General features: G+C 53.6%; 1 protein-coding gene across 1 annotated transcript; it reads right to left on the bottom strand.

Annotated features, from left to right (window-relative positions):
* Nucleotides 1-50,004: 50,004 nt before the first annotated feature.
* On the bottom strand, nt 50,005-284,074 carry CMIP (c-Maf inducing protein). The gene is made up of 21 exons (XM_065898949.1): nt 283,778-284,074; nt 138,688-138,813; nt 127,132-127,182; nt 99,679-99,840; nt 94,789-94,830; nt 88,297-88,359; nt 85,780-85,860; nt 80,877-80,980; nt 79,082-79,186; nt 73,156-73,509; nt 64,556-64,621; nt 63,221-63,247; nt 62,871-62,919; nt 60,308-60,415; nt 57,575-57,691; nt 55,834-55,974; nt 54,991-55,038; nt 53,795-53,941; nt 52,844-52,949; nt 51,710-51,780; nt 50,005-50,058 (listed from the first exon to the last, which is right to left on the bottom strand). The coding sequence occupies exons 1-21, from the start codon at nt 284,072-284,074 to the stop codon at nt 50,005-50,007; spliced, it is 2,319 nt and encodes a 772-aa protein (XP_065755021.1).
* Between the last annotated feature and the right edge of the window lie 3,175 nt (nt 284,075-287,249).

Genomic DNA, 287,249 nt, shown 5'->3' with positions numbered 1-287,249 from the left:
AGAAGTGGCAGATAAGGCCCAATTCTCCACACAGCCCTGAAATGGAGGCCTGGGTGGCCCAAGTACCCAGGGGAAGAAACTGAGGCTCAGAGACTCTTCAACTTGCCCAAGGTTACACAGCTGGAACCGAAATTCGAATTAAACTGACTGACAAGGCCACCTGTTTCCCATGCGCGTGCCACCCCCCTCCATACTTTCTCACTCCAGTTCAAGATCAGGGTGCTTACAAGAGCCCCTCCCGGGCCCCCTCTGGAATCCAGGCGCCAAGCGCCCCCAGTCCCCCGTCGAAACGGGACACATCTTTCCCGCGAATTCTTCCGCTATGGGGGTAACGACCTCTCTGGGATTCCACAACATAACCAGGAAAACTCAGAGACGCACATAATGATGCGTAAAACTATTGCGCGGGGAGACGGAATCCTGAATCCCCCGAAAGCTCTATTTCTCAGGGCGAAGGGCTGCGCCTGGAATCAACAAGCCCTGGGCACAGAGGTGGTCAGGAGACACGCCCGCCCCCCCGGCCACCGGAGCCTACACCACCAGCGCTCGCACGAACCCCAGACCGCAAGCCGCGCCGCTTCCTCCAGGCTCCCATTCAAAGCCGGACGGACCCAGGACACCAACCGACGAAGTGGCGCCGGCCCAGAGTGAGGAAGTGGCCGGCGACGGAGCCAGGACCCCCGCCGTCACCGCGCCGGCCCCGGGCACAGCGGGCGGGGGCCCCGACGGCGTGCCCCACCCCTGCCAGCGCCGGCAGCGCCCGGGCGCAGGTCCCCCCTGGACGCCGCTCCCCGAGCGCGGGTTCCGCGGGCGCCCGCGTGCGCTCACACCCGGCCGGGCCACTCACCTGGCCGCGCCCCCGCTGCGGGTGCCGGCTCTGGGGTCCCGCGCGCAGCCGCCCGCCGTCCTGGCTGTGGGCACTCCCTGCCGCGCACGCCCTCCGACGCGGGCGCCGTTACTTCTGCTTCGGCCGCGGCCGCGCGCCACGTGACTCCTCCGGGGCCGCCCCCCGCGCCCCGGCCCGCCCCACCCCCGGCCCGCAGCTCAGGGCACCCCCGGCGCCGCGTCCTCCCTGGGGGCGGACCAGGCCTGGGACCCCGCCTCCGCCGGCCGAGAAAGAAACTGAGGCAGCGGGAGGGGATCGACCTGCCCCTCCTCACTTGCAAGGTGGAGAGAAAACTTCCAGATAGACTAGCTTCTATGGCGCTCCTACTGCACACACGTGTTTTACATGCATTTAATATACTCCCCGTAATCACCGGGAATTGGCAGGTCATGGCCCTAATTTGAAATCGTTACTGAGGCTGCGCTGGTGACCGCCTCTTACTACATGGGGCAAGCCACATAAATACCCTCAGCTCAGCTTTCTCATCTGTCAGACATGATCAAAATAGTGCCGGCCCCAAAAGTCTGTTGTACGCAACTTAGAATACTAGGGAATTGATCTCCCATTTTCCCAGTGAGATTATTTTTTATGGCTCACTTTATAAACTTCTAAGCATATAGACGACATGGTCGAATGCCTAATGACGGTATTTAATTGATTCATTTAGCTACACCAAGCCTACCTCAAGTCACGTATTGTATGATGTAACACATTCTTTAAGATAAATATTGCTTTTTTCCATTTTCCTGTTTCATGAAGCAATTTTATTCAAACCTTTCATATGCATCTTTGCCTACAGTCCGTTGTGACTGTAGCCAGCTTTCCAGTCACCTACAGAGCTGTCAGGACACGTCAGTTCTACTCGTAAGCCGCTTGAGTTACAGCATTTTTTAAATCTATGAATATCGTTCTGGCTGAAAATATAATACCTAAAGCCACAGGGCTCATTCACTGACTTTAGGCAATCTGGACTCATTTCTTTCACTGCTCCTAGCTCCGGGGTGTACTAGTTGCTCTTCCCCACAGATCACTTACTGCACCATTTTTTAAAGAAATCTTTGAAACCACGTGTAATCAGGGGGCCAACTCCCCAGGAATGATGGCTGAATCTGGGTTAAATTTCTTTGCCTTTTTCTTTTTTAACAACTTCAATTTATATTTATTTCCATCAATCCTTTTATCATTTCTATTTTGGTACATGTTATCTAATGTACGTAATATATTGTTACAACGATATATGTGTAGAATTTCTTTCTTTTTTTTCTTTTTTCTTTATTTCTTTTAGGCTGCATTGGGTCTTCGTTGCTGCGTGCGGGCTTCCTCTAGTCGCGGCGAGCGGGGACTACTCTTCACTGCGGCGCACGCGCTTCTCATTGCAGTGCCTTCTCTTGTTGCGGAGCATGGGCTCTAGGCACGTGGGCTTCAACAGTTGTGGCATGTGGGCTCACTAGTAGTGGCTCACGGGCTCTAGAGTGCAGGCTCAGTAGTTGTGGCACACGGGCTTAGTTGCTCCATGGCATTTGGGATCTTCCCGGACCAGGGCTCGAACTCGTGTCCCCTCCATTAGCAGGCGGATTCTTAACCACTGCACCACCAGGGAAGCCCTAGAATTTATTATTACAAAATCCATGTGTGTAGGGAACCGTGTTAAATCTCTTGCTGATAAAATGAAACTAAGTGCAATCAGCTTTGGAAACCACGGTGGGAAGCCTTGGCTCCTAACCTCTGTCCAGACAGATACTAATTCTGGCTGGAGTTTTCCCTGGTCCCTGGGGATCAGGCAAGCAAAGAACATGTAGCACACGCTTCAGCTCAAAGAACTCTCATTTAATCTGTGACTGGGAGCCTACAGCATTTTGGGAGTTAAAATGTCTGCTGTGTTTGAGATGGTGGTCATAGGACATGGCAGTGTGCTTTTTCGTATTTCTAACTACTTTTCCTCTTTGCCTTGGTTTTCGCTCTCAGCTGAACAGCTAAAGGAATGCAGTGCGATGAATGGGAGTGTCTGGGGTTCCTCATCGTGGCCTCTTTTTCTCCAACTCCAACTTGATTGTTCAAAATAAAGTCACTGAGACGGAAGCCCTGGTTCTGGGAGGGCTGAAACACGACATGACACTTCTACTCCAAGGCATAATGGGTAGGGGGAGAAGCCACCCAATATAATCAGATACATATGGCAGAGCCGCCTGTCATGAGTTAGCTATTTTAGGGCTCAAGGGCATTAAGTCAGTGGGTGGTGGAGGCTGGATTTGAACCCAAGTCTGTCTGGGGCCAGAGCCCATGGGCACACAGGCCCACTGCCCGTCCCCAGCATTAATAGGAGGCATTCAGGCAGGAAGAAGTGAGTGTGTAACCACTCCGCATGGATTCACAAATGGGTCAGGAAGTGACCTCAAAGGGTGGAGGGAACTTTCTTTTCCTTTTCATATAAAAAGAAAGAAAAACAGGAGGCGGGGAATAACCTGAAAGAAAATTGTGTTTTAATCAGCATTGTCTTGACTTTCTATTCTGAGTCCCTCACCAGTCCTCAGGGATGTACATGTTTTTTCCCATAACCCTCTTCCATTTGCTAGCAGCCATGGTGCATTGGACCATTAGCCAACCCCCTCAGTGCCTCAGTTTCCCTCTCTGCAAAATGGGTATATTAACTGTCCTACCTCCCAGGGTGATTATAAGGATTAAATGAGATGAGGGATAAAACAGGCAACATAGTTCAATCATCAGGGCTGACTATCTTCAGTATTGTTATTGGGAGGAAGAAGAAAAAGCCCCGTGGTGCAATGGGAAGGTATGGATTTGGAAGACAGGGAGATCTGGTTTCAAGTCCCAAATGGCCACTTCCTTAGCTGTGTGACCTTAAGCTGGTCAGTTACCCTCTCTGAACCTCCAATTTCCCCATCATTCGACCTACCTTTGGGATATAAAGAATAGGCAATCTACAGAGACGGAGAGTAGAGTAGTGGTTGTCTGGGACTGGGAGACATGGGGGTCTTGGAAGGTGATGACTAGGAGGTACAGGGTTTCCCTGTGGAGTGATGAAAATGTTCTAAAATTGATTATGATGATGGTTGCACAGCTCTGTGAATACACGAAAAGCCATTGAACGGTACACTTTAAATTTTTGTGTTTTTTTGGCCACGCTATGCGGCATGCGGGATCTTCCCCGACCAGGGATCGAACCCATGCCCCCTGCCTTGGGAGAGAGGACTCTTAACCACTGGACCACCAGGGAAATCCCTGAACTGCCCCCTTTAGATGGGTGAATTGTATGGGATGTGAACTCTGTCAAAGCTGTTCAAAACAAACCACCTACCTTAGAAGGCCGTTTAAAGAATTAATGGCTGGGACTTCCCTGGTGGCGCAGTGGTTAAGAATCTGCCTGCCAGTGCAGGGGGACACGGGTTTGATCCCTGGTCCGAGAAGATCCCACATGCCATGGAGCAACTAAGCCCGTGTGCCACAACTACTGAGCCTGAGCTCTAGAGCCCGTGAGACACAACTACTGAGCCTGCGCTCCAGAGCCTGCGACCCAGAACTACAGAGCCTGCGTGCCACAACTACCGAAGCCCACACGCCTAGAGCCCATGCTCCACAATAGGAGAAGCCACCGCAGTGAGAAGCCTGCGCACCGCAACGAATAGTAGCCCCCACTCGCCACAACTAGAGAAAGCCCACGCGCAGCAACGAAGACCCAACACAACCAAAAATAACTAAATTTAAAAGAAAATTAAAAGCGGAAAGCATTAATGGCTAACACAGCTCAGCACAATGCAGTCTTCAGTAAAGTAGCAGCTGCTTATTATGATAATCATTATTAGATAGCGGCTCTTCTGAACCTGGCCGTCCTTTCCCGGTCACGCACGGCAGCGGCCAGGCTGAGGTCCACCGCGCTGCCCCAGGGCCTTGCCAACCTCCTCCCTCCACCCCACAGCCAAAAACAACCAGAAAACCCCGAGAGGTTTTGAGTTTGGTTTCCTTTCCTGATATTGTTCAGAGAAGTGCATGTCCCCTGGGGACAAGCTGAGTCCCAGCTGCTGGCTGGCAGGCATCTGTGAGAGGAAGTACCACCCAGAACTGGCTTCCAGACCTGGTCAGGGTTAGGCTCAATCTAGAAGTTTCTGCATGGTGGGGGCAGTCAGACCCCCCCTATTTTTTTTTCAGCTTTCCTGAGGTACGATTGGTACTAAACTGTGCACAATTGAAGCACAGAAGCTGATGAATTAGGACATATTGCGTACACCTGAGAAACCATCACTGCGATCAGGGCAATAAACATCCACCACCTTCAAAAGTTTCTTGTATCCTTTTGTTATTGTTGTTATTTTTTGTGTTGTTGTATTTGCATGTGTACGTGTGGTAAGAACACAACATGATACCTGCGCTCTCAACAAGTTTTTTTTTTTTAAGATTTATTTTTTATTTATTTATTTAACCCAGGATGCGTCCGGTCTTAGTTGCAGCACGCTGGCTCTTCGTTGTGGTGCGCGGGTTTCTCTCTAGTTGTGGTGTGTGAGTTTTCTCTTCTCTAGTCGTGTTGCACGGGCTCCAGGGCACATAGGCTCTGTAGTTGTGGTGCACGGGTTCCAGAGTGCGTGGGCTCTGCAGTGTGCGGCACGCGGGCTCTAGTTGAGACTCGCGAGCTCAGTAGTTGTGGCGCGCGGGCTCAGTTGCCCCACGGCATGTGGGATCTTAGTCCCCTGACCAGGGATCGAACCCGCATTTCCTGTATTGCAAGGCAGATTCTTTACCACTGGACCACCAGGGAAGTCCCTCAACAAGTTTTCAAGTGTAAAATACAGTACTGTTAACCCTAGGTACCTGCTGTCATGCAAATTTCTAGAACTTACTCATCTCGTAAAACAGAAACTTTAGATCCATTGAACGACTCTCTGTCTCCCCCTCCTCCCAGCCCCTGGCAACCGTCATTCTATGCTCTGTTTCTGTAAGTTTGACTATTTTAGGTGGCTCATGTGAGAGGAATGAAGCAGTGTTTTTCCTTCTGTGTCTGGCTTGTTTCATTTAGCATAATGTCCTCCATGTTGTCGCAAACAATAGAATTTCCTTCTTTTTAGAGGGTGAATAACATTCCATTGTATTTATACACGACGTTTTCTTTACTCATTCATGGATCCACAGAGGTTTAGATTGTTTCCATATCTTGGCTATTGTGAATAATGCTGCCACAAACATGGGAGTCCAGATACCTCTTCGTGATACTGCTTTCAATTCTTTGGGATATACACCCAGAAGTGGGATGGCTGGATCATATGGTAGTTCTATTTTAAAATTTGGGGGAAGCGCCAGTGTTTTTCATAGCTGCTGCACCACTTTACATTCCCACCAACAGTGCACAAGAGTTCCAATGTCTCCACTTTCTCTCCAACTCTTGTTTCCTTTTGGTTTTTTGGTGACAGCCATTATAACAGGTATAAGGTGATACCTCACTATGGTTTTCATTTGCATTTCCCTGATGATTACTGATGCTAAGCACCTTTTCATATACCTCTAGGCCATTTGTATGTCTTCTTTAAAGAAACAGCTCCAGGTCCTTTGCCCATTTTTTTTTTTTTTTTTTTGCGGTACACAGGCCTCTCACTGTTGTGGCCTCTCCCGTTGTGGAGCACAGGCTCCAGACGCGCAGGCTCAGCAGCCATGGCTCACGGGCCCAGCCGTTCCGTGGCATGTGGGATCCTCCCGGACCAGGGCCCGAACCCGCGTCCCCCGCATTAGCAGGCAGATTCTCAACCACTGCGCCACCAGAGAAGCCCCCTTTGCCCATTTTTAAGGCAGGTTATTTGTGGTGTTTGTTTGTTTGTTTGTTACTATCGAGTTGTAGGAGTCTGCTCTTCAAATTGAGGGCTGCTTGGAAAAGCCTCTGGTCCTGTGGTTTTAATTTGGGCTTCTCAAAAAATGGGTAGATGACCTAAATAGACATTTCTCCAAAGAAGACACACAGAGGGCCAACAGGCACACGAAAAGCTGCTCAACATCACTAATCATTAGAGAAATGCACATCAAAACTACAATTACATACCACCTCACAGCGGTCAGAATGGCCATCATCAAAAAGTCTACAAATAACAAATGCTGGAGAGAGTGTGGAGAAATGGGAACCCTCCTACATTGTGGGTGGGAATATAAGTTGGTGCAGCCACTATGTAAAACAGTATGGAGGTTCCTCAAAAAACTAAAATAGAGTTGTCATATGATCCAGCAATCCCACTCCCGGGCATATATCTGGACAAAACTATAATTCAAAAAGATACATGCACCCCTATATTCACAACAGCACTATTCACAATAGCCAAGACATGAAAACAGCCTAAATGTCCATCGGCAGATGAATGGATAAAGTAGATGTGGTACATGTATGCAATGGAATACTATCCAGCCGTAAAAAAAAGAAGGAAATAATGCCATTTGCAGCAACATGGATGGACCTAGAGATTATCATACTAGGGGAAGTTAAGTCAGAAAGAGAAAGACAAATACTATATGATATCACTTATATGTAGAATCTAAAACATGACACAAACATGGGACTTCTCTATTGGTCCAGTGGTTAAGACTCTGCGCTTCCAACGCAGGGGGCTCGGGTTCGATCCCTGGTTGGGGGACTAAGATCCCATATGCTGTGGGGTGAGGCCAAAAAATAACTATGACACAAACTTATCTACGAAACAGACTCACAGACATAGAAAGCAGACTTGTGGTTGCCAAGAAGGACAAGGGGTGGGGGAGGGTTGGATTGGGAGTTTGGGATGAGCAGACGCAAACTATTACATATAGAATGGATAAACAAAAAGGTCCTACTGTACAGCACAGGGAACTATATTCAATATCCTGTGATAGACCATAATGGAAAAGAAGATGAAAAAGAATATATATATGTGTGTATGTATAACTGATTCACTTTCTGTACAGTAGAAATTACCACAACACTGTAAATCAACTATACTTGAATAAAATAAATTTTTAAAAACCATAAATGAGGGACTTCCCTGGTGGCGCAGTGGTTAAGAATCTGCCTGCCAGTGCAGGGGACACGGGTTCAATCCCTGGCCCGGGAAGATCCCACATGCTGCACAGCAACTAAGCCCGTGCACCACAGCTGCCGAGGCTGCACTCTAGAGCCTGCCCGCCACAACTACTGAGCCTGCACGCCCTAAAGCCTGTGAGCCACAACTACTGAGCCCACGCACTGCAACTGCTGAAGCCGTCGTGCTCTAGGGCCCATGCTCCGCAACAAGAGAAGCCACCACAATTAGAAGCCCGCGCACCGCAACGAAGAGTAGCCCCCGCTCGCTGCAACTAGAGAAAGCCCGCGCGCAGCAACAAAGACTCAATGCAGCCAAAAAATAAATAAATAGTTTTTTAAAAATGAAATAAACAAGGCTGACTGGGCAAAGCTGATCAATGCCCTTGGAATAATGGTTCTCTTGGACTGGGGAGGGGCAGAAGCCAGGCTCTTGGTGAGCTGTGATGTGCTCAGTTTTGATCTGGTGATTAATGTGAGGTGGTCACCCAATGAAAATGTACTGAGCCTTATGCTTACAACTTGTGTGACTTTATGTTATACCTCAATAAAAAAATTAATATTTTTAAAAGGCTGTTCAATGTGTTAACAGGTTGTCTCTGATTTGTTTCTGCCTTCAGTGTTTTCTACATATGCTTTACTAAGCATGTCTTAGCTATACGAGAAAACCAAATGCGTTTCAAAATCAAGGCTGTCACAGGTCACTTTTCTGCATGATGTCATGCAACAATAAAAACATTAAAATACAAGGGCATTAGCTAAAGGGAAGAGGAAGCATTTAAAATCTTTGCCGTTTACCAAAATCAGTAACATGTATTGAATACCTACCTTGCACCAGGACCCTTCATGCAGTAAATGCACTAACCCCTCACAACAAAGTCAGGAAGCTCAATTATTCTCATGTCTCTTTTACTGATGAGGAAACTGAGGCTCAGAGGTGTTAAATGATTCACAGAGGTGACCCAGCAGTTGGTGGCAGAGCTGGACTCTGAAGCCGAGTGCCTTCTTCAGGATCTGGGGATATTTCGACTCCCACAAAGGACTCTTGCTTCTCCTGCGGGTTCTCAGGGAGGTCACACTCAGAGATGCTGGGCCTACAGAATCAGAACCTCGAGGATGGGACCTGGGGATGTGCATTTTAACGCCCCCACCCCCCCACCCCAGGATTCTTTTGTACCCTCTAGTATGGGCAACACTGCCTTCTGCTGAAACAAGGAAGAAACACATCATGGGCCTTTTCAGAGGTGGAAAGCAGTCTGGGCACTTTGGGCAGATACAGGAAGGTATTAGGTATTATAAAGATATTATAAAGAAAAGGAGGTTATGCCTGGCAGATTCCAGAAAGATGACCTCATAATGAGTTCCTTTGGGAGAGAGGGCATTGACTAATACTCCCCCCGTGGAATCCATGATGAATTCTCCTTAAACACCAATTTGACAGATCACTCATTCAGTCATTCAGCTTACCTAAATACCTGTTGAATGCTATGTGTCAGTCACTACTCTAGGTTCTAAGGATAAGAAAAGGAGAGATTCATTCTCTATCAAGAGGTCGCAGCTGGTGGGAAAGATTAGCAGGTAAAAAAAAATGGTTACCTGTTAAAATGGCTAAACTAAAAACACCTGACGGGGAATTCCCTGGCGGTCCACTGGTTAGCACTCGGCACACTCACTGCCGGGGCCCGGGTTCGATCCCTGGTTGGGGAACTAAGATCCCGCAAGCCTCGCAGCACGGGCCAAAAAAATAAATAAAAATAAATATAATTCAAAAAATAAAAACACCTGGCAATAGCCAGTGCTGGAGTGCACGTGGAGCCACTGCTGGGAATGCAAAATGGTGCAGCCTCTTTGGAAAACAGCTGCGCAGTTTCTTAAGAAGTTAAATACGCTTACCGTACAATGCAACAATCCCACATCTAGCTGTTTACATGAGAGAAATAAAAGCATACGTCCATGCAAAGAACTATACACTAACGTTTACAGCAGCTTTATAATCACTGAAAACCGGAAACAGCACAAATGCCTTTCAACTGGTGAAGAGATAAACAAACATCCTTACACTGAAATAGCACCCATGGATAAAAGGGAAGAAGCGCCAAGGATGCATTTCCCAAGCACTATGCTAAGTGAAAGATGCCAGCATCAAAAGACCACAGAGCCGTGATTCCATTGATAGGACATTCTGGAGGAGGCAAAACGACAGGGACAGAAAATAGATCACTGGGTGCCAGAGACTGGGGGTGTGGAGGGGGGCTGACCACAAAAGCACATAACAGACTTTGCGGGGTGGGGGCAGATGCAACTGTTTTACATTTGGTCGTGGCAGAGTTACATGACTTTATGAACTTGCCAAAACTCGTAGAACTCTGTACCCAAAAGGGTGAATTTTCCTGAGTGTAAATCATATTTTTTTATTAAGAAAAAAAAAAAGATGATTACAATACAGGTGATAAGGCCAAGGTTGAGAGAGAAGGGATAATTAACGCAGGTCTGGGGGGAAAAAATGAGAAGAGAGGATCAGGAAGCCTTCCGGAAGGTGGTGATCCTTACACTGAGACTAGACAAAGGTCAGGAGTTCAAGTTCGTGAAGGTGAACTGGGAGGGGAGGAGAGAGGGCGGGATTTCAGACAGGGGAACTGCCTGCTCTGGGAGTGGTTCAGTTCTGCTGCAGTGAGGGCTGGACGTGCCTGGAGGGGAAGGAAGGCAGGCAGGGCCGGCTCAGTCCTGCTGAGGCATCTGGACTCTACCCGGGAACCATGGGAGCCAGCGCAGGTCTCAGAGCAGAGGAGTGACTTGGATGATTTCTGGTTTGGAAAACTCAGAGTTGACCGGGAGGAGGGTGGGATGAGGCAGCCGGGCTGAAGGCAGGAGGGCTGGTCGAGACGTTCTGTGCCTACGGCCGTGCGTCCTTGGCTGAGGCATTCTGTCACTCAGCAGCCACTGACCAAGCACTGGCCACTTGCCAGGCACTGTTAGCAGAAGCCGGGGATATAAGAATGGACCCAAACTCCCTGTGCCTCTTGCATTCTACCAGGGAAGACAGACCACAAACAAGGAAGCACGGTGTCAAGGTCACTGCAGATGGGGTGGAGCAGGCGAATATTACGGGGGAGGTGAGGGGGGGGAGGTGAGGGAGGTGTTTACACCCGGCGGCCGCACAAAGCCCTCTCAGAGGAGGTGCCAGCGGAGCGGGCCTGAAGAAGGAGCTTCTCAGGCAAAAGCAAAGCCCCCAGTGACACACCTGATTGCTTTTGAGGGTCACACAACTGGTGCAGGATGTGGAACCCTTAAAGCCCTGGGGTGGGGGGCAGCTATGCCTCCCTGGGGTCTCTGTTCCTGCAGGAGAGGGACAGGGCCTTCGCCGGCAGCAGCTATGTTTCCCTTCATATTCTGGTGAATAACAGTTTCAGGGCCCGAGTGTGAGCGTGGAGAGAACAGCCTGAATCCATAAGGTCCGCTTTCCTCTTGGGTCTATAGGTCACAGCCGTTGCCATTATAAACAGCGCCCATGTGGACACAACCACAGCAGCTCCAGAGTCAGGGAGACTCAGGACACACCTGGGAAGGCCAAGTTGGATTTTCACATTTAAAACAATTTTTAAAAGACCCTAGCAAGCAAACATACATCAGTGACAGGTGAGTCATGTGTTTCCTGAATCCTCCCCGTCAACAGAGCAGTCTGTGCCTGAGTCTCTCCTGGCCTGTCACCTCCCTCGGCCACACAGCATGGGGTCCACAGGCGTCATTCCTGCACAGATTGAACCTTTGCATCAAGTCTGAATTAAGCCACTGATCGGTCAGCCAGACCCCCAACTTGTAAGAGACCAAAATGTCACTGACAAGTGCATTGGTCTCCTGTGGCTGCTGTAACAAAGTACCACTGGGGAGCTTAAAATAACAGAAATTCGGGGCTTGCCTGGTGGTGCAGTGGTTTAGAGTCTGCCTGCCGATGCAGGGGACATGGGTTCGTGCCCCGGTCCGGGAAGATCCCACATGCGGCGGAGCGGCTAGGCCCGTGAGCCATGGCCGCTGAGCCTGCGCGTCCGGAGCCTGTGCTCTGCAACAGGAGAGGCCACAACAGTGAGAGGCCCGCGTACCGCAAAAAAGGAAAAAAAAAAAAAGGGCAAAAAAATCCAAACAGACGTTTTTCCAAAGAAGATATACAAATGGCCAATAAGCACATGAAAAGCTGCTTTTCATCATGAGCCATCTGGAAATGCAAATTGAAATCACATGAGATACCACTTCACACCCACTAGGATTGCAAACCGGAACAAGAAAATCACAAGTGTTGACAAGGATGAGGGAGAAATTAGAAGCCTCATACACTGCTGGTGGGAACGTAAAATGGTGTAGCTGTTTTGGAAAACAACCTGGCAGTTCCTCAAAATGTTAAACAGAGTTATTATATGACTCAGCAATTCCATGCCCAGGTGTATACCCAAGAGAACTGAAAATGTTCACAAAAACACTTGTAATGACGTCAATATCAGCATTACTCATAACAGAGGAAAGGTGGAAACAATCCAGACGCTCACCAATGAATGAATGGATCAACAAATTGTAGAACATCCATACGATGGAATATATTCAGCAATAAAAAGAAATTAAGTATCGATACACACTACAACATGAATGAACCTCGAAAACTTTACGCAAAGTGACACGAAAGACCACCTAGTGTGTGATTCCATTTACATGAAACGTCTCGAATAAGCAAAGCTACAGAGACAGAAGGTAAATTTGTGATTGAAGGTGGTTGGGGAAAAGGGGAAATGAGGAGCAGCTGCTTAATGGGTATGGGGTTTCTGTTCGGGGTGATAATAAATGTTCTAAAATTGATTGTGGTGATGGTTTCACAACTGTGTGAATACACTAGAAGCCACTGAATATACACTTTAAATGGGTGAATGGTATGGTATGTGAATTATGTCTCAAACTGTTCAAAGTGTAAAAAAAAAGAACTGAAGGAAAATGTCAAACAATGGCTTTTTTCTGTTGGTTTGGGATTGTGCGTGTGTGTGTGTGTGTGTCTGTGTGTGTGTGTGTGTCTGTGTGCTTTGTTTCCAGGGCCTGGCACAAATTGGAGTCCAGCAAATGTCTACTGAATGAACGGATGGACAAATGACAAAAGGATGGCTAGCTGGCTGGCTGGCTGGCTGGCTGGCTGGCTGCCTGGATGGATGGATGGATGGATGGATGGATGGATGGATGGATGGATGGATAGATGGATGGATGGATGCCTGGATGCCTGGATGCCTGGATGGATGGATGGATGGACGGATGCCTGGATGGATGTCTGGATGGTGGTAGCCAGCCTCCAAGACGGCTTGGCTCCAATGATCCTTGTCTCCTGGATTTATGTCCTTGTGTTGCCTCCTCCAACACAAGGCATGATTCTGACTTAACAGAATCCTGTAGAAGGGACAGTATATGACGTGGCAGGCTAGGTTATGAAAGCATTGTGGCTTTTGCTTTGGTCTCTAGGGCCACTCTCTCAGGGGGAAGCCAGCCACCATGCTGTGAGGACACTCAAGCAGCCCTCTGGAGAGGCTCAGGTGGAGAGGGACTGAGACCTCTCACCAACAGCCAGCATGAACTAGTCAGCCATTCCTGAATTCCTGACCCTCAGAAACCATGCAACAATTATTATAATTATTGTTGTTGTTTAAACCACTAAGTTTTGGGGTCAAGAAGCAACAGATTACTAATAAAGATTTATAAAGACATGGGTGGGTGGATGGATGGATGATGGATGGCAGGTGAAGAGATGGAAGCATGGGTGGGTGGGTAGGTGGGTGGATGGATCGACAGGTGGATGGATGTATGGACGGAAGGAAGGAGGAATGGGTAGGTGTATAGAATTTTTAATTTGGGTCCCTCCTAGAGCTTTCTTTTTTCTTTGACTCACACAAAAGTAAAGGAGATGCAACTACTCCAACATGATTCTCAAAACTCTCCGTTTCAGTGGAGTTCAGGCTCAGGCAAACAACCAGGAGCAAAAGATACGAGATCACTACCCTTCCTACTGTACATCCTCTCCCTCACCCAAGGAAGCAGCAAATGGAACCATCTGGGATCTTTTACATGATCTCAGAAAACATGTGTAGAGGCCTGGTGTGTCTGTTCCAGGTCCCAGAGTTCCCGAGAAGGATCAGACTTGGAACAAATGGCCGACGAAGCAAGATAAGGTGGTGGGGTCACTGAATGAGCAACACATCTGGTTCAAAGCATAGCTCCCTTGCTTGGGCAACCCATTTACCCTCCCTGTGCTCCCAGTTCCTCATCTATAAAACAGAGCCAGTGACACCCCCCTCGTGAAGTCTGTGACTCTTCAATACCAATATTAATGAGAGGTTCACATGGGACCTGGGTGCTAGGACTTACCTTCCTTCTCCCCCCCATCCAGCTCTCTGCTTGTCCTCCCTTGGCCCGCGACGGTGTATGGCACGGTCACCTGCACCAGCTCGGGCTTCAGATGACCTGGGCTGGACTCCAGGCTCCGCTCCTCTGCTGTGTAAACTTGGGCAGAATACCAAACCTCTCCGTGCCTCAGTTTCCTCACCCGTAAAATGGGGATAGTAATAGTAGCTGCCTTATAACTTTGTTCTGAGCATTAAAGGAGATAATCTTCTAAATCACTAAGGTCGGTGACTGGCCACATAATATGCACTCCATGAACGTTGGCAGTAATAATACAGTTAATAATAATACAGCATATCACTACCATCCCGCCAAGCTCTGTCTGAAAGGCAGGAGTGGCGCTGGCAAACTATCCGGTTGGCTTCCAGGAACAGTGCTGCCGTCCACTCGGCCTCCCCGACTGTCCTGGGCTTGGCCACCCTAAACTTCATCCTGGTGGAACAACGGCGGCTCCACCACTCGGTTGAGCACCACCCCACTCAACCTCTGAAATCCCACTGTGCCCTTGAACAGAAAGCCCATCTTTCCTCCCAGAAATGCTGTCACCTTCTCTGGTCTCCATGGAAATAGACTACATGGACCGGCCTGGAGTCGGGCAGGTTTGGGATGACTGGAGGCATCGCCACACCCTTATCTGGGGGCACCAGGGGAATGACTGTCTTTCCATGGACTTTGTGGAACACTCTTTTCTGATGGCCTGGAGCTCTGGGGGAGAGCACAGTCTCAGTGTCCTCGAGGGGTGTCCTTGGAGCTTGCAGACGCGGCTTCAGGAGCTGAGGGCAGATGCTTCAGCTAAAGGCACAGGAGGGGCTGGTCTCCCACGGACGGCCACCTCCCTGCTCAGCGGGGCAACACCTTCCTGCTTGCCAAGACTGACACATGTTCTATCTCCTGACCCCCAACCCACAAGAAGGGGAAGGGGTTTTTTTCCAGCCTCACTCTACATATCAGGACACAGGGGCTCAGAGAGGCCAGGCACTTTGCCTAAGGACACAGAGCTCGCTCTTCCTCTTCAGACACGTCCCTCACTTTGTGCTGTAGCCGGGGGTGATGACCTTGGCAGGGGGTCACCACTTCTGAGCCAGCATGGAAAGTCAGCTCGACGCCTGGGGCAAAATTCAAGCACTGCAGTACCTGGGACAGAGTAGGTGCTCAATAAATATTTCTAAAACCCAAGTCCTCCTTTTTTACATAATAATTATCTTTAAAAATAAAAACAATAATAACTAACTTTTTAATAACTACAGTGTACCAGGCATTTTCTACATGTTGCTCTACTTAATCTTCGTGGCCTATTCTATTTAATTCTATTTAACACCCCAGAGCAGGTTATTAGTGCCCCGTTGGGGATTGCTGCAAATATTTAAGACAGGCCTGGATTTGACAAACCCAGGGAGAAGTGTCAGGAGGGGTAGGGGCCTCCACTAGTGAGCTCTGCCAGAGGGCCAGGCAAAAAGTCATCCACTAAAGCAGCTGGGGACTCCTTACCAGGTCCCTGAGGAGCATAGACTGTGAAGTGAAGTGCATTTGTGAGTTTCCAAATCACCTACCACGTGGGGTGTGGCGCAAAGAACACAGAAAAGACAAATGGGAAAGGAGAAGGATGGGGAAGGAAGGGAATGGGGGGAGGGGAATGGGGAGGTCACGCCAGAGGCTTCTCTCTGTCCCCTCCTATCACAGGTGAAGGTGGCAAACCTAAAAGTGGGTTCCCAGGACCTGGGGTCCCTGGGTCAACCCCCAAGCATGGTCCCCAAGGACCAAAGTCCTCAGCCTGCCAGGTCTGGCCTTGCCTTCTCCCTGGAATCGCCCCAGGCCAGCAGGGCTGTGATGGGGACCTAGGCCAGCCGACCAGCCAGTGCCCTCACACCAGCTTAGCCTCCACCAGAGGTGGGACTGGCCTGGCCCTAGCCACCTAGTCTCCCTCCACAGCCACCCCTCACTACCCCCACGCCCTCCAGCTAACTCTGCAAGATGAAGCGCCAAACCAGCGCTCCTCTAATCTCCAGCCAGAGCACCTCTTCCCGCCCCTGTAATCATGGCTATGGCCTGTCTTCGGTCATCCTCCCAGCTGCCTCATCCCCTCCCAAACTCAGGGCCCAGACTGAACCTGGTCATGGAGAACAGCACAGTCAAGCTCAAAGGAAAGAGGAAAGGGCTCCTCCTTGCCTGTGCCAGTGCCCGTGTCGGTCAGCACCCAAAGTTTCCCCTCCAGTCCAGCTCAGGCTCTCCCAGAGGAGGTCCAAGGCATGGCTTTCCGGCTTTAGGCCATGGACCTGGAGAGAGGGACTCCCCCCAGATGAAGAGAGATTCCCAGAGACCTGGAAAAGGCAAAAAAGAAATCTGAGTCCTGGGGAAGGACCAGGGCCAGCCTTAAGGGATGCTCCACGGCAGGGTCAGGCTGGTATGGTGCTGCAGAAGCAGTAAGATTGCAGGATCGGATCTCAGCAAGCACACAGAGGCACCAGTAACCAGAGCTCACAGTTACTAGCACTGCCGGTGTGCCAGGCACCATTCCAAGTAAAATTCTAGTTACCACCACAGCCCCATGAGGCAGGTGCTCCTGCATCCCATGTTACAGCAGAGGAAACTGAAGCACAGAGAGGGTACGGGACCTGCCCAAGGTCACACCACTTGGAAGTGGCAGAGCCAGGGTTGGAACCCACCATGTCGAGCTCCTGATTCCACCACCCTCTGTCGTCAGTACATCCAGAGGGGCCTCCCCAGTGCTTGGGCCCAAATTAAAAACCAACAAATCAAACAGAATTACCATATGACCCAGCAACTCCACTTCTAGGTGTACACCCAAAAGAACTGCAATAGGGAGTCGAACAGATGTTTGCACCGCTGTATGCATCAGCAGCTTATTCACCACGGCCAAGATGCGGAAGCAACGCAAGTGTCCACTGAGGGATGAGTGGACAAGCAAAACGGGGTCTAGACACACAATGAAATATTATTCAACCACAAAAAGGAGAGAAATTCTGACACCTGCTACAACGCAGATCAACTTCGAGGACCTTACTCCAATTGAAATACGCCAGTCACAAGAAGACGAACACTGTGTGATTCCACCTATGTGAGGCACGTAGAGTAGTCAGATTCGTAGAGACAGACAGCAGGAGGGTAGGTGCCAGGGGCTGGGAGAGGGGAAATGGGGAGTTGGTGCTTAACGAGGACAGAGTTTCAACTGGGAAAAACAAAAAGTTCTGGAGATGGAGGGTAGTGAGGATTGCAGAACAATGTGAATGTATTTAATGCCACAGAAGTGTACACTTAAAGACGGTTAAGGGCTTCCCTGGCGGCGCCGTGGTTAAGAATCTGCCTGCCAATGTAGGGGACACGGGTTCAAGCCCTGGTCCGGGAAGATCCCACATGCCGCGGAGCAACTAAGCCTGTGTGCCACAACTACTGAGCCTGCGCTCTAGAGCCCGCGAGCCACAACTACTGAGCCTGAGTGCCACAACTACTGAAGCCCGCACGCCTAGAGCCCGTGCTCTGCAACGAGAAGCCACCACAGTGAGAAGCCCGTGCACCTCAACAAAGAGCAGCCCCCACTCGCCACAACTAGAGAAAGCCCGCGTGCAGCAACAAAGACCTAACGCAGCCAAAAATAAATAAATTAAATAAATAAATTTATTTAAAAAAAAAAAGAGGTTAAGATGGTTGATCTTATGTTATGTAAATTTGACCACAAGAATCAAAACAAACCCAGGGCTTTGGCTCGACACTGGGCCGGGCACCCCAACAACGGCTGACACTGATATTTCACCAAACTGGCTAGATGGGCTGAAAGGCTACAAACTAAAGCAAGGTGGTATTCCTTGCAGAACTGAGCTTGAGGGCCATACCTGCTGCAGGAGGGAAGCCGGGCAGCTGGGCGGGTGGGAGTCGAGACAGGGCAGAGGCCAAGAACAGAGCTGGGTAGCTGTGACTGGTGGGAGTGGAGGCATCCTGAGAGGCTCAGGCCCGCAGCAGGCTCTGCCTAATAAGAGCTGATACCATTATTAAGCACCTGCTGTGTACCAGGCTCTGTACTTAGCACGATACACGTAGCACCTCATTTATTCCTTATTATTACAACACTTGGAGGTGTTATTATTTACGTCCATTGCACAGATGAGGAAACTGAGGCTCCAAGAAGAAAAGCAAGTTGCCCAAGGCCTCCAGCTAACAAGTGGCCGAGCAAGGCCTGGACCCTGCATCTCTGGACACCCATCCTCTTCCCGGGCGGCAGCTCCTCTGCCTCTGGGGGCATTTGTTACTGTGGTGTCTGGCGCTGGGCTGGGGTCTTCACCTTCCTGGCATCCTGAGGGGTCTGGCTGTCCAGGCAGGGGTCCTGGACTTGCGCCACATCCTCCGTGGAAGTTGCTGGGAGCAGATTCTGCCCAGGCAGAGCCTGAAGGGAGGGTGGGCAGCAGTGGGTCAGCGTTACGGGTCCCTAGGGAGTGCTCGGGGAGCACGCCCACCCCCCACTGCTCTCTGGGGTGTGGGGTAGGACCCTGGAAGTGGAGGAGGAGAAGTGCCCGCAGCCCAGTGGGCGAGCGTTTCCAGGAGAGCCTCAGAGGCCTCCTCGGCCACTGCCTGGATGGCTGCCATTAGTGTGGTCACAGCTGCCTCCGCCCCAAGGAAAAGAGGAAGTGGTCAGAAGCAGCGAGAGAGAAGACAGAGAACCTTAAGAGGACGTGTCCCAACCCACACTGCCCCCTCCCCTCAGAAGAAAAGGGGCCGAGCTGGCCCAGTGCTTCTTGGAAGCTCCCACCAGCGAAGAGGGAACCTGCCTTAACCCCACACTGATGTTCTGAAAACACTCTAGACCTCTGTGGGCCTCCGGCCCTCCAGCCTCGGGGAGCCCTGAGGCCCAGGGGCAGAGGAGAGTGGGAGCCCCCAGCCCAGTGCTCGCAGCCATGAGCCATGGAGGATGGGGCATGGTGGGGTTCTGGGTTCAAATCCTGCTCTACCCTTGTTAGTTCTGTGGTTAGAGACAGGTTGCTCACCTTGCTGGGGCGCCAGTTTCCTCATCTGCACCCTGGAGACAACGAGAGCCCCTAACTTGTGGCGAGCACTCAGTGAGGCTTTAGATATGAAGTGCTAATGCCATGCCTGGTACGCAGTAAGAGGTTAATAAGCATTAGCTACTGTTACGTCAGGGGAATCTCTGAAGCCTGCGGGTTGCCTCTCTTCTCTAGGAGGCTGGGCCTAGGGCCGGCAGCAGGTGGAGGCTAGGCATGGGGTACATCCAGAGAAAACCAGCCATGCTTCTACCACAAATGGAGAGAGAATCAGAAAAATCTTTGGGACAAAAATGGATGAGCCCCATCTCTCCAGAGGCCTACTCTGAACCCCCTCCACAGCACAGTCTAATCCTCGACACCTCCAGACGAGGAGTTGTCACCAACATGCCAAATGGCACAGCACAAAGGGTCTGGAACCCTATCTCGGGAGCTAAGCCAAAACTCTGCTGCTTTGACCTGGATGCAGAATTAGTTGGGTCTGTTCCATCACCATGTTGAACCTAGTTCAGCAGAAATGGTCAGCACCACTCTAGCTCGTAGTACAATAGCTGTTTACAGATCTTTTGTTCTGTCATCAAGAAGCAGTCAAGGAACTTCCCTGGTGGTCTAGTGATAAAGAATCCGCCTTACAACGCAGGGGATGGGGGTTCGATCCCTGGGCAGGGAATTAAGATCCCACGTGCCGCGGGGAAACTAGGCCTGCGTGCCACAACTACTGAGCTCGCGCGCCCCAACTAGAGCCTGTGTGCCGCAAACCACAGAGCTCACGCGCTCTGGAACCAGCATGCCACAACTAGAGAAGAGAAAACCCTCCCACCACATCTAGAGAGAGGCCCGCATGCCACAATGAAAGATCCCGCATGCCTCAACGAAGATCCCACATGCTGCAACTAAGACCGAATGCAACCAAGAGTAAATAAAATAAATAAATAAATCTTAAAAAAAAAAAAAAAAAAGCAGTCAGTAGGGCTGGGGCTTGAGTGAGGTGATTGAAGTACCTAGGATGGGTCCCTGAGAGTGAGTACCTCCTTACACTTTGTGTATCCTTAAATTTGGCAACTCCTGAAACGTTCACTCTCAGGGTGGACCTTAGGCCCCTTGCTCACTCCATCCTAGTCTTGGCCTTGGTCATCAGTCTCTAGTTCCCATCACTCCTTCTTTCAAACATTCTAACCACCTCCACTTACAAACTATTCACCAAGAACCAAACAATATACTTTACAAGAACTCCCTAGAATTGAAAGAAGGAAGAAACAGGAGTGACGCTTTGGGCAAGAAACTTCGTATTTTTCAAAGCCCTGCATTTCACAGGTTAACTCATTACATTAAGACGCAGAGTGCTCTCTGCTCCAAGTTCAGAAACCTCTTTTCCAAAATACCCTTGTTAAGGAAGCATTGGAAATCTAAATAGAAACTCTTATGAGACATGGTTTCAGAATTTTACACCATTTGTACGTGACAAAACAGCAAGGAACAGTAATATTTCAGCAATTCACACAAGAGGAAACACAATTGGCCAACCCCCCCGCCAAAAAAAAAAAAAAAGTCAACCTCACTAATCATCAAAGAAATGAAAATGAAATGTCATTTTTACATTCTAGTCAAATAATTTGATATCTAACCTTATAAATTGTTTTTTCTTATGTTTTTTCTAACATATATATCTCTGTGAATATATGCTTCTAGCTAGCTTTTTTTTTTTTGAAATGAGATCATCTTTTAACTCACTATAGTGTAGACATCTTTCTGGGCCAGCAAATGCAGCAAACCTCATGGTATATTGTTTGGTTTCGTTTTGTTTTTGTTTTTAATCAGCCGTGTCACTTTGCAAACCCTTGTGCACATGGAGACCCATTGCGTTTAGCAGTTGCCTACTGATGGGCTGTTTACAGTTTTGGGTCTTTCTGTTATAAGCAATGCATCTTTGCACGTGTATCTTTGAACACCTGGGTGAACATAATCACAGAAAAAAACCATCTGCCATTGTAAATGCTGGATCACATACCAAAACGTATATATATATATATATATATATATATATGTATGTATTTTTTTTTAATTTTGACAGAAATGCCAAATGACCCTCTAGATACTTTACTGTTGAATTAGTAACAATATCCATCTAATACTTTGATTTTTTTTTTAAATAAAAGGACCACTTTAAGATTTAAGATTACAGAGATGGTAAAAAACAGCCCAGATGGGCTCAGAGATGAGGTTCTTTGGCTGAGTTAGCTCATGGTCCCCCAAATAAACCCCCAAACCAGTAATGCATGAACATGTAAATCAAACCCATGCTTTGGATGCCCAGCATTGATGTCTGTTTCCTGCCTGGAGAGCCCCATGTAAAAGCAGCAGTGGGAAGGCAGCTGGGCTGAACTTCAGGCTCCACCTTGGGCCCCCTCCTCCCACCCCCAGCTCTCAGGGCTTGGAGAGGTCCCCTGAAGGAGGGAAGGAGCCAGGCTGCGTCACTAGAAAAGACTCAGTTTCAATCCCAGCTCTGACAGTATCCCACTGGATGACTTTGGACTAGTTGCTAAGACTCTCTGAGCCTCAGTTTTCCTAATCTGTAAAATGGGCCTGATAAAACCTGCCTGGCTCATTCAATGTGATGAGGATCAGATGTGGGAAAGGATGTGAAAGTAACTGGTGCTCCTTCTGCTTTGGGTTTGCTGTCAGGTCTACAGCTGGGGAATAGCAGAGCCCAGTCTGGGGTTTTCTGACCGCAAGTGCTTTCCCAGAAACAATCTTCTCTTAAGTTGTTATTTTTTTTATCTGAATAGATTATATGCAATACAAAGTTCAAAAGGTCTAAAAGGGTAAGGGTGAGAAGCCTCCTTTTCCCACTCCTGTCCCCCCAACCCCCCATCTCCCCTCCCCAGAGGCAGCCTTTGTCACTTCTTTCTTCTGTCTTCCTCTGGGGTTAGTTTTTGCGCACCTCCACAAAAATGCAGCATTCTACATCTATTGCTCTGCACCTTGCTTTTTAAAAAAATTTTCCAACATTTCCCACAGCTTTTCCCCTATCAGTGCATATGGAGCTTCCTCATTCTTTTTCCTCCCAACTTTTTACTTTGGAAAATTTCAATGCTATAAAAAAAAGTTGCAAGAATAGGAAAATAAACAACCATATTTTTTTAACTTAGCAACTATTAATCAATTATTAATACATGCCACATTTGTTTCATCTCTTTCTCTCTCTTTTTTCTAAACTATCCAAGAGTTAGTATTTCAATCCCAAACACTTCAGCAGGTATCTCCTAAGAAGGACATTCTCCTACATAACCACAATACAATTATCTCATTCAGGAAACTCAATCATCTAGTGTATTGCCCATAATCAAACTTCCCCAGGTATCCAATTTAAACATCCTTTTAAAAAATGCAGGTTCCAATTAAGGATTTCCCATTGCATTTAGCAGTCATGTGTCTTTAGTCTCTTTGAATCTGGAACAGTCCCCAGCCTCTCTTGTCTTTCATGACATTGACATTTTTGAGTGTCTAGGTCAGTTCTGCAAAATATCCCTCAATTTGGACTTCCCTGACTCTTTCCTCAAAACGATGAAGGTAAAACAATTTTTTTTTTTGCAGGAACAGTACATAGCTGACATTACACCTCATTAGTTTTGATGGCAACAGAGTATCCCAGTGTATACAAGTTGTGTAACTGGTCCTTTATCCACAGATGTCTAGATGATTTCCACTCATTTGTTTTATACGCAGTGCTACAATGAATATTCTTAAATCTATCCTCTTGAAAGTTTCTGAGTATAGAGTGTGTCTGTAGGGTAAACTCCTGGAAGAGGAATCACTGTACCTACATATAGATGCATTTGTAATCTTGAAAGCTATTGCCAAATGGCCCTTTCTAGAGGATGTATTTATTAATACTCCCACTAATACTGTGTGAGGACGCTTGCCCCAGAAGCCTGTCATATTTTTAAACTTTCATCTCCCTGAGTCCTGGCTCGCAGGGCCACGCAGTCTTGCAGAGCCACTGTCTGACAAGATTTCCTTACATTTTCCCCTATGAGCTTTGACTGGAATCCGAATAAAATCCTACCTTTCAAAGACAAAGTCCAAAGAATTCTCAGGGAGCAGAATTGTTGATATTTGTTACAATACACATCCATTTGTTCATTAAACTGCTACGATTCAAAAGGAGGGATTTGTTAAGCAACGCCTGATGGACGCCTGCGAAGTGTGCATTATTAACACGCCCATTTTACAGATAAGCAAACAGGCTGATGAGGTCAAGCAGACTGTTCAGTCCAGTCTGAGCGAGGAATAACCGATCCAGACCAGTTTGCCATCACAGAAGCGGGAATAGCCTCCTTGGATGTTGGGAGGGGACAGATACAAAAATAAATCCTACAAAATAACTCCAAATCCAAAACTTGTTAACGCCCTGCCGCCGCTTTCTGCTCGGGTGAGATCATCTCGGTTCCCACTGCTGGGTTCTCGGACCGCTTGAAAACTATCTTCCCCAGAATGCATCGCTCTCAGGGATCCTCCGGCCTCTGTGGACTACACTTCCCAGAATACAGTGCGGCCAACGCGCTTCCGCCTCCTGCCTAGGTGTTTTCTGGGAGTTGTGGTCTCTGAGGGGTCTGGGATCGGAAATGTTGGACCAAGGGGCTCGGGACTGACCAGGCAGCGAACCTGTGTGGCACAAATGTGTCTGGTGGGAATAGATACCGCATTTATAAACCGGGAGGCACTGAGCAGGCCTGAAGTCACTTTCTGCTTCCCTTTACCCAGCAGACTGGCTCTGTCTGTGGCCACACCGCCCTGGGAAGCTATCGGTTGTGACTTTCTCTGACCGACTTCAGGGTTAGAAGAGGTTCCTTTAGGATCCTGGCATTCACTTTACTGATGAGTCTTCTAAGGGCCCCGAGGTTCCGTCCTTTATTCTGTGACACCATATTGCCCCAGAAGCGCACCCTGTTTCTTCCTCCTTTAGACACCCGCTCCCTTCCAAGCAGTAAAGAAAAAAAAAAGGAAGCACCTTTTAAAAGTTATCTTGTGGGGCTTCCCTGGAGGCACAGTGGTTAAGAATCCTCCTCCCAATGCAGGGGACACGGGTTCGAGCCCTGGTCCACGGAGCAACTAAGACCGTGCGCCACTACTGAGTCCCCGTGCCACAACTACTGAAGTCTGCACGCCTAGAGCCTGTGCTCTGCAACAAGAGAAGCCACTGCAATGAGAAGCCCACGCACCGCAACGAAGAGTAGCCCCCGCTCGCGTTAATTAGAGAAAGCCCGCGCGCAGCAACGAAGACCCAACGCAGCCAAAAATAAATAAAATAAATTTATAAAAAACATAAAAGTTATCTTGCTTCTTCAGATAGTCAAATAGTTGTATTACAGGCAGGAAGTTCAAAAATAAAGTCTGGACGCTGAAGTCAGCTTCTGAATCAATAGGTGCGAGCAGGGTCCCCAACCTCCTCTCTGTTAAAACCCACAAGCCCAGGCCAACCCAGATCCACTGAATCAGAATCTGGACAAAGCTCCCCACGTGATTCTAACCCGCAGCCAAGGTCATAGCCTCAGGTTTACAGGGAAAATACGAAATGTTTGTATTCTAGATTTACCTACATTTTCTTACAGGAGCTACCAGATGCCTGCTTTGAGAGCAGTGAATGTACAGAATTTATCACTGCATCCCCAACACCCAGCCATGCCGCCCAGAATAGGAAGTGCCCTTGGGGTTGATATCCAACTGATATTTACCATATGGCCAAGTTGCCTGTGGCCATTCAATGTGCAGTGCCCATGCCATCCTGGTTGTTAAATATTTTGAATAGAGCTCCTAAGTTATAGTCATTGTTTGGAGAGGGAGAGGGAGAGGGAGAGGGAGAGGGAGAGGGAGAGAGAAATAAAGAGAGAGAGAGAGAGAGAGTGTGAGTGAGAGAGAGAGTGTGTGTGTGTGTTTCCCGGGGTAGCTAGAATTCAGGAAAATTCAAGCTAGGAGACAGAATGGTCAGAGGCGAAGATATTTGGTGGCAACACTAAGAGAATATTGGAACTTAGAGAAAAGAAAGATGTATGTGGCCACAGGTCATCACGGAAGGCTTCTGGCAACCCTACCTGTTTCTCATAGGTCAGCACTAGGTCACGTGCACATGTCCAATCAGTGGGAAGAGGACGAGGAATGTCATGACTGGCTTAGATCAACCAAGATTCGATCTCTGCGCTGGGCACCCTGATGTGGTGTCAGCAAGGAGGAAAGGGAACCTATAACGCCACGTGTTACTGAACACACCTTCTCTAGTTCAGCCCTGCAGGGCCCTGGCTGCAAAAGCCAGCGTCTTCACGGGCTGATTTACGTAAAGCGAGCGTTTACGGATTCATGTGTTCTTTCCTGAATGTTTACAGAATCATGGAGAGTTCCACTGCACAACATTCTTTTTAAAATCCATGACAGTGTTGGGGTTAAGATTAGACTTTTTTGGTCAAGAAAAAGCAGCATTTCTTTTCATCTCCCCTTCCTTCCCACAGTGCCCAGTCTTGTCGGTTCCTCTTTCCAGCTCTCCAAATTTCTCTCAAAAATTCAAATTCCTTTTCCCGCTATGATTTAGAGCAATTCAGTTCCTCCCCAGCTCCTTTTCCACACTTCCTTCATCACCACCGTCACTACTGCAGTTGACCCTTGAACAACGCGAGGGTTAGGAGTGCTGACACCCTCACTGTCAAAAATCCGCCTATAACTTCACAGTCAGCCCCTCCCTGTATCCCAGGTTCTGCACCCACGGATTCAACCATCCGCAAATTGTGCAGAAGGTATTGATTGAAAGAAATCAAACCCGTGTTGTTCAAGGTCAACTGCACTTATGGAGTCTACTGCTGTGAAACTGGAATCTTTGGGTTGCAAGTGAGAGAAAAGTCAACTAAAACTGACGTAAACAAGAAGGGAAATGATCAGCTCATGTAACTAAGGGCCCAGGCCTGCAGTCACAGCTGGATCCAGGAGCTCAGACAATGTCACTATTCTTAGTCTCTCTCCATCTCGCCTGGCTATTTCCTTCTAGGGGGACCTTGACCTCAGGCAGGCTCTCTCCCACAGTAGCCTCGGCAGCTCCAAGTTTCCCTTGTCCCAACTTCCTATGCACAAGGAAGAAGAGCTCCCAACCCACCAGGTCCATTGAAAGCCCTGAGCCCAAGTTCTCATCAGCTCAACGTGGACGAGGTGCCTATTCCTGAGCCCCTGTGTGAATGGAGACAGAATATAGGGACTAGCTTAGGCGGGATCAGATGATCACCCCTAGAGCTGTGGGGTCAGGGACAGTCAGAGCCATCAAACCATGGACCCAGAGTGCATGCGAATTGGTTCCCTCAAGGCACGTGGGAGACGGTCAGCAGAGAAGGGAGGGTGGATGTTGGGTTCGACCATGCATGCCCACTGGGATGCACGCTGGGCTACACTTCACACAGATTAGCCCACTCATCATCCTGTCAACACTACACAAGAGGGATTATCATCCCCATTGAATTGATGAGTAAACTGAGGCCAGTCAGTGGCGACAGTGAGATCTGAACCCAGGCAATCCTAACTCCAGAGCCAAGTGAGCTCAGGTGCTCAGTGAAGCAAAGGGTCCTCCTGTCAACAGGCCACCCCTCCCCCAGCAGAGAGTTTAGAAGGTGGTCTTTGCTGGTTGAGCATGCCTTTAAGGGTTCACCTTCCACCCTAAAGAGCTCATCAAAGTATAGCTTATAAAGAAACATGGCCCCCTCCCCTAGAGCAGGGGTTTATTTAGCCTGATGGCTGTGGTTAAACGGGTCCATGAATTTGGATGCTGTTACCGATGAAAGTTTGTGTCCCCCACCCCCAGAGCCATGGTTGAGCCCTAACCCTCCACATGATGGTATTTAAAGGTGGGGCCTTTTGGAGATGACCAGGGTTAGATGAGGTCATGAGGGTGGGACCCCACCATGGGATTAGTGGCTGTACGAGGACATAGTGAGAAGGCAGCTGTCTGAGGGCCAGGAAGTGGGTTCTCGCCAGGAACGGAATCGGCCAGCACCTTGATCTTGGGCTTCCAGCCTCCAGCGCTGTGAGAAATAAATATCTGTTGTTTAAGCCACCCGGTCTATGGTATTTTATTACGGCAGCCCGAGCTAATACAGATGGGGAAAAAAAATGACACCTTCATTTGCACTAACCTTTAACTGAAATTTAGCGTTTCCTTCCATGATGAACACGGCAACAGGATACAGGAGTATCAGCAGGACCTGTGACTTTCTCACCCTCAGAAATTACAGATATTTTCACATCACGTTATAGTTGTTGCAGACATCTCAGATATCACCGATGCTCATCACTCCCTGCAAATTCTAATATCACGAGACCGCTTGCTAGAGCTGGTTATTAAATATGTTACTTACAAGCACAGGTATTATTATGCTACAGATTTGGATTTTATATCTTGATAACTCTATTCAATATAACTGGTGTCCTTAAGACTCCTTGGACTTTATTTTATGCACTTAAAAATATTATTTGAAGAAGAAGGGCACAGGCGCGGGCCCAGAGGAAGCCTGGGGAGCAAACTGTTCTCTTTCTTGTTATGCCTCATGGGGAGAACCACTGAAGGGATTTGCAACGTCTGCCCAAAGCAGATAAGACCTGGGGACATCCGAGCTGCCATCAAATCCTCAGGGATGTTCGCATTTAGGAGCTAGGACCCAAGATGGAAACTACAGGAAAGCAAGCCTGGGTTTCCCATAAGCAGGCTGTACCTCACTGTCAGAGTGACGTGAGGGAACCCTGGAGTGAACCCACACACCCACTCTTGCCCCCTCCCGTGAGTGAGGCTCACTGTAGCCAAGGCAATCCTCTGGAAGATAAATCAGACCACATCACTCCGCCACTTTACATTCCATGGCGTCCCAGCTCCCTCAGGATCTCATCCAGACTCCGCTCCATGGCCCATGAGAGCCGAGCCATCCAGCCTCACCTTATTCTACCTGCCACCCCATTCACTCCCTCCAGCCCGCCCGCCCCCTCCCCCAGCTTCTGGAATGTGCCTGGCTCCCTCCAGCCGTGGCTTTTGGCCATGCAGGTGCCTCTGCAGGCACTGCATCGCCTTCTGCTCCTTGCCCAGCTGATGCCCGTTCCTCCAGTATCATCGAGAACGGAAAGCACCCTGGTTCTTTTAACAGAGACCTTGTAATGTAGCTGTTGACCAGGTATTGCGAACCCAAAAGACAACATGGGGACACTAGGTATCGCGGGCTAATAGGGACCCAGGGCAGCCACCATCCCAGGGCTGGAGGAGCAAGGGAAGCAGGTGATGATGCAAATGGAGAAGCTTGGAGGGGGACGAGGTGCTGGGCCCGAGGTCTCTGAGGAGGGGCTGGCCAGCCTGTGAGCTACAATTTAAACATCAGCTCCCTCGAAAGGGGGCCCTGAGGGTGGTAACCTCCTTGCCCTTCAGAACGCTGTGACATGTAGTAACCGGTGTGCACATGTGCTGGGGTCCGCCTACCCTCACTCTCCCCACCAGACCCCCGAGAACGGTGATTATGCTGCGTTGTACTAAGTGCCCCCCAGAAACCCTTTGACAGAATCATTCCTCAGGGACGGTGTGTCGGAAGCTCCTTTCCTGGCTGGACTGGGTCTCTGTCAGGTTATCTAAACTCTCCTTGATCTTGAACCTGGGCTGGGACTAGAGTGACCAAGAGGGGCCACGCTAGGTTCCTGTTGCAGGACTTCGGCTGGCGCCCCCTCTGGGGGCCATGCAGGTGCAGGGTCTACCCTGAGAGGGAGCTTCACCTTAAACTCTTCACCTGGGGCCCCTCCCAGCCTCAGCTTGAACACTAGGCCCTGCCTTGGACCCTGCCGGACAGGTAGTAGGGCCCCGTAAGATGTGTTGAGTGAACGAATGAGCCCAGGCCTCCGTTTTCCAGGGGAAAACAGCCCACTTGGAGTAGTGAGTTCTCTAGGTCATCTCTTAGCTGAGAAGGGCTATTCTGCCTTTGAAAATTCCCTCTCTTAGGTGGCACATTTTATATGTATTTTATGACTAAAAAACATTTTTTAATGGAAAAAAATGCCCCTACCAATAATAAGCCTCTTGGTGCTGTGAGAAGTGCCCCTGCTTTGGAGCCAGACTGCCTGGGTTCAAATGGAAGTGATTCTACTTCCTGGCTGTGTGGCTTTGGGCAAGTCACTTTACCTCTCTGAGCCATAGTTGCCTTGCCTGTAAATGCAACTAAAGCCCCAGCACAGTACGTGTCACATGGTAGGTACTTAATACAAGTCAGTTTCCTCTTGTTGTGAGCCCTGATCACACCTCAAACACAGAGGACCTGCCTCTCTGAGTGAATGGGAGTGACCCAGGGTGGGGCTGGATCAAAACCAAGGCTGAGGGCCCTGGCCCATGGGAGAAGGGGACTGCCTTGGGGAAATCCCTCCTGCTCTGTGGAGCAGAGAAGGTATATGGATCAGAACTCTATTCAAACTTGCTTAAGCAAAATGAGAGAGTTATGGTCTCACATGTTGGGAATTCCAGGGAGGAAATTGGCTTCAGGTTAGGCTGGATCCAGGGACTCAACTAGACCTTTATCAGGTTGGTCTCACTCACTAACCCAGTGACTGGCTGGGGCAATAGGGTACAGTGATTGGCCTTGCCTGACTCACATGCCCTTTAGGGGAGGGCAGGGTTGGGGGCTGTGATCGACAGCCCCACTGATCCAGCTCCCCGAGGGAGGGAGAATGGGTGTTGTCACCAGAAGAAGGGGGGAAAGTAAGATAAATGGTAAACCTTCCGACCTGCCACACACTGTCCTAAACACTCACACTTAAGTCATTGAATCCTTATAACAACCCTACAAAGTGGGTACCATTTTCATCACTTCCATATTACAGATGAAGAAACTGAGGCCGTGGGTGCCTCAGGTCACAGTCAGTGAGGGACAGAGCCAGCATCCAGCCCCAGACAGTCTGGTTCCAAGTCCAAGTGTGTCACCACTTTCTCATGTCGCTTCTCCCCATCAGATAGAAACAAGAGACGGTTGTCAGAGGGGCAGCCCCGGAGGGAGTCCCAGGGCTCCCCTGGAGTAGAATGGGGAGCAGCTGAGGACAGCAGGTGGCCCAGTCTCGTCACGAAGCCTGTCTTGAGTGCCTCTCGCTTTATCTGGAAAATGCTGGGAGCTCCCAAAGAACTTACCAGAAATTGAGGACACTCCCAGACTCTACCCCAGGGGCAAAAGTCCTGGCCTGAAGACCCAGACCCCGGCTTTGCACTGCCACAAGCTGGCTGTGTGAGTTGGGGCCGGTCACTGCCCCTCTCTGGGCCTGTTTCTTCCTCTTGCAAATGAGTAAGTTGGGCCTGAATCTCCATCACTGAGGGCCTGGGCTCCCCCTGGGGAAAAGCTGGGGGTGCACTGCTCTGACTTGTGGTCGGCCACAAACTGCTCCGTCCCCAGCAGCCCTAGGTGCTGGGAAAGCAAGGTGGACTCCTCCCCGGCCTGGCCCCCAGCACATCACCAAGAAGGCCCAACCATGAACCCAGCCTCCTTCTGGCCGATGGCCCCTAGTCCCTGGCTGACCACTGCTGGGCCCACCCCTAGCTGGCACCCAGGGCGGTGCCACCCCCCCCAAGCTCCACCCCAATGCAACTTCCCCATCTGGTGTCTTAGCCTCCTAAACAGGTATCAAAAACTCGCTAGGGCAGGGGTTCTCAACCGCTGATTTTGTCCCCTTAGGGTTTCCAGATTTAACAAATAAAAATGCAACCTTTGGGACATAATTCTACTAAAAAGTTGTGAGTTGCTCATGTGTGATGCAAATTTAACTGGGAAACCTGTATTTTATCTGGCAACCTCATACTCAGGGGACATCTGTCTACATCTGGAGACATTTTTGATGCTCAAATTGGGGGGTTCTATTGGCAGCTAGTGGCTGGAGGCCAGGCTGCTGCTGAACACCCCACCATGCCCAGGACGGCTCCAGCACAGAGAACGACGCAGCCCATATGTCAGCAGTGCCCGAGGCTGACACACCTGCCCTGGGTCGTTCCCGAAGCTGACACACATACCCACGTGCGATCTCAGGGACTTGTCAGAGGGAGCAGTGGTTATCCTCACGTGAAAGCCAGGGAAACCGAGGCACAGGTTAAATGGCTTGTTCAAGATCACACCAAGTGGAGTCTTCCGCCTGTCTGTGCCCTCTCCTCTCTAATAACCTCATGTGTTCTTCTAGACAGGGAGCCATGCAAGGCCAGCCAGGAACTACAGTAGGGGAAGGGGGACTGGTAGAGCTATGCAGGGTCCCCAGACCCCACGGGGCTGGCGCTCTGGGTTCCCAATGGGCAAGCAAGCCAGTCCTGGAGAGGGAGGCTCCCAGGCGTCACTACCAGGGATGCTGTCAGTTGTGTCACCAGGGGGCAGCAGAGACTGGGAAATGATTCCATGGGCCTGTGCCTTCCGCTACTGGAAGGAACTGGGTATTCATCCTGGCTCCCGGGTCCCACCCACAGAGATTCTGACTAAGCGAGTCTGGGCACCAGGCATTGTTGGGGTTTTTTTGGGGTTTTTTTTTTTTTTTTTTAAACAGCTCCCATGTGCAGACAGGATTGAGAACCAAGGGCTCAGTTTTCATGCCTGATTTCACATCACAATCACCTGGGAGCTTTAAAAAATACCAATGTGGAAACAACCCAAATGCCCATGGATGGATGAAGGGATAAACAAAATGTGGCATATATTATACAGACAATGGAATATTATTCCGCCGAAGAGGAATGAAATTCTGACACATGCTACATGGGTGAACCTGGAACACGCTGTGCTAAGTGAATTACTAGCCGGACACAAAAGGACAAATATTGTATGATTTCACTTATATGAGGCTCCTAGAAGCAGTCAAATTCATAGAGACAGAAAGTAGGATAGATGTAACCAGGGACTAGGGAGAGGGAGGGATGGTGAGTTAGTGTTTCACGGGTACAGACTTTCAGCCTGGGAAGATGAGAAAGTTCTGGAGGTGATGGTTGTACCATAATGTGAATGCACTTAATGCCACTGAATTGTACCCCCAAAAATGGTTAAAATGGGGCTTCCCTGGTGGCGTAGTGGTTGAGAGTCCACCTGCCGATGCAGGGGACATGGGTTCGTGTCCCGGTCCCGGAAGATCCCACGTGCCGTGGAGTGGCTGGGCCCGCAAGCTATGGCCGCTGAGCCTGCGTGTCCGGAGCCTGTGCTCCGCAACGGGAGAGGCCACAACAGTGAGAGGCCCGCGTACCGCAAAAAAAACTTTTTAAAAAGGTTTAAATGGTAACATGTTACATATATTTCACCACAATTACAAAAAAACATGTAATGGGAATATACATGCTGGGTTTCATGATTAAAGTTTAAGATCACTCCACAAAACAAACACAAATGTCCACGGGTCTCACCAGACTAACAAAATAAGACGGACTGGGGGTCGAGCCCTGGGCACTGATATTTTCTAAGTATCCCAGATGAATTTAACTGTGCAGTTACGAAGGAGGGTCCCTGTTCTAAGATTATTCTAAGATTCCAACATACAGGAAGAATAGTGGGTGTGCCGTTCATTTATCTGTTGTGATGGTTTTAAAACCTGTCCACAAATGCTTTGATGCCCTTCCTTCAAGAGGTGGAGCCTAATTCCCCTCTCTCTGAGTGTCATCGGACTTAGTGACTTACTTCTAACAAACAGAGAAAAAAGAAAAGGGAGAAGCGATGGTGATGGAGAAACAAAGGCCTCCCACCAACAGCCATGAGAGGGAGCCATCACAGAAGTGGATCCTCCAGCCCCAGCTGCTACCTTGGTTGCAATCAGAAGTCAGAACTGAGTCAGAACTACCCAGCTAAGTCACTCCAGAATTCCTGTCCCACAGAAGTGGTGAGATAATGCTTGTTTTAAGCCACTAAATTTGGGGGTGATTTGTTACACAGCACTAGATGATTAATACATCCATTCAGGAGTCATTGAACCATCCATGCATCCCTGTACACACCCACCCATTTATCTACCCACCCACCTCACCTATCCTTTCATTTATCCATCCATCCATCCATTGATCTCCTTACCTATTCATTCTTTATTCACTCACACATCCACCCAGCCATCTACCCCTCCATCCACCCACCATCCTAGAACACAGGGCCTAGCACATAGGAGACCCAGGTAAATATTTGTCAAATAAATGAACGAACATTCTCTAAACGTCTCCTCTATGTTACTGCCTGAGACAGGCCAGGGGACTTGCCGAGAAACGTGACCCTCAGATCATACTGGGTTGGTACCTGGTCCTGCAGGACAAGCCTGGGCAGCCCAAGGACATACTCTGGCTCACAGAGACTGTTGACCACCTTGTGGGGAGGAACTTCCCCACCTGAGCCCATCCAGCCTCATTTCCTCCTGTTGAGAAGCTTTAGCCTGGAAAAGGAAGACTAGGGGGATGGCAGAGCCGCCTGCCCCTGGGGCGGTTTGTGATGAGAAGATCTGGGCTTTCCTGGAGACCAAGTGGGGCAGCCACAGAAAGGCCGATTTCCTCCTGTGCGGCCTCATTCTCTGCCCTGAGAACAGAACGGAGGCCCGGGCCCTTCCCAGCCCACACATGCCTTTTCTAGCCTACTCTTCTTCTCATCCCTCACGGTTACATGCTAGGACCTCAGTTTTCTCATCTGTAAAATGGGAATAACAAGGGTATTTTGGAGGTGAGAGGACTGGGTGCCCGGGAAGAGCCTCAGCAAAGGGCCAGTGGCAGCAAGCACTATACCGTGTCCTGGGAGCTGTGATGAGGGCAGCAGAGTGACAGTAAGACCAACGTCCTCCCAGCGGGGGCAGGGCCGCGGGTGACCACCCTCTCCCCTCTGCTTTGCTCACTCTGCTCCTGCTGTGTCATCTCCTCCTCTTCCTCTAACATTCCATGCCCGGCTGCTCCCTCCTCCTGGAAAGCTCTTCCCCAGCTGACAGCTTCTCCCTCCCTCCTTCAGGTGTCTGCTCAAATGGTCACCTTCTCAGCAAGGCCTTCCCTGGCCCTCCTTCCTTTACTCTCTCCATCCCACTTTTGGATTCATTTTTTTCCATTACATTTATCCTTCTAAGACAGTACGTCCTTTCCTTACTGAGTTTGCTTATTGTCAGACTTCCCTCAGAACATTGGCTCCACAAGAGGGGTTTGGCCTTGTTTATGCACTGCTAGATCCCTCACCTGCCAGAGTGACCAGCACATAGTAGGTTTACAAGATGGACGGATGGCTGGACGGAGGATGATGGATAGATGGCTGGCTGGATGGAAGATGATGAATGGGTGGATGAACGAATGGACAGTTGGAGGATAATGGGTGGATGGAGGATGATGGATGGATGGATGCATGGCAGATGATGAATGGGTGGATGGATGGATGGAGGATGATGGATGGATGGATGGATGGGTGATGACATGATGAATGCATGGATGGATAAACGAACAGATGTTTAAAGTAAGGACACCGAGCGGGACTTCTCCAGCAGCCCTGAAATCAGCATCTAGGTGTAAGTTCCCCACATTCTAGAAAAAGCCAGGAAAGAGAAGCCCAGACCCCAAGGCTTATTAAATGTGCCTGCAAAGGTTCTGCTCTCCCCATTTATCATCCCAGCACCAACAAAAGATGGGGGTGGGATGAGAAGGGAGAGAAAAGGAGAAACTTCCCTTCCCAGGTCCCAGGCTCAGCCCTGTCCTGCACCCATCCCCAGGTAAGGCAGGTGCCGCTGATCTTCACATGGCACCTGCCTGATGTAGGGGCAAGAGAACTGGCAAGAGGTGACCACTGCCGGGAGGCGTGAGTTCTGGGAATCACATGGACACCAGGAAGGAAGCAGGGCCTGAGACACTTTCCTAGTATCATCCCACCCGAAAGCGTTGGCCCCAGGGTGAGGAGCCCTCTCCCCCGACCCCTAGGAAGCAGTGGGAGGTGGCAGATGGACCACAAGGAGAGTGAGCTGCAGGGGAACACGCCGTGGGGACCCTCACCTCTGCCCCCACCCATACGGTCCCCCAAAAAGCACACGTTTGGGCTGCCTCTGAACACCCCTGTGGACAAAAGCACGATGCCTGCCATTTCAGAAAACAAGCAATGCTGCCCGCCATCAAGCCATCAGCCACTGTAGCCATCCCATCCAGAAGGTGCGCCCTGAAGGGAATTCAGGATGGAAAAATACAGGACACTGGCCCTAGACAGTTAAGATGACTATCAGAGGAATAATTTCAGCGAGCCCAGACTCCTGCACCGTCCCATACACAGAAAGACACTATAATCATTAACTTGAGATATCTGGTTTTTGTGGTTAGCAGTAATCTTTTGTAAGTCTTTCTACAGCATTTGCTTTTTCCCAGCAAAAACTCCTATATATCGTGGTTCTTCCCTTACCTCTTTGGAACAGTCCCCCAGAGCCAGGTGAGAGGCTGCCTTCCTGGGCTATAGTCCTCAGAAATATCCTTGAATAAAACATAATCCTCAACTTTTAGGTTGTACTTTTTCTTTTTTTTTTTTAAGTCATCACACCCGGCCACTTCTCTGATGGCCAGCAAGAGAAGCAGCAATGACCAGACAAGGGCAAGGACACCACCAGTGGTCCCTTCTCCACCTTCGCCCCCCACAGGAGGAGACAGGGACTCAGAAAAGGGAAAAGGCATGAAATGAACGTGAAATTGGATGGGAGGCTAAAGTTCTCAACTAGCCTGGGCATTTTGCTACTGAAAGTGTCTTTAAGAAACTGGAAGGAAAGATTTCAGAGAACAAGGTTTAGCGACAAAGAACACACCATGTTACATGTGTGCTCCATACGTGAGCAGTGGGCCAGCTTCCCTTGCTGGGCCGCCCTGAGGATCACAGGTGCTCGGCTCAGCAGAGGGCCTGGCACGAGGAGGTCTCAGGAAATCGTTGAATGAAGGAACATTAAAAACGAAACAATGGAGCTAGGAGTGCTGGGGGGGTGGGGGGGGTGGGAGGGGTCAGTAGAGGGAGCCTACAAGCCCCGCCTCCCTTGGCCGCCACTGTGGGGAAGGGCCACAGCCTGAGCTGTTTTACACCAAGACATCTCCCAGAATGCAAGACAGGAGCGTGTCTGGGTGACAGGCTTGCGGGCAGGATGGAGAGCTGGAGGGCCCCCCTCCCGGTGCTGGTACCCTGCCTTCTCCCGGACCGTGCTCTGGGGCACAGGCCCGCAGGGTTCAGGGCTGTTCTTCCTGCAGAGCCTTCCCTGCCCAGGGGTCTCCAGCAGCTGCAACACGTGCTGCTGGAAGCCGGGGGAGGGGGGTTCTCCATGACAACACTGACGTCATGGACCTGGAGTCCCTGAACGCTGCCTCCCGCCCCCACGAGGGCCTGGTGCAGCCGTAGCCTCACTCAGCAGCGGCTGGGACCTCAGGGGCGTTGGAGCTGCCACCCTGCCCTCGGCTGGCTCTCGTCCTGGCCACCAGAAGCAGACAGCTGTGAACCGGGCCAGCCAGGTCTCCCCTGCTAGCCACCTTCCTGATGCCCCTTTGTCCTCAAAGCACTCTCAGCTGGCTGCTAGCTCGAGACACCTTACTTCCTGTTTCATTGACAGGAAGCCCCGGAGAAAGCACATCTTAATACAACGTGGGAGGTGAGGTGCTGGCCTCAGCCCCCAAATGACAACCGTGCCTGAGGACGGAGACCTAAGGGCCTTGCCGGTCTGTCCCGCACACTCCTCCTCTCCGTCCCGGCAGTCTGCGCCCCCCCCCCCCCCCACCCAGGGGCCGGGCACTGCCTCAGGGCCCCCACCCTTGCTTCCCTCTGCCTAGAAGGCTGTTCCCTCGTCCATCTCCCCTCGGGGCGGGTCATTCCCGGCTCCTTCTCCAGGTCAGCTCTGTGCCACCCTGGGCGGCGCTCCCTCCAGCCTGTGCTTCCTTTTAGCTCGATAGATACACGCCTTGACGGAAAAGATCTGTGGGATTAGTCTAATGGTCACCGCCTCCCTCAGGCTGTATGTGGTGGAGGACCGGGTTTGCTGTATTCACTCCTGAGTCCCCAGTGTGCCTGGCACACAGTAGGTACTCAATACATTAAAAAAGAAAAAAAAAACAACCAGGCTTACTGAGATATATTTCACATACAATCCACCCAAGTAACGTGTACAATTCCATGTTTTTTAAGCATATTTACAGAGCCGTGCAGACATCACCAGTGTCAGTTTTAGAACATGTTCATCACCAAAATGAAACCTCTGCCCTTTAGCTGCCACCTCCCGGTCCCCTGACCCCTCGGCCCTAAGCAACCATTAGTTGACTTTCTGCCTCCAGAGAGTTCCCTGCGCCGGACACTCGCTCAGACAACTGGAACGTTAGAGCATGTGGACCTTGGCTTCTTTCAGTTATCAGTGCTTTCAAGGTTCGGTGTATACATTTTTGCTCAATGAATGAATGAATGGGTGATTGAATGAATGAAAGGCTATGGGAAGCAAAGGAAAGGTGCTCTCCTGGTGGGATGATGGACAGCGGGAGGACGGACCTGGGTCTGTTATGGGATCCACATCTGAGAAGGGACAGACTCTGAAGGAGACTATGGCCTGGCTGCCCCAGAGACACACTTGCTTGTCTCAACATCAAGATTCCAGTCTCACTGTCCAACCCCTGACAGTGGATGTAGGTCAGATGCCCACTGCCCCTTGGTTCATCGGCAGAGCTCCTTTCCTGTCTTCACATCGGAGTTTTTCATTCATTAATTCGTTTATGCCACAGAAATGCATGGTTATGATCTATAAGTCTTTCTCTTATAAATGAATATGTTTCTTTAAAAAAAAATCAAAATAGACAGATGCTTGCTTTCCAGGGTGACTTGAGGCCGGACCCTCAAACCTGGCAGCTCTGGACATCAGTTCTGCAGGAGGCCCCCCTCAGGGCGTCCAGCCTTTCCTGCGTGGGGTCCCTCATGGGGGGCTCTGAAACAGAGGGAAGGAGGCAGGGCACAACCTTTAAAAGAATAACATAGCCCAAGGACGTGACATATTTGGTTCTAATCAGTTTAGGTCCAAGATGGAGGTCCACTTCCAGTGGACCTTGAGCCTCATTACGCGCTCATTGTGACACATTAGCTCAATGACACACGCACAGGTGCCATGACAGTTCCAAGGCTGACCGTAAAGGTCCACAAGTGGGCGATAGCCCAATTCCTGGAAATCTCCACACTTTCCCCCAAAATAGCTGGAATACTCCTCCCACCCATTAGCCTATGAAATTACCCACCCCTATAAAAACTGACAATCCCATACCCTGGGACCACTCTCGCCTTATGAGATGGCTGTCCGTGGAGTGTGTTTCTCTCTAAATAAATGCACTTCTTATCTATCACTTTGTCTCTCACTGAATTCTTTCTGCGATGAGACATCAAGAACCTGAGCTTCATTAAGTCCTGAGACCAGGTGTGTGATCTCAGGTAAAAAAAACGTGGGTTCAAGTCCCAACTGAGGGGACTTCCCTGGGGGTCCAGGCAAGACCCAACATCCCCAACGCAGGGGGCCTGGGTTCGATCCCTGGTCAGAGAACTAGATCCCACATGCCGCAACGAAGACCCAATGCAGCCAAACAAACAAATAAATAAATAAGTCCCAATCTGAGATGCACGGTTTCAGCTCTGCGGTGGGCTCTCCCAGGTACAAGCCCTATCGTGTGCCCTGTTTCTTGTTTGTAGGAAGTGGACTTTATTCAGCCTCCTTGACCTTCTCTGAGCTCCAAAGGGCAGATCCAAACAGTTGCTAATCAGGGAAGGGAAGGAACACAGAAACAAGGGAGGAGCAGTCAAGGAACAATAGTGCAGGGGCTTCCCTGGTGGCGCAGTGGTTAGGAATCCCCCTGCCAAGGCAGGGGACATGGGTTCGAGCCCTGGTCCGAGAAGATTCCACATACCATGGAGCTACTCTTCGCAGCTAGAGGAAGCCACGCACAGCAACGAAGACCAAACACAGCCAAAAATAAATAAATAAATAAATTTATTTAGGAAAAAAAACTTCTCCCCCCAGACCATATGGAATTTCGTTTTCTTTTTCTTTAATATTTACTCATTTATTTGCTTGCGCCGGCTCTTACTTGTGGCATGTGAGATCTTTAGTTGCGGCATGTGGGCTCTTATTTGCAGCTTGGGAGATCTAGTTCCCCGACCAGGGATCGAACCCATGTCCCCTGCATTGGGAGCATGGAGTCTTAACCACCTGAGTACCAGGCAAGTCCCAGGATTTCAGGGGTTTTGACCATGAGCCACCCGTTCTCCTTGCTTGGCCCTGCGCTAAACTTTTCTCTGCTCCAGACTCCACCGTTTGGGTTTGTTTGCCCTCGCTGTACATCGGGCACGTGAACCTGTAACAGCCTCTCAATTCACACCATCTCAGTAAAAACCATTTATGGGTAAGTGCTGGCTCCAGTCCTGCCCCCTCGCCGCACTCCCCACTTCCCACCGAGCTGCCACTGCCCCTGCTCCTGGTTTATGGAAATTCTGGAACCATGCTGTCCACACCAGAGCCACTGGCCACATATGGCTGCTACTGGGTACTTGAACATGATTGGTCCTGACTGAGATGCCCTGGAAGGGCAAATTACACACTGGGTTTCAAAGACTTCGTATTAAAAAAAAAAAAAAAAGAATGTAAAATATCTCAATAATTTTTTTCCAATAATTTTTATATTGATTGCAGGTTGAAATGTTTGGGCATGTTAGGGTAAGAGATATATGTTATTAAAATGAATGTGGCCTGTGTTTCCTTTAACTTTTAAAAATGTGTCTACGAGAACACTTTACATGTGTGGCTTGTGTTCTATTTCTCTAGGACACCACTAGTCTTGAACAGCCGTCCACCAGGGGACACAGCCCCCAGCCCCATGGCCATGGTGGACACCGCCGGAACTCCAGGCCTGTGAGGGGCTTAAGATGCATAGCTGCTATCCACAAAAAACCCCACCTCCCACCCCAGCAAATCCCCTGTAGCCGGTGGGTGGGGGAAGCCCCAGACAGGAGCTGCTGTTGAGACCAAGCAGGACCCTGTGGGGCTCCTGGACACAGAAGCCTTTCTGTGTCCCCTATTTCTTGTTTGTAGGTCAAGGGATACACATAACAACATCTTTGAGCTCTTACAGAACTAAAGGCCCTAACAAATGGAAGATGCTAGCATTCTTCATTCCAGAGAAGATCACAGTTTGATAACCTCGAGAAGCTCATCAAGAGGCCATTTGAGGCCAGATCAAAGGAACCAGAAAAGCTCATCGGGAGCTTTTCTGAGACCAGATTAAAGGAGCGCAGGCCCTGCACACACCTTGATCCTTATCAGCAACTCTGCCCTTGAACCACTGCTCTAAAACTCCTCACCAAATCCTCCCCGGTTGGGACACACAGTTTTTCAGGGCACGAGCTCACTGTATCCCCCTTTGCTTGGCAAAGCAATAAAGCTCTTCTTTTCTACTTCATCCAAAACCACCTCTGAGATTCGATTCGGCACTGGCTGCACAGAGGCCGAGTTTTCGGCAACACTGTGAGGGGTAAGTTGTGCCCAGCAAGCTGCTAAGATTCCAGAACCCCATTACTTGAACCTCCCTTCCCACTGGATCTGAGAGCCCCTTCCCCTCCCTGGCAAATCAGAGAGGAGGCGCCGCCCGGTGTTTTAGGGGTGTTCAGATCCTCGTCCCTACCTTTACGTCAGAGGAAAAACAGCCAGGACGTCTGTCACCAGGAGCTTGGTGGAGACCTTCCAGCCCGTCCTCGGCCTCCTGCTTCTTTGATGACCACAAGTGCTCTGGGGCAGGTTTCATTTCTAGAGGTGACTCTGAAAGGCAGGTTTCAATACACTGATCAGGGAGCAGGTGGATTTCATCTCCCTGACAAATCTGGGAGAGGCTAGCCCAGGCTTGCCTTATTCAGCATTACCGTGGAACAGGAGGGAAAGTCAGCCTTAAGGTTTTCAAGGCCACATCCAAGTCTGGATAGAGTACACTGAAAAATAAAGCCAAGTCACCTATCCTGCCATGTACAGCTGTGCAGGTTGGGCACTGTACAAGGGTGCCGCATTTAGAAGTTTGTATGTTTGTTACATAAACTTGAATATTTACTAAGACAAATTTCCAGCAGGTGGCAGTAGAGTGTTTTGAGGCGGCGACACAACCATTCACCAAGAGGCTTCACAAGGACGGACAAGTATGGCTCTGATAGGAGATGTCATGGTGGCATTGGCACCCCGTATGCTCCCCAGCCCAGACACAGCAGAAAGGAGAAGCAGCCACCTTGTCATTTAAAAAATTCTGTTTTGATGCCACTTAAGAAAAAACGGATGCAAAATTCAAATTAAACAAACCACTTTAAAGTGGCATTTCGAGCATTCACAATGTTGCACAATCACCACCTCTATCTAGCTCCAAAAATTTTTCATCACTGTCGGGCTGCACCCCGCAGGCCTATAAGGCCTGCACTTGCCCAGCTTTAAGATGGGAGAAAGAGCCCAGAGTCGGCAACAGAGACATCAAAGGTTTAATGGATGGGGGAGCTTACACGTCTGAAGCAAGGTCCTGGAGCAACGTCCCACCGAGCAACACCCCACCGTGTGTGGCTCCTGGTGGGTAGGACATGGTGGCAGGCTTTGCTCCCGAGGGCCAGGGGAGGTTACCAGTTATACGGGAAATGACCCCAGGTGGGCTCATTAGTTACCAGGGAAACCAGCAGAGGGACAGGAGGTGAGGCCCCTCACCGGCCCTTTGATAAGAACAATCACCAGCTGGGGCCCCCGGGGCAAGTACACACAGGAAGGTCAGTCAGGTGAGTAGGGTGTAGGGGAAGCAGGCCCTGGTCGGGGAGGGGTTGGAAGAGAGCAACAGAACAGCCACCTTGAGTGGCCTGACCATAAACTCAACCCCAAATAAAACCCCATAGCCATGAAGCAGTCACTCCCCAGCCACTGGTAAACACCAATCTGCTTTCTCCCTATACAGATTTGCCTATTCTATTATTTCATATAAATGGACTCATACAGTATGTGGTCTTTTCTGTCTGGCTTATTTAACTTAGCGTAAGCTTCTGAAGATTCATCCATGTTGGAGCATGTATCAGTGCTTCATTCCTTTTCATGGATGGATAAGAGTCCATTGTCTATATATACCATGTTTAGTTATCTGTTTATCTATGGATGGGCATTTGGATTGTTTCCACCTGCTGCCACTTTTATAAAGTTAATGTGGGGCTTTCTCTGGTGGTCCAGTGGTTAAGACTCCACGCGTCCAATGCAGAGGGCGTGGGTTTGATCCCTACTCAGGGGAACTAAGATCCCACATGCTGTGTGGCCAAAAAAAAAAAAAGTTGACATGTAATGAACACAGTAAATTACACGAATCGCACCCCAGAAGATTCCCTCCTACCTTCCTCATCAATAACAACCCCTGGGCTGCTCTGGTGGCGCAGTGGTTGGGAGTCCGCCTGCCGATGCAGGGGACGCGGGTTCGTGCCCCGGTCTGGGAAGATCCCACGTGCCGCGGAGCGGCTGGGCCCGTGAGCCACGGCCGCTGAGCCTGCGCGTCCGGAGCCTGTTGCTCCGCAACGGGAGAGGCCACAACGGCGAGAGCCCCGCGTACCGCAAAAAAAATAAAAAATAAAAAATAACAACCCCTACCTTGCAGAGATAACCACTACTGTGACCTCTATAACCACAGATAGCTTGTGCTTCTTCATGAACTTTATACAAATGGAATCACACAGCAAACCCTCATTTGTGTCTGGCTCCTTTCACACAGCATAACGTCTGTCCAATTCGTTCACGCCATTGTGTGTATCCGTTGTATCTTTTTCTCTTTTTCTGCAGAATCCTCTCATATGGACATGTCACCATGTATTTATTCTTCCTCCTGCTGATGGAGGCATTTGCGTCGTCCGCTGTATGTCTGTTCCACAGTTAGTTTATTCATTCTCCTGTCAGTGGACATTTGGGCTGTTTCCACTTTGGGCTATTATGAATAACACTGCTATAAACATTCTTGTTTGTGTCTTCGGTGGACACATGAGCTCAGCTCTCTCAGGCGTCTACCCAGGAGCAGAGCTGCATGGTCACGGGGTCAGCAGATGTTTAGCTTTAGTAGATATGCTTCCCAAAGCGGTAGAACCAATTTCTACTCCTGCCAGCAAAGTCTGAGAGCTTCTGTCAGCCGCCACTCCCACCTCTGAAAATAGGTGCAAGCTGATTCTGGGGGCCCCTGTCGCAGAGCTCTTCCAGCTCGGCTGGGAGGCACTTGTGTTGCTGAGGTTGGGACAGGAATACCCGGTGACCTGGTATCCTTGGGAGGGATTTCCCAGCCTGTCGTGGAGATGCTCCCCTCCATCCTGTCCCTCTGTCCCCTGGCACAGTCAGTCACTGTCTTAGTTTGGGCTTCCCCAGAAGCAGGTTCTGCCATAACTATTCCAGCAAAGGTAGCTTATTTGGGAAGTGGTCCCAGGAACCATGAATGAGACCATGGGAAAGTGAGGGGAGAAGAGCAGGAAGTCCTAACAAGCAAGTCAGCCCAGGGGGCAGCTGGAGATTAATCCCAGGGAAGGACTCCAGGAATCAAGGAAGAAAAGGAGCCTTGGAGGTCTCCGCCCCCACCAGGAGCCAGAGAGCAGGGGCATTTACACACCAGCTCCCCCTGCCACGAGGGCTGCTGCCAGGCAGAGGTGCAATTCTGGGCCTCACAGAGCCTCAGGGAATAAGCCAAGAAACCGAACTTCACCCTTCACTCCTTGCTGGCCCTCCTTCCATACCTATCACCACGTTCTACAGTTTTACTCCTAAGCTTCTCTTGAAGCCACAGCCTCAGCCCCATCCACTCACCAGTCAGCAGTGGAGAGATCTTCCCATAATGCCTGGGTCATAAGGTTGCTTTGATCCCCAGCTCCCTGCGTGGCCTTGACCAAGAGACCCAGCCTGTTCTGGCCTCCACTTCCCCATCGGTCAAGAGGGATCATGTTAGCACCTGCCTCATAGGCCTGCCAGGAGGAGTAAATGAGTTCAGACCTATAAAACCCTGTTACCATGCCTGGCGTGTAGTAGGTGCTGTATACATGCTTTGTCAGCAAATGGATAAGATAATTGCAACGTCCTTACAATCGCTCATAGCCCTTGGGGTAAATCCCAGACTTCAATCAATAAATATGACTAACGAGACACTGGCTGGTCTCACCCCACACTTTCCCCCCCCCCGTGATATGCTGAGTGGTGGCCCCAGAAGGTACCTTCACCTGGAACCAGTGACCGGGAACTTATATGGAAAAAGAGTCTTCTTCGTAGATCACGTAGTCATGCTAAGGATCTGGTCACGAGATCATCCTGGATCATCCAGGTGGGCCCTAAATCCAATGTCAAATGTCCTTACAATAGAAAGGCAGAGGGAAATGTGAGCTGGAGAAGAGGAGGAACCACATGAAACAGAGGCAGAGATGGGAGAGATGCAGCCGCCCGTCAGGAACGCCGGTGGCCACCAGAAGCCGGAAGGGAGAAGGAAATGTTCCTCCTCTACAGTCTTCAGAGGGAGCAGTGGAAGCGTGAAGTCCTAACCACTGGACCACCAGGGAATTCCCCCTGCCGACATCTCGATTTTGGACTTCTGGTCTCCGGAAACAATACATTTCTGTGTTTTCAGCCACCGGGTTTGTGGTACTTTTTGTGGCAGCCCTGGAAAACGGATGCACTCTGTGTTTTAGGGCAGCTGTGAAAAAGCACCACAAACTGGGGGGCTTAAAATAACAGAAGTGTATTCTTTCACAGTTCTGGGGGCCAGAAAACCAAATTCAAGGTGTTGGCAGGGTTGGTTTTTTCTGAGGGCTGTGAGGGAGAGCCTGTTCCCAGCCTCTCTCCCGGCTTCTGGTGGCTTACTGGCCATCTTTGGTGTGTAAGAGGCATCATTCTCGTCTCTGCCCTCATCTTCACATGGCCTTCTGCCTGTGTGCCTGTCTCTTCAGATCAATTTCCTGCTGTGCATGTCTGCTTCTGTGACCAAATTTCCCCTTTTTACAAGGACACCAGCCATACTGGATTAGGGCCCACTCTAATGACCTCATTTTAACTTGAATACTCTGTAAAGACTTTATTTCCAAATAAGGCCACACTCTCAGGTACTAAGAACTTCAACATGTCTCTTTTAAGAGACACAATTCAACTCCAAAGATAATAGCCACCGCCCTGCCCCCATGCCCACCATGCTTTCCATCTGCAGGTCCCAACACAGATCCCGCTCCGGTCTGTCGCCACGTCTTTGCACACCCCCCTTTCCTCTCTGATGATGGGACGAATGTCCTCATTCTTCACTGTCAACAATACCACCTCCTCCAGGAAGCGCCACCCCCTCTGCCCCGACTTCCAAAGCCTGGGTTAGCTGCCACCCTCCATGCCCACCATAGCTTCCTGTCATAGCATCTGTCACACAATATCAGGGCTGCCTGACTGATTGCCAGCATGAGCCAGGTCACTGGGGCCCTGGAGGGCGAGGGCCATGTCTCCTGCTTCTTCTAGCATGTTTTCTAGAACGTGCTAGCACCTGCTAGAAACAGGTGTTCAATAAGGAATAGTTGAATGCATGAATGAATGAGGCCAGGCCCTTTTCCAAGGCTCTCTGACCCCTTTCCCGGCTGGCCTTTAGAGAAACTTCTAGCAGTCTGTCAGACACAAATGACAACCAGGTTCCCACGTGGTACAACTCCAGGGAGTACCATTCACACTGTAGTCTAAGTGACGGGAGGACAGCTCATTCTAAAGTAGGCACTGTTTGAGTGTGGCAACCTGGAGAATTGCATCAGGCTGGCCTGCGGACCACAGAGCTGAGATCCCACTAACCCAGTGGCCACTCTCTTGGGAGTGCTTCTCCCTGCCCCCATTTCAGGATCTACCCTGACATTTCCTGATGAACTTCCCTCCCCAGCTCAAGGACCTAGCGCTCCACTGGGTTCTCACTGGGCCCCTCACCATCAGCTGTGGGGGGAGGGGGGAGGGGGGAAGAGGGGGAGAGGGGGGAGTTGCACGTGTGTTACGGGAGGAACAGGTAGGGTCCTGGCCTGAAACAGAAGACCCACTCTGGTGGGTTCTGTAAAGTCAGTGAGGAAGGTCTAGCTCTGGAGGGGCGGTGCTGGCTAGGTAATTGACAAGGGACGCTGAGGTCCCGAAACATACACCAGGGGGGCTCTTACCACGTGCAAGTCGGCAGGGTGAGTGGAAGACGCGGTGTAACTCAGTTTCTGTAGGAGGACGGCAAGCTGGTGACCTTCTGGTCCAGAGGGTGGGCGGGGTTAAGGAAAGTGAGGCACGTGGGGTGGGCGGGGTTAAGGGACGTGAGGCATGTGGTGGGCGGGGCAAAGAAATGTGAGGCACCTGAAGCTGGCAGCCCACAGGTCCTTCCAGGCCAAGGCTGAGGGTGGGGGTGAGGGTTGTGCTCAGAGCTGGAATCGTGGAGGGCGGCTGCCGGGGGAGAGGGGTGGGGCGTGGGGGGTACCTGAGCTCACAGAGGGAGGCCGATTCTGCAAGAAAAGCATGGGGGAGGAAACGCCCTGATTCTCTCTTCCCGCGTCCCTGCCTCTCTGCCAGGTAGCCAGCATTCTCCAGGTTCAGCCGGAGGAGCCCAGGTGACAGGGTGGGGAGGAGGGCTGAGGACAGGTGCCTGCAGCGTCCTACCTTTTCCATCTGGCAGTGATGAGCGCCTGCTGAGCCAGGCCCTCTGCTGGGTGGGAAGGATCAGAGACGGCAGGTTGCGGGGCCTCACAGCCCCGTGTCTCGGCCCGCAGCTGGCTGTCGTGAAGCCAGGGCCATCTGGCCTGAGGACCGGAGCTCCTGGAGCTCGCCCACCAGCCCTGCAAGTCCAGGGCCCTCCTTGTTCTCACTTAGGGCACCTGGCTTCCCTGAGTGGCCGGAGGTCGTCATGTGGGTCAGCTGACAGGCCGCACACCTGAGGGATGTAGAGGCCTCGGCGAGTGACGAGGCCAGGGGAGGGGGAGGTGTGCGGAGAGGCAGGGAGGTAGCGGGGGTGGGAAAGAGGTGTGGGGTTATCAGGGGGCGGTGAGGGGGTTACACCAGTTGTCCTCGGGAGAGGGATGAGGGGCCTGGCTGAAAGGGGCGGGGGCGGATGGAGGTGCAGAGGGAGGAGACTCTGCAACCTAGCAGCAGTGGGCTGGCCGTGGGGCAGGGTGGAGGTGAAAGTTCCGTTTCTTCTTATCTGGGGGAGGAGCCAGCTGGCTGGATGCGTCTAGGCGCTGGACCTCAGGGAGCCCGCCACAGACGAGAGGCATCCACGTCAGCCAGAGCGTCTCAGAAATGCAGGGTCTTTGGTGCCCACCCAGATCCTGGGGATCAGAACCCGCGTTTTCTGGAGACTCACTGGACTAGAGCTTCCGTGATGCCCTACCGCACAGCAGTCTAGGTGGACGGCAGGGTTCTACCCTGGGGGTGACTCTCCCTAGGCCCCATCCGGAGGCATTTTCAGTTATAACTGCAGTGGGTGGTGGAGAGGTACTCCTGGCATCTAGTGGGTCAGGGCTGGCGGGGGCCTGCTCAACATCCTTTGATGCCCAGGGCGGCCTCACAACAAAGGAAGATCTGCCCCCTAACGGGCCAGGGTGAGGAGTCCTGGACACTCGGAGAGGGTGTCCGGGCTCTGCCGTGAGCCCCCGACTCTCGGCCTAGGTCTCGTCCCTTCCCATCGCCCTGGGAGGCCCCTTCAAAGCCACACAGAAAGGCCAGATGTCAATGAGTCACTTACAGTTTATTTTTGCCTGAAAGTATTTCACATCTCTGAACACAGCTACGTGACAGTAGTATTAACCATCAGGAAAAGCAACAGTGCGAAGGGAAAAGGTGGCATGTCTCGACTCTTCTTTTTTTTTTTTTCTTTTAAAATTTTTTTTTTTTTTGCTTCTGCTTCTTCCTGCACCAGAGTGCTGTAAAGTATGGGACCGAAGGGGAGCGAATAAAACCAAACAACAGAAAACAACAACAACAAAAAAAAACACGAAACAGAACACACTCACACGCACACACGAAATCAAACCTGGCACGGAAAATGAATTAAGACTGAAACCCAATTTCTTTTTTTTTCCTTTTTTAAAAAAATGAGGGCATAGTCGGGGGGTAATAAAGTCTACCTAGCAAAGTATAAAACGACAAAAGCATGGTTTCCATTGAATAAGATTAAATATATATAAAACAATTACATTGACTGGGGGTTAGGTCTGGAGGTGCTGAAGGGGGGCTGTTTGTGCTAAACCAACAGAAGAAGGGGCTTGGGGGAGAGGGGACCCCAAGTAAACCATGAGGGCTGTTTTGTACAGTGAGGGCTTGTTTATAAAAGAAACAGAGGTTGGTGTGTCTTTGGGGCAGGTGTGGGGACGGAGGGGGCAGAAGGGGCGTCTGCGCTGCAGTGGTCACATTCGTGGGCGGGGTGGGCAGTCAGGCTGGTGGAGGCGACGTCTCTCTTCTCCCAAGAGACCATGCAGAGAGGCGGGCATGCATGAGGGGACCGCGGGAGGCACAGGACGGCGGGGAGGCCACAGGTCGCAGAGCCTCAGCGGGGACGGGGGCAGCAGAGGCCACCGCAGATGGGAGAGCTCCGGGGGAGGGGGCAGGGCAGCTCTCCTGCGGGACGGACGGGAGGACAGGTTAGCACCCTCCCCCTCCAAATGTGTAAAAGGGGGCCGAGAGAAAGCTGGGGCCATAGAGGAGCAAGACGACAATGTGGGGACCCCACTTCTCCTCCCCCAGCTGACCTCCACCCTGTGAGGAAACTGGAGACGTCTGGGATCGAAACACACGGTGGCGTGGCGGGCAGAGGGATGGACGGACGGACCGACATGAGAGCGTTAGCATAGAGAATCCATTACGAAAAAGCAATTAATTTTCCAAGGAGGTTCTTTTTTTTTTTTTTTTTTCCGTCTGTTTGTTTCCTTTAAAAAAATAACAAGAATACTACCACTACCCTGACAGCTGACTGGTTTGTACGGTACTACACGCCAGGGGCCGCCGGCGGGCGGGCAGGCGGGCGGGCGGGTCAAAGACTTCATAAATAAGAAGCAGGTCCCAGACCTGCAATTTGTCAACGTTTCTTAAATAGGCGCATTATTTAAATCTTATGTACAACAAGAATCACTTTGCATAGCAATGGCGAGGACACAGGACGGGTGTGGGTGTGATGACGTGACCACGTGACCGGGTCTTGTCCGATGGCGATGGCGATGGCAACGGCGGGGCGAGTTCTCCTCAGGGCCTCGGAGGGAGAAAGCATCCTTCCTTGGCCTCCAGGCCCGTCGGGGTTGCGAGACGATGGCATCAGAGTTGACTCTTCCCACATGGCATTGAACACAGAGGCAAAGAAAATCCACAAAGGGTCCCCCCTCCCCAAGCGCCCCCATCCCCACCCTCTCCCCGACCCGCTGCCGCTCCTCTGGTTGCTACAAAGTCCGTTTTAGATCAGGTCAATGTTTCCGATTATGAAGCTAAAAGAATTAGGTGGGGGCTGGGCGTGCTTACGGACCCCCTCCCCACCCCCTCCCCCCTCCGCCCTCCGCCCCCAGAAAGACCACCCCGTCTATCTCACAGCCAGGACGCGGGGTGGGACCCCGAGACCCGCTGCTCTACAGCTATTAGTCAAGAGTTGCGTGTCGCAGTTGCAAACTCCTTCCTGCCGAGCGGGAGCTTCACCAGGCTTCCGTGTAGCGGACGTCCACCTCCTTCAGGTTGGGAAGCTTGGCCTGGGGGGAGCAAGAAGGACCCAGTCCCTTCCAGAACCTGGTGGCGCAGAGCTCCATCCCGCCCCTGCCCGGCGGCTGGCATTCCCACAATGCCCTCCCCACCTTGTCACCATCGGGGGCTCCCGAGCCCAGAGCTGGGGAACCTCCGGGAGAACCAAGTAGGCGGCACGTGGCCCCACAGAAAGCAGGCGATAGCTGCTGGGGAGTCCACATTCCCACCCCACAGAGGCTTCGGATCACTGGCTCTGGGGGCAGGAAACCCAGGATGTGAGCCCCCCACCACTGTCACTTGCAGGCCACCTGCCCTTGGGTAGAGCCCTGGCCTCCGGGAGCCGGCTTCCTCATCTGTGGAGGGAATCCGAGTCCAGTCCCTGGCTCACGGGATGGGGCGAGGGACTAGATACCAAACGCAGGGCAAACCCAGAGCACCCGGTCCGAGACAGTGCCTGTGCCCTCAGGGCTGTCAGGAGTCCGGCGGGGAGAATGGAGAGGGATCCATAAGCTGCAGGTTCCTGGCAGGTGGGTGGAGATCCTTCCCACTCAGGCTCCCCCACGTGGATCTGTGGTCGGACTACAGGATCCCACCTGCTACTCCTCAGAGCGGCTTCCTGCCCCCCATCGCTGCCACCCAGACGCGCTTGTGCTCTGCCTTCTTTTATGAACGGTTGACTTTTTCTTACAAGCCTTTGCTGTACAGAGAGGCTGCTAACTGGTCTCCTGCCTTTGCTTTCCGCCTCCCCAGCTTCCTGGGCACTGGCCTGCCCGGCAGACTCACTTTAACCACTCCTTTCTGTGCGGGCTCTCCCGCCCCAATGAACGGAGCTGGCGGTCCCCTCCCTGCTGGCCCCTGAGCCCCGTCCTGCTGCAGTCTGTTGCGCGTGTCTGTCTGCCGGGACTGAGCTCCCTCCTGGGCAGGGGTGAGCCCGCCGCACCTCGGCGTCCCTGTCCCCAGCGCAAGCCTGCTACACAGAAGGCGTCTGGAGGCTTGGCCAGTGAATGGGCCCCAGGCTACAGGTCTGGCTGAGCTGGAGGGGAAGCTGAGGGGGGGAGGCCCTGCTGGAGGTGGGCTTCCAGGGCGCCCAGGGTCTGGCGTGGTCCTGGCCCAGCCCTTCCTTCCCAGGGCGCTGGCTCTGCGGCCGAGCCCACTCCCCCGGGCCCAGGATGAGGGGGCGGCAGGAGCCTGCTGAAGGCCCAGCCCCTCCAGCCCTGTCGAGACACGCGTTTTTACAAACAAAATGTGCCCACCTTCCACCACCCAGATCCTCTTTCCTTGATTTTAAGCTGCCAACCTAGCCCAGCCTGCTGGTCCTGGGTCTCAGCTGTGTGACTGCACCAGCCCTGCAAACCTTCTCCATGCTGCTACCCCTCGCATGTACTCTCCCTCAAAAATCCTGCTTTCCACGTAACAACCAGAACGAACTTGTAAAAGCAGAACTCACTACCCTGCTTAGAGCCTCTGAAAGCCTCCCGAACCTGGATGAGATCCAGAGTCCTTCCGTGACCTGCGAGGCCTTATCCGGTCTGGCTCCAGTCTCTTCTCTCACTTTCTAGTCACGCTGGCTACAAAGTCGGTTCGTACCAACCCTTTCTGCCTCAGGACCTTCGCACTTGCAAAGGAAGGAAGGAAGGAAGGAGGGAAGAAAGGGATTACCTTCAGGTCTTCGTAGGTGTCCGCCGAGAGCTTGGTGCTGTTCATGTTTAAGCTGCAGAGACTCTTCATGGCTGTCCAGGGACAGACAGACAGACACAGTCATTAGGGCAGTGGGACCCCACAAGGAGCAGTTCCAGGTACAGGATGGAAAAGCTGGGGGCGGACTGAGTTGCCGAGGCCTCTGGTTAGGAGATGGGGTCGGGGAGGTGGGGTTTCAGAGGCACAGCCGGGACCACTACGTACAGAAGGTCTATTTCAGGCAGGAGCTGATCTGAATTGGGCCCACGTTCTCCCCCTGCCCTCTGAGCCTCTCTCCCTTCTGGTCCCCCTCTGTCATGTCCCTCCACTGCCCGTACCCCAAATGTCCCCAGAACTTGCCTGCCACACTGCAGACAGTGGACCCCGCTGCGACTCTAAACCTCATCCTCTCTGCCCTCCGTTACCCCGTCACCTGCCCCCAGCCACTCCCAAGCCACCCAGAACGTGCCGACGACCTTGCAGGAGTCATGCCCACTGCCCAGCATGCCTCCCCCTCGGTCAATTCCTACGTATGTGTCTTTCACCCCCAGATCCAGTCACCTCCCTGGGAAGCCTTCCTGGATTCCTCTCAGCTGAGGCCCAGGGCCTCTCATCTAAACCAATGGACCTGGAAATGGGAAATGCAGATTCCCAGGCTCAACATCACCCAAGATTTGAGTTTAGTAGATTGGGGTCAGGGCACAGAAATCGACAGTTCTAGGGGCCTCGAGTATTTTGTGGCTCCTCCTACTAGGGCGGTGCTTCTCAAACTTTAATGTGCGTTGAGAATCGCCCGGCACTTTGTTACGGTGCAGTTTCTGAGTCAGCAGGTCTGGGGCAGGGCCCGAGAATTTGCATTTCTAACCGACTCCCAGGTGAAGGCTGTGGCCGGGGCTACAGCTGCTGCGGCGGGTCAGGGGAGCACGATCGCCCTCAGGGGCTGGGACAGCGTCGGGAGGGCACGGGCTGGGCCTCACTCATTCTTCCTTTTTCCTCTAGAGCATCAGCTCCACAAGGGCAGGGATACTTCCGCCTGGCATGGGGGAGGTGCTCCGGGAGCACACAGCACGGTGCGTGAATGGAGGAAGGGATGAAGGGATGGATGGATGGACTCACAGCTGAGGGCCAGCAGGCCGGCGTCGGTGACGGGCGTCTCGCACAGGTTCAGCACCTGGAGCATCGTGAGGTGTTCCGACAGGAGCCGCAGGCCGGCGTCTCCAAACTGTGGGGCAGAGACCTTCTCAGCCTGGACACTGACGCTGGCCTCCCCGGGCACCCGGGGCGACGACCCCGAGGCAGGGGCAGCGGCGGAGCAAGGAGACAGGACAAAGCCCAGGCCTGAGGCCCGTGGCCTCCACGCCTCAGGGCCTGGGCCGCTCTCCCTTCTCTCCAGAGACTCCAGTGCCCTGACCGGGTTCAAATCCAGCTTTTGCCGGTGCCGTGGACCAGACAAGGGCCCCCCCTGGAGTCGGTGTTGCCATCTGTCAAGGGTGGCTTTGAACTCAGTGACTCGTGGCTACTAGCGGGAGCCGAGGTGGCCCTTCCCTGGGCGGGACAGTGGGACAGCAGGGCAGCTGGGAACGCCCCGGTTCTCTTCTGCGAGATGAGGGTGTCGGCAGGGCCTGCACCTCACAGTGGAGTGGAGACCACACGTGCTGGTATGTGTTTAACAGCCCAGTCGGTACTAAGCACGGGCAGCGGGCACCGTGCGCTGTGGTCATTATTACAAGGAGGAGACCCACCAGCCGGCACAACCCCTGGGCAGGGGTGTGAGACCTGTGTCACGTGTCAGCTGTGCCGGGCACGTCCCTGCTCTGGGCCTTGGCGACTCCAACTGTGGGACGGGCCACTGGGCTTCACGAGGGGCTAAACCCTCTCTGGCCTGGGACCCTCTGGGGGACGTGGGCGCTGTGCCGTGGAGGGGGCGTGGTGATGAAGCGACTGGCCCCGTGGGTTCTGGGCAGAAAGCCAGCCATGGAGGAGGGTGCAGGGCAGGCCTGCGGCAGGGGTGCACGGTGGGCACGGAGGGGGGCGCAGGGGGCAGGGGGCAGGGCTGGCCACATGTACCTGAGTGGACCACAGGTTCAGCTGCTTGAGAGAAGGCAGTTTGATGAGCTGCTCAGCGCAGGCACTGGTTACGTTGGTGAAGGCCAAACTGAGGTTCTCCAGGTTTCCAAAGGAGCCAGAGCTCAGCAAACGAGCCAAGTCAGCATCCTGCAGACGGGACGGGCAGGCGGGGTCTCAGGAGGCCTGGGGCTGCCAGCAGCTCCCCGAGGCCCTAAGCCTCCCCTCCCCAGCCCCACAGAAAGCTGTGGCGGGGAGGAGAGCATGGTCCAGTGGGTTGGGACAAAACGGGGTGTCAGGGAGGGCACGACTGCCTCCACGTCTCCGTGGTGGCAGCTGCCTAGCTGGAGAAAGCCTTCGGAGCTGTGACTCACAGCCTGAGTCACCAGTGGGGTGTTCCGAGGCCACGTCCCTCCCACAGGCGTGTGCATGTGTGTCCGACTGTCTCACTTTCCCAGGCGGGAGCTTGCGCCCATTTCCCACCTGCAAACACTGAGGCCCTTTCAAGGAGTATGTGAGCACTAGACTCTGAGGCCATTGAGGGTCCCTTCCATCTTTGTGACAGAATCCTTGAGTTTTAGCGGCCAACTGGCTGCCCTGGATTAAGGCTAATCTCCCAGCTAGGTGGGGCCACGTGCTAAACCTGGACAACGGTATACAAGCAGATGTGTCCCGCAGAACTTCCAGGAAGGTCCTTAAAGGGAAGGGGCGTGTTCCTCTTTGCCTCTTCCTCCTTCCTCCTGGCTTGAACGGAGATAAGACGGCTGGAGCTTGAGCAGCCAGTTTGGACTATGAGGTGGAAGCTATGTGCCAAACACAGTGGGGCAGCAGGATAGAAGGAACCAAGATCCCTGAAGACCTTGTAAAATGGGGAAGGAGGCACCAGCCTGATAGGCTTCTTGTCATAAGATAAAATGAACTATGAGCACCATTTATCTGGTACATGAATCCTCAACGTACATGAGCTATTATCATCATCATTATGAATAACTGGTAACATATTAACATTAATATCAACAGTAATCTTTATCATAATGTTTGGTTTCCTGCAACCCAGTTCCCTCCTAGGGAGGGAAGTACCATAGGGTCCCTGTTCACCTCCTCCCATCACCTCCAGCACACACTGTCTGCTGTTCCCCACCAGGGAGGATAACCCGCTTCTTCCCTCCCAGCCCTGCAGGAGAATGAAACCAACTCACTGTGGACTTGGAGGGCAGTGTTAGCCTGGTGGGCCCGCCTTTCCTTTGCTGCAACAGAAATCAGACTGGTTACGACCCACTTTTCCCTGAGCCCTCACCCGGTACCCGCACCTCCATAACACCTCTCATGGCACCGTTTGTATCTCTTGGTAGAGGCAGGCAACATGGTGGTCTTTGTCTCAGGGGCAGACCCCGAGGCCAGGTCTGAGGGCAGGTGGTTTATCAGAGAGGCGATCCCAAGAAACCCCAGCAGGGGAGCGGGGAACTGAGACCACAAAGGCCCCTAAAAGAAGAGGCTGTGATCACCCCAGCTACCCCTGGGCCTCTGGGAAATGGTGGCGAAGTCACATCTCACAGAGAGACCCCACCTCTCCCGCCAGTCACTGGTTGAGAGCTGCTCCAGGAGACCACGGGGTGTGAATTCTCCACCCCTTCTGTCCTGCTGTGCCCCTGGACAGAGAAAGCCCTCTGGCCAGGAGGTACGGGTGCTGGCGTTCGGAAATCAAGCCCCGTGCCCTGAAATGAAGGGCCTGAGGGAAGTGGGCGAGGGAGGAGGGGCACAGACAGCCACTGCCAGGCTTGGCTCGGAGGGTGACACAGGATGTGGCTGTGACCAGGCCCATATGGGCTGTTTGACCTTGGGCCGCAGACTCAGCCTCTCTGAGCATCTGGAAAGTGGCGGATGGCAATCCCGACCTCTCTGGGTCTGGAGGAGGAGTCAGTGAGGTGGAGGCCGGCACAGGTGCCACGGACCCTGGGCTCTGCCCTGCTCACTGCAGCCCCGCCCTCGCTGCTGGGCAGGGGAGCCCCGGAGCCGGGCCGGGCAGCCGGGCGTGGACTCACCAGCTCCTTCAGCTCCCGCTGCCGGTCGCACAGCTGCTCATACATGCGCTTCCCCACGCCCGTGCTCTCCAGGGTCGAGATGATCTGCAGCTGCGTGTCGTTGTTGTCGATGATGTTGTATTCCAGCATCAAGCACAGGATCTGCCAAGAGCCGGGAGGAGAGTTACCGCCAGCCCGAGACTCTGGGCGGGGCTGGTTCTCAAAGGCGCGGAGGCCCGAACCCTCAGCCTGTCCCAAGAGCCCCTCACGCCTCGGGAGGCGGCCGAGCTCGGCACAGCCATGCGTTCCCAGGTCTTGTTCTCTCCCCGCTCTCTGCACTTCCAGCCATGCGATGCTGGGGGGATCGCCTGCCCCGGTGTCCCCTCTGTGTAACGGGAACATTAGTGCACGCACACGCAGCGCGTGGGAGCTCCCAGTTAACGCTTGTGGGCACGATGCACGCCGGGCCCCTATGGCCTGGTAGAGCCCGAAAGACAGGACACCTCTTTCTATCCCTTGCTTTTCCACGGAAAGCTCTGGGAGTCAAACTCTTTGATGCTCTCCCTGCTGAGAGGTGAAGTCTAATTCCCATCCCCTTGACTATGGGCCTGGCCTCGGTGACTCACTTCTTTTTTTTTTTTTTTTTTCGGCACGTGGTCCTCCTACTGCTGTGGCCTCTCCCGTTGCGAAGCACAGGCTCCGGGCACGCAGGCTCAGCGGCCATGGCCCACGGGCCCAGCAGCTCTGCGGCATGTGGGATCTTCCCAGACCGGGGCACAAACCCGCGTCCCCTGCATCGGCAGGCGGACCCTCAACTACTGCACCACCAGGGAAGCCCTCACTTCTTCTTTTTTTTTTTTTTAATTAATTAATTGATTTATTTGACTGCACTGGGTCTTAGTTGTGGCACGCCAATCTTTAGTTGCGGCATGCGTGTGGGATCTAGTTCCCTGACCAGGGATTGAACCCCTGCCCCCTGCATTGGGAGCGTGGAGTCTTAACCACCGGACCACCAGGGAAGTCCCAGGGACCGACTTCTCATGGCCAGAAAGCGGCAGAAGTGATGCTGCCTGACTTCTGAGGTTGAGTCAGGAAAAGAGATATAGCTTCTGCCAGGTCTCTTTGGACAGTGGCTGTGGAAGCCCCAGGCTTCTGCGGACTTTGGGGGAGACAGAGGTGACATGAGTGCCCGGGGTTGGTGTGTGCTCCTCGGTGAGTGGGAAGGCTACGACCAAGGCTGCTGTGTGGACGGCGGCCTGGCAGCCCCAGCTGCTCCAGCCTCCGCTGGTCGCGTCCCCTCAGGCCAGCGCCGGACACGTGAGGGAAGCAGCCTTGGGAGGACCTAGCCCACCCCCATCTGACTGCGACCCCATGAGACACTCAGAGTGAGAAGTGGTCAGCTGAGCCCAGTCATCCCAAGACCCAGGAGCAAATAAATGAGCATTATTGTTTGAAGCCCCCATTTGGGGGTGGTCTGTTCTGCAGCCACAGACAAATGGAACAGAAACCTGCCCAATCGATCCCTTGGACCCACGTGGATCAAAAAGTGAAATTAAAATGAAATTAGCAGACGGTTTGATGAAGGTCTCCCGCTCCCGCTGAGCTCAGGAGGGCTGGGGCTGTGCCTGCCTCGTCCGCTGCCGTGTCCCCAGCTCTTGTAATAACTCAGGGCTCCTAGAAGCTCCTAGAAGGTGCTCCATCAACAAGGATGAAGTCCTGGGAGAGTTGGCAACCTTACCAGGGACTCGGGCCAGCTCCTTACCTCCACCATGGTCTGGTTCCCCCTCAGCGCCAGGAGCATGCAGGGTCCCAGCTTGTTTTCTGCCAGGGAGAGCAGGAATTTTTTGGTCTTGTAACAGGAGCCCATGAGGATGTGCACCTGTGAGGAGAGATGGGCCAGGTGAAGGGCAGTGACCACGCGTGGGCTGTGGCCCGCGGTGCCTGCCTTCTACGTGCTACAAGGATCGTGAGACCAGAAGACACTGATCAGACACACCCCACACCCAGTCTGGACACTGCATCTGCAACGATCACCAGACTCTCCCCGGGGGATTCAAAGGACCCGCCCCCCTCCCTGACACCGGGCTCCCACGTGGATGAACCTCGAGGACACGGTGCTGTGTGAAGTAAGCCACTCACAGGACATATGCTGTAGGGTCCCACTCATGGGAGGGACCTAGGGTCAGACTATAGAGACAGAAAGGAGAAGCGGGGCTGGGGTGGGGTGTCGGGGCGGGGGGAGGGCGTGGGGAGTTAGTGTTTATGGCGGGGACAGTTTCAGTTTGGGAAGATGAAGTTTGGAGATGGATGGTGGGGGTGACTGCAGAACACTGTCGGTGCGCTTGATGCTACAGAACTGCCCACTTAACGATGGTTCAGGTGGGCAGAAATTGACACAACATTGTAAGTCAACTATACTGCCATGAAAATATGTTTAAAAATGGTTAAGGTGGTGAGATTTATGTTATATATGTTCTACCTCCGCTCCGTACACACACACAAAAGCCCCCTCTCCCGTACCCCTTGGGACTCTGCTGATATCTGGCCCTCTGGGTCTTGGCACCGTCAAACCTGGCGGAAACGTCTCGGCAGCCCCTGCTTAGGGTGCACGGGCCCACCCCTCACACACAGGGCAGGGGACAGTACGGAGCCCCGTCTCCCCTTCCCAAGCCCCCCGTGCGTCCCAAAGGTATTCTGAGGGATCGCCTGCCCCAGAAACCCAAGAACTGGCAAATTCTGCTCCATCTTGGGTTATCTGCAGGGCGGCCATTAAGAAAAGTGTGTTTCTTTCTGGTGCATCTGGAGATGGGTGCCCAAGGGCAAGGGTCCCCAACCAACAGCTGGGAGGCCCAAACACCTGGTGTGCTCTCCCTCTGACTTCACGTTAGAGCAAATGCCCTTCTGCGGTTGGAAACGGCAGCCTAATCAAGGGGACCTCATCCGTGCCATGTGTCTCCATGGAAACGACGCATCACCATCCAGGGGCTGCCTGCTTCCTTCCCCACGTATATTCTTTTCTGCTCCATCACCAACAACTCTGGCATACAAATGCAATGTCTCAGGCTGGGGAGCTGCCAGCTCCCTGACTTCTCTTTCTCACAGTCCCCGCACCAAGGGGCGGGGGGGACCACGGGGCGTTGCCATGGTGAAGCTGTGACATCAGAGCAGAGAAGCCTGTGAGAGGTGGTGCAGGCAGCCAAGGCCAGCATTTCCAGGACACACAGGGCACTCAAAGGGGACACGTCAGGCAGCAGGCGAGGAGTGGAGAGCAAGTGCGTAAGGAAAGGAACCTAAAAATAAGCCCCTTTCCAGAGAGGATCCAGAGGCAGTGCTGGGGTCTGTCGTCACTGCGCAAACACTGCCAAGTTCACTGCGGAGAGCGTTACGAGCTGCTCACTCCACCGAACCGGCTGCCCAGTAGCGATGAGAATAACCACACCCGTCACTTCTGCGCACTCACTGTGCGCTAGGCCCTGGCCCGGTGCCTCGCATATATTATCACAGGCAATCACCATGGTAATCCCGAGACGCCAGGACTATGCTCCCCGTTTCACAGACGAGGAAACCGAAGCCCCGAGAGGCAAGTTACTGATCCGAGGTCATCAGGCTAGCGTGTAGCAGGGCTGCAACCTTAGCCACGGCTAGCCTAGGCTTGCGCCTTTCTCAAGCTCTGGAACATGAGTGACTGTGGAACCGAGCTGGTTTTGTCAGCAAGCGGGCTAGGTGAGGTTGCCGGCCGCCTAGAGGAGCATCTGCCCTGGGGAAGGGGCATCTGTGCCTCCTTTCACAAGATGGACACTCTTTGCTACTGGAAGAAGGGCCGGCTCTGGACAGCGTGGGCCTGGCCGAGGGAGGAACTTGGAGACCGGAGGCCTGTGTGACCACGGGCAAGCCACTGCACCTCTCTGTGCCCGTTTCCACACAGAGGTAGTTAAGGGATGGGGCTGCCGTGAAGATGAAGAAAGATTGTGCATGTGAGGTGTCGGTCACAGTGCACAAGGAAAGTATTAGGAGTCACCAAGGATGTGGTTATTGGTCTGGGGATCTCAGATGCTTCATCTCCAAGGTGGGCCGGTCATCCTGACCTTGGCGATACGGGGCAAGGATCAGACAAGCTGGCGGATGGATCTGCAGCGCCTTCTAGGATACCTGTGCCCAGTACGCGCTCAGTCCCTTGAACAAAGCAACGCGCTGCAGTGATCCCGATGAGCTTGGGCAGTTAACACCTGTAACGTCTGGAAGATGGGGTAATAGGAAGTGTCCCTCCTCACGCTGCTGGGGGAGCCTCTGGCTCGGGGCCTGCTCAGGTAAGAGATGAGGAAGTGACACCTGTGGCCGGCGTCACCATCACCATCTTCATCACCGGCATCCTTTCAGCCTGGAAATTCCAGGGCGGCCCCAGCGGGCGCGGGGCGGCTCTCTCACTGGTCGGGGGAGGGGAAGCCAATGTGCCCGCCCGTGACTCCGGCCACTCCCACCCCTGCCCCTCACTTACCATGCTGGCGAACAGCTCCCCGTCGTCGTCGCAGGCCACCCCTCCGGGGCTGTAGAGCTGAAACCAGCCGTCCTTGCCGGCTCGCACGCTCAGCAGGCACGAGTGGACCTGCCGCAGGGGGAGAGCGCTTGGTCAGCCCCTGCAGGCCCATGACGACGGTGGCCCACGATCCACACACGCCAATGGCAAACGCCCAGACAAGTCCCACGGTTAAGGAACTGGTTTAACTTAGTTTAGTCCAGACCCGCCCAGCCTTCTACTAAATTCCACGGAAGGCCTTTTGGGAAAAACTCTGATATCCGTAAACAGGGGAACTCCAGCTCCTCAGGATGGAGGGCCGGGCCCTGGCTTGTTTAGCTGCCCTGAATAAAGCAAGTCTGTGGCCAAGCTGGGGTAGAGAGGCGCAAAGTGACCTCTGTGCTGCTCTCCTGCACCTTTGATGGGGGCGTTTTTTTCTCCTTTCTCTGTCTGGGTCTCTGTCCCCCTCTCTGTGTCTCCAATTCCTCTCTCTCTCTGCTCTCCTTTCTCTCTGAATCTCTGCCCCACTCCCTCACTTTTGGGGCATTTGCCCCTCCACCTCTGGGGGTCTGCCTGCTTCCCTACTTCACCCTCATGGGTGCTGTCCCCAGGCTTTGCCTCTGTCCTGCCGATGTCTCTCTCTCTCTCTCTGGGACCCTGACATTCTCTCCTTAGGAGAAAGGGTCTCTGTCCAGAGTCGGGGGCAATTTCAGTGCTGCCCGAAGCACAGCTCTCTCTGTGGCTCTCAGCTTCCTCCCCAGGGCTCCACACGTCTGTGTGTGGGTGGTGTGTGTGCGTGTGTGCAAACACGTGTACACATGTGGGAGGAATTCCACATCCACCCCGGCCCCGCTGTAATTGCAGGGAGAGAGTGAAGGACGAGCTCCTGCCAAGAGTCACTTACTCACAGATATTCAGTTGATCACAACCCACACACAAGTAAACACAAAGCAGGGGCGGCAGGGCTCTGACTTTTCCCTCTGAGTTGGAAGACTATCGGACGCTAACTTAGCTATACTTCAAAGAAACAAGGAAGCAAGAGTATGAAACTCTGTTCAACAGATACAGCAGAGAATCTATAAGAAAACAACTATGGCTCCATCTGGGAGGGAGAAGGTGGGAAGGGAGAGGAGTGAGGGGAAGAGAAGCAGGAGAGGAAATCAGAGCAGGAGGCGGGCGGAAGCGGGAGGCACGGCTGGCAAGAGGGGCCTGCTGGGGGGCCGTGTCCTCAGCAGCCTCCCGGGTGTTACCCGGGCTGGGAAGTTTCCCTCCTGGCACTTGGCACTGCCGCTCCGCTCTGGGATGCAGCTGGTACCACTTTTATTCATCAACTTCAAAGTCGGTGTCTGAAATGAAGCCTCACTTTCCAGGGGAATTCTGAGACTCTGCCTTCACGCACGGCGAGGGATGGCTCAGGTTTAAGAAGAACGGAGACCATCGCTGGTACCCAGACGTTTAAAAGCTCCCTGTCTATGGCTTCTGCCTGAGGGTCGCTTTTGGAGTCAGGTGTAGAATCATGGTGTTTTAGAACTAGATCCTTCTAGATCCTTCTCGAACCAGGCTTTATAGTGTGGCCTCTTTAGAATATACTCTGGCTCCACCGAGAATAACTCCCTCCCTCATCCTCCGGCTCTGCCAGGGGTGCAACGTGTCCACCTCTGTCCCTGCCTGGGAACCAGACCCCTCATGCCCCAGACTCCGTGTGCACAGAGAAGGGGCCTGAGCACCTCAGGGCAGCCCCGCCTGGCCCGCTGTGCACGTTGCAGGGCTCGCCCCTTCTGGAGCCTAACTATCCCTGGGTGAGGGTAGGGCCTCGGTCCATGTACCAGTTGTGTGATCTCGGGCATGTAACCCCCGTTTTCTCAACTCTAAAAGGAGGGTAATTCCAATGTAAAATGGGGACGATGGTAGCACCTAGTCATCAGGGTTGTTGTGAGGATTAAATGAGAAAACGCATGTGCCTGACACAGCGTGAGCACCCAGCGAAGGCTGTTGCTGTCATTACAGCGATGCAACGGGAGAACGGCTGGGGTGGGTTCCCAGCCCACTCTGGGTCCTTGTTCACACACAGGGGCTCTGGGAGGGAAGGCTGCTGCCCTCTCCCTGAAGCCCAGCTGTTGGAGGGGCAGAGTGGCCCCTCGGGGAGGCCCTAGGCCACCATGCCCGGGAAATAAAACCTGGCTCAGATCCCAGCTCAGACATCTTCCCTGGCCCGCTGATACTCAGAACGGCAGGACCAGAGAGGATGAGCCGTATCTCAGAGCTGGTTAGGAGCCCCGGTGCCAGCCTGGCCCTAAATCATGGCCCGTGGCCTAAGGAGAAACAGCCGGTGGGAAACACCTCTGGGGAGCCTCAGTTTACAGTAGAACACTGACATCACGGGCCAGGCTTGGACACTTGGGTTGGGGGCTGTGGTTATGCCCAAGGCAAAGGAGCCTTTGTAAACTGTTAAGGATGCCCGCGAGGGACAAGGGGGCCCTGACAGAGCCACATGTGCCCTGCTGCAGCCTGGACCGTGTGCCTGCGAGGGAGAGGGAGGCCTCACCTCTTGTCGTGGGTCTTCGGCGAACCTCTGAATCACGTACTTCAGTTCCCTGAAAGAGACGGGGTAGGGGCAGAGTCATGCCCAGGGTCCTGGCTGGGGTGGGCCAGGATCGGGGGCTGAGGACAGAGCTGGGGAGGGGCGGGGCACCAGCTGAGCTGGCGGGATCAGGAGACGCCTGGACGGGCCTGGACACGCGTCTCCGGGAGAACTTCTGGGAGGAGCCATCCTTGCCTCCCAGAAGGCACGTGACGAGGACGGGCCGGAAGGAGGGCTGGCTGCTGGGGGACGCCCGCAGGACAGAGGACACTCGTCTGGGAAGAAGGTAACAAGGGCGTTGCCCAAATACTCACTTGGTGAACTTCTCGTGTGCGAGAGCTCTGCAACAGAAACAAAGGGAAAACCCCAGTGAGCAGGGCGTTCGCAACAGCACAGTGACCCAGGGTCCTTCCTCTGGGGGCGGCAGGCTTTCTGCCGGATTCCAAGAATGAAGGGGAAGTTGAGCATGAAACACCGACATCGTGTCCCCACTCGACATGACATGGAGCAGAGGAACGGGAACGGGCTGAGCTCCCCGGGCCCCTGCTTACTCTAAAAGGAGGGTAATTCTAATGTAAAATGGGGATGATGGTAGCACCTAGTCATGAGCACCAGGCTTCAGAGTAAGCAGAAGCGGTGCTCTGGGGGGGTGCATGTGAGCACGTCTGCACGTGGGCACCAGGGACCCAGGTGTGCTTGTGAAGTGTTCCAGCACTAAGGCGCGGCTGCGCTAATTACCACCGCTCATCCGAGTGGCAACCGGGGACCCTTCTCAGGGCCAGTCGCCTCATGGGCCCACCGTCAGGTGTATCCCCGCAGCTGTGGGAACAGCGACTGCAGCCAATGACGCCACTGCTCTCAGGAGTCGGATTTCTCCAGTCTCAAATCCTGGGGGCTCCAGGGACCAGCTGGGCCGGCAAATGGGGTAATTACTGCATGTAATGCCCCCTCGGAGAGCCGCATTTCATAAACACAGAGCTCCTCCGGAGAGGGCCCGGGGCTGCCTCCTGGGGCCCGGCTTCTTCACAGCTATCAAAACAGGCCTGCAGGCATTTTAGGGCCTGGTGATTTAGACAAAGCCTTCTCCTCAGGCCATTATCCACCAGAGAGTTTTCTCCCTATTTTCCCGTGATAAATTCAATACTGGGATAAGGGCCGGAGAGACAGAAGGGTCCGTTCCTGGCCCAGCTCACTGTGGGGCGTGAGCTAATCATTGTAATGGGGGTACTAAGGGAGCTTTCAGCATATGGCCGAGCAGCACACAAAGCCATTCCACACGCGCGTTACGTCTGGATTTTTACTCTGGCCCTCGGGAGACGGGAGAGGCAGGTTTTCCTACGCCCATCTGACGTACAACAAACACCGCTGACGTGACCGCATGGGGGCTGGTGCGGAGGGCTTTGTACTCTTAGCTCAGTGAAGCCATCTAGCCATGCAAGCACGTGATTTCCCCATTTTCGGGGGTGGGAGTGAGCCTCCTCGGGGTCCCACAGCTGAGGACCAACACCTCCATCTCCATCTCCCGCTGTCGTCTGTGGTGTCCCCTGGTGCGTCCCGTGACCTGATCGGTCCCCCTGCTAAGGCCGGGGTGGCCGACGGAGGTTGTCCTTTCAGGGCCGGAGGGTGCTGGGGACGTGTGTGGGACTTACTCTTTGGGGAATGGAATGGGCTGAAGCAAGCTGGCCAGAGACGGTCTCCAGTCATCATAGTCAGACCTGGAACGAGAGGGGACGACGGTCAGGACTGGTCTAGACGAGGGGCGGTTAACGGTGTGTTATCACACAGGGTCAAAGATGGGGCGAGAGTCTGGCAGACACCACGTGGCACCGACTCTGCTCTGGTGACCTCGGCTCCCAGGGGCCCCGAGGGACGAGCAGCTGGTGTCTGCAGCGTGGCCGCGAGGCCTGATAAGCCTCTCCGGAGACTTCCCCGTGGCCGCCGAAGGGGCTAGTCACCCGGCTCCCCGGATTCCTCCTCCTTGCCACCACACCCAGGTTCCCAGACCCTTGTTCCTTCTATCTTCCAGAGCACGGAGGGCTGTCATGGGCTGAAACGTATCCCCCTCAGATTCGTACGCTGAAGTCCTAACCCCAGGACCTGAGCCCAGGAAGAGGTGACTGAGGTAAAACGAGGTCATTAGGGTGGGTCCTAATCCAACCTGACTGGTGTCCTCGTAAGTGGAGATTAGGACACAGACACACACACAGGGATGACCACTTATAAGCCAAGCAGAGAGGGCCTCAGACAAAACCAACACTACCCACACCTTGATTCCACAGTTCCAGCCTCCAGAACTGTGAGAAAATACATTTCTGTTGTTTAAGCCCCTTGGTCTGTGCTGGAACCTGGCCTAAGCAGAGGACGGCCCCGGACCCCAGACCTGATTTGTGGTCCTGTGGGCCCGGGGCTCCCTGATGTATAGAATTCGCTGTTTTTTGTTTTGTTTTGTTTTGTTTTGTTGGCACCACCGTGCGGCTCGTGCGATCTTAGTTCCCCAGCCAGGGATGGAACCTGTGCCCCCTGCGGTGGATGCGTGGAGTCCTAACCACGGGACCACCAGGGAAGTCCCAGAATTCGCTGTTTTTCAGCCTTCTTTTCGTTCAGTTGGACCCCTCTGCCCCCCGCCGCCCCAAGGAGCTTTTTCAACATTTTCCTTAATTGCTCTCTAAGTACACTATATCGGTTAATATGCGGTATGTCTGTCTCTACTTTATTCCAAAAAAGAGGAAGATCTTCTCACCCCCCAGAACAAATAATTCGCCCTCACCAACAATGCACAGTTTAGATAACCCCAGTGTAGGAACTGCTCCCACCGCTCCTTCCTCCAGATAAAGTGATGGTAAAGTGGCAGCCTTCAGAATCCAGCTCACACCCTGGAGTGTTCCGAGGAAAGATGCAAACGCCGCCGCCGGACACACCGAAAAGAATTCCCAGAAAAGCCTGTGGCCTGAGATAAGTTCTGACAGTGGTGCCAGCTGAGGGTTACTAAGCACTGACCAGGCCAGGCAGTGGGCACAGCCCGGCTCACTTAGTCCTCAGAACAGGCACTTGAGGACAAGACTATCGCACCTGCCCTACAGGTGAGAAAGCGAGGCCCCTCGTGCCTGCTGAGTTCAAGCAGCTAGGACGCTCAGAGCAAGGATTCACAGCCAGGTCCTCGGACTCCAGTGCCCGAGGCTGGGTGTGTGCTTTATGCTGCCCACGGGTGGATGGGCACAGGGAGCCCAGATCAGGACGTGGACACAGACCCCTTTCGACCTCATACCTGCGGTCATTGATTTTTACAGCTGGCTTGTCTTCCCTCTAAACCCCTTCCCTCTTTCCCTCCCACCTGTCACTGACTGACTTATGGTTTCCAGAAAAATCTAAAAGTAATAGGAGCAAACACTGTAGACAGCACCTGTCTCGAGCCAGGGGCTCTTCCAGGCACACACATGGATCAGCCCCTGTGTTCCTCCCAGAGACCTGGTGAGCTGGACGTGCCCGCCATCCCCATTCTACAGCCAAGAAAACTGAGTCTCGGTGAAGACAGGCACTGGCCCGAGGCCACACAGTCGGTAAGAGCTGGGGTTTGACCCCAGGAGCCTGGCTCCCGTGTCTGTGCTCCTACCCACCGAACAACATACTCGTGGCCCCTGTTTCCACCTGCAGAGGCAGGCCCTGTTCCCTTTCTCAAAAGGGGCACGTACTCATTTTTCTTCTGCTTTAAAAAAATACGTTCAATGTAGAAATGCCATTAAATACAGGAATCTCTACGGAGTGTTTAAATCACCCATAATCAGAGTGGGTGTCAGAGGAGCTGTGGCCGTGCCTGGTGTGTAGGCATCTGCTGGGCTCCCGGCCAGACACAGCCCAGACCATGGCTCACTCCGGAGGAAGGGGAGGTGGTCAGTGAACAGGGTTGTGTCACCAGGTCCAGGCCCTAAGCTCAGTGGGAGGTTGGGGCAGGGGTCTAGGTGAAAGCGTCTCCCCAGCCTGGGTCGGCCTCCTGAAGGCTCTGTCATGGCAGCTCACGCAGGACCAGGGGGGGGACGCAGGGGTGAAGGAAGAGGCAGAGGCAGACAGACTTCCTTCCGGGCCTGGGCCCTGCCCAGCTCCAAGTTTGCAGCTGGCTCCTGGACTTACTCCAAATATCCGGTCTGACCATTTTAGCGTACATGGTGGGTGTGTTGGGCAGGGACTGGGAAGCTAGGAGCCCGGGGCCTGGCCAGGCCCAAGGGATGGGCGTGGGATCCCCGTGGCCAGCAGAGCGCCTGTCAGGAGCATCCTGAGAGCAGTGCTGGCCTCAGGGCTGGCAGGCCAGGCTGACCTGGGGTGGAAGCAAGAGCTGCAGGCCGGGCTGTAAGAGGCCTGAGCCCACCTGCAGGAAGGACAGGATAGCCAGGCCTTCCTGGGCTCAGGGAGGAAGGGGAGAGTGAACCAGGTGCCTTAAGCAACCTGAGGGCCTCTGATAAGCAGCACACATTTAATCCTATAACCCCCATTTACAGATGAGAAATGGAGGCCCAGAGAGGTCAGGACACCTGCTGAAGATCACAGAGCTCGTGAGGGGAGAAGCTGGACTTGAACGAGGCTCCGTGAGCAAGAAATCCAGCCCTCTGGCCTTGGGCTGCTCTCCACGAGCGGTTTAGAGCCTACATGGCTGAGGACTTCCTTTCTCTTGCTTGGGAGGGGAGCGGGGCCGGCGAGGGGGGCGGGCAGTGGTGCGCGTAGGTAACACCAGAGACAAGCTGGGCCGGTGAGGGGTGGACGTGGGAAATGAGGGCAGAGTGGTTCCGAGGATTTGGGGCGGCCGCCTTGGCCCGGCAGAGACAATGCACACTTGGTAGAATTGTAACCCAGCTTGACAGGTGCTGTTAGACCAGAGCTCGGAGCTGTCCCGTGGACAACGTGCTTCCTCCAAGCAGACCCTTTCCCCGATTTCACGGAATCTTCTGCATGGCATGGGGAGAACACACCAGCCTCAGGGCACGGGGGGCCAAGCAAGCCTCTGAGAAGCCGAAGCCCCCAGCACACGGGTCTGGGACGGGCAGGCCTGGCCCTGACGGCTGTGTGCTCGCAGCGCCCAACCTGAACCCTGGCTCTGTCACGGCCACAGCCTGGAGAATGCCGTGTGTGGCTCCCTGGGGTGGGGCGCTGGTGGGGTCCTCAAAGGGGCCCCTGGGGGTGAGCTAGGGCACAGCGAGGCCTGGGAGACCAAGGGGAGGTCCATGGCCTTTCTAGAAGACCATGAGCGAGGCACCTAAAGCAGCCCAGGGCGCCAGGAGGGTGTGTCAGGGACACAGCTCATTCTGCTTTGCTCCTGCCGTCACACGCACAATATCTGCTCCCTCAAAAGGCAACTAGCCCAGGGATTAAAATCCAAGGTGAGACACGAGTGGCCTTTATCTCTGAAGCTGGGGATCCGGGCAAATCCCCCTTCTCTGCCTCGTCATCCCACCAGGGACCTGCCAGGGCTGTAGGCAGATCCACTGGCCTCAAATGCTCTAGGGAGTGTCTGGGTTCTACAGAGTGGCCACAAGCCCCAGGACATCTATACGCATACATACACTATACATACACACACACACACACACACACACACACACACACACACACACACACACGTGTATTTCTGCTGCTCTGCAGACCTCATCTAAAACCCTCGCCGGAAGCCCGAGCACGGAGATGCTGACCGTGGGGATGGGGGTACCTGTCCTTGCCGCAAGCCTGCAGGGTGCCAGGTGGTGCGGCGAACGCGTGGCACACACGGATTCACTGAATTCTCGAGGCAGCCCTGAGAGCCAGGACGCACTGACAGGCGTCACTATCCTTATTTCACAACTGGGAAACCGAGGCCCAGAGAGGCGGACTCATTGTCCGAAATCATACGATCAGTTGAACGGCGCGGGGAAAGATTGGACCCCAGTCTGGCTGACGTTCAACCAAGGAGGTGAGGTGGTCCTTCCACCCCCGCCCCCGGGCACCCAGCTCCCGCCCCCGAGCCCCACTGGGAAGACAGCGGCTGGCAGACGGTGAGCTGACCTGGAGGAACGGCTGGCAGTGGTGGTGTCTGGGGCCTGAGGGCCCGCGTGAGGGCAGAGATGCTGACTGGGCTCCAGTCCACCCCACCCCAGAGCCTCATCAGACTCCCCAGCCACACTCACGGGCTTCATCCTGGCCGTGAGGTTGCCTACAACCTCCTTCTCCATCTCTCCGCCTGTTGGAGGCTATTCCAGCCACTCCTTGTCCGCCAGGGTCTCCAAGCCCCCAGACAGTCCCCCTTCCCTGCACTGAACTCCGGGTGTTTCCGCTCAGCAGAGCTGCGCTATCTGGCTGTGCCAGTCCTTCACGGAGCAGGGTGGTCCTGGGCGATGTCCCCGGCGCCTGCCTTCTACATTCTAGTCACTATCGTGCTTCCCGGTCACGAGGACAACCCCAAGTCCATCTGCATTTTCCCTAAAGGCCCCGAGGGGTGAGGCGTCTTCCAGCTGACCTCCAGCCCATCGAGGCCTCTTTTAAAATCCATGTGTTTGCAAAAGTAACAAGTAGCCAGATTCGAGCTGATCAGAAAACAGTGGATGTGCCCGTCTCCCATCTTTCCCTCACGATGGCGGCTCTTTTCTCTTCCTGGACGGAAGGGCATCCCTTTGCCTGTGGCCACACGTGTGCCGGGAGATTCCCACGCTCCATCCCACCAGGCAGGCAATGTCGCTGCTTTTAGAACTTGGTGCTACTCAGATTCAGAGGGAATGAGAGCAGGGGGCGTTGGGTCCCCAGCATTTAGCACAGAACCTGGCCCACCTAGGTGTGCTCTAAGTGTTTGATGAAAGAATGCATAAATAAGTGGGTAAACAAATGTGTGAACCACACACACGTGCCCAGGAGGTTAAGAGCTGGAATCCGAACAACTACAGACCAAACCTGCTCTGTCCAGCTCCCAAAGTCCACATTCTTTCCATCGTACCACCCAGCCTGGGCCTCACAGGGTGATGATCTCAGAGTCAGCCTTGACCTGTGCTGGGAACAGTTTTCCTTTTCTGAGTCTCCAGGGAACGTTTTGCAGTTTACGTTATTTTCCAAAGGTGTTAAATTCTAACTATTTGAGGGCCCTCTGATGGGAACACAACTAATCAGGGCCCCTGTCCACTCTCTCGGGATGGAGCGGTGCCCGCCTGCTCCTGTGGACGCGGTCTGCCAGGCTGGGCCCAGGCTCTAAGCATGGCTTCTTTGGCCCCCACAATGCACTGATAGGACCCCTCAATTCCACATTAGAGCCTCTGTCCTTCCATTCTTTACACATTACTCTCATCTGGGGAGCCGTCCTACTGATAACAGCAGTCCACTCTCACCAAGTCCTAAATTCTCCCAATAGCCCCTCTGAGGAAGACACCCATTTTAGAGATGAGAAAACTGAGGCCCAGAGAAGCCAAGAACACTGCCTGCAGTTACACAGCAGACTAAGTCCTATGGCCGCATTTCCTCAATTCTCAGATGCACGCTTCTTGCAAACTGAGTCTGCACTGAATGCCACATTCGTGGGTTTTTTTTCTTTTTTCTTTTTCCCCTCTCAAAGTGCTGTTATTAAATCGATGATGTGTCTTACTCCCAATGGTACCTTAAAATAGAGGAAACACAGTTGTAGTCAGAAAGTGTAGTAACTCCCATCTGCCCAGTGTCCATGCCTGCAAGATACCTGCTCTGTGCTGGGGCCCGAAGCCATGCCCTCTAATGGCTGGGGGCAGCTCGACTCAGAGAGGGTGGGTAACCAGTGCAAGGTCACAAGCTAACACTGACACCCCTGGGCCCTGAACCCGGCCGTCTGGCTCTGAATCTGTGCTTTTTCCAACGTCTCATGCTTTGGAGCACTTTGAGCTGCTGGGGTTTTGCGGATTTGACACATGTGAGGCCCTCCAGTGGGCCAGTGAGTCAAGCAGGCAGCAGGGTTAGGGAAGGAAAGCTGCTGGGGAAAGAAGCGATCGGGCCCACATCGTGCTCTGCGCTCCCCCAAGGTGAAAAAGGCTTCTGGACGTACAAACCCTGCTTCGTGGAGATCTCCGGGTGGGGCGGGACATGCTGCCCTGAGCAGTGGTCAGGAACGCCGCCCAGCGCCCAGCAGGCAGCCTCTGACGGGCCCCCTGACCCCCACCCATGACCTGGCAGCTGGGCAATGTGGGCAAGCAGGAGGTCTGGAAGCAGATCAGGAAGAACAGAGTCCTCATTCATGAGCGTGTTTATGAAGAAGGAAAAAAAATGTGTGTCAACTGCATGATGAAACTCAAATCCTTAGTGCTTAATGAGAAGTATGAGTCAGGGCCCGAACTGGCAGAAGGTCTGGGAGTTCCAGGTGTCTGCGGAAAACAGCCGGAGTCAGGGGCCGCAGGAGGAGAGCCGGGCCCGGCCAGATGAGAAGGAGATGTGGGCCGCGGCTGGCCGGTCCCTCAGAGGGCTGGCCGCCACCCTGGGAGAAAGCGGGGACTCCTCCAGCCTTAAAGAGACTGAGATGTGTTCTCGGAGATGCTCTCTGAGCAGAAGTTTGAATCTGCTTTGGGTGGGGATAGCGCTAATCGTGGTCGTGCCCTCAGCTGGCCTTGGCTGCCGGAACCAAGGGAGGCCTCCCCTTCTCCTCTCCGGGGCCAAAGCAAGGGCAGAGGAAGAGTTCGGGGATGCTGCAACCAGAGTCACCTCCAATCACGAGAAGCCACTGCGTAACATGTACGCCTGTGTGTGCACACACGTGCTCACCTCCACAGACACCACAGGCCTCGCTTTTAGAGCGTGAACAGGGGCACGCCTAGGCAGCTCTCATTCACCAGGCAACCGGCAGCTAGCCTCCACCCTCTGGACCACGAGCACACTCCGGGCAGCACCCCGTTCATGAGAGCAGAACGAACGCCGCAGACGAGCAACAACGACGCAGGGACTCGGTGTGACCCCAGCAACACTGACGAGCCCCAGGAGGCAGGCCCCCCCAGATCGAGGGGCCCCGGTGCCCTGACATTAGATAAGCACCGGGCATCGGTCAGATGCGACCATGCCGTCATGCCCCCAACCCCTTGGAAAAGCCCATGTGCCACCACCAACTGCACCGGGCAATGCCCATCCCTGCAAGTGGTGCCCAGTCCCGTTCTGAAGGACAGAGCTGGTGGCAGCAAGTGGGGGAGGCGTCTGCTGGGTTCTCCCGGCCCAGCTGGTCCACAGAACTGCAGAGCTCAGCGCGGGGCGGAAGGGAGTGGACAGTACCAGGCGCGCATAGTCCGAGACGGGTCTGGGGTGGGAATGGTGGAACTGGAAAGACCCTTGGGGGTCAAAGACTAAGACCCCCTCCATTCTAGAGTCACACAACTGAGGCTCGGGGAGGGGCAGGCACGGTCCAAAGCACCCAGCTCAGAAGCACCACTCAGAGCAGACTGGTCTCCAGCTCCTGCTTAGAACTCCTCCCACCAGCCAGGCACGTGGAGCCTGATCCGCATGCCATGCTCCCTCCCCCGCCCGGCGGATGAGGCTGCATGGGGGGGCAGCTGCTGGAACCTGACGGCAAGTACACACCACACACGCGAAGCGTGCATGGATCGTGTGACACAGAAACACACCTACACACTGGCTCATGGGCATATCTGCACACACACTCCAGCTCTTGTGCACAAATGCTCATACCCACGTGTTGCACTCAGAGCCACTCACGCACAGAAGCAGCACAAGCACCCGGACACACCTACACTTGTGCACTTACACTCACAGGCACTCAAAACACACATACTGCCCCTACAGAGAAACCCACAGCCCTCCCATATCCAACTCCTATATGTAGACACACAGACACACACAACACACAGAAACTCGGGCAATCACCCATATGCTGTTATGCCCTCATGCATCCAAAGCCATTTATACTCACCCGAGGACAATTACAGATTCAGAACGAGCCCACACCCTACACAGCACGCAGAGGTGTCCACACACGCACAGACGTACTCGGGCCCCATGCGTTGAAGCACATCCTGGCAGGCGTACGCACTCACACATTCTCAAACTCATGGACACAGGTGTGGGCGTCATGCTTGTGCCTGTACCCTACACACGTGTCCAGATCCTCGAGCATACACGTACACACACAGCCGTGCACGCACACACCCCAAAACAAGTGCCCTCACACCCTACATCTGCATCCTGTGCACCCACACTCAGCACGCCCACCCTTGCACGCCTCCAGCCAGCGGCAAGCCCCCTCCCCGACCCGAGGGTACCAGGCAGGCCGGGGGACACTCACAGCAGCTTGAGGATCTCCACGTAGCAGCCAAGCGTGCGGTCGGCCTGGGGGCCCAGCTCGATGCTCATGGTGCTGCAGGCGGGGCTGACCATGAGGCAGTCGATGAGGTTGGGCTCGCTGTCGTTGCCCACGCTGGCCGTCAGCGCCGGCTTGGCAGTGCTGGCGGGCTCCACCTCCACGTGGATCTCGCTGGAGGCCACGACCACCGACTTGAGCCGCGCCTCGGACAGCGTGGCTTCCTGAGACACCAGGTCCGGGCTGGGGTGCAGAAGGCGCAGAGGTAAGGTGGGCTTCCGGTCGCAGGGCTGCTGGCAGCCGTTCCGGATCTCCTTCAGGCTGGGGGAATTGTCGCGGCTGGGGGAGAGGTGGAGAGGGGCATGAGTGCGGGCCCTGGGGGCGGGTCACAGAAGCCGCGAGCTGCCATCTAGTGGCTGCTTCCAAGCGCCAGGCTGCACGCAGCTAAGTGTCCCCGGAACCCCACGGCGGTGCCATGAGCTGGTGCTACTGTATCCCTCCCCACCAGTGAGGAGACAGGCTCCCTCAAGGCCTCCAGACAGGGAGAGGTGGGGATGGCATCCAAACCGGGCTGCCTGTCATCGAGGCACGTGCTGTAGTCCCAGCACATAGCAGGTGGTCGACACGTTTGTGGAACGAATAAGTGATGTTAACCTCTACACAAGACCCATAAGGCCCCTGGCGTTCACCTCCACCAAGATACCTTCCCTGGCCACCTTCCGGACACACCTGTGAGACCTACTAGCGATTTTACTTCTAGTTGCTTCCTGTGGTCTAACTGTCCCCCTCCCCCTAATATCCTCGGGGCAAGGCCCAGGCCCCACCTCTGCGGCCCCATCCCTGCTGCGTGAGAAAGCTCAGCTTCTGACCCGCACCTGGGAACACCCTTCAAAGGGATCCCAAACCCCAGATGCTAGTGCCGTGGAGTCTGCACGTCCCTCCTGTCTGCAGCACCCCACCGCTCTGGGCTAACCCCCCATCCCGCCCCTTGCAGCATCTCCACCACCTAGAGGAACGATGCTTGTGCGGGGGGGGTTAACAGGTGTTAGCTGAGGAAAGGGCGCTATGGCATCATTGAGGTCACAGGTGTTTGGGAAATGCTGGGCCTCTTTACAGCAGGACTTGTCAGAGCTTTGAGTCTGGGTAAAGCGCCTCCTCACTGGGTGCTTCCAAACATTACGGGGAGGCGCGCGTCAGGACAAAGGTAACTCCAGCAAAGGGCTTCCTTTGTTGGTGCCCCTGGGCTGGCACGGTGCTAAGTGCTATCACGCAGACCACACAGACTTTCTCAGATATCTCTGAACGGTAGGTATTACCATCTTCACGTTACAGGTGAGGAAAGATGCCACCAGAGGTCAAATGACTACCCTGATGACATGGCTCGTAAGTGGAGAGGACTTGGATTTGAAACCAGGTCCCTGACTGCATGTCCAAGATGCTGCATGATCCCATGCAGGTCCTCCTCCCCCACGAAGTCTTCCCTGATTTCTTCCACCCGCCGCTCTCACCCTTCCTGCCCCTGTGCCAGAACCCTCCACCCCTGGCTGGACACCAGTGTCCCTTGAGGCACTTCTAAACATCCTAATGTCCCCGTAGGTCGGAATCTCTAGGGTGGAGTCCGGACACCAGTCATGTTTAGGGCTTCCTGTGTGTGCAGTCACGGTTGAGCCCACGGCTCCAAGAGACTCAGAGCACGATGATATGATCACAAACAGCTACTCGTCCAGTCCTTCCCGAAATGGGCCACACGCATGCGCCTGTGCTTCCAAAGAGACGCACGTGCTCCCCGTGCACAAGGACTGGCTCAAGCACAGAACTCACACCCAGTGTGCTCAGAGGGCCTGGATTTGTCCAGCACGTGCCACGAGCCAGGCCTGAGCTGAGCCCACCAAGGATGTTTGATAAATACACTTTGAGCTTTGCTGGGGAAAAACAAAACCCTTTAGCTAAAGTCCGAGAATTCCATGCCTGATGGAAAATTGTGTGTGGTCCGGTGGAGGATGTGGCGTAGTTACTCAGAGCAAACTTGCTATCCAGTACTCAGCTCCATCTCCTTTGCCTTTGCTGGGATTTAGGAGTGGATTTTCAAGGCTGCTTGGCTTAGATTGGGCGATTTTCCAGCGAGCTATGGTAACCTGGGTCAAGTTGTCTGTTCTCTTGTGCGCAAGTACATCACGTACCTACTGAGAGCGCCGCAGATGGGCCCGGTAGACGGCACGGGGTTTTATCTTCCAGGGACTGACCGAGGGGGTGGGATGGACCTGAGCCTGGGGAAGGTCTTGCATCCCTCAGGGTGATTTCCTGGGGGAGGTGAGGGCAGAACTTGGATCCCCAGCTACTGTGGGCTGCGAGGGGGCTGGGCTGTGTCTTGAGCAGGGAATCAGGGCAGGCCTGAGCGGGAGGCAGCAGGGCCCGCCTCGCCCTCCCCAGGCCTCCACCCTGGGCACCTAGTAGTAACTGCCGCCTACTGGGATCCCCAAGGTCGTGCTTGGCCTCTGCAGCGGCAGCCAGAGGGGAGTCTGGAAACGGACACCTCATCAAGTCCCTTCTCTACTTAAAACCCATCGGCGACTACAACGCCCTTAGAATAAAACCTCCACAACTGACACACAGGCACAGCTCCGCCACTCAAAGCACGGTCCCCAACCAGCAGCAGCGGCATTACTGGGAGTCTATGAGACAAGCAGAGGCTCAGGCCCTGCCGCAGACCCGCTGACATGACCCCAGGAGCAGCTCAGCACGGGAGGTGGAGGTGGGAGAAGCTCAGTGGTACAAGTCTCTCCATGGCCTGGCCTTCCTCTCCAACGTCGTCTTCTGCCTCTGCCCCTCTCTCTGCTCAGGGCACACTCAGTTTCCTTCACTTCCTCCCCTGCAGTGGCCTTTAGCGTGGAGCAGATCACTTGTGGAGTTTAAGAATGCAGATTCATGGGCCTGGCCCGGAAACGCTGCGTCCAGGAGTCTGCATTTTCAAGCAGCACTCCAGGGGACTCTAAAGCAGGTGTTTAAGGACCATGGGTAGGACATGTGACCAATGGCAGCTCCATCTGCACTGCCGGGCCTTTGCACATGCCGTTCCCTCTGCCTGGAATGTCTTGTCCTCTTGCCTTGCTGACAGCCAGCAGGTGTCAATTTAAATATCACCTCCCTGCAGAATCCCTTTCCTCACTTCCCCCTAGAGCAGGGGTTCTCAACTCTGGCCACATAATCCACTTGCCTAAGGTGTTAAAAAAAAGAAAGAACCCGATGTCAGGGGCATCCCACTTAAATCAGAATTGCAGTGGGTGGGGCCCAGACACCTTTTTTTTCTCTTCTTCTTCTTCTTTAAGATATAACCAGTGGGATGCGGGTAAATGTCTAACAACAAAGTCTCCAGAAAAAATGGAGCCCTGACTGGTAGTGTTTGCCAATTTTCCTGGTGTAAATACTCCCACCATGATTGAAGTCAAGCTACCAACATGCCATCCCTGACTGTGGAATTGGGAAGAGATGTGCTTCCAAGTGTGCCTGGGCTCCAGCACACCCCGGGGGTAATAACATCAGTCCGGTCTCGTCCACAAATCTAAGGTGCAGAGCTTTGTGACTATCACAAATTCCCCTGTGTAATAAACAGCCACCAGACCAGGGCTCCTCCACAGATACTTCGGACATCTGTGGCCAGACAGTTCAGATGATTCCGGGCTGCTCTGTGCGTGGCAGCGTGTTGAGCAGCATCCCTGACTTCCACCACTGGATGCCGGCAGCACCCCTTCTTCTGCAGCCCAGAATGTCTCCGGACGTTGCCAGATATCCCCGGGGGGTCAGAGCTGCCCCCAGCTGAGAACCACGGACCAAGATGAAGATGTGAAACATTTCCAAGGACCCAGAAGCTCCTCTCACGCCTTTCCACCTAAGTCCCTGCCCCGAGGCTGCCACTATTCTGGCCTCTGTCACCAGAGATTGGTTTTGCCTGTTCTTGAAACTCAAGGGACGAGATTCACACTCTGTGCATCTTTCGGGTCTGGCTTCTTTTCCTCCGTATTATGTCTGTAAGGTTAGTTCACTGCTTGCTGGTGGCACTAGTTTGTCCATTCTTGCTGTCCTGCAGTGTGCCTCCGTGTGAACACACCACAACTTACCCGTTCTACTGCTGTAGGACGCTGGGGTTGAGGCAGACTCTAGTTTGGGGCTATTACAAATAATGCTGCTGTAAACCTTCTTGTACATGCCTTCTGATGAACACACCAAAGTGATGAGAGCTGGGTCCCAGGGTTTGTGTGTGTTTAGCTTCTGTAAAGCCTTCCCAGGTGACGCTGACATGCAGCCAGGGTGGAGACTCCTTGCCGTGGACCACGTTAATTACGCCTCTGGTGTCTTTCATCACAGCCCTGATGAAATCGCTGGCCTTCTCACTCCCACCCCCTCCACCCACTGCCACACCATCCGCTCTGGGAGGGCAGGGGCCCCATCGGCTGGTTTGCTTTTGTACCTTCAGCACCTGGCACAGCAGGGACCCTCACTAAACAAGTGTTGAAAGGATGAGAGAAGGACAGAGGCTGGCTGTTGCTGTGCAGTGTGCACGGGTCCTAATTCTGGTTCTTTCCATCTCTGCCCTTCTCCTAGGGTGGGAACTGGGAAAGAGATTCCATTCTGCTTCCTGCTCCCAAGTCAGGGAAACCCTGCTCGAGGGCAGCCAGGCAGAGCCTTGGAGACGCAGAGGGAAAACGCTGGCAGGTGCTGCTTCCTGTTCCTGCCCCGAAACCTAAGTCCCGGCTCAGGTGTCCGCGGAGCGAGCCCCGGGAGGGTGGGTGAGGCGGAGGCTTCAGGAGGAAAAGGAGCCTGCGAGCCTGTGACACCCCTGATGCTCTTCCTACTTGCTGGGATGGCCTGGGCTTGAAATGCATGCGGATCAGCTCCAGAGCTGCAGTGTATGAGGCCAAGGGCAAGTGACCATCCATGCACACAGGGATGCCGAGGATGGTTGTACAGGCCATGCCTTACTCTCTACTGCCTCCTCCTTTTTTTGGGCTTTTAATATAACATGCTGTAGGGCATGGAACAGGCACCTGGGAATGACCAGCACGACATCTTCATGTTGCCCTGTTTGCACAGGTTTTCAGTGACGCTCCACTGCCTTTCCTTTAAGGACTGAAATACATTCCTGCGATGCTCCCAGCTCTAGCGGTGCCTAGACACATTTCGGTCCTCTCCGAGTTGTGCAGTACTCCACCTGAACAACTGGACAGGGCGGCTGCAGAAGATGCCATCTGTGCCCTGCACATCATACCTTCTCTGATGACCCCAGAGATCACCAGAGAAAGTTCTATATGACCAATGGCATCCACGTCACGCTGCATCCCAGGAGCCAACCCCAATCCGGGAAGAATGGGAGCTGGTAAGTAACTACCCCGGTGTCATCATCCCTCAGGGGAGGGACTCTGAGAGAACATTCCACAGTCTCCCGGGAGGTCCCACCGGGACACGCACAGGTGCCTGCAGTGGTCACCTGCTTACGAACATCGAGTCTGCTGGCTGTCCTCCCTTCCCAGGCTCCCTCCCACTGCTTCCTGGGGTTACCTCCCTAATAAGCTGCTTGCACCCAAACCCTGGGGGACCCAGGACAGTGGCTCCGTCATGTCTTCTTCCGGTTACATGTGCCCGCTGGTGAGAAATCTTCAGAATAAAACACTTGTTCCTAAAGCCAAGTCAACACGACGGCCTTGCAGTGCCAGTATTGATTCACAGCGTTTGCTTTTCCAGTCACATCCCTGGGTTCTGGGCCCTGGCACCAGTGAACACAGGGGATTTGGCAAACGCACTTGAGGCAGGTCCAGTGGAAGCCACTCCACCTCCCTGCCTGGCCAGGTGTGTACAGGTCACCGTCCCTGGGGCAAGCGTGTCCCACCCAGGCCCTCCCGAGGCGGTGGGGACTGACCTGTTGATGAACTCTTCGTAGCAGGAGTAGATGGCGGCCAGGCACACAGCCACCAGGTTGGGCAGGACCCGGGGGTGGGGGCAGTGCCCCGTGGGGCCGTGCATGCTAGAAAAGAGGAGAGGGCTAGGTGAGGTGATGGCAGGGAGGAGGGGGAGGCGGGGTGCCCTTCAGACACACACTGGGGGGTGGGATGGGGGTCACCCCAAGTCCTCTGCTGGGGGGTTGGCAACACCGGGATTTGCGTCCTGGCTCTGCCACGTGCAGGCAGCAGAGAGCCAAGCTCTGGACCGTGGGCTCCAGATCCAGGGAGCCTGTGTTCACGCCCAGCTGAGTGGCCTTGGCAAGCTTCTTAAACTCTGCACTCTTTCCTAAGCTAGAAAATGGGGACAACGGCCCCCTCCTCAGTGGGTACCGTGAGGATCTAATTTTCTAATTCACGGGAAGAGTTAGCAGACAGTGGCCATACGTCCTGTGTCTGTAATTCATGCCCAGCGGTTCTGTAACAATCATTTACCTCATCTTCTTTTCCAAGTGGCCTGCTTTGAAAGAAAAGTTATTATGGTCAACCTGATCCTGGCCTAGCATGAGGTCTGGGACACATTTGCTAAGTCCTCCATAAATGCCAGCCATTGTTATTCATCACAGCTATGTCTGTGCCTCAGTTTTCTCATCTGTAAAATGGGGCTAATATCCCTACTCCCAGGGCTGCTTGGGGCCTGGGGATAATACCTGTAACATTCCCGGAAAATCGGTGTGGCCGTTGGGACTAAGAGGCCTAACCTGAAACAATTTCATAAACCATTACTGGGTGCTTTAAAGGGACCCTGGGGTCACCAGGGTTCCAGCAGGACAACTTTTTTTTTTTTTTTTTAATTTATCTATTTTTCTTTGGCTGGGCCGCGTGGCATGCAGGATCTTAGTTCCCGGACTAGGGATGGAACCCGTGCCCCCTGCAGTGGAAGTGCAGAGTCTTAACCACTGCACTGCCAGGGAAGTGCCCAGAAGGACACATTCCTTGGGTTTGGAAATGCTTTGTGAGTTCCAGGTGACTATCTTTTGGAACCTGGCTTCGACAGGCTATCACGATTTTCTTAAAAAATGAGAAGAGTAGTGATGACGACCACTAACGTTCCCATCACACTTAGGTACCGTTCTTGGTGTTTATGTGTATGAGCTCACAGAATCCTCATGTTACCTAGATGAAGTAAGTACTATAGTTCTCATCTTACAGATGAGGAAACTGAGGCACAGAGAAAAATTTTAAAAATCAAAACAAAAGCACCCCCTCCCCGCCCCAAACACCAAAAGTAAGAGTCAGAATATCAGGCTTCCTCTAGGCCAAGTCTGGGAGGTGGCTGTTCAAATCCCCAATGATGACTCTCCTGGGCTAGCAGGAGATCGTTCCCTACACACCCAGCACCCACAGGTGGGATCCACAGAAATCCTCTTATTATTTAGGACTGTTAACCATTTCCTGAGTTCCTACTGAGCATCAGGCACTGTGCTAGGGGCTTCCTCATATATCATCTTATTTAACTGCATGACAACCCCTGTGGATAGCAGAGGAAAGAGGATCAGAGGGGTACAGCGACTGGCTCAATGTCACACAGCAAGCGAGTGCCTCAGACCACATGGGGCCAGGAGGACGCAGGAGACCCTCGTAGAAGATGAGACGCTTGGGGCCTCTGAACGCCAGCAGCTCCTCTCCAGGCGTCAATGGAGTGAGTGGTTCTGGGTGCAGAGGAAAGCTGGCTTGCAGGCCAGGAAGGGGAGGGGGCCCGGCTGAGGAACCCACCTCTGAATGAACTTCTTCACCACCTCCATCCCCGCGTTGAGCTCGTTCAAGGCAAGGATGTACTCCTGAGTAAACAGCCTCAGTCGCGGGCACTTGCCAAAGTCCTACAGAGAGAGCAGAGGGCAGGAGCTGGGGAGACAGGCAGGCAGGAGGCCAGAGGGGTGGTGGGACCCCACTCTGCCCCGAGACACTGGGGTGGAAGGCAACGGGGACATGCCAGCCATCTCTTCCTAAAAGCACAAGTATCTTTCACTCGAAGGGACCGGCCCTGTCACCCTCTCCTCACAACTCCCGATGGCTGCCCGTGGAGATGGGAGATGGCCTGCCACACGAGGGTCCCTGACACCTGTCACCCACCCTGTGGGTCAGCGTGCCACCCAGACGTGCTCGGAGAACAGCCCAGCTGGTGTGTTTCCCTTCCGCGCGGCTGCACGGGGGCCTGCAGATGCCCAGCTGGCCTCCAGCGAGGACCTCCAGCTCCTCTTGTGCAGTCCCCCGAGAGTTTCTGGGCCCCCTGCTTTCTCAGCTAAGAGGGGAAAGGCCAACGTCCGAGGTGGCTGTCGGCTCGGGGACTTGTCAGGAGAAGCAGCACAGGCGGTGCAGGAGAGAAGGGTGTGGGCCAGGAAAGGACCGCGTCCCTTCCCACGTCACTGGACTTCTGAACCCGCGTGCTGGGCTGTGAACGGCCAGGAGGGCAAGTCACGGTGTGGTGATGAGGTTGACCAGTAAGACATCAGAGGGAAGCCCGGTGGTCTCCAAACTCCGCTGTTTCTTCTCCTGCCCCTGCTCAGGGGGAACCCATTTAATAAAAAGCAACCTGGATCAGACTCTCATCTAAAATAAAGCCTGTGGAGACTTCCCTTGTAGATCTAACTGATCCTGCGGGTCCTGGGGAAAGCCCAGATCAGAACACGGCCCGCCCACGCCCTCCTGCCAGCTCACAGGAGCGAGTTTCTAGAGCGCCTGGTGCTTCTTCAACCTGGAGTGAGGCTGAATTAGTATCCTCAAGACGACGGGGGCTCATCCGCCTCCATCCTGCCTACTAGGGTTATGCCTTTGCATAGGGAGGGCAGCAAAAGCCACGAGAAAGCCCAGAAGGATCTACACACGCACGTGCGTGCGCACACACGCCACAAATACATATGTACATACACGCGCACACAGAGCGTTGGGCTAGAGGATGGGGCCCCTGCATGAAGAGAAGATGGAAGCTTGATAGTGCTTTCAAACTGAGGAAGTTGCCCAGAGTCCCTGAGTCCCCAGGAAAAGGGTAACGGGAAAGCTGTGTGGCCTTGTGCAGCCATGGCCCTCTCTGGGCCTCACTGTCTCCACTGTGGAACGAGAGTTGAAGAAACGATCTCTAGGCCCCTTCCACCCTTAACGTTTTATGATTCTATGAAAACTGATTCAACTAAGCCCTGCTCACTGCCATTACCTTTGTTATTAGATTTCTGGATGGTCAAGGTCATTTCCCTGGAAATTAACATTATAGATGGGTCTGGTGGCCTTTTAACATGTGGGTGAGGGACATTTTGCCTCTTTGGCAAAGTCAAATATGTTGCCTTTGGAAAGTAGGAGGTCAGATCACGGGCCACTAGAGGCCACAGCCACATCTTCTTGTCGCCTCTGCCACAAGAACACACCAATGAGTGGCATGTGGGCACAGGAGCCGTGATCATTCTTGGGGATGCAGTTGAACAAACTGTTTAGAATCTCCAGGGGAACATACTTAAGGGATGCTTCCATTTGTATCTAGCTTTTACTGCGGCCCAAGGAGTAACATTCTTCGAGACTCTTAACCTAGATTCAGTTTGTTCATCCCTGAAACGGGACACGGGATATAGTGACAAAAGATGCACTCTGAGAGTAGGGGAAGCTCTGAAATCCCAGAATACCACGGGGGTGTGTGACCTTCCCCATTTCCCAAACATTCAAGCATGTCCTTGAGAAACACTGCACGTGGGGTGAAGTCAGGGCTCAGGCTGTGCTGACAGGTACCCCACGCCGGCTCCGAAACGCTGTCCCGGCCGATAACTGAGGTTTAGGGAGTGTGAAGTGGGTGACACCGAAGGCCCACCGCGCTTCCCGTGCCTGGTGTGAGCCACAATCACATTTGTCTCTTCTGCAGGAGGGCCTAATTCCCCCACCCTGTCCTCTCTACAGTTCTCTTTGACATAGTTCAGTGTGTAGTTAGTGGACTTTAAGAGCAAGTGGGATTGTGAAGTGTTACAGCATCCCCAGACCCCGGGACCGTACGGGGGAGTTCTTTAAAAGTGAAGTAAGCATTCATGCCCGAGGGTCCCCAGTCTCTGCCAGGCCACAAAAGATGCTATAAATTCTGGATCTGCCTTGTAGCTGTTCTGATTCTTATCCAGAAAAGTACACAGTCAACACTCCAGGCCCATAAAACTAACCAGGTATAAGGGAGATGCTGTATGGTTAAGCCTTGGGAGGCTGCCTGAAATTTGACATTTTCCCCTTTGAAGTCAGATGTCCTAAAAGAACCCTTATTAAACAGCCTATTGACTACCATGGAATGCGCAAAAATGCTTACGCACCTGAGGAGGCATGGACCCTGGCCAGGGGAGCCCTGGGGATGTGGCTCCGTCACTGACGTGTTGTGATGAGAGAAGGTCCTTTGCAAAAGAAACTCCAGAACCTTTGCTCTGGACTCTGAAAGGGCATGGCCCTCACCTCACACCACATCCACAGTGACTTTAAAGTTAACAACCAGGGGACTTCCCTGGTGGCGTGGTGGTTAAGAATCCGCCTGCCAATGCAGGGGACACGGGTTCCAGCCCTGATCCGGGAAGATCCCACGTGCCGCGGAGCAACTAAGCCCGTGCGCCACAACTACTGAGGCCGCACACCATATTTACTGAAGCCCGCACGCCTAGAGCTCGTGCTCCGCAACAAGAGAAGCCACCGCAATGAGAAGCCCGCGCACCACAACGAAGAGCAGCCCCGGCTCGCCACGACTTAGAGAAAGCCCGCGCGCAGCAATGAGGACCCAAAGCAGCCAAGGATAAATAAATAAATAAATAAATAAACAAACGGGGGCGGGGGGGGGGGGAAGTTAACAATCAGGGACCTTTTCCTCCCAGCTGGCCCAGGCCACAGAGTGCCCTTGCAATGATTAAAGCCTAACTAAGGCAGCACACACACACACACACACACACACACACACACACACACGCGCACACCCATCCCCCAGGGGAGTTTCTTTGTTAGTTCTTGTTCAGAAAACAAGAAATACATTTATCTCAAATTAAGGAGGATCTCAGAAATAAGCAACAACTTAATTATGGTGTGGGATCACTCAGGGATAATGGTAAAGAGAATCTGTAGGGTACCAACATGGTACAACCGGTAGTGGCTGCTTGGAATGCTGTGCAGAGAAAGACTCTGAAGCTAACTCTGGTTATGTACTATTCTTTGGGGATCTGGTGTCGAGACAAGAAAGCTACCTGACAAACAAAACTGTGAGCAGGTCACCCCTTTTCAGAGCCATTTTCACATGCTGCCTCTTGACAGGGTGGGGGGGCATTAGTCACGGTCACCCCACAACCGATTCAGGGGCCCAACGTGTGATGCAATGACACAGACACCTCCACGCCACCCAGGCGACGTCAGTCCAGGTTGGTGGCTGGCTCAGCAGAGCCTGTTGGAACACCAGCCCTTGCTTTAGACTGCCGGCTCCCTAGCACCACTCATGAGAGACCACACCTGCCCACAGGGCCCTGAGTAACCTACAGAAATCACAGCTGCCCACAGGTTCTGGGAGGAACCCACGGCACTTTCTGGGTTTCCACATCCTCATCTGCAGAAGGAGGTCACGGGCCGTCATGGGGGTCACATGACATAATACACTGGAGCGTCACACTGCATCCGGCTCTGAAAGGTGCTCCGTAAATACCTGAGAGTAGGTGCTAGTTGTTCTTATTCCCAGCTGTGGCCCTGGGGCCAGTTAGAGGACTTTGCTCAGCCTCAGTTTCCCCATGTGTAATACAGAGAAAACAATGACATTTGCTGCTCTCACTGGACTGAGGACAGAATGCAAAAGGGCCAGCAGATTACAAGAGCCTGGACCACTGAGTGCATAATGAAATTCTGCGCCTATGTTTTTAAAAATTAACCTAATTTAAGTCCATACTTTATGCGGATTTCCTCGATTTTCCCCTAATGTCCTTTTTCTGTCCCAGGATCCCATCCAGAAAACTCCACTGCAATTACTCATCATGTCTCCTAGGGCCTCTATGCTGTGACCGCTTCTCAGACTCTCCTTGTGTTCGATGACCTGGCAGTTCTGAGGGCCATCAGGTGTTCTGTAGAATGTCCCTCAGCTGGGATTAGTCTGACGTTTTTGTTATGATTAGACTGAGGTGGTGGGTTTGAGAGAGAAGACCCGCGAGGTCCAGGGCCCTCCTCCTCACATCACACCAAGGGGTACATGCTGCACTGTGACTTAACACTGTGGACGGTGACCCTGACCTCTGGCTGAGGTCACGACTGTCAGGTTTCTGCACTGTGTACAGCCCTCTTTCTGCCCTTTCCATGGACGCTCCTATGGGTAGCCCCCTCTTAAGGAGTGAGGAGTTCCCTCCCCTTCCTCGAGGGCTGAGTTTCTACAGATATTATTTGTGACTCTACACACCTATCTCTTCTCCCCCAGCCACATTATTTTTGTCATTCTTACCGTGGAAAGATTCCTCCTGTTGTCTTAAGAGCAAAAACCAGAACCAAGCCGGGTAGGGTGCATGAAAACCCACAGGGTGCAACAGAACCCCAAGCCCAGTCCCTGGCCGTCAGCCTCCAACCCCATCCCCAAATCTTGGGAAAAGTGAAAGACTGGAAGCTTGCGCCCCTCCCCTGGCTCTGTGGTCCGGGTGTCGGGGGAACTTACCATGTTATGCTTGAGGATTCTCTGGACCACGGGGGTGAACACTTCGATGACCACCATAGACCGGGGCCGCTCTCTGCAGTGCTGGGGAGGCAGGAGGAAATGGTCAGCACCGAGCCTGGCGGGGTCCACCCGGGGCCTGCGGAAGCCCTGACCGTGGTCTGGCCCGGCTCTGGTGCCTGGGTTCCCCTGCTCAATACTGCTGCATACCTTTTTGTTCATTTTGGGGGAGTGAGAAAAGTGGGTGGGGATGGAATCTTCTGTTTGCTTTTTGTTTTGATCTGACTGACGGTCTGAGATTGTTTCAGGGGGGTACAGACAGGAGTCCGTTCCCACACAATCCTATTTAACAGGGCAAGATCCCCACAGCACTAAGGTTCGGCGCACGTGGTCTACCAGAGGAGTTTCTTGAAAATCAGGTGCAAGAATACCGGGGTTAGTGCTTGGATGCCAGAATCTCGAAAATTCTGTGACTTCTCAATTGAAGGCTTTGATAAGCTGGCTGCAGGGTGCAGGCCACACGCAGCTCTTGGAAGTATTTTATCTCACCAGCATGGGGTTTTTGTTTTTCAAAGTGAAACTGAAGGCCTTCAGGCGGAACAGACGATGTGCTGCTCTACCACATTTAAACCTGCCTGGGCCTGAAGGTGCTGTTTCCAACCCTGGAAGAGGACACTGGACTTGGAAGATTAGAAATCCTAGACTATTCTTTTTTTTTTTTTTTTTTTTTTTTTTTTTTGCGGAGCACAGACTCTGGACGCGCAGGCTCGGTGACCATGGCTCACGGGCCCAGCTGCTCCGCGGCATGTGGGATCTTCCTGTACCGGGGCACGAACCCGTGCCCCCTGCATCGGCAGGCGGACCCTCAACCACTGTGCCACCAGGGAAGCCCCCTAGACTATTCTTGATAAGTAAACTTTCCCCAAATCTCGGGGTCCTGGCTTCCAAGTCTGGCAGGAGAGGCTGCCTGGGTGTGTCCAGAGAGCTGGCCAAGTGGACCCGGTGGAGGCGACTTTGTTCCCTCAAGCCTTCCTCTCTGGGTGGGCTGCCTGATGGAGGAAGTGCTGAGGCTGCGACTCCAATCCCGCCCGCCACCCGAGGGAAAACAGCCCTGAGTCTCACCGATCCCTGTGCCTGGGCCCCTCGCTCCAAACGGCAGGGCAGCTACCCAGGGAGTTCTATCAGGAAATGCCAAAAGGGATGGTGTCCTCCACATCACTGTTTTTCAAACTGTGCTACCAGGAACCCTCAGGTATGATTTACTTTGAACAAAGGTCCATTGTTCTAGAACAATGTTCTAGAACAAAAGTCTGAACGCTGTGAGATCTGGGAGAAACCACCCTGCTTGAGAGGGGAACAAGGAGCAGGTCTGGTTTAAATGGGACAAAATACTAAGAGAGGAGATGACCCGCCGGGACAGGTAAGGGAGCAGCTGGCCGCTCTCTCAGGAGCCCATACACTGGTGACCTGCCTGCCCCGCTTGGGGGCACAACACCAGGTGCTGGGGGCAGAGAAGGTCTGTCTTAGTCGTGTGCAGTCCCACCAAGTGGTTACTCCTTCCGCAGTTGTTCCCCACGGGGGAGGGGGGCCTTGGTACAGCACAGGGCCCGATGCCTAGACACGCCCTTGCACACACACACACACACACAACTGTACACTCGGGGCTCACCCGCGTGGGCCAGAGGGCACGCACTGGCACACGCCCACATTAAGAGATGCACCTGGGCATTTCAGGTAGCAGGCTGGGCCCACCCTCTGCTCTGTGGGTCGCTGGGAAAGGTCTGCTGATGGAGAGACAGGGCCAAAGAGGATGAGCCTGCGTGTCCAGAGCCTGTGCTCCGCAACGGGAGAGGCCACAACGGTGAGAGGCCCACGTACAGGAAAAAAAAAAAAAAAAAATCACCAAGCAAAGGATCAAACAGGATCGTGTGCTGGTCCAGCCCCCGGGCCACCAAGGTGCTCTCAGACGGGGGATGCCTGGTCCCTGACGCGCTCTGGGGATGTTCCACGTAGATCCCACTGCAAGGCTGGCCTGGCGTGGGGTCCCTGGGACTGGATGTCCTGCTCCAGGGCTCCTCCAAGCTCACCTGGCATCCCCCGCCTGCCTGCCCTGTTCAGGGAAAGCCCCACGGCTGTGCCCTCACTGTGGGCCGGCTGGTGCTCACAGGAGCCCTGGCTAATAATAATAGCCCAGCTCTGATGTCAGGAGCTCAGAAAGTCTGCTGCAAACTTCTCCCAAGACAGCCAGGAAGACATTCCAAGGAAAACTCTGATGCCCCTCCCTGACCTGCTGGTCTGACCCTGGGTCTCGCTTATCACCTGTCTGGTGGAGAGGGGGCTGTAACCCAAGAACGGGGTGCCTGGCTTGTCTCTGGCTGTGTCTGGGGCCCTGACCTGGGTCGGGGCCGGGGGAGGGTCTAAGTTTGGTTTTCAGCAAATTTTGCAAAACCAACCCCTGCCATGCACATACTGAGACAGGCTGCTTCCTGAAAACACAGGCCTGCTTCAGCGGTGCCATACCTTGCAAAAGAATTCACAGAGATCTGGTGGTGGATGGTTGTTTTCCAGCAAAGGAGCGATTGCCTGAAAGAAAAGGAACAAACGTCAGTCGGAATCTCTTGGAAGGAATCGTAAGGGTGGGGGTGGGGGTGTCTACGTAAGACGGTTAACTCACGGTGGAAAGCACAACCTCCTTGTCACCCTCTGGGCAAAAAAGCCATCCTCTAACTTGCCGGCCAGAGCTCCTAAATTGTGTGTGTGGGGGGGTACGTGGCTCCCACTGCGAAGCTGATAAAATCTCTGGGCTGCCCCCTAGAAAAATATACATCTGTAACGATGCATGCAACTTTAGGGGTTTCACGACCTGTGGATGACCATCCGCGTCCCCCGTGGATCAACAGTCCCTGCCTGCGAGGCAGGACGTGTGGTGCTTATAAGCCCAGGCTTTGGGGGCAGAGTTCTGGGTGCAAGTCCTGCTTCAGGCACTTGCTATGATGTGACCATTTCATCTCTCTTAACCCTGTGGTCCCCACCAGGAAGGTGAACCAGAGAGCATCACTTTGAGGGTGAGCGGAGGTAATCTGTGCAGAGAAGCCTTCTTAGCCTGGCCCTGTGAGCACCTGCGGCTGGCCCTTGCTTGCAGCGCAGCTGTCCTGTGCACTGCAGGATGTCTGGTAGCATCCTTGCTCTCAACCCCCAACCCAACCATGACAATCAAAACTGTCTCCAGGGCTTCCCTGGTGGCGCAGTGGTTGAGAGTCCGCCTGCCGATGCAGGGGACACGGGTTCGTGCCCCGGTCTGGGAAGATCCCACATGCCGCGGAGCGGCTGGGCCCGTGAGCCATGGCCGCTGAGCCTGCGCGTCCGGAGCCTTTGTTCGGCAACGGGAGAGGCCACAACGGTGAGAGGCCCGTGTACCGCAAAAAAACACAACAACAACAAAAAAAACCTGTCTCCAGATGCACTTCATTTTATATTAAGGGAGGTTAGAATTTCTAATGCCCCTTGAATTCATTCCTCGCCGAGCCTTTTTTTTTTTTTTAATTTTAAAAAATTTGGCTGTGCTGCGTGGCGTGTGGGATCCTAAGTTCCCCGACCAGGGATTGAACCCGCGCCCCCTGCATTGGAAGTGTGGAGTCCTAACCACTGGACTGCCAGGGAAGTCCCACCACTGAGCCTTCTTAGGCCAGCTGTACACTGTTACCTGTTCCCACTGCCGTTCCTGTGCAAGGTTCCCATGGCTCAGATGGTGTTTGATTCTTGATTTTTCTGCCCCTTTCATAATTTCTGTTTTAACGATTTTGCTAAATTTCAAATTCAAATAAAAAATTGGAACAATGGAAAAAGAGCTACGTCCAGACATCGCCAAATTCCCCTTGGGGGACAAAATCGGCCCCAATTGAGAACCCCTGGTGTAAAGTGCCTCTCCCAGCCTGAGATAAGGCCAGCTCTCCATAAACATTCATTATGGGATGGATGGTTAATGCCTACGTGAAGTCCACTCGTTGTGGACTGGTCACAACATTAGGAAATGGGAGACCCAGGACCCAGTTCCACACTGGTCACAACATTAGGAAACGGGAGACCCAGGACCCAGCACCGAGACTGCCGGGCTGTGTGACTGAGTGAGCAGCTTGGCCTCTCTGGACATTTCGTCTTCTAGTCTATAAAACGTGGAAAACTAGAGTTACCAATTCACAGGGCTGTTGGGGGGAGGTGATGAGAGAAAACCCTAGAAGCTTTGGTGTCTCAGGCTTGGGATAAGCCCACTGCCTGGAGTACAGTTTGTCACTGACACCAGCACAGGGGGACCGTCTTGGGCTGTACTGGACACAGCGGCAATTTCGCTGACTCCTCAGGAAGGCTCTGTGATGACAGGGTCTCCACATCACTGAGCCCCGTAGCCCAGACCCTGCCTGCTTGGTTTCAGAGGGTCTCCTGGCTCTGCTCCCGCAAGCAGAGCCTTTGGATGTGGGTGGGTACCCCTCGGTGAGGGCTTCTGCCTGTCTCAGGACCGTTAGGGGAAGGAACACGTAGCTCGATGGCAGTAGGGGGATGACCACCGGCCCATCCTCCCCATTATGTGGAAGACGAAATCATCAAAAGCTGAGTCTCTGCTTCACAGCAGTAACGGTCAGGCTGACCAACAAGTGGAGACGGGGCCCAGGGTCTCACTCGCCTAGGGCTAGGCGGTCCAACATGGTAGCCACTAGCCACGTGTAACTCTCCCCGTTGTAACTGACACGGAAGAAACGATTTCTTTCTTTCTTTCTTTCTTTTCTTTTTTTTTGGCCACCCTCCATGGCTTGTGGGATCTTAGTTCCCCAACCAGGGATTGAATCCGTGCCCCCTACAGTGGAAGCGTGGAGTCTCAACCACTGGACCGCCATAGAATTCCCAAGAAACGATTCTAAAGGAAATGAAATTGAAAGTGCAGTTCCTCAGACGCACTGACCGCATTTCCAGAGCTCACCGGCCCCATGAATCTAGCGGCCACTGCAATGCACAGCGCAAACGGAGAGCATGTCCATCACCACAGGCAGCTCTCCCCGACGGTGTGGGAAGGGGGTTGGTGGGCTCAGACCTGATCGTGATAACTCCATAGGAGGAGAAATGGGACAATGAAAGACGATGAAACACCCCAAAGTAGGCCGGGCCCACGGTTCGGGCTCTGCACGCTCCTTTTCAGAAGTCAGGTGGGGGCTCGTGGCTGCCCACGCTGGTGAACGCAGGGAGAGGTCAGGCCACAGCATGGGTGGCGGGGCAGGGCAAGCGCCTCCCCCAGCCCTCGAGTCGCTGCCTGGCCCGCGTCTCCGCTCCCCACACTGAGCTCTGGGACCACCTCTGGGAGGAAGGATCACGTGCAGGGTGTACCCTCCTGGCTTCAGCCCCTTCAGTCAAGCTGGGCCCACCTCTTTCACAGGGATGAATCAAAGAATAAAGGAGTGGGAACAGATTAAGCGCCCACAGTGGGCGTCAGGCGTGGGCTCCGCGCTTCCACAGCTATTATCTCATTTGATCCTCGTGACAACTCTGTGAGGTCAAGCGGTAGTGATTTCCATTTGTACAGATGAAGAGACAGAGGGTCAGGGAGGTTGTTACAAGGCCTGCCCCAGTCACAGAGTAAGGATCGTTTTAGATCGTATTATTAAGAAGATTTTATGTTTCTGTGGCATCTTGCTATGAGCCTAGCCCTCTTCCCAGCATGTTCGGTGTGTTAGCCCGTTTAACTTTCCCAGCAGCCCTGCAGGAAAAGGCACTGTTATCACACACATTTCATAGATGAGGGGACAGGCTTAGCGTGTCAAGTTAGCTGGAAATGATCTGAATGGCCATCTGGTTAAATACGAATACTCTAGAGCCAGTGGAAAGAATGGAGTATGGGGTAGAACAGTGGTTCTCAACCAGGGTCAGCTCTGCCCCGCTCCCAAGGGATATTAGCATGTATGGAGACAGTGTGATCATCACAACAGGGGAATGCTGGGTGGGGTTCTAGTGGGTGGAGGCCAGGGAGGCTACTCAACATCCTACAATGCCCAGGACGGCCCCACCACAAACAATCATCCATGCCCAAATGTCACTAGTGCCGAGGGCGAGAAACCCTGGGTTAGACACGTGCTTGCATGTCTTGGCTTGAAAGAATCTCCAAGACATGCTGTTAAGTGAAAAATCGAACACAGGACAACACATCAAGCTTCACATCTTTAATGTTAAAAGCAAAAAAATAAAAACACAACCGTGTCTGTCTCTGTGGGTTTGTCACCCCATGAAAACCTCCAGGGCTGCCTCTGAGGGGGTCGCTGGGAAGGGGTGAAATCTTTTTTTTTTTTTTAAACAATGAAAATATGCTCATGAAATCCTCACAAAAGTACTTTAAAGAATATTTTAAAGATATTTTAAGTGAAATTAAAAGCTCTTCCGTTACTCGCCCAAGGTCACAGCTGGTAGGGGGGGAGCCCAGGGTCTGCACTCAGCTCTGAACTTGAACCACACTCAGCTTTAAGCCCACGTCCTTCACCAGCACGTGGGAACGCCGCCGGAGTCTGGACTCTGGGTCCACGCTTGTCCAGTGACACGCCAGCTGTTACCCACGGCACTGACGCCTGACTGATGGGTTGAATGAAACCAACTTAAATTACTTATGGAAGTACTTTTGAAAAATAAGTGCATAAAAAACAAAACAAAACCCAAGCCCCACTGGGAGAAGACTAATTGCCAACAGGTCAAATCAGAAAATGTAATGGCTGGAACGAAAGGAGGCTACAGAAGGCTTCACGATAATAACAGCATGGGTAATAGAGAACACTGAAAGCAAGGCTGTAAAACGGGGGGCTGAGGGTCAGACCCTGAGTTCGAATTCTTCCCTGTTCTCAGGCATCCCCGCTGATGCCTGAGTCCCATTAAGGGGTCAGCCCAGCCAAATTAGCTGAATAAATGCAGGCTGGATTTCTCAGATCACAATTCCTTTCCCAGGCTCCTCCCAAGTCCAAAGCCCTGACCCTCCTTCCAGGGCTGAGGAGCACAGTGGGACCCACAGGTGTTGCCAACCAGGAGGGGAAGATGCCAACTCCTTCCCCGGCACCCACATCCTTGCCTGCTTCTCCACCAGCGAGAGCCTCTTTGCCTTTGCCTGTGCTGGGCTCCCTGCCTGGACTGCCTTTCCCGGGAGCATCCTATCCACCTGTTAAGACTCAGTTCACTTACCTCCTCCTTGAAGCCCTCTGCCGTCCCCCTCCCACTCCCCTCCCTGAGAGAGGAGGTCAGGTGCCTGCCCTCTGTGCTCCCCTAACACCCTGAACAGATCTCAAGCCCGGACCACGTGATTTCTGGATTATCTGTCAGGTTCCGCCAGCACACAGTAACCCCTCACTGGTACCTCTGTCTGTGCAACAGAGACCAGCGTCTGGTACATACTTGTCCTCACAGGTCAACGAATGTTTCGTTAAGTGAATTTATTAATTAATAACATGCCAGAGAAACGTGGTGGTGGGTGACTGGGGAGGTCCAGGCTGATGCTGTCCCTGTTCTAGCAAGAGGAGGCAATGGGTGGTCAGAGCAGAGCATGGGGAAAACCTCTATATGCTTAGCAGACACCCACTGAGCAGCTGCTATGCGCCAGACACTGCGGTTGGGACACCACAGAAGCTGCTGCCTTTACTCTCCACGATAAAAGCCCTAAGGCTCACGTCCTTTGGTGCCCACAGGACCCAGCTGCAGCATGGAGGGTGATTCTCCAGGCCGGGCTGGCCAGGGCCAAGTGGGTAGGCTCCCGAAGCCCTAAAGCAGCTCAGAGGGGCACGGTGTCTGGGATGCGGCCCTTGTGTCAAAGGCTGCAGCCGCGGGACCTCTTGGGCAGGTAAATGTTCCAGGTCCTTTCCTGGGCACACAAAGCTCTGCCTCTCACTTCCATTTCAAGTTCTGCCTTCCTGCTTCCTACTTCCTTAGGCTTTATGCTCCAGCAACGCTGAAGCTTCCGGAATATGCCATGTTGCTTTAAATCTCTGTGCATGGGACTTCCCTGGTGGTCCAGCGGTTAAGACTCCGCACTCCCAATGCAGGGGGCCCAGGTTCGATCCCTGGTCAGGGAACTAGTTCTCACATGCCGCAACTAAAGATCCCGCACGTGGCAACAAAGATCCCACGTGCCGCAACTAAAGACCCGGCGCAGCCAAATAAATAAATATTAAAAAAAAAATTTCTCTGCATGTTTTGTTTTCTCTCTCTGGAAAGCCCTTCCCCTGTTTTGCCATCTGGCAAACCCCTATTGATCCTTCGAAACCCGGCTCAGACATCATTGCCTTTGGGAAGCTCTCTGGCTTCTTTCCCAGGTGAGTTTATCACTCTACTCTCTGTGTTACACGCCTCTTATTTTTGCAGCGATCTCATCTAGTAGACCAAGAACTCCTTGGGAGCAGGGGCCATCTTAGTTACCTGTGGATTCAAATACAGAGCTCAGTGCTTGGCACCCAGTAGGTGCAACTTCATTTCTTTCTTCTCTCTTGGGAGAACCACATTTCATAGTTTAAAATCACCCAGGAAGATATTTTACACCAAAGATGCTCACATCAAAGTCAAGTCCCAGAAACTACCATCGCACTTTGCACATCAGAGGGAATTCAATACGGGTTTCTAGGTGTGGATTAATTGGGAGCATGTCCTGGGGCAAGAAAGAGAGAGTTTACCTTTCAGCTAACAGGGTTACGGGCTGAGAGTAAATTATACGGTCTCTGCCATCTCCGGCCTCCACTCCCTGCGACCGACTCGGGAAGGAGGAGGCGATTAAGGCACATTTGCTACCAACCTCAGAGACTGATAATTACATCCCCCCAATCAACGGGGGCTCTGACACGTGCAAAGGCAGGAGGGAGACATGTCTGGCCTGATAGAAAAGACAAAATTGAGCAAGGCCACTGTGCTGGGGGATGATGCTGGCGTTTCAAGAGTTCACTCAAACCAGGGGAGGCTTGTGGGCACAGGAGGTGGGCAGAGGGAGAGGGGCTGCCCGGGACTTACCACAATGATGTTTTCATGCTCTTGGGTAGTCAAGTTTGTGTTCTGAAGGATAAGCGGAGAGAGCAGGAGGAAAACAAAGCAAAACACACTATTAATAAAATGGAAATTGGGAGATTGGGACTGACACATACACACTACTATATATAAAGGAGAGAACTAATAAGGACCTACTATGTAGCACAGGGAACTCAATGCTCTGTAATGGCCTATATGGGAAAAGAATCTAAAAAATAGTGGATATATGTACACGTATAACTGATTCGCTTTGCTGTACAGCAGAAACACAACATTTTAAATCAACTATACTCCACTAAAAATTAAAAATAAATTAATAAATAAAATGGAACATTTGCATCTCAAAGGCCCATGCAGTTTCAAATGCTTTCAGCCTCTCGGACAGAGGGCACTTGTCCCTTTTTCTTAATTAAATAGATCAGAAGACCCTCAAAGGCAGGGTCGGAAGCAGGGGAAGGACGGCTTCGGGGCAGGAAGAATTGAGTTCCAAGTCCCTGTTTCACCACCGGAGTGACGTGACCTTGGACTAGTCACTTCTCAGTGAGACAGTTTCTTCCTCCGTAGATGGGGCTCCTCTTTGGGCTTAAACTCATGCTTGGCCCTCGTCATAGTGACACATGCCACTTGGAAGGCCAGAGGCAGCTTCATAATAAACATGTAAAGAAACAGACTTTCGGGCCTTGACTTTGTGCTAGGTAGTCTTTGGGGAGCAGCACATGGAATATTTCAGTGGTTCCCAAACTAGGTTCCCAGGGAGCACTAGTGTTCCATGAGTTGGCCCAAGATGGTCCAGCTATGTTTAAATTCTAGCAATCAACTTGCAAAAATATGAAGCGGAATGGATTAAACTTGCTAAATTTCTAGGGTTTTTTTCCGCCCCCCCGCCCCCCCGCCCCGCAATCTGGAATTTGCTTACACAGCTGGTACCTGTGACCACCATCCTGTGTATGCAAATGAGGATGCGAATGAGGAAACGGATGAATATACAATAAGCAAGAGACTGAAAAAAACTCAGAAACGGCCACTATTGTCTTTTTTGCTAGTGTCCTGGTGTGTTCTGCTCTGACCATCTGTCTCAGTGGACACCAGCTTTCACTGGTGTCAACTCTTATTTCCTAACAGCCGTGTTTGCTGTTCATAACGCACCTCCTCGTTGGGCAGTAAACCCCAAGATTGACTGTTCCCGGGTTCTAGAAAGAGCCCCACAGGCTGAACAGGTTTGAGAAGTACCTGTTAGCTGATGCATTTACACCAGCTACGAGTGGAAGAAAAGCTAGTGAGCTGTGGATTTCCTTTTGTCCAGTAAGCTGGCTGCCCAAGGGGTGAAGGCGGCACAGAACCAGGGTCAGTGCCTGAGCGCCACGAGCGTCCCGGTTCCCATGGAGACCGCCTGACTTACGTGCTTGGGATCCAGGACACGTGGGAGGATGTTTTTTGGATTCTAACACCTTTTTCTTTTTGTGGATGCTGGTGTGGCTTGAGCACCCTGTTTATGACAGATTATTAAACACCAGCCATTTTTCAGCTGAGGGCAGAGGAAAGCCTGGCTTTGGTCTTTCCTACTCACTACACCTAAGGCACTGTTGTCAGGGCTTTGCTACACTCCTCCCACCCATTTCCTGTTCTTGGGATAGGTTCTATTATCCCAATGACAGATGAGCAACCAGTGGCTCACCCGGGAGCACAGGTAACAGGTGGTGGAGTGGAGATCTGACCCCTGTCTGTCCTGTTCCAAAGCCTATACCGCCAACCACTGAGCTATACAGCTCAGTCCATGCGAGGGGAGGTTCCACCTTTCAGGCTGCCGTGGGAGCTCCGAAGGGACCAGCCATCCCTCACCACACCCATGCACCTTTCCAAGAAGAGCCTCTGGCAAACACAGGTGCCATCTCTTTGGTCCCAGTCACCGGTGACGGCACATGGCACTCTGCAGGGAAACTTCTCTCCACTAAGGCCATTTCTGACCCGGGGTGGAGAGCTCTCACTGACAGCCACTGCCCTGGAGGGGACACTTGAATCCTGAACCGAGCGGCCACTCCACACACTCAACCCCACAAAGGCCCGGGAGGGTGGGGATGCCAGCTTTAACAGGCCTGTCCTCCCCTTCCCTCCCTTGGGATCCTGCCCACCTTCTGGTCGCTTTGGTGATGCCTGGGGCCTCTTAAGAGGAGGCCTTAGGAACAGCTTAAGTAAAGAGAACAGACAGGGAATCCAGTCCATACACAAAAAAGGGCAAGAAAGAGGGAGAGTTTGTTTTTCCACCCATCCCCTCTAGACATCTAGTTGAGGGTGCTGAAGGTCAAGTTCACAGCCATCTCCCACGATAACAGAAATGTGACCTGTTATCAATTGGTCCCTATACATCAGGCACAGTGCCAGGCACTGTATACATATTAGAGCATCCAATCCCTAGTTCTGTGAAACGGGTGCTAATCTTAGCCCCAACTCATAGATGAAAACAGCACTGAGCGATCCAGTACCCTGAGCAAGGCCAGGGAGCTCCTGAGAGGAGAACCGGGTCTTCCTCACTCTGCACACCTGCTCTTAACTGCCGTCCTTGGTGGCTGGGTCCCTCACTCATGAAAAAGTCTCTACCAATTCAGGTAATGTCACATTAGCTTTGCAGTTGGGCAGACCTGGGCCTGGGTCCTGCCTACCCCTCATCCAAGTGACCCTGGGCAGGCGACTTAACCCCTTGGAGCCTCTGTTTACATTTCCGTATGTTTTAATACTTACCTTGCAGGGTCGCTGGGAGAAATGTAAAACGGCTCTGTGATCGCCACAGAGAACGTGTTCAGAAAACGTCAGCATCGCTCGGAGAGGCGTTAGCCTCACTGGAGGGGATGCCACCTGGGCTGCGGTCCCAGCTCTGTCCCTCGCAAACAGCAGCTCTTAGCAGTAAATTGGGGATAACACGGACCCCTTGCCTGACTCACAGTTGGTGCATAGCAAATCCAAGCTTCCTCCTTATATTTCCTTTAAATGCCTCTGTCTCTCTACCCTAGCGCTTGGGATCACCTGACTTTGAGATCCTTGATCTAAAGCCTCAGAAGTGATGCATGAAACATATCTGAGACGGGCAAGAGATCCCACCAGCGGTCGGCCACAGTGTCATCTGCCACCTTCTCCTTCGTCCTGATGACAAGCCTGATTTAATGACGGTGTGATGGCGGCTGAGACTGGAGGGGTTGATGGGGTGGGCGGTGCAGCTCTGCAGTAAGAGCTAGACAGCCTTAAGGTGAAACTTCTGGCCCCACTGCTTTCTCGGCAGGTCACTCGGTATCTCTGGGCCTCAGCGTTCCCATCTGTGAAATGGAGACAGCAAGGGCTGTCTCTCGGGGAGCGTGAGGATTAGATGGGATGCTGTGTGCGTGGCACCCGGCGCCTGCCCAGCATGTAGCAGGTGCTTCCTGAGGGCGAGCTGCTTCCCCTTCTCCAGATGAGAAGCCAGTCCCGGGCCTGCCGACAAGCCCTTCCCGCTCAGGTGGGAAGCCTGGACTCGAGGCCGGGTGTACGGCACAGGCCTCAAATCCCAGACCTTGACCGTGATTCATTTCAGAGCCAGGGTCTTTACTCTTCTGTGGGACGAGGCTGGTCTCCCACCCGAGGACAGACACGTCCTCTGCTCCTTTGCCACCCACTTTCTACCTCTCGCTCCCACCTCCTCCCAGGGCGAGGGACCCTCTCTATTCAGCAGACATGGAAGGCCTGGGCCAGTTTCCTGGACCAACGGGCAGTGACCAGCCTGGGTCTGCAGAGAAAGCGGAGGTTCTAGGTAGCAGGGAACTTGTGCCGGAGTCCGAGGAGGGGTGGGTGGGAGAAGCCATCAAGGGCACCGGGGCAGCCAGAGAAGCAGGGGACGCTCCCTGGGGAGAGGGACAGAGAGATAGCTCTGCTGGCCACGCATAGCTGAAACCAGGAGTCATCAACCCCAGTGTCCCTAGAGGGCCAGGCAGGCAAATAAATGAGAGAAGTATTAATATCTGTCAAGTGCTTAAAATAGCACTGGTGCACAGTAAACAGAGAGATGTTTCCGAGCACCCCTCGCCCTCCATCGGGCAGCCTAACTGACGGATTAAAGCCTCAGGTCCCCCTGTCTTTCCTGCCAGAATGTAAGCTCTAGGAGGGCAGGGGACCATCTTCATCCAAGTGCGCAGAACAGCGCCTGGCACACGGCACACACTCAAAATGTGGGGCTGCCTGGCAAAGCCGACGGCTCAGATGGGCGGCCCAGCGAGCTGCAAAGTGCTGCTGGATTTTCCGACCGTTTTTAAAGAGAACCTGGAAATTCCTATTTTGTGGTGAAATCTCTCGACTTTTAATATCCTGTGTGAGTTGAAGGACAGCTATGGGCTGCGAGGGATGATTAGAGCGGAAAGCCATGTCTGCCTGGACCTCCAGTGCTGGCGGGGGACGGGGAGGGGGGAGACGGAGGCGGACCAACGCCATGGGTATAGGAAGGGCAGTCTGGGGGCTTCACGGACGTGTTCCTGCTCAGGAACGAACTAGAGAATTCTGAAAGCAGCTGCCATCATCACCATCGCCAGCCCAGCTCGGCCCAAGAGCAACACCCACCATGTCCTCCCTCGAATCCAGTCTTGGGGCACAACAGGGAGGCAACCACTCTACCGTCGTCCCTGGACGGCTCAGCTGGAAGCACCGGGGGCAAACCTCCTTCTCAACTCCCTCGTGTCGCTGGGGGACCGCTCACCTCCTCCCGCAAAAGGGAGACAACACAGACTCAAATTCGATTCTGCTGCTTGGTACAGGGCGGTACTCAGCAGGTGTAAAGGAAGCCGACTTCAAAGTGGCGGGGGCTGCGTGGGTGGGGAATGGGATGGCACAGTGTGAAATCAAGCCAAGGGGAAGCGTTACCTCTGAGAGCAGTTTCGAGACGATTTCCAGTGGGGCTTGGTTGATGGAGTCATCCTGCAGCGGGGACGTCAGGGCCATGTCCACCAGAGTTCGGATCTCCTTCAAGACGACTTCCCAACGGCTTGGGTTACTCAGGACTTTCTTGTATTTGTAAATCTTTTTCTGGTGGGGAGAGAAAAAGAGACCCACACGTGTTATTAACAGGCCAGGGGTGGAATATACAAGACGATCAAAGAATCAGATGTACTGGATGTGAAAGGCCCCACGTCTGGACCCCTCCCCGCCCCATCAGAATCCGACCCCCGAAGAAGGGACAGTCTTGCCCCAAGTCGAAGGCTGCATTTGCAGATAGCCAGGCCTCCTGAACGCTAGTAATTTCCACTCCTTTTCCAATGACATAAAAAAAAAAGATGAAGCTATTTATCCTTCAGGTTATATCTTTTGCCAAACTTGTTCCCCAAGTATTCAAACGCAATAGGAGGGGAAGCATTCCGGGTCCACAAAGGCACTTTCTTTGCATTGGAGGCACTGTTTCTGCTCACCCTGACCCTAAGAGGTCCCCTTGGAGACTGTGCTCAGCTGGGAAACCTGACAGACAGGCTTGGGGCCTGGAATTCAGCTCCAGCCAGGTGGGGACCGAGCCCAGAATGGTCCTCAGCTTCCACCTGGGGAGTTAAGATGGGTGCGTTCTCACCTCCGCATCCAAAGCTGGCGAGCGGCTGGGGCAGTGGCCGCGGCTCTGTCCATATGAGGCCGGGCTGGTTCCGCCCTCTGACATCATGGAAACAGAAGCCCTCTCTGAGGCCGAGGTCCCAGCCTGCGCTCCCCCGGCTCCGCAGTGGCCTGCCCCACTGCCGCCTGGCTTGCCTGTGCATCTCTGTCTCTAACTGGATAAACTTCATTAAGTGCTCTCTGCTCCTTGGGGAAAACCTAATTTTAATGTCACTGAGCCAGCAGCCAGCTGGGTGACATGTCACAATCTCTGAACCAAAGTCTGAATGAGGGCAGGAGGAGGTGAGGGTCCCCCACTGGCCCCAAGGCTCAAAGAGAAGCTTGTAGGCCACCAGTGTCTCCCCGACCACTTAGTTTCTGAGTTAAGAATTACAAAGGGTCTTGGAAGCCAAGGCCTAAAATGAAGCATTTGGGGGGCAAATTCTGCATCCAACTGGGTAGTTCTCTGTGCTGAGACGTGGTGGTGGAACAGGTGGTCGACTGTAGGATCAGACAGGCCTGGTTCTTCCCATAAAGTATTTCACCTACGGAGCCTCAGCCTCGTCTTCTGTAAATTATGCATGAAAATACCCTGTGGCCTCTTCCAATGCGGAACCCTTATAAATCCTGGATCCAGGTGGTCCCCTCTCTGTAAGGAGTTAGAGTCAAAAGCGTAGTCCAAACAGCACAACCACATAACCCAAAGGGAACTCGCGATACTCAACCTGCCTCTTCTGAAAAACTTTAAAGGAATGAAATGGACAACCCTCAGTGATCCGGACAGCACCCCATTTTTTTCTCCCATGTTTTTCCCACACTGCATGATGTTCTGGAGCCTCTTATTTGCTAACCATACCCCTGCGCCACCACCATCACCCACTTAGTTAACTACACCTAAGTTTATTTCCCATAGTCATCCCAGATCCTTCTTATGTCAATCTCCGTAGTCTGCCTCTCCCTCCTCCCACACACTCTGCCGGCCGCACTGCCTCCCTCCCTCTCTCCAGCTTTTTTTTTTTTTTTTTACATCTTTATTGGAGTATAATTGCTTTACAATGGTGTGTTAGTTTCTGCTTTATAACAAAGTGAATCAGTTATACATACACATATGTTCCCATATCTCTTCCCTCTTGCGTCTCCCTCCCTCCCACCCTCCCTATCCCACCCCTCTAGGTGGTCACAAAGCACCGAGCTGATCTCCCTGTGCTATGCGGCTGCTTCCCACTAGCTATCTATTTTACGTTTGGTAGTGTATATATGTCCATGCCACTCTCTCACTTTGTCACAGCTTACCCTTCCCCCTCCCCATATCCTCAAGTCCATTCTCTAGTAGGTCTGTGTCTTTATTCCTGTCTTACCCCTACGTTCTTCATGACATTTATTTTTCTTAAATTCCATATATATGTGTTAGCATACGGTATTTGTCTTTCTCCTTCTGACTTACTTCACTCTGTATGACAGACTCTAGGTCCATCCACCCCATTACAAATAGCTCAATTTCGTTTCTTTTTATGGCTGAGTAATATTCCATTGTATATATGTGCCACATCTTCTTTATCCATTCACCTTTCAGTGGACACTTAGGTTGCTTCCATGTCCTGGCTATTGTAAACAGAGCTGCAGTGAACATTGTGGTACATGACTCTTTTTGAATTATGGTTTTCTCAGGGTATATGCCCAGTAGTGGGATTGCTGGGTCATATGGTAGTTCTATTTGTAGTTTTTTTAAGGAACCTCCATACTGTTCTCCATAGTGGCTGTACAAGCTCCAAGCTTTTGACGTGAAGACAGCACAGTTTTCGTCAAGTAGGGAATGGGAAAGAGTAGAAACGCTTACTTGTCCATCATTTTAGATCCTATAAGGGCTGGAAGAAACGCATGGTAACTCCTGTTGGGGGTGGGTGTTCAGTGAATAATAAATACACTGTTGATGGAGACGATGGTGACAAGCAGTATTTGCTGAACTCCGTGACTTTCATGATGAGGCGCACCCAGCCTCTTGAGGCTCCCCTGGGACCGTAACCAGCCTCAGTCCCAGTTACCTGACTGGTGTTGTGAGCCAGGAGCATGACCATGTCTATACAAATTCAAAGTGCCCGAAGTCTGAAGCGGTAGAGACACTTCCCAAGGCAAGAACCCGGCCCATCCCCGAAGATGAACGCTCCTTTGAGTCCTAGACACTGCGGTTCTGTTCTGGGCCCAGAGAATTGTTTAATTTTTAAATGACCATGAAATGGTCACAGAAACTCACCGTATATTCAGCCCCAAAGAAAACCACAAGGACGCACAGCCGTGCATTCCCACAGCAGATTCTAGACGGGAATATGGTCTGCACTTTAAGCGCCCTCTCTCGTAATCGGCTGCAAGTTGTTTACTTTTGAAAGAAAAATGACTTCACTCTTTTTGTGAAAACGAGGCATGCTCATTGTAAGAAATGTAAACCACACTGAAAAGCACAAAGGGGAGGATAAATGGAAAAAGGTCTTGAAAATCCCACAACCTAGAAAGAGCCATCATTAACCTTTGGTGAACACTGTTCCAGCTGGCCCTCGGTTAAACTTCGCCCGTGGGGGTGGGCGGCCGCGAGTTCGGCCCCTAAGTCCTCAGGACCCACACTCGATGTCGCCGAGACAGTGAGGCCCAGGTGAGAGGGCCCGTCGGGCGCCGCCTGCCCCAGCAAGCCCCTTCACGGGCGCGCCCAGCCTCGGGCTCACAGACACAGCCCCCCTGACAGGCCGCGGACGTCAACAGCTTTCCCACGAGCCCCTGCTTAAGGAGCGTCCCAAGGAGAGTGGTCACAGAGGCTGCACTCAAGACCAGAAGTTCCCAGGGGCTGACAAGGGCTAACGTCTAACGACCCGCAAGGCACTGTGCAGAGCACTTCGGGGCATCATCTCACTCCACCCTCACAGTAACCCCAGGAGCTGGGGACCTGCCATAGGCCCTGGGAGCAGAACCGCAGATGAGGACCCGAGCGCAGATGGTTTATTTACTGGGGAGGTGATGGAGGACACATCAGTGCAGGGGTGAGAGTGAGACTGGGAGAAGAAGGCCGTCAGTCACCGCCAGAGCATCATCAAGTGTTAGGACTGGGTAACAGGCAACGCCACCACTGTGGGGACGAGGCTGAGTCCTGAGGGGGCCTCTGGGAGACAGTGTGGATCACGCCCTAGAGTTGACCCACCCAAGGAGCAAGGAAGCGGCCCTGTTTACCCACCAACTTCCTGGACTTCTGGCTGCCTTGTGCCCAGGCCAAAATGCTCCCACAACCAGGAAAAGACGTGCCTCCAGGGCAGAGTCACCGTGTTTACAGTCTTCATGCCAAGAGGTAGGGCGTCTGCAGCTTCTGCCCCAGGCTCTAGTTTCCTGTTTACACACAAGACTACCAGGGCCAGGAGGTGACATGACTTGCCCAAGGTCACACAGCTAGAAAGGGGCAATTCACAAGTACACACCGGCTCTGGTGGACCCCAGAGGTCTCCCTCTTTCCATTACATGGGTCAGGGCCAGTGCAGATGATGGAGAGGAGGCGCAGATTCACCAAGAGACACCGAGAGGAAGGCTGCAAGAACGCTTGATGGTCTGGGATGAGGGCTAGAACACGTCTCCAAGGCTCTGAGAGCTGGTGGGAGCAGCAGGGGGGCAGTGCAGCTGTGACACCGTGGTCCTGGGGTGTGGGCAGGTGGCTGGCGCCCGGAAGAGGCTCTGAGCCCTGGCACAGGGCAGCCACAGGACAGAGGGAGGCCTGCCCAGGACCGTGGGGGCCTAGTCACTCTGCCTTGGGTGACAGATCAGCACATTTCATCCCAGGAGCTCTGCTGAGCTCATCTCGTGATGAATCACGGTGGGACTGGGCTGGGGATGCCTCTGGAACCCTGACACCCAGAAGCCCGGCCCTCAGCTTTGCCCTATGGTCCCTCCACTAAGCCCATGTCACCAGAAGGGGCGGGTGACCGCTTGCCGTGTCTGGAGCGGATGGGCTGCTGGATTCCTTTGACAGGAACCTCGGAACTGTCTCCCTGCTTGTTTTTGTGTAAGAAAGCCAAGAATGGTCTCACATTTTTTTTTTTTAAGGGTTGTTAAGGGGAAAAAACCAACAACAAAAAAGAATACACAACAGAATCAAATGTAGCCCACAAAGCCCCAAACATTTGCTGTCTGGACCTTTAAAGAAAAAGTGTGCTAACCCATGGCTGGAAAGGTCAAACCACACCCAGCCAAGGAGTAACAGCACAACGCAGCTCAAGATCAGGGGCCATCAGGGGAGCACAGGTTCAAACCATAACGAGATACTGCTCCACACCCACTAGGCTGGCTGGAACCAAAAGACAGGTATCTCCAAGTGTTGACAAGGATGAGGAGAAAATGGGATCCTTGTGCATTGCTGCTGGGAATGTAAATCAGTACAGCACCACTGGAAAACAGGTTGACAGTTTCTTAAATCATTAAACGTAAATTTATCACATGACCCAGGAACTCTGTTCCTAGAAATCTACTCAAGAGAAAAAGAGACTCTACATAAAGACATGCACGTGAATGTCCATAGCAGCACTATTCATAACAGCTCCAAAGTGGAAACAACCCACATGTCCATTAGCTGATGAATGGATAAGCAAGACATGGTATATCCAGACAATGGAATAGTACTTGGCAGTAAAAAGGATGGAAACACTCATATGTGCTGCAAATATGGATGAATCTCACAAATACGCTACGTGAAAGAAGCCAGATGCAACAGACTTACTGGAGGATTCCTTTTATAGGAAACGTCTAGAAAAGGCAAATTTAGAGAGACAGAAAGTGGAACGGTTATTGCCTGGGGTTGGGAGGTGGCAACAGGGATTATTAGGCTGCAAACAGATATGAGGGCATTTTTAGATGATGGAAATACTCTAAAACTGCATTGTGATGGTCGCATAACCCTATAAATCTACTAAAATCATTGAATCATTCACTTACAATACGTGAATTTTATGCCATGTAAATTACACCTTCATTAAGGTGTTAAAGAAAAAAATCCCAACCCAGGTAGGTGGAGGACATCAAAAAAAAAAGTCAGAGGCAGTATGGCTTCGTGGTTAAGAGTGCAGGTTTTGCAATCAGCAGAATTCAGTTCAAAGCTAAGCTCTACTTCATCTACCCATCCACCTATTCACTTATCCATCCATCCACTCATCCATCCATCCATTTATCTAATCATCCAATAACAGTTACTGGGAACCGTCTAGTATGGTGTGGCAAGTACTGAGTTAAGTCCGAAGGATACCAGTGGTGAGCAAAGCAGACAGATCCCAGTGCTCGTGGAACTTACAGCGTATTACTGACACCCTACTTTCCTCGTCTGCAACGTGGGATGAGAACAACCACTATCAAAGGCTTGCCATGCCCATTCCATGAGATGATATGTATAAACACTTAGCCCTGTTCCTCGCAAAACAGCAGCGCTCATTCTTATCACCCACCAAGTCCTGTGGGTGAGCGATCCAGAGCAGGCAGGACTCAGGAGGGCTCCCGGCATCTGTGACTAAGCCCCACCCGCTCCCGAAACAACAGAGCCAGCAGGAAGAGCCAGCCGCTCCTCCACTGCAGTCTTCGCCCTCTGCTTATCAGGAAGGGGGCGTTACCTGGGCAACATCCGCCATCTCTCCAGCAAATGCTGCTATACCGCAGAGTCAACCACAGACGCCCGGGTTCTCCGGCCTGGGAAAGTGGAGCCCGTCGGCTCCTCCACGGGAGACAAGCCGGCCCCGGGCAGGCGCCCCTCTCCAGGAGAGGTGTGACTCAGAATGTGCGGGCACCACGCCTCCCGCTGACGGGGCGGTTGCTCTGCCGCTAGCTGCAGCCTCCGAAGCTCGGGCTCACGCAAGCACGCATGCTCCCCCCACCCGTCGTTAAAGGAGAGGGCGCTCCTGGAGCCAATGAGAGAAAGGAGCCCGGCGGGAGCTGGGCTGGCTGTGACAACTTCTTTCCAGGGGGTGTCCCAAAGCTGTGCTGCCCGGCACGACAGCCAGCAGTCCCGTGTGGCTACTTACACTGAACCTAATTAAAATGAAATACAACTGAAAATTCAGCGCCTCAGTCCCACTAGCCGCATTCCAGCGGCTGGACGGCCACACGTGGCTAGAGGCTGCCACACTGGACAGTGCAAATAGAGAACATTTTCATCACTGCAGAAAGTTCTATTGGGCAGGCTGTCCTAAAGTCTTAGCATGCCCCAGAGGACCAGTGACGTGCTCGTTGCCTCTCCCGTCACTCTGGCAACGCCTATTTGCTGGGGCCAGTATGTGAGCGGCACGCTGCCCATCTCCTCCAACTTTCCCTCCAAGGCCTGCAGGGGCTGTCCCCAGATGTCCTTTGCACACCCAGGGAGAATGACCAAGTGGTTGACTTCTTTGGCTTCCCTGATTCCTAGACAGGGGGGCCTCTGACCTCCTCATTCCTTCAAGACTCACCTGGGGCTATGGATGTGTGTGCCAGGTAACTCACCACCTCTGCCAACCCAGTGCGCTTCTGGGGGCACACTTATAAAAATTCTCACGACGACCCGACAGTGGGAGCAGTATAATTAGCTTCATTTTACAGATAAGAAGTCTGAGGCTGAGAGAGGTTAAGTCAAGGAGCTAGTAAGAGCCAGAGCTGGAGCTGGGACCCAGGTCGAGCCCGATCCTGAGTCCCCGATCACCGTGCCACTCTGAGAGGCACACCTGAGTGCTTTCTCTGCCTTGATGGATGCTGCTGCCTCCTGCTGAAATGAACAAGAAGCCCTTTAAATTGGAAGGCTGAGCCCAGGGGCAGTTCCAGACTGGCTGCAGCTGGGCGTCTGGATGTCCTCTGCCTGGAAAGCCGGGTCCTGGGGAGATGGGCAATTTGTTTGAAAAAAGGGGAAGAGCATGGCACTCTGCCCCCTAAGTGCCCACTGGAGACGGTCTTCCTGCAGTCATTACTGCTTCCAAGGAAACAGCAGAACCTCGGGCACAGTGTCCCGCTCATCGTCTCTGGAGCATCGCCTGGTTGCCTGGGCAACCATGCATCTGGCTGGTGAGGAGATGTACTGGTCTTGGTGCCAGGCTTGCAGCTGGGTACCACATCCTACCTGGCTCTTGGGGCCTGCTGCAACCTTGGCAAAATCCAGTCATCCCACGGATCTGACTGACTGCACTGAGAAAATTCTAGGTGGTGGTTTTCCTCACTGAGCTCTGGCTCCTTGGGGACAGGGATAATGCCTTGTCTGTTTCTTTACTGTTCTGTGTGGTGGCTGGAATGGCTGAGGGCACATGGAAGGTGCTCTCAGTATTTGTCAAAGGGAGGAGAATAAGAATCAGAAATAATGGTTGGGCTTCCCTGGTGGCACAGTGGTTAAGAATCCGCCTGCCAATGCAGGTGACACAGGTTCGAGCCCTGGTCTGGGAAGATCCCACATGCTGCGGAGCAACTAAGCCCATGCTCCACAAGAGAAGCCACCGCAGTGAGAAGCCCGCGCACCAAAGAGAAGCCCTGCAACAAAGAGCAGTCCCCGCTCGCCACAACTAGAGAAAGCCTGCGTGCAGCAACAAAGACCCAACACAGCCAAAAATAAATAAAATTTAAAAAATGACACCTGTTCTTTAAAAGAAAGAAAGAAATAACGGCCAACATGTAGGAAGGGCTTCCACTGTCGTCAGCTACTACACCGAATCCTTTAACCCTCCCAGCCCACAGCAAACACATGAACTACCTGCAGGGGGAGCTTGTTAAAAGGCAGATTCTAACTCGGTAGAGCTGGATGGGGCCTGGGAGTCTGCACTTTCCAGTAGTTTCCAGATAAGAGAGATGCTCTTGAACCCAACCCCAGGTGCCTCGTCTGTTCCTCCCTAGGAGGCATGCTTGCTCTGTCCCCATGATACAGAGAAGGGGGCAGTGAGGGAGTGATACCTTGCCTGCGGTCACACAGCTGGTGTTGCGAGCTATGTTCCCCAAAATGGTATGTCCAAGTCCTATAACCGCTGGTATCTGTGGATGTGACCTTATTTGGAAATAGGTCTTTACAGATGCCATCAAGTGAAGGTGAGGTCATGCTGGATTAGGGTGGGTCCTTATAAAAAGGCCAGGGGAAGACACACACATACACAGGGAGAGAAGTTAGGTGAAGGTGGAGGCAGAGACTGAAGCAACGCCTCTACCAGCCAAGGAACGCCAAGGAGTGTAGCAACCACCAGAAGCTGCAAGAGGCCGGGAGGGAACCTCCCTTAGAGTCTCTGGAGGGAGCATGGCCCTGCCAACACCTTGATTTTGGACCTCTGGCCCCAGAACTGTGAGCGGTTACATTTCTGTTGTTTTCAGCCACCCAGTTTGTGGTACTTTGTTATGGGAAACCCACACAGCTGGTGAGCAGCAAAGCAAGGCAGACCCCAGGGAGCCTGGCTCCCGGTCACCCTGCTGGTCCGCTTCAGCCCTTCGAGCTGACCCTTCCCATCCTTTTATTTTATGGAGGTGGCAGCCGGGGCCCCTGCTCTCAGCGGCTTCTCCCAGCTTACCCTCGGCTTGGGATCGGTTAGGTTTTCTCTTGCTGGGGAAGACCTGACCTCCTGTCTCCTCTTGTTCCCTCGGGGTTGGAAAAGCTGGCGTCCACGCTTGACGTCTCCTCCAGCCCATCACCGGAGCGCAGAAGCCCCTGGTCCCGTGCTGCCTGCACACCTGGGCGCCTCCACCGTCACTAATGCCACGAGGAGCCGCCTGGACACCCAGAGAAGCTGCAGAGGGAATTCCAAGGAGGATTCGGGAGGACGTCAGCACAGGGCTGGCTTAGCGTCCTCCGCAAAGAGTCATGAGGTGGGCTCTGGCTCAGAGCAAACACAGCCCGCTTTCCTTTTATTTTTTTTTTTTAAATTGAAGTATAGTTGATTTAGAATGTTTCAGGTGTATAGCAAAGTGATTCAGTTATATATATATATAATATATATATATATTTCCAGATTCTTTTCCATTATAGGTTATTACGAGATATTGAATATAGTTCCCTGTGCTATAAAGTAGGTCCTTGTTTATTTATTTTTTATATAGTAGTGTGTATATGTTAATCCCAAATTCCCAATTTATCCTCCCCACCCCTTTCCCTGTGGTAACCATGTCTGTGAGTCTGTTTCTGTTTTGTAAATAAGTTTATTTGTATCTTTTTTTTTTTTTTAAGATTCCACATATAAGTAATATCGTATGCTATCTGTCTTTCCCTGTCTGACTTACTTCACTTACTATGATGATCTCTAGGTCCATCTATGTTGCTGCAAGTGACATTATTTCATTTGTTTTTATGGCTGAGGGATATTCCATTGTATATATGTATCACATCTTCTTTATCCATTCCTCTGTCAATGGACGTTGAGGTTGCTTCCTTGTCTCGGCTATTGTAAACAGTGCTGCCGTGAACATTGGGGTGCATGTATTTTTTCTAATTAGAGTTTTCGTCTTTTCCGGATATATGCCCTGGAGTGGGATCGCTGGATCATTGGTGGTTCTATTTTTAGTTTTTTGAGGAACCCTCATACTGTTCTCCATACTGGCTGTACCAATTTACGTTTCCACCAAGAGTGTAGGAAGCTTCCCTTTTCTCCACACCCTCTCCAGCATTTCTCTTTCTTTTTTTTTTTTTTTTTTTTGCGGTACGCGGGCCTCTCACTGCTGTGGCCTCTCCCGTTGCGGAGCGCAGGCTCAGCGGCCATGGCTCACGGGCCGAGCCGCTCTGCAGCATGTGGGATCTTCCCGGACCGGGGCACGAACCCGCGTCCTCTGCATCGGCAGGCGGACTCTCAACCACTGCGCCACCAGGGAAGCTCTCTCTTTCCTTTTATGAGGGTTACACATCTGCCCATGGTTGGCAACCCCCATTACGCCAGCTGACAGCCCAGGGTTTCCTACAGCCGGGCACTGCGCTAAACTCATCCCAGAACGAGTGTCTCAGGGTTCTCAATCCTGGCTACGCATAAGAACCATTTGGGAGGCTTAACAACATTCCAATAACCGAGTCCAACCCAAGGCCAATCTCACCCGGCGGCTGCTGTGGGCAGGGCGGAGCCGAGGCAGCTGGTTCTTTGGTCACTGGTATATTTTAAAGTACATCTGAACACCAATGGGCGCAACAACATTATTCACAATTGCCAAAAGGGGGAGGCAACTCAAGTGCCCATCGACAGATGAATGGATAAACAAGTGTTGGCTATGGATACAATGGATTATTCAGCCATGAAAAGGAAGGGGATTCTGACACCTGCCACAACATGGGTGAACCTTGAGCACATCACGCAAGTGAAATAAAAGCCAGTCACAAAAAGACAGACACTGTAGGTTCCGTTCACAGGAGGCAATACCTAGAGTCGTCCGATTCATAGCGACAGAAAGTAGACAGAACGTAGAACGCGGGTTGCCAGGAGCTGGGGGAGGGGGGAGGGGGAGTCCGTGTTCAACAGGGACGGAGTTTCAGTTGTGCAAGATGGAAATGTTCCAGAGAAGGCTGGTGGAGGTGGCTGTACGGTGTGAGCGCACTGAGCGCCGCAGAACTGAACGCTTAAATCTCCAGGTGACTTGAGCCTGCAGCTAGAGGTCAGCCCCGGGGGTCCAGTCCACGGTGGCAGATGTGACCCCTGCACGCCGTACAGACGCGAGACCCCAACAGTAGCCTGCTCCGGGTCAAAGCGGCTGTCTGAACCAGGACCCCCCCTCAGGGTCACCTCATTGTCCCGAGTCATGGTCAATGAAGAGACCGTGAGCTGCATACATAGGTACAGCCCTGGACCTGCTCTCAGCTTCTGGAAATGCTCTCCTGTCTCCACATGGCCTAACCCCAGGGGCTGGGGAATGGGCAGTGCCCAGGGCGGGGCTGCACGCACCTTCCGGCCTGGTCGCAGCCCTCTAGGGAGGCTGGGGGCTCCCCAGTCGTGCTCAGCACACCTGGCGCTACACCCTCACTGCCTTTGCTCACATGCCTCCACCTCCGTCAACTCCTGGGGTGCTCAGAGGCTCAGTCACGACCCTGCTGTGGCCCTCAGGTGTGTGCAGAGTGGCGCACCTCTGCATTCGGACTTCTGCTGCTAATAAGCTGTGCAGCCTCAGGCAACTCATATCACCTGTCTGAACCTTAGTTTCCTCATCTGTAAAATGGGGATAATAGTCGCGCCTGCCTCTTGCGGCTGTTGACAAGATGAAACGTGATATTTCATGCTGAATCTTATAGATGCTCAATAACTGGTAGCTACTCAGTCAGTAGGACATCGATGAAAGACAGTTAACTGCTGAGAAAAAATAAAGGTGACTAGAAACCCCTAAATGCCCATCGATAGGGAAATGCCTCAACAAACTACAGCCACATGCAGTATCACACCAGACAGCCGTTAAAAGGAACAAAGGCAAGCCAACAGACCTGCCACGGATTCCACCCCCACGAACCGTGTTAAGTGCAGAAGCAAACACACATGTGTATGTATATATTTACATGCCTACGCGGCACATATATGGGTGGGGAGGGGAGGACCAAAGAGGGGGCTGAGGAAGAGCTTCAGCTTTACCTGAAATGTTTCAAACTGTGGCAGGAAGCCACAGCCGTGTATTATACGTTTAATTTAAAAGAAAGAAAATTCCCAGGATTACTTCATTTTTGAAATGATACGTGTTCACTGGAAAACCAGAATAGTACAGAACGGTGTCCAGGAAGGGAGTAATAAAGTGCACAACAGCTCGAGGTGTGGGCTCACCGCCTGCACATCTGTATGCGGGTGACCATCGCTCCACAGATTCTCTTTCTGTGCACATGCATATCCCTGCCATAAAAGTGTACATAAATTTAGCCCATATCGCACGTGTTGGCTTTTTTGTTTTTAATTTATTTTTGGCTGCGTTGGGTCTTTGTTGCTGCGTGCGGGCTTTCTCTAGTTGCGGCGAGCGGGGGCTACTGTTCGTTGCGGTGCGCAGGCTTCTCATTGCAGTGGCTTCTCCTGTTGCAGAGCACAGGCTCTGGGCGCGTGGGCTCCCGTAGTTGTGGCACGTGGGCTCAGTAGTTGTGGCTTGCGGAATCTAGAGCGTAGGCTCAGTAGCTGTGGTGCGCGGGCTTAGTTGCTCCGCGGCATGTGGGATCTTCCCGGACCAGGGCTCGAACCCGTGTCCCCTGCATTGGCAGGTGGATTCTTAACCACTGCGCCACCAGGGCAGTCCCTGTTGGCTTGTTTTTTAACCTCACCTCTGCCTCCCCGGCATCTCCCCCACCCCAGAAACCATGCTAAAAACAAACCATATGGTTGGCAAACATTTTCTGTAAAAGGGTCAGGTAATAAATATTACAGGCTTTTCTGGCCACACTCTGCTGTTGTAGCACAAATGGGTGGGGCTGGGTCCCCCCAAACCTCTTATTTACAAAACCAGGCAGTGAGCCCGATAGTCTGTCCACCCCCCCCCCCACCCCGTACATATCAATTCAGATATTCCTCCACGGCCATACGTTAATCAAATGCAAATACAGAGAGAGATTTTCTTTGGTCCTCAGCTTTTGTTGTTTTGTTTTACAAAAAGGGCATCACATTATACGTGGATCTCTGCATCTTGCTTTTTCTCTCTTAACACCTGGAAGTGGCCCCATGTCAATCAGTGTAGATGTTCCCATGCTGTGTGTTTTTATAAGCCACCTGAAATATCACCGGGCAAAGGTAGCATATACGTTTAGAAAATGAAAAATCAAGCCAACAGGAGTCCTCTCGCCTGACCTCAGCCTTCTGTGCAGATCCTCTGGGAGGTCTTTCTGGCAGCAGCCATCGGGCGCCGTGACCACCATACATCAGTGACCGGGCGCATCCCTGACCAGACAGCCGGGTCCCTGACCAGACACTCTGCGTCAAAGAGCTCTTCTCCAGGGGCCACTGCCTGCCCTGAGGCGGCCCCCTTGGTCCAACACGTACTTCCATGGTTCCCGAGATCAAAGCCACCCCGCCCCCAGGCTCTCACATACCCCGAGACGTGTCCTGATTCTCCTTAATTGTAAACTCGACCCAAGGTGTGGGTGAGACCCCACCTTTAACAGAATGTTTAAGGAGAGCCTATTATTTTCCTGTAATGATTTTGCCAATGACGTGAGTGGTGCTGGGAACCCCGGGCAGAGCTGAACCACATCCTGAAGGGCACAGTGGGGCCCGCTTGTTAACCAATAGCAGGAAAGGCTGTTTTCTGAGGAAACACCCCCGATGGCTAGCAACTCACCAAATAAATTAAAAAATGCAAATAAGGTACCAGAGGCTGCTTTTCCTCTGCCGTGTGGGAGAGGCCGGCCCGAGCGGGTTTGGCTGCGCTTAAGGGCAGAGGACAGCACAGGGCTGTCGCCCTTGGGTCGGATAAAGGGAAACCTCTACCCCAAATAAGGAGTTCTCCGGCTTGGCTTCAGACGGTAGTATCTCAACAGGGGCCTCCGCTGTTTATTTGACTAACAACTTTTTCTACTGCTCGCAGCACTTCAAAGGCATCCGATCCGTTCACCCCTTTGTGTGGGAAGCCTCTAGTCCTTGTCGGGCTGCCGCCTCTGGGCTGGAGCCATGGCTCCTGCCACAAGCCGCCTTAATTTATGAGCACCCTGGAAAAGCGTCCAGTTCCCTAATTAATTCATCCGCAGCAGAATGTAAAGGGGCGTGCCCAGACAGGCAATGAGGGTGTGCTTGAATCAGCGTGGGGCGTACTCCTGCCTTCCCAAGCGGGGGTCTTGTGAGGAGGCAGGATGCACCAGGGGCTGTTCCTTCCTTGCCGAGGAAGGCCCCTCAGACAGGCCCAGGGCATGGTCAAGACAGAGTCCAGGGGTGGGACCTGGGAGGCATTCACAGCGGTCAAGTCCGAGTTGCCCGCACAAGTGGAGGAGAGGCTGGCAGAGCAATCCAAGAGCCCTTCCTGCTTGATCGCAAGCCGAGAGGGACCCAGCAACGGGGCCTAAGGGACACAGAGGAGGCTCAGGCCTGGGTCTGAATTCTGGCTCAGACACAGGGGAAAGTTATTTACTCTGAGAGTCAGTTTTCGGGTCTGCAAAATGGGGACGCAATCCTATCTCCCAGGGACTCTGTATAGACTAAAATAGGGCAGCAGATGAAGTGGCTGGAAAACAGTCGGCACTCAATAAACGTCTGCTGCTCTTTCCCCTTTCTTCTTTATTAAAAATTTTATTTATTTGTTTGTTTATTTCTTTTTTGGCCACGTTGGGCCTTAGTTGCGGCACGCGGGGTCTTTCGCTGCGGTGCGCGGGCTCTCATTGTGGCGCACGAGCTTCTCCCTAGTTGTGCCGTGCGGGTTTTCTCTCTCTAGTTGTGGCGCACGGGCTCCAGGGCACGTGGGCTCTGTAGTTCGTGGCACGCGGGCTCTCTAGTTGAGGCGTGCGGGCTTAGTTGCCCCGTGGCATGTGGGATCTTAGTTTCCCGACCAGGGATCAAACCCACGTCCCCCCTCATTGGAAGGCAGATTCTCTACCACTGGACCACCAGGGAAGTCCCATCTTTCCCCTTTCTTTAAGCTACTGCAGTGGCTCTCTGACTGTACTGTGTATCAGAATCACGTGGACGGCATGGAAAACACACCTTGCTACCCTCTCCTCCCCCACTTTCCAGTTTATAAGACAGAAGATCTGCATTCCTAGTAAGTTTCCAGGCTACGTTGAGGCTGCTGGTCTGGGAACCCCACTTTGAGAACCACTGAGCTACAGTTCAGAACCCCCGGGGTCCATCGTGACAGAGAGGCCTCTGAGGAAATAAAGACCATCCCTGATGGAAAGTTCAACGCAGGTGCTGACAAAGCCTTTGAGAGTCAACAGATGCCAATGGTCTGCTCCAGTCTGCCACCTTCGGCCATGGCTGAGCTGGCCCTTGATCTCCTGGGGGTGCTTTTCAGGGTCCACGCACTCTCGGACGTCTGTTCCCGCCCAGAGGGCAGATTCGGCCCACTCTGCCAAAGGGTCTTATCCACGCATCTGCTTGGTCCCCACTGTTTCTCCAGCTCCCCCCCGGACACAAACCACTGGGGCCTCCTGCCGCCAAGGTCAGCAGGCTCCATCCGGGTGGCTTTAGCACCCTGGACAGGGGCGGGCTCTCTGTCCATTTCAGAGCCTTCTGCAAAACCGTCCTTGGGGTCTCAGAGGGACAAGGGCCATGGGACTTCCGCCCTTGTCTCCCGATCAATTAGCCTCTCTCCCAAACCCCTTTCCATCCAGAGAGTTGGCTGCCCGCTGGGTATTTTCTGATTGCCGGGAGAGGTGAGGACCTAATCCTTCTGTGGGGACAGGCACTGCTCTTTTCGGAGGCTCTGTTTGGCCTTGTCTCTGAGCCAACAGGCGGGCAGGAGCCTTGGAGGCAAACCCAGAACGGCAGGCCACCCTCCCCTCCGAGGCCGGCCTCGCCCCCCACATGGCCCCCCGAGAGCTGCCCAGCATCCCCGGCTCGGGGGGCTTGCTGCCCACCACCCAGCTGCGGAAGGGACCTGCAGACTCCTGTAGAACAGAAGGTCTTCCTGGTCAACAGACTGCCTCCCATTTATGTTTTTTGTTTGTTTGTTTGTTTTGTGGTACGCGGGCCTCTCACTGCTGTGGCCTCTCCCGTTGCAGAGCACAGGCTCCGGACGCGCAGGCTCAGCGGCCATGGCTCAGGGGCCCAGCCACTCCACGGCACGTGGGATCTTCCCGGACCGGGGCACGAACCCATGTCCCCTGCATCAGCAGGCGGACTCTCAACCACTGCGCCACCAGGGAAGCCCCCATTTATGTTTTAAAGACTTATTTGAAGAAAGAGAAAGGAAGAAAAAACTTTTTGCCTTAAAGGGCTGAAAACAAGTTCACCCGCAAAACGTTTACGTGGAAAACTTCCTTGTGTGGTGCGGGGACTCATGAGCCCCATCGAAGGGCGCGTGGGACGACACGCTGAAGCCCCGGTCCCCCTCCTCGCCTGGGAAAGAAAAACAACCCACAAATGCCCTTCTTTCCTGTTTGGAGAGTCGGCTGCCACCCGTCCCTCCTGAGGCCCAGGGAAGGCCGTCATGCAGGGGGCACTGGGGTGTCTGATGTCTCCAAGCCCGGTGCTGGGGCAGCAGGGGGCAGGGAAAGGCCTGGGGTCCCAGGGACGTGGTGCAAACCCAGCTCCCCTGCTTCCTGCCCTGCGGCCCGGACAGGTCATTCCACCTGGGGCCCCTGGGCTCCATGTTCTTGACCTTTTGAGTGGGATGGTTAGAGGGATCAAAAGAGGTGAGGATTAGGTACAAGGTGCCTCTCACTGCCTCTGGCCGGTGGACGGCGGGCACTCAGCAATGCCTGTCCTTTCCCGCAGAAACTCAGCTTCTCAACAGTAAAAACCGAAAGATCTAAAGGCCCACCTGGCTTGACGCTTGTCTGAATGAAATACTACAAAACCGTAAAAAGAAACGACGTAGATCTGAATGTGCTGTGTGAGCTCGTGTATGAGCTCGTGTATGAGCTCAAGCACGATACGTAATTAAAGGGTAAAGGACCAAGGAACACCCAGTGTGGATAATAAAACCCGTGTGGTGTTTTAAAAGGAATTTTCATAAAACCTTCTGAAGGGCCCCCTGAGACTAACAGGACTGCCTTTGGGAAAGTGGAGTTGAGGGAGGAGAGACTATGCATTTTACACCCTTCTATAGTTTTTAGAATTTTAGTTTATAGAATTACCGAGTACATGCATAGCTCATTGGTCTTAGATGCTGACAGCGGATATCTGGGGAGTGAGGGATTGGCTGGAAAAGGGGGCAGGAGGCAATTGTCCTGGGTGACAGGAACCTGGATGGTGGTGATTCAGGTGACTACAACAGTCAAAACTCACCAGACCCAACAGATAAATGTGTGCATTTTGTTATGTCTCAATTATAGCTCCATTTTTTTTTTAAGTTAAAAAGTGTTAACAAAGGTTTATGGACAGTGGGAAATTTTTTTAGTTTTCTTTGTCCTTTTCACTATTAAAAGAAAATCCTAATAAATGCAATTTTAAATGTCTCACCTTAGTACTCTTGTATACCACTGGTAGGTGTATAAATCGGTTTGGACCACTTTGGAAAACTGTTGGGCAGCATCCACCAAAGGGGACCCTCTGCTTGCCCTTACGGCCCGTGCTCAAAAGGCTGTAAACATACGTTCACCAAGAGACATGTTTATAATGGTTCTCTTCATAACAGCCCCAACCTGGAAGTATCTGTCCATTAACAGAATGAACAAATTAATAGTCTATATTCATTTAGTAGAACGCTATGGAGCAAAGCAAATGAATAAATTACCGCTACACAGGATATTATATATTGCATAGATAAATCTTATAAACAGAATTTTGAGCCGAAGGAGCCAGGCACAGAAGAGTTCAGCCTGTATGATTCCATTTACATGAAGTTCAGGTTCCTGCGAGACTAATCCATGCTGCTGGAAGGCAGGAGAGTGGTTTCCTGTGCTGGGGGCGGTGGGGGGGGGGGGGGTTGGCAGGGACTGGAGGGCCTGGGGCGGGGGCGGGGGGCGCCAGGGAGGTGGTCATGCTCTGTGTCTTGATCTGCGTGGTTACACAGGTTGATTCTGTGAGAATTTGTGAGAATTCATCCAGCAGCACTCTTTTGATCTATGCACTTTTCTACATGTATGTTATCCCTTGAAAAGTTTATTTAAAAACCAGACCAAAGGACTTCCTTGGTGGCGCAGTGGTTAAGAATCCGCCTGCCAGTGCAGGGGACGTGGGTTCGAGCCCTGGTCCGGGAAGACCCCACATGCCGCGGAGCAGCTAAGCCCATGCGCCACAACTACTGAGCCTCTGCTCCAGAGCCCGTGAGCCACAACTACTGAGCCCACGTGCCACAACTACCAAAGCCCGCGCGCCCAGAGCCTGCGTACCGCAACAAAGAGAAGCCCCTGCTTGCTGCAACTAGAGAAAGCCCGCGCGCAGCAACGAAGACCCAACGCAGCCAAAAATAAATAAATAAATATATCAAAACAACAACAACGAAACAGACCAAAGCGCCCCATGTCTATTCCAGAGAGAGAGCTCTGGTTGGGGAAAGTGGAGGCTCCTGCAAGGGCTTATCGCCCATCTGGGGCTTCCTGGCCTCTGTGGGCTCAGACACAGGGCTATGCTGCCCACACCCGCAACCTCTCCAGGCCTGAGATGGTGCCTCCTCCCACCAGAATAAGGGGGTTGGGCTCGGAGACCCACCACCCCGGGTTCAAATCCCAGCTCTGCCTGGTTCTAGCTATGGACAAGTCCCTTTGCCCTCTCAGCTCCTCCTTCAAGATGGGTCTGACTTTGAGAAGACTGCAAGAGAGCACACATCAGAGCCCCCAGCACAGCTCCTGAAGCTAGTAGGTACCTAGTAAGTGTTCTCTCCGTTTACTGTAAAGAAAACCCAGGAGAGCGTGAGCTCTCCTCCCCAGGCCGTCCTGCCCTCTGCCACTTGTTAGTTTCAATCCCTGAAGCTCCCCTTGTTATTAGTTACAGGGTCCCCGATGACCCACCGAGGGCCGTGAGCTGTGGCTGGGAGTCGCTGGAGGCTGGACTGTGGCCCTCCCCGGGGGACTGGCAGCCTGGGCCCCATGGCCTCCCTCGAGTTCCGTTGACCACAGGTGCAGAAGTGGCCTGGCTGGACTCACCTCTGTGAGGGCCTCTGCTCTCGGGGGCCTGGCTCTGCCACCAGCTGCACCTCCCGCTGAGGGCCCCCCCAGAAGTCCTGGACTGTGATGGGCCCCCTGCCTCGTGGGGAGAGCCCCTCCTTTCGCAGTTCTCTGTGGAATCCCTCTGATCCCTCATAGGAAGTCACAAAGCCCTCTTTGACCAAGTGCCAGAAATTAATCTGGATGGAATTCCTGCCTTTTCGACCTGGAGGAAGCAGACCTGTGGCCGGGCCTGTAAAAGGACCGAGGGCAACTCCTGCCCTCCTTGCCCTGCTTCCCTGATTTACCTTCCTGCTCAGAGGCAGGACGGCTGACACTCATGACCTTCCCAGGCAGCGGACAATAGGAAGCTCAGCAAAGGCTCCCGTGAAAAAGCCCCAAGGAGACACAGGCCAGAGCTGACAGGACTGGGCGTGGATTCCCAGTAATACTCAAATTCCACAGGTCCAGGAGGTCACTAAAGCGGGTGTGGTGGGTGTTCGCTCCCTCTGTCAACTCAGGTTGACCAGCAGGTACTATGTGGAGAAGAGTTCTGCCTCAGGGGGAGAAGAGTTCAGTGATTGATTAGTGATGCCTGTCATGGGGCTCACTGGAGGTTGGTGGCACGCGTGCTATATATGTGCCCCCTTCCTTCTAGAGCCCTGCCCTTTGGAAACTTTCTACACAAAGGGAAAGAGGCCTTGATCGCTAAAGAAGAATCATTAACATTGATCCAATACTTATTCATATGGCAGGTGCCGTTCTAAGTTCTTTACTGCTACTAATCCATTTAACTCTCACAGGAACTGAATAAGCTTGGTCCTATCATGACCCCCACTTTATTCAGGAGGAAAAAGAGGCCCACAGAGGAAAGCAGCTAGTCCAGGGTCACAGAGCCCGTGGGCGGTAGAGCCACGATTTGAACCCAGGCAGTGTGGCCCAGAGCTCTCCCCTTAGGCATTACAGAAATTTTTCTTTGGGGAGCGAATTGGCAGTATGCGGAAAGAGTCACACACACAAAAATACCCCTACTCTCTGCCTGGTAACCACTGTTGTGGAAACCTGCCCTAAAAAGTAGTTCAAAAGAAGCAAAAGCTTGGCTATAGGTGACAGTCATGACTGCGTTATCTATAACTGAGAAAAACGGAAACAGTGCAAATGCCCAAAAGCAGGTCCTTCGGTCAATTTTTTTTAATTAATATTATTTTGATTTATTTTGCAGAAGACATAATCCATCTGTATGTATATACATATATATGCATATATATGTATATATATTTTTCTTTTTTTTTAATTTACCTTTGGTCAATTATGTCACGACCTCTCTACAGACGTGATGGACATATGCTGAAACCTTTAAGCTGCAGCATTAATGCTGGCAGGACTGTCTGCACACCTGACCACAGCTGCCAAAAGGTCCATGCAAAGGTGGACGAAAGCTGGAAGGGCACTTGCAGGAGTAAAATCCACCCTCAGGTGGGGACTGGCCAGAGCAGAGCGGTCTCTGCCCTCGAATGTGGTTGTAAAGGCGTTTTCATGATCGTGGTGAAAGGGCAGAGAAAGAGGGGAGCGGGGCAGGAGGGATGGGCTGTGTGGAAATGGCAGGAGGTGAAACAGGGGTCACTACCTTCCCTCTAGACACTGTGAGTCCAGCAGAAGCCACATGGGAGCGTGTGGCCCAGAGCCAAGCGGGGCCAGGGGCAAGGCTAGGTCAGGTAACACAGCCTCGATGCTCGAATCTGGGGACACGGGGGACACGGCGTGTTCGGGCAGATGTGTAAGTGGCTGGTCTTGACCTTGACCTTCCAGGGCCCAGGCCCAGGTGGTCTGCCGTGTGCCGTGCGCCACGCAGGGCGGGCGGGGCACTTGGCCCTTCCCACAAGAAGCAGGGGATGGCCAAGTCAGAGGTTAATTCACATAATCCTCACGGGGACGTCTGTGAGACTCAGAAAAAAATGTAAAGCTCTCATGAAATGCTTCACAAGACAAAAATACCACAGCCCCCGACACGCAAGGCACGAGGACAGACAGGCGATGGGGATGGTCAGGAGCGCAAGCCCGCAGGTGTGAAGGAGGAACTGTCTGGTGCGTATGCGTGTCTGCGTATGTGTGCGCACACACACGTGTGCAGTGGAATCCACGTTCCCAGTGGTTACGATCCCAGGTTCTGGAATCAAACTTGTGTTCAGACCCCAGCTCTGTCACTTAATAGGTGCGGGCCCTTGAGCAAGCACTTCACCTCTCGGCCTCTGTCTCCACATCTGTGAAATGGGGAAGCAGGAGGACGTGTCCCCTCCTCAGGGTTGCGGGGTTCAGCGGGGTGGTGAGCGAGGTGCTGGCATCTGCTCAGCACACACCGGCCGCCGTGTGCTGAGGCAGGGCTGGATTTAGGCTCTGGCACGTGTTTTAGGGGATGCGTGCTCAGGGGGATCTGCAGTGGGCAGAGTGGGGTAGTCTAGGGGCCGTGGCTGTGGGACTAGAAGTGGCTCTTCCCCCGGGAGTAAAGGTCTCGGACTCCTGTGCCCAAGAGGGAGAGGGAGGAGGGTCCAGGAGGAAGGTCAGAGTGGAGGGTGACAGCACCCACTGGAGGGTCCCACCCTTCCCCTGCGCAGCTTTCCCCTCAGGGGAGGGGCATCAGCTCAGAGGGGACCTTCTGTCCCCTCTGACCCAGCTTCCCCCAGGAATCTCAGCACCAGCGGGGCCTCTCTCCCTGCATGGGACTGGGGGTGATGGTCCAGCCTTCCCAAAAGGGCGACCCGATGGGAGAGAGAAGCCAGGCTCCCAGGCACGCCCTGCACCCCCAGTTCCTCACCTATGAACCGGGGACCCTGGTTGGGGCTCAGCCCAGGGCCTGATGTGGAAGCTAGACTGTGACACCATTGGGAGCGGCCGCCCTTGGCAATGGCCGTCCCCTCATCCATGAGACGGGGTAGCAAAGACCTTGCGGAACCGCTACTGCAGACCTGGCGATAGGAGTGCCCCACAGCCTGCGCCAGGCAGGGCCCTCAGAGGACAGACTGCCCACCCCCTCGGATCTTACAGACATGCCACGGGGGCACTGCAGGGGCTGGGTGCCCACTGCCACCCGCTGGCTGCTCTGATAAGGGCGCAGGGGATGATGCTCCCACGGCCCTGGGAGGGCAGCCCTTCTTCACACTGACCCAGTGGGCGAGGTGCTGGTTAGCAATTTCCGCATTTCACAGAGGAGAAAACTGAGGCCCAAAAAAAACACACCCCACACCCAATGCACCCATAACACAGTCACCCCCTCGCACTCACACACACACACACACATACACACAGACCCCACGTTCTTCTCCACCCTCCTACTCTCTACAGAGGATGGGGTGACCACGTCGCTGTGGCTGCCCCAGGGGCTTGGGAAACCCTGCCTGGGGACTCGGGGAGAGGGCGGCAGCGTGGCCAGGGCAGCAGGCCAGAGAGGATGCGAACCTGGGCTGGGATTTTCCCAGAGCCAAGTGCGTTCCTCTGCCTGGAGGCCTTGCGACAGGAAAACAGGCGGCTTCTGGTCTCACACAGTCTGCTCTCTGCCACGGCCCTCGGTCGGCCCCTGGGGCTGTCGTTGGTGACCCAGCTTCCCCCAGGGAGAAAATCATCTTGGTTTTCAAGACTTCTGTGCAAGGGCCGAGGAACCCCTCTCAGGGAGGGAGAAGGCGTTTTTCAGAGCTGGAGGCACCAGAAGCGCCGGCTACACAAAGCGGGCGCTTTTTGGTACCTGGCTTTTTCGGGGGTACCTTATGCACGTGTCTCTTCCCAGCCAGGTACTCGGGGCCTGTGGTCCAGGCCCTTGTGCGCCCAGACGGGCCTGTCCTCACAGCTGTGAGCACCTGGGCCTCTCGGCTTGAACCTAGAAACAGGCCAGCTTCCTGACAGCGTTATAAACACACACTGGACCCTCACAGCCTGCAGCACACTCTGGCTCTGTCACACAAACCAGGCCTGTCCCCTCCTGGCCTCCTACACCCACACAGGCCTGTCCCCTCACAGCCTGACACACACGGGCAGGCCTGTCTCCACAGGACGTGGCTTCCAAGGTGCATCTGAGTCAGAAATGAGGCCTCATTAACTCAGTACAACTGTTTATGCCTCCATCCCCCCAGGAACTGGCCTCAGGGGCCAAGCCACCCAAACCAAACAGGCCTGGCCTCCCCAGAGAGCCCTGAGGACAGCGTGCTCTGCTGCGGTCCCACCTCCTTCCTGTCGGGAATCCGGGAGGAAGGGCAGAGATGCCCGGAGAGAGGGAGAGGTAGGGAAGGAGGTCCGGGGGGCCAGGATGTTGTGGGTCAAACCCCTGTCCCCCCTCTGGGGGCCCTGGCACCTTGGACAAGTGACTCCGATTCCCTCACATGCAAACGTCAACAACAGACCATTCAGTGAGCTGAGATGACGCTTAAAATACAGAGTCCAGCGTGGAGGGGACGCTCCCGACGTGCTGTGACGGCCTGTGGACGCACAGAGATGAGCTGAGGCCATGAGAGCAACGGGACCCCCAGGATGGAGACAGGCATCAAGAGCATCACACAGGTGTGTTACTCAGACTCTACCTTGTTCACATCACAACCTGAGGTAGATTCTAGAGCGGTGCTTCTCAAGTTTCTTTTCCATTATCATTCCCCGAAGGAGGCTTTTAAGATATCCGCCCCCGGCACCCCCCCACACACCTTGCCCTGATCCCTTTGAAACTAAATTCTAGACAGTAAGATTCTGTTGAGTAGGTTGAACTAGGAAGGCCACACACCACTGGAATAACTTAAGGTTTTTTAAGCCCCAAAATACCAATTTTGACCCCCTTGGAGGCAAGATCACACCTGTGGAGAATGCCCTGGAGGTGTCAGCATGACTGGATAAAAACTCGATAAAGCAACAGGAACACAGCATTTAAGAGCTAACATTCTTTAAAAATAGAAAAAGTATTCTCTACCTGCACTGCAGCTACAACAGGGACGTATACGTTGGTATAGGAGAAAAAGTGATAAACACAACATTTAGAAATTTTAAAAACTCAAGCTGAGGTTGTGGGGTTTCTAAAGTCCTTAATTTTGGATGTTCTATTGATTCCCCCCGCCCTTTTAGTTAAAGATAGAGAAAAGAAAAGGAAAGAAAAAGAAAAACCTCAAATGGTTGGTGGTAAATACAGAGGAGAGAGTGGCTGTATCATGTAGGAGAAGCAGGACACATCATCCCGAGTGGGCTGAAAAGGCCAAAGCTCAGGATCACGCACAGCTGGATCAAGGAGGAAAAAGGGCAGCTCCACGAAGCTGTACTGAAATCTACTGTGTGCCTATGGGCAAGTAACTAGACCTCTCTGAGCCTTGTCACTTGCTGAATGACAATGAACAGGAAAGCCCCTGGCCGTGCCTTGTATATTGTAGGTACTCAGTAACCACATATGGATCGATGAACACTTGCTAGAATCTATGCGGACCACAAGATGAGTCACCTATAGAACCAGGATTCGAATCTGGGTCTCAACTCATTTCACCAGCAGGCAGTACCTCAAAAACACCTTATGTTTCTTTGCCATTTTACAAGGAAGGAGAGCACGCCTCCCTCCAATCTCATCAAAACCGAGTGGCAAAGAGCCACAGAAATGAAATCAGGTCGCTGATACTGAAATATCACTGCCACCTGGTGGCAGCATACCTAAATTATGGGGGGGGGGGTGTCCAAAGGGAAAACCTGCCAGCATCTTACACATGCCTAAGACACAAGCAGATATCGAAACAGTGAGAACAGAGGTCACCATCCTTCACCTGGCAAAAGGGCCACTCACTGCTGAGCATCTGCTGATTCCTTGATATCCTGATCTGAGTTTCCAGGATGCTTGCTTTCTTTTCTTTCTTTTTTTTTTTTTTTGCGGTACGCAGGCCTCTCACTGTTGTGGCCTCTCCCGTTGCAGAGCACAGGCTGTGGACGTGCAGGCTCAGCGGCCATGGCTCACGGGCCCAGCCGCTCCGCGGCATGTGGGATCTTCCCGGACCGGGGCACGAACCCGCGTCCCCTGCATCGGCAGGCGGACTCTCAACCACTGCGCCACCAGGGAAGCCCTCTTTTCTTTTTAAAAATTCAACTGATTAGATTTAACAACCATACACAAACCAAACACCACCAAAATTGAGTGCAGATATCCAGGTCTTTATGAGAACTGCTAGAAGCCCAGGGATCCCCCGTTCTGTACTTGCTCAATCAACTGTCTGAACCCCACATGCAATCCTTGACGTCTGAATGTGTGCATTTCAAGCTTGTCACTCTTAAATCATCCTTCTGGCTGTCACTGGTCTCCCGAAATCTGGCTTTCTATGCCCACCACTTAGTCGTCCCTTGGAGCTGCCTCATATTCACACATTTCACAAGCACTGCCTTTTAGGTGTTCCCGGAGATTCCCGAAAGTGGTTGAAGAAAATGTGGACCAGGGCAAGGAGGAAAGCAGAGCTCTGTGGAATCCACTAAAGACCACCTCTTCCTTGACACTGATCTCGGCCACCTTTTCAAAGCGGCGTTTCCCCAAACTGTCACGTCGGCGGTATGTCTCTAAGTACTTCCTGCCCCACCCTGATCTAAGAAAAAGCAAAGCAATCACTTACTGAGGACTCACAAGGAAAACACGCGTGAACAACAGAAGAGGGAAGCCTCTAAGTAACCACTGTCCGTGGCAGTGAAGTGGCCTCTTCCTGCAGGGCCACCACTGCCCCATGCCTCTATTCCTCCCTCCCTCTAGACTGCTCCGGCATTTACCTCCCCGGTGGCCCCTGGCAGGTCCTGACGTATGTCCTGACTGTCCCGGGACACACCTGGCGGCAGAGATCCAGGCCTTAGGGACGATGTCCCTGCAGAAATCAAGCTCTCAGCAGCACCTGCAGACTCCAAGCAGGCACGTGCCACTTGCCAGCTTAGCTGTCACCCGGGGCCTTCTGCCTGCGTCCAGAAATCCCCAGGAACGGCGAAAACCTGGGCCTGAACACTGCCCCAGGCCCTTACCAGCTATGGGAGTTGGGTCTGGCCTCGCCTTCCCTGTATAAAAAATGGGAGCAATGATAACAAGCCGCCTATGAGGCTGCCGCAAGGGTGGAATAGGCGTGATGGGCCAGCCTCATGTTCCAGGCACACAGTAGGTGCTCAGTAAATGCTAGTCCTTTCCCTCTGAGGCCCCAACTTGGAGACTCGCGTTCAGCCTCTGAGATGGCCACGCTGGCACAAAGGAGAGGACCTGCAGCTGTTGGGGAAAGGAGGGGAGTGGCCCTCTTTGGGACCAGGAATGTAATTTTCCGGGGTTGTATTTCTGTCCTCCGCCCAGCTGTGACGAGAGCCCCTCCATAGGCACGAGAAGAATTCTAAGTGTCCCTTTGGTCATCCCAACACGGCACATGGTCTCAAACCCTGTCCAGGGCCAGCTGCTCGTCCCCCACCGCGCTCCAGATTACAGTAAAGATGACAGCTCAGGACAGGCACCGGTCATCCTAGCCATACCCTGCTGGCTCTGCGAGCCCGTGGGCCTGTCACGCCTTGTTCTAAACTAAAAGGTCAGAAGGCAGGAGAGACAGGGGGGCAGGGTGCGAAGGTCCTGAGCCACGGAGCAGAACGCGGACTCCTCAGCGGGCTGGGAGGACCCTTCTCATAAATCTGGCCCCTGGGTCTTGAAGGTGGCCGGTCGGGAGCTAATTCACCGTGTGTATTAGAAGGCCGGGGACCGTGCTATGCAGAGCTAGAACTGGGAAATTAGGGCCAAAGGAAGTGAAGCCTCTGGAAATACGGTTGGGCTTCTACACCTCTGATAAATTTACCTCTGCTGGCGCCTTCGGAAGTTACTTTCAACCCATCACCTCGAGCCCCTCAGATGAGCCCCTGTTCTGAGATCAAGCAGTTCTTTGATCCTTTCGGAAGCAGGCACCACACGATAAGGCTCCTGGGCAAAGTCAAGGGCCAGCCGGGCATGAGCACAGTTTCACCATCGCAAGGGGGGAAGGTATCAACCATCCAAGAGGGAGGTGGGGGGCTTCCACACAGTGGAGCAAAGCTCCTGGGCTGAGCCTCCTAGAAGGCAGGAGACCTCTGCCCTCACGTCTCTGGGTGGCAGACCAGCTCCTCCAACGAGCAAGCGAGTCAGGACTTACCTTCCACTGCAGAGAATGGAACCACTGGTCTCGCAGGTAGCTGTTGGCAGCCTGCAACGAGAAGAACAGGACAGCAAGGTCAAGTCGCTGGCTCGCAGCATTTCAGAGCATTTTACAGGCCAGCAGGAGAGCCCCAGCCGGCTCTGTCCTGCAGGCCCTGCCCCGTGGCCCTGCAGAGCCTTCCGAGGCATGCACCAAGCTGAACCCCTTGTGTGTAAAACCAGACCGGAAGTGGTCACCTGGGGGACTTGTCTGAAATAGACATTGCTGCCACCGGGCGCTTATTCTGCTGGGTAGACACTGGTGCCTGGAAGAGCTTAAACTGTACACATATCTCAACTCATCCGGGATCAGAGAAGGGGCCAGGATGCGTGGGGAAGAGGCGTGTAGGGTGACGATGTTGATAATGTAGCTGCCTGGGTGCTCCCCAAGCCCTGCTCCAGGCACCGGGCCTTTGTTGTCCACGTAATCTGTCATCAGCCCTCACGACAGCCCTACGAGGTGGGCAACACTGCGTCTGTTTCACAAAGGGAAAAACTGAGAGCCCGAGCTCTCACGTCAACTGACCGCACTTAAACCCAGAGCACGGCTTCCAAGCCTGCGGGTTTAACCACTTCCCCTCCTGCCAAATGCAGAAAGCCGTGGTAGAGAGCACCCAGCCTTGACCTCGGGCAGAACTACATTTCAAAGCACCACGCAGGGAGCCAGGCCTTCCCTGATCCGCTCCACACCAGTTCAGAGACTTCGGGCCGCTCAGCCTCACGCCGCTCTCACCCCCGGTTCTAGCAGATTTGCTGATGGCAAAAGCAGAATTTACGGCACGTCTGACAGGCCCTAGGCGGAGCACTAAGCCCCACGCGTGGACTGGCTCATCCAGTCCTCGTCAGTCAGTGCTGGGAAGCTGGCACTGTCAGTACCATTATCCCTATGGTACAGATGAGGAAACTGAGGCTCGGGAGGTTAAACTCTCCCACGGGCTCACAGGCAGTAGGTGTGGGGCAGGGCCTGAACCGGCGGTCTGACCCATGCTGAAACCACAGTGTGACGGCGTTTCAAGTTTGCTGCTGGCCACCCCCAAGGCAGAAATGCAGCTCTGTTCCCTGCCTGACCCCGCAGCTCCCTGTTTCAAGTCGCCGTGACCCTGATGGGCAAGGGGCTCTGACAGGGCCGGAGCCTCGCCCCAAGCAGGAATGCCCATCTTCTTTTCCTGAGCCACACAGGTGTACACGTGCACGCACGCACAGCGTGTGCAACTTGGGGTCACCCTCATTCAAGGAGATCCAGGTCTTGCAGATTACCTCCCCCCACTCCTGCCAAATCATTGACGAAATGTCAGCAGCTTGCCCAGGGCAGAGTTTGGGCAAATCTCTGGGCCAGAACGAATGAACCAGTTCAGTGGCCTGTGCAGCCGGGAATCAGGCTCCCGTGAGCACAGCTCGGAGACTCATTCCAAACCCTGAACAGATCCACTCCAGCCCCTGGAGGCAAGGTGAGTTTGTCTTTCTGCCCCGCGTGGGGAGCCGGCTGGGGGACACCCTCCGTGTGACACAGGAACATCTGCAGCAGCTGAGTCTCCAGCAGACCCGGGTTCAAGCCCCCGTTCTGCCCTGGTGTGACCTGGAGCAAGTTCCCTGATGGTGCAGAGCCCGTGACACCTGACAGGGGCAGCAGAGGCTGAAGGGGAGTCCACCACGGGGACCAGAAGCCCCCCTCTGGAGGGTCCGTGCCTGGGTCACCTCCTGTCAGTGCTGACCTAGCTGTGCTCTCAGGACAATTCTTGTTCATTAGGGTGACAAAATACATCCCACACTCAGGAGTAGCGGTGCAGATACCAAATGATGAGATAATCCATGTAAAATGCTTACTAAGCGCGGCGCCAGGCATGTGCAAACACTACCAACAGCAGGGATCCGGCAGCAGCACGGCCAGCGCTGTGCTGAGAAATGCGTCACAACAGGCTCTCCTGGATAAAAAGCCCCAGTCACAGCGTGCGTGGGGACTTCCGTGAATGATGGCACTTGGCCGGTTCCACGCTACCAGGGGCCGTCCCTGGACCAGAGCTGAGAAGAGCTGACCCCGATCGACTCCTGGGTGCTGGTACAAGCCGGTATGAGCTGGCTGCAGCATGCTTCTGGTCCGCAACCATCTGTCTGCTTTTTAACACACCGACGTAGCCAGAGAGAGGGGAGGTGTGGTAGGTTGAATGAGGGACCTCCAAAGACTGTCCATGTCCTAATACCCTGGGAATGCGTTACTTTAGGTGCAAAGGGACTTTGCACATGTCATTAAGTGAAGAACCCCGAGACGGGGAGATGATTCTGGAATCTCTGGGTGAACCAATGTCATCACAAGGGTCTATATAACAGACAGGCAGGAGGTCAGAGAGTCAGAGAGGGAAGTAGAGGTTGGAATGATGTGGCCATGAGCCCAGGGATGTAGGCGGCCTCTAGAAGCTGGAAATGGCAAGGAAATGGATTCTTCCCTAGAGTTTCAGAAGGAACCAGCCCTGCGCATACCTGGATTTTAGCCCAGTGGGACCTGTGTTGGATTCGGCCCTTCAGAATAGTCAGATAACAAATTTGTGTTGTTTTTGTGGTAAATTGTGGTAATTTGCCATGGGAGCAGTAGAAAATGAATACAGGAGGCATGGCCAGGTTGGTTTAGTGCTGACATGGATCACTGCATTGGTTCTGAGGGTCCACGGGGGGCCCAGACAGTGCCCACAAGGTGTCACTGGCTGGACTGAAAGACCGAGAGAAGACACAAAGGAAGAGAGAGGAGACAGCAGAGGAGAGGGAAGTGGAGAAGGAGCGGGGGAAGGAGACCCATGTTCTCCCTCTTCTGCGCCCATTGGCCAACCCACCATGCTGCCCTGCCAACACGAGTGACCCGTGTGTGACCCCCGTGTGACCATCACTGTATTCCCCAGGGCCTGGGGCATGAGGTGTCCAAGAGAGACCTGCTGAAGGAATGAACAAATGAATGAACGAGAGGACTGTAAACTCCCTGAGGGCAGGGTCTCATTTCCAACTCCCTCACTCTGATTAGCGTGGCCAGTAGTACCATCAGGGCTGGTTGCACAAGAACGAATGAACACAATGCAAGAAACAGGAGGGCAATGGTAGTAAGTGGTGGGTGCTGACTCCTTTCTCTGCCTCGGCAATCCAGTCCAACACAGACCAGTCTTCCCCACAACCGGGCCCAGCCCTTCCCATTCTGGGGCCTCTCCAGTGTGAGTCCCTGTTAAAGATCTTTTTTTTTTTTTTTTTGGCCATGCCACGCAGCTTGTGGGAATCTCAGTTCCCTGACCAGGGATTGAACCTGGGCCATGGCAGTGAAAGCCCAGAACGCTAACCTAAGGGCTAGGCCAGCAGGGGACTAAAGATCTTTAAATGGGCCTCCTGGCCCCTCCCTTGGCCATGTGTGAGCAGGTGATCTGACTGGGCAATCAGAAGCTCCTGCTGGGACTCTGGGTCTCGAGCAAGTGATGTCAAGATGGGGGGTGGGGGGCTGACAATTCATTATGAAGCAAGGGCTGTGTCTTCCTTTAAAGATGGTTACTGGGCTGGGACACGGCTCCCACACCGGCCTCGGCTCCAGTCTACTCTCTAAGCCTGCTCTCCAGGATCCCGCCAGTCCTTCTAGTATATTTCCCTTCCCACTCGCGATAGCCTGAGTCCACCTCTGCTGCTTGCGTCTTAGAGTCCTGATGGATCCCCACGGCCCCGCCAGATCCGTTTTTCCCTGCAGCTGTCTCTCCAGAAGGAGCCAGTCAGCTCCCAGAGACACTGCTTCTCCCAGTTACACTGTGAGCCCTCCTGGCACCGCCAGGTCCCAGGGCTCACACGCCAGATGGTTCTGGCCCTGCCCAGAGCTCATTCAATGTGCCCAGCTCGCTGCTGAGCAGGGACAGCTCCAGAGATTTCCTCTCCTGCCCCGTGTCCGGTCCAGCCTTGTCCTGGTCTCACTTGGGTCTATGTGCCCTGCCTTCCACAGCCGTCTCACTGTCTGGAGGGGAGGAGAATTTCTTCAGGGACATGAACCACCATCTCACCTGCCTTTTGTCATCTCCCCTATCAGCCTAACCTTTCAGGCAGGACAACCTGCGTTTTCCAAGTCTTTGCTCATGTGGGAGAGTGCGTGCAAACTCCCATCTCACAGATGAGGAAATCGAGTCTCAGAGCAGGTGGAGGGCCCTGCGGCCCACGCAGGAGTCCGACCCAGCCCTGCCCTGACCACACCATCGCCCCCATGCCCACCGTTCTTCGAGGGCACTCGCCCACTTTTCTCTGCTTTTGAAACCCCTTGCCCTCCCCGAGGCCCTGGCCAGGTCCACCCTCCCTCCCCTGCTTCCCAGCTCTTAGAGCCCTTACCCTGCCCACGCTCCCTGCCGGTTATCTGTCCCGCCCACAGGATTAGGAAAGGAGGCAGGATCCAGTGGGGTTAAGTGCTGCCTCAGCAGTGAGCCTGGTGTTAAAGAGTCCGCTGAGTGAATTGATTTCAGGCGAGGCAAAGCACAAGAAGCCTGCTGGGGAAGGGTGACGCCACCCAGCTTCCCGAGCCACCTTCCCTGGGAGGCAGAGACACCCAATGTCTCCCGTCCACCCGCGGGCTCATTCCTTCCAACTCCACTGGGAGGGGAGGCGGCCACAGTCCCCTCTTCCGCTGCAGGCTCGCTGCACTTTGGAGGAAGACAGAGGCCTTGGCCGTGTTCGTCCACTGTAACAAACGGCTCTTTGATTCAGAGGCTCAAAGGGATTTCAAGGATCACCCAGACCAGGGCTACTGGGTCTTTTGGGGGTTTATGGGAACCTGAAACCCTTTGAGAGCCTGACACAAGCTGTGGACTCGCACCCAAGTAACATGCACATGTGTACAACCCCCCACACACACACAATTGTGCAAGCAGTTTCAGAACACACCACGGACCAAAGGGTAAGGACCCGACTCTGACGCAACCTTTTCGTCTCCAGCCTTGTTTCTGATGAGGAAACCAAGACCCAGACTTGCTGTGGTCTCATCCGTGTCCTCCCCCAACGTCTCCAGCTCTCCTTCGGGCACGAGGTAGGAATGCACAGCCATGGGACTTGTGTCACTTCCAGTGGAAGCCTTGACGAGCCAGCGCACGACTGAGGAGGTCCCTTCCCCCTGCCCTGCTGACCAGAAAGACTGCAGATGGAGCGTGCTCCCAGCAGACCCATGATGGACATGCAGCAGGAGTGAGAAATAATCCTTTGCTGTTTGAAGCCACTTAGAATTCAGGGCTGCTTGTCACTGCAGCATAACCTAGCATAACCTGGCTTGCTTTGTTTCAGTCTGGCTTTCACACAGTGTGTACAACCCACGAGGAATGCTCTCCCTTCACCCCCTCCTTCAATGCCTGCTGAACTGTTTACCTTTCGTGTCTCACCTGAAATGTCAATTCTCTGGAATGCCTGTCTGAGTGGTGCCTTCCCCCTCGCCACCCTTGACCACATCAGGTGATGATACCTCATTGAACAGGTCACACTGCCCTGTGATCGCTGGTCTCGCTGTTTTTCTTCCTGTCTAGCCTGTGGGCCCTGTGAGGTCGGGGACCCTGTCTGACTTATTCAACCCTGTGTCCGTAAAACTCAGATAAATGTTCGTTAAATGAAAGTTTGGCTGACTTGTTGAATGAATGAATGAATGAATGACTGGATGGATACATGGATAAATGGATAGGTGGATGGACAGATGGGTGAACGGACTGATGGATAAATGGATGGGTAGGTGAATAGACGGCTGGCTGGATGAAGCATCGGTATACCCATTCTGTTCACTGAAGAACATTTCATGTGCAGTAAACTTCAAAAGAACTGTCCAGCCTCGATACCCTGTCTTCCCCATGTCATATTTGACGAGGGCTCTAGAAATAATCAAGGCAGTCTTTTCCTGAACGCCTACTGTGCACCAAGCGTGGTGCTTAAGGATTTTACATGTAATATCGCTGACGCTCACAGCACCCAAGGAGACAGGTATCGTGGGTCCGGTTTCCAGATAAATTGCAGGCCCAGAGAGGTTATCCTGCTGCCCAAGGTTACAGAGGTAGAGAGAGCATGGTAGAGCTAGGCTGGGCCTCTGGCTGGTCTGAGTCCACAGCCTGCTCTCTCTGCAGCTGGGCTCCCAGGAACCGGGCTGGGGAATCTGAAAGCGCCGTGCTGATGAAAGGGAAGGCTCCAATCACCAGGAGGCCCCGCACCGCCAACAAGAGGGTAGGCCAGAAGTTTCCTCCAGAAGAGGGGAGGCGACCTGCGCATCCTCACAGCTGCGTCCCCTCTCGATGATGGAACCAGAGAGGATGCGACATCCCAGTAGGGGATGGGTTCATCCTGCTCCTTCCTTTGGCTTGTCTAGTTTCGAAGAAGGATAGGGGCTGCTGAGGGACGTCCGGAATCCCAGCACAGGCATCTCTAAGTGCCTTCCAGGGGAATGGAGAGCGCACTGGGCTGTGCCCAGCCTGGGGGACAGAGTGAGTTTCCGCCGAGTCACCACACTGACGTGTGAAGGGCTGAGGCTGGATGACCCGGCCCCACGGGACACAGGGCCCACCTCTGAGTCCTGAGGGTCACCCAGCGGAGCCCGGATCCAAGGCTGGGAAAGACCCCTGGAAGCAGGCAGGCCTGCTCGGGCAGGCGCCGACCTCTCCTGGTGATAAAGCTTTCGAATACCGAAAGGGCCTCGTTCCAGGCAAATTCTGCCTAATTTCCTCTTCGAAAGTTGCCAAGTTCTCCCTCATTGTTGTATTGTCTCGAGAGGTGAGATAAACAGCCAAGGGTGCACCGTGGGTGGGTGAGCGTTCCCAGGTTCGCCTTCCCCGGCCCAACTTCTTTGGGAAAAAACAGCACGTGCTTTTCAGGCCGGAAAGGTCTTTCTCTCTGGCTTCCAGTAAGAAGGGCACCCGCCCTGTCCCTGCCCCGGCTGCCAGCGTTTGGGATCAACAGTTGCCTGGCCTCCTGAGGGGCTTTCGGGAATGTCAGGGAGAAGAGCGGGTCTTGGAAGCCGTTCCAGAAAGCAGCAGCAGCAGAAGCTCGTGGGAAAGGGGGTGCGGGCGGGCCCCCTTGCTCTTGTCCCACCCAAAAGCTTGTTTTTCCGAACAGTGGCCTCTGTCCGCTTCTCATCAATGAGTGGAAACCCGTCTGGGAGGCAGAACTCCCCGGAAGGTGATGTGCCGCCACCCAGTTCTTTAATCCCCGCCCGCTCCCCAACCCCGCAGGCGTGCAACGAGCACCCCGCAGGATGCTTTCCCGGCACTGTTTATGTACTCGTGGAGATACTCCTCACGGTGAAATGCCAGCCAAAAGGGCATTAAGGGAAGAAGGAAGATAAATAGGTCCTTTCTGCACCCGGGGATTCTAATAACATGGCATATTAGGGAGCTCACGCTGAAATACCACAAAGCATCCAGAAACACACCGATTGGACCCAGGCTGGAAGAAGGCTGGCGCCTTTGCCTGGTGACTCGACCTGCTGGCGTGTTGCTCGGTGTCTCTGAGCAGAGCGGGGGAGGCGTGTCCGCCTGAGAGCGTTTCTTAACCTTCCTTGAACTCAGTCCCCAGGTCAGTTCCCAGGGGTCTGAGTGAGGTACCGAGTCAAATTCTCATAAAGCAGCTGTGTAAGGACGTTGTGGGTAGAGGGGCAGGGAGAGGGGAGGGAGAGAGGAGGAGAGCGTGAAGTCCAGACACACAGAGAGAAGGGCTCAGGTGGAGAGAGAGGCCTGGAGAAAGACACCAGAGGAAAAGAAACTACAAGAGAAGCAGAGAGCGAGGTATATCAAGAGATAGAGATGGGGAGGGGAGGGGAGAGGTGGAGAAAGAAGTGTCAAAGAGAGTCAGAGGGAAACAGACATACGTGGATACGGAGAACCTGAACGAGACAGAGAGACCGGGCACGCTAGGGCAAGGACCCCTGTGACCCCCAGACATCACCCCTACATAGAGAACGGCTGTGCCACACGCAGCAGGATGGAACCCTACTCAGGGACGCAGGAATGCTGGAACCCTACGGACCGCCCCTGCATTCTCAGGCTATTTCCCATGGCGGGAGCGGTGCACGGAGCATGGGGTCAAAATGAACAAGTTCTGGGGTCATATCCTTTGTGTGATGATGGAAACGTTCTCCATCGGCACAACAGCGGCCACGGGCCACACGTGTGTCCTGAGCACTCGGAACACGGCTAGGGGACTGAGAAACTGCCTTCTTGATTTATTAACTTAAATTTAAGTGCAAACAACCCCGTGTGGCCAGTGGCTGATGTAGGGACAGCACGGTTCACGGCATCTTCACCTTCTGCTGACCAGAAGCACCCAGGTGAAGTGTGGCCTTGACCCCCCACCCCGAGCACACCTGGCTGCTTCTCGGTCCTCCCCCGCCCACCCCCCACTGGAGCAGAGAAGGCTGCTCTGTCACGCCACTGCTCTGGCTCCTGTCACGGGACTCAGGACCAAACCAAAGCAGAGGATCTTACTGACCGTCCCAAGAGCATGGGAGGGACGCCCTGCCTGCCACCTCCGGGCACCACCCCGGGCCCCACGGGACCCCTACCCCGGGCTGCCCCATAACCATACGGACCTCCCAGCCTGGAGCTCATCTCCAAGATGACTCGAACCTGCTTACATAACAAGACGGCCACACGCCACCCATGAATCACAGGAGGGAGAGGAGGAGGGTGACGACAAGAAGGAAAGAAGGTAGAAGCGATGGAAATGACAGTGACGGAGAGACCGAGGCGGCAGGGGTAGGGCTGCACCCACCTGGGCCTCCCCGGGGGGGACGGGCGGGCGAAGGCTGCGAGCGCTTCCCGCCCTTGCTCTGAGTCCCGCCCTGGCTCTGAGTCCCGCCCTGGCTCTGAGTCCCGCTCTGGCTCCCGCAGGTGCCTGGGCTGTGACGGCTGCGCCGTCCACCGGAGCAGGGACCCGGCGAGACAGGGGTGCGGAGCAGCCGCAGGCCCGCCCGCCCACCATCAACACATCAGGGGGAGCTCTGACGTGAGGCCACCGCGGGACACAGCCCCAGCCGGGAGAGTCATCACAGCCGGCCCATGGCCACCGCCAGGATTAAAGGGACATTCTGGCGCTGCCCGGTGACCTGCATCCTCCAAGCCACACTGCCCCCTGTCCCCGGGGCAAGTGATGCTCAGGTCCTCCTCGGGGGTAGGCTGCCCCTCCAGCCCCCAAAGCAATGAGGCCACCCAGCTGCCTCTACCAGGGGAGCGTCCATCACACCCAGGGAGCTGGGGGCTCGGGGCCCTCCCTCCTCCAGCTGGGCTATCTCAAGGTTTCCCTCCGTCCTGCCTGCCCGTGGCCCTCATGGATCCAGCACCCTCTGCCCTGCAAACAGACTGATCCCTCTACTGGGCCACCACCTCTTAGGAGCTTACGGCGACTCCCTACTGCCCCTCAGAATGACACTGTGGCTTCTCCACTCAGCTAACAAGACCTGTATGATCTGGCTGCGACCCAACAACTCCGGACGCGTGGGCAAGGCCCTGCATCCACCTCCCCCTCTTCTCCACGGCAGCGAAGGCCCCCTCCGCCACATTCATGCTTCATACCCCCTTCTCCCTCTGCCCGGAGTGTGTGGCCCCCCATCCTGGCCCATTCCTACTCATCCTTCTACACCCAGCTCTAATATCACCATCCCAGGGGGAGCCTTCTTTGGTACCCCTAGGCCCAGTGAGTCACTCCCTGCTCTGGGCTCCCAGTCCTTGGGGACAGGCCTCTATTTCAGCTGCTACCTCTGCAGTCATTTGTTTATGGCTCTGTCTCCCCGGGGGGGCCCAGGAGCTCTTCGAGGATGGGGCCGAGGGGCTGACTCACCTCCCCACCCCCAGCCCTAGCACATGGGACGGCAGGCTCAGTGCTCCGTGATTCAAACTGTAGAGAGTGAGAGATTTAAGAAGAAAACAGACAGGCAGGTGTGGCTCTGGTGTCTTCCAAGAGACATCAGTGAATGACGGGGTTTTCCTAAAGGATGCTTAGCTGTTACACGCAGCTTCTGGGGCTCGGCATTCCTCAGAGGCCAAACTGTGTGCCTCTTGGCTCCAATGTTGTAAAACAATCCAGTGGCCACTTTTCAAACAAGTTTTAGGGGGCATCTCTTTGGGCTCAAAGCAGGTCTCCCCGGACTGACAGAGTTAGAAAACGTTCCTAGAAGAAAGCCCAAGGCAGACCATCCTCCCAATGGTGAGAGAGTACATTCTCTCGGGACAAGGAGTCTCTGACTTGGGGTCCCTGTTGGAAAGTGGGGCGGCACTCCCTGAAATGATACAGAACATGTCACATGCATGTACTGCAGCAGCCGTGTTATTATTTCTGCCGCAATTCCTTTCTTGGTGGACCCACCCTTCCCTTCCCATGAGGTCCTGGTAGGGCTATCAGAGTACACAGCTGCCAGTATAAAGGTGGGCGTGTAACCCAGGGCAGGGCATCTCCTGGGGTGAATCGGACGATAGCACGGCCAATCAGAATCTTCCGTGAGATTTTATAGAAAGATACTGAAAGAAAAATGCGTTCTCACATTTTTTAAGAATTACAAGCTCCAAGAATGTAGTTTGAGGCTGCCAGAAGTCCATCTTTCCCACCACATGGAGAGCCTCTGCCTGATAACGAACCAGCACACAGAAGCAAAGCCAGGAGATAGAGAGAGACTGAACATTAATGACAGCATTTGACTCCTGGGTCCAGCTATGCCTGAAGTCCTCTCTTAGACTTCCAGTGACTTTAATACAGTTACAGCATCAAATTCTTTTTGCTTCAGGTCTTTTTTTTTTTTTTTTTGCAGTACACGGGCCTCTCACTGTTGTGGTCTCTCCCGTTGCGGAGCACAGGCTACAGATGCGCAGGCTCAGCGGCCATGGCTCAAGGGCCCAGCCGCTCCGCGGCACGTGGGATCTTCCCAGACCGGGGCACGAACCCGTGTCCCCTCCATCGACAGGCGGACTCTCAACCACTGCACCACCAGGGAAGCTCTGCTTCAGGTCATTTGAATAATGTTTGCATCATATCCAACCAACAGTCTTGATCAATACACACAAAATGCACCCTTTTCCAAGGAGATGGCTCATATTTCCATCAGAGTCTCAAAAGACTGAGATCAGTGAGAAGTGAGAAACCTCCCCACTCGAAGTACAGCAAAAGGTAGCATCTGTTGCTTACGTGCTTTCTACAGCCTTTTAAAGCCTGTGCCTGTGTGCCTCAGTTTCCTCATCTGTAAAATGGAGATCAGAAAACCTCAGTTTCCTCATCTGTAAAGTGAAGATCAGAAAACCTATTTTTTGGCTTTGTTAAGAGCAATAAAAACACAACAAGGAAAGCTCCTAGATGGTGGCAGGTAGCCAGTAGGAGATCCATCTGCACGCATGCCTTCGTCTCCCACAGTGAGCCCCAATTTACACCTTTCTTGTACTTGGAGGAAAAAAACATCCTAAGTTAAACAACCTTTCCTCTTAATAGTTGGCTGTCTCCCTCCAAGGGATAAGAGGAGGGCAAGTGAGTGGGGATGGAGCAGAAACTGCTTGTTCATGTGTATTTATCCTACCTGCAGTAGGACAGTTCCCCCAGGAATTGTAAGCTGTAAACAGTACTTCGGGGCATTCTCCCAGGACAGCAGCTGAACATCTTCTATGGCGCTGTAGGAGACTGAGTTTTCCATGTACCCAGTTGGCTGCAACAAAAAAAGAAAAAGCGAAGACATACGTTGGTTACAATATCAGGCACGATATCTGCACTGGAAAACATCCTCACTCTAGCAACAAGCAGACTGAGCTGGTACAGTCACTTGGCAACTCTGGGGACAAAAGGACTCCATCTTTCCTAGCCGGCAGCATCCAGCTGGAGGGGAGGAGGGCCATGGTGGACACCCGCCCATGTGTTGGGACGTGCAGAGTTGGGACCAGACTGGGGGCCCTTTGAGGGCAAGGCCTGTGCATTGTTCCTCTAGGTTTCTGTGGGGCCCAGCGCAGCCGGAGCCTGGACCCCTCCATCCCTCACCATGTCCAAGGCACCACCCTCTCCTGCCCAGAAAGTAGTCACAGCCCACCCACCCCCACTGGACTCCTTGCTTCATCTCCCCCTACAGATTTGTGTCCTCCACTCGGCACTCGGGGCCGTGTTCCAAGTCGGCAAACTCGATCCCTCTGCCCCCCTGCTCAGCAGCCTTCAGTGGCTCCCAGTAGCCCAACCACATATGCCACACTCCCATCCACCACCGACAGGGCCCCTTAGGAATGGTCTCGCACCCTCCTCCAGCCCCAGCCCCTTCGTCTCTCTCCCTTTCCGAGCACCCACACACAGACACAGGCCTGCTGACAGCACGGCAAACTCAGGCTGCTCTTTGGTCCCCAAAAGGCTGTGGTCCCCCTGATCCACCCCTGGCATCTCCTCTTCTACTCTCCAGACCCCATAACCCACCTGGTCGCATCCCTCCCTGTGCCCTACGTGCTTACCACGCCCGCTTTGTTGGGGTTTGTTTTGTTTTTTTGATGTGGACTATTTTTAAAGTCTTTATTGAATTTGTTACAATATTGCTTCGGTTTTATGTTTTGGTTTTTTGGCCACGAGGCGAGGCAAGTGGGATGTTAGCTCCCCGATCACGGATCGGACCCAAGCCCCCTGCAGTGGAAGCACGGAGCCTTAACCACTGGACCACCAGGGAAGTCTCGACCATACCCGTTTTAATTACTGTGGACCTATGTGTTATCTGTTTGCTGTCTGCCTCCTTAGCCAGGCTGCAGCTCCGTGAGGTCAGGCCAGTGCCTGTCTTGGTCCCTGCTCTCTCTCCCCAGTGCCTGGTACGTGGCAAGGGCTCCATCATTTGTGCTGAAAGGGAGAATGATAAGGGCTATCCTCGGTCAATGCTGGGGTAAGGGTGGGGCAAGAGAAATTCACAGCCACTCACGGCTGAGTGAGTTCCGCTGTCACGGGGAGAAGGCGCTAGGCACCAGGGGGATGTGCTGGCCACCGGGAACCAGCAGTGTCCTTGTCACTCTGGCCCCAGGGAGCCAGACTTCAGCAGAATCAGAGGTGAGTGCAACACAGCTGAGAAGAGTAACAGCTAACATCTCCTATGCTCTAACAAAGGCCGAGCACTCCCCAAGCACATGGCAAGTGCTATCTCCTTTAATCCTCACAAGAGCCATCCCCACTGCACAGATGAGGAAGCTGACACTCAGCAGGTCATGTGACTTGCCCAAAGTCACCCAGCCGGGAAGGGGCGTGGCCAAGCTTGAACTCAGCTGCTGACTCAGGGATCTCTGCCCGGACCACTAAGCTGTGATACAAGCGATTTAAAATCGGTGGCCCAACAAGTGAATTTTACCCTGAGGATTGAGGACCTCCACGAGGTTTTTTTATTTTCAATTTCTGTCTGCCAAAGCTGAGGTACGGTGGTCGTGGCGGCGGAGGAGAAAAGGTTGAGGGCTTAGGCTGCCTCAAATCTCCCTGGTACGATCAGTTACCACGCTCAGGAAGTAAGAGTAAATTGACCCATCGATGTGTTCATTCATTCATTCACTCGTTCATTCATCTGACAAATATTTATTGAGCACCGGTTACGTTCCAGGCCCCGTGCTGGCTGCTGGGGATACAGCAGTGAACAAGACAGAAGCGCGGCAGGGCTAAGAGACAGCAAACAGACAAAATACCTAAATAAATAAACGATTGGAGAGAGGCCAAGTGCGGCACCAACAATCAAGGTAGGGTGTGGCGACGGGTGGCAGAGAGCTGGAGCGCCGCGGAAAGACGGAGGGGAAGCGCGTCGCGGGCCCATGGCCTGTGCAAAGGCCCAGGGGTGGGAACAAACTGGGAGTGCTCCGGGAGGAGCAAAGGCCAAAGGGAGGGAGGGCGGGTAAGAACGGTCTTGAAGAGATGGGCAGGCCATCCCTGGAGGGACTGGAAAGCCCAGTGGGATTCTGGGGATTGTTGCCCTTGGGGTGGGTGTAGCATCACTGGGACTGCTGCATGGAGACAGGTGGCGGAAGCAGGGAACAGCCTAGAGGCTCCCGCATGGGTCCACATGAGCCATGAGGCTGCTGACACCCAGGCAGGGTGGGAATGAGGCAGCCAAGTCCATCTAGCCCTTCTCACTAGTGCATGGGCCACCCCTCGGCACCAACCCAGGCAGCCTCTGTGTCCAACCAAGATGGCTTATCAGTGTATCCCAAAGGCAGACACGTGGGCTCCCCTTGGCCCTTCTGCCCTATTCCACATCCCCTGCGCTGGCATGTTCTCAGTATTCTGCAGTACATGACTCAGCCTCTGTCCTGAGAATACCAGCGGCACCAGGGGCCTGGCGGATGGGTGAGTATGCTTGCGCTTCTTGCTGACTGTCTCCCCTGCTGGTGTATCAGCACCACGAGGGCGAGAATTTTTACCTGCTCCGTTTCTTGTGCCTAATCCGCGCCTGACATTTAGGAGGTGATTGGTATTTCCTTAACAAATGAAGGAATACTTTCCTAAATAAAAAAATGTCCATCCGTGTTATTACTTACAATCACACGCATAACATACTTGGGAAGAGGCTTTGGTTACTAGTTTCAAATATTAAATTAAAAATAAATTAATAAATTTTAAAAACTCTCCTTTGGGAAGCAATGGCACCTGGGTGCCCGGATGTGCTGAAGAGCTCTCCTTGGTGGCCCACGGCCATCTCTCTCCCTTTTCTAGGTCTGGCTGGGTCCCAAACCCCAGGCCACTGACCCCTTGATGCCCACGCACAGAGAAGCCAGAGAACACGTACTAGGATGCAGCCACTAGGGCATCTAGAAAATCTCTGGATCACACCAAACGACAGAGACACAGAAACCCATTCCAAAAATCCCACAACGGTATAGAGCGTGACCACAATGGGGTGGATTTGACTATCCAAACTGAGCAAATGGCCAGCCTCGTTCCTTTAGAATTGCACCTTGGGCACACGAGCAGAAAGCCTGGAGGCTTCTATTTCCCACCACAGCCTCCTGGAGACGAAGACACGGCAAGGCCCTGTGCCGCCCAGTGCCCACCAAGCCCATGGGAACACCTTCCAGATGACCACGGCATGTGGGATGTAACATGATGGAGGGCCAGCTAACCACCTGTGCCGGCCTTTTTCTCGACCCCGCTGTAGCCTGTCTCAAGGTGGCCTTGACTAAAAGTTTCAGCACGGGCATTTTGGGGAAACGGGTATAAATAAATACATACTGTTTTTTAAAAGCGGATGCATTGCTGTTTGAAGCAGTATTGGCTAAAAGCAAAATTTGGAGAATCAATGAGACCTGTGTTTGAGCCACTTACTGTGTGTCTTTATGTAAGTTACTGCACCTCTCTGAGCCCATTTCCTCCAATGGTAAAATGAGAATTTAAGAGAGTATTAGGAGCCTTAAAGGGAATCCAATTTGTTAAGGGCTTAGCACAGCATCTGGAACATACTGAAAAACTCAATAAAATGAACAATTGTGAGAAACACTAACGTTTCTTATTCTGGGATCTTCCTCCTCTAAAGCCATAATTCTAGTCTAACCATGAGAAAAACAGCAGACAAACCCCAGTTGAGGGACAGTCCTCAAAATACCTGACCTGTACTCATCAGAAACAAGGAAAGTCTGAGCATCTGTCCCCGCCAAGTCTACGGAGACACGATGACTAAACGTACTGTGAGCCCATGTGAGATCCTGGGACAGAAAAAGGACATTAGGGAAAAACTAAGGAAATCAAATAGAGTGTGGACTTCAATAAGAGCATATCAATACAGGTTCATTTGCTGTGACAAATGTCTCATGCTATTGTAAGATATTAACCATTGGGGAAAGGGGATGTGGGGTATATGGGAACTCTCTGTACTGTCTTTGCAACTTTTCTTTGCATCTCAAACTGTTCTGACATAAAATGCTTATTAAGAAAAATTAACTGCTGCTGCTACCACTATTGTTGATCCTATTATCATCATCATGGACAGAGCCTGGAGGGGGTGCCCCTGAGGCTTGCAAGGGTAACGGGGCAGATCAGGATTGGAAGCCCCCCCCACCTCCCACGCTGCTCTTTGGATGCAGGTGTGAGCTAATGCTGGCCAAGGACCTCCTTCATCCTGGGTACTTTCACACTGTTGGGATGATTTTACAGATAACTGATAATTCCCTGGTAATCTGAACAAGATGATCAGAGCTACATCGGAGGAGATTCCTGCATGGGTTAAAGGCTGAGTTAAATAAAAAGGAAAAATTAAATTCTCTACTTGAGGGAAGCTAGGAAATCCAGCTCTAAGAGGTGCATTTAAGAGAACATTAAGCAGATTAAAAGTTATTTCTACATGTAAAAGCAGTGCAAGACGTACTGTATGATTCCGTTTGTATGACATCCTGGAATTAGCAAGAACTACAGGGGCTGAAATCAGACCAGTGGTTGCCAGCAGATGGGGGAGGGGACTGGTTACCAAGGGGCCTGGGGGAGGGGCGTGGAGGATCTTTTTGGGGTGATGGAAATATTCTGTCCCGACTGTGGTGGTGGTGATTTGACTGTACACATTTGTCAAAATCCACAGATCTGCACACTTAAAAGCGTGAATTTTACTGAATGTAAATTACAACTCAAACCTAAGAAAGGCAATGCGTGAATGTTCAAGATGAGTTGGAAGACGATAAATAGAAGGAAATCTTTCAGATAAAATCATTATCAAGGCCTCTCATAAGCGCTTTGGTATACTGCCTTCCTGATTTTTTTTTTTTTTTTTTTGCGGTACGCGGGCCTCTCACTGTTGTGGCCTCTCCCGTTACGGAGCACAGGCTCCGGACGCGCAGGCTCAGCGGCCATGGTTCACAGGCCCAGCCGCTCCGCGGCATGTGGGATCCTCCCGGACCGGGGCACGAACCCGTGTACCCTGCATCGGCAGGCGGACTCTCAACCACTGTGCCACCAAGGAAGCCCCTGATTATTTTTTATACGTAATTTTTTTTTACAGGTACATATAATTCTGTAACTCGCCTTTTTTCACATGTTACAGCATATGCCCATTCCATATTCTGAACCCATTCTGAACATGCCCATCCCATCTTCAGAGCAACCATTTTAGTGCCTATTAAGTATCTGACCCCCGTTTGTCTCATCACCACTCCCACCCCCTCCCCTAGACACTGCGGTGGTTTCACTTTATGCTACTATAAACAACTCCACAATGAACATCCTTGTGAAACATGTTTTTCTACCCCATGTTTAGGATTATTCCCATAGGCCAGATTCCCAGGAATGGAATTACTGGGACAAAGGGTAAGAGCATATTTTATGTTGTTGCCAAATTGCTCTCATTAAAGAAAAATTAAAGAGATCTGGGGAGTCCCGGCTAAGCCTGGGGGGCTTTACCCTGGGCCACCAGCTTGGCTGGGTCCTGCTGGACGCTACTCTGACCCGTGTGAGTTCTGAGCACCCGCCTGCTCGAGGAGGGCCTGCAATGTAACTGCACGGCATGGGTGCTGGTGTCTCAGAAGTTTGCAAGCAGGGTCTTTTTGCAAGGGGGAGTCCTTCTGCAGGAGGGTCCTTCTGGGGGGGGTCCTTCTGCAGGAGGGGGGTCCTTCTGCAGGGGGGCTTCCTTCTGCAGAAGGGGGGTCCTTCTGCAAGCCAGGTCCTGGCTCTTGCTTTCCCATGGGAGTCGGGGAACAGGTTGGGGATGCCTTTGCCCTTTTGCTCTCAGGGACTGATGAGGGGCCAGGGTGGGCCCTGGTGCTGCCAGACAGGGAAGAGAACACTGCCTCCCTGCTTCTGTTTCTGAGAGGAGCTTTTTCCCTGTCCACACAACACCTGGATCTGGACTAGAGACAGCAGAGCTTGAAGGGAACTCATCAGGGCCCCCAGTGACCCCCAAAGGCCTTCAGGGTTGATGTTCCAAACTCTGTACCTTCTTCACTTTCCCATGTGGCAGAGTTGGCAGGGAGTGGGGTGACCAAAGGCCCCCTGAAAACAGCCCCTGACCTCAGCCCCTAATGCTGGCAGGATGCCACCAGGCTTCGCCTCCCCCTGCCTTTCTGGGGAGCCAGCTCCCTCCCGCCCAGACCTGCCTGCTTGTTTCCATGGGGATTTCTCTAAAAGCGAGTATGAATCATGAGTCTGAAGGCCCCCAAGACGAGGCTCTGGGCTGATTCAAGACACAAGTAGGGAAAGCTCCCGGCACTGTTCCTGGGGAGGGGGAGGAGGAGGGGGAGGGGAAGAGGGGGAAAAGGAGGGGGAGGAGGGGGAGGAGGGGAGGGGAGGAGGAGGAGGAGGGGAGAAGGGGAAGGGGAGGGGAGGATGGGGAGTATGGGGAGTATGGGGAGGAGGGGAGGGGGAGGGGGAGGGGAGGGGAGGGGGGAGGGGAAGGGGGAGGGGAGGGGGGAGGGGGAGGAGGGGGAGGAGGGGGAGGGGGGAGGAGGGGGAGGAGGGGGAGGAGGGGGATGAGGAGGAGGAGGGGGATGAGGAGGAGGAGGGGAACTCTTGCCCGGGAGGCCAGGCTGGGAACAGCAGGCTGTCTAGGGGGTGGCCGTCCAGGCAGGCGGGCCACGCTGGGGACTGGGGACCTTCTCTTCTCTCCGTGTGTGGACATCGCCTGAGTCATGCAGGGGACCCACACCGCACAGCCTGACTCTATATGGCACCACCCTTCCGCCACGAGGAAGGATCTGCCCCCAGCCCCACACACAAACCCGTGCCTCAAAGGAGAGAGATCAAATCAGAGGGCAGGGGAGCCCCCTCCGGCCCTGCCTTGGATGGCCAACAACAACAATGGCAGTAATAATAATGGTGACGCCATTACCTCGGTGGTGGTACCACGGAGACTCTTGGATCAGGGGAGTGGGCTTCAGTCCTCATCTCCCCCTGCTGCCCTTTTAAAGACTGTGGTAAAATTCATACGACATAAAATTAAACACTAACCATTTTAAAATGTACAATTCAGTGGCATTTAGCGCATTCACAGTGCTGTACAACCTCCAGCGTAGTTTAGCGCTGAGACGCTTGCATCGTCCCAAAGGAAAGCCCGCATCCACTAAGCAGTCGCTCTCTGTCCCCCACCCTCCGTCCATGGCGGCCACTGGTCTGCTGTCCGTCTCTGTGGATTTGCCTGTTCTGGCCATTTCACATCAGTGGAACCATACAGTATGTGTTGCTTTCTACTTGGCTCCTTTCACCTAAATGTTTTTGAGGTTCATCCACATTGTAGCATGTATCACCATGTTGTTCCTTTTTTATGGCTGAATAATATTCCATCAAACTGAGAGGCCACATTTGGTTTACCCACTCGTCAGCCGATGGACATTTGGGTTGTTTCCATCTTGGTTTTTGTGAACATCCTGTTGGATATTTTCTTCAGTGACACGGCAGGACACACGCTCTGCAAACACCACCCACATGACTCCTCCCACCGCCTACACACACACATACACACACACGTAGAAAGGCACGGGTGTCCCTGGGTAACATTTATCAAGCCGTTACCATGTGGCCAGCACCATGCTGAAGGCTTTATATGCTATATTATCTCATTTAACTGTACAACAACACTGGGGTCAGGGGGCTGTATTTATCTCTATTTATCCACACGCTACAGAAGAAGAAATGGAAGCACAATCGGTGATGACATGTCACTAGTCCCTGCTTTTAAGAAACAGACCATGGATTCAATCTCACATCCCCCCAGATGGTGACCTCCATCTCTATGATCTGCCCAACTCCTCCAGCCAGGTCCAAACTCCAGTGTGTGTACCTGAACGCACGGTGTGCAGAAAGGACCCGGCACGGCGCGGGGCTCAGAATCTCCCTTCCTGCTGCCACCCACCCAGCCCCTACGGCCGCCATCGGCTCAACTCGGCCTTGAGGGCAGACACACACACACTCTCATTTGGGAAAGGCATGTCAAAATATTTTGATGTTCTTTTTAATCCCACAAAGAGAAAGTTGTATAGCAAAAGCAAAGCAGGAGGTTAACAATTTGGACCAGTTTGGACCCCAGTCCCGGAGCAAAGCTCCTCGAATGCCTCTCACACTCCCTCTCCCCTTGTTTCCATAAACCAAAGATACTGAGCATAACTTAACCTTTTGCTGCCCCGGGGCTACTGTGATCACTACCACCCACCATCCACTGGTGAGTGGTGCTACAGGCCAGCAAAGCTCTTGGTGCCACTAAGGGGGTAGAGAGCTGCCCGCTGCCTCATCTACAGGCCTCAGGGTGTGAGAGAGCGTGTCTGACCTGAATAGTCTCCAATCACTCGCTTGATGCCAAACGGCTACTTCCTATCGTCCCCACACCCGACCCTCAAAAGGTTTCTTGCTCTACTGTTGTTGGCTGTGAAACCAGACAGCCAAGCCTGTTACAATTACATGTAAAGTAAAAGTAACTGGGCTTTGAGCAGGAAAATCTCTTATGAGGAAAAAACATCTTTCTTACGTTCTAGGGTGTTTTGTTTGATCTTCTTTCCTTGGTGGTGATTATTCTAAGTTCTTCATAAATAACCCTGGATCCGCGCTGCCCAACAGAACCGTCTAGGATAATGGAAATGCGCTGTAACAGCGCTGTCCACCGCACTAAACACCCGTGGGCTCCTGAGAACAGGAGACAGGTGGCCAGTGCAACAGTCACCTCGGGACCGAATTCACATAGCCACTCAACACGTGGAACCCGTTCCGTGTGCAACCTAATGCCAGGGCTGGGCACGTGGCAGTGAAGAGAAGGCACATGGCCCTACAGTCAGGGAGGAAAGAGATGACCCAGGAAAACCAGGGGGATCAGATGACCGGGAATCTGTGTCGTTGGGCATGGCACTTTTCATCTGTGCCCCTGGGCATCTCTGTCAGCCGAGCAACTGATCAAGGATGTCTGGAACGGGGCCTGGATGGAGGGACAGGCCCAGCAGAGCATCCCTCCCCTGCCCGAGTGTCAGGACCTCTCAGGCCGGGAGCACCCCTGCTGGCTCCCCTCGCCCACCCACCTCCATCAGCCCCCTAGAAGCCACAGCCCTCCCGGGAGGTAGGTATGGCCATCACCCCTGTGACAGACCAGAAATGGAGGTTCTGAGCAGGTGCGAGCCCGGCCCAGCCATACACAGCAACTCAGGACAGACCAGAAGAGAACCGAGGCCTTCACACTTCACACCCCGACCTTTGTCTCCAGCAGGCGGGTGAGTTAAAAATGGGGGCGGGGGAATCCTGCCACAGTGTGAGACCATCACACCATCCTCCAGCAGAACTGGTGACCCCGCAGGTTCCCCCTGGGTGGGAGAGGACTGGAAAGGGGCAGGAGGGAGCTGAAGGAGGCCTGGTACCGTCCTAGGTCTTGCCTCCGGGTGGGAGCGACACAGCATGTTCACTCTGTTAAAATGCATCAGGCAGGACACGGCATGGGCACTTTTCTGGGTGTGTGTGTGTGTGCTCTACTTCAATGAAAAGATTTTTTTAAAACCAGAAGTTCTAGAGTTGAATCCAGGCTCCACCACTTGCCGGCTGTGTGGCCTTAAGCAACTCAGCCTCTCTGAGACTCCAATTTCGCCCTTGTAAAGGCGAGGTAGTATTCATACCCACTTTTTTTTTTTTTTTTAAGACAATAACAGGTGTTGGAGAAGATGTAGAGAAACTGGAACCCGCATACAATGCTGGTGGGAATGTGAAAGGGGGCCGCCACGTGCGAAAGCAGTCTGGCAGTTCTTCAGAAAGTTCAGCAGTTTCCATACGACCCATGTGGGGAATTTCATGGTATGTGAGTTAAATCACAATAAAAAATGTAGCAGCATTCAGATCTTAAGGGTGTTTGTGGAAAGCAATTAGGTATGTACAGCTCCGCACCTCCTAGGAGCTGGATATAGGCGACTCTCCTCTCACGGTCACCCCGAGACGGCGCTGCACAGGGGTGGCCCGAGAGAGATGGCCCGGAATGGGCTGGGGGCAGGGCAGCCGTGAGGTGAGGGCACCGTGTCTTTGAGTTCCACTCCCCGCATGGGGCCCGGCTGCTAGGCAGGAGCTCCTTACACCCAGGCGATCACGTTCAAGCCTCAACAAGAAGGAAAAGGGGGCTTTTACACAAGAGCCCTCCAAAGCCCTCCATCCTCACAGATCACTCCCGAAAGATGGATCAGAGAGGAGGGCTCTGGCTGGGAGTGGCCTGGTGCACAGGAGGTCATCAACCAGCTCCGGATGACAGATGACAAGCAGGCCCCATCCGTTGTGGACGGTCTGGGGTCTGGCCCACGGATGGCATCCCAGGAGCTCTGGGCCGCGTAGCACCGCCTGTTCCAGGCTCGCCCCCCTCGCCTTTTCCCATCTCAAGCACCCTTCCCCCAACAGCCCAGGCCTCTTTGGGGGGCCAGGAGGGGTCGCCTAGGGGGCCGTGGGATCTTCAGCACAGAAGGAGGAGCCACCAGCCCCCCTTCCCTGCTGTGCAGACCTTGGCAGAGCAGTGCCGGAGGCTGGACCGTGAGAGCAGGGCTGGAGTCCGGGTCCAGCCAAGGCTCTTCTCTATGGACTGCGCTCCATGCAGATGGTCAGGAGGCCCACTGGGCTCATTAACCATGAGTCCAGCCACAGCAGCTACCCCCTTGTATGGCCAAATGGCTCAAGAAGTTTAACAGTAGAGCGAAGGGCCGATATTTCCACGTTCAGACCCTTTCCACTCCAGCCTCCAGGGCGGGCACGGGAAGACAAATGGAAATCCAGACCCCCAGGGCGCCGCGCCACCCTGAGGCGACTGTGCCACCCAGTGCCTTTGCCACCGGAGTGGTTGATCAAGGCTTGTGAGGGCTGGACACAAAGTCAGCATACTTCCAACCACCGGGTCGGCAAACATCTTCAAGGATCAGCTAAGGAGGTCACAGGCACCATCTCACCGATTCTTCGCAAGGACCCTGGGAAACGGGTGCTGCTAGGACCCCCCAGGCGGTAGAGGGAGGCTGGGGGCAGTCACAGCTGGTCAGGAGAAAGGCCACACTGTTGACTCAGAGGCCAGGTCTGGTCCACTGGGCCACGTCCCCTGTCTGTTCTCTGAGACAATGGCCCTGGAGTGACGAGATGACCAGGACTTGCTGGAGTGGGCCTCCTGATTGGGGCAGAGGTGGGGGGGGGGGGCGGGTCACAGAGGTGCACAAAGGTAACGGCCACGCGAGGTGATAAGCACTCCTGTTGCAGACAAGGTACAATGGGCAGGTGGGGGGAGGAATGCTCTGGAACATTGGGGAAGGCTTCCCAGCAGAGGGAAGGGAGGGTACAGGAGCCTGCGGTGTGTGGGACCCTGATCTCGGAACAGGGAGGTGTTACCCGAGGCTGGGGTACCAGCCTCCCAGGGAGGCCTGAGACAGGACCCAGACCAGGGCACAGCCCTTGACTGCCCAACCTATTTCTTGGATATCCTCTCTCTCTCTCTTTCTTCCTATCTTTTAAAAAATTACGGGACACCATATAAACAGTAGAGTGCAAAAATGCACAAATGTGTGGCTGCATTTATTTTTGCATAAGCACAGCCCCATGTCACCCCTACCTGGGTCAAGACATGGACTGTCTGCAACACCCCAGGAGGCAGGCTCCCTTGCGTCCCCCATCTAGATCCGCTGTTCTAGATCTACCACTGGAGATTGGTCCTCGGACTTCCTACAGGAGGAAGCACACAGTAGACGCACTGGAGTCTGGCTTCTTTTGTTCGGCGTCACGTCTGTGAGATGCGTGTGTCCGTAGCTTATTCACCTTTTCTTTTCCCCCCTTCGGCTTTGTTGGGTTTTTGTTGTCCGCGCGCGGGTTTTCTCTAGTTGCGGCGAGCGGGGGCTTCTCTTGTTGCGGAGCACGGGCTTCAGTAGTTGCGGTGCGTGGGCTCAGTAGTTGTGGCTCACGGGCTCTAGAGCACAGGCTCAGTAGTTGTGGTGCACAGATCGAACCCGTGGCCCCTGCATTGGCAGGCAGATTCTCAACCACTGTGCCACCAGGGAAGTCCCTTACTGGTCTTTCAAATCACAAGGCAGTGTTCCTTTCTATGTGCCACCGCTGTCTGTGGACCTTTAGTTATTTCCAGTTTGGGGCTACTGTGTAGAAAGCTGCTGTGAACGTTTCTGTACTTATTGCTAGGGTGGGGGTTGGGGGTGGCAAAAGCACTCCTCTGGGTAAATACCCAGGAGTGGGATTCCTGGGCCACAGGATAAACTGCTTTATTTAAGTCCAAGAAAACCTGTTTGTGGGGAATTCCAGGGAAGTTTGATATAAACACGAGCTGCTTTGTAGGGCCTGCTCTTCTCAGGTACCCATGCCTTTGGGAGAACAGGATTCCTGAGTCTGGGGGATGGAACTGGGTGGTGATGGAGCTCAATTTTCTCAAAAGGTGGAGTGTGCCTTTCGCACGGGCCTCTGAGGAACGCAGGAGAGGCAGCGCCCGTCTCAAAACTGCACTCAGAGCTGCAGAGGCCGTGGCGGCAACTTAGAAACTTTTTCTTTGTGGCTCACGTGGCAGAAAGGGACGTCTCTGTTCCCTCCGTGTTCGGTCTCCTTGCTGTGCTCGGCACAGACGCTGCTGCAGATGGAAAGGGCACGTCTGCTCAAGATGAGAGCTCTGAGCTAAAGGCTGGGAACAGCAACTGTTATTTTTTCGTCAACATTACTATTAATTTAACTCCAAGATCACAGGCCACTGTCACACAGGCCTTTATCCACTTGGTGTTTTTGATGTAAGGATGCCAGTGGGGACCAGAGGGCACACTGTCAGGTCTTCACAAACATATGCTGGTTGATGGTGTAACTCAGGGGCCTCTTGACAGCCTGGAAACAGGGCCACCTGCCTCTAGGCTCTCCTAGGCCGGGGCACCCCTCAACCGCAGGACCTTCCTGTGCACTGTCGTCAGCTGTTTGTGTGCTGTGAGCTCCTGAGGACAGGCACCCTGCCACCTTAGCCTGCTTCCAGAGGAACTGTCTTGGTCAAGGACCATCTATGTGCCTATGCGGGTCAACTGCTCACAGATGTCTTCCCCTTGACTCCTCAGAGGGACCCACGAGGTGGATGTCACTATGGTCCCATTTTACAGCTGAGAAAACCGAGGCCCAGAAAAGAGAAATACCTTGCTCTAAGCCACGCTACCAGTTACCGATGAAGCCAGGACTGGCACTCTAGCCCTTTGATCTAAACCAGGGGTGGGTAAACATTTTCCGTCAAGGGCCAGATAGTACATTCTTTAGGCTCTGTGAGTCACATGGTCTCTGTCCTAACAATTCAACAGTGCCTGTCGTGGTGTGAAAGCAGCCACAGACAATAGACAAATGACTGTGGCTGCGTTCCAATAAAACTTTATTTACAAAGACAGGCGGAGGCAGAGGCAGTTTTGGCCTGGGGGCTATAGCTTGCCAATCTCTGACTTAAACCACTCAAGAGGGGTAAAAATACGTGATCGATAGATGGATGAGAGAAAATGAGTGGAATGTTCTCTCTCCTTGCTTTCTTTCTAGGGTGACATTAGCACAGAGCATCAAAAGATGTTTCAGCGGGTAAGGAGGTGAGTGGATCAATTTGCTATTTATTGCGTCCACCAGGGCTGGGTCCTGCTGAGACTTCCTGAGGTTGGCTCCAGCAATGTCCCCTCTACCGACTGGCCTTAGCTCTAACCCTAAATTCTGTGAATGCACAAGACAAGCTCTGCAGAAATTTCCCAGACGACAAACTTGAGGACACCCCCTCCCCGGTCCCATCTCGAAATGAAAACAAACGACCCAGAAGCCAGGGCACGTGGGTGTTCTCTCCTAGCGCCACCCACGTCCACTGGGGACGTAGGCTGCTGAGATGAGCCGGGAAGTGAGCTAGCAGGACCCAGGTGCTGCTACCCTCATCTTATTTTTGTTCCCAAAACAATGGGAACAAGCCAGCATAACTGAAGTCCCATTCAGAGAACCTGACAGTGTAAAGAAAGCTGGGGACAGTGCCTTCCGTCAAATCAGCCTTCTAGAAAATACTGGGAGAAGGGAGGGTGGGAGGAAAAGAACAAGAATGATGTTTTGGTCCAACATGCAAAAGGAAACAGGCTCAGAGAGGCGCAGTTAACTCCCCAGGGTCACCCAGCTGGGAGTGGCAGAACTGAGTCAGGACCACCTAACTCTTTGAGACAGAGCTGCCTCTTGTGAGTTCCACCCAGAGCTGGACCTCGGTGCGTGAGGATTGCTGGTGGTAAGCGACGAGAGTTTTGGAATGATAGCTCACCTTGCCCTATGGTCCAGGGTCCATCTGGTCTTCATCAACCCATGCCCCTGCCACCCCCGACCCAGCAGAATCCAGCACCCCTCCTCGGAGGTCACAGAAGACCCCTGGCAGATGTCAACCTATCACATGTGCTTTCACACATGGAAACTGTCTGTTACTTACATTTTTCATTAAACAGATTAACTCCATGCCCGCAGTGCACCCCATTCTCCATGACAAGTTAAGGGAGAGAAGGAGCTGGGCTACTTTTTACGAAGCCTGACTACGCGAAGGAATTTTCAAGCATCTGTTAATTGTCACTGGAACGCGCTGAGGTGTGTGGCACTCTTCCTCCCATTTTACAGATGAGTCAGCAAGGCACCGGGAGGCAAAGCCGCCTACAAGAGAGCAGTGGGGCCCGGACTTGAATCCTGACCCGTCCAACCCTTGTAATCGCTGTTCAGTCCTGTGATGGTGATAATAAAACTGGTGGCTCAGAAGACCCTGGAGCAGCCACCTGGCTACAGAGAAGGGGGGAAGAGGGAAAAGGAGAAAGGGGAAGGAAGAGGCCCTTTGGGGATGCAAAGCACGAGGTGCCCCCAGGTTTTCCTGTTCTGGAAACTGGCTCTGACCCTAGACAGGCCAGCCCAGGGCCCACTCGGGATTTGCTGAAACCACCAGAGTCAGTGTCCGTCAGCACAATAAACAAGCGGACTAAGGGGAAAACTCTAATTAGACATGAAAACGGGGCACAGAGGAAACGTGTGGCCGGCTGCTGGGCCCCAAGACATCACAAGACCAGAACGGCGGCTGATGACACCCCACGTAGGGGCAGGGGGCACACGGGCACAGGCCCGGCCCACGCCGGGCACAGGTCTGCTGCCGAGCTCTCCTCTCTGTTGATTCATTATTTCCAGAAAGTGCTGCCCTGTGCTAATTACAGCAAGGCGGACGTGGCCCCCTTTGATCCGAGCTGCAAGGCTGGCCTTTCACGTGCCACTTAGGCGGGTGCGTGTCCTTTTGGGGCACCTGGGGGGCTGTACTGAGGTCACAGCTGGCAGCTGCTCCTGCCCCGAATGTTTTTCAGTTAATGCCATCTCTTCTACGCTGTGAGACACAGAATTTGGGGTTCCGATCAGATCCTGGGGCAAGAACTTGGGAAAGTAAACAGGTCTTTTCTTGCAAAGAAAGAGAGAGAGAGAGAGAGAGAGAGAGAGAGAGATCTCCCTGCAGGCCTGGGGCTGCACGGGGTCAGCACCTGTCAGGGCAAGTGTAGCTCTGACGTTTCCACAATCCAAGGATTCTTTTCTCTCTCCCCTGGAATCCCAGCACACGGCTGTCACTCTCACCAGTGATTTAACTCCACAAGCGTGTGTTGCTTGCCCTACTGTGCGCCAGCAGCCTTACCATGATTGGAAGGACACCAAAGGTGATCCAGCATCACCTACAGCGGCCCGGAATAAAATAACCAATACTCAAGGCAGCTACTCAGATAAATTCATCAAAACCTCATGCTTCCGAAACCAGATTAAAACCACCAAGTAATCACCACACACCTACCAGAATGGCTTAAAAAGAAGAAACTATCAACACCTCACACACATTAGTACGGCCATGATCAAAATAAAACCAGAACCCAGAAAATAACAAGTGTTGGTCAGGATATGAAGAAATTGGAACCCTTGGGCACTGCTGGTGGGAATATAAGATGTTGCAGCCGCTGGCGGAAAACAGTTGGAGGTTCCTCAAAAAATTAAGCACAGAATTACCATATGATCCAGCAATTCCATTTCTGGGTATATATCCCGAAGAACTGAAAAGGAGTGACTTGAAAAGATATTTGTATACCTCTGTTCACAGGGAACTATATTCAATATCCTGTGATAAACCATAATGGAAAAGAATATGAAAAAGAATGTATATAAATGTATAACTGAATCACTTTGCTGGACAGCAGAAATTAACACAACCTTGTAAATCAACTATATTTCAACAAAATAAATTTTAAAAGATCTAGAAAATTCCAGAAAACAAACAAACAAAAAAGGAAGTTCTGATGAACCTTGAGGACATTATGCCAAGTGAAACAGGACAGTCACAAAAAAGACAAATACCGGGGCTTCGCTGGTGGCGCAGTGGTTAAGAATCCGCCTGCCAGTGCAGGGGACACAGGTTCGAGCCCTGGTCCGGGAAGATCCCACGTGCCGCGAAGCAACGAAGCCCGTGCACCACAACTACTGAGCCTGCGCTCTAGAGCCCGCGAGTCACAACTACTGAAGCCCGCGCGCCTAGAGTCCGTTCTCCTCAACAAGAGAAGCCACCGCAACAAGAAGCCCGCGCACTGCAACGAAGAGTAGCCCCCGCTTGCCGCAACTAGAGAAAGCCCGCACACAGCAACGAAGACCCAACGCAAACAAACAAACAAAAGACAAATACTGTATGAGTCCACTTATATGAGGGATCTAGAGCAGTCAGATTTGTAGAGATAGAAAGTAGCAAGATTGCCAATGGCTGAAGGGTCGGGGGGAGGGGGTGGGAGTTACTGTTGAATGGGTGCAGTTTCAGTTTTGCAAGATGAAAAGAGTTCTGGGGAAGGATGGTGGTGATGGTGGCACGACAATGTAAATGAATTGATGCCACAGAACCGTACCCGTAAAGCTGGCTAAAATGGTAAATTTCAAGTCATGTGTATTTTGCCACAACAATAAAAAAAACTGGGGAAAAATGACAGTAGCCAGTGACAGCCAAGATGAGGAGAAACCAGGATGCTCCTGCATTGCTAGCGGGAGCATGAACTGGTACAGCACTTTGGAAAGTAACTTGCAGCATTTGCTAAAGCGGACTCTCCCCTACCTTCTGCATCCTGGGATCACCACTCCTAGATACTCCCAACAGGGCTGTGTCCACACGGTCACCATGCCCCCAGGGTCACAGGAGCACTTCACAAACACCCGTTGACAGTAACTGAGTAAATAAACGATGGTGTATTCACCCAGTGGAAAACGACACGGCAGTGAGAATAGAAAATCTGCAGGTCTTCACAGCGATATGATGAGTTTCACCGACAAAGGAGTATATACCGTGTGAGTCCATTTATATAAGGTCCAGACACTGGCCAAGGATAGTGTAGTGGTCACCTTTGGGGGAGTGGTGGCTGGGAGGGGACCGAGGAGGGTCTCGGGAGTGGTCATCCTCCTTGTCTTAAACTGGGTACAGGTGACAAGGATGTGTTCAATGTGCAAATTCACCAAAGTGTACACTTAGGATCTGTGTGTTCTTCTGCAGGTCTTTTACACAATTCAACAGAAGAATGTCCTTTGAAAGACCGTATTCCTCTGGATCAACGGTTGCCAGTAATGGGCACAGACCAGGGTGGGGGCTTGCAGTATGACTCTGCGATCTTTTCTCGCCACGCATGCCTGCGTCATGCAACAGAGAGAGCCCACGTGTGCCGGGCACATGCCAGGCTACGGGGGATGCCAAGGTGTGTGAGACCCACCCCTGCCCACAAGCACACCCTGTAGACTGAAAAATTGGTATGTCTGTGTACACGTTGTACACTGTATCTCAAATGCAGGCAGATGCTCTCACTGTGAATGTAAATTTGTTGAAAAGCAAGACTGAGTTCAGGCATTTTATAAGCAAAATACATAGGATGTCAAGTGTCGATAAGTTCAAGTTAAACGAAGCAGCTCAGAGCAGGAGGGGATGCCGGGCTTTGGCGGGACCATAGAGTTTCAAAAGGAAGGAGAGAGGGACTCCGTTGGCGGTCCAGTGCTTAAGAATCTGTCTTGCAACACAGGGGACGCCGGTTCGATCCCTGGTCGGGGAACTAAGACTCCACATGCCCCGGCACTATTGAGCCCATGTGCCACAATTAGAGAGCCCTTGCGCCACAACTAATGAGGCTGCGAGCCACAACTAGAGAGAAACCCACGCACTACAATGAAAGATCCCACGTGCCGCAACTAAAACCTGATGCAGCCAAAGACCCGATGCAGCCAAAGAGTAGTTAGGTATATAAATAAATAAATAAATAAATAAATAAATATATATATATATATATATATATTTTTTTTTTTTTTTTTTTTTTTTTGAGGTACACGGGCCTCTCCCGTTGCGGAGCACAGGCTCCGGAGGCGCAGGCTCAGCGGCCATGGCTCACGGGCCTAGCCGCTCCGCGGCACGTGGGATCTTCCCGGACCGGGGCACGAACCCGTGTCCCCTGCATCGGCAGGCGGACTCTCGACCACTGCGCCACCAGGGAAGCCCAAACAAATATTTTCTTAAAAAATTTAAAGAAAAACAAAGGGAAGGAGAGAATAATGTGAACATCACGTGGAGATCACAGTGGGAAGCGCTGTGATCGGAGGTAAACCACCCCCGGCCTGAAACGAGCCCCCTGGCTGGTGACGTAACAGGACCAAGCTAAACGGCCCCTCCTACTAAGGGTCAGAGCTCAGGAAGGCAGCCCTTTCTAGGGGCAACTGTGATTGACAATCCCACTCAGAATCTCTTAAAGAGGTTTAATCCGTGAATGGGGAAAAAGAGAGAGAGGAGAAGGGCAGGGAAGGGGTGGGATCTATCCTGTGAGATGGACTTGTGTGTTTTTCCTGGTCAGAAAACAAAAGCAATGTAAACCATGTTTCCCTTTTGCTGCCTAAACACAGAGCCAGGACAGCCAAACAAGGCTTGGGATAATGGGCGTCTCTGGGGATCCGAGGGGCGTGTTCTGTGAGATCCTAATTGCCTCATTTCACATGGCGTCTTAGCTCTGAGAAGCCGCTGTCCTCTTGGAGGCAGGCAGGGTATAATCTTAGACAAATAAACAACAGCTCTTGGGGAAGCATGGCTGGCAGCCACCGCTGGTGCCTTTCAAATAAGAAGTGGGAAATCCCTGCTTGTTCTGCCTCGGATCTTGCCTGGGGGCTGCAAGCTTCCATCCGAGGGTTCTGGGACGTGTGACAAGGGAATTCTTGCACGCTAGCTGCTTGTGCACAGCCCCGGTGATCCTTCTCCAAGGAAGCTGGGCTGCGGGGCCAGAAGCATCTCTAAGGCTTGTGAAAGCTCTCGCTCACCACCCAGAGGCAGGACCTCTAGGACCATCATTTAAAAATCTGCCTCTGAAAAATTTATGTCCCTTCTAAAACCTGCATAGGGATGACACAGCGGCTCTGTTTGGAATTGCCCAAACCTGGAAGCAACCCAGATGTCTTTTAGTAGGTGAGTGGATAAAGTGTGGCACATCTGGACAGTGGAATATTAGTCAGCACTGAAAAGAAATGAGCTATCAAGCTAGGAAAAGCCACGGAGGAAGCTTAAATGCATGTTACTAAGCGAACGGAGCCAATCTAAAAAGGCTACATACTGCATGATTACAACTATGTGAGATTCCGGAAAAGGCACGAATTTGGAGACAGTGAAAAGATCAGTGGTTGCCAGGGGTTCAGGGAGATGGGGGGAGCAAGGGATGAATATGCAGAGCTCAGAGGATTTTCAGGTCAGTGAAAAGTGTTTTGTATGATACTACAGTGGTGGATACACGTCATTATATATCTGTCCAAACCCACAGAATGTACAACACCAAGAGTGAACCATAAGGTAAACTATGGGCTTTGGAGGATTTGGGGGATTTGGGTGATGTATCAATGTTAGGTCCAGCAACTGTAACAAATGAACCACTCTGGCAGTGGGGGGCTGATAACTGGGAGGCTGTGCACAGGTGGGGACACAGGTACCTGTGAAACCTCTGTACCTTCTCCTCAATTTCGCTGTGAACCTAATGCTGCTCTAAAAAAAAACCATGAAGCCTAAAAAAAAAAAAATCTGCTCCCCCATGTCAGAAGAGGAGGGAGACATAGGCTGGTCACTTCAGGAAGCCAGGTGGGATGCAGGAAAGATCTGGAATGTGGACTCAGACGGCTGGATCCCCATCCCAGCTCTGCAGCTCACTCGCGGGGCAGCTCACCTCTGTCACTGGTAAGATGGTCACGATGACTGTGATGGTTATGACATCTACGTGGACACTTGGGAAGCCAAGGACTTTCTAAGCGGTGGCTCTGAGGGTGCAGACTTCAAGTGAGCCACTGAGTCCGGGTCCCCACGTGTGCAGACGTGACCCAGAGTAACCACCGCATGGATCTGACCCTCAGGCACTCTCCCTACCAAACAAAACCTACCTATGACATAGTAAACAGAAGTGATAGTAAAAATATTTAATAGCTGAGACAGCCTAGGAATGAATGAATCAGAACAGACACCAGCTGTAAGCAGCTGGTCCTGCGTCCAGGTACAGTCCACAGGATTCCTGCCTGTGGTAATGAGTTGCGCATGACGCCCTTTTCATGAACAAAAGACCCTCTCTCTCTGCCCAGCAACATTCTGGATCGACGCCACGTGCCGCATAACCGGTATTACCAAATGGACCTGAATACACTGTACTGAAAAACCCCAAACCAACCAACCCCATAGGTTTGATCTCGAAGACTGTTCTTTACACTTTTCAAAATTATTAAAACAGTTCAGGGGTCCCAAGGGATTTGCGCACACACACACACACACACACACACACACACACACACACGCACACACACACACACCAGAATTCTGGAGCCCTCACGTTTGAATCCAGCCATCACCCCTCTTTGAGTAATCTACCTGGCTTGCCTCCTTCACCCAGCTTTAAGCACCCACACAGATATCTCCTCATTGACTTGTCAAGCATTTGCTCCAAGAACAAAAACACAGTCTAGAATCCCATCCTTTAAGGACCTCTCAGTTGAGTGCGGGAGTCAGACACATCATAGATCATCAGAATTCCACGTGCGTGGTACCTGCAGATGGAAGGCACTGGAGCCCTGGGGAAGGTGACCTAACTAACCTCACTACCGGGTCATTCAAGAAGCCTTCGGAGGCTATGTGATGTTTGAGTTGGGTCTTGAAGGGTGAAGAGTTCATCAGGCAGAGGGGCGGAGGTTGAGGGAGACGAGTCAGAAAAACTCTTAAGGTCCAGATTATGGAGAGCTTTGAACGCCAGGCTGTAATCTCCACTGGATAACCGAGGAAGGTGGGATGTGATTCCTCGGTGCACAAGACATCGAGTGAACCGACGTGTGCGAGGCCTCGGAGAGAGGGACTTGACAGGCAGCCCCCGAGGATGGTTGTTGTCTACAACCGGGTGAGCCTTGAACAACCATCTCTTTCCGTTATCGATGTTGCTATCGTAACAGTCACAACAAGTCATCACCTCAATGAGGAAGAGCCGCATGGCAGTCCCAGCAGGTCTTCCCTCTCAGGGCCACAGCCCACGGCAGGACGTTTGCCTTGGCCATCAAAAGCATTTCTAAACCTGAGGTATCGAAACAGTGGTATGAAAGTTACCTTCTACCTCTCAGCACCCCCATTTACACAGGAGGTTCCAAAATCCCATTTCTGAGGGACCCCGGCGGTTGGAAGGCTAGGTGTGCAGCAACCCCTGTCACCACAAGTAGCTGTTTAGACCCAAGCAAACCCCAAATCCCTTCTGGAAAAAGACAGGAGCACAATAAGTGACAACATGACGGATCTCAGAAGCTAGCAAGAGGAAGCAGTGACGTCTGAGTGTGAGAATGCCATTTGTTTATTCGTTGGGTCACTCATTCACTCAACAAACCTTCAATGGCAGCGCCCTGTGCTCTGTCCTCCAGGAGCTCACGGAGAACAGGCGACACGGTCAGCACGGGATGAGATGTAGTGCCACACGAGGCTACAGACTCTCCCGAGACGGTAAAGAAGACAACCACCGATTCTGCGAAGCTGACTCTTGAGAAAGGAGTAGGAGTTTGCTGGGCGGAGGAGGCAGGAAGGTGTCTGGGACAGTTTGGGGGATGGTGGGAAGTGGGCGTGGCTGCAGCGTGGCATCCACGAGGGAGAGGGTGGGCTATGAGATCAGAGAGCTAGGCTGGGTCGGGAAAGGTAGGGAAGGCCAAGCTGTAGACACAGGTCGTGTCTGGCATCTGGGCACAGGAGAAGGACTGGTGGGGTTCTCCTCCAGCCCAGGCTGTGTGTAGGAGCTTCCAAGGGCCAGGGAAGAGGACTGAGAGCTAAGTCACGGGGCATCTGCAAACTCTGTGGTTTGACATGAACTTCTCTGCAAAACGGAAGGAATTCATACTGACGCGGGCAACAACGTGGGTGAACCTGGAAACGGTATGCTAGATGAAAGAAGCCAGATACAAAAGGCCTCAAAGGGTATGATTCCACTCACATGAAACATCCAGAATCGATAAATCCAGAGAGACAGAAAGCAGACGAGTGGTGGCCGAGGGCCGGGGGGTGACTGCTCATGAGCATGGGGCGGGGTGGCCGCCTTCGGAGGTGACCGGAGTGCTGTGGAACGAGATAAAGGTGGCGTCTAACAACACCGTGAAGGAACGAAAGGCCACTAAATTGTATACTTTAAAATGGCTAATTTTCTGTTATAGGAATTTCACTTCCATTTTTTAAAAGTTCAAAATAAATGTAACGAATTCTAAGAACTTTACAGACTCGAGGATGATGGTGGAGCGCTTGGCTTGAAGCCTCTGCTCCTCCTCAGGCCTCACACGCAGGTGTCCAGGCCCGGTGGCCAGTAGCATCCTGCACCGGACAGAGAGAGAGGAGGAACCAGGGTCTCGGGGGACTCCTTCAGAGGCCATTTCAAGAGAAGAAAATCATCTCCTGGCATTGAATCATGTATTGATAATTCCGACGATGGATGACGCCAGGCTGGTCTGTACAGGATGAAACGGCGTTTATTTCCAAGAGCACTGGCCTCCCTGGTAGGATGAACCAAGCCATTGTGTACAGCTGCGATCAATCGATGTTGACGTGCTCTTAACTCCAGATCAATGGCCTCACCACTTTCCGTGGAAAACTCTATGCCCACATTAGGTAAAAACAGGGTCATTCTCTGGCAGTGCGAGGGATGATGTTATATATGTGCGCGCGCACACACTCACACACACACACACACACACACAGCTCAACAGAAATAATCCAAAAACTGGCTTAAGAGTCTGTTTCCTGAGCTTCAGACTCACAGTTTATTCACTCATCAAATATTTATAAAACACTTCCTGTGTGCCACGAAAGTACTTCCAGTATGTTCTGGGTGTTTGGGGACACGTCACCAAACAGAACAAAGCCCTTTGCCTTCGTGGAGGGATTACACTCTAGCGATCGCCGGCGGGCACCTCCACCTTGATGCCTTCCAGGCCCCTCCAGATCACCACCCAAGGTGAGCCCACCCGGTGGGCTCCCTTGCTGTCTTCCCAAGCCTGGTTCGTGGCAACACATCTACTAGTTGGCCCCCTGTGAAGTCTAACTGCTCAAACCTCTTCACAGCCCTAACTCCTGACGTTAGGTCATCACCAGGGTCAGATCCAGCTACATCTGCCCCTTCAATTCACCCATGTTTTTCAATGCATGCTACTCCAGTTCTGTCATTTTCCTTCCAGAATACTGCAAAGGCTTCCTGTCTGGATTTCCTGCTCCCAGCTTACTCTCTCCACCTCTCTCTGATGGAACATTGCCACCAGAGTTTTCTTCCTGAAGCCCACTCGGTTTTCTTGTTCCTCTGCCCAGTAACTCTGGGTAGCCCTGCTTTGCCTTCAGAGAAAAACCCAGCCCTTTGACCCTGCACTCAGGAGCGACCATGACGTTTCTCAGATACTCTGGTCTCTCCCAGAGCCCATGTGCTCAGGGTACCCAGAGTACCTGTGCAAAGTCTGAGAGCAGAGAGGAGCTTGGATCCAAAGAAAGGTATTCCCCCCAAACCCCAATTGGGGGCGACAGTAAAAAGAAGGGACTCGGAGACAAAGGGCCTCCTTTGGGGACTCGACCACTCCGCTCTGAACCTTTGACCCAACTGTGGGAAACTCTACTGACAACTTTCATTGACGGCTGGTCCCCCTCTCTGTCCAGGGACAAATATTCCCAATGATTTATTTTTAAAAAGCAAAATCGGGCAATGATTGAGAAAGAATTCAGATTTAGCCCAGGACAGTTGCTCCACAAATAACAAGAATAGACTGGTGGCCGATTGCAGTCAGGGTCAAAGAACAGAGCCTCCTTTGCTGCTGTCTGGGACCACAGCTGTAGGGGAGGCCCCCAGTTCCGACCCTGGGCCGGGACTCGTGACACAGGGGGACGTTCACACAGACAAGAGGCCCAGGGCTCTCCCAACGCTGCTCGCCATCAGTGGGGAGACAGAGGGGCCAGGCAGCCCAGATGTTGGCAGGGTCCCGTTTGCAGCCCCAGGAACAATTCCCTCTTTCACTGCCCAGGCAGGCGGCCAAGGTCAGAGGCAACACCAGCCAGAGCTTACCCTCCGTGCCAAGGCCCTTTAGAAAAATTTAAATAATTTTAGATAGAAATGTCTCCTCTTTCCTTGCTGTAAACAGACCATTCCAAATATCCTTTGCCCTTTCCTGGATGACATAATCTCCATCCTGAACATGCCTGATTGCACACTGCCACCGTCAGGGGCTCGGGACGCAGTGGCGAGCCGGCTGCTGGACACTCAATGTCCCCAGCTGCCGTGCAGTTTTGCACTTTTCTTTTCTTTCTCTCATTTCCCCCTCCCTCCCGCCCCCAGCTTCAGGCCGCCATGTGTTCCTGCTCCCCTGCTCCCCGAGCACGGCATGTCAGTCCGTGAAAATTACCCTAACCTCCTCCTAAGTTGCTGCTTCTAATTCATGGTCTTGGGAACCCAAGCAATACACTTGTTGGAGCTGTGCCCGGGGTGTGAGTAATGAGACCTGTGAGCTCGGTGTGGGGCTGCTACCGCCTCTCAGGATGCATCTTCCTGGGGTTCTGGGCTGTATTTGGGGCTGGTGTGCCTGCTGGAAGGTGACCTCGGAATAAGTAGGGCGTTCCTCTGCCTACTCGAAACAAGGTCCACCGCTGACTCAAGGAGCAGAGGTTCTTGCAATTGAAAAGCAGCACCATTGAACCCCAGGTTGTAATTAAAGGCCACCCCCTGCCTTTTCGGGAAGGCCTTTGATTCAGAAAGGAACTCTTCTAGATCCCCACTCCTCCAGCCCCACCTGCCTGTCTGATAAGTGATTTTTAAAAGCATCGCCTTGGTCCCATCGGGCTCAGAAAGATGGGGGCTGAGCTGGCAAGCTGGCACACAACCATTCCAGGCAGGAATTCCCAGGGGTGCTGCGTGAGCAGCCCCTTGGTGCCCAGGCCCTCCAGGGAGGAAGCAGAGAGCAGGAAGCGAAGGCCCTGGGCTCTGGGGGTCAGACTCCCTGGGTTCGAACCCCAGCTCTGTCACTGTGAAGCTGTTTGACATGAGGCAAGTGGTTCCGGCGCTCTGCGCCTCTGAAACATCTGCATCTGCCTCGAAGCGTTATTGTGGGGAGTAGACCTCTAAGCTCCGCAACTCCCCTCCTAGGTATAGAAGCCAACAGAACTGAAAACGGGGACCCAAACAAATACTTCTATAATACGTCATTGCACACAGCGGCTTATTCACAGTAGCCAAAAGGTGGAGACAACCCAAATGTCCATCCGCGGATGAATGGATCAAGAAATGTGGTCTGTCTGTGCAGTAGAACACATTCAGCCATAAAAACAGTTACACGCTAAAGCGTGGAGGAACCCTGAAAACCAGGCGAAGTGAGAGGAGCCACACACAAAAGGCCACAGATTGTACGAGTCCAGTTACACGCTACAGCGTGGAGGAACCCTGAAAACCAGGCGAAGTGAGAGGAGCCACACACAAAAGGCCACAGATTGTACGAGTCCAGTTACACGCTACAGCGTGGAGGAACCCTGAAAACCAGGCGAAGTGAGAGGAGCCACACACAAAAGGCCACAGATTGTACGAGTCCAGTTACACGCTACAGCGTGGAGGAACCCTGAAAACCAGGCGAAGTGAGAGGAGCCACACACAGAAGGCCACAGATTGTACGAGTCCAGTTACACGCTACAGCGTGGAGGAACCCTGAAAACCAGGCGAAGTGAGAGGAGCCACACACAAAAGGCCACAGATTGTACGAGTCCATGTATGCGAAGCGTCCAGAATGTGGAGAGCCCCAGGGACAGAGCACAGAGTGGTGGGTGCCGGGGGCTGAAGGAGGGAAGCAGGGGGAAATGAGGAGTGACTGCTAATGGCGACAGAGTTTCCTTTTGGGATGGTGAGATGTCCTGGAGCTAGACAGAAGTGATGGTTGAACGACATTATGAACATAATAAAGGTCTTTGAATTCTTCACTTTATAAGAGCTAATTTCATGCTATGTGACTTTCACCTGAGTTTTAAAGACCTTAGCTCAGTGCCCAGCACAAAGCTCACTGTGTCCAAGGCTCTGGCACTGGGAGACCCTGCAGCTCCCTACTCAGATTCCTCGTTCGTCCATCAGATGGGTCTGATCATGGCCGTGACCTCACGGGGCTGCTGAGGTGAGGAAATGAGGCAGTGTGTGCAGGTGCTTGACACGGGGCCTGGGACGTGACTAAAACACTCAGTCTGTCAGGCTGAGGGGTCTGAAGAGGTGGGAGGAGGCAGGGAGGGGATGGGGACCAGTGCAGAAGCCGATAAAGCAGGTGTGTCTGAAGGCAGGTGAGGAAGCCTCCCAGACCCCACCTTTCTCGCTTATGAGGATCTGAAGAGGAGAAAGAACTCTTCCAAAAGCCCAAAGATACTGGCTCAGTCCTACTGGAAACACTGGTTCCTCAGCAAGTCATAACTATCCCAGCTTAGCACTTTGCAAGCCTATCGAATCATTTTGTTGTTTTTGTTTTTAAAGCAAGAGAACCTTTTTTTCAAATGAAACCTTTGCCCAGAGTCCCGATAGGTAAAAGATAAGGCAGGCGCCTCTCAGGGCGGGGGTGGGCTGGGGAGGGCCTGGGCCCAGCCCCTCGACCTCTCCCCATCCTGCTCTGGTTCATTTCCTCACATCTTCCTTGTGAGACACTCAGGAACAGGCCTGGCAGGTTTCTGCTGATTCCTTCAAGAAGGAGGCTCAAGGGACAGAATTGTTTTTGAGCTAGAAATTGCCCTCCAAAGTCCGGAGGGCTGCTGTGGTGAGGCCAGGAGAAGGAGGTGCATTTGTGGGTGGAGGGCTGAAGGATATAAGGCAGAGGGGAGGATATGAAGGTCTCTGGACCCCGAGAGGTGCCCAGGCAGGCAAGGAGCCTCAGGAGGCCAGTCACTGCACCCTGTCTCGGCTGACTGCAGCAGCCCCTCATCCTCTTCTTTCCACTCATTGCTACGAGATGACCGCAAACCTGCTCTAGCAGGCAGGGATGCCATCCCCATTTCCCTGCAGGGGGAAACCAAGGCACAGAGAGGTCAGGGCGCTTGCCCCAAGGTCAACTGGAATTCTTACCTGAACCTGAAGAGAAAAACAGAGGCTCAGGGGAGGGAGCTGACAGAGCTGATTAAGATCTGGGACTCTTGTCTCCTGACTCTCAGCCAAGGGCTCCTTCTGCCCTACTCCACTGGCCGGCACAGAGAGGCAAGAAAGACACAGCTGGAAAAGTCAGCTGGCACCGAGTGAGGCCAGACCTCGCCGGCCAGGGCCAGAGAGCCGTGGCTGCAGGGCCACAGGTGGCTTGGGCTCGCCTCTGCCATCATCCCTCCCTGAAGACCAGTGTGGAGGGAGCTCTGACTTATGTGCAGTGGTCCCTGCCTGCAGCCACCACAGGCGGGGAGCAGGTGTTATTGCTTCCAGGCCGTGGTCCCCAGAGAGAGTCACAGAGCATGTGTGCTCACAGCCTTTTGTGACATCTTCCGTGTGGAAAAGCCCAAGGCATCCTTATCCAACTGGTCCAGAAAGGTATCCTGCACACCCATGAGGCTGAAGGGACCAGGGGAAGGGATGGGAAATTCACAAGGGCAGCCCTCTCTAATGTGGATTCCAAGATGAGATTGTTTTGGGACAAAAAAGAGGAAGGAAGGAAGAGAGGGAGGGAGGAAGAGGTCTCACAGACAAACACACTTGGAGAACTGCCTCCCTGTTACTCTCCTCATTGAGGTTTACAATTCATGGCAACCTATTAAAGGCACTGATAAGTCCTGCAATCAAATCTATGTTGTTTCTATATCACTGAACCTTTGGATTGTGTTTGTTTTGCTGTTGTTGTTATTCTTATTTTTGCCAGCACACCTATTAACATCGTGGAACAAAACTCATTTCAGTAAATGCTAGGCTAAGATATTCCTGGCGCCACCAGGAAAATGCGTGAGGGGTTTGGATTTCTTTATTCGGGAAGGAGAAGTCCTTCTCAACTGCAAGGAGAAGATCACACTACCCTTCTTAAGGAACTCTGGTGCGCCGCTGTATTTCTCAGAAAAAGTCCAAACCCCTAAGAGTGGCATTCGAGGCTCTCGACAACTGGTGCTGGTCTCCCTCTAAGTCTCACCTCCTGCCGTTCTCATCTCCCTTCACTGCTGAGGATTTCACTGATCCCTCGGCATTCTGTGCTCAGGATCCACTGTGCCTCTAAGAACACGCCCTCAGCTTCCAGAAAAAGCCCTGGTAACAATCGCCTAAGCTCACCAGGCAGGGGAAACTTTTCAGAGGTAAGAAAAATCACAAATTTATTTTCCAAAAGTGTTATAAGAAAGAGGAAGTGTGGTGAGGGATTCTTAGTGAATTCAGTGTTACGGTGCCCATTTCACAGATGAGAAAACAGAGGCTGATACCCCTTCTCAGTACCCTCTTGGGATTTCCTGCTCTTGAGCTGTCCTGGCCCCTGAATGGAACCTGCAGGCTTGTTGGCAGGTTGGACCGAAGGACTCATGCTGAGTTCCATCTAAGTGATCCATCCAGAAAGACTCCTCAAGTGAACTAGTTTCTCCTACTCCTTCCCTGCACTCATATAACTCCAAAACACTCTCATTTTCCAAATCAAATTTTATGGCCCATTAGTCCCAGGGTTGGGGTTGAGCACTTAAAAGTACTCCCCTGCCCTTCCTTTCTGAAGACAAGCACGACCTGGACATTGTTCAGACAATGTGAAGGTTATACACTAGGAAAGACCCAGCATTCACATAGCTCAAGACTGGGACTGTCATTGACTGGGATGAGACCAAGGCACGCTGCTCCCACTGTGACAGAGTCACGAGGGAGAGCAGGGAAGAGGCCTTGCACGCAGTGCCTTCCGCTGTCAGTGACACGACGATGGTGAGGTGAGTGGCGATGCTGCTGAGCGCGATGGGGGTGGCGATGGCGATGACGGTGATACTGGAGCTGGTGATGAGACTGATGGGAATGGGGTGGTAATGATGACGACGATCGTGATAGCGGTGACGGTGACGGGGGTGGGGGTGATGATGGTGACGGTGATGGTGGTGGTGACGGTGATGAAAACAGCTCCCACTGTGGCCAAGTGCTTCTTGAGCCTCATCAAATTTGACCGCTGCTGTGACACTTCAATTTCACAGCTGACAACACCAAGCCTTAGAGGTTCTGGGACATCTCAGAGCCACACGGTTGGTAAGTCATGGGAGTGGGCCCCACAACCGGATCTAGCTCTAGACCCTCTGTTCTACACTAGGCTTAGTTCGTGTAACTCCGTAGCACACGTCAGGGGTTACGATACCAGGCTCTGCAAACAGGCTGCTGGGGTTTGAACCCCGGCTCTGCCTCTTTGTGGCTGCGTGTACTTGCGCAAGTTACTGCACCTCTCTGTGCCTTGATATCCTCATCTAGAATGAACACGGTCATGTTGTATTTCATCAATTCAAAGACGCACAGCCTAATCTCCCTTCAAGGTGATGTGATAACAAAGCTCTAGGTGCATTCTTTTCTCTCTTAGACGTACGTAAGAGAATGCAATATCTAACAAGCAATGGTCTCAGATTTGCTGAAAGATGGTGGTCCCTACCGCACAGACTTGTTCCAGGGACGAAGTGAGACAGTATCTACTGAGTGCTTAGAACTGCACCAGGCACTAAGCAAGCAGTTATAAGCATTTGCTCTCATTTGGAAATGTTTAGAGTTTAGCCAGTCTACAAAACTCATTCAAGTGTTAGTTCAGTGATCACACGGCCCCTCCTCTGAAAGACCATCACAGACCCCTGCCCACACATCAGGCCTCAGGCTCACACGGCTAGGAAGCGCCAGAGGCAGGACTTGAACTCAGAACTCCTAACTGCCCACACACAGCTCAAGGCACTCTGGCTTGGAGCTTCACTGCTGTCACGTTGGCAGTAATTCAAGCATCCCATGAGGAACAGGGGAGTAAAGGAAGGGAGCAGGGCAGCATGTCCCAGGCCCCAGCTGCAGCCTCAAGGGCCTGTCGTCACGGTGTTTACTTTGCACTAATGGGTGAAGTCAGCCTCCGCGTGGGACCTTCCTTCCTGGGGCCCAGACCATCACTCTGGAGACCCGCTGGCTCCACTTAGGGAAAAGTTCTCTGTTCTCTGCAGCCCCGCCTCGCCCCTGCTCTGAGCCTCCTAGAGAAACTGGGCCAGCGACAGCTTTGGAACCGCCTGGTAGTGTGGCGGCTGAGGTCAAGGAATTCAGTGCCAGGGTCAGTTCAGACCAAGTCGGCTTCTCAGGAATGTTCTGAGCCTGGTAAAGCTGCGGAGGAGACTGAGGGATCCCCGCTCCTCCACTGCCTGACTTGATCTCAACTACCAAACTTTTCTGTGCCTCAGTTTCCTCCTCTGTAGAACGGGAATGATAACGACAGGTCCCTTGTTTGACTAAAAATTAACAGATCATCAGAGTAAAGCATTTAGCATGTACTGAGCTAAACTTGATTCATCTTAGAGATTATACTATAAGGCAACTCTCCTTGAGGACATTCCAGAAGCAGCAGGGAATGCCTCTTCGAACTCCATAAAGTGGGAGCAATGAATATCCCCTCTCTGACGAGGAAAGGACAAAGATTTCAGTAGATGACAATGTCCTATAGAAATGTTCCTCCAGCAACCACTTAATGAGCACCTACTGTGCTCCGGGCCCTGTGGACACTCAGGGTACAATAACAGTCCTTGCCAGGCCCCCTTACATTTGGTGCATTCTAGCACCCAGTACTGGTGGTAGAAGCACTGACGGAGCTGAAGTGTGACTATTTGCTTAGGCGTCTGACCCTCTGCTGGGTCTGTGAACCTGACAGCAGGGACGGTGACCCGTCCCCCAGAGGTCACCCATGTATCCCCAGCACGGACCCCAGGGCCCAGCACATCAAACCTGCTAACAGATGGGTGAAAGAAATGAGCAAAGGTCAAGGGCTATTTCAGGTCAAAAATCAAAGCCTCTTTCTTACAGCAACACCCATCATCTTTCCCTCCCTCTGTATTTTGGTGAATGAAAGTTTCCTGATTTGTCCAGTACGAGAGCCTCCAGGAGTTCCCAGTTTTTGCCAAACCATCATCTTTTCCTGATGGGTTACGCAGACACCACGAGCCCAGGACAGGGCCTGCCCGGTCCGGCTGAGCCAACACGCCAGGTGCCAAGCCTGGCAACCCCCGCCCCCCCCCCCCCCACACACACATCCTCCTATCTGCCAGCAGGAGGACTCCTGGCGCTGGGAAGTTGCCGGGGCCAGGCACCGGGTGGCCCCGGGAAGGGGCAAGAGGCTACCAGGAGAGCTGGAGGGGATGCAGACTCACAGCCTGCAGCCGGATGCGGAGCTTGGGGAAGTGCGCAGGTGGGCTCCCTGGCAGCACCAACCCCCGCCCCCCGCACCCCGCCCCGGCGTTCAGCGCTCCAACACAGCGGCCAGGAGTGGTTACAGAGCACTCCAAGAGTGGCTAGTGCGACTGCAGAACTGCGTTCCTCGAAAGTAACTTGAACGTAAATCAGCCTCGCGTGGCTGGTGGCTACAGTGCTAAGGAGCCCAGGCAGGGACTCCACAGGTCAAGCCCAGGATTTGGAGGTTAAGCTGCAGCCCAGGAAACCAGCCAGATGCAGCACAGCACGTCGGAGCCCGGCTCGCAGACACACGGCCTCCTCTCTGCTCAAGAGGCCTCGGCCGGCTAACAGCTCACGTTCACGAACCCAAGCCTCGTGTTAAGCGCTTTGCTTACATTAACCGGCTTCAACTGGCACACCCGCCCAGGGAGGCGGGCGTGATGGCAACGCCCATTTCCCAGATGAAGGGACACAGGATTAGAACTCAGGTCTGAGCATTCCGGGGCTTCAGCCGCTGTCCTATATTGCCCCATTCTCCCCACCCCCATCTCAACGCACTCACACACACCCCTCCGGGGGCGGGGCTGTCCGCCAGCCACCCTCCTGCGGCAGGGTGTGCTCGGTCGCTCCCCCATTTCGTGCATCTGTTAAACAAGGATGCAGGGCACGTGTGGAGGAGGGCGCTGGGTGGTGAAGGCCTCCGGGGGGTGTCCAGTTCCTCTCAGATGGCCCACCATCCACAGGAAACGGAAGGCTTCGCCAGAACAATACGGAAAGTGACAATTCCATCGACAATGCTTCCTTCAACTAAAGTCAATTTCTGTTTCCACATCTCCCCTCAAACTCCTCCCTCCAGCTCGGGAGAAGAAAGACTTGGCTCTCAATGAGCGTGGGTTGGAGGTCTGTTTCTCTCCGACTTCTCAATGCGCAGTGACACCCCGATGTGGGGGCGCTGCCCCCCGCCTGGACCTCCCCACCTCCAACCTCTGGAGCACCCACTCCGCAATCTCCCCGCTCCCCTCGGCCAAAGGTCAAATTCCTCACTGCTTCTTCCCAAAGCCTCCAAGGATGAAATAGCAGGGTGCACCTTCCTTTTTAAAAGAAAGTTCTCTTGCTATGGCTCCATTTAAAATCCGGGCTGTTCCTATAGAGGAATTTCTCGATGACAGCTTTGATCATTAGGGACAGGAGGTCATTTCATGATCTTATATTTACATTTCTCTCTTAATCTGAAACTCGCGGATACTTGAAGAAAGTGGGATGTGAATGACGAACCACGCTGGTCTGCCTGGGATGGAGGAGTTTCCCAGAACAAGCGCCTTGCAGTGCTGGGCTGGGGAAGTCCCGGCTGGTCACTGACCTCGGTCACAAGGGGCTGACTCTCCCAGCCCCATGTCACTTTCCACCAGAAGCATCAGGCTGATTTCACAACCATCACCAGGGACCTGGGGCACCTCTGACTAAGGGGTCATCAGTCACCGGGCAAGGAAGGGCCGTCAAGAAAGGAGCCTGGATTTGAAGGCAGACTGAACCAGGTTTGGATCCCAGACCAACCCCAATCCCAGACCAACTCCTTGCTGGCACGTGGAGCAAGGAATTTCTTGGAGCCTCAGTTTCTTCATCTGTAAAATAAGGACAGTAAGGCTCCCCTCCCGGGGCTGCTGTGGGGAGGACAAAGAAATAAAAGCACATTAGGTGCTCACAGAATACTTTTTGCTGCCACTATTAAGAAAGCCCAGAAGAACTAACTTTTCTGAATAACTGCAAGGAAAAACTCTAAATATCTCATTTAATTAACATTCCCACACCCTATACCCCATTTGTACAGGGGGGGAGGGACTCTTTCCAGGACAGACCTCAGAGCCCAGCCTTGGGATGGGGGTGGTTCATGCCGTGGCCCACCATCCACAGAAAGAGCTGATGGGGCCCACGTGCTGCTCTGAGCAGGGTCAGGGCAGACACGGTAGCCAAGTAGGAGGCCGACCTGATGGACAGAAAGGGGAAGCTGAGTCTGGGGCAGTTGCCTGAAATCACCACTCTGGAGATCCAAGAAAGAGATGGCCGCTCAGATGGCGAGCTCAAGGTCTCTGAAGCCTTGGCAAGAACATGCAAAAAAGTCCCGGGCAGAGAAGGAGGGAAACTGGCCCAAGGACCGGCCCAAACACTACATCAAAGTGTCCTGGGCTGGTGCCCAGGGCTGGGGCCAAGGACTTCCTGGTGATGAGTCCATGAGGGTCTGATGGTGGAACTCACTTCCCAATGCCCTTCCTCCCGTGAGATGAAGACTGAGGGGGCTGTGGTGGGCAGGACCAGGACAACCAGGGAAGAGGTCATTTCAGCACAGGTCCACCCATCAGTACAGGAAGACGCTGGGACTCTTCCTGGGCATCGCAGGACAGGCTCAGAGCTCGGGAAGCTCTCCTGGCTTGGGAGGCACGATCGGGGGCTGCCATGCGCTGGTCAGGGTTGCCATGCTGGGAGCGGGGTGGGGCCAGCCAAGGCGATGAATGGGACGCCCTCCAGTCCATGCTGCACTCTCTACGCATGCGTGCGGCTCAAGAGGAGGGGGCTGCGTGAGCCCGCAGCTCTCTGGACGGCCTGTTTCTTTTCAGTGCATCTTATTGTTTCAAACAGCTTCAGATTTACAGAAAATAGGCAAGACAGTACAGTGAGCTCCCAGGTACCCCGCACTCCATTTCCTCTATTCACACTAGTGCGGTGCTTTGTTACAAGTGAAATCATATTGATGCCTTATTTTAACTAACGTCCATGCTTATTTCCGATTTCCTTATTTTTCACCTAACGTTCCTTTCCTGCTCCAGGATCTCACATCACATTTAGTCGTCATGTGTCCTTAGGCTCCTCTAGCTATGACAGCTTCTTAGATTCTTCTTATTTTTAATGACCTTGAGTTTCCAGGAGGGCTGGTCAGGTGTTTCAGAGAAGGTCCCTCAGTTGGGATGTCTGATGTTTTCTTCATGACTACACCGGGGTTGTGAGTTTTGGGGAGGAAGAGCCAGGAGGTAAAGCACCCTCCCCCTCACATCCTATCAGGGGTGCAGGCCATCACGTGACTTGTTGCCGTGGTGGTGACCTCGAGCACCTGGCTGAGGGGTGTCCGCAGGTCTCTCCACCACACAGGTAGTCCTTTCTTTCCCTTTTCCATACTGTGCTCCTTGGCAAGAAGTCACTATGAGAGCCTCTCTGGGTATGGCCAGTACTATTCGTACCTCTTTATCAAGCAACTGCTCCAAGGCTGTGTGAACGGGGTGCGGAACCAGCATCCGGAGGGAGACAAACGGGGCTGCTGATCCGGCTTCAGTCAGTCTCTGTGAGCAGGCAAGAGACATGCGCATCGGACCTCTGCTTGCGGACTGTGCCTCCCAGACGGGAACGATGAGAACCACGCTGCAGGGTGGTCGTAGGGACCAGAGGTCGTGCCTGTAAATCGCCCAGCACTCGGTAGGGCTCAGGAAACGTGGTCCTCATTTCTGGTGGCTGCAGTGGGGGGCTGATGACCCGAAGGTGAGACACAAAGGGGACCGCGAACCAGAGACCCCAAGAAAGGGAGCAGTGTCTTCTTCCAGAGCTGCACTCAGAGGACCCAATTCACACGGGATGATGTTTCACCAGGGAAAGAAAGCCCTTTCCCTCGTCCCTCCTCGCTTCTCCTCCCAGGCCTGCTGGCGCCTAGAGGAAGAAGGGGGCCGATCGGGAGACTCTCGAAATCCCAGCCACGGCCCAGGGGTGACGCAGCCGCTTGGCAGAAACACCGAGAACACAATGAGCCATGGAAAAGGGCTTCTCAGCACCGGCCTCGTCAATACCAACCCCCCCGCCACCGGCGAGGAAGCTGCTGTCAGCACAGTTTTACAGACGGGGAAACTGAGGCTCAGAACAAAGCATCACTGGAAGTGGCCAGGTCAGGCTCAAGCCCAGGCTCTCTGGCTGCACCTGCCCCATGACTGTAGCACCTGAAGCACCAGGTCACGTCCTCTGAGCAGACAACATGGTGCGCCAGGATTGGCTGTTAGAACACACGCCGCTCTGGGCGTGGGCCTTCTCAACCCTTGTCAGCCACAGCCAGGCGGCCCCATAAACGGAGATTGCTATCCTGGTAAAAACATACTGGCCTGGGCTCAAACCACAGCCAACAAGGGGCAGGCCAGGCCCCTCTGGAGAAGGGTCTCAGGTTCCCCTTTGCTGATTCTCCAAAGGAGAGAGGGCAAAGGAAGATTCCAGCGTGGTCCTGGTGCACAGTGGACCCTCAATGAACAGACGCTGACGGACTGAAGGAGTGACTGAAAGCTGGATGAATGAATGGATGAACAAATGAATGAGAAGTCCTGCGCACACAATAACAACTTAGCACCTCCTCTGCAGGCACTGGACCAAGACCTTACCTGCGTTCGCCCGTTTAACCTTCACGAGCAACCTCCTCAAGTAGATATTATTCCCATTTCACAGATAAGGAGACTGAGCCTCAGACAACGAAGTGATCTGACCAAGGCTCCCCACCGGGACATGGAGCAGCTGTGGGGTATGAGCTAGAGCTGGCTCTAGACAACGATGCACATCTCTGCCCAATTCTGCAGTCAGTGGTCTTGCTTTGGCCACAGCAGGGTTAGTTACACTGGAAACTGGCAAACTCTGTAACAAGGCTTCCCCCGAGGAAATTCACCACTTCCCAGAAAGCAGACTCACAGGCACACCACTGATTCAAACCCAGGGAGTCAGAATTCGTGCTCTCCACCACCAGGGTACACACCCCCTCTCTGAGTGTGGGTCTATGTGTATATGGTGTGTGTGTGTGTGTGCGTGCACACACGCACACGATGCTCTGCCCTTCAGGCTCCCAGGTTTTGTGAGAAACCCGCACTCCCACACTGAGAGTTCAGACACCTATGGGATGATTTGTCTCAATGAGCAAACGCCACGTGGCAAAGCTATGGAGGCCCACCTACAGCCCAGCGGCCTCCTTGGCAGGGCTGTCCTTGCCAGTCAGCCCCTGCAGACCACAGCTGCTGGAAGGTCAAAATACAGACCAGAGATGCCAGGACCCAAAACGCGAAGGGAGGCAGAGAGGAGGAGAGGATGGCCTTTGGGGCTAGTTACCTCTGGGTTCAATCTCCAGCTCCACTACCCACCGTGGGGCCTTCCTCAAAGTCGCTTTGCCATCCTGAGCCTCAGTTTTCTCATCTACAAAACGGAGCAATAAGCCGTCCTACATAGGATGCCCAGAATAAGATGATATGGGCAGAAGGCCTGACCCAGAGTAGGTGCTCACGGGTGGTGGCTACTAAAGCCTCGGCAGACACGGAGCAGGGGTAAGAGAGAACAGGGACAAGGCCACTGAAAGACTAACTGATTTAGAGGAGGGGGACGGCACGCCCAGAAGGGAGAGGGTCCACAACAACGATGCAGACACCTCTCTTCCTTGCAAGATGCATTATCGTGTTTCAATCTTTGCTAGCTTTCCTTTTTAATTCACATCTCTGATTATTGGGAGGCTGACTCTTCTCAGACAGTTACTGGCCACTGCATTTCTCCTTTTGATCTTTGCACATTTTCCCCTTCAAGTGATCACGGCTTCTCACTGATTCACGCACCCTTTCTGCACATTAAGGATTTTTACTCTTTATTCGCCAAACATGCTGCAACTGTATTTTCCCAGTTCATCATGTGCCTTTCAAATTGGTTTATGGTGAGGCTGATCTCTTTGTCTGTTTTTCCACGCTCAAGGGTCACTTTTTACGTAGCCAAATCCAGTTCTCCCTTCCTTTGTGGTTTCTCGAACAGAAAGAGCCAAGGTTCAGGGCTGTTGTTGATCTGTGAGGTTGATCCCCACTAATTGGCTTGCAGAGTGAGAAACAACTGTAAAAGTTTCCGCTCTCCTCCCCCCTCACCCAGCAAGCCAAGGGCCGTGCCTGGGCCTCCTCCCCGCCAGGGCTTCACTCACTGGGGTCACTCCCCTGTCCCCTGGAGCTCCTCTGCCTGGCATGGAGAAGGAGTGACTCGCCCCCGAGGCACTGCACCCTAGCAGCCCAGAGGCCGCGGGGTTTTCACAGAGCAGCCCCTCACCTGAGGGTGGGGGACCCAGCTCTCTTCTGATGCACGCGCAAGCCTGATGGACATTCGCACGTGCACACGCCCGTGTGGCCGCCGCCCAGCTCCCAGCAGGCTCCCTGGTGCCCCTTCCCGGTCAACGTCCCCCAGAAATAACCACTCTTGTGATCTCTGTCACTACGGGCTAGTTCTGTCTGCCCTTGAACTTTGCATAAATGGAGTCGTGCAGTAGGTACTCATCTGGGTCGGGCTTATTTTGTTCAACATAATGCCGGTGAGATTCATCTGCGGTGTTTATTTTTCATGGCCGTATAGTACTCCCCCGTGTGCTTATGCCATGATCTGTTTATCCATTCTACTGTTGATGGATACTTGGGTTGTTTCCAGTTTTAGGCTATTACTCAGGCTGCTCTGAACACTCTTGTTCATGCCTCTTGGTGAACATCATTGGGAATAGGATCACTGGGTCCTGGGAGAAACAGGAATGAACACGTAGAGCCTTGCCAAGACCCGGTAGGCAGGCAACACGAGCCTCAGCATATACATGAGGAAACAGAGAGGTCAAGCAGCATGCCCAGGGTCACACAGCTAGAGCGTAGCAGAGCTGGGACTGAAACTCAGCTATGCACAGCTCCTCTCTCACATGGGTGGATGCCCTGAGTGGCACCTTCTGGAGAAAGAGATTTCAGAGAGAGGGAGATCTCTTCAGGGGCAGGATAATGCTCCTTAACTCCCTGGAAGAGCAGCAAGGCCCCAGTCTGTCCCCAGGAGGCTGAGAGACCAGGGATGGGGCCCAGAGGGCTGAGCAAACAGACGCATGAATGAGGCCTAAGTCCACCAAACCCCAAGCACATAACTTCACCTGGAAGCAAAGGCGTCCAGCCGCCCGGCGTGCCCTCCTTCTTGGGGAGAGGGCAGCCTCCGATCTGAAGCGCCTTTGTCTCCCTGGAGTGTCCAAGACGGAGTGGCAGAAGCCTCGCTTGTCCAAACAAAGGACAGTCAACGGTCCCCCACGTCCCCTGATGCCCGCTTTCAGCTTCAAAGGACCAACTATTTCTCCAGTCTCTCGAGTTTCTCGCCTGAAGTTTCCTGTTGGCTGTGAGGACACACTCTGTCTGGTCCTAGTCCTGAAGCCTAGAGGAGGGGGCATGTCCCCCCGTGTGACATCTGTGCCTGCTCACCCCAACACAGGGCTGGGAAGAGACGGATGGGGCGAGCATGTCTGGAAGGAGTTCATGTTCTCAGAGGGGGATAAATGTAACGACAGACAGATGTGTGTTGAGGCTGCCTTTCCACTGACAGGATGAGTGAAGGGCTGAAGAATCAGAGAAGCCAGGAGGCACCCAAACTCTTCCTGGGCGTGGGGTACCAGTGGTACAGCTGCTGTCTCTGAGTCACTCCCTCCCCTTTCGAAAACTCTAAATTTCCCCTATGAATGTCCCTGCCTCCATTGGCTGCAGGGTCGCCATGGTTACCATAGGAAGCTGCCCTGTGTACACTATGACCCGGCCCGGTAGCCATGGTGATGGTCCAGAGGTCGGTATCTGCCCTAAGCCTGGCCATATGGGGTCCCTTCTTGGGAACTTGGAAACTGAGAGTGAGAGCAGACAGTCTTCTCACCAACGGGGAAGCTGCAAAGGGTAAGCTGGGTGCACTGGAGGCCGTGTTTTAGCCTGAGGGAGGCAGAAGGAGGAAGCAGAAATGCAGAGAGCAGTGAAGATGAAGGCGCCAGGGGCTTCTGGTCCTGCTTTCCCACGGTCCTGAGTCGGGCTGCTGTGATGTGTGCCTGGAACTGGGAAGGTTATCTGAAGGCAGCACCTTTCAGTGGGTCTTGGAGGATGCATAGGAGTTTATACAGTAAAGACTGGGGAGAAAGGCTCGACTCCTCTGAGTAAGCCCAACGGCACCCGAAGGTGCAAACTTCCCTCTGGAAGGTCCGCCATGTAGCCAGATGCACCCCACTCCACGCCCAGCTGGGACACAGACTCTGGGCTAAAGTTCACAGTACTGCCCTGACCTTGGTCCAAGGAGGGACTTTCCGTAGATTCCATGGTAACCGTGCCATTTCTGCCTCACTCCCAGAACCGAGCCCATAACCAGCCAGAAGGTCCTGAGCTCCCCCCTGGATCAGTCAGCCCTCACACGGCACACCAGAGCAGCAACCCTTCAGTTAACCCACTCTGGAGGTCGCTTCTCCACCCTTACTGCCTTGGAACCCCGATCTGCGCACATGCGCCCGGCACGCGTGCGTTCGCTGCTGTACTTCGGCGTGTTATCATTTGCAAACTCATTCTCCGTACACTCACCCGTCACCTCGTGCACGTTTTATTCATTGCTATATACACGCCTCCACTCATCACATATTTACCGAGCACCTATTACGTGCTGATTCTTCCCCCAGTGCCCAGTTTCTAAGAGTGTGATCTGCAGGGTCACCAGCCTCGGAATCGCCTCGGCTTGATTGTTTGAAATACAGAGCAGCCCAGCCCACTGCCACCATCACCCAGGACCACGTTCCTGTAACGGGCTCCCTGCGCTGCCGGCGCGCACTCCAGTTTGAGAACGGCTGGCAGAGTGCTGACGCGGGCCAGCTTTGGCCCCTCCTCGTGATTCACTCCCCACCCCCCATCGATCCTCAGAGGTTCCAGGAAGGGGCTCAGAGCCACGTTACGTGGAGAAGAGATTCCTCTCCGATAGCTTTATGGTTTGATTTCTGCTCCGGAAGCATTAAGTATATACGTAACACGCACACACACACAGATCTACATCTGTTTCTAAATGTGTCTGTGTGTACATATACACTTTTAAGTTGAGTCTCTGGAGGTCTTCTTGAACATGTCTTAGGGAAGCTCCCCCAAGAAAGGTGACTTAAGTGGGCATGCAGAGGGCGATGCCAATGGCCCCAGGGCCAACAAGTCTTTATCTGCGGTCCCTCTGGGCCGCCGGCTCCCCTGCCCTTGTGGGGGGCTGACTTCTCTTGTCCCCTGAGAGGCTGATTTGCCCAATTAAGACCTGGACTCCCCCGTGACGTAATAGCCGCCTGCTTCTCTCCCACCCACCCCGAGCTCTCTCAGACCACAAATATCGATCTGTCCTAAAACTGCGAGCTAGGAGAGAGGAGGGAGGCGGTGTGGCTGGCCTCCGGGCCCTGGGCTCAGGCTCTGCGGCTCTGCGGCTCTGGCAGCTGCACGACGCTGGGCTCCGCCGGCTGGGCCGAGGCACCGCCAGCTGGAGACGGCTGAGCCGCAGCAGGGCTGGGCGGTCCCCAGCCTGCGGTCTGCAATGGGATTCTGGCTCTTCGAGGCAAGGTAGACGGCCAGACTGCAGCAGGAGCAGGGCCAAAGGCAGAAGCTTTTCCAGGTATTGATCTGTTTTCCAGGGCACCTCATCTCTGCACCATGAAGCCCCGTAAAGACGAGAGTATGAGAGAGGTGGCCCGACACTGCACAGCTCATAAGAAGAAGGAACACGCCCACCAAGAGCGGCGTGGTGCCTCTTGGTGTTACAGAATTACCTCGTGTAGTTCACCCCGGAGCTTCTCGCGTTTAACGTGCATACGGATCACCTGTGTGTTTTGAGAAAACCCACATTATAACGCAGTAGGTTCGAGAAGGGTCCAGAGCCTGCACTTCTAACAGGTTTCCAGGTGACGCTGAGGCTGCTGCTGCATGGACCACGCCTCAGATGGAAAGTTATTTCACACCAGATGGAGGAGGTTATCATCATCATCGCTCCCGTTTTAACAACAAAAAGGGAACTGCAGCTTGTAGAATTCAGGAGCCACCTGGAGTCACAAAGGCAGAACAGGCAGAGGCGGGATCTGAACTCGGGACTGGGGGCTCCACGGCACAAGCCCATGACCGCGAAGTCGAGGTGCCACCCCGGTCACCCTCTGGGCTTTGCTTCATTCTCGCCAGTTCTCCGTGTCTGCCGTCCCGGGTGCCAGCCAGGCTGTGGGAATTAGAAAACGAAACCCCCTCGCAGCCAACACAGGTCATGGCCTGGCAAGCTGGGGGAGCCTTTGTGCAAAGAACAAGATGCCCTTTTCTCCGGATGGGTCAGTGCCTTGCCAGGGCACATGGGATTCCGGCCCACTCAACCCTTGGCCGTGCCAAGGGCTGAAGTGAAAAGTGCACCACCGTCTGCAGGAGGCCGTGCTCCCCCAGTGTTTCAGGCTGAGGTAGCAAGTCCTCGTGAGGGCAACACGAGGGATTCCAACAGCACTTAGTTTAAATTCCGCCTCTACTAGTTAGCCGCTGTGTGACTTTGAGCAAGTGACTGTACCTCTCTTGAGCCTCAGTTTCCACATGTGGAAAATGGGGGAACTACCCACCTTCCTCATGCACCTCCTGTGAAATATGAACTCGGCGCCCTTTGACGCCGGCACAGAGTCGGCACTGGATAGATGAGTGAGCCAGGCGGGTGCTCAGGGGCCCTGCGGGGCAGCCTGCCCGTGGTGGGGGAGGGGGAGGTTGGGAAAAACGGGAGGACACCTCGGCAGCCTTGCTTTGCTGCGTGACCCACTGTCATGGGCCACAGCCCAGTGAGCACTGCCCTGGCCCCCAGGCCCGCACCTGGGTGCCTGCCAAGCACGGCCAACACTCCGTGTCGGTCCCAAATGAACTCGCTCGGGGGCAGGAGGGTCTGGCACCTCGCAGGTGGTTTCTGGGATGAGAGAACGGCCAATGAGCCGTTCCCTGTGAACAGCTCAGAGCGGAGAAGACCCACGGTCTGAATCCTGAAGCTCTGAACCCCGAGGCAGATGAGCTGGCAGGCCATGGCCCTCTGTGGGGCCTCCCCTGCTCCGCTGACAAAGGGGGCTCCAGGAGAACCGGCACAGGCCGTGTACTCGGTGGGTAAGTTCCAGTTACGTTGGTGCCCTCATCTCATAAATGCCTCTCAGCCAACCTAGCTGCCCTCAGCTTCCCTCCCTCACATGTTTACACCCAACCCATAAGCAAGTCCTGTCCTTTTCACCTCCAACCAGGTCCTGCAACCAACCCCTGGTCACAGCCTCCGCCAAGGCTGCCAAGTAGCCGAATATCAGAGTCAGCTCTCACCTGGATGATTACAGCAGCTCCCAGCAGGTGCCCGGAGCACACTCTCCCCCCTGCCCCCCTCACACAGCACTGTCCACACACACAAGAGAACTTTCTGTGACGGTGGAGGTGTTCTGTATCTGCACTGGCTAGTGAGTGCGTGAAATGTGGCTGCTGTTATGGAGGAAATGAATTTTCGGCTTTACTTCTTTTCAATTAATTTAAATTTCAATGGTCACGTGTGGCTCGTGGCCATAGGACTGGAGGTTTAGACTATTCTCCATCCAGCAGCCAAGGGCTGCTTTTTAAAGCCGGAGTCAGTCAGACTGTGTCCCTCTCTGCTCAAAACCCTCCAAAGACTCCCTTCTCACTCAGAGGAAAACCCTAAGCCCTGGCACGTGCCTGCAAGATCCTCCGTGATCTGCCCGTCTCCACTCTCTCCAGGCTTAGCACCTATCTCTTCCTTGCTCACTCCGTTCTGCCCCACTGGTATGCCACAGGGCCTTTGCACGTGCTGTACCTGCCCATCTCTCTCTCTCTCTCTCTCACTCACACACACACACACACACACACACACACACACACACACACTCCCCCAAATATCTTCACAGCTGGTTCCCTTAATTCAGGGCTCTGTACTTGACCCCACAAAATGACACCTGGGTCCCCTGTGCCTCACGGCCCACTGCTTTGTTTCTTCAGAACACCTATGACCACCTGAACTATTATGTATTTGTTCACATGTTTATTCTTTCTTTCCTTACCAGAATGTGAGATTCATGGAAACAAAACCTTTGTCTGTCACGCTCGCAGCTGTATCTCCTGTGCCTGGGACAGCCCTGGATGGGCACAGGGCAGGCCCTTGATAAAGGTGAATGGAAGGATCGTTAAGATACCCAGTGCACAGCAGGTGCTCAATAAATGGCTTCCATGGCTGCGGTAACAGTAAATTGTCACCATTATTCTTACCCCAAACTCAACCAGTCCATGTCAGGGCCTGATGTCACATCACTTGGTCCACTCAGCCAGGCCTGGTGTTCACCTTAAATAAAAACCAACAAGGGAACGACACCCTCTCCTCTGCTCGCATGTCCTGCCTGCAGGTGCCAAGAAGCCGGAAGCCCCACATAGAAGAAGGAAGCCCTGTGCAGGAGGGCAGCAGGGGGGGGGAACCCGTGGTCCCGGTTGCCGGGCAACCCCACCCCATCACTCACAAACACGGGCGAGCAGGTTCCACCGGGAAGGACTGTGTGTTTATTTACACGGCTGTCTTATCTGCCAGCCTGGCAGCCAGTGTTTGTGCCTTGCTTTCAAGAGGACAAAGTACCTTGGGGAGCGACGGCTGAATGGGACCAGAGTCACGATCGCAGGGCACGTGTCTGCAGCGGGGGAAGGAAGGCGAGTTCAGGTTGCTGAGAACCTGTGCGGCCCACTTTCAACGCTCCGGACCACCCTTGTGAGGCCGTGGGTTTAAAGAAGAAAACACGAGAAAGGTGCTTCCTGTGGTGCCCGGCACCCCGAGGAGAGCTCAGTAAACATTAACCGCTGCTGTGGTTATTAGTTTTATTCTTCTAGAACCTGCTCCTCGCAATTTTCGCAGCAGCCTGCCTGGCCAGGCCTGCCTCCACCTTCCCCCACCTCATTCCGAGTCTGTCCCTCTGCCCCTCCCTCACTCTAATCCAGCGTTTCTCGACCTCGGCACTGCTGACACTTGGGGCCAGATGGTTCTTTGCCGTGGGGCCTGTCCTGAGCACTGTCTGGCGTTGAACAGCAACCCTGGCCCCTACCCACTATTGGTGGCAATGGAGGAGGGAGGCCCCTCAAAAAATGAGAAATCGAACTACCATAGGATCCTGCCATTCCGCTTCTGGGGTGGGTACACACCCCAAAGAAGTGAAAGCAGGATCTCTAGGAGATATCCGTACATCTGTCTTCATAGCAGCATTATTCACAAGAACCAAAAGGTAGAAGCAACCCAAGTATCCACTGAGAGGTTAATGGGGAAAGAAGATGTGGTTTATACACGCAGTCTTAAAAAGGAAAGAGATTCTGACACATGCTACAACACAGAGGAACCTCAAGGACATTACGCTAGATGAAATACGCCAGCCACGAAAATACAAATGTTGTATGATTCCACATATAAGAGCTACCTACGGGAGTCAAGGTCACAGGGACAGAGTGTGGATGAAGGGTCACTGGGGACCACGCCCCTCAGGAGGCTGAGCCGGGCACCTCGGTCCTGCTTACTCTCCCCCACAGAAGGCTGTCCTCACCCCACCATCAGGTCCCCACTCAGAGGGAACCTCCTGTGGGGCTGCTCACCCCAGTGTGCAAAGCTGAGCCCACACATCCCAGAGCCCCTGAAAGTTCCCTGGGTTTTAGCACAACGAGGATTATTCGGAAACATGACTGGGATCTCCCAGGGATACACAGAAAGGTTAAAGATGCGAAAAGTCTCGAATAATATGTTCCAAAATATCAACCGCACTATCTCTGGGTTGTGGGATTCCAAGTAATTCTTTCCTTACTTTGCTTCGCTGTATCTCCTATAAGCAAGTATTTCGTTTGCTTGTTTTTTGCTGTAAAAGTTAAAGTAGAAAAGAAACCAAACAGATAAAGGCATTTCACTCACAAAGAAAAAAGCTAATATTCAAGGTATTAGTATTAAGAACCCAGTGAAGTAACTAACAGGGTGTTGGCACTTGGAAAAGAACAAGCTCCAGGGACCAAGAATGTTCTCTTGGGTGGTGTGGCGATGAAGGCAGTGGGGATTCAGTCCTTTTAGGATCTTAACTGTTCAGGCTGAACTCTGAGCCATCTTGAGTGGTGTTCCTTCTGCCCACACACTCTTCCCTCCATGCTTCACCTAACAGGTCCCTGACAACCCTCAAGCCTCAGATTAACCATCATCACTTCTCCTGGAGGCCCTCCCTGACCCCACCCACCCAGATCAGACACTTCCCCCCTTTTAACAACTTTTTAAAAACATTTTAAAATCATTTGAGTTTTACAGAAAAGTTGCAAAGACAGTACAAGGAATTCCCATGAATTCTGGTATACCTCTCACCCAATTTCCCCTAATGTTAACATCTTCATATCCGTGGGACGTCTGTCACAAGCCAGAAGCCCGTGTTGGTACGTGACTATTAGCTAACTCGACATTTCATTTGGACTTGACTGCTTCCCTCTAGTGTCCTCTTCCTGTCCCAGGATCCCAGCCAGGACCCCGCATTACACTTGTCATCACATCACCCCAGCTGCCTGTGGTCTACAACAGTTTCTCACACGTTCCTTGCCTCCGAAGTTCTGGACAGGTTTGAGGAGCACTGCTCAGGTGTTTTACAGAATGCCCTTCAAATCGGGTTTCTCCAATGTGGCATCTCATTTTGTTTCTCATTGTGGTAAAATATACATAACATAAAATTTATGATTTTAATCGTTCTTAAATAGCATTAAATGCATGCCCATTGTTGTACACTCTTCACCACCATCCATCTCTAGAACGTTCTCATCTCGCCAGCTGGACCTCTGTCCCCATTAAATGTTAACTCCCCTTTCACCACCCCCCTGCCCTGGGGAACCAATATTCTTCCTTCTGCCTCTCTGAATGCAAACCACACGGAGATGCCGCCTCACCCCCATTAGGATGGTTATTATCAAAACAACAGAAAATAACAAGCGCTGGGAGGATGCAGAGGAACTAGAACTCTTGCCTGCTGCTGGCGGGGATGTGAAATGGTGCAGCACCCAGGGTGGAAGACAGTTTGGCAGTCCTCAAAAAATTAAACGCGGAATTACCACATGACCCAGTGATTCCATTACTAGGTACATACCCTCAAGAATCGACAGCAGGGACTTGCATGGGTATTTGTACACTTGTGTTCATAGCAGCATTATGCAAAATAGCCAGAAAATGGAAGCAACCCATGTCCGTGGACACCTAGTTCCTTTTAGAACTGGCCTCCCCTTGTAATAGCCAGTTCAACACCTGTGTCCCTACCTCCCTACCTTCCACCTCTCGGGGCTGTGTCTACCTTGCTCCTTGGGGCATCCCAGCCCCAGCGATGTCCAGCACGTAGCGTGGGCTCCATAAAGGCACGCTGAGGTCACCTGCGGCCAGGTGAGCCTGCGCCACGGTGGAAGTCCCCGGCTGAGGCTGCATCAGAAGGCAGTGCTGTTGTGGAGATGCCACAGCGGACACCCACGGCCCCCCAGGCAGCTGCTGCCTCCCTGGAAGAGCTGGGACCCAGGGCAGGGGCACTGGGCGGGGCCTTCACTACTGACACCACCTGGTGGCTCTTGAAGCAAAGGTGGGAAAGAGAGGCTCCCTCCCCGGAGAATCTGACCAGCAGCCCCTCCCTCCCCAGCACACACACACCTGGGAAGTAAAGCCACAGCTGTGTCCACCAAGAGAAGAGTAACAACCTGCTAACAGTCGTCCTCACGGGGCTGAATGAGCACTTGACAAGGGATGTGACTCGCCCAAGGTCACATAGGTATCATCCTGGTCAGTGTGACTCTGGAACCCAAGTTCTGATGCCCACAGGATGTCCCTCCCAGCTGGAGGCGTCAGGAGTTAAGGGAACCCATTGCATGATTCCCACCGTATAACTGGGTCTGCATTTGTCAGGGAAACAAAGGCTAAAGCAAGAGAAGACGGTGATTGTTTTCGGTGGGACCGTACGCAAGTGGTAAGAAGAGTGAATGACAGCCGCAAAGGAGTCGCTATTTATTAGGCACTTACTGTATGCTAAGGTTTACCTACCTCCTAGCCGTCCTCTTCATGGCACCCCACCTGCAGGCATTATTGTCCACCCATTTTAGAGGTGAGCAAACTAAGGTTCAGGGAGGAATCAGGCTCCTCCATTCAGGGTAGATTGTCAACAGCCCCAATGGCAATAATTGGCACCAAGGAGTTTCACCTCTCTAAAGTGCATGATTGGATGTACTAGGGCAGGAGGGGTCCCAGACCCCTGCAAGACAGGAGCAGAGGGTCTAAGGGGAGGGGACAGCTGTTCTAAGGCCAGGCATGGGGCTGGGAGGGATGGGCCACGAAAGCAGCCCTTCTTTGAACCCTAACCCACATCAAAACATCCTTCTGGGGCTTCCCTGGTGGTGCAGTGGTTGAGAGTCCGCCTGCCGATGCAGGGGACACGGGTTCGTGCCCGGGTCCGGGAAGATCCCACGTGCCGCGGAGCGGCTGGGCCCGTGCGTGAGCCATGGCCGCTGAGCCTGCGCGTCCGGAGCCTGTGCTCTGCAATGGGAGAGGCCGCAACAGTGAGAGGCCCGCGTACCACAAAAACAAACAAAAAACACCCTTCTGGATTTCACATTTCTTGCCTGTTAATTTTCGAGTTTCTTCCCCCACCACCAGTTGTATTTACTCATACGTGGAAAGTTCCAGCAAAGGTCCAAGGTGTGTTCCAAGGAGGCAACACAGTCCCACTGCACTTGCACTGGAATTGGAGGATCTGGGTGCACTTCCCTGCTGTGCCACTGGAAGCTGTGTGACCTTGGGCAAGTGGCCTCACCCCTCTGAGCGTCAGTCTCAGCACTGCAGGGTGGAAGGAATCATAGGCACCAGCAGGCTTGCTGGGCTCCTTAAATGGAATCGTGACTGTGGGAGCACCTGGAGCAGTCAGGCACGTGCAGCTCTGCAGGAAGTTGGCCGGGATCTGAACGGGCGGACGAAACAGAGGAAAAGGCTGCTCGCGCCCAGCAGGGGGCGGGGAATATGGCACACACCTGCCCAGGTAACACACCTGACACACTGCGGCGTGAGCCACACAAGAGCCCAGGCCCTGGTTCCCCGCTCGGTGCCCCCTCCACCCACTTCCTGTCCGGTAGGCCCTTTCCATTTGGGCGACCCTGGGGCCTGCAGGTTCCCCTCAGATCTGCCTGGGACCCCCTCCCTGGGAGGCCTGGCAGTGGCGTTAACAAGCCCGTGGGGTCACCATCTCCCTGTGTCCCCCGCCAGGGTGTAGGTGTGTTCCCCAAAGGTAAGTCGTCCCCACCTGAGGCCAGGGGTACCCTGAATTCCCCAGAGCCACGGTGACCACTTTGGAGAAAAAGGAACGAGGGCGTTTTTTTTTCCGAGTCGCTCCATCATGTTCCCCATCCCTAGATGATGCCTGCTGCTTATTATAACTATGACAACATCGGAAATATTTCTTGTGGATTTCCACAGGGGGAAATGACAGGCCTTCTTTTCCCTCTGGCTTTGCAGACCTGAGATGAGGTCTTTAGGTGTGCGATGGTTCCCTGGGCTGGGAGGGGTGAATGCGGGGTGGCGGGGGTGGGGGCATCAAAGTGAGAGGGGGTTAGGGAGTGTGCTGAGGAGGGCTGGCTGGAGACCCAGGAAGGGCGGGCCTCCCCAGGCGCTTCAGCCCAGTGCCACCTGCTGCCGGGGCTTCAATCTGCTGAGGATTTAGGGGGCAGACAAATGTATTTTTAAATTGCTATCATTTCCTGAGTGTCCATTAGGTGCTGGCAAGTACTGTTCCAAGTGCCCTAAGCTTTGGTTGGGCCTCCGGGAGTCTTGCCAGACATTGTAATTATTTCCATCCTACAAACAAGGAACTGTGGTCCACAGAAGACTAAAGTGGCCTGACCAGGGTTACACGGTCAGTGAAGTGGCCACAGGAAGAAAGACACCTATTGATGCTGGTAACTGAAGAAAAGGAGAAAGTACAGGGACCACCCTGAGTCAGAAAGTAGAAATTTGGAGGTTAAGGTACAGATGATTTCAATTATACAGAAATGCTTGTCAATTTGGGATTTTGCAAACATCTCAAGTGCCTGGTGGTGACTTCCTGGAGGTGTGTTGTGAAGGATTCTGCAGCTGCATCTGGGCTCAGCAGGAAAGAGTGGTGATTGATTACTGATGTCTGCTCTGGGCACAGTTGTGGGAAACACTACAACAGATGCCACATTTATCATCACCAGGCAGCTGTACATCCTCCTGACGCTGGAGAATGAACCTCCCTGGTCCTTAGCTTCCCCTTGCATTAAATGAGCTCAGATAAAGAATAATAGGTAGAAATACTTTTGGAGAGGAGGGTATTTTTCTCTGAATATTAAATCACACACTTGGCATTCAATTCTTACATGCAGTGTACACTTATTAGACACCCGCTGTGTTCTAGGGTCTCTGCCCTCACAGTGCTTAGCAAGGAAGACAATTAACTTAATAATTAAATACAGTTGGTCTAAATGCCTCAAGTGGAAAGTCCAGGGGGCCACCACACCCACCAGTCCCTACCTCTCTGGCAAGGATTTGACCCTGACGTGGAAAATTACCTTTCCGTCCACAGTCCACTGGAAACACTTGCATGTGGGCTCTGGCGCCCAGCAGGGTGTTGAAGGCTGAGGAATGTGGGCACGAGAGGGAAAGGGCACCTCGGGAAGGCTGCAGCACACGAAGCCCAGGGTGGTCCCTCCACCAGCCAGCCATGTGTCTATCTTTGCTAATTAGAAGGTCATGCCTCATCCTTTGATTTTTCCACCCCAAAGAGGAATCTTGGCCACGCCGCCTAGAGTTTTTGGCAGGGGGCAAAGGCACAGGAGAAAGAGAACGCCAATGGCATCTCTCAGGGCTCAGAGGGAAGGTGTGTTTAAAACCAGTGGAGCGTGTCCAGCTTTTATCTCTAGGCTGTACTTAGAGGTCTCGCTCTCCCCTTGGCCTGAACAACCTCGCCCACCGCCATGCGGGAGGGGGGCCACAGCACGTCACAGTCACCTCCCCTGTTTGAGGCTGGCACCAAGACCGGCAGCGGGGTTTGTTTGGAGGATCTGTTCTTCATCAGAGGAGCCTTAGACAATCCCCCTTTCTGGCCCGAGGATGAGGAAGGCATCTCTGAGGCCGGCGCTTCCCCCAGTGCAAACAGCTGAGCCCAGGCTGCCCAGCCCGGCTTTCGACTGTGGTGCTTTTGCAAATATCAGTAGGTCCTGGGTCTTGTTTCCCACATCCCTGCAGCCAAGTCCGGCCGGCCTCCTGGAGGCATGGCCCACTCTGGGGCCAGAGACCCGGACCAGGAGGAAGCCGTCGCCTCCCACCTCCCTGAAAAGCGGTGGGCGGGCAGAGGGGTCCACGAACACAGCAGGCATGATTAGCGCAGACAAAAATGAGGAGCGACTTCCAGAAACTGAGGGAGCCCAGGCCCTGGGACCAAGCGGCGAGGAACCCATCTTGATAATGTTATCCCCCAGCTCACTTCCCTAACCCCTCCTCACTGCTCAGGTCACAGCTGACAAATCCCTGCCTGGGGCTTCCCTGGTGGCGCAGTGGTTAAGAATCCGCCTGCCAATGCAGGGGACAGGAGTTCGAGCCCTGGTCCGGGAAGACCCCACGTGCCGCGGAGCAACTAAGCCCGTGTGCCACAACTACTGAGCCCGCGCTCTAGGGCCCCGAGAGCCACAACTGCTGAAGCCCATGCTCCTAGAACCCGTGCTCCGCAACAAGAGAAGCCACCACAATGAGAAGCCCGCGCACTGCAACGAAGAGTGGCCTCTGCTCGCTGCAACTAGAGAAAGCCCGTGCGCAGCAACCGAGACCCAACGCCCCCCCCAAAAAAAAACCCTGCCGCGCCCCACCCCGAGCAGGCGACTGGACCGCCCCATAAAACGTGCCCACTGTTCACATCAGTCCCCCTCGTCCCCCCACGCTGGAATGGACCTGCAGCTCCATGAGGAAGGGGCTTCGTCAGCCCCAGTCCCCAGCACGGTGTCTGGAGGGAAACAAAGAGCAAGGGAGGAACAGAAGCGGGGGAGGGGAGGGACCCTGGTTTCTCCTACCAGGGCTGGCCTGTGTGGTCAGCAGAATAACGGCCCCCAGAGATGCCCACGTCCTAATCCTTGGAACCTATGAATATGTGACATGACAAGGCAAAAGGGTCTTTGCAGGCGTGATTAAGAGCCTTGAAGTGGGGAGATGATCCTGGGTTACCCAGGTGGCCTCACGTCATCACATCGTCCTTATAAGAGGGAGGCAGGAAGATCAGAGGCAGAGATCAGAGTGATGCCGCCACAAGCCAAGGGGTGTGGGCAGTCTGGAGAAACTGGAGAAGGAAAGGGAATGGATTCTGCCCCCTCGTTGACACCTCGATTTTAGCCTGGGGGACCCATTTTGGACTTCTGACCTCCAGAACTATGAGATGATAAATTTATGTGGTTTTAAGCCACAAAGTTTATGGGAATTTGTCACAGCAGCCAAAGGAAACTAAAACACCCAGGTAGGACACTCGGGACCTCCAGCCTGCGATGATCAGCCCCACTGATCCCACATCCATAACAGGCAGACAATACTAATGGCCACTGAGTCCTGGTTTCCTCCTACTCCAGCTACCGGAAGGATGGAGAGTCCTGCCCCCTTGGAGCCAAGCCACAGCTGCATGACAGATTCCGGCGGAACCTATGTGAGAGAAGTGACATGAGTCCCTTCCTGAGGCCAACGGACTATACTGCCAGCGCTGAGGGCTCCAGTACTCCCCGCCCCTGAGAACCCCGGTGTGGAGGTGACACATCACCAGGTGGAGGAACCTCCACCAGCCTGGCCCCCAACATACCGCCACGTGGAGCAGGGTCCCTGCTGATGCTTCATGGACACCTCAATGGAGCAAGAAGAAACCGACTTATGCCCCTGGGGCCGGGGGATCTTTTGTTACAAACACAACCTTGCCCATCCTGACGAGGACCGTGGGGACCCGTGTACGAAAGCAGCAGCTGTCACCCCCATGCATCTGGTGGAGCTGTCCACTCAAGAGCTCTCAGCCGCCTTTGGAAGCCTTGCCACAGACCCTTGCAATGTCCCCAGGGTCCCCTCAACAACTTCCACCAGGGACAGGGGAAGTCTGCCGTAGTCATCAGATGACCATGAAGTGAAATCACTTCTTCCAGACAGTGTGGAGAGAAAGGGGAAGACGGAGCCGCTTCCCATGCCTCCCACGCGTGTCCTGCGTGTGTCTTTGAGGCAGATACCCGCCGACACGCCCAGTGTGACCTGGTCCTTTGCGCTTCCTTCCTCGGGACCCACACACGTCTTCCCGTTTCTGGGCTTCTCTGCCAGGCCCTCTGCCATGCCTATGGCTGGGACTCTAGGAAGTCAGTGGCTACTTTCAGAGCTTTATTGTCCCATTCGTCACTTGCTAATTAGCGAGGAGTGACTAATCAGAAAACAGCAGCAGGCAGAGAAAATACTCCCATTTTCTTGGCTTTCGGTTGCCCATGGTTACTGAGAACCCTCTGGCTTTATCTGATGGAGCTGGGGTGCGGGGTGTACAAAATGGGGGTGGGATTTTCTTTGTCCTCTCCTGGGCAAACGGGAAGAACCTGGGAGGCTGTCGCTACGGAAAAGGGTGGCAGCGTCACATAAGAATGGCAGTGTTGTGGTCACCAGGGGGCACAGCTGGGGTCTCTGGAGCCCCTGACCCTGAGCGGAAGAGCTATGGGAACACAAACGGCACCACTGAGTTCTGGCCTCTCCGGGCACCAGAGGCCACGTGACTGGGCCACACCATGTGGGAGGAGATGCGTCTACCCAGCCCTGCCCGATGCTGGGAGGGGAACCAGAGTCCCCACCTCCCCAAAGCCTGAGGGTGGGGACAAACCTCTACCCGCTGCCCTCTCCCAGCCAGGCTCCCAGCCACATTGTCACCTGTGGTCCTCATCGCAACTCCTCCTCAAGGTGGCTGTCTTTTATTCTCCCATTTCACAGACCCAAACGCTGAGGCTCAGAAAGTGGGTGTGACTAGCCTCAGGTCAAGTGAGTAACTGGCAAAGCTGGGTGTCAAGTCCAGGTCTCTCTGTGTCCACCGGTGTGACAACAGGGGGAGAAGGGGTCATGTCACACACAAGCATGCAACACGTGTGCGTGCACACAGGAGGACACGTATGCATGCCCAGCTTTAAACACACACAGGCACACGTGCACACACACGCAAATGCACACAAATGCACACACACAGATGCACAAGCAGTGGTCACCCAGACACAGGTTAATATGAACACACACACGCACTTGTGTATGTACACACGCAGCTTCTCAACACGCAGGAGAAGAGGACACTTGCCACCCTGTGCCCTGCGCTGCATTCTGTCAGCCCAGCTGCCAGTTCAGCAAAGGCCAGGCCTTGCGCCTCTGGCCCTGGGGCGGCTTCATCACTGACTGTGATTTCCAAAGACAGTAAATAAACAAGCAGGACTCAGGCCTGCCTCTCAGGGCCATTTCCTCAACACGTCCCAGAAACACACACACACACACACACACACACACACACCACTCACACACACACTACACACGCATACATACCACACACACCACACTACACACGCATACACACACACTCACATGCCCACACCACACGCTCACACTACACACACACACTCACACTACACCACACACACTACACACACACTCTCACACTCACACCACACACGCTCACACACACACACACAACCCGGCCCTGAAAGACCCCCATCTGGGAGTTTTCCAGAGGGCAAGCGGCAGACCAGGGCTGGCAAGGGAAAGACGGAGGGATCTGCCTGTGGCTTCCCCAGTGGGCCCTCAGCACGGCTCCTGACCTCGTGGGTAATAAGAGCCCGATGAAGAAAGAGCAGATGAAACAAACGGCCCCACTTCTGCACGGCTGGCATTTTCCAGGGAAAAGTCCTGCCTCTCAAATGAGTGACCAGCTCAGGTTAATCGCTGCCTAAGAACGGGCGGCTCCCTCATCCCTCAAGGCTGCTCCCCCTGGTGCTACTGCAGGTCCCGCAACTCAGGGACCAGCTAGGGGTCAGAGAGCCCACCGTCCCCGCCCTGCAGCTCCAGCTCCAGCTCAGCTGACTGAATAAGCCAGTGATCGATCATCAAAAGAGCCCTTTCACTGACCACCTACTACGTGCCTGGCCTTGGGCTACGCCCTTGCCATCTAGGCCAACAGTAAAACAGAGTTAACGGCCCGAGCACCCAGGCCCAAGTGGACAGACGCCCGGGTTCAAATCCCAGCGCTGACAGCTCAGCTCTGACGCCTGCTGGTTCCGCGTCTGTAAAATGGGTTGCTATGAGAATGCACGGGACAATGTGTGTTAGGGGTCCTCAGTCACGGGCATCTGGCAATGTCTGGAGACATTGTGTTTGTCACAACTGGGGGCGGGTGCTACTGGCACCTAGTGGATGGAGGCCAGGGATGCTGCTAAACAATGTTCCCATGCCCAGGACGGTCCCCAGCACAGAGGATGACCCGGCCTCACATGTCTAGTGCCGAGAGTGAGAGATCCTGGTGTAAAGGGTGCAACACAATGCCTGGCTCAAGGTAAGCCCTCAGGAAACGCCCGCTGCTATTATCATCTCAAAATGGTCCCGGTGGCCCTACAGCATGACATTAGTGTCACCAGGCTGCAGAGGAGGAAGCGGGGCTCCGAGAGGCTGCAACTCACTCAGGTGACTAAAGGAGCAGAGCTGAATGGGCCGCCCGGCTCCACCCGCATTCCTGTCCCCCACGGCACCTGGCGCTGTGGCACAGGCTGGTCCCAGGCCCGGGGTAAGCCGCCCTCGCCGCCCCAGCATCGCAAGCCAGCCTCTCCGCGCGCTCCGTCCTTCTGCAGCTCCGCAGAAGGAAGAGGGGTCGTTTCTGGACCAGTTTACTGGGGTGCCGAAGGGACGAACACCGAGTGTGGACCCTGCAGACAGCTCGGAGCAGACTCTTCCTTCCCCCTCCTCCTCTCCCCGTCCCCCACCTGCCTTCCGGGCTTTTGCTCAAGAGGGGCCCTCTGAGCAAGATGCCCGCCCCAGCCCTGCAAGCTGGACCCTCCCCCCGCCTCCCGGAGGGTCTGCAAGAGCCGGGACGGCCTGGTCTCCCTCCACTTCCTGCTTGTCTGTCTCCGCACTTACAGCCACAGAAACGCACGGGGTCCACGACTAGCCACGCTGAACTCCTTTCGTCTCTCCAGCCTCTTTCTAGAGCCCAGGCCTTGATACATGTTCCTCCCTCTTCCTGGCACACTGTTCCCCTCCCCACTTGCCCCATAGCCTCTTCACGAGACTCAGATTTCACTGCAACACCCCCGGCCTCTGGAGGCCAGGCTCGGCTGGGCTGCGCCACTTCAGTGCACCCACACCTTGGCACCTATCGCCCTGCGCTGTAACGGAATGCATGCTGCTCTTCATCCAACACCAAGAGTCCGCCAACTCCAAGGGCAGAGCCCTTCTGGGCGCCCCCCTTCGCGGCCCGGCGTATCGAGCAGCGCCGTATCCCCGATGCAACTGCCTGCAGTAATGGAAACGGCCTGTTTCCGCCCGGCCCAGTACGGGAGCCAGTACCCACATGCGGCTAAGGGGTACGTGAAATGGGGCTTGTGCACCTGAAGGACTGAATGTTTAATTTTGTTTAATCTTAATTAAATGTAAACAGCCACATGTGCTAGTGGTTACTATCTAGGAAGTGTAGGCCTAGAACAATGCCTAGCGCGTGGTAAGTGCCAGATACCCGCTGGTTCGGTGAATGAATGAATGAATGAATGATGTTCATTATGATTGTCCCATGGCAGTCGTCTCCAGCGGGCTGAGGGCACCCCGAGGGCAGGATACAGTTGGTTCCTGCTCAGCACTACATCCCCAATGTTTTATTTATTGAGGTTCCCGGGACCTCAATAAATACTCACTGAAGGAATGAGCTGTAACTCAGTCCCCCTCTCCCTTCCTTACAACACCGAAGGAAAACTGTGGTGAGAAAGAAAGCAGTCCCACTGGGCTGGTTTCTGAATGTATTTCCAGCCCAATTCTTCCTTCTCGCTAAAGTGACCGCCTGCCCCTTGCGTGCTGGTGTCAACTGTGAGATTCGGCTGCCATGAGCAAGCATCCTTTCTCTCATGCCCTTCCCTTTCCCCCCGATGCCATGGAAGTAGTAGGGCAAGTCTGTTTGCTCTAGGCTCAGAGGAAAGGATTAGGACTCCTCCTTTCCCCTGGGCTGCTGTTCCCTGCCTCCGTGCACAGGCGGCAGGGGCCCCCCAGGAACTTTCAGGAAAAATTCTAACTCATAAGAATGAGGATGAATGTGAGATTCTGTTATAAATCAAATGCCTTTCATCTCTGACTGTCGGCTGCGATGTTCTCCCACACTGTTATTCCCCCCCGCACCGCCCGTCCCACTTCCTTCCAATGTAGGTCACGGTGGATTCTCCCTGCGTTCACTAGGTGTGCCTCCAGTGACGGGGGCAGCACCGCTGGAAGCAAATTTAGGAATCCTCTCAAGGACATGTAGGAACGCTGTGCTCTCCCGGTCAGCTAACACCCAGACTTGCCACCGCAGGAGGAGACCCTGTGCAAAGACCCTGCGGCACCTGGAAGGGTGGGCAGGGCGGTTCCTATACCCAAGGAAGTTGGACGGGTAGAACTCGAAAGCCATCATCACAAGGAAAACGATGCCAAGGAAGGTTTAGTGTCCAGAACAAAAGCAGATCAGTCGAGTGCTAACCGGCCTTACTTGATGGTGAGTGTCTCACTAACCGTGTGACCTCGAGCAAGTGACTTCCCTTCTCTGGGCCTCATGTTTCCACCTGCAAGTGGGGAATCGTGCCAGAACCTGCCCCACAGAGTGGTATGGGTTAAATGCATTCACAGAGGCCGAGGGCTTAGCAGGGGCCCAGCACAGAAGCCACCCTCAGTTCGCATATCTTACTACTGATGCCGATGTGTCTGCCAGCCTCTTTCAGCATCTCACTACAGAACCTAAGCCTCTGCTCCTCGGTTCTGACCAGCCCTGAGCTCAGACCCCTGCCGGGCAATGCACTTGGTGCTGGCGACACGGACACGGCTCAGAGTCTGCACCTGTTCTCAGGTAGCCAGACACCTGCTGGACGACGGACGCAATAAATCAAACACAACAGTGCACGTGACAAGAGAGTCTCGCGAGGATAAAAAAGGCTAAGGAATCCGGCGGAGGAAGGACTCGATCTGGGCAGGCCTGGGAGGTTTCACACCCATGTGAGCTGGGCCCGGAAAGAGGAACGAAAGGGGATCCCTGGCTGTGGGCCTGGCATCTTCAAAGGTCTAGAAGGGCACAAGATCATGGGCTCTTTGGGCAATAGCAAAAGGTTGTTTGTGGCTGGAGCAGAGGGTGCTTGGTAAGGAACTGGCAGGAGATGAAAATGAAAAGATTGAGTTTGGGCCAAATTCAGCCTTCTCTGCCAGGAAAATAAGGAGCTGAACTTTGTCCTGTGGATGACAGAAGGGTTTTAAGTACCACTCATAAAGTTACTCAACTCTGGAGACTGGTAGCATGCCCCCTACACACACACACACACACACACACACGCGTGCGCGCACACAAGCAGACACACAACACTCCACACACATATACCCTCTCCACGCACACAGACACGCACAAATACACACACACACACACACACACGTGCACATATGCACGTGCACACGCGTTTACCCATTGAGGACGGGCGCTCTTATGGGTAATTCAACGTGATGCCTTTGCAGGTCAGGGCGACCACATGTAGCACCAGAGACTTTACAATAAAAATCCAGTATTTTTCACTTGCACAACTTTCCAGCCTGATTCTCATTTACCAAAAAAAAAAAAAACCTCCCTCGCTCCAACTTAAAAGGGAAGTGTGGGTCTGTCTGCACGAACTCAGAGCCACGGTGCAGAAGGTACAGTGATGGGGGCCCCACGAAGGATGGAACGATGGTGGGGGAGACTCCACCATGTGAAGAGAGACCACACTTGGTCTCTCCTTTCCTCTCTCTCCTGAGCTGACGAACTGTTTTCCAAGGAGAATGGTTAACCCAAGGAGCTCCTTCGGATTTCTTGCGGCAGGTGGGTGCAAATAAAGATGAGTTCAAGTTCCTTAAAATAGCTGCATTCTCCTGAGCAGGATAAACCTTTTCCCCTGCAATATGGTTCATACCAGCATAATAGCTCAGCAAACCCTTCTCTTTCGAGAGAAAGCAGAAGCTGAAATGGAAAGGACTTCAGGGGCTGGATTGGAGGGAATCGGTTTTTAAAAACGGAATTCAAACTCAGTTATTTCCTCGGAAGGAGAGACTGCCTGAACCAAATAAGGATCTGCCTTTGTCCCAGAGAATTCAACGCCATCTCTGTTAGGCCTGATACAGAAGCCAGGCGCTGCCCCAAGACAGGAGCCGGTTTCATCCCCGCCATGACTCCTGATGGGGAAACTGAGCAGCGAAGTGACTTGCCCAAGGTCACAGAGCAGAAGCCAGGACGTGACCCCGGCCATCTGGCTCTAAGGGTCAGGCTCTTACCCCACGACCCTGACCTCCCTCTCGGCACATTCGGCCCTCTTGTTCTGCTGGGGTGAGGCCGGGCCACACACACACTTAGCGGGGCCCGGGAAGACAGCGGCGGAGTCCTGAGCGGCCCTGAACTTTGACGTGGGGACGGCTGGCCAGCACAATGTCTTAGCAACAAGCAGCAGTCAATGGGGGTGGGTGTGATTGTTTCCAAATGTTCTCCTGGGGCCAACAAAGAGGACTCTCTGGCTGTCATGTGGCCTTGGCTGTGACTGGGGGCGGGGAGGGTTGAAAGATGGCCATGAGGCTTGGCTGCGGGTGCCACTCTATGGCATCTCAGCACTATACTTCTTCAGATTCCCCAAAACTGGCCCAGCGCACCTATCAGATGGGTACACTGAGGCCCAGAGCAGTGAAGCAACTTCTCCAAAGCCACACAGCAAGTCAGAGACAGAACCAGGAGTGACACACAGGTCCCATGATGCCTCTGCCCTTCCCACCTCACAGATTCCAAGTCAGTGGGGGTCAGGTGAACACTCTTTGGAAGGGGCCCCTGAACTTACCTCTCACTAGGCCTAAGACAGAAAATCCATAAGCCCCACCCCCCAAAGAGCCAAGTCACAAGCCAAGCTATATATTCTGGCCCTTTGTAAAACGTTCCTCCTCTTTGCTCTTCCACGCCGGGGATGGTGTTATGGACTTAATGTGTTTGTCCCCGAAACTCCTATGTTGAAGCTCTAACCCCCAGTGTGAATGGTATTGAGAGGTAGGACCTTTGGGAGATAATTAGGTTTGATGAGGTCATGAGGGTGGGGCCCCCATGATGGGATTAGTTGTCCTTACAAGAAGAGAAAGAGACCAGAACTCATTCTCTCAGCCTAGTGAGGACATAGGCAGAAGGTGGCTGTCTGCAAGCCAGGAAGAGGGCTCTTGCCAGGAATCGACCATGCTGGCATCCTGATCTCAGACTTCCAGCCACCAGAGCTGTGAGAAATAAATGTCTGCTGTGTAGGCCCCCCAGTCTATGGTATTTTGCTACGGCAGCCTGAGCTGACTGAGACAGATGGAGAATACTACCCTTTAGACTAAGGCCCAGAAAACTCCACTCGTGCAGTCTGCTCTTCCAAATACTGAATAATTTTCCCTGCTTCTCAGGACCAGGACCCCATACTGGGCATCTCCCACCCCCCAGTGCCTAACACGGCCCCCTGGCATACAAGTGGGGGGGGGGGCTCAAGAAACACTTGCTGAACAAACAGAACTAAGCACTGGTTGAGTACCTGCACATTTACTACCCGTGCCCTAACGTAACCCTCACTCACCACTCACAGCTGAAAGACTGTTCCTTCCTTCACAGAGCTCCCAGCCCAGAAGTCTGCAACTTCCAAATCAACCAGTGCCAACCTCCGTGAGAATGAAGAATGCCCAGACCCGGCAATTCTGTATCTCAGCAGTTACCCACAACCGATGTGTGCATAGGGATCTCAGATAAGGCTGCCTGCTCCTGCACTGCATTTAAGTGAGCAACGACCTTCACGTCCATCGACAGGGGTCGGGGTGGGGGAGTGGCCATTTCATGGAATTTGACGCAGCAGCTGAACAGAATGGGGTAGGTCTACAGCCCTCAGATGAACCCAAAATACGTCAATTAAAGGAGGGAATCACAAAATGAAACAGACATTTTATTTTTACTGAAAATATCTAAAACGGGTATTTGTTCTCCACCTGTCGCGGCAGCAGCGAAGCCTTGTCCTTGAAGATGCCCCCCTACCGAAATCCCCCCAGTCTTTCTCGCAGAAGCCCCAAGCAATCTGCAATTGACAATTTGCAATTCCTGCTCCTTTAAAGACCTTCACAAGTCCATCTGGTTATTGTGGCTTTTTCTCACTCTTTGACGGTTCTCTCACCCACAGCAGCTATTGTTTCACTGAGACTCTCTTAAGCATTCCATTTGGTTTTCATAAAAACAACCACTCTCTTTTCACACTCATATTTCATAAGTTGACGTAATCTTCAAGTAAATTGTGTGATTACAGTAACACCTATAACCAGTGTCATCAGGTTTGGGAACAGACACACTGGCTCTTGGAAACACACAGCAGGACTCATCAGGAGAAAAGCACAGGGGCTTCCTGGAGCATCCCGTCAGCTGCGCCTCAGCCACTGAGGAGGGGGTCGTCGTCCCAGCCAATCTCTTAAATAAGTCTTCAGCCATTTACAGCTAGAGGAGTCAGTCCAGTTAGCATAATGCATGCGGTTCTAGTGAACTAAAACACACATCCCCAAAAAGTCTTAGTAAGGGAAAAGGCAAACTGCAGAAAGATACATGCAATCTGATTCCTTGTATGTTTATAGACTTTCTACAGAACTACCTGTTTAGATATAAATCCACAGAAAAAAAAGACTGGAAGGATGGGATGTGGGGTAGGAAGGGGACTGGTGGTCAAGGAAGGGGAACTTTACACTTTTCTCTAAGGCATCGTTGTTTGCAAGAATATGTATAGATAAAGTATATAATTGAGTTTTTTTCTTTTTTAATCAACAGGATTTAACAGAAGAGTAGAGCACATGAGACAAATAAGCCTACAGTCAGATACATATGCAGCTTAGAAAAAAATTAAAATCACACTCAAAACAAGAAACATTCTACTGGCTTCAAAGAAACAGCTGTCTGCCTCTCACCCGGGGTGAGCAAGTGAATGGCGTGGTCAGAGGCATTCAGGGGCTGGAGATCTTCAAGGGGCAGGACTAGAGGGTTCTCACCAGACACAAGGTCCGCACTGGCGCTAAGCCACCGCAGTGACCGACTGCTCTCGGCCCTTGACGTGTCCCTCCATGTAGCCGGATATGCTATACCATCTAACAAATTCACCGAGAAGGAGCGCTCAAAGGGAGCTTTCAAGGTGGCTGAGATTATTCTGCAAATTAGACAACTACTTTCAGCCTCATTCACTGCAAACGTCTGTGCCCATCATTCACCCCCCAGTGATCTGTGGGTCCCCCGTTCATGGGAGGCACGGCACTTGGACCCGGGGGCTGGCTGTGAACTTGGAGACTGCGTCCCAGCACACAGGACACAAAACCACCAACAGACAAATTATTCCATGGGAACTGTGTCCGTGCTATAAAGCCCTTAAAGAGAAGGGCCTAGCCTAGCCTACCCTGGCGGTTGGGGGAGGCCCATGAAGGGACCCCTGGGGAGAGGGCACTGAAGCTGAGAACCGGTGGGGACTCAGGAGGGAGGGAGTGAAGGTGGGAGAGAGGATGGCCTTTGCAACGAGGACAGCGTGCACCCAGATGATCAGAAGGCTGGCCTGGCTGAGCAAAGGACTCCCTGGATGGGGCCAGGGAAGTGAACCCCACAGTGCGTGAAGAGGTGGCAGAGATGGGTCTGGACAGAATCATATGTAGCCGTGAGGCCCAGGTCAAGAATCATGAAGGTTTCCCAAACACACTGGGGGAACCTGAGCAGGATTCCTGAGCAGGAGGGTGGCATTTCATCATGCACGTGCCGTCCATGCCCAGCTGAAAAAACACTGGTTTTGCAGCCTGTGCTTCCAACGTGGCCCTCATTTTCTGCCAGCACCGTGGGCCTCACCAACGTGCGTGTCAGGCCCCCTAGAACAGCTAGACCCTCTGCAGCTGTCCCCACCCATCACGATCAAGGGTACCTGGTTAAAAACCCTCTCACCGTGCTACACAGACCCTCACACTGCTGGGCTTATGGAAACATTCCCAAAATGGTTGTCTGTGCAACTGAGACGCCTGCTTGGAAGATCCCTGCTGCAAGCATTTCTTCCTCCCAGGCGGCTACACCCAACTGTTTTGCTGCAAGGTTCTGCGTCACAAAAGGGATCTCCCCAGCTAATATGACATTCGGATGAACCGGAGAATCTAGGCTGCCTGGATGCAGGGCAATCACGTCCCTTCAGTGTGTGCTCTTCCTCTCCGTTATCTAATTGAATTTCCCATGTGTATGAATATAAATACTGTTGTTCTGACCCATGATGAACTGGTAAACAGACTGATTGTATAAGCTTTAATAGATTAAGGCTTCTATTAATCAAATATAATCTTTTCTCTTCAAAAAGAGATGGGCACCATTTCTTTTATTTTGATTTAAAATGAACGCAATTTCCACTGGATATGGATAAAATTAATGATCTTAGAAGGAATCAACTTGCCTGTGAAAAAAAATTCAGATAATCGAATCATCATCCAAGATCATCTCACGGTCTTAGTTGGAGATGTCACACGCTATTTCCACCTTTTTTTGTTTTCTTGGCATGAGGCTATGCTAACACGTTCTTTTGCGAGCACTGAGTTTCAGGGGAATCGGCTTAAATGGCAGGGGATAGATCACCACCCCGAAATTACTGCAACCAAGAGAAATCCACAGGATCAAGACCAGACCAAGAAAATCTTATAAAATGGTAATGAAATCAACTTCCTCCCCAAACCAGGCTCTTTTTAAATTGCAGTTATCAGCTTACTCAGTTTACGAAGTAAGAATGTGGAGATACGTGCCAGCCTCAAGCAAATCCTCTGAAAAAACTCCAGCTAACCCACCACACGTTCGCTAGCGATGATGAAACTGGTTTCGGCCGTGTTTCCACCGGGTCCCAACAACCCCTCGCAGTCGGATAGGGAGCCTTCTCTCAGTGTTTACCCCGCTCAGGTTCCCGGAAGCCGGAGGGCCCAATGCTGACTCCATGAGTTCTGTGGGCAGGTCTCAGAGCGTCGGGGGTTAGGAGTGAAGTTCTGAGAACCAGACGGTCCCGGTCCTACCCCTCCTCCTTCCAGACACCTGATCTAGGGAAAGTCATCTCACCTGGCCAGCCTCAGTTTTCTCATCTGAAAATGGGCACAGCGGTGGTACCTGCCTCACAGGGTTGTGGCAGGGATGCAATGAAATGCGTAACGTGTTTATTTAAGTGTCCCCTGGCAAGTGTCAAGTATCACTGCTATTCACGTTCTAGGATGCTTACTTCTCAATGGACTAAAACAGTTTACAGTACCGTGTGTATTACACCAGATCACAGGTACAACGCATCGATCGTGTTTTCTATGACACTTTCGTGGTGGCGCCTCGGCTGAGCTACCCTTCAGCAGCAGTGAACTACTGGCAATAGCTTTAAGAATGCTTTCAAATTAAAGGAACAAAATAAATATCAATGCTGGATGATTATAGATGAAACAGGTTCAAGAGGAAATTAAGACAGCATCATTAGAAAGCAACCACTCTGAATAAAATAACCATTTTTAAAAAAGTTATTACTGTTACTGTTCGATCCAGAACACCCGGTCTCTTCTCCTCCCTGACACACCCAATTCCCACACTCACCCTACGCTTCTCTGGGAATCCTCAGTCACTCCTCTGGTTGACCTTTGCCCTGTGCTCCCTCCAGGCATCTCTCACCACCCCAGGGTCTCACTGTCACAGAGAACAACACAGGTCACTTCGCTAATCAACATAAGCTGTTCCTGGAACACCCATGTCTAATTCCTCCACTGAACATTCACGAAACTCCCGAGCTGGCCACTTCAATCCAACTTTATTTCTCAGGATCCCCCCGCACCCCTGGCCAACTGTCACTCTCACGTGCCCCCTGAAAGGCAGGACGGTGGAGCAGATGGGGCAGACCCGAGTCTGCATCCCAGGTCTGCCTCCGACTGGCTCCACGGTCTCCAACAAGCTTGCTTGTATAAGTCACACAAACATCACATATACAAAAGTCGCCAGACAAGACTATACACGCTGAATGCACTGGTGTGAACCTCGGGGACAGACAAGACCACTGGATGCTAATGAAGGTCAGGAGAGCAGTTACCCCTGGGGTTGAGGACACGGGGAGGGCTGGCCTGCTTCTTGACTTGAGTGCTGGTTACACAGATGTGTTTAGTTGGCAAAAATTCACTGAGCGGTACAGTATCTGTGCATATTTCTGGATATATATTTAAATAACATTTACTAAAAAAAAAAAAAAAAGCAATGAAGGACAATCTGTAAAATGGGAGGTACTGGGGAGATAACAGACCTACTGCAGAGGTCTCTGCCCGTGCTGCTTCTCCTTTCCCTTCCTGCCCTAAATCCTATCCACCTCGCCTGAAGGTCGTGACCTAGGTGCCCATCCTGAGGTCAGCTCCAGGACTTCATTTAAGACGAAAGATAAAGTTTTGGAGATCAGCTGCACAGCAACGTAAATATACTTAGCACCACGGAACTGCATACTTTAAAACGGTTAAGATGATAAATTTTACATCGTGTGCATTTTACCACAACTAGAAAAAGAAAAAAAAAGAGATGAACTATAAGGGAACATTCTAATCCTGAAGACGAATCTATAAAGCCCCAGAGTTAGTGACTCGTGAGAGAGGCACCAAGTTGCACCCTGGGGCTTCTATGTTTCAAAACGCTTGCCTTGAGGCATGGAAAAAATGAATATATAGGAACAGCCGTTAAAAGAGAACACAGGATACACATTTTCATGTATTTGGAGAAGTATGTTGAAACACGCAGGGATTTAGACAGAGTAGGAAAAGGAGCCACAGACAACAGCAATTATTGTTCTGAGGAGCAGAAATCCTGATGCTTTTCTTTTTCTATTTTTCTACACTTTGAATATTTTAGATTCAGATTTCCTAATCATAAAACTAAATGACAATAAATAACTTTTATCTAGGCTTCATGGTCTAGCTGCTCCCCTTTGTGAAGTGTCTTTTTAGCCCAGTTTTATTGTGTGTCTCTGTGGATTCGTGTGTTTCTAAGAGACACCACCGCCCCTCTTCCCCACATGGAAATATCTAGATTTCAGCCCTTTTTCCTGCTGAGCTTAAATCAAGCCCCAGAATCCTTCTCAATACAGTGTCCCAGGCAGTCCCATCCCTAATTACACTCGCCCTCCCTCCTCTTTTCCCCTCATTGTTTCCCAGAGCTCGTCCTCATCCCCCTGGACACAAGTGCAGGATGGGGCAGGGGGACGTCTTGGTTCCAAGCAGAGGGGATGAGAGGTTCAACAACCACACTTGTGACTGACCACCTCTCAGGTGACACCACCCCTCTCCCTTTGGCTGAAAGCTCACTCTTCTTTTTTTTTTTTTTTTTTAATAAATCTATTTATTTATTTTTGACACGTTGGGTCTTCGTTGCTGCGCGCAGGCTTTCTCTAGTAACGGTGAGCGGGGGCTACTCTTTGTTGCGGAGCACGAGCTCTAGGCACGTGGGCTTCAGTAGTTGTGGCGCAGAGGCTTAGTTGCTCTGCGGCATGTGGGATCTTCCCGGACCAGGGCTCGAACCCATGTCCCCTGCATTGGCAGGCGGATTCTTAACCACTGCGCCACCAGGCAAGTCCCCACGAAAGCTCCCTCTTGACTCAGTTCCAAATCAAGGCCACCTCTTTCCAAGCCAAGGAACCGCCAAGCATGGGTTCCTACAGAGCGTGACCCAGAACGGCTTCCACATGACGGTTAATATCAACCCACATTCCACAGTCCAGGCACTCAGAGGGGACGCACCTCTGTCCACGTGCAAGAAAGCGACTTCAGGGACTTCCCTGGTGGCGCAGTGGTTAAGGATCCGCCTGCCAATGCAGGGGACACGGGTTCGAGTCCTGGTCTAGGAAGATCCCACATGCCGCACAGCAAGTAAGCCCGTGTAACACAACTACCGAGCCTGCGCTCTAGAGCCCGCGAGCCACAACTACTGAGCTCACGTGCCACAACTACTGAAGCCCGCGTGCCTAGAGCCCATGCTCCGCAACAAGAGAAGCCACAGCAATGAGAAGCCTGTGCATTGCAACTAAGAGTAGCCCCCGCTCGCCGCGACTAGAGAAAGCCTGTGCGCAGCAATGCAGCCATAAATAAATAAATTTATTAAAAAGAAAAAGAAAGCGACATCAGCAACAAGGTTGGGGAGCACCTTCCAAATGCCTTCACCCTCCAACAGGTTCGAGGAACCAGTTATTTCACGGAACCTGGTCTCTCCTACGTGTAATATGAAAGTAACTAACAGGTACCTGATTTCAGAATTTTTACAGGGAAATTCATCTTTGTGTTGGCCAGTTATAGCTGCACTGCAGACCCTGCGGTAGGGGTGCTTTGAGTCCCTGCCCACGAGCTTATCCTGCACAGGATCCACTTCCGTTGATCCAGAAGTGCCTGGGACACTGCAGACACGAGGTCCCCCATTGCTGAGGTTCTCTGGCCCTCGGGTGGCACGACTCTGGGGGAGACACAGATTGACCTCGAGTCCCTGCTCAAGTGTATGATTTCTTATCACTACAAGAGCTTGTTAGCCCTCTGAGAGTGTGGGACCATCTGAGTAATTTACTGGAGGGAGGGGGAGGTGGACATCAGGGTCCAACACTGGCCATTGGGAGTATCCTGAAAACTCAAGGACATAAGACTACAGTGCATTTACTATGAATTCTGCTCAGAGGTGAAAGGTGTGAAGTAAAAACGTACCTTACGGACAGTCAGTGACACTGATGGAAATAATAATGACTGTACTATTATTAATAGATTAAGGGTTTTTATGTGCCAGACATGGTGCTAGGAAAGTCACATCTGATCTCATTCTTGTTAATTTTAGCAGATACTAAGGGCTAGCTCTGCTTAGGAGAGACAGAACTTACTAAGGCTGTGGGAACAACAACAAAAAACCATGTCCGTGATATGCCATGAACAAAAGTGATAATAATACATAAGAGGCACAGAAAGCCATCATGAGACAACACCTACAAGAAGGTTAAATACACTGGAAATTATACGCATATGAGATTTGGAGACCCCAATTAGCTGTGTGACTTTGGGAAAGTTACTTGACCTCTCTGTACCTCAGTTCCTTGATCTTTAAAATGAAGGCGTTTAACTTTACAACACTATGAATCTACAATAACTAAAACAGTATGGCGCTGGAGCAAGGATAGTAAATCAGTAGCAACTAACAGAAAGCCTAAAAGGGACTTCAGCACATATTTGATTTTTTTAGCATACGATATAGGGATATTTTAAAGCAGTGGAAAAGGGAACATTATTCATTGAATAATACTGGACAATCAGTTAACTATTTGGAGGGAAAGAACAGCCTCACACCTTATACCAAAAATTAACTCTGGATTAATTTTACAGTTATATGTTAAAAAAAAAAACAAACAACAATGGGGAATGTCTGCTCAATCTTGAAATTTGGAAGAACTTTTATAAACCACTAAGACAGTTCATTAACAAGCCATGGATTAAGACACTGAGATCCAACCACAGAAAAATGTGAAACTTCTATATGTCAGTAAATACCTCACACGAAATTAAGAAGCCAGAGAAAAAGATAAGTGGGCAGGGGTAACAATCGCTACATATCTGATTTGAAAAAAGATTAACAATTTTTCTATATGAAAAATGAAACCCTTATAAACTACTTTTTTTTAAAAAAGGCATATACTCCAATTAAAAATAAAACATAAGGAATCTAAACAATGCACAACAGAAATGCAAATAGTTAATAACAAACTCATGAAGCGAGGGGAGTGAATGAGATTTAAGGTAGCCAGTCCTTACAGAGGGTACCACGCGAGGTTCATGCTCCTTAAGGGTTCAGAGTTCACTATAATCAGGCATGTGTGGCCTTGCTTGTGTGGTCAAAAGGGTGCATTCCTGAAAGTCCTGGCCAAGAGACGCAGCTGACCACAGGCTGCCCGGGACGTGCCCAGGTGCAGGAATCCTGACAGAGACAGGCGCCCCAGCCCCAGCCTGGTGGAGATAGACAGACCCACATAAGGGGGGCAGTGGAGCTGTGAGCGGAGCTTCCACGGGACCCCTCTCCTGCCCTGCCTGGAGCGAGACAGCAGGAAAAAGAAAACGCTCGTCTCCAGGATCTTCCTTCCCCCTCTGGCTGCCCAGAGGATGCCCCTGATGCTCAAGGTTGATGGCGGGGGGTGGGGGGTGTCCTCCCTGCCTTCAAACTAGCACTTCCCTGCTGTCCCGCACTGGCTCGGCCCCAGCTCATGCTCTGGAGAACCTTCAGCTGTAGCCCCTTGATTTTAAAGATAAAGCACAGAATGATAATATAAATAACAGAAGCTGTCACTTGTGAGTATCTATCACTTCGTGAATGCCTACTACATACTTAGTAGGCAGACTTCGCTCCAACGAGCAAAGTGAGGCTCTGTGAAGTTAAATAGATTCACTTATTCATTCATTCATTCACTCAGAAGGTATTTATCGAGCATCTACAAGCACAGAGCCCTGTTCTAAATGCTGGGTATACAGCAGCGGGGGGAGAGAAGACAAACAAAAGTCCCTGCCTTTCTAGCAGGAGGAGAAAATAAACAAAACGGATAACAAATGCATATTATGGCAAGTGCTAAGGAGAAAAAATAAGGCAGAGAACGAGAAGTAAGCTAAAATGTTGCGGCGGTGGGGTGGGTGTCAACATCTTAGACGGGATAGCCGAGGAAACCTGATTAGGTGACTTCTGGGTAAAGATCAAAAAGAAGTGAGGGAGCTGGCGGTGTGGATATTTAGTCCAAGATGCAAACAGAGGGACCAGCCAGGGCAAAGGCCTCCAGGTGCATCGCCGGGCGTGTCCACGGCGGCAGCCCAGGTCAGCCCCAGTGTAAGCAGTGAGGTGAGCTCGCAGGCCACACTGCCTTTGCTGACGGCCCGGGAGGCCACGTGGTGTGCCCAAGGTCACACGGTTAATCATTGAGAGACCAGCCAGACGTGGATGGCACTACGGAAAAAGGGCATGGAGCCCGGCACTGGATGCCCCACCTCCACCCTCCTTCATGGGCTGGGGGTGAAAAGCCCTGGGACCTGCCGACCCACCTCCCACCCACCTCATAGTACTGGGTCCCAGAGCATCACCTCCCCTTTCCTCTGGCCCCGGGGAAGCTTCTCCTGACTCAGCCACTGGACAAGCGGAGGGGGCCTCCTTCGACCTGCAGCACTGAGCTGAGGACAGCCAGCCCCGGTCCCTGGGGAAGCACAGGGCTATTTGTGGGATTTAAAAGGTACTTGAAGAGACTGCGAGTAAAGCCCAGTGGTTCATCTGTTGGGCTCAACTTATTGGTCTGCCAGGAGAGGTCATTTAGGAACTTTTTCAAAATTGGTGACGGCTGACATTCTTGAAGACACTTATATGCACGCAATGGCCTGCTGCTGCCAAACGCACATCTAAATGTGAACACCCTGTGCTTGTTCTTCTCTGCCACCTAATTACGAAGGTGTCTGCAGTTAGCAGGAAGACAGGCAGGGCAGAACAGACTCTTGAGGCCGAAGACTGCGGTTTGGAAGCCAGCTCGCACAGGCATGAGCTGCCGACCTCGGGCTCCTAACTTCCTTAGCTGTCCTGGCCTCAGTTTCCTCATCTGGAGCTCACCAGATTACTGTGAAAGCCACAGGTAACGTAAGTAAAGTACCCAGGGTTGTGCCTGACAGAGGTGGAGATCCACGAAATGGAAGCTATCCAATCACAGCATGGTTTTAGAACTACGTGCAGTGCAATCGTTTCATTTCAGAGGACAAACCAGACCCACGTAAGCAAATTTATAAGCTATTTCTAAATACAAATGGCAACAGAGGTGAGATAATCAACAACTAGCCCCAACTAGTAATTTGCAACAGAAATGAATGTTTCTTAGTCAACAACCTGGTTTTTTTTTTTTTTTTTCCTTTCCTTGCTGTGGCATGGTTTGAATCAGCCAGTCTGGGAAAAGCCACGACATGGTTTGAGCTCTTGAAATCAGTTAACTTGGAGGGAGAGGAAACGATTCCTGAACCCAATGAACCCGGTTCTCCAAGCGAAGGTTGGAGAGCGAACCTGAGCTTGACTATATTTGCAAAGGCCCTGTCTCCAAATAAGGTCACATTCCCAGGTACTGGAGGTTAGGACGTGAACAGATCTTTTTCAGGGATGCAATCCAACTCACGACAGTGGTAATGGTATTAGAGCAAGCTGACATCAGCCAGTGGCTAATGTCCCAAGTTCAACACTTAGAAGGGACGTGAGTGGGTAAATGTGCCGGGTGCCAGGTTCAGCTTTTCCACTTACTAACCCGGAGGTGTTAGGATAAAACATTTAATGCAGGAGTTGTAATGCTAAATAAGGTAACGTATATGTAAAGGAGGGCACAGTGCCGGTACTCAATCCCACCTAGAGATGCCCTTATGGGGAGTGACTGGAGGAGGCTCCTGGCTCCATCGCTGGGTGACATCAACATCTCCTGGTGACACAGACGTCTTGGAGGTAGCAGTCACATAGGCCCCGGCTCAGGGAGAGCCGTGGGAGGGAGGCGGGGCGGGAGAGGCTCTGCTCTGTTCTCGGGGGAAGGAGGCTTTTGTGAGCAGAAGGCAGGAGATTCTAGAGGATTGTCGGGGTGTCAGCTGCAGAAGGCGCTGCTGGGGGAGCCGCTGAGTCAGACGGGCCGCACCGATCGCACCAAAGAGGAATACTCCCACCTAGAGAAATCTGTTTGACTTTAGGGAAGTACAGGTTCCAGTGATACTATACACCCCACCTTCCCGCTCAGCAGACGGGAGAATGAGTAACAGGATCAAGGTCCCTAAGGGATCTGCCATTTTCGCTGGGATTTTTCACCCCAAAGAGAGAGGGGTCCAGTTCACATCGTATTTGCTTGGGGTGATGTATTATCAGAATCCCCTAGAAAGGAGGTTCCAACATCCTAACACATGGGTCCCGGGTAAGCATGCATCGGGAGCAGTGAGTCTCCTTGATACTAAATGAGGTTAATTTCCCTCTGGCCTTAAATGGAACAACAATTTATCTACCAAGAACACTGGATGGAAGAGGGACTCTCTAAGAAGGTTTGCAGGAAACGGTGATGGTCTTACCGTCCCTGGCCAAAAAGCCCTGCACCCCTAACCCAGATCCTTGTACAAAGGTTTCCAGGTGACCCCACACGTTAACCAGCGTATCCGTTTCCTGAGGCTGCTGCAGTGGACGTCTATAACTTGGTGCCTTAAAACAACACAAATGTATTCTCTTACAGTTCTGGAGGCCAGAAGTCCAAAATAGGTCTCAGAGGGCCCAAACCAAGGTGTCGGCAGGGCTGCACTCCCCCTGGAGGCTCGGGGGGAGACTGTCTGCTGGCCTTTTCCAGCTTCTAGAGGCGCTCACACTCCTTGTCTTGTGGCCCCTTCCTCCATCTGCAAAGCTGGTGGCAGCATCACTCTCACCTCTGCTCTGTTCTCAGAGTCTCCATCTCTGACCCTGTCTCTTCTGCCTCCCCCTTCTCTTACAAGTATCCCTGTGACTACACAGAACCCATCTGGATAACCCAGGATACCTTCTCCATCACAAGATCCTTAACTCAATCACATCTCAGAGTCTCTTTTGCCGTGTCAGGTCACATAGTCACAGGTTCTGGGGGTTAGGATGTGGACATCTTTGGGGGGCATTAGTCTGTCCTACTGCCCCCTATAAATGCTGTCCCAGTGCCCCTTGGAGGGCCGTTAGGCCCTGCCTAATCTGCCTGCTGACCCCTCCAGAGCTGTATCTCCCACCTGACCTCACACCTGGTGGCCTGAGGTTCACTCAGCGCCCCCGGCACCGCTCACCTGTCTTCCTCCATCAGGGAAACCAGATGCCCACTCTCTCCCATCACCCTCCCTCACTGGGCCCATCCCGAGACAGTGTTAAGATGCAGCTTCTGGGGCTTCCCTGGTGGCGCAGTGGTTGAGAGTCCACCTGCCAATGCAGGGGACATGGGTTGGAGCCCTGGTCTGGGAAGATCCCACATGCCGCGGAGCAACTGAGCCCGTGTGTCGCAACTACTGAAGCCCGAATGCCTAGAGCCCGTGCTCCGCAACAAGAGAAGCCACCGCGATGAGAAGCCTGCGCGCGGCAACGAACAGTAGGCCCTGCTCGCCACAACTAGAGAAAGCCTGTGTGCAGCAGTGAAGACCCAACGCAGCCAAAAATTTTTTTTAAATAAATTAAAAAAAAAAGAAAACAAAATGAAAGAAGAAAAACGTTGAAAGGCTCTTACAGTGGATACTCAGACATTCACCAGTTAGATGCTACAAAGAACATTTTACGACTCTTGCTTTCTCAGCTCTCTATCCATTCCTCTAGCCATCCACCAGGCCTCGGTATTAGCGTTCAATAAGATTTTTGTGTGTGTGTGGTTCGCGGGCCTCTCACTGTCGTGGCCTCTCCCGTTGCGGAGCACAGGCTCCGGACGCGCAGGCTCAGCGGCCATGCCTCACGGGCCTAGCCGCTCCACGGCACATGGGATCTTCCCGGACCGGGGCACAAACCCGTGTCCCCTGCATCGGCAGGCGGACTCTCAACCACTGCGCCACCAGAGAAGCCCAATAATAATATTTTAACACGCAGGCCATACAGCCAAAGTTTCTCAAACAACACAGCCCGGCCTTCCCCCACCACAGCTCTTCACCAAGCCAGGGCCATCTGCAAACCTACCTCCCGCGACTCCGGCCACCACCACCACCCCAGGCACCATCACCTTGCTCCCTCCACCGCCCCCCCGCCCCCGCCCCCAGTCCCACTTTGGGCTGATGAGCTGGAGAATGGAGATGTCGTGAAGTGGGCAAAAAACTAAGGAAACACGTTCCTCTTCGCGCTCAGACCCGTCTGGCCTTGCGCTGTCCAAACTGCACCATCACCCTGCAGGCTGCGTCCTCTAGTGGAACCAGTCCCAAGGCCGCAGGGCGCACGCCCCTGTGTGCTCACTCCTGGGAGCCCAGATGGACTCAAAACATGTCCAGAGCCATCCCGGAAACAGAGAAGATTCCCATAATTATGAAGTGAAATTTCTCTTCTCAGTTTTGTGGGGTAGGGAGCGGCTGAAAATCATTGAGGGCCCAGGATGCCTGACCACCCCTCCAAAGAAACTCTGATTCTCCTCCACGGAGCTGCCTGGAAGCAATAATGTAAACCTACTTACTCCGTCTGGTGGGCTGGATCCTGCACTGTGGGGCCTGCAGTGGGAGCGGGGGTACCTCCTGAGAAGAGGGGGCCTGTGTGTACTCGTGGGCAGGGGAAGATGCTCAGGCCTCCTAACCTTTTTTGTGCCTTGGAGCCCTTGGCTGTCTGGTGACTCTGGACCTCTTCTTAGAATAAACTTTTTATTTTTTATTCTATTTATTATTTTTAAAAAGTACACCTTTACTTTATTTTTTGGCCACACCGTGCGGCATGCAGGATCTTAGTTTCCCGACCAGGGATCGAACCCATGCCCACTGCGATGAAAGCGTGGAAGCCAGTGGACCGCCAGGGAAGTCCCAGAATAAACTTTTGAAACGGACAAAAGAGATTCATAGGATCGCAAGGGAACCTAGTGACATATGGATCATAGTGAAATATGGTTATCAAAATATTTCTTAAAATTTGTGATAGAGCAAAAGATAACTTCTTTACTGCATTAAATAACAAGATCTAGCCGTAGGTGTGACAGCTACCGTAACTTTGGAGTAGTGACAAAGATAACGATATTCCAAGATATCTACAGTGGCAGGAACGGTATCTGAAAACATCTGGGATTTCTGTTAGTGACTGTGTCACAGGTACAGCTAACACTGCCGCGGCAGCATTGCCTACAGTCATTCTCGAAGGAAATGCTGCATGTCAGTTACAGGTCAGTGACAATAAAAAGCTGTCATTTTTTTTTTTTTTTCCATATCCAGGTTCACAGATACCCTGAATTCTATCCATGGGCCTGAGGATAAGAACTCCTGGAAGTTAGGACTTTTCCTTTTTGTTCCTTTTATTTTGTTCCTGACGATAAAGTGCTCCCTGCACCTACATATACACACAAACGAAGTGACAGTTGAGAGGCTCAAACAGATACTTGTACACCAACGTGCACAGCAGAGCTACCCCCACTCACTAAAAGTTGCAAACAACCCAAATGTCCACTGACAGATGAGTGGATGAACAAAATGTGGTGTGCACACACACACACACACACACACACACACACACGAATATTATGCAGCCTTAGAAAGGAAATTCTGACACGTTACAACATGGAGAAACCTTGAGGACATTATGCTAAGTGAGATAAGCCAGACACAAAAATACAACCACTGTCTGATTCCATTCACACGAGAGACCTCGAGTAGTCAGATATCTAGAGACAGAAAGCATCACGAGTACGTGGTCACAGGGACCTGGGGGTAGGGAGAATGTGAAGTTAGGTGTTTACTAGGGACAGTTTCAGTCTGGGAAGATGAAAAAATTCTGGAGAAGGACGGTAGTGACGGTGACACAGCAGTGTGAATGTACGTAATGCCACAGAACTGTACACTTAAACATGGCTAGGATGGTAAACTTCACGTTATGTATGTTTGACCACGATCATAAATGAACAAATCATACATTAATTAATTAATTTTTTTTAAAAAAACAAACCACTCCCTGTAGAACATGGGAGGGCACTGGCTCTGTGAAAAGAGGAACAGCCTCCCCTGTGGCTGGGGGCCGGGCCGCTACACAGGCCTGGGATTGCGAGCTGCTGCACCACCGTGGGCAGGTCACTTCACCTCTCTGGCTTCAATCTCCACTGCCGAAAGAGAGGGCTGTGGTCACAAGTGCAGCTGCCACGCATCAGGCACTGGGGCCGCGCCCAGCACGGTGACAGTCACGCCGTCTTGCTGAGACTTCCGTAACCCCCAGGGGTTGGAGCACTGTGCCTGTGCTCACAGGGGACTTAGCTGACCTCACCCGAGGTCACTGGCAAGGACTGGCAGGCTGGGCTGACAGAGGAGCCCCAGGTCCGGCCCTGTGGTTATCTGCCTGGTGCTCGTTTACTGTCTCTCCCACTGGGCAGCAGGCTCCAGCATGACAGACACCGTCTCTGTTCCATTTGCCACACTATCCCCAGGGCAGGCGCTCAGGAGGCTCAGTAAATACCTGCTGGGCGACTGGAAGAATCAAGTTCTGTCTGACCGCAAAACTGACTTTCCTTTTAGGCGAGGGACGGTGGCATTCACTGGGCCTGGGCTCTCAGGTCTCCACGTGGCTGCTGTGATTCCCCCAGCGAGTCACAGGTCACTGTTCTCCCCGGGGCCGCCAGCAGAGGTGGGGCCGGAGGGAGCCACAGTTAGAGGGACTGAAAAATCCATGTACCTGCTGGTGGCTGCCCACGTACCGGCACACGTACCACACACACCTGGCGAAAACACCGATGACTCGGAAACCAGGAGCTGCGAGTTTCTGCCAGTGTGCAAGGGGGTGGCTTTTGGTTCCAGGGGTCCCGACGCCTGGGAGAGAGGCGAGGGATGAGGTCAGCCTTACGGCCACGCTCCCTGGATGAGGGAGCTGCCCCTGAGCAAAAGGTCAGGGTTCCCTGAGGGTGACTCAGTGCACGAGGCAACTCGGGGGCTCAGCAGAGCGGCGCCAGCACCCAAGGCTGCCTTTGCCACCTCGCGGCCGGGGCCTCCAACCAGGGGGTGAGGGTGGTCAGGGAAATGGGCGCAGCGCTCTCCCGACCAAAGCGCCGTCATCGCATTTCCTTTTCAGACGGCACTCGAGGCCACAGGGCTCTTTCAGGGAGGGGGTTGGCAGTGACCTAGATTAGGCAAACACAGCTGAGCTGGGTGACCCGGGAACCTGAATTCGTCAGACTGCATTTGTCAGCTGCTGGGCCAGGGACGTGAGGGACGCCCTGCCTTTGGAGTCCCACCAACATGGGGGCGGGTGGGGTTATGAAGCCCACCTTGCAGCCGGGTGACCACGGGCTCCAGGTCCCCCTCTATCAGACAAGGTTTATCTGCACAAGATGGCAAACACAGGGTTACTGTGCAGCAGGGAAAAGAAGTGAGCTAAACGGGAACCAACCGACACAGATCCCAAACCCGGGAGCAAATGGCGCAGGGGGGGGAAAGCCAAGTTGTAAGCACATTTTAAAAACATACGCAAAGCAATGCTGCATGCTGTTTATGGTGACATGTGTGCGTAAAAGTATTTCAATGGAAATTAATGGAAAGATCTACACCACATTCATAATAAAGGGCAGCTGGAGGCGGGTGCCGAGCTACAGGTCAAGGTAATTATTCACTTTTCCAATGGTGTCTTATTCCTTTTACTTAAAAAGGCAAAGCAAAGAGGATAAAATATAAACAATGGTCAATTCTGGGTGGTAGAAATGTGCTTTTTGATATTAGTCTTTGATGCTTTCTGTTTGATTATTGGCTAACCTGAAAGTCATCTTGATATATCTGTATGTGGTCAAGCAATGAATCCTACTGATTGTATATGTATCCTACATTGTGTTTTTCTTTTTTAATTCTCAAAATTCAAAAAGAAGTCTCGGGTTTCCCTGGTGGCGCAGTGGTTGAGAAGCCGCCTGCCAATGCAGGGGACACGGGTTCAATCCCTGGTCCGGGAAGACCCCATGTGTCTCGGAGCAACTAAGCCCGTGTGCCGCAACTTCTGACCCTGCGCTCTAGAGCCGGCGAGCCACAACTACTGAGCCCGCGTGCCACAACTACTGAAGCCCGCACGCCTAGGGGCCGTGCTGCGCAACAAGAGAGGCCACCGCAATGAGAAGCCCGCGCACCGCAATGAAGAGTAGCCCCCGCTCGCCGCAACTAGAGAAAGCCCCCGTTCAGCAACGAAGACCCAACGCAGCCAAAAATAAATTAAATAAATAAATTAAAAAAAAAAAAAGAAGTCTCCCAGAGTACGCAGTCTTCATTCAAAGTGCTCACTAAACTGCAGTCCTCCCAAAAAGAACCCAGGGTCGGGCGCTCCCCGGCTCAGCTAGTAGGCACTCCTCTGACCTCTGGCTACTTCAGGCGAAAAGAGTTGGTCCGCTCGGCCCTGGGCCCGGCCACGAGGCCATGTTCCTGGGACGGGCACTTGAGGAGCTCTGGGTGTCCCGCAGTGGAGGCACCAGCACTGAGCCCTCCATCTCGCCCGTTTCAATCCAGGTATGGCCACCTGGAACACGGCTCTGATGGCAGGGTCCGATCCACCAATCACACCCCAGGAAACCCAGTGACGGCACCGACCGCCAATCGGAGCGCCTGCCGGGCATGAGCGAATCGCGTTGCCACACCAGGTTGACAGGATTTCAGCTCGAGGCGAAGACATTTCCTTTCTCTTGGGAAGCCTTTTATCAAGGTGGACGTGCAGTTTATGGACGGCGTTGTCCAACAATGAAAGCAGCGGCCCCCGTGTCCGCCCACACGTAGCTCCTAAATTTCAGATTTCCTCTTAAATTGTAACAGTGCCTCTAGAATCCTGCTTACTCACTCTCCCTCCCTCATCTTTACATAAAAAAGAAATGACATTCTGTATGCTACGTCGTCGTCTCACTGTATCATCCGCTTGCCTTTCTACGGAGAACTCCGAGCTGTAAGATTTCAGATGCCAGAAGGGAAAAGAAACACTCAGGATACTTTATTCCTTTCCCTGATCGTAGTCAACCTCCAAGTGAAGAAAAGGATCACGTGCTGGACAACCCGTGACCCCCATACCGTGGCCATGCTGAAATCTGGATGCAAGGTACCGCAGGAGTTTTACAAACCATCTGGTTTCTCCTGCAAGTAAAGGCGGACTCGGATGGGAAAATACGGACTTGGAACTTGCATGGTTCTCTGGTTCACTGCAGGGAACCACCAGGAGGGGCTTTTTGGATCAGCTCCCCACAGACCCCACCTGCTACTTTCAGGGTCCACATGAAGCCCCCTCCCCAGCTGAGGTGCCCCAGACATTCAGGGCCCTCCCCTTCTGGAGGCAGAAACACCCCTGTACAGCCCAGTCCTTCCAAGAAGCAGCACTGATGCTTCGCGGCGGGGAGGCGACCTCAGCAGTAACCATTTTACACAGCAGAGCGGCAGTGGGGGCAGCTCGTGTTGTGCTGTTCAGGGGGGCGGCGAATGCAGAGCCACCGGATAACTAAAACCTCTGCTGTCTTCCTGCCACGGCCAACCATCACCATAGGAACCACATCCTGCTGCTACCATGGCAACTGCACAGTACCATCCGCTCAGCAAGCAATGATGCAGAGGCCACTCGGGAAGCCTTGCCGCAAAAGGTCTTGGGGCTGACAGTGTCCTGCGGTCCACAGTCGCGGGCACCGGGAAGTGACAGAAGCCTTCCGAAACGATTAGAGCAGGGTTTAAAAGCCGTCATCCTGCTCCTCAAGAATTCATTTACCCCCCAATTAAATCCTTTCTAAAGTACATTCCTGTTCCTGAGCTGCAGAAATCTCCAGAGTAAAATACATAAGAAAAGAACCCTACGGGTACTTCTTTTCCACACGTGGCCACAGCTCAAATGGAGAGAGCAAGCTGTGACACCAAGGGGCTTCCACAGTAAGACCACAAGCTCCCTACAGGAGCCCCTACAGCAGACTAGGCACTTGGGAGAGGCCCTTCCAAAAGCAGCATCTGATTTCATCCTCACAGCCCTGCTCATAAATTGAATGTCCCACTTCCTACCCATATTTTACAGAGGAATGAGGCTCAGAGAGGTTAAAGACCTGTCCAAGGTCACACAGCACACTGGGCAGGGCTGTCTGAATCTGACTCTCAGGTCCTGAGAAATTCTGGTCACCTTTGTTATCTCCAATGCAGTGTTCAATGAATCAGGCCCTACTTATTAATAGTGGCTAATGGTGATTTTTAATAAGTATTATTTCCAGTACACATTCACAGCTACTCCATAGAGACGGCTTACTTTGTGCTAGGCATTGTGCTAGATACTTTACATGAGGCATCTTACGTGTCTCCCAGAGACTGTGAGGCAGAAACTACTACAGATGAGGAAACTGAGGTGCAGAGAGGTGAAATGACCTGTCTGAGGGCACGGAGCAACCAAGAGGCAGACATGGGGTTCAAACTCGGCCAGCTAGACTCCAGAGCCGGGGCTCTTGACCACCGGCTTGCCAACCACACGCACAGCTGAAACACAAACGTTAGACCCCAGCCAGCCAGCACAGCTTCCCGAGGCCTCCCAACCCTCTGGGCTGTGCCTGTCACCCCATGACACTGTTTGAAAGGACCCTGCTTGGCCTCACAGGAGCTTCTGCGTCAGCACCCACGGCTGCGCCCATGCAGCCCCTCCACAGATCCTACAGACGGCTTCAGTGAACGGCCCCCTCCGTGCACACGGGACCTTCCAGGGAGTCATGACTTCACTGCTCCCTCTTCATTCGGAGGCAATGATTTCAGAAGCCACTTCCCATTCACTGCAGTCCAGGGAGACAGGGCCCTCAAGGTTGAGGGCGTGAAGGGAGGAAACGAGAGTCTAGCCCGTCCCTGGTGTAAGGACTCGGCAGAGCCACGCGAAATTTCCCTCTTGTAGGGTGAAAGTGGCCAAATGCTGGCCATTTCATGTGGCTTAGCCTAAGGTCTGAGCCTCATTACAGCCCCACTTTACAGACGAGCAAACTGAGGCTCAGAGAGGGTTAGTGACCTGTCCAAGGTCCCAGAGACAGGGAGTAGGAGATGCAGCACTGCGGCCAGGTCTCTCTGGTTTCACAGTCAAAGTCCTTTCCCTTTCCCAACAGCCATGTGCTGTTTCCCCGTGTGCCCTGGGGGCTGGGAAGCCCAGCGGAGGCTGTCACTGAGTGGGAAAACAGACCAGAGAAACCACTTCCTGTACTCTGTAAGATTTGAGTTAGGAGGCCGGGGCTAGGACTTTCTCTGGGGGTCCAGGCTCTGCTATTAAACGCAAGCAGGCCCCGTGTAGTGGTGGGACCAGCAATTACAGGGATTTTGTCTCATACTTTGAAATCAATATCCATAGACACAGAACACAGGAAGCAGGTACACAGTTACTTAATCGGTTTGAGCTCAGCTGGCTAGTGAGTAAGGTAGGACGCTAACACCCACTGCACAGTGCTGGCTGAGAAATAAACGCCATGGTGTGAGCCACAAGCCCGGCGCCACTCTTGGGACACAGGCGGGACACAGAATCCGCACTTCCCTTCACCACGGCTGGCCTCTGGACCTCTTGCCAAGCTGGTGGGGTGCGGCCCAGCCTGGTCCCTTCCCAAGCCTGTGCCCTCTTTCTGTCCCTGAAAGGTTCACGCGTTTCCTGTATTCCGTCCACCACGAGAAAGCCATTGTTTCGATTCACGACCCTGACACCTCTCTCCACTTCCCAACTCTGTGGCGTCAAAAGCTCAGGGGACAGACAGTGAGCCAGGTGAACTGAGCCCTTCGCAGATGGCAGGTCATGCTTTCAAAATCACAACAGATTTTTCTGTGCTCAGCGATCTTCTGATCAAAGAGAGAGCCAAACAGGAAATGTAGGGATGAGATAATCCACAGGCTTTAGCCATGGGGGTTTCAAAGGTGACTTGGGAAACAGCATCTCATTGACTCAAGCCTTCCAAAGGATGGCAAGTCCTCAAGGAGCTGCATTACCTGCTCCCGCCTCCACTCCGGTAACATACACACACACACACACACACACACACACACACACACACACACACACACACAGAGTTAACCATGGTGGGGTGAGGGTAGGGGGCATTCAAAGGAACTCCTTTCATTTACTTTGCCTGCAAAGAAATTCCACAAATCCATTGATGTCCACTCTCCTAGAAGATCCAACAACTGTAAGAGGTTCCCATTGTTGTGATGTGAGGTCAAGGTTGAAAACAGATGTTTTAAGCCAACTTTGTGCCACAGCTGCATCTTCCAAGTCTCCAGGGAAGACTTAACTCCAAAATGGCATTCCCGAAGGATGGGACTGTTTCCGATATATTCCCAACAGAGACAAGGCTGTTCCACGTTTCTTCTGGAGAAAATGTTTCCAGTCTTCCTAGTGTTTTGAGGGGAGTTTCCTAGGACACACTAGCTTAAACATGGGGGTGTCTTTCCGTCGATACACCATTACTTAGTTTACAGTTACGTACCTAACACATTAATACAGTGTTGTCATAAAAACTCAACAATCCAGAAATAAGAAGGGTGAAAAGCAACAAAGTCAGCTTCACCTGGATTCAATCCCACTGGCTTCCCCAGCGATAATCCCTTTTGCCAGTTTGGGGGTGTTTCCTTGGAGTCATTTTCTAGGCATTTATGTGCATGTAAAAAAATACCTTCTGTTTTGGTCTGACAATGGGTCTCAAACAACAGCACGTCTTGGGCATCTTTCCGCGGCAATGCATTTTAGATGAACCTCACTCCTTTTCATCGTGTGTCATACTCCACAGGATCAACAGACTGAAACGTACTGACCGAGTCCTTCACGGACAAACCTGGACGCCATCTCTAGCTTTTTACTCTGCTCCCTTACACATCCTTGGGCATGCCCCTAGACGCACGAGGGAGAACTTCTTTAGGACAGACACCTAGACACTTTGGTACCTAACGCCAGGCCCCCAGACTCAGCGGTACACAGCTAGACCCGGTCCCAGCCCCGTGGAGTCCTGAGCCCCAAGTGAGCACGGGGTGCCGTCATCCATGGGACACACAGAATGGGGAGGCAGGGCCAGCTTCCTCTAGTGGGGAAGACAGACCTCAGAGTGTCCAGGGAGGGGCGCTGGGGACAGATTCCAAGCCTGGTAAGAGCACACGCCTGCCCAGAGCAAGCGGGCAGTCAGAGTGCCGTTCATCAGGAGGAAGATGCGGTCAGCGTGACGGAGACCCTGCCGGGAAGGATGGTGGAGACTGAGAAGCGCGCTCCGAGGAGAAGCGTGATTTGATTTTACACTTCAGCAAGCACCCAGGGGAAGCAGGAAAGAGAGAGCAGGCTGGGACGACAACCCGGGCCCCGAGGAAAGGCACGGGCAGACCGAAGCTTGAGGAGGGGAGAGTCAGCGCGTGGAAAACGGCAGAGGGAAAAAGAATTTATGGCTGAGACCTGAATCAGGTGACAAGACTGGAAATCACGCAGAAGCTGGGACCCTGGGGGTCTTCATCTGGTGGATCAGAGGCAACTAACCAGAGACAGAAGCCCCTAGGGTGTCTGAACTGCGGGACTTAATTAATGCAGGGAAATGGGTACACAGGGATGGAAGAGCTGAGAAGTCAAATGGGGGACTCGGAGGAGGACCGGACATCAGCAGCAGCAGGAAGCTGCCACCACCCCTAGACAGGAAAGACGGAGGGAGGGAGCGGCAGTCCTGACGCCCGGGGACTGGGGACAGAACCACAGCCTGTCCAGTGGAAGCCAGGGCCACGGGGGAGGGGCAGCTGCTGTCACAGAGACTTCCGGAGACAGAGAGGGAGAGAAATCCTCCAGCCTTCCGCTGGCTCCTCCCACTGGCGAAACCCAGTGACACAGGCACTCGGGACATGTGGCCTGCAGGGTCGACCCCTCTCCCCAGCACCCAGCGGGAGAGAGGAAGGGCAAGGAATGGACCGGGAGTCAGCAAGTCCAGACCAGCACAGCTAAGACTCTGGTACCTGGAGTAGCACCTGGTGCAGGAGACACGTCTCCTAAAAGCATAAATAGAGCCCAGATGGCATCAGACGCCCTCCAAGCCTACGATCGATTTCCCGATAGCCACTGACGCTGCTCTCAGACTGACGAAATCCGCCTCTCGTTATCTGAGCCCAGTCCGCGTGCCCCACATCCAAGAGCCGATCGATAGCGTGTTCTCTGAAACAGCAGCCAAGGGGTGCCCGCCTGCCTGGCCTCAGAGCTGGGACTGCACGCGCCCCTCCCCTCCCGTCCCCACAGACGACAGTACCATCCAGCGGAGGCTGATTTCCACACCGTGAAGCGGGAGGGACCTCAAAGGTTCAGGGATAAGAACCAGAACTCACTTAAAGTGTGAGTCATGGGACATGCCTGGCAGCCCAGTGGTTAAGACTTCGCCTTCCAGGGCAGGGGGTGTGGGTTCAATCCCTGGTTGGGGAGCTGAGATCCCACATGCCTTGCGGCCAAACAACCAAAACATAAAACAAAAGCAATACTGTAACAAAATTCAATAAAGACTTTAAAAAAATGGTCCATATAAAAAAAAAATCTTAAAAGAAAAAAAAAAAAATGTGAGTCACTTTGAGGCCTCTGAGTGCAAGCGAGAGGATCCAGCCTTACCTGCCCAGTCAATCCTGAAATCCTGTTCAGGGTCTCTGGCACATCCTGGCTCAGAATAAAGGCCCACTGCCAGTAGGTTTCTCTCTGCTAGAGCCGGTGCTTCAGTCTAGCTGGGAGAAGACATGGGGAAGAGGCTGAGGGCTTTGCGGCTGCCCGGCTCTGCCAGTAACCGGCTGGGTGGCTATGGGTCACCCCCGGGGCTCGGGCTCCAGCTCTGGGAAATGGGAAGGATAGGATCTCCCTCCAGGGCTGCTGGGAAATTTACTGAAATGGTGCCTGGTTCTCAAACAATCACCCTCGGGTGAGCCATTCGCTGCACCTCCTGTCACTGGAGCAAAGGGCCCCATTCTGGGCCCATGGCAGCCACTTCGGACAGACAGTTGTATTAATATTAACTAGAGTAATAATGCTGGCACTGACTCAGCACAGACACGTGCCAGGTGTCATCCTAAGGACTTCATATCTCTTAAGCCACTTAATCTTCACAAGCCTGGGAGGTAGGAAATATAATTACAGCCATTTTACAGGTGAGGAGACTGAGGCACTGAGAAGTTCAGAAACCAACCCATGAACTCACAGTTTGTAACAGGTGGAGCCAGAACTCGTTCGCAGGCACCCCAGAGCCCACACGACTAACCACCTTGCTCGCACCATCCATTACACTATCCATTACCCGCTATGTGCCTGGAACTAAGTGAAAGGCTCCCCATTTTACGGATGAAGAAATGGAGGCTCAGGGAGGTGAAGCCACTTGTCCAGGGGTCACAGGCTAACAAGGAGCCACGCAGGTTGGGACCTAGGTGGTCTCATTCCAGAACTATACTCCCGACCCACGGGCTCAGCCTTGTTGCCAAGGTCAGGTTGGTCTGCCCTTCCGCTCTCCTCGCTCCATTTCTGGAAACTTCTCTCATCCTCATCCTCTGGGGGTGGTCACACGTCCCCCAGAGGGGAAGCTTTCTTGGTCACTCTCTTCCTCCCTGCCCACCCTCCCCTCGGCTGCATGGGTCGGAACACCTGCCCTCCTCACAACAAATCCGCACACGAATCCACCCTCAGATAGGCCAGAAGTTTCACCGGATTCTAGCCTCTTATACAGTAAATACATGAAGTCATTCTCCGTAAACAAACACATTATTCTGGGGACCAAGAGTCTCTGGACATCAACAAAGCTGGCAGCGTTTTTCTGTTTTTTTTGTTTTGTTTTCTTTTGTTTTTTTAAACCAGCAGCAGCAACCAAAAGCCCCGAGGCCCATTTAGGGGTCCGGCCACAGAGCCTTCCTTGAGCCCATGACTGTGCTGGGTACCCGGGACAAGCCCGGCCAGGGCGAGGGGAGCAGAGCAAATATTGACAATAGTGCAGAGGCTGCAAGTCGGCGCAGTGAAATCCATGCCCACAGGCTCTGAGAGCTGGAGCCGTGCCGCTGGGCCAGGGACCGGCTCCAGTTTTGCCTGGGCCCCCAGGGACAGCCCGGTCTGGGAAGTGTCAGAGCCGGCCCTCGCACCCCGGCCAGTGCCCCTCGCAGGAGGACGGGCGGCTCCCACATCAGCACCCTCGGCGCGACCCTGGAGGTTTCACCCCAGCTCCCCATGCACTTGGCCCTGGGAGGGTGTCCTGAGGCCACAGGGAATCAAAGGCCAGCTCTATTTTCGAGTTGGCCTCTCGGGAGAATCCCAGGGTGGAGCGGAACCCAATCCAGCCAGGTGGTGTGACAGATCAGCTTTCGGTCCCTTCATTCACTCGACAGCCGTTTCCGGAACACCTACTATGTGTGGGGCCTGAGCCAGCAGTGCTGGATTGGCTCCTCCACTCCAGCCAGAGTGGCTGGCACCTTGGCAACGAGGCCAGCGGGGAAGGTGGCACCTATGAATAGCCCTCTGGCAGGAAGCCCCTACATTCCGGGCCTGGTGAGCAGCGGTGAATGCAGGCAGGCCCCACACCTTCTGGAAGAAAGGGAATCTTCCCATCAGCTGAAAAGAGGAGAGAACTTGGAGATTCACAAAGGGTTTAGTCGAGGAATCAAAATCAAGGCCAGAGGCTCCCACTGGCCACAGGTGGGACAATCGACATCAAAAAGAAGAGTAACTACATTGGATTCAAACACATCAAGTACAAATTTAAACCCCTGAATTCACGTTGATAGTAAAAAAAAAAAGTTTTAAATAAACCTTGGGAAGGTTTATTGCTCATTGCTCTAAAACTTGGCGAGACGGGGGAAGACTGAAGCTTTCTTCCCTGCCTTTTCCGTGTAAACGGAACTTCAGTTCAAACAAGTAGCTGATGAAGTGAAGCCCTTTTTAGAATAATTCCATCTAACTAATGAAGAAGGAAAGGTAGACTTAAACTATCGTCTCTCTGCATCCCTGAGGAAATAACGCACCCCAGCATGATCGCTGATGACAACTAAAAACTTAGCAGGAAAGCCGGCGGCTGTTGTGTTAGACAGCACAGGTGTCGAGCTACCTAGAAAGTCACAGGAGGTGCAGAAAATTTACAGGGAATACAGGGTACAGAGGAACGAGCTCGATGACACCACGAGGAAGCAATCGGCAAAACTGGGGGGATGGAAAATTCCACAAGACACATGACCTGATTCCAAAAGAGAGTTAAAAACCCCTAAGAGACATATTAAGCGACCGTGATGTACTGACCATGTTTGGATTCTTCTTTGAACAAATCACAACCAAAATCATTTTATGACACAACTGGGGAAATGTGACAGGGCGTTTGACATCAAGGAATCATTGTTAGTTTCTTAGGCAGGAGAATGGCATTACATTTCTATTTATTTTTTTAAAGATACCTTATTTTTTAGAGATACCTATTTAAGTAATCCCTGATGAAGTGAGAAGATATCAGGGAATTGCTTCCAGATAATTCCGTGGCTGGGGGAGAGGGGAGTGGCGGGGGGAAACTTACTGGACAAGACTGGCCCAGAGCTGGTAACTGTTGAAGATGGTGACGGGTGTGCAGGGGGTCATTTTACTGTTCTGTGGTGCCAGTATATGTTTTGAAATTTCCCAAAATAAAGGTTTGATTTATTTTTTTCTTTTAATTAGAGACAAAACCATGAGTCTCGGGCTGGTCTGAGGCAGCAGCACAGGAGGGTGGTGTTGGAACAATGACAGCCAGCCCTGGAATCTCGCCTCCAGGATTGACACCCTGGCGTTGTCACTGGCTGGCCACGTGGCTGCACGTGTCCCTTCACTGCCAAACCTCAGTTTTCTTCTCTGTTAAGTGGAGCTAATCACAATGGTGCTTCCTCGGGAGACTGTTACGAGGATTACAAAATATAATCCAAACTGAGGGCTTAGCCCATAATAATGTCAGGTGGCAACATCACCAGCATTACCGGTTTTCACATCATCGTCTTCAGAGAGAATGTTGGACACGAGGTGCCTGTCCTGAGCACATTCTAAGCTGAGCTCCGGGGTCCTCACCCTGGCAAACGAAGGACCTGATCTCTGCAGCTCTTGGGCAGTTGTGAGGAGCCAGTGTCTCCTCGTCCCCGAATGGACCCTGAGAACCATAAATTCCAGGAGGAAGAAGGTGGAAGGACGCCGGTGCCCGTCATCGAAGCCTCGACAGGGCACCGCTAGGGAGAGAAGGCAGAGCCCAGCTAGACAGCCCCTGCCAAACGGCCCATCAGAGGTAAAAGGGCACCCTCATCCGAAAGGGTAACGTAAACCGATCAGAAGACGAGGTGCGTTTGCCAGCCAGATCCGATTTAGGCGAAGTTCCTCCGGGGCAGAACTTCTAGGTGGAGTTCCAGACCAAAGGCCTCCTCCCAGAGAGGTGGGCAGGCCATTCCATTCCGTCTTACCAATCTCACTTCCACGCCCCGGCCCATCTGGTCAGGGGAGACAGGAGGACAGCTCTTTGGGGTCCTGGGTCCCGGGTAAGACCCAGCCACAGAGATGTAGCTGGGGCAGGTGTGCCCAAGAGAAAGTGGGTCAGACCATGCCCTTGGGTGGTCCAGGCAGGGTTCGGAAGCCACCCCGAAAGGTGTCCCCACCTGACTCAAGGGAAATGCTCCACACTGGCCCGACCTGCTCGGGATGACGGGAGGAGATGGACAAACGGGGCAGGAGGGAAAGACAGCCAGACCGCGACTCCCTGAGCGCCCACCCTATCAAGAAGGCCATTCCCATTTTTCGTGCTGACAAGGCTCAAGTTCAGAGAGGTGCCGGAGGTGACACAGACAGGAAGCAGGGGAGCCTCTGTTTCGAACCCAGTGACCATCTCCAAAGCCATGCTCCCTCCACTGCACGCTGCCCAGGGCCTGGGTGGCGGGGACGAAACCCCAAGAGGCGGGGAGGCACATACGCTGGGTGGTCCTGCCAGGGCCGCACCGGCTCTGCAGGACGGAGCTAATAAAAGCCCACCGCAGTGAGAATGACGTCCCAGAGGCAGGACAAGGGCCCGCCATGTGGGGAGCACGCGTCACCTTCGCAGACTTGTATGAGCCTACTGGCTTTTCTCCCTGGAGGGCGATCTTTCTTTGAAAAACAGTAAATAATGATTTCCCTCCGTATCATTAAAGCTGCTTCTCTTCGGGCAAAGTGAAAGGGAACCGGAGTTGGATGAAAGAGTTCATTCCTGGGAGAGGCGGGACTTCACACCAAGCAAGAAGGGGGCTGTACATCCCAAGTATCCAAATTCCTTCGGAATGAAGGCATCACGTGCTGAATTTTGCAAGCAACTGGCCGGCGGAACCGAGGGAGGCTGGCTCTGGGCCGTGACACTTGTTCTCCTAAGCGTTGCCCAACCCACGTTGCATTGTTGACGAAGCACATGTCAGGTCCCCGGATACGAGGCCCAGCCCAGCCTGGTGCCTGCTCTCTCCACAGGCCACCCCAGGCCTCCACACACTGTCCTGAGACCTCCCTCAGGGGCACCCTCTCGGGGCAGCACGGTTCGGAAATATCTCTCAGTATTCCAAAGGCGCGTAACCTTTGACCCAGCTACTCCACTTCTAGGAATTTATCCCAGAGACAAGCCTGCACGTCTCAACGATATATGTATGCGGCTGATCGCCGCCAGCATTACTTGAAACAGCGAAAGGCTGGAAACAAACCCATCATAAGGGAATGGTTCTGCAAATCCAAACAGGGGAATGCTCTGCAGCCACAATGAGAGAACGAGGGAGCCGTACTGACAGAAATAAATAATACAGGAATGGGTGTGCGGGATTCCATCATTTGTTTAAACAAACAAAACAGAAAATAAAAATATGCATGCATCTGCTTGTGTGTACCTAGGCTACCTCTGGAGATGGGACCACTTCTGTCCTTCAAAGATCCTCAAGGCTGGCCTGGTGTCCTGGGCAGCAAAAGGACGCAACGCACGCCCTCAGCGCTACTGGTGCTGTCGTTACAAACCCTCCCTAGATCCCAAGCCTCTTGTGCCTCCAAGAACCCCAAATATAAAGAAGGCAAACACTCAGTAACCCACATCCACTCCATCAGGAAATCTCACTCAAGTCTTGTGTTTAATCCTAAGAAGCCTCTTGTGGATTTTGCATTCCACCCCATATCGGCGCCTGCTCTAATAGCAAACTCACGTTTTAAACGACTCCTTAGTTAGGCTGTTGAAACCTTCCCCATCACCAAGTCTGCTTCTAAAATGGATGCTTCCAGAAAGGGGTGACATATTACAAATTACACACCAGTGAAATCACCTAACCTTTCCCTCCGTCAGGTAAAATGCTCATTCCAAGAGGATGAGCCATGTTTTCAATTATAGATTCGCTGAAAGACTTAACCTTCTCCCTCTGAATCGACAAGTCAAGCAGATACGTGGGGAAGACACACCAAGTTAGCCTATGGTTTCTGGAACTCCTGATTCCCCGTGGGCTGCTCGTACCCTGTTTGAGAGGAGTAGTTTGAGGCCCATCATTCAATCTGCAGAGTGCAGGTGCCCGAGACCCCCAAGAGCCAGGCCACGGGGCTGCATCTCAGGGCACACTTAGAAAAAAGGCTTTGAGCCACTTCGACTTCAAAGACCCACTTTATTCTCCTCCCACTTAATCATCTTTATATTTGGAAAACCTCCCCTGCCCCCAGTGAGTGTTCTGAAGCCATTACCAACTTTTATTTCCATTTTCCGTTTTTATTTCCATTTTCCAATGCTATTTCCATAGCACAAGGACAGTTTTTAAAAAAAAAAAAAAATTGTAAATGTCAATAAAAGGAAGGATCAGGTTTCCCTGTGTAATAAAGTGGCTGAACTTAACTTAGCCAGGATCCAGGTCTCAAGAACAAATGTCAAGACTGCACTGGGCTTTCTGAAGGGTTCAAAATTTCTCCGGGGAGCCTGCCTCATCACTATCTCCTGAGATCCCAACTCAGTAAAGCAGTTCAGAGTGCAAGCTCAGAATCACACAGACCTGGATCCAGCCCCAGCTCAGCCACCTGTGCGACCTAGAGGAAGTTCCTTCACCTCTCTGAGCCTTGGTGGCCTCATCCATAAAATGAGGCTAAGAACAGTCCCACCTGTCAGGGTTGCAGAAGGATGAATTGAGAAAATGTGTGCAAATGGCTCAGCCTGGTGCCTAGCACACAGTAAGCACCCAATCAACAGTAGTTCACGTCATTCCTGATTTACACCAGCCCCTACTTCACCAAGGAGAGCCCTAAGGTCTGGGAAGGGAAATTATCTCGGCCAACATGTCAGAGTGGCTTCCTGACACTGCTCACCATTTCTTCCCTTGCACAGTCTGGCGGAAGTAGACAAGACTTTCAGTTCCCAAACCAAGAAAGCACTAAAGCTACCCTCCAGCAGGGCCCGGAACCCAGTCCAGAGGGCCTCACCTGGTGCCCTGGGCCCACGGATCCTGCTGCCTGTGGAAACCGGAGTGTAAATGGTGGGACAAAATCAGCAGCCCTGAGGTCGTGGGAGCCTGGCCGGCCCAGAGGACCAGTCACACCCAGAGCGGGAACAGGCAGGAGTGTGGTAGCAGGGCTGTTCCCAAACACGCAGGTCTCCTCCTTTATCCAGGCACAGGGTGGGGCTCCGCTTCCCCCCTCCTTAAATTGTAGGTGTGGCTGTGTGACTCGCTCCAGCCAGTGCAATGGCAAAAGTGACGTGTGTCACTTGCAGGTCCATGTACAAGTTGCCACATCTCTTATCCTGCCTTCCTGATGGGGGAAACATATGTTGAGATGGGGCCTCCACCAGCCCGGGGCCCCATGTATTCCGGAGACGAGCAAGGCCCCTGCTGAAGTGCCCCGGATGTTTAGCACGAAGGAGAAATAAACTTCGGTTGTGTAAAGCTACTGGTGGGCAGGGCTGTTTGCTACTGTGGCATAACCTGGCCTCACTGGCTGATACAAGCAGTTAAACAGCACAGTCTATGGCAGCATTTCTTAACCTACCTGTGGTGAGAGACCAGTTTTCACTTTTATTTTTAATTTCCAATCCACTGCAGACCAATACTTTTGAAAAACACAATAAAAGCAACATTGCAATGTTAAATTACTAGAAAAGTGTCTACACCCTTATTCTCGCTCTCTGTACTCATCTCCTCGCAGATCGGCCCAGATCCCGGGCCACACTGCAGAGGCACGGTCTGTGGCTCAAGACAAAGGTGGGCTCAAGCCCCAGCTTCACATTTTTCTAACTATGGGGAAATAATTTTACCTTTTCAAGCCTCAAGTCTCCATTTGTAAAGTAAGGATTTTCGTGTGAGGGTTTAAACATGAAGCACACAGACCACGACGCCAGGTGTGATCACACACAGGCCCAGTGGCTGGCTGCGGGATCTGGACGGGGCCACAGGCTGCAGGCAGCCTCAGAGAACAAGGTAGTGGGCCGAGATGCAGAATTCACTTCCAGACACCCTCCCTGAGTTAAGGTGGTCAGACTGGGCAGGCTTCCTGGTTGTCCACGGAAACCAGAGGATAATAACTACTGTCTCGGCACCAGGAGGAAAATCTTAAGATAATTTATAACCAGTAAGGAACCAGGGCTCACCGCCACTTGCGAGGCGTCATAAATTACTGATACCTCACAGTGACCCCGTGAGACGGGTACCAATAAAGCCTCTTCTGCAGGAGAGGAAACTGAGGCTCGGTGTGGCTAAGCAACGTGCTGGCTGACACACGGCAGAGCCCGGTGTGGTCACCCACGGCTGGCTTCACTCCAGAGGGGGGCGACCAACGGCCCTCTTTCCCTGGGACTTGGGACTTCCCAATGAGGAAACAGGGGTGAGCTGTTTGCCCAACCCCAGAGCCCTGGGTTCTTTAGCCACCGTATTTAGCACGTGCTGAACTGGGGCAGCTCTTTAATAAAACATCCACCGGGAAAGCCACATCCCACGACATCCCGCAAACACATCTAAGGACAGGGAGACAGGGCGCAGTGGGTGTGCACCAACGATAAACCAGTTACCAGGCATCTTGAGGACAGCAATGGCTCCATACAGCCTGGGGACTGGCCCTGCCCCGAGGCCGGCTCAGGAATGAAAACTTCGAAATACCGATCACATAACCAGAAGCTGTTTTCCGGCCGGCTTCTTTTTCTTTTTTTTTTTTTTTAAATTCAAACAACAGGTAATCAGAATGTGCTGGGTTGGTGACATACTGTCACAACTTGCCAAACAAAGCAAGGGGACTATGAACGGGGGTAATGCTTCGCATTTCTTACAAGGGCGAGTCTTGGGGGTGACTTCATCTTCCAGAGCTGCTGGCTGTGTCCTCTGTCTCCCTTCTTATCACCCCCCCAACGAACCCCCGGCCCATAGCACGACACCCGCGAATGCCTGGCATATGAGAGATGCCCAGTGCAGTCGGTGAATGAACTGATGCAGGAGGACATCTCTGTTCTGCAGGGACTCAGGCAACCCCCCAGCTACCCAAGCTGGTGGTGATGGCTGTGTCACCTCCCCCTCCACCGTTCCCGTGGATCCCGTGCCCACGGTGTTCCCGGGACTGTCCAAAGTACTCCACACATCAGCTGACCCCATCAGCTATCCTCCAAATGGGACAGACAGTCTGGGGAATGACTTGAAGTGGGGCATGACTGATAATTATACCAGGATTACAAATGTATCCTGGGATTGTCCCAAGCAAAACAGGATAGGGCTCACCCTGCTGAAGGACAGCACCTCATCTTACCCTACCTAGAGCGACATGTAGCTCCGTGGGAACAAGCCCAGATGCTGAGGCCAGACTTTCCGGTCTAAAGCCCAGCCCTGCCACCAACCAGCAGCCTGAGTTACTTTAACCTCTCTGGGCCCTGGTCTCCTCATCTGTGTAATGGAGCTAAGTAGCAGCGGCCTCAGAGGGCTGCTGCAAAGATGACACTAGTTAATATTTGCAAACCCTTAATGCAGGACCTAGCATGTGGTAGGTGCATTATACGGGTGTTTATTGAATCAAGACGTTCTACAATTCCCAGGGCAGTACGAGAATCATCACTGTTTTACAAATAAGGAAACTAAGGCACAGAGGGGCTACGTAACTTGCTAGTTAGTGGCAGAACTGGATTCGAACCTAAGACTCAGGCCGTGTCTTAACCACCGGCAGTCCTACCCCCGCCTCCCCCAACGGGGAGCACAGCAGTTCCTCTCCCCGTTTGGGAGTTTAGGTCACAGGTCAAGTAAGAGGTGCAAGAAGGCCTGAATCCACACGTGGCACATGGCACTGCCAGAGCTCGCCCTAGGCCCGGAGAGGTAGCTGACTCAGAGGAGGGGGTCTGGGTCCCCTGAGGCTGCGTGGCCCCGGTCCCATAAAGGGCACTGCTGCCTCGGTCACAAGCCAGAGTTCCCCTTTTTCCCTCTAGCCAAGTTACTCGAGCTCAGAAATTCCTTTGCAAGACAAGGCTGAAATGCAATCTCCAAGCCCATCGGGCCCAGAGGAATTTCACTAACACAAATTGCCGAGTTCTCCAGGAAAACGGAGGAAGCTTGCCTGAAGTTTCAGATTCTTGGTAGGTCTTAGAAAGCTCAGGCACTCGAGCGGCTCCTGGAAGCTGCAGGAAGTGGTTTGCCTTTGCTTATTTTCCAAAGGATAACCACCAGATTTGCTCATAAAAACTTTTAAACCAATTGGCAAAGGGCACCTGCGCAGTCAAGTGATTTCTCAGCTCCTTGGGGTTTTCTTTTGTTAGTTCAATTTGTGGCTTCAAAGCAGCAGTGCTCAGGGCTGGACACAGTGCTTGGCACACGGAAAGAAAGAAAGAGCGGAGTGGGGCGGGCGGGGACGAGGAGGCAGAGAGGGAGCGTGGGCATCTTGATGAAGAATCAAAATTCACCGAAAGAAAAGCTGCAAGTTCAGTGAAAGCCCACGGCTCCAGGCCCAGCAGTGCTCAGACGGCACTGACCACCAGCTCTAACAGAGGTCAGAGGCTGAAGACGGCTGAGCACAAAGGGGGCACTTGGTGCCTCCCTCCAGGCTGGGTATGTTTTGTAGAAGGAAAGAGAGATTCCACAGGGGGCGGTGGGGAGATGGCCAAGCAAGGTGCAGAGACAGGTAAAGGTGCCGGGGAGCGCAACAGCTCTGGCCGTGGCCCAGAGGTCTGGATACTTCTCACGAGGCCAAAACAGGAGAGTCTCGCCTCGGCCGACAAGCCCAGACTCGAACGTGAGGGCGACAACTGCAGGCCCTGGGCAGGGCTGGGAGCCGCTGACGGTCAGATTCAAAGGCCCTGTGGGGTCGGGGTGGGCGGATGAGCTGGAAGGGAGGTGGGGGACAACTGCCAGGAAGTGAAGGACCAGAAGGAGGAAACGTGAGTTTCCTGCCGGGGACTCGTGGGAAGCCTTTGGACCAGTCACTCCTGCCCCCCGGGACACGGCCCTGTCCCTGGCCCAGACCAGCATGGATGTTCCCAGATACCTGTGCCAACCGAGAAGATGGATGGGAAGGGAGCCAAGTAGGGGCCCTGACAGAGGGAAGAGCTGTGGGGCTCGGGGGGCGGGGGGGGCGGGGGGCCTGGGTCAGGGCTGCCTGCCACACAGGGGCCACAAGCCGGGCAGAAGGTGAGCACAGGTGGCCCCGGTTGGGCAAGTCCAAACCTGTAGAATCACTTCCCTCTCCGGCCGGGTGAGTGTGCGGAAACAGAGAACAATCTAGAAGGTGGGAAAGGGAGCTGGAGACCGGGGCGAGGCTTGGGAGAGAGGTACAGGATACCTGTGCGTCTGTCTGTGTGTGTGCGAGTGGCATGCGTGCAGACACAAGCATGTTCTCTGGCCCGTGTATCGTGTGTCCTCCCGTGCACGTGGGCAGCGTGTGCACCCGTGACCTTGAGAAGGCGGTCACGTGTGTACACTGCGAGGGGTGTACACCACGCCTACACACATTCACAGGGTGAGCGTGGCACAAGCCACACACCTTCACGGGAAGAGCATAGCGGCGGGCTTCAGAGTCCTGGCTAGAGCCAGGCTGGGGCTGAATCTTGGCCTGCCCTGCCCTGGCGTGCGACCTTGAGCCAGAGACCCTAACTTCCCCAGGCCTGTCTCCTCATCTGGAAGACAGGGCTAGTGGTAGTCGCCACCTCAGAGTGTTCTCAGGGGGATTAAATGAATTCCTGGTTGTAAAGCACTTTGGTGGGGCCTGAGTAAATGCGATGTATGTGTGCGTTAGAAAAATAAGTACACACATGTAAGTGAGTGCTCACACGGCTGGACATGCACACCTGTATACACTGCAGAGGTGGGCACAGTGTAGACCAAGTGGGGGCACGCGCACACTTGGGGCAGGGAAACATGGGCTGGGTGTGCAGAGTGAAATGTGCCCAGCTCTTCTCCAACACGTGTGCTGCGTGTAACCACGAAGCCAGAGGTCGTGGGAAGTGTGTGCGACTGCCCCAAACACATGCTGCTCCCGGGCCAGTGTGAAGACACGTGTGCACATGTGCGGGCGTGCAGAGTGTGCAGGCATGCTCGGGGGGCACGCGCGTGCACGGGGGGGAAGAATCGTGTTGAACGCGGGCCTGACAACCCCAGCGGGAAGGGCGGCTCTGGGCAGCCTGGGCTATCGGCGGCCAAGTGCTCAGAGGGACCCATCGGCTGACCGTAAGTGGAGGAAGGCGGGGAACCCACTCCGGCAAGGCCGGCAACACGGGCCACAGGTGACTCAACCCTGTGCCTCAGCAAGTTTTGTAGGAAGGACGGAGAGGAAACGCGAGCGTGAGCTGGTGAGGGACAGACAGACGTACACGACAGTCCACGGACCAGCCACTGCACACACGCGTGCCAGGGGCTCCGCGTGCTATTTCCTTTCACCGTCCTGACGGCCCTGGGAGGAGTGCCATCCCCGTGAGGTTACGTAATTTGCCCCCAGACCCCAGCTCGGAGCAGGGGCTCGAAGCCAGCTCTGTGTGCTCTGGGCCTGCCCTCTGAGCTGCTGCTGCGCGGTTCTGAATGAATGAATGGGAACGAAGGAAAACATGGGCGCACACAGGCAGGAATGAACAATGAAAAGCAAACCGGAACCGAGCGCCCAGAGAAGGCACGGCACAAGGGAAGTGCCGGCGTAGCGGGGGCATGCCACATTCAAGACGCCGCGGGGGGACAGGGCCGCCCCCCGAAGTAGTCCTGCTGGGGGCCCGGGACCCACGTGGCAGAGGAGGCAGCCTGGGTGGGCTGGAGGCTCCCAGGCCGGCCTCCACCAGCCCAGAGTCTGCGCAGGCCCAGCAGCTGCACACCGGGGCCTCAGGGTGCTTTCTGAAAACTGGCATTCCACGTTCACCTCAGTTCCCCCTGGGACTTCAGGTTAGTTAGAACCCAGCTGCCAGGGCCTGGCCAGCCTGCCTAGGCTGGGATGTCACAGGGAGGACGAGTTCGCACTGCAACCTCAACAAGCCGGCTGTGTCGTAAGGCCCCATAGGGCTCAAGCCAATGATGGTGAGAGAAAGTCCCCCGGCCCCCGGAGACCCTTCTGGAAGCTGCCAGCCGGGTTCAGGGGCCCTTTGCAAACGGCTCCTTGAGCCCTCGGCTGGCCACACCTCACAGTCCTGAGCTCCAGGCAGCCTTGGACCAGTGGCTCAACCTGGCCGGGCCCCAAGTCTTCCCCTGGGGTAGGGAGGGCCCCGTACAAGGTTGAAAGCACGTCTCATGAGACACGTAGCAGGTCCTCCCACATGATGGCTGCTCTCATAATCAGCAGCCATCTGGGGCCAGAGCTACCTGGGCAGACAGGGCCCCAAGCTGCTGACCCCACGGCTCCCCGAGGCTGCCAGGAGGGGCTGTGAGGGGTCTCAGCGTGGACGCTTCGGCTCCCCTGCTCCTGCGTCCCTGCCCCTCTCTACATCTCAGACCTTGCCACGCCCCAGACACCCCTTCAGGGGCCCAGCCGGTACTTCTCCGCAATCCACTTTCATGGCCACTGCCAGCTGCTCAACTCACCTGCCACGATGAGGTGAACAAGTGGCCCCAGTGCCAGGTGAGTGGGCAGCCCCTAGGCACTGCCTTCCAACTGGCACTGCTTTCTCTGTCTTAAACCTGCCCTTTGCTCCCTTTCCTCCAATTCTGTTTAACAGAATGTTCTTCTTAGACTCTGTGATCGTCTTTTTTTTTCTTTTTTTTGCGGTACGCGGGCCTCTCACCGCTGTGGCCTCTCCCGTTGCGGAGCACAGGCTCCGGACGCGCAGGCTCAGCGGCCATGGCTCACGGGCCCAACCGCTCCGCAGCATGTGGGATCTTCCCGGACCGGGGCACGAACCCGCGTCCCCTGCATCAGCAGGCGGACTCTCAACCACTGCGCCACCAGGGAGCCCCACTGTGATCGTTTTAATTGGGAAGAGACACAAGAGATGGAATGCTGGTTTTCAAACTGTGTTCCCTGGGACCCCTAAATGGGCTCCAAGGGTCCCCGTGGGGGGCTGACCCCCACCTCAACCTGCACGGCATGGCTTTATGAACCTGCTCTTCAGGATGGTGTTTGAGGAGCACTGTGACATCAAAATCACTGACAGTGTGTGCACAAAAGTTCACCCAATTTAACATCACAAAACCCTTTCTCGCCGAAGCCCTGCTCCACCGTGTGGCTTAATCCCTCTGCACAGCGCACAGCATCACCATCATCATCACCACCGTCATCATCACGGTAGGACGCACCATCATCGTACATACGTTTCACTTACTTATCCGTTTCCTATCCATCTCCCGTAACTAGTAAGGCCCATGAAGGCAGGGGGTTGCTTGTTTTGTTCACGTCTGTATCCTCCGGACAACAGTAGGTACGACCAATATTGATTCGACATTGTTTTAATGAACTAAATGCAATAATTAATAACAGTAACCACAGTACTCACTACAGGCTAGGCTCTGTCTATACGGGTTACGAGCGTTAACTCACCCACCGCTCACGTGGACCCTTTAAGGTAGGTCCCCTTGTTATCCCCATTTTACAGAGGAGAAAACTGAGGCACAGCTGAGCTCACCACCCCAGATCTGCAGCATCTTCAAGGCCCCTGCCTTCCGTCACTGGCTCTCCTGCTCCCCTTGACCCTCCCCTTTTCACCAGACAGTCTCTGCTCCTGCAAGTCTCAGGGCTGGAGGAAGCGGGAGCGCGCAGACAGTTATCCTGCAATGTGTACGTTTCTGAGATGAGGAGACTGAGGGCTAAGAAATTCCTCTCTAGGTGGGGGATAAGCTGGAAAGGAAACAGCCAACAGTGAAGCCGTGGAGCAGGGCTGACCAACATTCCAAGAAGGATGGCTGCCTGCTGCTGGGCATCAGGGAGGGCTTCTAGGAGGTGACAGCTCTCAAGGATGTCAGGCTGGAGCTGCAGCTCCTCCATCAGGGAGGGCTCCATGTCAAGGCCTCCAAATGCCAGTGGCCAACAGTTCTGGGGTCTCAGCCACTCCTCCCACAAAAATAAAAGGAAGAGGGGTCCAGGATATCTCAGGTTAGGGGACACAGCTACCCACCCTCCAGTAAGCAGGTGTGTGACTTCCATCAGCCCGTGGTCAGCAGCAGGAGGGCTCTGGACACGGCCCGTGAGCCACGCAGGAGCACAGCAAGCTTCCCACCAGCCTCCCCATGCCGACCGCACCCCAGCAGCCGGGCAGCCGGTCCCATCCTTCCCTGGAAGCCAGGGCGGAAATCCGTAACTTCCCTCCTCGCGGGAAATGGAGCGGTGGTGGCGGGCTGGGTGGGTCGGTCTGCTGTTCTCCCGGAGGCCCCTCCACCGCCCACCTGCGCGGGCAGCTCCTCTTCACGCCCACGCCCAGCCCCCTCACAGGAGCCTCGGTCCTTAGGTCTGCCTGGCTCCCCCCTACCGCTGTGCCCAACCTGCCCGGGCACACCCATGGGGGCTCCTCCTCTACCTCCCCAGGCCAGGAAGTTCCACTCTGACCATCAGTGTCTATTCCTCATGAGACCCTGTGTTATGGTAATAATGACGATGGTGCCCGTGACGGCAGCTGACACTGTGCCAGGCACTTTCCACTTAATTAATTCACATAATTCAAAACTTTGCTATAGGGAGCGTGATTAGGCCCATATATAGAAGAGGAAACTCAGGTTCAGAGAGGTCACCTAACTTGCTCGAAGCCTTAGAGTGCCCAGGTATAGGACTTTGGTCATCAGAACCAGGTGGAGGGTCCCATCTCTCCGTCTCTGACACCAGCTGTATGATTGGTGGCTAGTGACGTAACCCCTGCATCACGATGGATAATGGGGCCCATGCCATGGGCTTCTTTAGCAGGTAAACAAGACGATGCAGGGAAGCGCCTGGCAACTAGAGGCTCTGGATAAATGGTAGCTATTATTATTTACCCTTATTAAGAATATTCACGATAAAAATCGATTCTGTGCTTTTCTGGGGACAAGAGTACCAGGTACCCACAGGCAGGTATCCAGAGGGAGTCAAAGGAGCCCAGGACGAGGGGCACAGGATGAAGAGCCTGAATCCTGGCTCACCACTTCTTACCGTGCGGCCCTGGGCATCGTGGGCAAGGTGAGGAGGGCAGCCCGTGACCCCCGGAACCGTGCAGAGAAACGTAAGCAGTGCTTGGCACGAGGGGCCGCTCTGAACGCCAGCCCCTGGTAGGAACCAGCCAGCGCTCCTCTAACCCGCTCTTTTGATGTTGGCCTCCTGTGGGAAGTGTGTCCTGCTTCATTTCCTCCCCGAGGTGAAAGGAAGGCTGTTTGGCCTTCCCCTGGAAAGTTCCTAAGGAGGCCCAGCCCTCCCACCGCAGCCCCAGGCTCCTCTCCCACCCTTTGCATCAACGTAGGTCGGTGCCAGGGCCCTCCCCACCACCACCCCCGCATCTGCTCCATTCTTGGTGCACATCTGGAAACACTCCTGGACGACTGGACCTGCTGCGGGTGCCCCAGCGCGGGGCTGGGGACAGGGAGAGGAACGATGCCACAGTCGGCGGGCAGGCACGCCCCGGATCTGCCAGGCCAAGGCCAAGGTCGGAGGTCAGAGGGAGCACAGGGTTGAAGCCAGCCACGGGCTGAAGGCCCAGGAAGACGTGGCTCCAACGGCCTGATGCCCACCTAACCCTGCCCTGCTTCCCCAGGTGACTGGTCAGCGGGCAAGGACGGTGCCCGGAGGCAAGCTTCCGGAACATTCCCCACCCAGGTGGGCACGGCTGTGACCTTTGAGTCAGGTACTCCGGCTTCCACCTCTCAGATCAAGTGGAATCACAATTCCACACACTCACATACTTTTTTTTTTTAATTAAGAGATGAAAAACGGCTAATAAATAAATCATCTTTCCTGAGACTTCCTGAAAAGCTCCAGTTCATAGGCTGGGCCTGAAAATGAAGCAAACGCCCTGTGGACTGTGTGGACCCCGCTCAGCCTGGTCCTGTCCCTCCAGGGTCATGGGGCCCAAGCCGCCCAGTTTCCTCTTTGAGCTTCAGTTTCCTCATCTGTCAGTTCCACTGTTTGGAGGATTACAAATGGCACAGATGCCCTGTGCATGGTAGGCCCTCAAAAAGTTTGTTGTTGCCACTGTTACTGTTCTTATTATTATTATACTAACTCTCTGAACTGCAGTTTCGCACGTGTGAAGTGGGAACAATCAGGCTGCATGAGCCAGGTGGCTGGGGAGGCGACACCAGGCAAGGTTCCCGGTCAGGGCTCACGCCATGGTGGCTGCAGTACCGCTGCCTTCATCACAGTCACTGCAAGGAGGGCAGCCCCTCAGGTCCCAGCAGAATCCGTGCCACGTGCCCGGCCTGCTCCAAGTGCCGTACACAGGAAACTGCACTTGATCCTCACGCCCTGAGAAGTGGGCAATGTCGCTGTCTGAATTTCACAGATGGACAACAGGTAAGGAAGAGATGACAACAGGTAAAGGAGAGACTAAGCGCTCCCAGGTCCCCTGGCCTGCAGGGTGGCAGCCAGCCGTGCACCGGGGCATCCAGGCCCCAGCGTCCGTGCCCACCCACCTCCTCACAGACGGCTGTGCTCGACACCCACTGCCCCATCAGACTGGCTTCTGATGCTGGTGGGGTGTCCGGGGAGGACCTGGTGGACGTGGCTTTGTCACTCTGAAGCGGGTGTCACCGTGTGCCAGGTGCTTGCCAACGCTGTCACCCCGTGCGGACAGTGCCGTCACCAGAGGCGGAACTGGGGTCACTTGGCTGGGAAGGGGCAGACTCGGGTGGAAACCCGTGCCCAGCTACAAGTCACCGCGCTTAACTTCCCATTCAAGTTTCATACAGACAACACAGGTGTCCCACCTCCCCTCCCCACCCTTGCTCACACCCTGGTCCCGCCGGGCTCAGAGGCCGCCCACTGCAGAGAAAGCAACGACTTCATATAAAGCAAGGGGTTCTTATCTCCCCACTCGCCACCCCTCCCCCCATTCCATTCCCTCCCGCTCTCTCCTTTTCCCTTTTTCTCTCTTCTTCATCCCACGCCCCACCCCTGTCTCTCTGCGTCTGTCTCTCTGTCTGTCTATGTGTCTCTCGCTGTCTGACTCTCCCTGACTCTGTCTTTGTCTCTCATGGCCCAGACCCCGCGCTCCTCCCCTGAAACCCCTTCTCGCTTTACGCCCATCTCCCTCTTCGCGTTCCCGCCACACCATCCATCCTCCACTCTTGCACACCCTGCCTTTCTCCCCAGTGGTTCTGTCTCCTGACCTTCACTGCTGTTCAGGGGTCCATCTGTGCCAGGCTCTGTCTGCGCTTCGCCCGCCTGGATTTCTCCAGGGCCCTCCTTTCCCTCACGGGTTTAGAACACCCTCCCGAGGCGCCTCTGTCCCCAGACCCTCTCCCCGGGCCCCTCCTCTCTGCTCCTCGCCGCCCCTTGTTCTGCAGGCGGGACAGGAAGTGGGGCCTGGTCTGAGGGTACGCGGTGCCACCTCTGTTGCTGACAGCAGTGCTGGTGGCTGAGTGTCGAGGGAGGGAGGAAAGAGAGCACACGTGAGCTGAAGACACGAGGGCAAGTGTCTCAAAGCCAGCTGCTCACTGACAACACTCAACGCCACACCATTTCCAACCCGTGAATTTAAAACGCAAAAAGAAAAAAAGGAAGAAAAGAAAAACAATGACATCCAGAGCGGGCTCGGCTGTGTGAAAATGAGGACATTTGTGCTGCCGAAGGCATTACAAACAGGTTCAACTCTTCTGGAAAGCAACAGAGCCTGGTTACTATCAAAAGCCATCAAAAAGTTCATACTCCTTTGACCAACTAATCTCCCTCCTGGGAATTTTTCCAAACAATTATTCATCATCATAAGGAAAGGGGGGAAAGAGCTACGAGCGTACAGATATTCACGGTGGCACATTCTAGTGAAGAAGAAAGGCTGGAAATTGACTTAATATCTAACCAAAGGGAGACGGTTTCATAAAAACACGGTGCAGTGACTACCACGGAGCCACTGACAATAATGATTGTGGAGACTGTGAGAAACATAATCTCTGCTGGTGACGGCAGAGGAAAAAATGGAAAAGAAGCCGGCACGTTCACCCTGTAATGACATAAAAATACATGCCTATATGGACAGAAACCAAGAGGAATAATTAGAAAATCAATACAAGAAATGCTCAATGGCCAAATCCATTCAGCTCCAGGTCAGATAGGGAAGGATGCCAAATAATTGGAATCTGTGCGGTTCCAAGTTTGGGACAGCAATTAGCGCGGGTTAGGAAAATACAGAATTTATCTGAAAACACATCCAAATCTGTTCCGCTGGTACGTGTTTGGGTAGGACAGGATATTCGTGGTTATGGTGAGGTGGTGTAACTGTCAGTAAACGATTTTTCTTCTCTTTTTAAACTCTTTAATGTTGCTTTGATACCATTTTTGCAATAAAATAAAGGGAAAAAAAGCAGGATTCTCATGTACCAGGCTTTCGAGCTGACAAAGGGCTTTCTCATCTATAATCTTAGTTGATCCTCACAAAGGCTCTGGAAGGGAGGTACGGCAGGGAGCTGCTGACCCTATTTTTACCAAGATGAAAGCCGGGCCTCAGAAACGAGGTGACTTCCTCAGCATCGCTCAGCCACGTGGTGGCGGAGAAGGAACTCAAACCAGGGCCACCAGGAGGGAAGCGCCAGGCACCACACAAGGCCTGTGGGCCCGTTCTCTCTGGGCAAGCAGACACCAGAGCTCCAACCCCCTGGACGTCTCTGGCCGTACCCCGACGTGACACCACTCTGGGCCACACCACGGATCAGCCTCCGGGGCTGCCAGCCAAGAGCCTCCACAAAGGTAACGCCCCTGACCTGCAGCTGACCGAACGTCGTGCTCTACACATGGCTCAGGAGCAGGGGACCCACAGACGAAAACCTCTACCACTGGTCTCACCTAAGCCCTGCGGCCGGACGAGGGTGACAGCACAAGTGCACCAGCTGCGGCTGTGAATCCCGACTCCTCCGCTTACTGTCCGCGTGCCGAATCGCCCTGAGCCTCACCATGACCAATGAGTAAAATGGTCATAACCTCCAAGGGTTACTGACGCAAGGGGACAGTGCGTGTCATGCACCCCATTCAATGTCCGGCCACAGCAAGCGCTCCTCCGTGCCTCAGGGCCTTTGCACTTGCTCCCTCTGTCTGGAATGATACCCCTGTGGCTGCCCCCGTCACCTCCTTCGAGTCTCAGCTCGAGCGCTCCCCTGGCGCTCGGAGCCTACCCTGTTCACACGATGGACGCTCCTAACCCGGTATCCTGCCTCGGTCTCCTTCATGGCCCTTATCCATACCCAACGTGCTGTGTATTCATCAGGTCAGGGTCAGGCTCCCCCTACCATGAGAACAGAGACTTTGTTCCTTGCGGTGCTATATTTCCTAGCACACAGTAGGAGCTCAATAAATGGTGAACTGATTAATTAATAAGCGGTGGTGATGATTTTGCCACAGAAACAGGAACCTTCGGCCACACTTAACTAAGGGCCGACACGGCCTTTACAGCCCCCAAGGGGCATCAGATTCTCCGGGACACTGCAGGCCTCTGGCCAGGCCACCACAGTGCCCATGGGTCCTACGCCCTCTCTGTTTCCCTGCTCACTCCCTAGGGACCGAAAGGGCACCAGACCAAAGACTGCCACTGAGAATATACCACGAATCCTGCTGGCCAAAAACACGACAAGCTGCCTTGCTGTGGCAGGGACTATAGATTTCAGTACATCCACTGGATTCCGGAACCCCTGGGGGAGGCCAAAGCCAAATTCCTAGTGCTGGATGGCTGGGGAAGCTCCCCAGGTCTCTCCCTCCCCACTGTGACTCCTCCTGCTGGGAGGGACCCACCGGGCCAGGACCAGGACCTCGGGCGCTGGCATTTGCAGAAACCTCCCTTGTGTGGGGCGTTTCACACACATCACAGCTCTACTCCCCCTGCACCCTGAGCCAGTGCCATTTCACAGAGGACAGGGGCTCCAAAAACCCAGATGTGAAAGCCAAGGCCACCCCAGGAACCGGGTCCTGGGAGAAGAGCGGCCACATGGTCTGGTTTGGTTCTAAAGGGCTTCCAGACCTCTGGGTACAGTGGCATTTTTGGAATGAGGGACCCACAAACTAGACCTCCAGTGCTGGTCTCTCACCTAAGCCCCTGCATCCAAACGGTGTATCTCATTACAGAGGGGAAGAAAGTATCACCTTCCTGGAGTTCTGGAAGCCCATTCTTTGCCCCAGGGACCCTGAGTCTCTGCAGGTAAGGTCCACTCTACAGGCAACAAGTACCACCTCCCTTCCTCCCACGGCTAACTCTAGCTCCGCCCCCGGGTGTCCACTTGGATGCCGCCTCCTGCAGAAAGCCTTCCCTGACCCCTCAAGTCAGCCTCTGAGAGCCCCTGTGGCACCTGGATGGGCGTTGCTCCCGGATGCATCTCCCATGCCTGAAAGTGAGGCCGGGACACAGCAGACACTCAATCAGCTGAAAAATGAGTAACTGACAAGAGAACGAATGAAAGCAAAGAGTGGGAACAGAGGGAATGAAAAAAACCAAATGAATGACAGAATAAAGCATAAACAAAACATGCAGGAAGAAGCGAGAGGCCGTCCCTCCCCCAGTGACCGTCCAGAGTCGGGAGTCGCAGTCAAGTGCCAAGCGATGGCAGCACACGCCTGACTTTACAGTCACCCCCTCATTGTCCCCTCGAGGTCACACTGGGTGACAAAACAAGAGTGAGTCGGGCCCGGGGCAGAGTTCCCGGAACGGGGTCCCGAGGCTCCAGGGCCCACCCGACGCGCTTCTGGAAGTCACAGGGGCGATGCCAGGGCTGGGGTCAAGCAAGGGGAAGGAGCCCACTGAGGGGGACAGGGAAGGGACTGGCCCGTCACCCTTACAGCAGTCCCAGGAGACCGGCATTTGTGCTCCTGGAGGGAACCAGACACAGACTCAAGCTGGTCAAAGACTAAAGGAAGGACTGCAGAGAATCCACTAACACAGACTCCCGCTGCGCACCAGGCCCCGTTCCAGGCACTTTTCACTACTACCTCATTTAAGCCTCACAACAGCCCTTTGACGTAGACAGTATTATTTCGACTTTAGAGGTTGGGAAACTGCAGCACAGAGACACTCAGCAAGTGGCCCAAGGTCACACAGCTAGGAAGCAGAGGAAGAGGAATTTAAAACCCATGCAGACTGGCTCCGGAACCAGAACTTTTAACCACTATGGTCAACGTCTCTCAGCTTTAGTGTGCTTTGGTCATGTAGATGATGATAATACTCTAATAATACTCTCAGCTTTAGTATGTAAAGGTCATAGAGCCGACAAACAGTTAATAAATAAACAGAGTATAACAATGGCCCCTCCAAGTCATGTACCACAATGTTCACTGCAGCTCTATTTACAATAGCCAGGACATGGAAGCAACCTAAGTGTCCATCGACAGAAGAATGGATAAAGAAGATGTGGCACATATATACAATGGAATATTACTCAGCCATAAAAGGAAACGAAACTGAGTTATTTGTAGTGAGGTGGATGGACCTAGAGACTGTCATACAGAGTGAAGTAAGTCAGAACGAGAAAAATAAATACCGTATGCTAACACATATATATGGTATCTTAAAAAAAAAAAGGTTCTGAAGAACCCAGGGGCAGGACAGGAATAAAGACACAGACGTACAGAATGGACTTGAGGACACGGGGAGGGGGAAGGGTAAGCTGGGACAAAGTGAGAGAGTGGCATGGACATATATACACTACCAAATGTAAAACAGGTAGCTAGTGGGAAGCAGCCGCATAGCTCAGGGAGATCAGCTCGGGGATTTGTGACCACCTAGAGGGGTGGGATAGGGAGGGTGGAAGGGAGACGCAAGAGGAAGGGGATATGGGGACGTATGTATACATATAGCTGATTGACTTTGTTGTACAGCAGAAACTAACACACCGTTGTAAAGCAAGTATACGCCGATAAAGATGCTTAAAAAAAAAAAAACGGCCCCTCCAGAATTTATATAGAAGAGGGGCTGGAGGCGGTAATTCGGTGAGACAAAGGGTATCGGGAGAGTGTCTAACAGTGGTTTGCAAAAACTAGCACATTTTTTGTCTAGATTGTATGTCAGTTGGGGTGTGGCTCGCCCCCCACCCCCAAACTACTGTTTGGTACCCTAACTTTGGAGCCGAGAGCCAGGCTAATCACTTCACATAGATTTTATCCTTTGAAAGTGCTGCAAGGATGCCCGCAGTTTGCAAATAAACCAGCTGAGGCTCAGAGAGGTCAAGTGACTTGCCCAAGGTCAGACAGGTAGGAAGTGACGTTTGAACTGAGCCTCTCTGACCCCCAAGCCCGGGCCCTGGCCCTCTGGCTCTGGCCTCCTTTGCCGCGCAGGGGAGGAGCTGCCCGGAAGACGAGAGGGACAGCCTACCCGGCCTGCCCCTTCCCTTCCCGCCAAGTCGGCCCCCTTGGCCTGCCACAGGGCCCGGAACCCCATCACTTCAAAGTGACTCACCCTCGAGGGCCGGGTGGCTTGGTTTGGGCCAGGGGGGAGGGGGGGCGGCGAAGGGACCAGAGCCATGCTCACCCCTGACCACCCAGGTTTGCACCGGGTTCCCCCTGCACCTCGGGAGTCCAAGGGCAGCCCTCGGCGACCGCCCAGCGGGAGCAGCAGAATGCTGCCGGTGCTCAGGAAGTCGGGTGGGGCTCCCAGGCACAGATGCAAGGGGAGGAGGGGGAGCCCCAAGGCAGCCCCGACTCCTGGCTGCGCAGCGGTCTTGCCTCTCTGTTCCCAGCAGGGCCCGGTTGCTCTCCCCGGACCCCCACGGGCTGCAGGCCAGCCCCGGCCCAGCAGGCCTCCCCTCGGTTTCTCCTGCTGCCCCCAACCCGGGTCCCACGCTCCCTCTAGAGGCTTCCCTTGTCCTGCTCAACGCCCCCAAAGCGGTCATCCCCTGCCTTGTGCCCCGGACGCCAGGAGGCCAGGGGGAGGCTGGAATGTGCCATGCCTGAGGTCACAGCCCGAGTTTGATTTGAGTTGGGCTGAGACGAGAGGAAAATGGCCAAGAACAACTCGCTCATTTACTTCATTTCCAGACTTGGCGGCTGCCGGGGCCAGGCTTCCAAACCAAGCTGGCTTTGGCCAGGACATCTGCAGCAGCGCCGGCCACAAGGCACATCTGGATCCGCTTAGGGAGTTAAGAGCCATAAAGTTCTCTTAAGAAATGAGTTCCTGGGGAGCCTGGGTCTCTCTGGGGACTGGGTGAGGGCCCCCCTTGGGCTAAGGACACCCGGAAAGCACCTCCGTGGGGACGGTGGACCTCTAGGTGTGCTTGGAGTCACAGTGTGCGTTCAGGCACAAAACGGCTTGAGAGGGCAGGCAGGCCGAGCCCTGGCACTTCCTACGGTGTGACCTTGGGCACCTCTCTTGACCTGAGCTGCTTGGTAAACCATCTCATCTCACCTCTCCTGGAAGAGAAGGAACTCGGGAAAGGACCCAAAGTGCCATTTCCTAAGTTGCCACTGTGTGTTGGGGTCTAGTGAGTACTGGCCCACATACGAGGTGAATGAGTGAAGGAAACCGGGAATGAATGACCGAGACTCGGTTTCCTCATCTGTCAAATGGGGATGATAATCTCCACCACCCCCTCCCAAGGCTGTTCTGAGGACAGACGGGGAGAACAGCCTGAAGGCTCTGGTAGAGTATGTGCACACCCGTCCCTTAATGTTTAAGTCTGTCAACTGCAGACCTCACAGCCTGAGTCTTGGGAACCTGAACGCCCTGAGAAAACCTAACCCACGCAACTGCCCCTGCACCCACTCACATGAGGTCTGACACACGCATTTACTCTGACCAGGCAGGTGACGAGCGTGCAAACCGACACGCAGAGAACACAGGGTGACAGCCTTGAGAATGGCCTTGGCTGAGCCCCCCCTCAGCCTGTCAGGCACAGGGCCAGGCTCATGCCCAACACCTCACCTCTCGGCAGCAGGTCTGGGAGCTCAGGGTCATTAGCCCCGTGACACGGGCTCAGAGCAGCGGGGTGACTCAGTGGAGGAAGCGGCCAGCACCGTCCTTCATCAGCAATACTACCTCCAGCAATTCCTCTTGCCTCGACTTCCCCATCTGCACCAGGGGATGACAGGAGCACCTATTTCATCAGGCCGTTTCTCACCTGTGTAAAACGGCACCCACATAACTAAACAATCCCGAAAATGCTCAAAAACGTCTGGCGTATTTTAAGTGCTCAGCAAATGTTAACTCTCACTATTACTTCCACTGTCTGTCTAAGCCTACAGCAAAACACATAAGCCACTGGTCCCCATTGTGTCCAGAGGGATGACCTGGAATCTTCTAAGCTGGAGATCGCCATTCTGGACGCACGTTCAAATCACCTGGGGAGTGTTTACAGATGGTGGTGTGTCCAGCAGTAACCAACTGCGTTTTGTGGGCACAATTAATCGGCATTTCTACGAGCAAGGATCATTTTTACATTATCATCAGCTTTCTACGATCGAGTTGTAAAATAGCTCCAAGACAATGAAAGGCAGAAAATAGCTCAGATGAGTGAGCGAGACAAGACACCCAGGAATCTTTCCCCACCCATTTCAAAGTCATTTACAATATTTCTTGACAGACGTGATCTCAGAAATAGATGGATGTAGAATGTACTATCGTTGGGAAATTTAGAAACAATTCAAATGTCTGTCAAAGGAAACAGTTCTGGGATATACGTGCAAGAGACTACTCTGCAGCTATTAAATTCCATGATGTCATCATAAAAACCGATGCCCGGGCCCCACCACACACCGCGTGGACCCCAGTCTCTGGGGGCGGGGCCCGGGCAATCAGCATAGTCTCCTAAAGTCCCGCAGGTTCTCAAGGGCAGCCCAGGATGGGAGCTGCTGCCTTGGACAGAAAAGGGAGGTCGTCGGGGGCCGCCTGCAGGCAGGAGGGGAGGGAAGAGGGTGTGCCTGGGCAGAGGGCATTCCCAGGAGGGGACAGAGGGATAAGGAAGCTGAGAGTGGAGCAAAGGCAGGCCGACCGCTGAGGAGCAGAAGGGAGGCTGAGTTCCACACTTGCTCCAGAAGCCACCTGGCATCCGCCAGCCCTGCCCAGAGCCTCCGAGGGCTGGATCTGTCCAATATTTCCACCACGTAACAGTCTGCAAAAGGCTGATCAATGGTCCTTCACTAGCCGTTCTGTCGACACACCCCACAGGCTCACTCCTGCCTCCCCTCCAGCTCTACCTGGACCAAGGGGAAGGGAGACGGTTTTTACTGCGAGGGTTTCTATAACCGAGTCATCTTTCTCCACTAGGCTCAAGGTGAACTTGCACCCCCTCCAGGCCCTTAGGGAGGCAGGAGGCCGTGGCAATGGCAACCCCGAAACCTTGGCCCAGGCAGGGGCCGGCTGAGTGCCACCCAGCAGTGTCTGCTTCTGCACCTCACAGAAGTTTTCCCCAGGCTGGCAAGTGCAGTTGCACAGCTGCCAAGGCTACTTCACCAAAACCGACTGCCACAAGGAAGGGGGACCAGCAGGGTCCGCGAGGGAAGAATGGCTTCCCCCAGGTGGGCCTCCAAGCTGATCTGGGGTGATGACGTCGAAACAAGACTGAAATTATTTTGACTTGTTTTCTTGCTTTCTGTAAAGCCACAGAGAAGGTTCCTGTTTTGTTCACCACCAAATCTCATGTCTAGAAGAAAACTGCATACAGGGTAGGTGTTCGACACACATTAACCAATTCTGTAACCTTGAAGTGATTATATACAGAATTGAGCTAAACTGGATGCTACCTTACATGAGTCCGCTGGAAGTCAAACGCGTAAGGAAAAATATAATGGGTGGGAAACATGAAACGCAGACAATTCTTTCTACAGTCGTTGGTTTGGAGAAAGCTCGCCATTATTTGCCTGAAGAGATAATGTACTGCAGGAGAGGCTGAGAAATTCTAGAAGCAGAGCTTGTAAACCACTGTGTCATATAAATAGCAGAAGCCATATCAGACCGGTGGTGAGGCTAGCTGGAGGAGGGGACAGCGAGTGAAGTCCCCAAACAGGACAGCAGGTGAGGCTGGGCTCAATGCAGCAAGGCCTTGATGGGCCAACCCTTCTCACACAACAGGGTGGGCAGTGGATGCAGGCGGCAGGGAGGGAGGGAGGGAGGCGTTGAGGCCTTTGAGAGCTGCCATGTTCTTGGATGCCTGCTCCAGCACAGCTCTCTTCTCCCTCAGGGTCAAAGCCAAAGTTCAAGCAAGGCCTTACACCGTCTGGCCCCTCCCTGACTCACTGACTCACTGACGTCAACTCCTACCACCCTCCTAAAGTTGACTGGCTCTACTTCGACCACACTCATCTCCTTGCATTACTAGGAAATGCCAAGCTCCTACCCCAGGGCCTTTGTATGTGCTGAGATAACTGCATGGCTTGCTCCCTTACTTCCTTCAGGTATCTGCTAAAATGTCACCTCACCCAGATCTTCCCTGACCACCTTATTTAACATGCCACCACACACAGACCCCTCCTCACTCATGCCAGCACTCCCATCCTCCTTACCCTGCTGTATTTTTTCTCCATAGCATTTATCAGCAGCTGACAAGATTCTCTATTTCCTTCTTCTTCCTACAGGGGCCCAGGGGCTCCGAGAGGGTCAGGACCTTGTCTGCTCTGCTCTGTGCCTTGAACAGTACCTGGCGCAAGGCGGATACTCCAGCCACACCTGCCGGATGAAGGGGCGGGCGGGCGGGCGGGCGAGCGAGCTCTGCTCGTCCCATGACTCGCCTCATTTGGTTCCTCCTCACAGGTGACCCTGTGAGACGGGCACCGTCTCACCCCCATTTTACAGAAGAATGGGCTTGGCTTAGAATGTGGTGGAGCCTGGACACTCCCAGCTCCGGGGGCTCCAAAGCCCAGGCATGTCACTTCCCGCCGAAGTGGCTGATGTAGCGTGTGGGGCCTGCCCGACCCCATCGAGCCAAACACCCTCCTGTCTCGGAGACTGCTGGCACCTGCAGGACGCGGATACTCCCAGCTCTCCATCTTCCTGCCCAGAGGCTGCAGGACGGAGGCTCCTCCTCTCTTACCTCCAGGCCCCAGGCCAGCCCCACTCTCCCCTGCTGTGGAAGGCACGGTAACGGCCCCCAAGGACGTCCTTGCCCTAATCCCTGTGAATATGTTACTGTACATGGTAAATGGGACTTTGCAGATGCAGCTAAGCCAGGGATCTCGAGATGGGGATACTGTCCTGGATTACCTGGGTGGCCCCAATGTCATCACAAGGGTCCTTGTAAGAGGGAGGCAGGAGGGTCAGAGTCAGAGAAGGACACGTGACAACAGAAGTAGAGGCTGGCCTGATACCGCCGTGAACCAAAAAATTCAAGCAGCCTCTAGAAACTGGAAAAGGCAGGAAACAAATTTTTCCCTAAAGCTTCTAGAAGGAATGCAAAACTTGGTTTTAGCCTGCATGAGACCCATTTTTGGACTTCTGACCTCCATAAGTGTATGAAAATAAATGCATTCTGTTTTAAGCCACCAAATTTGTGGTACTTTGTTACAGCAGCCATGGGAAACTAACGCACCCCTGCACCCTCAGCTCAGGGGGTGCTGCCCTGGCCTCGGCGTGGTCTGACCTCATGCAGATGCTCCAGGGACTTCTTCTTTCACAATTATCCATCAGTGGCTGGGAGCCTGAACTGTGACGCCAGGCAGCCCGTTCAACTTCAGCCTCCACCTCTCACAAGCTGTGCAACCTTGGAAATGTTTCCCAACTTCTCTGTGCCACCTTCTCCTCATCTCTTACACGGGGCCAGTATCTCCTGCAAGTGCCGTGAGGCTGGATGTGAGAACCCACGCAGAGACAGGGCCCGGCTCGCTCAAAGGAGGGTTTGCCACTACGATCTGTATCCTGCAGAGAAATCTGGGCTGTGGAGAGTGGAAACTGTGCCCACCTTATCCACCACGTACCCCCAGAGTGCCCAACAGTGCCAGGCTATCAGGTCTAATATTTGTTGAATGAATGAATGAGTGAGGCCCAAAGCATCAGAAGAACTCAGACACAAACCATGTGACATGGTGTTCCTGAAGGAAGCCAAGCCAGGCCCTGAAGGTCGCATGGCTTCTCCCGGGTCGACGCCGGTGGATATAACTGGGCAGAGGAAGCACTGATGGCCCAGGCCTTCCAGTGAAAATGCTGTGTCCAGCTTCAAGACTGGCCTCAGATCGCCACCGCACTGGCCAACCTGCCCTCTCCCTTCTTGTTTTTTTTTTTTTTTTTTAAATTGATTGATTGATTGATTGCCGTGTTGGGTCTTCGTTGCTGCGCGCGGGCTTTCTCTAGTTGCAGCGAGCAGGGGCTTCTCTTTGTTGCGGTACGCAGGCTCTGGGCGCGCGGGCTTTGGTAGTTGTGGCACGTGGGCTCAGTAGCTGTGGCTCGCGGGCTCTGGAGCAGAGGCTCAGTAGTTGTGGTGCACGGGCTTAGCTGCTCTGCGGCATGTGGGATCCTCCCGGACCAGGGCTCGAACCCATGTCCCCTGCACTGGCAGGCGGATTCTTAACCACTGCGCCACCAGGGAAGCCCTCCCTCTCCCTTCTGCTTCAGGAGAGCCCCCCATCACGATGGCTGCATGACGGCTGACGGGGCCCCACCTGTCTTTCCCCAGTAACGTATGAGCAAATCATGTCCCCTTTAGCGCCAGCTCATGGGGAAACATGTCATTATGACATCTCCCCTGCACGGGGCTCCTGTAGGGGTAAAAAAATGAGAGAAGGCGAATGAAGTGTACAGTGCCTGGCATACACTTAGTGCTCCATAACTGCTAGTGAGTTTTTAGTGATTTTATCCCATAGCACACATTTGAGTAGCTATAGGTCCCCCTTTCGAAATCACATATAAATAGGACTAATTGCGGGGGGCGGGGACAGCAGAAAGGGTCGGGTCAGGGCTCTGGACTCACACAAAGATTTGAAGCTGTGCGAGCCTGGATAAATTGCTGCACCTCTCTGAACCTGTTTCCTCATCTATAAAGTGGAGATCCCATGCAGCCCCAAAGAAGCGCTACAGCACAGTGAAATCATGCGTACCAGTCATTCTCACACTAGAATCACTTCGGGAGCTGTTTAAAAAAGCCCAGTGCCCAGGCCTCCCCTGGACCAATGCACTCAGCATCTGCAGGTTATGAAGACCACCTGAGTGACTGCACAGTACAACCAGGTCAGAGAAACACGGATGTTTGTATGCACCTGGCACATAGTAAGTGCTCAGGAAACTCAAGCTTTCCTCACTATTTCATCAACTGGCAAGGCTTTTCCGTCATTCATTCAACATGCATTTGTAGAGCGCCTAGTACACGCCTCGCCTCGTAGATGCAAATTCACAGGTTTAAACCATGTGCTGGTTGCCAAGGGCTGGGGGTTGGGGGATGGGGAGTAAGTGTCAATGGGTACAGGGTTTCCTCTTGGGGTTTGGAACTAGATCGAGGTGGTGGTCGCACAACAACTGCGAATGCACTAAATGCCGTCGAACTGTCCACTTTAAAATGGTTGGATTTTGTCCATCTCACCTCAATAGAAAAGAAAATCATAATCCAGACACAGAAGGACGAGTACTGTGATTCCACTTTTATGAGGTACCTGAAGTGGTCAAATTCAGAGGCAGAAAGTAGAATGATGGCTGCGTGGGGCTGGGAGGATGGGGAGTTAGTGTTTCACGGGTGCAGAGTTTCAGTTTGGGAAGAGAGAAAGTTCTGGAGACGGATGGTGATGACGGTTGCACAACAAGTGAATGTACTTAGCACTGCACACTTAAAAACGGTGAAAATGGTAAAACTGCATCTTCTGTGTATTTTACCACAGTTTAAAAAGTCATAAGCTGACCTTCCAAGACATCACGATAAATAAACTTGCCGGGGCCCACCGGAGCGTCCCCAGCACACAACTCACTTCTGTCCGAGGTGACACCTTCCCAGCTTTTCCAGGCCAGCGACCTCGAGTACCAAACGCCCTCTTTACAAACAGGATGGAGACTGTGCATTTGTTTTCTCTACTGGGCAAGGCCAGATTAAGTAAAGAAAACAGAGGATCCCTCCCCTCCCCCCAGGAAAGACTCTGCCGGGTCAATAGCAGAACTAAAAGGGCCGGAGCACACTTTCACTTCCCGCTCCCCCCAGGCCCCGCGTCCGGGTGTCCAGCCAAGCCCAGGCATGGGGGCAGGTGCTGCCCTTCAGGCGGGTCTGGAGGGCCGGGCATGCAGCCCAGGAAACAAGACACGGCGACGCCGCCTCCAGGAGGCAACTTCTGCAGCTGAGGCTGAGAGGGGCCGCCGGCCCGCACTGTGCACCGCTGGGCACGTCACTTCCCTGTCTCGCCCTCAACGTCCTCACCTGAGAGACAGGATTCAGGCAGGAAAGGCAAATGAACCGCCTATCAACAGGGGGCTCCGGGAGGGTTCTCAGGTGGCATTTGGGTTCCACGGGGCACCAGGATGGACCAGTGATGACCGCCATCGGCGGGCTGGGGGAGGGAGGTGACAACGCATGGTCCAGTCCTGGATGAGCTCCCCTAGACAGCAATTCCCATGAGGTCCCATGAACCTTCCTTCCAGATCTGGAACACACTCAGTGGCCTCCCTGACTGACACACGTCCCTTCAACTTCTGCTCGCATATGTCCTCTCTCAGGGAGCTCACTACCTCTTCTGGTAGCCTATTCTTGCACATACAGGTAGCCAAATCTCTGCCTTCAACCCTTTCTCAAGGAGCATAGTTCCAATCTCTGATACTGTAAAGAATAAGACAGTTCTTTGCTCTACTTTACACCCTTGATGAAGAGAACTTACTCCATATCCCGGCTCCTGTTAAAAGAGCTCCTTCCACTGCTCTACATGTGGGCAGGTTTCCCAAGGATGGCCTGTTTTAGAAACACGAGGGTACGTCTGTGCCCTGCTTACCACGTGTCTTCCTGACTACATTTCCTAGACTCCCCTGAAGCTAGGAATTGCTTTGTGACTCGGTCTGGCCAATACGATGAAAGCAGAAGTCTCCTTAAAAAAGAAGTCCTTTCCCACTCTCCCTCCCACTCCCACTTCCTGCTACCTCTGCTAATTGGAATGCAGACAGACGACAGCAGAAACCTGAGCAGCTACTTGAACCACGAGGCAAGGTGCTCAGACCAGTGGGGCAGCAAGGCAGAAGAAGCACCTTGGGTCCGTGAAGAGCGCAGACCAACCACACTAGTCCTAACATGATAGCCTATACCCTAGACTTTTACATGACAGAAAAATGCAAAACTTCGGTTTGTTTAACCTGCTGGGGTTCTTTAATATTTTATGAACCCTGAACCCAAATACAGGATAAATCAAGTCTTACTGCCAATGATTAAAGAGTCTGGCTGCCTTCACACAAGACAGAGCACCCTGCCATCTTCAGTGGGAGAGGAGGTAACCCCAGTCACCAGGCCCTGGTGATTTCAACATACAGCCCCTACCATGCCCTAATATCTTCCCCTTAGGAATTCAGGGCCAACATTTCCAAGGTTGATGTGTTCCTGCCAAGTCAGTGGATGGACTGGTTTTACCAGTGGGTGATAATATAACTAGCCACCATTTAGCAAGCACGTACTATATGCTCCAGGTGCTCTGCCCAATTCTGCATGAATTATCTTAGCCCCACAAGATGGAAACAGCCATATTACAGGTGGAGTCCAAAGACGTCCAGCACGTTAGAGGTAAAAGCGAGGACCCAACCCTCTTCACTGTCTCCTGAAGATTTTCAGGAGGTCCAACGGGCTGAACTTGCCTGCCGCTGGGAAGTGAGGACATGAGGAAGGGAGGGGTGGGGAGAGGATGAGAAGGAGGAGAGGAGGGGGTCAGCAGGAAAAGCCCTTCGCTCCACGAAGGGGGATGTTTATAAAGAGTTCAGAGCTGAGAGAAAGGCAAGGGCTACAACCAGAGAGCAGAGAGGGGCACACACGGGAACGTCAGGAGTCGCAGCTGGAATGGTGGATTTCTTACCCCGGGTGTCATGTTCACATACTACTTTACATACTGCTTTGGATGGCTAAAACTGTTCAGCATCTTAAAAGGCGAGGGAGAGGGCTTCCCTGGTGGCGCAGCGGTTGAGAGTCCGCCTGCCGATGCAGGGGACGCGGGTTCGTGCCCCGGTCCGGGAGGATCCCACATGCCGCGGAGCGGCTGGGCCCGTGAGCCATGGCCGCTGAGCCTGCGCGTCCGGAGCCTGTGCTCCGCAACGGGAGAGGCCGCAACGGTGAGAGGCCCGCGTACAGCAAAAAAAAAAAAAAAAAAAAAAAAAAGGAGAGGGAGAATGTTTAGTTTATCTTATGTCAATTCCACCTCAATAAAGAGGGTTGTTTTTTATGTACCCAGGGCGGGGGCGGGGAGATGGGAAAGAGGGGAGGGAAGGGTTAAGATCTCCGAACACAGCGGCATCTCATCACACGCGTGCTCCCCTCTGCCCCAGGGAAGGCCAGCCATGCTGACCGCAACAGCTCCATCCACGAAGCCACAAGCCCTCTTGTGAAAAGGGCCACTTCGCCTCCACGTTGCTGAAGCCTCCTTAGGTGAAATAACGTCTCAGAGCGTCCAGAATGAGTCACCCTCGAGCCTGCCCACCCCAGAACCACGTTCCGCCCACCAGCAGTTTCGACAAACAGTGGCCGGTCCCCTCCCACCCCCCCATGGCGGGGCTGGCGGGGCCTCGGAGCAGACATCGTCCTGGGCTTGCTCCCTGGCCCTAAGGTTGGGGGAAGGGGAGGAGGAAGGGGCGTCCCACAGGGAGGTGCCTCCAGCACAGCCCCTCTGCAGCTCTTTTCACAGGTGGGCATGGATTCTCTGCTGTCCCCACGGCCCCCCTTCCAGGAAGTGTGGCCGACGCAGGGCAGGAGGCTGGGGTCCGCCTTCTCCGGCGGCCTGACTCCGTTCACCGCGGAGATCCTCACGTGGCACCTCCCCCTGAAGGTCTGGACTGAAACTCAGAAGCCTGCACAAATCCCCACGGGGAGCAGCAGTGGTGTGGGGTTTGCCCGGCCCAGGTGGGCCCTGGCTAACTGCCAGCTCATGGTCGGGGGAGAATAAGTCAGTGATAAGTTACTCAATGCAAAGATCAGCAGTTTTCCTCCCATCACCCATGTGGACCTCTCCACGCTCAAGAAGGTACAAACTCCGACGACCCCGGGCTCGGGCAGGTGAGGAACCTGAGTTCAGGGGGCCGGCTAAGGCCAGGGCGAGTGGAGGGTGTATGCCCAGCCCCAAGCAGGCACGTACACAGCCAGGAGCAGCCTCGGGTCACCGCCTGCCTCGGTTTCCCCAGCTGCAGGAGGAGGCTGATAACAAAGACACCTGCGGCACGGAACCGTCCTGACGATCAGAGGAGGGAAGAGACACAAGTCGTTTAGAACCGCGCCAGGCACATAGTGAGCGACACAGAAGTGTTTGCTTTTGTTGTTATTATTAGAAAATGGAAATCCGGGTTTTTTTAGGGGAACTCTCCCGATTTTCAAATGCGGACAACTTACTGAAGCATTTTTTTTCCCGAAACACTGTGTGGGCCAAACAAAACAGATAGGAGGAGACTGGACTTGGCCCACGGGTCTCCGCTTGTCACCTCTGCTCAGTGTGCCCCCTGCTTCCCTCCAAGGCAGTCAGGTCCCAAAGCCATCGCAAACCACCAGCCACCAGCCAGGATTTGAGATCACCCCACTTCCAGCACCAGCTTCCAGCCCATGAACCTCTTAATGGGAAATAAATGTTTCAGTCAACCCGCACCTGACTCACACCAAAAGGACAGAAACTACTAGTTCCTACCCACCACATCCAAGTTGCCAGTTTTCTTTCATAGGAAGGGGCGGGGGGGAAGGACCTATTAAAAACAAAAAAGAAGGGCTTCCCCGGTGGCGCAGTGGTTGAGAGTCTGCCTGCCGATGCAGGGGACGCAGGTTCGTGCCCCGGTCCGGGAGGATCCCACGTGCCGCGGAGCGGCTGGGCCCGTGAGCCATGGCCGCTGGGCCTGTGTGTCCGGAGCCTCTGCTCCGCGGCGGGAGAGGTCACAGCGGTGAGAGGCCCGCGGACCGCAAAAAAAAAAAGAAGAGAGAAAAAAGAAAACCAACAAAGGCAAACTGGGAAAGGCACTGCTGTTGACTCGGGCGACAGCCACCGCCATCAGAGGAAAGCAGCTCAGCTCTGGGCCCGTCCCAGACATGAAAATTACAGAGCAGCGTCGCAGACATACCCCTGCCCTGTGTGTCATTCACGCAGGAGGAATGCATCAAGACGCCCTCCCCCAGGCCGGACAGGGAACAGAGCTGACCTCAGAGAAGGACGTGGGGGCCCAGGCAGAGCGGTGGGAGGGTGGAGGCTGCCACACTCACGCCCACTGCGCAGATCAGGACAACGGAGGAGACGGGGTGCAAGCCCGTGCGGTGGACCAATCGGACGCGTGGGGAAGAGCTGTCCTCACACGCTCGGGATGAGCAGTGCAACAGGCCCCGGGCAGCCACTGGGCGGTCGCTGCGCAGCCAAGCCTGAGGCAGGCCCAAAGGGGCGAAAGGACATCAGGACACACAGTCCACCCTTGACCCCGTCTCACCAACCTCTGTAAAAGGATGTCAGATCTCGCCATGGCCCTGCTTCCCAAGGCACTGGGAATAAATTCCAAGCTCCCTGCTGAGGTCACCGTGGCGATCGGCCCCTGCCTGCCCCGGTAGCTTTCCACCTCGGGGCCTCTGCACTCGCTGCACCCAGCCCCGGAACGTTCCTCCCCAGACCCCCACAGGACCGGCTCACCATCAGGGCCGCCTCCTCGGAGAGGCCTTCCTTGACTGAGCTGTCTACAGTATTCCTCCGGCCCGACCGTCTCTACCCCGTCCCATTTCTGTCCTAGCACTTGTCACCTCTGAGAGGACCTTGGTGATTGCTGACTTGTTTAGTTGCTGTCACGTCCCCACACCCCGCCGTGAACGCTAAGCTTCCCGAGAGCAGAGGCCGTGCGTGGCACAGAGCTGCCGTTCGGCGGTGCTGAGTGGGTGGTAGAGTTCACCGTCTACCCGTAACCAGGAGAACCACAGGCCGGACGGGCCAAATCCTCCACCCGCGGGCAAGCCGAGGGCTGTGGGAAGAGCGGAGAAGGCCAGCCAAGGAGACAGCAGGAAGAACACTGAACATAAGAATAGCTCCTCTGGACTGAGCCCCATTGAGGTCCTGGGCCTTGTCCTAGGCTTGTTTTATGCGTTCTCTCACCGCATCCTGACCACAGTCCTAGGTCACAAATATTACTACTGAGCTCATCTTAGAGATGAGGACACAGGCAGAGGTTAGACAGCTTGCCCCAAGTCACACACACCTGGTAGATCTGAACACAAGGAGTGAAACGCCAGACAGCCTTTGAAGATGTGCGTGTATGCGTATATGCGTGTGTGTTGTGCGTCTGTGTATGTATATGCCTGTATATGTGTGTAGGTATATCTATGTGTGTGTACGCACATGCCTATGTATATGTACACCAAACATTACATTCCCTTTTCCTCCTCAAGAAAGGGCTTCCTTCCATACTGATCTTAGGAGTCTCAGGGCCACAGCCAAGAAATGACGCCAGAAAGTCGGGAATTGAGTTTACTTGAAAACTCACGGTTTGAACTTTGTGAAACCAATATTCAATCACTTTTGACACAAAATCATAGTTCCCTATGGTCCCCCCAGTGTAACCCAAGAGCCCCCCTTTGTGTGGAGTCTTAAAGGGCAGGCAGGGCCAGGATCCCCGGGGTGGGGGGTGGGGGCACTGGTCACTGCAGTTCAGGTCCAGCTTATCTTTAGCACTTTCTCCAGACACCCTGAGGGGAAAAGAAAGCTGCTTTGAGGTCAAACTGCTGAAACATTACACCACCTCTGAGAGCTGGCCTCTGTGTACAGATGCCACAGTGCGCAGGACGGGAAACACCAAGCAGAGGCCTGGAACCCTGGCCTCTCAGCCAGCAGCCTGCGTGCACAGAGAAAGCTCCGAACCCGGGCTGCTTCTCCAACCCGAACCCGAACCCGACCCCGAAGCATCCCCGCGGGCGCCTCGTCCAAGGGCGGAGCAGCAGGGAGCAGAAGCTTGAGGCCACTGTATTTATCTAACTCTTCTCAACATCTTCCTTGTTGTTGTTTTAAATTCTCTTCAAACTGAAACTGTCAAGAGTTGAGCCTGATAAATCTGAAGGCTGGAGAGGAAGTGGTTTGTCCTTCCTCCCGCTCATGACTTCTGCAAAAGATAACACACAGCTCTGGGTGAAATGTCAGGCGAGGCCAGGGCTCCCACCGGGGCCCGAGCCTCCGGACGAGGTCAAGGTGCAGGTTTCTCGGGTTCCCTGGCCCCCACGGCCTGCGGGGCTTCAGGAGACAGGGGGAGCCAAAGGAAGCCCTCACCTTCGCCCCCCAAACTGGATTCAGGCCGGAGCCGCCACCTGGCGGCTCTTATACCTCCACAGCAGCCTGGGAATAGCGTGTTATTATCCCATTTTCCAGGCAAGACTACTAAGGGGTCAGGATGTAAATAACATGTTCAATTTTATCTCAATAACTTGCTAAGTGTCCCATACAGCCAGGGACTGGCAGAGCTTGACTCTAAAGCTCCAAGTCACCTGCCCCGGGAAGCCGTCTCTGGCCCCTTCCTCCCGGGCTCAGGAGTCAGGTCCCCTCCTCTGTCGTCTTGGTAACGGCACTAGTCATCACAGGAACAATAAGATCTCTCTTCTTCTCGGGCACCAGCTCAGTGCTGCGCATGGCACTAACACTAGACGTGCACTATTCTCACCAAACCCTCTCAGAAACCCAGAGGATTGGTACCACGATCTCCCTCACTGCACCAAGGAGAAACAAAAGCTCAGAAAGGTTAAGCCACTCGCCCAGGTCACACAGCTGGCAAGGGGCGGAGCCCAGGGTGGGACTCCCAACTTGCTGCTCTGATCAGGAGCCCAGGGGTTCCTTTCGCCGTGGAAGACTGATCCCAGCCTTTCAAATACCAGACAGTTCTCTCCATTATCTTGAGCTCGATGCTTCTGGCCCAGAATGACCTCAAGGGCTGGCCCCTTTGAGTCTTTCCACCAACACCAAAGGTTCAGGGAGACAGGCCATTTCCTTGCTGGCAAAGAACTGAGCCCCACCCATGTCACCAGCTCAGCATTTCCCAGGTTCTCATGCCTAAGGATGACCAAGTCAGAGCAAAGAACGAGGTCCCTTCAAGTCCCAGCAGGAAGGAACAAGATGTTCAGGGCATTCCAGGGACTGGGCTTCCATCTTCAAGTCCACAGTCCTGAGCCCAGCACCCAGGACAGCTCACCCGGGCCCACCCCACCCAGCACACTCGTAGCACAAGGAGTGGCTCCCTCTCCAGGCAATGCTGGCCCTGCCACACCTCTGGGCTCTGCCAGCGTCTCTCTTGGCCTGGAATGCTGTTCCCTGCCGTCTCCACCTGGCCGAAGTCAACCCCTTCTCTGACAGCAGCCTTCTCCTTGGCGGACCCCGGTGCTTCCCCGAGCTCCCCATCACATGAGGAATTAGATCCAACTGTCCCCAGCCCTCTCTCCTCGGGCTCTCTGTATTCCCAACCTTTGGCACCAAGCCCGGTACCCAGTAGGTGCTCCATAGCATATGTTTCAGGCATGGACACCTGAATGTCGAATGAGGAGCCCCTAGCACACACGGAGGACGCAGCGTGCACAGCCCTGGGGCAGTCTTCTCCCTTCGTTCCCACCCTACCTTGTGTAGAAGGCTCCGTCCTGTAAGGAAAGGAGGTGCACGGCTGGGGTTCGAGGCCAACCCTTCTGAGCCTGGCACAGACACATCGTCTGAGAGCGTGAGAGGCAGGTGGGGGGGGGGTAGGGAATGAGCCCACTGTAGTTTATTTCAGAGGCGGGAGCAGAGCCGATCCTGCGGGAAGGGGGAACTGCAGCCCCCCGATCCATTCCCGCACCCGCCTCCCCACCCTCCCAGCCCACCCAGCCCCATAAGGCCCTCTCCTGTCATCTCGGACTCCAGCGAGCCACCAAGTGGCCCCAACTGTGCATCTCATGGTCTTGTGCAGCAGGGCCCAGGCCCTTGAGAGCCCTCGGATTCGAAGAGGGGCAGAACGGGGAGGCCCCGAAAAGTAAAGCACTCAATTCCTCTTCTTGCCAGACCTGAACCTGGGGTACAAATGGCACTTCTGAGGGGAGAGCTTGCAAATCCTCCCGCCTTCACATGGCAGGCATTTGTGGGGGGAGGAGAGCGGGGGGAGGGGGGCCCTTGTTGGGGCACCCTTCCTACACGTCCCCCACCTGCCTGACGAGACCCGGGGTGGCCGTGTGCCTCCTGTGCAGGTGGGACCTGAGGCCAGACACTCAGAGACACTGAAGGGCTCAAGTGGGACTGACGGTGAGGGGCAAACCAGGTCCAGGTCCAACACACACAGTGGCTGGGCCCACACGGGCCGGGTGACACCCTGCAACCTCGCCAAGCCCTTTGCCTGATGACCTGGAAACTTGCTCAATTTAAAAACCTCTCTGTGCCCAAGGAGATCCCTGTCCCTGCCCCGTGAGGATGGGCGTACTTCGAAGGGCAGTCTGGGGGTTTCTGTCTGCTTATTTTCCTGTGTGTTCTGCTCATCACACCCGTCTAACCAGAGGGCCCTGGCCCCAACTGAGGCACAGGAAAAATGAAAGAGCTGGGCCCTGCCACAGAGCTCCTGGCGCCAGCTGCAGATCTCGCCTTTGGCGTTCCCCAACTTGGTCAGGGAACAGGGCCCCTTTCATGGCTGGGCCCTTTGTTCCTGTTCCCAGGGAGAAGGGCGTGCTGGGCAAATTCGGTTCATTCGACCAAAGCATCCAGGGAAGTGAGGCTGTGTCGAGTACCCTACACTCACCGCCCTCCTGGCCCCTCTGTGTTAACTGGTGGATTGGATGGGCCGGTTTTGCCGTTTTACAACCACGTAGCCGGCAGCCTCGTTATTCCGGGATCGCAGGCGCAGCAGCAAGCGTTGCTGAGAACTCACGACGGGCGCTGTGCACAGTGCTCCCCGGGCAGTGTCGCCGTCAGGCCGCATGGTAACTCGAGGAAGCAGACACACCACTGTCTTTCGTATACAGACAAGAAAACTGAGCCTTGCACCTTGCCAAGGTCATTGCTAGCAAGAGGAGGAGCTGGGATTCAAACCTGGTAAAGTGCACACATCCCTGGCCTCCAAGCAACCAGGCAACAGCCAGACTGGATTAATTTTTATTTTTTTAAGAGAAAGAGAGAAATGAAGAGGGAAAGAAAAAAGAAAAAGATGCGGTTTTCATCACATTTATAGCTATCTGAAATTACGGTGTTCTTTTGCCCAAGCGTGTCCCCTACTCTGGAACGTAAGGTCCTTGAAGGGGTCCTGCTTTGGTCACCCCACAGCCCAGCCCGTAGCCAGACACCCCCAGGAAACCCCCAGCAAACATCTGTGCAGTGAGGGAACACGCACAGAGGGAGTAAACAGGGCCCTGTGAACCCAGCTTCGCAGGGAGAGCCTCCACAGCAGGGGGACAGCAAGGAAGCGGCACAGGGAAGACGCAGCATGCGGCATGCCTGTGCGGGGGTCCCACCCAAGAGGGCCCGACTCCACTCGATTACGTCGATGAGTCTCAAGTCTGCAGGCTGGTTAATTTCACTTATTCATTCAGCCCCTTCTCTACTGAGCAGGAAGCCCCACCAGGCGCTGTGCTGGGCAGCCCTCCCGGGACTCAGACGGTCCAGCGGGTGGGGGGGGGACGGGGCAGATAATAGGAAAGGGAACAGGCAAAGCAGGACACAGAGCAGTCACAGGCAGGGGGGCATGCCCTGGAGGCAGGGCACATTCAGCTGGGTCGCAAAGAGCGAGTGGCGCCTCCTCCCCCCTCCCAGTGCCTTACACAAAGGCTTGCCCATTTCTGAATGAAGACCTATCCACACTCCCCAACACTGTGCAGATACAGAGTAATCCTGTGTGGACGGAACAAACGGCACACGCAAACGACCGACATACAAAAAACATTGATTATCATTCCCGGGTGTTCCCATTCTGGTTAAATCTTATTTTTTTCTTTTGTTTGACTGTACTGATTAATTATTCTACAATGAACCCAAGTTCCCTTTGAAATGGGAGAGAAGGAGATGAATGTCTTTAAATAATAAATGTCCACACCTAGGTATGTAGGCAAAAGAACTGAAATCAAGAATCCTAACAGATATTTGCCCCCACGTTCACAGCATCATCATCACAGAGTCAAAAGTTCATGGAAACAGGGACTTCCCTGGCGGTCCAGTGGTTAAGACTTCACCTTCCAGTGCGGGGGGTGCAGGTTCGATCCCTGGCCAGGGAATTAAGATCCCACATGCCTCTGTGGCCAAAAGACCAAAACATAAAACAGAAGCAATATTGTAACAAATTCAATAAAGACTTTAAAAATGGCCCTCATCAAAAAAATCTTAAAAAAAAGAGTTCATGGAAACAACCCAAGTGTCCATCAACAGATGAACGGATAAACAAAACATGGTCTACCCATACAACAGAGTACTACTGAGCTGTGAAAAGGAATGAAATTTTGATACATGCTATAACATGGGTAGACTCTGAAAACATTACGCTAAGTGACACCAACCAGACACCAGAGTGTAAGTATCGTATAATACCACTTACAAGATGTACCTAGAACAGGCAAATCCGCAGAGACCGAAAGTAGAATCGCGGTTGCCAGGGGCTGGGGGGAGTGGAGAAGGGAGAGTTATTGTTTAATAGGTACGGAATTTATGTTGGGGATGATGAAAAGTTTCGGGTATAGGTAGTGGTGATGGTAACACAACACTGTTACTGTATTTAATGCCACTGGATTGCACACCTACAAATGGTTAGAATGATAAACGTTATGTATAGTTCATCACACACACACTCACACACACACACACACACCTCAAGTGCCTAAATAAGACTGTGGCGCCACAGTGTAGATAAAGAGAGAAAACCAGAAGCTACGCTGGGGAAGGAATGGTGACCCGGGCAGTCTCTCTCCCTGGGCCTCAGTTTACCCAACTGTAAAATGAAAGCACGGGCCTAGATGATCTCAAAAGGCCCCGCCTGACCAGACGTGGACTCAGCGACCAGAGAGATCTCTTCCCTCGTGTAGTGACTCAGAGCTGATTCAGGGAAGATGCTGGCAGGTATGGGCCTCCGGCTCGTGACACCAACCCCCAAGATGCACCCCTTCCAGGTAAACGGGTGGTACACACCTACTAGGAACAGTTCAGGCTCAGCCTGGCCTCTCATTACCCAAATGGCCACGCCCAAGCCACCACCCCCAGAGCCCCAGTTTTCTCACCTGTGAGACAGGGAGACTGATGAGAAAGCTACCTCCTCTGCACCCCCTTCCTTTATATACCGGCCAGGGTGGCCGTGGAAAGTCACACAGGTGAGGCAGATGAAGCCCTAACTTCATCCCAGAGCCGGCTGCCTGGAGAAGGCCACCTTGGCCGGTGACTAGGACGTGACTAGGATGGCAGGGACAATCCCAGCCACACCTGAGCTCAGCAGCAAGGAGGCTGCCGAGCTGGAGAAACAGAACTCTCCAGGCTTTCCCTTGTCCAACCAATGCCTACTCATTTTTCCTCAAGTGGAATCTTACCAGGGTGGGGACACGAAGAACACCGAGGAAGTCCCTTGAGGCCACAGGAGCAGCGTGGGACTCAGGGAAAAACGCATGGATTCAGGTCAGCCTGACCTGGGTGTGACTTTCAGCTGTGCAACCAACAGCTGTGTGACCCCAAAGGCCAGGGGCTGTCCCCAGCCCTGTGACACGGGGACAATGCCCACCCGGGGGGTTGCAACAAGGGTGAAATGAGATGCATAAGCGCCTGGCACACAGTAGGTGCTCAAGAAATGGGAGATTCCATTACTCCGCCCAGCTGGACAGTCATCTCACATCTCCCTACAAAATCTTCAGGGATGCAGGAAGCCTCCAGGCTCACAGCACACTTTTAAAGACAAATTTGAGAGCCATAAAAACACACCACCTCATGCCGCCCAGACTGCCAAATGTAGTGGGGATAATGAAGCAAAACAAAGGGAAAGTCCAACTCTTTTCTCCGGCTTAAGAACACCCACATGCAAAAGTCAGTGGCAAAGCCATCACCCCAGCAAAACCCCAGGTCTAAACGTGAAATGGTTCCCTGGAGCCCTCTCTCTCTCAAGTCACCGAAACCATGCTTCAGTCCAGGGCGTGGCTAAAGATGGTGCCCCGGGTAGGGGGCAGGGGGCGTCGGAAGAGTCGAAGGCAACGAGGGGACTCATTACTGGGGGGCCCTTCTATAAGTTACCAACCAAGGAAGACCCTGGCTTTCTCTTAACTATGCTGGTCAGCCTGCTTGAAGTCTTGTGTGTCCAGGAGGAGAAAGCACATTAGAATTGTACTCATCCTGCATCTCACGGAAGCTCTCAGTTCACTTCAGCAGGGTCTGTCAGGCAACCTCCATCATACAGGCTCAGTAAAAACACCAACCTTTCACAGAGCAAAGGATCCATACTACTGAGTCCCAATTCCAAGCAACTGAATACAAAATCCACCACGGCCTATTTGGACACTCTCCGGACTGTCATGCTTACTAGAGTCTTTAATCCTTGACTACCAGGGGTTGGTGGTCATTCTGTCCCCCCGCTTCACAGGTCAGAGAGGTGAGGTGGCCCAAGGTCACTGTGCGCCGGGCAGGCTGAGCGCTGGGCCACCATCTGCAGTGCCAGCGGAGTCGCCCTGTGCACGACCACGGCGCGTCTGCAGTGATGCTCTCTGCCTTATCAGGGTGAAGAACTGTTCTAAACCTTAAAATAAACACTTTAGGGGCAAGAAGTACCAACCTTGAAACTCCAGACTAGGGTACAAGAAAAAATCTTCTACCATAACCAAGAAGACTAAACACAGCTGACCAAGCATAGAAAATGCTACGTGGACAAACCCACTTGCCCAGCCAAAGGAGCAGAACTCTGAATAAAAACCATGACCTTTCATAATGAACCATTTTGCTTTTGTCATTTACATGTTTATTTCCGGGCAAAGTTCCATTCCATGCTAACTAGAGTGTCCCAGGACCCCTGGACTGATTATAACCTGAGGGGTCCGTGAGTCAATCCCTAAAAATGCCTACACTATAGATGCTAAACTTTATAAGCCTGTCATCTTAGCATTTTGCCTGCAGAAGGGTCCACAGCTTTCATCAAATTTCCAAAAGGAGTGTGTCCCTCTAAACGGTCTAAGACCCAGTCTCCTGTCATATCCATTCGGTCTCCCTGTCCCAATCGGCCCAGATACAAGGATGGAAACGAGATGAGGAATGAAAGAAAAAATACATCACTTCCCAAAGCAAGTCATGTGATGCATAAACAGGCCAGATTTAAGCGGCTGTGTTGTTAAAAAATAACAATAACACCACAATTTCACAGGGTCTCCAAGAAGCAAAGAGGAAGAAATGCAGCATTACTTGAATCTTTAAGGCACAGCCACCGAGGGGAGGGCCCTGTCTGCAGGGCTCACCACCACACGCCAGGACCAGAGCAGTCCTGGGCGCACACTAGGCCCTCCACCAGTATCTGCTGGAGGCTGAATTAACATTCCATGTCACTTATTCCTCACAACCCTGGGATGTAGGGATTACAATTTCTAGTTTCACAGACCAGGCTCAAAGAAGCCATGTGACTTGCCTGAAGTTACAACCAGTAAGAAGCAGAACTGGGATTTAAACCCAGATCCACACACTGCTATGCAAAACCCAGGTCCTTCCCCCACACCACACTTTGTTTAGATGGCGGACTTTTAACCCAGAGTCATCTCTCAACAGCAGGCTCCACAACCCCAGTGGCTCCCTTGAGGGTCATTTAACTTCTCTGGGCCTTGGGTTCCTAACGTATACAGTGGGAGACATGGTGCATGCCAACAACAGTTGATTAGCAGTGGCTGTCTCCAGGCTCAATGGGAAGGATCGATTACGCCTGGGTTGATTAGCAATGTCTACCAGGGGCTAAGCAATGAGCAATGGCTGCACGTGTGTCATACATTCGCCATCCCAGAACTAGATGACCTGCAGGTTCTCTTCCAAGTCTGGCCGCCTCCGATTTTAACTATAAAAATTTTAAAGGGGGGGTATGGAAAAGGAAAGAACAGACTAACATTTTCCAATACCAGCCATAGCTAAATTCAGCAAGGCCAAAACTGGCTGCCCAGCCAGTCCTTCATGCTCCATGCACACAGCCCCGCCACATGAGAGGAAGTGGAAAACATCAGATCTGCTGCCTGCACCCCCAATAAGACACCCTGTCCGAGCCAGAAGCAGCAAAACTGTGGGTTTGTCTGGCCTGGCCTGGGTTGTAAAACACCTCATCAGTAAGCATAGAAACCTTGCAGGGAGCGTCATCGGGGTTCATACCCTGGCCCGACCTCCTACCCATCCTGAGCTCTAGGCAAATTACTTTATACCTCACTAAGCCTCAGTTTTCTCATCCTGGACAATCCTCAGAGGATTGTCATAATGATTAAACACAACGTGCATCAAAGTTCTTAACACAACAAGAAGCCCATAGTAAGTGGGCAGAGAGCCACGGCTATCATCATCACCATTTGTCTCTGAAGGGGGCATATTTTCAGAAGAAAAGTATAAGTGCAAGAGATTAATTTCTTTCTCCCCACGTTTAGCATTACAGCCCATTTGGTTACTACGAACTCTAAAAGGGAAGAGGCTCTGAAAACAGCTCCATCCTCCTGAAGCTCCTGGTGTATCAGCCGGGGCCCTGGGGAGAAGCAGATGGCAGACACAAAACGGTGTCATTTGAAGAAATCGTAACAAAAGGACAAACATACCAAGGTGTGGGCAGAACACAGGGAAAACACAAGAGGTGGTTTTCTCCTAGGGTGACCAAATGTCCTGATTTGCTTGGGACTGAGGGGTTTCCCGGGACACAGGACGTGAGTGTAAACACCTGGGCCAGTCCCGAGAAAGCCAGGACTCGGTCACCTCACTCCTACCCTATGTGCTCCTACCCCAAGGTCTGAAGGGACAAGCGAAAGGAGCAGTTACTGAAGCCCGGAATTGGGGGTGGGGGGTGGGGTGGTGGTGACAGGACAGGAGCCGTGACCAAGGGACGCTGCCTGCCCACAGCAACCCTGAAGGAAGAAGCCAAGGGCCTCCATCTCCCTGCAGGGTCCCCACTTATGAGCCAAGCCCACCTGGAGGCCAGAGGGCACAGAAACCCGTGGATGAAGGCCACACAGCCAGGTCCTGGGCACAGGGAAGGGTAGTCAAGAACAGAGTGTTAATCCTGGGATGGCCAGGGGGCCAGACCCCACCTCTCAGAAGGCTCCCTAGGGGGCCTGGTGGGGACTCAGAGCTCCCAATCTTCGTCCAGCAGGGAGAGGACCCTCCTCCTGCTTTGGGATGGGAACACTGGATGGAACAACCAGATTCAAGCTCCGTGAAGCCACCCACCAATGGGCTTAGTTCTCGGCAGGGGTCCAAGGAAGAAGCCCCCTCCCCTGGCAGCAGGGTAGCAGTCAACGGTGGGAGCGAGGCTAAGACGACACAGTGAGCTCCCTCAGAAGTAGACGGCCTTCCCGGGCTCTGTCTAAACGGGGCGCTCTGTCACCGCAGACCCAAGTGGGGGGATCAAAGGTGGAAAGCCGAGGGCGGGGGGCGGTAGGGGTATGATATATACACAGGTGCGCCTCCTGGAAGGGCCGTGAGTGGGCTCCCTACTGGCAGGCTCGGACCGGACACCACCATTCAAGGCCCTGTGTGTGTGTCAGGGGCAATATCGTTGAGAAAATAAAAGCGACTTTCAATTCTGCTTTTAAATCATATTTTCCAAGATCAAAATCTTATTTCCCAAGCACTGCTGCTGAAAGCTGAGGCGAAAACCACCAATAATGTCTTAATCTTCCCAACTGCCAGTTTCTATCTTGCCCAAGTCGGGGACACGGTGACTGGGGTTGAGTCCAGGACTGTGGTCCATTCCAGGTCCCGGTGCCCAAGGTCACAAGCACACCCTGGAGGTTCTCCCAACGGCTCCGAGGTCGCCAGGCAGGGCCGGGGTTTCCAGCAAAACGTGAGACCCTTTTCTGTCCCTAGGACGCCTGGGGCCTCTATACATCAAGCAACCGTATTCAGCCAGAAGCCTGCATTGCCATCGGGTACGGCTGGATGAGACGCCTGCCTTCCAGAAGTTCACAGTCGAGCAGAGGCGGGAACGCAGTGGGCCGAGCAGCAGCCAGGACTGAGCTGGTGGTCATGAGGCGCATCGACTGAGCACTGGCTCCGAGCCTGACACCACCAAGCGCTTTCCACGTGTGCAGCAGCTCCTTTATGATTCGGATAACCCTGGGAGGCGGCCACGATTATCCCCAGCTTACAGATGAGAAAACTGAGAGCTGGATCACACCACTACTTACATGGTCCAATATGAAGTGTCTGAATCCAAAAACTCTGGCCAGAGCTCGAAACCACTTTGCCCCCCACCACCCACTAGGGAAGGACTGACCTGGGAAGGCAGGGTCTTTGGCGCCTCTACCTCCACCTTGGGTTTCAAAGTGGGGGCAGAGTGTTTGCGGCCCCCCAGTCCGCAGCACACACCCCTTCAAGCAAGGCCGCGGTGAATGCCGAGCAGGGCCTGCCTGCCCGACACGAGACTGCCCAGCCGGGCCGAGCAGGGGCTGAGATCCACCAGCATTCGGCTGTCCCGGCCCAGAGGCGCCCTGCTGACCACTGGGGCATTAGAAGAACCCCAGACCGCTGCCCTCTGCAACAGTCTCTGGCCTGAGACCCTCGCACCTTCACTGCACCTGCTGGCAGGGCCCACACATACTCCAGAAGCTTCCTCTTTGTATCTTTCCTGGTGGTATGGTTCACTTAGCTCCAAAAAGCAGAGGGACCCAATGCACAGCCTTGGGTGGGGCTTGACTGCCCGCCACAGCCCACCCCCTTTCCTCGCTGCACCCATCCCCCCAAAAACACTCAAACAGGATTCGAGAAGCAGGTTTCAGAGTCATTTTCCTCACACCAAAACTTCCCAATGCTAATTTCCTCTCTTCTTTTTCAGTGGCACGAAGCAATTCCCCTTCCAACAACCCAGATCTCTGAAGTCCTGAGTCATCAGGACAGCAGGGGAGCCGACAGGAGGGGTCAAAGGTGTGGGAAGCTCGCTAATGCTGGGGCCAGCAGGATTTCCTTCCAGGGTCCCTGCCGGCTCTCGGCCTGCGCCAAGCAGACAGAGGGATCTGGGCTCCTGCAGCCCCACGCAGTTCTCGGTTCCCACCTCTGTGCCAGGTTCCAAAGAGGCAAGGTGACTGCAGACAGAAGCACAGGCTCCCAGCTCTCCCCCGGGCCAGCCCGCAGCCGGGGCTACTCATCAAACGGGACCTCTCAGGGTAGGTGGGACATCAGCCAAGTCACCACAGGGGTTCTCAGCCGGTGATGTGCCCCCCAGGGGACCTGTGGCAACATCTGCAGGCATTTGGGGCTGTTACACTGTGGGGAGCGGAGTGCTGGCATCTAGTGGGCCGAGGCCAGGGATACTCAACATCCACAAAGCCCAGGACGGCCCCCACCACCAAGTAAGATCTAGGGCCCAAGATCAATAGGGCCAAAGGGGACACACTTTGAGATCATGTATGAAAATGGCTTAGCACTTCTGAATAAGACCTCGCCCTACTCGCTGTGCACGTGATCATGTGTGTCACACGTACTCGTCCAGGAAGAAAGCAGAGATGGCTCTACCCCAAAGTGTGCATCTGGGTGCTTTCTGGGTGGTGGGATTATGGGAGAATCTTTTCCTTCTTTATTTGTTAAGATCATCAACATCCCTGGGTGATTATTTTTGTTTTATTTTTTTACAAGTACGGAGGCGAATAGCTGGTAGAGGAGACAGACGGGCAAAGAGGCAATCACCACCCAGCTGGAGCTCGCAGGGAGCAAGCCCTTACTCCAACTGGGGGTCAGGGTAGGCTCCGGGGGCCAGCAGCACTCCCCACGGCAGAGGGGAGAGGGGCCGAGCCAGAGCCCCGAGGGGTGGGGGGAGCCCAGCCACGCTCTGAGACGGGCTCCAGACCCCATGCTCGCCTGCACCGAGCCATCACAGCCGGCTCTCAGGGACAGGCCATCTCAGGCGAGGAAACAGGCTCCGAGAGGTTGAGTTCACGACCCCAACACCAAGCAGGGGCAGGTGAGAAGCAAACCTCCACCACGGATGTCCCAGAGATGCGTCTGCAGGAAGACGGCCGAACCACCCAGGGTGAGACACTCAACTCTGTCCCCACCCTCCCGCCTTCTGCACGGCCCCCCTGCTCGGCAGGGAGCCAGCCCTGGCCACCCTGGGTCTTCCTGAGCCTCTGCTCCTGAGCCGGGCTCACAGCCACATGCAGTTATTCTCTGGAGCCAGATGGCCTGGGTGCAAATCCCAGCTCCACCACTACTAGCTGGGTAAGTAGTGACCTCATCTCTCTGGGCCCCAGTTTGATCATCTGTAAAACAGGAACCATGACAGCAATACCTCACAGGTGCATCGGGAGGGAGGTTTAAACAAGCTCATCTACGTATGACCCAGCAGTTTCACTCCTGGGTACATATCCGGAAAAAAAGAAAACACTAATTCGAAAAGATACACGCACCCCAATGCTCACAGCAGCATTATTTACAATAGCCAAGATATGGAAGCAACCTAAATGTCCATCAACAGACAAATGGATAAAGAAGATGTGGTATACATACACAATGGAATACTACTCAGCCATAAAAAAGAATGGGGCTTCCCTGGTGGCGCAGTGGTTGAGAGTCCGCCTGCCGATGCAGAGGACACGGGTTCGTGCCCGGTCCGGGAAGATCCCACATGCCGCGGAGCAGCTGGGCCCGTGAGCCATGGCCGCTGAGCCTACGCGTCCGGAGCCTGCGCTCCGCAACGGGAGAGGCCACAACAGTGAGAGGCCTGCGTAAGGCAAAAAAAAAATAAAATAAAATAAAAAAAGAATGAAATTCTGGCATTTGCAGGAATGTGAATGGACATAGATCAGAGAAATATAAATACTGTAGATGTCACTTTCGTGTGGAATCTGAAAAATAACACGAATGTATAGAGCAAAACAGAAATAGACTCACAGTCACAGAAAACAAACAAGTGGTTACCAGTGGGGGGTGGGCAAGACAGGAGTATGGGATTAAGAGATACAAACTATAGATAAGCAACAAGGACATATTGTACAGCACAGGGAATTACAGGCATTATTTTGTCATAAATTTTAAGGGAGTGTAAACTGTAAAAACACTGGATCACTATGCCGTGTACCTGACACTAATATAATATTCTTAAGTCAACTATACTGCAATAAAAGAAAAGTGCTCATCCACGTGTAGGCTCAGAACAGAAGACTGTGCGAGCGCTAGCTGTAGTTCTCACAGCTTTGCCGGTGACTGTTCCTCGCTGCCCAGGTCCCCGTGCTCGAAGCCACCAAGGAGGCGCCGTGCTCTGTGCAGGCCTCTGGCTCTGGAGCCAGGTTGTCTGGGTTGCAGTGATGTAACCTGAAACTCACAGCGCCTTAGTTTCCCCGAGTGTAAACAGGAGCCTCGGGGGCTGGGTTAAATGCACAGATACACCCAAGAAGCTCGGCGGGGGCTGGAGGAAATGATCGCTACTGCCCCGCAGTCACCTCCACCCCGTCCTGGTCTGTGTGACCCCGCAGGCTGACCCTGCTTTGACCCCCAAGCCCAGTAGCCACCAGACTGCTGGGACGGGTCAAGCTCTTTCACCTTCCCACCGTCAAGGCAGGTGTCGGCCACAGGTGAAACGCGACCCAACAGGAGCAACAGGCAGACGTCAGAGTCACTGCTCCTCTTTCCAGCGGGGCAGCCCTGCTCCCACTGCCCCATAGGCCCCAGGCCCGAAAGCCCACTAAGGGCACCGGCAGGGCACCACAGCTGCCCTGCCTCGGCCCGATGGCGCCACCTTCCCAAGCCCCACGGCTGGGTGGGGCCTTCCCACCTGGCCTCCAGGAAGGAAGCTTCCAGAAGGGGAGCCCTGGGAGCCAAAGCTCAGAGCGGAGGGCTCAGGCCCGGGATCCGGAAAGCACCAGAGGCCTCTGGTGGCAGCGGCCTCACGGACCCGGCAGTGGGCCAGGAACCGCGGGCCTGTGTCCACCCCGAGGTCAGCTCTGCAGGGCAACTCGAGGGCTCACTGCACGCACTGTCCTTCACTGGAGGTGAAAGAGACACGCAGGGTTCCAGGGACGCAGAGGGTGAAGGTCTGGACGTGGCTCTTCCCTCACCCCTTCCAACAGGAGGGGCCACCCAACGGAACCTGTGCGGCAGCTCATTCATTCCTTCCTTCACGCATTCATCCACTCCTCTGGCCAAAGAGCATCTGCTGAGAGACACAGCCTCAGGGTTCCCTATCTGTAAAATGCAGGGAGCGACAGCAACTTGTTGGGCTGTTACAGAGGCCACCGGTGTGACTTCCCAGCCCAGCTCCTAGCAAACAAACTCTCGTGAGTGGCCACAAGACCACTGCTGCAGTGGTCACTACTGTGACTAACGCCTGGCCGGGGGGCTCACATCCCTGCACTCCTGAAGCTTCCATTCAGGGGCATCCCGGGCTCCCAGCTGGCGGCCCGCTCCCCGTCCGTCTGCGTCATGATCAGGGCCCTCCCGGCTCGCACGTGAATCCCACCCTGACCTCGAGGGCCCCTCTGGGAAGTGACCCTGCCTCCATCTTTCTCCCTACCTGCTCTCACGGTGCCAACCACTGCTGCGGGCCCTCTGCCCATTCCCAGCCCTGGCCCCCAGCCCCTTCTCTGCCAGTCCCCAGCCCTACCTCTGTCCGTCCAGATGCATCTCTCCTACGAAGTCCTTCCTGAAACCACCTGGCCCCTCCAAACAGCAGGACAAGGCACAGATCTCTCTGAGGATGTGTGCTGCTACAGTGTATCCTAGTCTGAAGTGTCCCCCAATTTAACTGTGAGCCTTTGGGGAACAAAGGGTCATCTGACTTTGTAAGCGTAGTACCAGGGAACACTCACCTTGTCAGCCCGGTGCCTGGAGATACTCACTCCACAAGTGCAGTACCTGGGAAACTCCCTTTGCACACACAGCATCTGGTACTCAATTCACAAACTTGGTACCTGGCACTTACCCTTTACAAATACTTAGCATTCACTTTCCAATACCAGTTCCCTGAACTCACTTGACAAATTCACAAAGGGATGTCTGCCAAACATCGGCAAACACTGAACTGATAAGCCCACTGATTCCCCACTAAGACGTTTCTGCAAGAGGCTGAAATCGTTTTACGTATATCCAACAGATGCACATATATTCACGGACACACACACTCAGGCGTGGCGGCAGACCTGCCTTTGCCTCTCAACTCCACTTCTTCCCAGTTCTCCTTGTCTGAGTCTCCGTTGCAACATCTATAAAATGGGAAAAGTAACAGCTGCCCCGTAGGACTGTCTGGAAAATTAAAGGAGCACAGTACCGGGCACTCAGCAGGGGGACAGTAAGTGTCGCTGTAATCACAAGCGCATTGCCCCATCCCTTGCAACAGGTTCACGAAGATGTTTTACTCCCCACCGGAGAGCAGACTGCAAACTTCCCTGACCCGCCACCAAGCTCAAACCCAGGAGCCAGAGGAGACCACGCCGTCTGAATTTCCTTTCCAGGGAAGCAGCTCTGCTGCTGGTACCCTGGAGACCTCCAGACCACTGCAGGGTCCCAACGGTCCTGGGGTGGGTGTCGCCATCATTCCATGGCCTCCTGTCTCCTGGACACAGCTAACCCCGTTCCCTAGCCTCCCCTGCACTCGGGGGTAGCCATGTGACTGAGCTGTGGCCAATGGAGCGGCCAGACCCACAGACCAGACCGGACCTCCGCCTGGCGCTCACGCCTTCTCCCCAGCCCCGACTCCACGAGGCCCTGAAGGGGCAGAAACCTCCCCCGGACCGGGACACGAGGCACATGTAAACTATGCTGCGTGAAGCCCCCCAGGTTTGGGGGCTGGCTGTTGCAGCAGTGAGCCCACCCTGACTGTGGCCCGGCCCCACCACCGGCTGGGCCTCCCACAAGCACGCGAGGCGATGCACATTCATTCACCTGGGCAGGACGGTGAGCCAAACGAGGCGGCAGTCTGGGCTTTCCCAGGCTGTGTGCCCCTATCTGCAGCTTCTCTGGGCCTCGAGGAGCTTGGGACTGGCCCGGGACACCAGGAAACGTTCCCGCGCTCTCTCCGCTCTCCTGAGGACCCCAGCCCCAGGGAAGCCTCCGCTGCCCCGCCCCGCGCAGCCCTGCCCACCCACCAGTGCGCTGGAGAATCCAGCTCTTCTGCTTCCCTCCAAAGTGAGTTTACTGAGCCTCATCTGCTTATACACTCTCCCGATCTGATACCAGCTGGAAAGCAGAACCCATGACAAAGGAAGGCAGTGAAGGTGCCAGGGGTGCGGGGAGTCCTGGCTGTGAAGCCCAGCCCGGCTGCTGGGCAACGCTCGGCGCTCAGCGCTTCCACCCCCCTCAGCGCTTCCCCATGGGAAAAAAGCCTGAGGCGAATTCAGTGATTAGGGTGTTCTAGGTCCTAGAACCGTCGTAACACAGTATGGACAAAGGGAGCTGGTTTTGGTAATTTAAGAGTCTCTTAAAGCACTGCTATTCTTCGCTATGGGTGGGAGCGGGTTAAATAAAACACACACACCCCAGAAGTGCTAGAAACTAAGGAAGCTCCATGGGGGCAGGGAGCTGTCTATACGCCCAGCACCTAGCATACTCTGGGTGCCCATTAATATTCTCTAATAGGTGATAACAGCTCCTGGAAGGCAGGGGTGATGACTACTGTAGAGCATTTACTAAGATTCGGGCACTCCCCTGGGTGATCTCTAAGTCTGGTCCAGCCTCAGGGCCTTTGCACTTGCCATCCTCTCTGCCAAGAATGCTCCCCCACTAGACACCATCTCCTTCCCTGAACACCATGTGCAGAGTAGCAAGGCTCCTGGTCCCCAAGCCCCACCCACCCCACCCACCACTGCTTTGTTTTCTCCGGGGCCAGACGGATTTTATAATTACTTACTCAGTGGTTTATTGTCTGTCACCTACCCCAGTCCAGGAGGGCAGGGACTGGTTTTCCTCAAAGTGCGTACAAACAGTGATATTTATTTGCTGAATGAACTGCCGTGCCTCACCCCACCGAATCCTGACATCATGCCGAAAGGAAGTCCCCAGAATGCGAATTCCACAGATAAGGAAGGAGGTTAGGTGACCTGCCCAAGGTCACCCGCCAGCTAGGACGCTGCAAGGGCAGGACTCAAGCTTGCCTGTCTGACCCCTCTGCTGCGACTGGCTGTTCTCCTCCATCCACCTTCCTGACACCCCAGACACCGGTATGTGGCAGGTGTCAAGAAATGGCTACTGGACATTCGGTTTCAGCACAACGATCAACTTCAGCACCAAAACTATGTTCTCTGTGGCCCCTTCGCCTCAACAGACACGAACACCTCCCCCCCACACACGCACACGCACACACACGCACGCACACGCACACACACGCGCGCACACACGCGCACGCACACACGCACACGCGCACACATACGCCTCATCACCCTTTGTAGGGCTCTGCTGGTATCAGCTGAGCTTCCTTTCAACCTCACACGGCCTCCCTCGGTGGCCCGTTGAAGGCACTGGGTACCTTGTCACCAGAGCCAGGAGCAGGGAAGAGACACTGTCACTTCCTCCTTTTCTCTACCATGGGGCCAGGCGGCCTGGCTTCCATCCTGGGGAAGCAGGAAGCCTGGGGACAAAAACGATGCTCTCAGGTGGAGCAGGAAACAGCTCTCCTGGCCATGCAGACCCTTGTCCTTGGGGCAGAGGTCTGCGGGACTGGCCGGAGCCCCCCACCAGGTCCTGGTGGGGCTGGGGGGCCAAACCCTCAGGAGGCTTCCTAGCCAGTGACAGTGAGCCAGACCCAAGCATGACTCCAGACCGCAGTGACCCCAGGGAGCACTGCCCTTCCCCGCCCTGAGGGAGGGTCAGCTCACCCTTGCAAAGCACTGGGGGACTAAATATTTTACCACCACCAAAGAAGGAGGCAAAAAACATTCAAATTATCAAAACACAAACAACTCCACTCAATCAAAGTGGAAAGTGTCTTGTTGGAAACTGCAAAAGCCTGGGGCTAACCTAAATGTCCAGTGATAGGGGATGGTCTACCTATATGATTATGGTGCCCCTCTATGACGGAACACCATGCAGCAGGGAAGAGCAGCTGTGCGCAGGCACAGATCTAGAATGACTGCCAAAACACACCGTCCAATGAACAATAACGGCACAGAACTGTGCGTAAATGCCCGGGGTGCTCAGCAAGGATGCAGGGCTGGCCTGCGAGGAGGGGAACTAGGGGCCACGGCCCGTGGAATAAGACAGAAGCTTCATTTTCCCTTATATGCCTTGTTGTACCATCTGAATTGATTTGATGTGCATGTTACTATTTCAATTTTCAAAAAAAAAAAAAAGAGTTCTGTATTTTTTTAAAGGAAACTAGACTGTGCCCCCTGAGAAATTTTTCTTAAACTGCTTTCAACAATTTCATTGCTCTCACACATACCAGATCCACTAAATACCCCTAACTTTCCCAAATGCACGGCTCATCTCAGGAGACTTTCCTCTAGAGACTGCCCGTTTTTAACTAGCAATAATCCCTTGCATTTGGGCAGAATTTCCTGAGGCACTCTCAGGGTAATTAGGAAAACACAAAGTGGAATACAGGCCCCTTGTCATACCCCTACTGTGTGCTGGCCGTCCTGCTAGGTGCTAGTCTGAGTGATCCCCAATCCTTTCAGCAACCCTGTAAATGAGGTAGGATTATCCCACCCCCTTGGAGGAAAAGCAAGCCCCGGCAAGGGAAAGCAAAGCCACGTTCCAAAAGTCACACAGCCAGGAAGTTGTAACCTCAGAATCCAGAGCCCGGTGCAAATGGCAGCAAACCCCGTCGTGTTGCCCCACAGTGGAGACGCCGTGAACCATCTGGCTGCCTAGCTTCATCTCACTTAAACCTTTAATCAAAGGCATAACTTGACCATCTCAGATGTTCATTCCACCAAAACACCAAGGGGATACCATCCATGTGGGCCAAGCTGAGGCCGGCAGTGAGGCACCCTCGGAGAGCTTCGGTTTTTTAGGATGACACGGCCACCAGGCTCCCCCTAAGCCTCACCGGACGTGGTGCCCCAGAAATGCCCTCTCCCACTGCCAGGTGAGTCAGCGGGCTCCCCGGTTGGCACAGAGGAGCGGGCAACACTATACGCAGCCACCTGTGGGCCACGGAGCCCCAGCCAGCTCGGCAGCAAAGCCCAGCCGTGAGCAGCAAGTGAGACACCTTCAACCTGGACTGGTACCACTTCGCCAGCGGCTAGAAAAGGCATCTCGGATTGCGCCAGGAGAAGGGCAGCATCAAAACTACTCCCTCCTTAAAATGCACTTCTTTATTGCAGCCTGGGGAAGGCAGACCACGTGTGCTGTTTGCAGGGAATTCAGATTTTTTTCCTCTGCTTCTGTCTCAGCCCCTCCCCTCCACCACCTCCAATCAGACAAGTAACCTGGGCAACAAATTTGATATACTCCAAAATCTTATGACAAATGGCACTGAAAGAAAAAAAAAAAATTCTTTGTGTTTATTTATGCCACAAAAAAAATCCCATAAATCAAAAGCGGGGAGGACGGGCACAAGGAGGAGGTGCAGGTGACAAAGGAGAGAAACGAACACGCGTGTACGTGTGCACACAGGCGAGTTCCCACGGGACCTCCGACTACTCGGGAGGACACAGATTTCAATTCCCAAGGGGAAACCACCATCGGGATGAATGCAGCACTCTGACACCCAGTAGGCGCTTCGTAAGCATAAGTCCAAGTTCAGAAGGTTGCCGCCCCCAAGAAAGCACCAGACTAAAGAAACCGACGAGAACTGAGGTGACTCCTCTTTTCCTTTCCACAACAGAAAGCCCAGAGGCGTTTCAATTGAAGCAGCAGAGTGGTGAGAACTGAAAAAACAAGTCAAGGCTACTGTGCTGGTGCTCTGACCCCCGTTTGACCGATTGGACCCTCCCCATTCTGAGATGCCACCTGCTACATGTTAGAAAAAATAAGGTAAAATAAAAGGTAATCAGCTGATTCGTACTTCTTTGGTGCAGAGGCGACAAAGCACACGGACAAAGCCCTCCTCCAGAGGACAAACGTGCCTAGCAGGTGATCAAATGCAGCCCAGACACGAGAACGGCAAAATGGATTCTGGACCCACGGACCCGAACCTTCTTGGCTACAGCCGACACCATGGTTGGCAACCACAAAAAGCCCAGGGAGGCCCGGGGACTGGGAAGTCTGGACGTGAAAGGGGAATGAGGAACAGCGGCGTCCAGGCCACAGCCTGGGCAGATGCACCCTTCCACCGGCAAGGTGCAGCCGTGTGTACCCCAGGGAGGGGCGGACACCTCCCAGTCCCCGCTCCCGGCAGCCGGGTCACTGGCGCCTTTGTGTTTCCTCCTTTGTTTATGAGTCTTCTGGATCCAAAGTCTCCAGCACAGAGTCCATCAGGCCCGGCGCTGTCACTGGCCATGTCAGGCACTGTTGACTCTGCAAGGATTTAATCAGTAACCGGCCCAGCAGATAGGCGCAGGGGCAAGCTCCAACCTGACCCCAGAGAAGGCAAAGTTTACAGCCAGGCCAGGGAGTGAGGCCGCTGGCCCCCCGGGGCCCCAGGCTGAGCCCATCTCCCCGGCAGGGAATGGAGAGACGTCCGTCCACCTGGGGGGTGTACCCAGCTGGAGCGCCTGCCAGGTGGGACTGAGAGCCCCCGGACGCCTCCACCCAGGCCTGATGCAGCTGTGGTCGTGGAAGCCTGGTCTGTAGCTCTGACTACCATCCAACCGACTGGATCAGTGCAGACAGACCCTGAAAACCGTTTGGGCAAAGGGTGTATTGGGTTTGTTTATGGGTCTGAATCTAGATCAATCACTCTGAGTCTTGCGCCTGAAGCCCACACGATTAACCAGATAATTACCAGATGGTTCTGAGGTGAGCTGTGTAGAGGGCTTAACAAAAGGATGACGTACACTTTATGGAAGGCTACGACCAATACAGAACACCCGATACACCCAGCAGCCGAGGCTGGGCCACACGGGGCTTTCCCTTGTAGTGAACCGCACTCAATTCACCTTTGCTTCGTTGGGGCTCACAGTTCTCAATTGAGTGCTTGGGCCGCACTATTAAAATGCAGAGAGATTACATAATGCCCAGGCCTCAGGGAAACCCCTCAGGGGCCTGCTTTGCTTCCCGCGGGGGTGCGGGGTGGGGGGCCTGGACACGCCAACAACCAGGTGTCTCAGGACGGGACAAGGTCCCCAGTGGTGGTGCCATCCACACCCCTGCCCTGGAGGCCACGGCCTCAGCAGCCCCCCTCCACGCTCACAGGCCCCGGCAGGGAGGGCCGTGCACCCCACCCGAGCCCACCAAGGCCACATGTAAGGACACTCCCTGCCCTGCCCGCGGGGCTCGCCAACGACAGGCGGAGAAAGGGGACAGCCCATTGGACACTCGCACGTAGTTCCTCCCTCCTCGCTTCCCAACGCCACAGCAAGGCTCTGCTGAGACAAATCTTGGGCCACGGATGGCCCTCGGCCCCCAGTCCAGAAAATCACGGCTCCTCTCCAGAGAGGCCCAAGGAGACGAGGGTGCCACCCACCACGGCGGGGGAAGGTGGTGCCGGGGCCCCTGCTGCTTGAGAAGCCAGCGCAGGGCTTCAGGCTCCCTTCCTCCCCACTCTCTCTCAAACAGACACCTCTTGAGCAATCAGAGGTAAACTGGGGAGGGGGAGGGGCACCTTGAGCCTCCAAAGCTGGCTTCCCCCAGCCGTGGGCAGCACAACACAGCTCTTGGCTTCTCCCGGGGGAGCACGGGAGCTCGGCCTGTCCTTCCCACGGAGGGTCACTGTGCCTCCCAGCCATCTTCTCCTCCCCAACTCCCCTTCACTTCAAGGGGTGAGAGAAAGAAAAATAAAGCTCCCCCAGCCCCGGCCAGGGGAAAATTCTGAAGCCAGATTTGGAGGCTGCTGACCCCAGGCAGGGAACTACTGAGGACACCAGTTCCTCCCTGAATCTGAAACACTGCGCGCTGGCGAATTTTCTGAGGCTCTTCCTCCATCAAATGAAAAGCCAAATGCCGAGGCCTGTGGCTCGGGACAGGTTTGAGAATGTGCACGAGCCTGAGACTGGGACTGGACCGCTTCTCGGCAACCAGGGATCCTCCCCGAGAAAGCAGCCTTTGCAGATTGCACCAATGTGCCCATAGGAAAGAAAAAATAGGTGTTCTGAGTACGTCGGACCCAAAATTCAGAATAAAAGTCCTCGTGTGCTTCAGTGCCCCGGGGGGGAGGGGGGGCAGGGGGGAGCTGTTTCAAGGAGTATGGTTTCTTCTGCTAACTTTTCCCCCTCCCCATTCCCTGGAGCATGTGTCACGGCCTGTGACACACTGCCAAGGGAACATGGATGCCGGGAAATGTCTGCACATGCTACACGTTTGTGACATGCTATATAAGCGACACCCTGTTTCCCGGCTGGGTTTTCTTGGCACAGGTGTGGGCAGGCGTTAGATTCAGCGCCCCCGCCCCGACCACTGTGCTTAGTGAACCGGATCACGGTTGCCCCAGAGGGGAGCGTGCATTCTGGGGAAGACGTGCCACCTCTCCATAGAGGACGGGACCCCCTCACAGCAAGGCTCGGGCCCAAGCAGAGCTGGTGCTTTAAACTGCCCTCCTTTCAAAACACAAAGCATCCTGTTCCGGCTCCTGCCCGCCACCCTCCCCCGCTGCGACCCCACCGCAGCCCTCTCTCTCCACCTTGCAGATTTGATTTCAGAAACAGATCGATGACTTCTCTCCCTCTCATGAGGGCGACCCAGTCCCAGCCATGTATTTTAAAACAGTAACAATAACACAATAAAACCTCCAGCAACAAAACACACGTATACAATACTGCATAGGCTATACAAGACCAGAACCCCACAGGCCAGCTTCCGCACTAGAACTTGACCGCCCCCCGTGGGGAGGAGATAGCCCAGGACCCCTGCCCCCTCTCCCTCCCCCTCCCCCTCCACTTCCACCCTCCCAGTGTGTCAGTGAAATTTTTTCAGAAAGGGAAGCACCCAGTTTTGCCTGCCAGCCCGGGCAGGAAAAAGACGGGTAGAGAGCAAAGAAAGGAACTGGCTTCTGGAAATTCTTTGGGTTTTGGGGTTTTGTGGTTGTTGGGGTTTTTTTGTTTGTTTTTTTTTTTTTCTGGTTGTTTTGTTTTCCCATCCGCCGCAGATCCAGATGTGCTTTCCGAAAGGGAACCCCACCACCATCAGGGCCCAGCCTCGGGGGTCTATCCCAAGGTCCCATCCGTAATTAACACAAGCGCTGGGCCCGGAGGTACCCAAATGCTCAGTCCGGGGTGGGCCAGATCCTCTCCATAATTCTAAGGGTCTCCCCGAGCCCGCCGGCAGGGCAGAGCTTCGGATTCCACGATCCAGTACGGAGCCCAGGCCAGGAGGGGGGCGCCCGGTTCTTCCCGCCCCCCGGCGCCCTGCAGGCCCCGGGCTCCAGGTGCAGCGGCAGGCAGGGGGCAGCCGGTGGGAGGGGGCGCCTCCCGGGCCCCGAGGGGAGCCGCGGGGGTGCAGGCGCGCCGCCGCGCAGAGCGACTCACCGTGGCGGACGCCAGGCTGTTGTCGGCCAGCGTTAGGTGGTGCGGCTCCCAACGCCTCAGGAATTTCGAGGTGAGGATCTTGCTGAGAAAGGTCCGCGGGTGCCGGATGACACAGACCTGGATGTCGCCCTCCTGCAGCAGTTTGTACCTCATCCCGTTGCACAGCAGAAGGGCCCGGCGGCAGGGCACGGCGCCCATCTTCGTGCCCTCGGGGGCCGGCACGTCACTCCCCAGCAGCGGCTTGGTCTCCTCGATCTGCCGGGAATCGCCGCCGCCCGAGGTGCTGGTCAGATCCATGGCCGGCCGGCCGGGCCGGGGAGGGGGCCGGGGGCGGGGAGAGGGGCTGTCCCGGCTGCCCGGGCGGCGGGGCCCCCGGTCGGCGTCCCGCACCCCCCCACCCCCCAGGAAGGTGGGGGGGTGTGGGGCTGGGGGCGCCCCGCAAGGGAGGGGCCCGGGCGGGCGGGCGGGCGGCCGGCGCTCGGTCCTTCCTGCGGGTCTCCGGCTTCCTCCTAGCTCGTCGGATGCATGCTCGCGGCGGCCGGACCGGCTCGGCGGAGGGGCGGGCGGGCGGGGACGCGGGGCAGCGCCGGCGGGGGGGCCGGGGGCCCGGCGGCGGCGGCGGCGGCGGCGAGCGGGGGCCGCGCGGGCGGGCGTGTCTCGGCCCCGCCGCCCGCTCGTGTGTACAGTACGTGTGTCTGGGCGGCCGTCCGCGGGCGAGTGTGCGGCGGGGGCCGCGGGGGCCGGCTCAGTTGAGAGATTGCAGAAGCCGCTCGGCGCCCGCGCGATTGGTCCCCGCGGGGTCATGTGCCCGCCCCTCTGACGTCAATGGCGGCAACGGCGGCTGCCGCCGCGGCTTCGGCCTCTCGCAGGCGGAGTCCGTCGCCGGGCGGGGACGCGAGGGGCCGAGGCGCGGCTCGACGGGAGGGGGCGGCCCCCGGGGAGGGGGCTGGGGCGGGCGAGCCCTGGCAGGCCCGGGCCCGCCCCGCCCGGAACCTGGGGAGTGGGCGGGGGCCTCGGGGGCGGGGCGCGTGACGTCACGCCGAGCCGCGCCCCCGCCGGTGCCCAGGCCGGTGTTGAGCCGCGCGGCCCGCCTGCCCGACGGTTCTGAGAACGCGCCGCGGCCCCCGCAGCCCACCCTTACCCCCGCGGCCAGCCGGGATCCGAAATGTCAGCGCCCCGAAACCTGTCCACGCGGATGGCGGAGGTGCGGCCAGGTGCAAACCCGAGGGACCGGGGCCGGGCTGGGCCGCGCCGAAGGTGTGGGGACAGGACCGCAGGCAGGACCTGTGACCCCCCCCGGAACCCCAGCTCAGGCTGTCCACCTGGCTGGCCAGATGGCGCCACAAGACAGAGATATTTCCTTGAATTGAATGTGTCCCGTCAGTTATCTGGGGAATGAGCCACACTGCCCTGGCCCAGCCTGCAGCACTCTGCAGGCCTCCTGGTCATTTACAAATGTCTGCCCGCCGTGGCCCTTGGGGTCCTCAAGCCTACTGGGAGGAGGGGACAGGCTCCCCAGCCCCACTCCTTCCTTCTGCCCCTGGAGTCTGATTAGTTCCTAATAGGAACCTAGACAACAAAATCCCTCCCCAGCGTTACCGGCGCCCCCCTCCTCTGCCTGCACCCCAGCAGCTCCAGCTTCTTTACCTCTCCCCTCAGGCCGGGACCGGGTCATTCATCTCTGCATCCCCAGGTCCTGCGCAGAGCTGTGAGAGAATCATACTGGAAGCCCCTTTGGGGAATGAGCTATGGTGTCACTCGGGAACGCCAGCTGTGCAACAAAAAAACGTTCCCTTTCTGCCATCAGGAGTGGCACCAAAAGCCACGAAGCAAGTGCTCTGCTCTGAGGTGGGGCTTTCTCACATCCACACACTTCTGCAGTTAATACCATTAAAACCCCCAGATCTGTGCCTTTTTTGTTAAGTGAAGGTGTCTCTGTAGTGAACACACAAGTGTGTGAGCATGCGTTGAATTGCATCATGAGTGTCGAAGTTTGTCCACGGCAGCCCTACAGTGGGGACTGCCCCCTCCCCCTCCCCCTCTCTCCCAAGAACAGACAAGATGAGGGCTCCCCAAAACACTCTCACTTGATCCCGGCCAGGGCTGGGGCCAGGGTGGAAGGCAGGGCCCCCGCGTGTGTCCCTCACCAGAGAAGACGCATCTCCAGCCTGCCCAGGAGACGGGCAGAGCTGTTCTCTCCTCGTGAGCCCTGGGGAGGCACAGTTAAGCGGGAAAATGGGGAATTCACGGACTCCCCACAGCCTGTTGGCAAATTCTGTTCTTGAAGTTCTAAACATCAACGGCCTTGAGAAAACCATCAAGCAAGGAGGAGTCAGGCAAGCCAGAGACCCCACCCCGTGACACAGACGTGGATGCTGGAGGTGGGGATGGCAGGTGGTTGTGACCAAGACGCCCAGGCCACGCCGCCGAGGGGGTTAGGTCTGTTGTCCGAACCTCGATTGAGCTCCTGCTTTTTGCCGGTTGCAGGAGTAATTCCCCGCGTCCTAAGCATGCACGCAACTTTTCCTTCTCACAGCAACCCATGACACAGGGTTGACCCATCAGCATCCCCTCCTGCAGGTGAGGCTGCAGGGAGACTGCCAGGCTCACCTGGCTAGCCAGGACTGGGCCCCGGTGCGGAGCTCAGGGTCTAAGACCATGTAAAGACAATGACCGCACTGTGCTTGGGGCTACAGGGAGGGGGAGGGGCGTATCTAACCCAGCCGGGCTGTGGCACTGGGGACACGTCCTGACTCCAAGAGGTCTTTAGGAATCAGGTAAAGAAGGGGAAAGGTGCTCCTGGAAGGGGGGACGGCACATACAAAGGCAAAGAGGTGGGAAGACCCTCAGCCTGTGCAGGAAACTCCAGACTTTTTTTTGTTGTTGTTTATTTTATTTATTTTTGGCGGCGTTGGGTCTTCGTTGCTGCACGCGGGCTTTCTCTAGTTGCAGCGAGCGGGGGCTACTCTTTGTTGCGGTGCTCAGGCTTCTCCTTGTGGTGGCTTCTCTTGTGGCGGAGCACAGGCTCTAGGCGCGTGGGCTTCGGTAGTTGTGGCGCACGGGCTCAGCAGTTGTGGCTCGCAGGCTCTAGAGCGTAGGCTCAGTAGTTGTGGCGCACGGGCTTAGTTGCTCTGCGGCATGTGGGATCTTCCCAGACCAGGACTCGAACCCGTGCCCCCTGCATTGGCAGGTGGATTCTTAACCACCGTGCCACCAGGGGAGCCCCAGACATTTTGCCAAGGCATGCAAGGAGCCCAGGGGATGCAGGGCAGAGGCCTCAGAGGTGAGCAGGGGCTGAGCGGGCAGTACCTTGAAATGCAGGCCCAGGGACCAGACTCTGCCCTGAGAGCAGTGGGAAGCCACCACGTGGGGCATGCAGGGAGCGACTTGTAGATATCACCTTCATAAGGTCACTGGCCACAGCATGAGATGGACAAGATTTGCAGAGCGGCAGCCTGGAGGCAGGGAGGCT

The sequence above is a fragment of the Phocoena phocoena genome, chromosome 20 (assembly GCF_963924675.1).
Source record: "Phocoena phocoena chromosome 20, mPhoPho1.1, whole genome shotgun sequence".
Taxonomy (NCBI): Eukaryota; Metazoa; Chordata; class Mammalia; order Artiodactyla; family Phocoenidae; genus Phocoena; species Phocoena phocoena.
Note: the sequence above shows the minus strand (reverse complement) of the source record. Positions and strands in the feature narration are given on the sequence as shown.

Excerpts from the sequence above, each read along its gene's own strand:
- CMIP (XM_065898949.1), bottom strand. The coding sequence starts at position 284,074 with ATGGATCTGACCAGCACCTCGGGCGGCGGCGATTCCCGGCAGATCGAG. Across the intron at positions 127,183-138,687 it reads GGGGAACTGTCCTACTGCAG|GCTGCCAACAGCTACCTGCG; the intron begins GTAGGATAAATA and ends TTCTCGTTGCAG. Across the intron at positions 85,861-88,296 it reads TCTGTGAATTCTTTTGCAAG|CACTGCAGAGAGCGGCCCCG; the intron begins GTATGGCACCGC and ends CTGCCTCCCCAG.